Source organism: Mastigoproctus giganteus, chromosome 13, assembly GCF_048544385.1.
Source record: "Mastigoproctus giganteus isolate SK-2022 chromosome 13, ASM4854438v1, whole genome shotgun sequence".
NCBI classification, from domain to species: domain Eukaryota; kingdom Metazoa; phylum Arthropoda; class Arachnida; order Uropygi; family Thelyphonidae; genus Mastigoproctus; species Mastigoproctus giganteus.
In genome coordinates, this window is record NC_143587.1 from 101915594 (window position 1) to 102203951 (window position 288358).

Here is a 288358-nt window from a genome sequence, read left to right on the forward strand (position 1 = left end):
ATAAGGAAGAAGAAAAGTTGGTTCTGTGAGTTTGAAGGTGAACAATAAATGGATGCTGACTGGTCAAGGCAGGTGCTTGAACTGGATTGGAGGAGAGAGTAAGAATTACATATGCCAATTTAGAGGAACAGTGCCTATGGAAGTATCTATAGAAAAGGCATGCAGCAAAAACAGAATGTGTATGAGAACAATACAATGACTTTAAAAGAGAATGGTCATTAATTATCCTAACTGCCCTGTTTTGAAATAGAGTCCAGAAGCCTCACAGAAGTTAGGGGTGTACCACCCCAAGATGTGGGAACAATATTCCATGGTAGGAAGGATTTGCAATTCAAAGTGAGTAAGTTATTATTTAGAAGAAAATCAATGCTGAAAGCAAAAGAAAAAAAAACCTAGTTTTTATTTTCAAAATATCAAAGAGGGCTAAGTTTTAGTAGGATTGAAATTAACTTAAGTTATCTTTGCCCATTGGAGAATTACCTGCATTTAAGGAATTGAGGGTAGACATTCGAGAAGATGAAGCTGTTTGTGTAGTGCAAGGTTTCTCAAACTGGAAAGTGGAATGCAATGTGCTATCATCAGCAAAACTATGGATAGGATTTCAGTCAATGGAAGAAGGTCATTAATATACAAGAGGAAAAGAGTGAGAGAAAGAACTAAGCCTTGGAGAAGCCAAAAGACAGAGCCACAAACCATCATCCACAATGAGTACACAGAAATAAAACTGAATACCCAATCACAAAACAGTCAACAATCCAAAAGATGGAAACATATCTATAAGACCTTTATACCAAACATGATCAAAAGCCTTAGAAATGTCAAGCACAACTACTTGAGTTTCACAAAACCTTTGCATTGAATTTGTCCACAGAGGAGTAACTTAAGCCAATATATTACCAGTGAATTGACAACAATGGAATCCATACAGCGGTCATTGATCAGATGGAAAGTTTTGAAATAGTTAAGAAGTTCACGGTTAGTGGACTTCTCCATTACTTTGAAAAGAGTAGAAGTAAGTGCAATGGGATGATAATTTCCAAGCAGAAGAAAAACCACCAGTATAATGAGATTCTTCCTCTTGCTCAGACCACACATGTGGGGGAGCACAAATTCAAACTGAGGAAGAATAGTTGCAGAATAGATGTATGGAGGTTTGCCTTTAGCCAGCAGGTGATTGACTGCTGGATAAAACTTCTATCTGTTGTTTTCGAAGTTGATAGCTTAAATAAATTCAAAGAAGTAGACAAACCATTGGAGGGAATGAATAGTGAAATGAGAGGATTTTTCTTTTTTTTTTTTGCAGATGCCAAATAAGCTTGCTTTCTGGCATCATTTGCCACTGCTAAATGCTAATAATAAGAAAACATAAAAAGGCAACACAGGAACAGGAACAAGATCAGGAGTGCACAGGTGTTGAAAACAACTGGAGAAATGTCAGCAGGATCTGGAGCTGGTGAAGGTAAAGAAAGCCAACACGAGAACGATGAGAAACGTCAGATAACTTCCGCAGAAAATAAGTTTCCCGATATGGCACTCTAGCGTTGCTCGCTTGGTAAACAGATGGTAGGTGTTATCGGTCTGGAGTAAAGTTGAGAACGATATACTGATTGACAGTTAAGTGTGGCAAATGACGTGCTGATTGGTGCGTGAACACAACACACAATAACATAGGTTTAATATCACTCAGAAGCATTAATGGTAACTTGCCCTAACAAACGCTTTCCATAATGGTGAAAAAAGGTCAGCTTACCTCCACTTGAATCCCATGGGAGCTTGAACCCCTCCCGAAATGGAGGGGGTAACCTAACCTTTTTTCTTTAGAATCATGGGTTGACTAGCACATAAATTGTTTATCAACAAAATATTAATTTTTTTATTACTGTACTTTTATTTTTAAAGACACTCATGCAGATACACACATATCATAATGTCAATCAACACCTCAATAGCTATTCACTATATACATATATATATATATAAAGAATTTTTATCCTATTATTTCCTAACCTACCGAAATATAACAAAAAATAAAGAAACCTTTTCCTTTTTTCGTAACCAAACCTAAATCAACAATATAGTAAAAACACTCATGAACTCCAAAAAACTGATTTTAATAATGAGGAAAAAACACAACGAAGAACATAAAAATGAATGGAACGAAACTTTTATTAATTTAGTTTTCATCAAAAAATCAACTAACGTTTTATTTTCCTTACAAATTTCTTCCAACTTTAAAAGATTCATCATTGCTATTACCTGTTTACCGTTCATCACAAAACTATTATGCACTATTCTTTACTCATAAATACACATTATAATGCCAACCAATGACTACACAGTAGCTTGTCATCTGTCGCGCCCACCACCAATCATCGTTTGCCATGCCTACCTGTCATATATTCTTCTCGATTTTGGCTACAGACCGATAACATCTACCGTCTGTTTACTAAGCGAGCAGCGCTAGAGTCCGGTGTCGGGAAACTAATTTTCCTTTAAGTTATCTGACATTTCTCGTTGTTCTCATGTTGACTTTCTTTACCTTAGCCCTGGAGCTTTCCTGACATCAAGATTATTCAAAATTCTTCTGACATCTTTTTGAAAGAAAACCACAGGAGGCACTGAATATAGTATACTGGGAATAGTATGGGTGGCTTACCAAGCTCACCAATACAACAGTTAGAACAAAAGTAGGGTCAGCTTTATCTTTAGCTGTTTTATGTTTTAAGAGAAGTATATATATGGGCAAAAGTTGTGGTCAACAGCTTTGGCAAGAGACCAGAATGCTTGACTATTGTATGTACAAGAAGCAAGTTTTCTACTCTTAGCTTGTTCCAAATCTAGTTTGGACTGATTAATAACTGCTATACAATTGTTGGAGCATTAGGTTAGGCAGAAATAAACCTGGATGGACGTGAACAAATTGCATAACATTCTTGTAATGCCAAACAATGGAAAGCTAAGAATGGCCACAAGGGAAAGGCTCCACTGGAGAAAAGATATGCACAAGTACTAACTTCGCAAAGAATCATACAGTGAATATTAGAACAACTGAGATGAGCTGTGGTTGAGGCAACCAATACTTGGGATTCTGTCAGAAAAAATAAGTGGGGTTTGGCAGACAGTAAGTAGAAATGGACATCACTGAGACTAGAACTGAGACCACATATATTTGTGAAACGAATGAGGAAGTGTTTGTGAAGTTTATTTCTTTTTTGCAGATAAGTTTGTTCTACTAGTTTGACTCTTAACGATGCATTCAGCAGATAAAATAAAGGCAAATGGTGGACATGTTGTGTGAAGTAATGAAATTTTTGGCTATGGTGTACATACAGCAATAATATACCCATGCTCCTTGATGTAGCATGCCCCCAACCCGCATATACACTACTCAGACTTCCTCTGGTAACTATCTGGCAATTGAAGAGAAAATCAACCCATACTGGACGATCTATTGGCTTAGACACAAGTTAATAAACTAAAAATCTCTACAAGCAAGACAAATTTTATGATTTTCCAAACTCATTTGGCATACAATAGTCCTCCAAAAGTTCTAATAAACAACTTTCAAATTCCCTATGTCTCAAGCAACAAATATTTAGGTGTAACACTAGATGACAGAATATCATTCTTGCCGCATCCATCAAAACTGTTAGAAAAAATCAGGAACTTCACTTACTCCGTGGTTAGAATCTCTAAAAAAGAATGGAGATTGATGAAGAAAACCCTTTCAATTATACTATAAGACAATATTCTTACTGATAGTGTCTTATGCCGCTAGTGTATGGTTCAGAAATGTTATAAAAGTGAAAATGCATACCAAACTGATATCCTTACAATGCTCTGTTCTTTTGGCTATCAATTGTGCTCCTAGAACAGTATTGAATAATGCTTTACAGGTGTTAGGTGGTATGATGCCCTTGACCTGTTTATTATATACAGAACAATGACTCATCATTTGAGGAAGGGCCTTGCTACAGAAATATTGGGGATTTCCTCAGATCCGGCAAACAACTTAAAGATAGAAAAGACCAGAATTTGGGAGGATTTTTTGTAAATGTGTGGCAAATCCATTGGGATGAAAGTGAGCATGGATTAGTTAATAGAACATTTGTTCCTAAAGCTGATTTTGTATCAAAGATTCAAGTTTTTCCATGGTTTGTTTGTTTTGTTTGTTATTTGGTTTTTAGGAGCATTAGCAACTAAGGCCATATTGCTCCGGGATATGCGGTGGTCATTCCCTGACCTTTCCGCATCCTCCGTATTTGGTGGTGACGGGCTCGAACCCCGGTCTAATTAAGAAGCGTGTGCTACGCACTGCTTTTTCCATGGTTTACACCTTCTATGACCATATCTTATTTACTCACAGGTTATGGTTCCCTCCACTCTTCAAAAGAGGACTGGAACCTGATCCTTACTGTACTTGCGGAGGCTTGGAGACATGGGACCACGTACTTTTCCATTGCATATTATACTCACAGGCCAGATTAGACCTACAAACTGCAGTTCCAGATCTCACAGAGGCTAATGTAAACATACTTGTGGAAAATAAAACTAATTTCAAGGCATTACAGATTTTCTCCACCTTGGCTTTCAAGAAGAGAATTGAGCTGAGAGCTCAAACTGCTAGGCAATTTACTTAACAGATCTTGAAAATCTAAAGTAATAGATGGAAATCGGCTTTGGGGTATAGTTGGCATATTGTGATACATCACCTAACCTAGAACCACAGTATAAAACAACGGGTGTGATTTCTAGATTGTTTGTTTGTTTGTTTATTTGTTTGGGGATTTTTTTGGCGCATGGGCATCTATGGCCATAGTGCGCCATACATAGGTTAGTATTTATCCTATTTCTTTATGGATCGAGAGTCAGGAAACTAATTGTTGACTAGCTAAAGGAGGTGGTATACATTGATCACTTTGAGAAAGGTAAAAATCTTTGAGACATTTGTTTTATTGCCCAAAAGTGAAATAAGCGTTAGTGGGTCTTCAATTGTGGCTGGAGTGAAGAGATTCTGGCATTCTATTGCAAATTTTGTGCATTCCACAAGGATATGTTTCACTGAAAGCACTGTTTTACAGTGATCACACTGGGGATGAATCTCCCCTCTTAAAAGGTAACCATGAGTAATATTAGTGTGACCTATTCGGAGACGAGCTAGTATTACCTCCTGTTGTCGAATTGCACTGAGGCTTGAAGGCCATTGCTCAAGATTTGGCTTGATACTTCGAAGCTTATTTTCAAGTTGGTTTTGCCATGTTGATTGCCACTGGTACATGCATTTTTCCTGTATTATTCGTCTATAATCTTGATGTGGAACTCTCCACTGTACATCAGGTGGTAAGTTGGCCGCTTTTGTGGCATTGTCCGCTAATTCATTTCCTGGAATTCCCATATGCCCTGGGACCCAACAGAAGTGTATGGTTCTTCCAAGCTCGGATAAGGTATATAAAGAGTTTGTTATTTCTTTTACGACTGGGTGGGTGATGTTCATGGTGTTTTCCAGAGCTTGAAGTGCACTTAGAGAATCAGAGAAAATTATACTGTTTTCAATATTGGAGGTCTCGATATGCTTCAGTGCAACCTGAATTGCCATTAGTTCAGCAGAAAATATACTGAACTCATGTGGCAGTTGGTAGGCCAATGTTATGTTCAGCAAAACTGTGGTGATTCCAACGTGGGTGTCATTCTTTGACCCATCTGTATGAACTACAACAACTGCTCCACCACTGCAAGGTACAATTGCAAGAAATTTTCTTTATGTAGTGCAGATTTATCCCATTTATGAAGGTATTTATCACATGAAGGTGGAGTAATGCTCCACAGAGCAAGGAGTAGTGGAGGGGTATTTGAGATATTATCAAAACTCAGATTAAGTTCTTCTAGAAGATGTCTTATTCTTATACCTAACGGTCAGTTAGCAGTAAGGCGGTTATGGTATAACCTGCTGTGTTGGGGGGTGATAAGTAATTCCCAATTTGGGTGTTCAGGCATAGATCTAATTTTGTATGCATAGCGTAATATAAGTTGTTGCCTTCTGATAGAGAGAGGGGGTTCGTGAGCTTCGGCATATAGACTATGTATTGGAGAAGTGTGATACAATACATAGTCTATGTATTGGAGACGTGCGATATGCTCCTAGAGCAATGCATATTGCACTATGATGGAGAGGATCAAGCCAGCGAAGGACACTAGGCCTTGCTGAGCTATACACTGGTGCCCCATAGTCAAGTTTTGATCTTATTAAAGATCTGTATAGCAGTAATAAGGTAAGGCAATCAGCTCCCCACTTTGTTGCTGAGAGAACCCGGATGATATTTAATTTTTGTTGGCAGGATGTGCTTAGTCTTTTAATATGTTCCAGGAAGGTAAGTTTATGATCCAAGGTGATTCCTAAGAATCATGTGCTGGGTTGAACTGCTATTGGTTGTCCATTCAGTTGTAGTTCTGGGTGTGGGTGCAATTTACGTTGTCGGCAAAAATGGATGCACAACATTTTTTGAGAACAAAGCTGAAAACCATTGGTTTGTGCCTATGTACTGATTTTATTTATTGCCCCTTGTAACTGTCTCTCGATCGTATTCATGTTTTTCGCATGGCAAGAAATACTAAGGTCATCTACGAACAGTGCCTTATCGATAGTGTTTGGAAGTTGTTCAGCAATGGTGTTTATCGCAATTATAAAGAGTGTAGAACTGAGTACAGAGCCCTGGGGAACTCCTTCTTGAAAAAATAGTTCGGACAGCGAAGTTTTAAATTGAACCTGGAAAGTTCGCTTGTCTAGGAAGTTGCGTATGAAAATTGGGAGATGGCCCCGAAGTTCATGGCGATGTAATTCGCAGAGTATTCCATACTTCCACATGGAATCATAGGATTTGCTGATGTCAAAGCAAACCATTACATGGTGTTCCGATCTAAGGAATGCATTCCGAATGGAATTCTCTAGTCTTACTAGTATATCTAGTGTTGATCTGTTTTGTCGAATGCCAAATTGTGCAGAATGTAAGAGATTGAAATTTTCCAGGTACCATATCAGTCGACGGTTCACCATCTTTTCGAGAATTTTGCAAAGGCAACTGGTCAAGGCAATGGGTCTATAGCTAGTAGGGTTTGTCAGGTCTTTTCCTGGTTTAAGGAAGGCAAGGACTGTAGCGTGGTGCCATTGTTTGGGGAATGTGTCTTCCCAGTAGAGCCTATTGAACAGATCAAGAAGTGACTGCAGTGATTCAGCACTTAGTTCCTGTATCACCGAATAATGGATATTATCTGGTCCTACAGTGCTACGCCTAGATGTTGACAAGGCTCTATGTAGTTTGTGGATAGTGAATGGTAAGTTATATGGTTCTTCTGCTTTTGAAGAAAAGTTTAACTTTTGTTTTTCTGAATTTGCTTTGAATCTTCTGAAGGCTGGTGTGTAACTTTCTGTTGCTGATGTTTTGGCAAACGTTTCCCTTAGTATATTGGCAATTTAGGTAGGGTCAGAAATGTTCTGCCCTCTCCATTCCATGATAGGCTGAGGTGTTGTTTGATATTTACCACTCATTTTCCTGATTGTTTTCCAAATTTTATGTGTGGGAGTTGCTTGATTGATGGTTGAAGTGAAGCGAATCCAAGCGGCCTTTTTATTACTGCGTCTAACATACCTCGCTCTTGCTCTAACACGTTTAAACTGAATGAGATTAGCTGTGGTTGGATAGCGCCTAAAAGTATTCCAAGATTTATTTTGGTCTCTTTTTGTTGCACGGCATTCATCACTGGATTTTTGGGTGTTCAGGTAATTTTGAGGGGGATTTTGGTATAGCTTTTCCTGCTGCATGTAATATAGTTTTTGTAACATACTCAACCGCTTCCCTGGTTGGGGATTTCTGTATAATTTCAGGGTCCAGTTTAGCTAATTTTTTTATACATCTCCCAGTCTGCTTTATCAATTAGCCACCGAGGAATTCTAGTAAGATGATAAGAGGGCTTATTCAGTAATTCAATTGTATGGGAAAATGATCACTATGCAGTGGATCATTGTTTGCCGTCCACTTTAGAGTAGGATACAAAGTTGCTGAACAGATAGACAAGTCTATTGCAGTATATGTTCCGGAAGGAAGGTGAACATAAGTAGGTGACCCATCATTTAGAAGGAGAAGGTTGTTATCATCTAAACATTTTTCAATTAGTTTTCTCTTTGGTCGATATTGTTGTTACCCCATAGTGTGTGATGACCATTTAAGTCTCCCAGAATGAGGAAAGGTGTGGGGAGGTGAGCTATGAGGTTGTTTAGATCATTCTGTCGGATGGAAAACCTTGGTGGAATATATAAGGAGCAGATTGTAATATGGATGTCAGCAGCTACACGGACCGCTATTGCCTCGAGGGGAGAGTTCAGTAAGACCTGTTTGACAGGAACATACGGGTTTGTTATAACAGCTACACGACCATGTGCAGTATTTTGATTGGTTCTATCTTTTCTAAAGATATTGTAATAAGACAGTTTTGGTGTGTCTTGAGGTTTGAAATACGTCTCTTGGAAGCAGAGACATATTGGTGTGTATTTAGAGGTAAGGTTGTACAGGTCATTAATATTGGAAAGGAAACCATGACAATTCCATTGAATTATTGTGTTCATTGTTTATCTCTAGTTAGACTTTCCGAGCGTTTTCTTGGTGCTGAGGTTCTCTGTTTTTCACTCTTGTTTTTATCTTTCTTTCAAAAGTAGGGCCTTTCCTTTCCATGTCTTCTTCTACAAAAATGTGTAGGACCGGGTCATCTGTGGGTATTTCCTTAGTATTCATTTCCTGTTGGTGACCAGAAGTTACGATTTGTTTTTCTTTGCGTCCTTCATCCGGGGAGTGGAGATTTCCGATTGGTATAGAAACTGGCGTATTGACTGCCTGAGTTTGAGTTGCACTGTACAGTGTTTTTACGTAGTTCGAGAAAGACTCTTTTGGGGGTACTGTTAGTTCAGTTTGCGATGCGGTTGACTGGAATTTTTTGGTGATTTGAACATACGTAGATCTATTTGCAAGGGTTGGTGGTGAGATGTTTCACTTTGCTTCTTGATAGGACACATTATGATTGGTTTTATAAATCTGAATAAGTTTCTCAGTTTTCCAGCGATCACATGTTCTAGCGTAAGCGGGATGATCTTTTTTGCAGTTTGGGCATATCGGTTGGAGTGCAGTACAGGCTTCGCAGTTGTGTTCAACTGACCCGCACTTTGCACAAGCAGGAGTTCCCCGGCAAGCTGTCTAGGAATGTCCGTACTTCTGACATCGGAAACACCGTAGTGGATTTGGAATATAAGATCTGACATTACAGACCAGATATCCAGCCTTAATGGATGCTGGGCGATGTGGTGTATTAAAGGTCAAAATGAGATTGCGTGTAGAAGTCGGAACTCCTCCTTTTCTGGTGGAAATTCTCTTGACCTGTATAATGCCTTCTTCTTTAAGTTCTTCAAGCATCTCCTCTTTGGACACATCTATTAAATCCCAGTCAGGGATCACTCCTTTAGAGATGTTCAGTGATCTATGGGGTGTCACAGTAACTGGTATTCCAGCAAAGAGATTAATATTCAAGAGCCACTCTGAGTGTTTATTATTAGAGGTCTCGATCAGAATATCTCCTGACCTAAGTCTTTTTACAGACTTAGGAGCTCCAGCTCTGCTTTCTAATTCCTTTTGTACTGTAAATGGCAAGATTTTGCCAATTGCATTTTCACCAGTTGAGTGCATGATCAGGAAAGCTGGAGAAGAACAGATGTCAGAGTCAGTTTTCTGCCGTTTTGAAGTTCCTGCAATAGAACTATCTTTCTTTTTTGATGTCTGGGGTGCATCTGGCAGCCCAGATAAGTCCAAGTTTGATTTACTCGTGACATGCTCTTTTCGGCCCCGGGAGATTATCTTTTTCTCCCAGGTTACCAGCCCCGCCACGTGGAGGCAAGAGCGGTACCACCTAGTGACCCAAGCGAAGAGAAGGTTAGTATTAACGAAAAATAAAAAAGAGGGTTAAAGAAGGGTACTTTCCTTTCTAGGTTATATAATTTGAAAGATCTATTTAATTATAATGCTCAAGAGTTAACGGACTTCCGAAACTCAGGAGAAACGTATTTACAGTAAAGCGTATCAGATAATCACTATGAAAAGGCGCTGTGGTCACTAATATCGCTTGGCACTCGGGGCTGTGATTTTCTAGATCTGGAATGACTAGGACTCTATTCACTGTGACTACTTGGACATGGAGTTCAGGCAAAATGCGTTCAATGGCTCTGTATACTATCAACATTGCTGTTTTGGATAAAACTGGAGACAAACAAACTTTCTGCTTTTTCTGTTTTAGATATTAACTATTAGACACATCTGATATGCTTTGGAGACTGAAGCAAGCATATACTAATTACAATTAAACTACAGGTATGATTTTGTGTAAGTACATGGCTCTGAGGTTAGGACTTGCAACATAAGATGCTATGATGGTTGCTGTTGCATTTGCCCGAGTTGGACTTTGGCAACAACTAAATGTTTATATTGTAAATAGTGTATTTAATTAATGTTAAAAGCTTTACTCGCTTTGGTGCTACTCCTGGCCTTGTTTGGACTCAGCACTATTTTGAGTAAACTTAATTAAGTAGTGATAAATGTTAAATTGGTATAATTTAAGCAGTGAGTGCCATGTTTGCCTAAAAATAGGTAGTGGTACTACTATGGGTAACTATGCCACTAGTTATTTTATTTTATTTATTTATTTTTTTTGCTGGCTCCCAAGTCTGGGCACCCTGGGAGTGGGATTGCTGGCACCCACAGGTATTGTACTATCTCCAGTGGATGCAGGATTTTGTGCACATAAGCATATATAGGATAGTAGGCCAATTTCATCGTGCCTAGGGATGGGCACAAGGCAGCAGGTGCACAAGTGTTAGCTGCTCCCTAGTGGTGAAATGGCCTGGAGTTTCTACACCATCACAGAGAACAGAGGTGCAGATGGGCTAATGCCTTCGAGCCACCATGACACACTCTCTGGATGATGGGTGGGTGCGAGAGTACATGTGAACATGAACTTTTTACGGCTCCAGCAAATAGAGAAGTTTTTGCTTTTTTATTGACTTAAATTGGCATATTAATTTATTTTTTAGAGTTTCTTTATATTCCTAGTAACAATATTTTAGTTTAAATTGAATTTAGATACAGATTTTGTAGGTTATTACTTAGAATCGGTAAGGGTATCAAATCCACTTGTGGACAGGTTTTGCAGCTCCCATGAACGAAAAGCTTTTAATTATACTTAGCCACTTTATTGACTTAATTGTTACATTAAATTATTTTCTATAAGTAGCTTATAGACCTAGTCAAGTTCCGTGGTTTATTTTGAATTTAGATAGTGCGATTTGGAAAGTAAATAATAGCTCGTGTCCGTAGAATAACCATTCGTAACTAGCCGCCATTGTTTTCCGCTATCTAGTTTTCCGATAAACCTTAAAGCGTAAGATTTAACGGAAAACTAGATAGTGAGTATAGTAGTATCAATTAACCAGTAAAATTTATTAATCTTATTAAATTTCATTGTCAATTGAATTGTACTTTTTTAACTAAATAAATATAGCGACCTAGTTATTACAAACGTAACATCATAAATTAATACATAATTAAGTTGACAGGGGATAAGAAAGTCACATAACATAACTCGGAGATAATATTCGATACCGAAATACATATATATATAGTGTTACAAATGCATTGGGATATAGGTTTAGGGTTATATTTTGTATTTGAATTTTATTGAACTTGAATAGAAATCATGACTCAGACCAGAGCATCAGAGCAAAAGGCTCAAACTAGTGGAAGTACTGTGGCTCAGGGGAGAACTGAGCGGGGACGGTTGTCCTCTGAATCACAGTCTATTGAAATAAAGTGCTTGTTTGATGTTTGTGGAGCAATCAGGAACGGGACATGATATTGCCAAGGGATATGTCTGTGTGTGCACGATGTAAGGAGTGCAAGGAAATCAGGTGCCAACTCGGCATTGTTATGGGCTTATACGAGAGCTTGAAGGACAGGGTCCATGCCCTCGAAGGATTTAAACTGAAGAGCCCATCAAGCTCTCAGCTGCCCACATCAATGCAACTTGAACATCACGCAACACAGCAGCAACCCCCAAGGCAGAATTCGCTGGTCCCACAGGAACTAGTAGTTGTTGGTGACTACTGTCAGGGAAACAGGGAACATAGTGTGCAAAAAAGATAGACGAAACAGGACCACCAAGTATGTCTGCCAGGGGCAAAGGGCGATGACATTGTAGGGCAGATATCATCCTTTAAGGGAACAAAGGGTGATATTGTTGTACACATTGGCACTAATGATATTCATAGTAGAAGACCGACAGAATTACTTAACAAGTACAAGACAATGCTAAAAAAAGCCGTGAGTTAGGGTTGAATTTGAAAGTGTCTACAATTCTGCCCAGACACGATAGGAGGGAGTATATGATGAGAGACTTGTCAATCAATTCGGCCCAGGAGAGACTGTGCAAGGCTCAAGGGGCAGAATTTTTCTCAGTCTGATGTGTGGTTGTTAATAGGAGAGACTGCTTCTACAGGGATAGGATACACTTAAATAGAAAGGGTGCAAGAATATTTGCTGATGCTATTGAGGCAGAGTTAAGAGCGTCAGAAAACCGCTAGCTTTGGGGGGGGGGAATACACGGACTAATAGATTAGCCGCTGGCAGAGGTAAAAGTGATTCTTGCACTACTTCTATTGAAATGCAATTGAGCAGCAGTGTGGAAAGCAAGGCAATGGGAATTTCCAAGACTGCTGGGAGTCATAGTGGAACAAGTAAATACATGGGCTGTGTTAGGGTAACTAAGAGTAGAAACAGGTGCATGTATACTTGTATATACACCAATGCTAGGAGTATAGTTAATAAAATCGATGAGCTTGAAGTGCTAGTTAAGAAATCAAAGGCAGATATTGTTGGGACATAAGTGACATGATGTCACACAGACATAAGCCGTGCAGAACTGGAATTTGGGGAGTACAATGTGTACAGAAAGGATAGACAGGACAGGAAGGGTAGAGGGGTTATGCTGTTAGTTAAGAAACACATAAAATCTAAGGAAGTGCATCCAATTGATGTTGGTGGAAAATACAATTTTGAGTCTCTTTGGTGTGACATAAGCACTGGGAAAGGAAAAATGAAAGGTGTGTGTTATAGGCCTAATGAATCTGATGAGTATAATGAGCAACTTTGCAGAGAAATAGAGTGGGATAGTAAATTAGAGTAGGCAAGTAAATTAGTGTCATATAATGGGGAATTTTAATTTCCCGGATATTGACTGGAATTTGTGGGTTGGTCACTTACACACTAGCAAGGCTTTTGTGGATTTACTGGATGATTCTTTTCTACAGCAGCATATTCGGGAGGCAACTAGAGGGAGTAATACTCTTGTTCTCATTATCAGTAGTGATTCTTCATGCATTAAGAATCTGCAGATAAAGGAACCATTAGGTGGCAGTGAACCACAAGGGGTAAAGGGAAGAGTTTTTGCTTTCGTAAAGGCGACTACAATGGCCTGTGACAGTATTTAAATTCTATACAGAGGGACCAATTGATGATGTTACCAACAGCAAATTCAAAATGGGAAACATTCAAAGAATTAATCTTGGAAGCTACTAGGCTTTTCATACCAACAAAGAAATATTGCTCAAGATTTAGGCCCAAATGGATGTCAGATGAACTAATTAGACATGTGACAGAGAAGAAAAATGCATGGGATACATATAAATTAACATGTGACACAGAAGCCTATGATAGATATAAGCTGGTCCGTAACCATGTTACAAACTTGGTTACAGACCAGGCGAAGGCAGATTACGAGAAATCTTTGGCAAAGGATGCAAAGAAAAACAGCAAAGAGTTCTTTACTTATGTAAACTCTAGAAGGAAGGGGATGAATCAGATTGGTCCACTTAATATCGATGGTTTAACTATTGATGATCCTGCTCAGGTAGCTAACAAACAGAATGAATATTTTACATCGACATTTTCACATGAGGAATTATTCAGGGAGGGGAATGCCAGAGGTGTATTCAACTCTGGCAGTAAGCTAGATAATCTTGTAATAACTGAGAGTAAAGTGGAGAAGACATTGTTGATGATAAACACAAGAAAGGTAGTTGGGGTGGATGGAATCTATCCAGTTATATTAAAGGAGGCAAAGAAGTAAGCAAACCCTTAGCCATAATTATGAGAGCTGCCCTGGACTCAGGGGAGGTACCCATGGATTGGTAATGTGCAAATGAGACCCCAATCCACAAAGGAGGATCAAAGAGAGACACAGGTATTTACAGATCTGTTAGTTTAACTTTTGTTCTAGATAAATTAATGGAGGCAGTGGTTAAAGAAGCATTACAGGATCATCTAGACAAGACTTCAGTTATAGCTCGGACACAGCATGGGTTTGTTAAGGGGAAGTCTTGTCTGACTAATATAATTGGAAACTATGATGTAGTCACAAAGGAACTGGATGCAAAGAATAACTTTGATATCATATATTTGGATTTCAGAAAAGCCTTTGATACTGTCATTATTTTTGGTTTTTAGGAGCATTAGCAACTAAGGCCATATTGCTCCAGGATATGTGGTGGTCATTCCCTGACCTTTCCGCATCCTCTGTATTTGGTGGTGAAGGGTTCGAACCCCGGTCTAATCAAGAAGCGTGTGCTACGCACTGCTGCTCCTTCCCACCTGGCTACAGAGGTGCCTCCTTTGATACTGTTGCACATGGAAGACTGCTGCACAAATTGGAGCAGTGTGGCATTGGAGGCAAATTGCTGCTATGGATAAAGGGATGGTTCAGTGGGAGAAGGCAGAGAGTGGTAATCAATGGACACTGCTCTATGTGCACTAATGTTATTAGTGGAGTTCCTCGGGGTTCAGTGTTGGGTCCATTATTGTTTTCTGTATTTATAAATGATATTGATGACGGTATATCAGGCTTAATGTCCAAGTTTGCAGACGATACGAAGGTTGGCAGGGTTTTTAATGGCACTAATGACAGTACACTGCTTCAACAGGATCTAGAAAAGTTGAGCAGATAAGCTGAGAGGTGGCAAATGAAGTTTAACATTGATAAATATAAAGTACTACATATGGGAAGTAGTAATCCGAGAGTTACGTATCAACTCTGTGGTACCACACTGACAGTGGTAGAGAATGAAAAGGACCTGGGGATAATTGTGCATGCAGATATGAAGTTTTCTGAGCAGTGCAGAGAGTCTGCAAGAGTAGCTCATGGTGTCTTGTCAATGATATACAGGAATTTTTCTAGCAGGGATAAGGAGGTGTTTATCTCCTTGTATAAGGCAATGGTCAGGTCAGGTCAGGCCACACCTTGAGTACTGTATACAGATCTGGAGGCCTCATTTTAAGAAGGATGCAGAGCTGTTGGAATGAGTACAGAGAAGGGAAACAACATTAGTTTTTTATTTGGTTTTTTTTAGGAGCATTAGCAACTAAGGCCATATTGCTCCTGGGATATGCGGTGGTCATTTCGTGACCTTTCTGCCTCCTCCGTATTTGGTGGGCACGGGCTCGAACCCCGGTCTAATCAAGAAGCGTGTGCTATGCACTGCTGCTCTTGCCCACCTGGCTACCGAGGCGCCCTACAACATTAGTAAATGGAACAAAGGGTTGCTCTTACGAAGAAAGGGTTGTTTTGAAAATTACAGTGTCCGGAGACTAAGCACCTGCGAGGTGATCTGATTGAGGTGTATAAAGCCTTGAATGGTTTGAGCATGCTCAATGCTGATGGGATTCTTCCTCTTGATCAGAATAATCACCTGAGAAGGCATAAATTGAGGAAGCACAGATGTAGGATAGACGTGAGAAAATTTGCCTTTAGCCAGCGGGTGGTTGGTTGGTGGAACAGACTTCCATCTGTCATTGTAGAAGTTGATAGCTTAAATAGATTCAAGGCAGAACTTGACAAACTTTTTTTTTTTTTTTTTGGCTGATGCTATATAAGCATGCTTTCTTGCATCATGTGCCTTTGCTAATGCTGATGCAAATGTGAATGGAAATGTATATATAATTGTATATAAATCTTCTATATATATGAATGTATGTAAACTGTGTATTAATAAATGAGAAAAAAAAAGAAAAGTCACTATCTAGCAGAGTAGAGGCAGCAATATTATTAACTAGCTGATCCAGATGCATACTAAAGAGTTACCAATAGGTTTGGTCCAGTAGACTATCCAGCAACCATTCTGTGAACTATTTTAGAGCTGTACCATCGAAATGTAAGGAAGGTTGGATCTCACAGTGATATGCCTCATAACTTCAAAACACACCAATCATATTACATGATGGAGGAGATAGGGATTGCCGGAGCTTTTCTTTGGAGACTAAATATGGGTTTCACTGCTTCAAGTCTACAAGAAGCAAAGTAGTGATTTGGAACTGGTTCATGAGAGTAATCTACCACCTAGTGTTGCCTGGAGAGGCAGAGAGGCAGCATTCCTCTTTATGGTGTGGTTACCACATCTTGACCCCTGCTGATGTTGGTTCACCTGGATGGTCAACTCCAATATACTAGGTGAAGTGTTTCAAAACTTGCACAAGGAGGGAAGGGGGATTTAGTATACCCAGAGTTACTAACAGCAAAGCAATACTTCCATCATGAAGATGCAAGCACAGTATCTGGTTTTCACTGAATGAACAGACCACCAAAATTCAATCAATTCACTCAAAATTTAATCGCTTGTCAGCTTAATATCAGTTCTATTAGCATTTTAAACTCCCAGGAAGCTATGGCTTGTCATACTGAGATAATTCTGTGACAAGCCTCAACTAACAAATTACTTCCTATATGGCGCCTCCATAGCCAGGTGGGCAGGAGCAGCAGTGCATAGCACACGCTTCTTGATTAGACAGAGGTTCGAGCCCGTGCCCACCAAATACGGAGGATGCGGAAAGGTCAGGGAATGACCACCGCATATTCCCAGAGCAATATGGCCTTAGTTGCTAATGCTCCTAAAAACCAAATAACAACAACAACTTCCTATATATAATATAGGTAGTAATTTGTTATTAGACATTAGTTCATCTGTCATCCATTTAGGTGTAAATGGATGGCAGATGAACTAATGAGACTCGTGGCAGAAAAGAAAAATGCATGGGACACATATAAATTATCAGTAATTAACTAATTACTGATAATTTATATGCATCCTAATTACTGATAATTTATTTACACATAAATTATCAGCAGTCAACTAATTACTGATAATTTATATGCGTAATGTATAATTTATATCAGTAATTGACTTGATTATATACAATCTTATATCTATTATGGTAGATATAAGATATTGTATAATCAAGTCACAAAGTAAGTTAGGCAAGCAAAGGTAGAGTACGATAAATCTTTGGCAAAGTATGCAAAAACAAACAGTAAAGACTTCTTTACTTATATAAGCTCTAGAAGGAGGGAAGTGAATCAGATTGGTCCACATGATATCGATGGTTCGATTGCTATGGATTCTGCTCAGCTGACAAACTGAATGAGTATTTTTTCACCTACATTTGCACATGAGGAGTTATTCAGAGAGGGGAATTCCAGAAGTTTATTAAACTCTGGAAGGGAGCTAAATGATTTTGTATAACTGAGAGCAAAGTAGAGGAGAAATTGTTGAAGTCAAACATATCAGATCTATCCACTTATATTAAAGGAGGGAGCAAAGGAAGTAAGCAGGCCCTTAGCCATGATTATGAGGGCATCCATGAACTCAGGAGATGGTCCCCACGGCCTGGAGATGTGCAAATGTATCTCCAGTTCACAAAGGGGAATCAAAAGGTGACACGCTGTAATTACTCGTAATTACAGACCTGTTAGTTGCATTTCTGTTTCGGAGAAAATAATGGAGTCATTGGTTAAAGAAGCAGTGCAGGATCATCTAGACAAGACTGTGGTTATAGTTCAGAAACAGCATGGGTTTGTAAAGGGGAAGTTTTTTTTTTTTTTTTGGTAGTTGTTGGCACATAGGCTTCTGTGGCTATAATGCACTGCCCAAGGTTTTTGCAGTGCTTTGATCCAAGCCCGAGGCGGGAATCAAACCCGCGACCTTTCGGTTGCCAGGCAGGCACTTTACCCACCCGGCTAGCCCAATCGGGGTAAAGGGGAAGTCTTGTCTGACCAATTTGATTGGATACTATGATATGGTCACAAAGGAACTTGATACAAAAAATTATTTTGATATCACGTACTTGGATTTTAGGAATGCTTTTGATACTGTTTCACATGGAAGGCTATACAAGTTGGAGTAGTATGGCATTAAGGATGGTTGAGTGGGAGAAGACGGAGAGTGGTAATCAATGGACACTGTTCTTCATGGACTAATGTTACTAGTGGAGTTCCCTAGGGGTCCGTGTTGGGCACATTGTTGTTTTCTGTATTTATCAATGATATTGAGGATGATATATGAGGCTTAATGTCCAAGTTTGCAGATGATATGAAGGTTAGTAGGATTGTTAATGACAGTAAGGACAATACACTACTGCAACAGGATCTAGAAAAGTTGAGCGGATAGGCTGAGAAGTGGCAACAGGAGTTTAACATTGACAAATGTAAAGTACTGCATATGGTAGTAGTAACCCCAGAGTAATATACCAACTGTGTGGTACTGAGTGTAGTGTAGCATGAAAAAGACCTGGGGATAATTGTGCAGTCAGATATGAAGTTTTCTAAGCAGTGCAGACAGGCTGTAAGAGTAGCTCGTGGGTTCTTGTCAATGATATATAGGAATTTTGCTAGCAGTGATAAGGCAGTGATTATCCTCTTGTATAAGGCAATGATCAGGCCACACCTTGAGTACTGTATACAGGTCTGGAGGCTTCATTTTAAGAAGGATGTAGAGCTGTTGGAACGAGTACAGAGAAGGGCAACAAGATTAGTGAATGGAACAAAGAGGCTTAAGTTCTGCAAATTGCAGAATCTGGAGATTAGGCATCTGTGAAGTGATCTGATTGAGGTGTATAAGGCCTTGAATGGTTTGAGAAATCAATGCTGATAGAATCCTATCAATGCTGATTGAATTCTTCCTCTTGCTCAGATTCTGCACCTGTAAGGGCATAAATTCAAACTGAGTAAAGAGAGTTGTAGAATAGATGTGCATAAATTTACCTTTAGCCAGCAGATGGTTGAGTGCTGGAATAAACTTCCATCTGTCGTTGTGGAAGTTGACAGGAAATTCAAAGCTAAACTAGACAAACTTTTGGAGTGAATGGATGGGTGAAATGGGAAGAGTTTTTTTTATGATTTTATGATCAGAAAGCTTGCTTTCTTGCATCATATGCCTCTACTAATGCTATTGCTAATAGATATTCATTTCTGCTTTATTTTTTTTTAAATATTGATTTTAAAATCAATATTAAATAAATAAAATTAAACAAATATATAATAAATAAAAAAATTAACATGTACTACAAAGTAAAAAAAAAAAATTTTTTTTCAAAGTGTCACTTCGGAAGCATATATTATTGCTATTAATCAGATCAAACACATACAAGGGTGACTCCAAAAGTTGAACTACTAGAAGCTTTATCATCCCTCTCAATTTTTTTTTTTTACTTTTCAATAAAAGTTTGACTTTTGGAATAAAAAGAAATTACAAGGTGCTAAATCTGGAAAATAAGGTGAATGATTTTTTTTTTTTTTTTTTTTGATTTGGTAGTTGGCGCATCGGCTTCTGTGGCCATATTGCACCTCCCAAGGTTTTTGCAGTACTTTGATCCAAGCCCGAGGCGGGAATCGAACCTGCGACCTTTGGGTTGCCGGGCAGGTACTTTACCCACTCAGCTAGCCCGGTCGGCATAAGGTGAATGGTGACTAATTGAATACCAGAAGTGGTTAAATAGTCTAATGTTGGAGCTGAAGTGTGAGCCCTCGCGTCGTCATGGCAAAGATTTTGAATGATTTTTCAAACACTTTAGGGTAGTACAGTAGGCCCCCAACATACGTAAGAGATACGTTGCAGATACGTTATGTAAGTCGAGTTTTACATAACTCGGGAATGACTAATAAAATCGTGCTACTATATTCGTGATATGCCAAAATTACAAAACGCACATATTCTCAGAAGAATGAAAAAAAAATAGCTATATATTTTTCAATTAGTTATATATATTTTTATATATTAGTTATATATATTTTTATATATTAGTTATATATATAGAAAAATAGTTATATATTTTTAATTAGTCCAATTAAAAACTTTAAACTTTAACTGGAGACAGAGGTGAAGTAGCCGGAGTGGCACATAAGAAAAGAAAACATAACAGGAAGCAAAAACGGATGTTACTGTACTGTAAAAACTGATATGTATTTCATAGGCTTGGCTATTATATGTGACTTCACTGGTGCCAATCCCTTCACCGCTGCTGATATTCTGTCTTTGTCCTTTATTATTGTGTTCACTGTTGACACTAACTAATCTAAATTCCGCACGATTCTTGTTCCTGATTGACCATTTTCATAAATTCTTATTATTTTAATTTTCTGATCCAAATCGATCGCTTTCCATTTCTTGGTAGATTTATACTAGTACCGCTGGTCTTTTATTTTCTTAGTCGGCACCATGATGATGGTCAAAATGAAATTTTCTGTAAAGAACTTAACAGTGTTAAGGCAGAAAACATTTTACTAAACACATTTCTGGTGGTCACTACCAAAAAACAATAAAGACAATTTGCAGTTTCCAGTTTATTGAACTTTTCTGTTGATGCAATTCATTATAAATGGGTAGTAAACTTGATTTTATTGCATTTGCAATAATACTGGTAGCTGGAATTCTGTGGGTTTTTGTGTTATTATGGTGAAATGTGAGTCTCCTTCACTGAAATTTTCAGTCATATAAAAAAAAAACAAATAATTTTTCAGAATCTTCTCTTCATTCCTATTTTTTAAGTTTGTTACTCCGTATCTCATTTGTGCATGACATGTTCGTCATTATTGATTGATTATTATTTTTTTTTTTTTTTACTGTTTTAAATTTTACAAACCTAAAAAAAAAAAAAAATCTGAGTGAAAAAAAATTAAATAAGTCCGAAGTTACATAAATAACTTGGGCTTACGTAATTTCTAAAAATCGTCTTATGCTGAAGAAACAAGCAACACTGTTTTCCAACACTTCTGGCTTGGCAAGCTTTCTTGGGTGGAGGAGTTGCTTGAGAGGATAAAATGGTTGCTCATCGCTTTGTTTCTGGAACAAAATTGTATATCCCACTTTCATCACCTGTAACATTATAAACAACCTTGGATTTGCTTTCATCAAACTTTTTAAGCATGAGCAACTTTTTGATCATCATTCAAGCTGTGAAGTACCATCTGCTAACAAGCTTCCTGTACTTTAAATGATCATTAATGATGGTATTAATTGCTGCTGATCGAATGCCCACATCCTTCTCAAACTGATGATATGTAATTCTTTGATCTTCTTACCAGATGAATTTCTTCGGGCATTACAGCTACTGATAACCTCTTTGAGCAAAGTTCATCTTCAAAATTTGTTTCCAAATTTAAATTCATTGAACCAATTAAAAACTGTTCTAAATGATGGTGCTTGATCCCAGAAGGCATTTACTAACCTTTCATAGGCTTCTCTGGCAGTTAGATTGAATTTAAAATCATAGAAAATCATGACACAAACTTTGACGATTAATCTCCATTTTGACTTATGCTATCTTTAAAAAAACAAGCCCCTTGTCAACAAAATCATGCCCTCCGGCAGTAACTATTTGAAGGATTTTTATGAAACTCAGCATTTAGGATAAATGAAGAATGCAGATTTAATGATACTATTTATTTATTTATTTATTTTTAATATCGATTGCAAAAAGTTTGGAGTGACCCTTATATTAATGCAATTGATCTTCATAAGTGGCTGATGCACAAATGAAAAAAATCCAAAAGCAAATTTAACCACTAATACTTCAGGACATTGAAGATATGTTATGCAAGGCATTCAAAAATGCCTTGTTACCCAAGGTATTCAAAAATTAATTTAATAAAATGAAACATGAATCAGTTCTTTATACTTACTCTGCACACTGCTGTGAAATGAATTTCCAATATACTTAGATGCAATGTCCACAGGTCTAGATACTACTGGCTGAAAGAGATTTTTAAAGTAAATAAAAGGCATTTAAACTAATACTAATAGGCCTTTATGGATAAAATTTAGAAGTTACTAAAAATTAAAATTGTAAAATTCTGTTATAAATAAAACTTTAATACTTTATTTTAAACATTCCTTTCATCCTTGTCAAAATTATTTGAACACCTTGTTCAATAACAAGCAACACATTTATTATGTTTATTACAAATCTAAAAGGATTTAGTGCAATTCCACTACCTGGACCATTTGCACCAAAAATGAACAAAATTCTGTGGTCACCTTGATGTTGCATCATTTGTGTAGCATTTAGAATCTATTTATAACTAGCAGAGTCTAAAAATCAAAACGTTTTGCTGTTTTCACCCATTTTACGTCTTTAAAAAAAAAAAAAAAAGGCAAATTTTAGTTTATAGTACTTATGCTTACCCATGAATCTGTGCAACAAGGAGTGATGGCATGTAGCTCTGCTCAATGTTTTGCAATGATTGGCAGCTAATAAGCACGAATGCGGTTTTGTAAATGACTCCCGCTGCCAGTATGTTTATTCCCTTTTTGCTTATTAATTGGTTAATATTTAGTATACTGCGGGAAAGGAAAAGTAAAAAGGGAAATTTAGATGAGTTTGTATGATATTAGAAAGGATTCAAGCCAAAATTCCCTTGCTTATTAATCAGATTAATCTTTAGTAGACTACAGTTATAAAGAAAGGTTAAAGGTTAGGTTATACAATCAGTATGTTTTTTTTTTTTTCACTTGAATCCTGTCCCCCCGAAGTTGTACAAACTGACTACTAACTTTTTTACTTAGCAGTTGGGTTAATATAAAACATATTCTTACATAAAAAAACTGGGAAATAATAAAACAAATTAAATGCACTGTAAAGCAAATCAGGGATAAAAGCCATTCATTATTCGCTGTAGTGTGTCTACCAATCAGCAAGAAACAGTGGGCAGAGCTATGCATACCCATTACCCCTTGTCACACAGATCCATAGGTAAGCACCTTATCTTATCTTCCTTCACGGATTAGGCAATCCACCTGTTCCGATCTCAAAGAGGTCGGCCCATCTTTTCTTCGGTCTTCCTCTGTCTTATGGTAAGCACCATAAACTGAATTAACCAACAAAAGTAATAAGTTTAGTTAACTTTTTTTTCTCAGAGAAACTTTTAAATTATTTAACAAGAAGTACACAAGTTGCGTGCGCAGATGCAAATTCGTACATTGTGAAATCAGATCGTATGCGACCACAAAATGTGCACAGCTAAATGTTAACTGGCTGCTGTGGTATTATGTCGGCTGAAACAAAAACAGTTACGGTGAAATTGTGAACTCTTCTGGTCTCATCCATTCAGAATATAAACAGAAATTATTTAATTATTAATTTTAATCTTACGCCACCAAAGAAACTTTAGAAGAAAATCCTCATGATATTAGTGCTGCAGAACATAGCTACACATTGTACATAATTTATTCAAAATGTGGAAAGCACATGTTAAATTAAATAGGTTTTGTAAGCATCTACAGTTTTGTTATTTATTTTAACAAAAGTCATAAGCACAAACTTTCAATTATTTCATGAAAAGTAACAAAGTTACTTTCACTTATTATTATAATTTTTATTTTAAAAAAAATCTCATGCAATTCGTGGACATTTAGAGCAAAAGCTTCATGAAACTCAAATTCAACTAATTCCAATTTGGAAATGCATTAATCTCAGTTGATGAACATTACTGAAATTAATACTGCAACTCTTGCCACACCTAAAATATTTATAAACCAGGAAATGCTAACTAATTCTATAATAATGATATTTTAAATCAATTTCATGTTTAAATTTAGTTTCATTAAGGGCATTGTTGAAAGTTTAAAAACTACCATGAAAGTTTTTCTTAAACTCATTCAATCTGAATGAGTATTTTGCATCTACATTCACACAAGAGGAGTTATTAAGGGAGGAAAATGCTAGAAGTTTATCAAACTGTATCAGGGTGCTTAATGATTTTGTAATAACTGAGAGCAAAGTGGAGGAGAAATTGTTGAAGTTAAACATAAGAAAGGCATCTGGGGTGGATGGGATCTATCCAGTTATATTAAAGGAGGCGGCAAAGTAAGTAAACAAACCCATAGCCATAATTATGAGAGTATCCTTGGATTCAGGGGAAATCCCCATTTCACAAAGGAGATCTAAGGGTGACATGAGCAACAGCCTGGAAAACAAGATGCAGGATATTTCAGAGACTGCTGGGAATAATTACGGTACAAGTAAACACATGGGTTGTGTTAGGTTGGCTAAGAATAGGAACAGGTGCATGTATACTTGCGTGTACACCAATGCTAGGAGTTTGGTAAATAAATTTGATGAATTTGAGGTATTAATCAAAACATCAAAGGCAGATATTTTTGGGATATCAGAAACCTGGTGTCACACAGATATAAGGAAAGCAGAACTGGAATTTGTGGAGTACAATGTGTACAGAAAGGATAGACAGAATAGGAAGGGAGGAGGGGTTATGCTATTAGTTAAGAAACACATAAAATCCAAGGAAGTGAAGCCAGTCAACATCGCTGGACAGTGCAGTGTCAAGTCAGTTCGGTGTGACATAAGCATTGGGAGATCAAAATTGAGAGTAGGAGTGTGCTATAGGCCTAATGACTCTGATGAGTATAATAAGAAATTGTATTCTTATTATATTCTTGTATATCGTTTATCATCTATTCTTGTATATCATCTATTCTTGTATATTGTTTATGTTGTAGTAAATTTGATATGGCTTCAATGCGTTCTTTGGATTTTTAATGTGATGTAATTCTGGCTGTGACACTCTTCCAGTCATTGAAACCGTTTGTAAACTGATGACCAATTGAATTTATATTTTGGCTGAATAGCTTACAGACATAGCTCACAGTGTGCTGAAGTGAGATTTACTCAAAGATGTAACTACCATTAGGGGTAAAGGGAAGGGTTATTGCTTTCGTAAAGGTGACACCGATGGTCTGAGACAGTATTTAAATTCTATACAGTGGGACCAACTGATGATGTTACCAACAGCAAATTCAAAATGGGAAGCATTCAAAGAACTTATCTTGGAAGCTACTAAGCTTTACATACCAACTAAGAAATATAGTTCAAGGATTAGACCTAAATGGATGTCAGATGAACTAATGAGACATATGGCAGAGAAGAAAAATGCATGGGATTCATATAAATTAACATGTGACACAGAAGCCTATGATAGATATAAGCTGGTCTGTAACTAAATTACAAAGGAGGTTAGGAAGGCGAAGGCCGATTACGAGAAATCTTTCAAGGATGCAAAGAGTTCTTTACTTATGTAAACTCTAGAAGGAAGGGGATGAATCAGATTGGTCCACTTGATATTGATGGTTCAACTGTTGATGATCCTGCTCAGGTAGCTAACAAACTAAATCAATATTTTGCATCGACATTCACACATGAGGAGTTATTCAGCGAGGGGAATGCCAGAGGTGTATTCAGCTATGGCAGTAAGCTAGAGAATCTTGTAATAACTGAGAGTAAAGTGGAGGAGAAATTGTTGAAGATAAACACAAGAAAGGCACCTGGGGTGGATGGGATCTATCCAGTTATATTAAAGGAGGTAGCAAAGGAAGTAAGCAAACACTTAGCCCAAATTATGAGAACTTCCTTGGATTCAGGGGAGGTACCCATAGACTGGAGATGTGCAAATGTGACCCCAATTCACAAAGGAGGATCAAAGGCTGACACAAGTAATTATAGACCCGTGAGTTTAACTTCTGTTTCACGAAACAGAAGTTAAGTTAAGTTGGAGGCACTGGTTAAAGAAGCACTGCAAGATCATCTAGACAAGACTTCGGTTATAACTCGTACACAGCATGGTTTTATAAGGGTAAGTCTTGCCTGACAAATTTAATTGGATACTATGATGCAGTCACAAAAGAACTGGATGCAGGGAATAACTTTGATATCATATACTTGGATCTTAGAAAGGCTTTTGATACTGTTGCACATGGAAGACTGCTGCACAAATTGGAGCAGTGTGGCATTGGAGGCAAATTGCTGCTATGGATAAAGGGATGGTTGAGGGCGAGAAGATAGAGAGTGGTAATCAATGGACACTGCTCATCATGGACTAATGTTATTAATGGAGTCCCTCAGGGTTCAGTGTTGGGTCCATTATTGTTTTCTGTATTTATAAATGATATTGATGATGGTATATCAAGCTTAATGTCCACGTTTGCAGATGATACAAAGGTTGGCAGGGTTTTTAAGGACACTACTGACGCTATGCTGCTGCAACAGGATCTGGAAAGGTTGAGCAGATGGGCTGAGAGGTGGCAAATGAAGTTTAACATTGACAAATGTAAAGTACTACATATGGGAAACAGCAACCCTAGAGCAACGTATCAACTCTGTGGTACTACCCTGACAGTGGTAGAGAATGAAAAGGACCTGGGGGTAATTGTGCAGCAGATATGAAGTTCTCTTAGCAGTGCAGACGGGCTGCAAGAGTAGCTCATGGTGTCTTGACAATGATATACAGGAATTTTTCTAGAAAGGATAAGGAGGTGATTATTCCCTTGTATAAAGCAATGGTTAGGCCACACCTTGAGTACTATATACAGGTCTGGAGGCCTCATTTCAAGAAGGATGTAGAGCTGCTGGAACGAGTACAGAGAAGGGCAACAAGATTAGTGAATGGAACAAAGGGGTTGCTCTTACAAAGAAAGGCTTAAGTTTTGCAAATTACAGTGTCTGGAGACTAGGGACCGGCGAGGTGATCTGATAGAGGTGTTTAAATCCTTGAATGGTTTGATATTGCTCAATGCTGATGGTATTCTTCCTCTTGCTCAGAATAATCACCTCTTACCAAGAAAGGCTTAAGTTCTGCAAAATGCAGCAGCTGGAGATCAGGCACCTGCAAGGGATCTGATTGAGGTGTACAAGGCTTTGAATGGGTTGAGCTCACTGAATTCTGATGGGATTCTTCCTCTTGCTGAGATTACCAACCTGACCGGACATAAATTCAAATCGAGGAAAAACAGTTGTAGAATAGATGTGTGAAAATTTGCCTTTAGCCATGGGATGGTTAATTACTGAAATAAACTTCCGTCTGTCATTGTAGAAGTTAATAGCTTATATAAATTCAAGGAGGAACAGGACAAACTTTTAGAGGGAATGGATGTTTGAATTTTTTTTTTTTTTTTTGGCTGATGTTACATAAGCTGATACGCTTTCTTTCTTGCATCACATGCCTCCATTACTACTACTACGATATAACAATCAGTTCGGGATTCACATAACGTAAATCCTTTAAGATTTTTCAACTTATTTACATTACTTGGGGGGAAATAGGTGTAACAAGTTAGGTAACATATGCAGTGCATTCTACAATGAGGACAGGGGGTTAAAAAAAAAAAAAAAAAAGATTCTATTCACCACGGAGTAATTATAACAGAAAGATAAAATTTATATTTTGTTCCATACCTTGAAATCCCCACAGCAACTACACAAATTTTGGTTTCGATTTGACAATTTATTTATTATTATAAATAAATTGTAGTAATAAATATTTTTTATAAAAACTAATAAAAATATTATAATTTTTTTTTTCTTTGACACTACAAATTCAGTGAGGTGTCACAATGGATAAAGTGGAATACAGATCAACAAATCAGCTCTTCTTTTTCTGTAAGGGAAAACATCCAAAACAATCCACAAAAAATGGTCACTGTTTAAGGAGAAAACTGCCCAGGTTACAGACTTGTTGCACATTGATATGAACAATGTTCTTCTACATTTAAATGTAGAAGAACCTCAATACATGATGAAGAAATCCCAGGATCCAAAGCAACTGCTATATCTGTTGTGTTGCAAAATTTGAGGCTTTAATCCTGGAAGATCACCATATTAGAGTCAAAGGACTAGCTGCAGAGCTCCAAACAATTGTACAGTCTGTGGAGAACATCATCCATTAACAGTTGCATATGAGTAAAGTGTCTGCTAGATGGGTTCCCAGATTTCTCACCCTTTAACAGAAGAAGGAAAAGGCACAATGTGTACATTAAATTTTGTCGATGTGCCTGGAAAAACAAGAGGAGTTTTTTCATGGCTAATCACCATGAATGAAACTTGGATCTATCACTATGATCATGAAACTAAACAAATATCAAAACAACAGAAGCATGCAGAATCATCACCCCACCAAAAAAGGCAGACATGCTGGCAAGGAGCAGCATGGTGTAATACTCACAGATTACTGCAACGGCAAAGTATAATAACTAATGATATTAAGAGTAGGAGACCGGCGGAATTACTTAACAAGTACAGGTCACTGTTGAAAAAAAGCCATGAATAAGGGTTGAATTTGAAAGTGTCTGCAATTCTGCCCAGACACGATAGGAGGGAATATATGATGAGAGCCCTGTCGATCAATTCGGCCCTGGAAGGATTGTGCAAGGCTCAAGGGGTAGAATTTTTTTCAGCCTGGTCTGTACTTGTTAACAGGAGAGACAGCTTCTACAGGGATGGGATACACTTAAATAGAAAGGGTGCAAGAATGTTTGCTGATGCTATCGAGGCAGTGTTAGGTGGGTCGGAAAACTGCTAGATTGGGGGGAAACAAGGACTAATAGATTAACAGTAGCCACTGACAGAGGTGAAAGTGACTCTTGCACTGCTTCTATTGGAATGAGCCGCAGCCTGGAAAATAAGATGCAGGATAGTTCAGAGATTGCTCGGAATCATTGGGGGACAAATAAACACATGGGTTGTGTTAGGGTAGCTAAGAATAGAAATAGGTGCATGTATACTTGCGTGTACACCAATGCTAGGAGTTTAGTAAATAAATTTGATGAATTTGAGGTATTTCTCAAAACATCAAAGGCAGATATTGTGGGGATTTCAGAGACGGTGTGGTGTCACACAGATATAAGGAATGCAGAACTGGAATTTGGGGAGTACAATGTCTACAGAAATGATAGACAGGATAGGAAGGGAGGACGGGTTATGCTATTAGTTAAGAAATACATAAAATCCAAGGAAGTGAAGCCAGTCGACACTGCTGGACAGTGCAGTGTTGAGTCAGTTTGGTGTGACATAAGCATTGGGAGATCAAAATTGAGAGTAGGAGTGTGATATAGGCCTAATGACTCTGATGAGTATAATAAGAAACTGTACGGGGATATAGAATGGGCCAGTAAATCAGAGAGTCTTATAATGTGGGATTTTAATTTCCCAGATATTGACTGGAATTTGGGGGCTGGTCACTCACACACTAGCAAGGCTTTTGGGGATTTATTGGATGATTGTTTTCTACATCAGCATGTTCTGGAGGCAACTAGAGGGAGTAATACTCTTGATTTGATTATCAGTAGTGATTCTTCATGCATTAAGAATCTGCAGGTAAATGAACCACTAGGTGGCAGTGATCACAGTGTGCTGAAGTGGGATTTACCCAAAGAGGTAACTACCATTAGGGGTAAAGGGAAGGGTTATTGCTTTCGTAAAGGCGACTACGATGGACTAAGACAGTATTTAAATTCTATACAGTGGGACAAACTGATGATGTTACCAACAGCAAATTCAAAATGGGAAGCATTCAAAGAACTTATCTTGAAGCTACTAGGCTTTACATACCAACTAAGAAATACTGTTCAAGGTTTAGACCTAAGTGGATGTCAGATGAACTAATGAGACATATGGCAGAGAAGAAAAATGCATGGGATACATACAAATTAACATGTGACACAGAAGCCTATGATAGATACAAGTTGATCTGTAACCAAGTTACAAAGAAGGTTAGGCAGGCAAAAACAGATTACGAGAAATCTTTGGCAAGGGATGCAAACAAAAACAGCAAAGAGTTCTTTACTTATGTAAACTCTAGAAGGAAGGGGTTGAATCAGATTGGTCCACTTGATATCGATGGATCAACTGTTGATGATCCTGTTCAGGTAGCTAACAAACTGAATGAATATTTTGCATCGACATTCACACATGAGGAGTTATTCAGCGAGGGGAATGCCAGAGGTGTATTCAACTTTGGCAGTAAGCTAGAGAATCTTGTAATAACTGAGAGTAAAGCGGAGGAGAAATTGTTGAAGATAAATACAAGAAAGGCACCTGGGGTGGATGGGATCTATCCAGTTAAATTAAAGGAGGCAGAAAAGGAAGTAAGCAAACCCTTAGCCATAATTATGAGAGCTTCCTTGGACTCAGGGGAAGTACCCATGAACTGAAGATGTGTAAATGTAACCTCAATTCACAAAGGAGGATCAAAGGGCGACACAAATAATTATAGACCTGTTAGTTTAACTTCTGTTCCTGGAAAATTAATGGAATCACTGGTTAAAGAAGCACTGCAGGATCATCTAGATAAGACTTCAGTCATAGCTCAGACACAGCATGGTTTTGTTAAGGGGAAGTCTTGCCTGACCAATTTGATTGGATACTATGATGCAGTCACAAAAGAACTGGATGCAGGGAATAACTTTGATATTATATACTTGGATCTTAGAAAGGCTTTTGATACTGTTACACATGGAAGATTGCTGCACAAATTGGAGCAGTGTGGCATTGGAGGCAAATTGCTGCTATGGATAAAGGGGTGGTTGAGGGGGAGAAGACAGAGAGTGGTAATCAATGGACACTACTCATCGTGGACTAATGTTATTAGTGGAGTCCCTCAGGGTTCAGTATTGGGTCCATTATTGTTTTCTGTATTTATAAATGATATTGATGATGGTATATCAAGCGTAATGTCCAAGTTTGCCGGCGATATGAAGGTTGGCAGGATTGTCAAGGACACTACTGACACTATGCTACTGCAACAGGATCTGGAAAGGTTGAGCAGATGGGCTTCGAGGTGGCAAATGAAGTTTAACATTGACAAATGTAAAGTACTACATAGGGGAAACAGCAACCCCAGAGCAACGTATCAACTCTGTGGTACTACACTGACAGTGGTAGAGAATGAAACGGATCTGGGGGTGGTTGTGCAGGCAGATATGAAGTTTTCTGAGCAGTGCAGACCGGCTGCAAGAGTAGCTCATGGTGTATTGTCGATGATATATAGCAATTTTTCTAGCAGGGATAAAGAGGTGATTATTCCCTTGTATAAAGCAATGGTCAGACCACACCTAGAGTACTGTATACAGGTCTGGAGGCCTCATTTCAAGAAGGATGTAGAGATGCTGGAACGAGTACAGAGAAGGGCAACGAGATTAGTGAATGGAACAAAGGGGTGCTCTTACGAAGAAAGGCTTAAGTTTTGCAAATTGCAGTGTCTGGAGACTAGGCACCGGCGAAGTGATCTGATAGAGGTGTATAAAGCCTTGAATGGTTTGAGCATGCTCAATACTGATGGGATTCTTCCTCTTGCTCAGAATAATCACCTGAGAGGGCATAAATTCAAATTGAGAAAAGACAGATGTAGGATAGACGTGAGGAAATTTGCCTTTAGCCAGCGGGTGGTTGGTTGGTGGAATAAACTTCCATCCCTTGTCGTGGAAGTTGACAGCCTAAATAAGTTTAAGGCTCAGCTGGACAGGTATTTCGAACGAACAGAGGGGTGAAGTGGAAGTGGTTATTTATTTATTTATTTATTTTTATTTATTTATTTATTATTATTGTTTTTATTTATTTATTTATTTATTTTATTTTATTTTATTTTTTTGGCTGATGCTGCATAAGCTTGCTTTCTTGCATCAAATGCCTCTACTAATGTTAATGCTATTATTCCAACCTGCTCATAAAGTTTCATGGTGCTATAAGAGAAAAAAATAAAGATGGGGAAAGCTGTCAAAAGGGATGTGCCTGCTCCAAGATAATGCTCCTGTGCATTCCTCGCATACTGCAGTGAGGAGTTCAGACAAATGTGAGTTGAAATATTGCTGCATCCTGTTTATTCCTCCTACCTCGAACTCTTGTATTTCTTCCTGTTTCCTTCCCAGAAGTTCTTTCTTCCTGGAAAACACTCTGCTGCTGATGATGAGGTGATTTCTGCTGCCGAATTGTGATTTGAAGAGCAGTCTGAGGACGTTTACAAAATTGGCCTGGAAGCATATTAAAATGTGGCAAAAATGTGTCATTTTTTCTGTTGATTATGTTGAAAAGGTGTTTGTTTCAACCTTCTATCACAACTACTTCCAGGTGAATACGAATCTTTTTTTGAACCCCCCACTCATATTTCAGTCACATTCAATTTTTTCTTGAATTTTTTTTCTTTTTCTATGATTATCTTCTTATCAATGTACCTAAATCCCTACTACTAATACTATTACTACCTAAAGTTCTTTGGATGGCATAAGATTAAATATATTATCCCCAGGGGCTCACATCTGGTGAGTATGGGCTTGGCACACCCAGGGTCCTGAGCTGGATATCATCATTCTTCTCTTTCTTGGTGATTCCCTTCTATCTCTCTCTCTCTCTCTCTCTCTCTCTCTCTCTCTCTGGGTAATTCAGAATTTTTTTTTTTTTTGCCTGGTGCAGCATAAGCCTCAGGCTTCCTTGCACCATATGGCTAATAATAATAATAATAATATAAAATCTAAAAGCTTGCAATCATGTTCCATTTTTATTAATTTTCAAAATTTTTATTAAAATAGGCCCAAACTGTTTTCCAATTTCTATTAAAATATTTTCTAATTTGTATAAAAATAAAAAATTTAAATAATAATTAAGAAATTTCAAGAATATTCCAAAAACTGTATAAGACTTCTGAATGGAATAGAACATTGTAAATGATTCTAGAATATTCTATAAAGTGGGAGTATTGTTTCAATATTATAGAAGATTGGGCATGATTATGGTGTTTTGCAATAACATAAATTGTAAGTAGTAAATATAAAATTGTAAATAGTAAGAGCGTAACTTATAAAATCTAATATCCAGCATCCACAAAGAGTGTTTGGTGTAAGTTTTGTATGTTTCGTGATAAACATGGCAAGAAATAAGGAAATGAGTATTGAAAAAAGAAGTGTTCTAATAACTCTGTACAAAGAAAGTTATTCCATAAAAGTAAAATAAGTGTTTCATTTAATGGAGTACAAACTACCTTTCAGCTAATCAGGGAGACTGGAAGTTTAAAGGATAAACAATGATTTGTACGACTACGAGTAACTACGTCAGCACAAGATAAAACCAGAACACTGATTTCTAAACTCGATCTACAACTTACTGTGCCTGAAATGAGTTCAAGAGGAATAGAGAAATCCTGTGTCTACATCACTGCAAAACTTCATCTTGAACAAGCAGGACTTCATGGTCATGTAGAAGTCCTAAAACCCTTATTAAAACTAGAAATTGAAAGACATGATTAACTTGATTAGTTAAACATGATTAACTGGCCATTTGAAGAGCAGACAAAAAATACTGTGGATGGCTGAATTCAAATTTGAAATTTTCGGATGCAAGCGTAGAGTTTATGTGAGACAATCAACTGAAGAAAATATGGTGCCATGTTGTTTAGTGCCTACAGCAAGCACAGTTTTAAAGAAATTAAAAAAAAAAAAAAAAAGAAAATTTTAAGAAAAGAAAGCTATAAAAACATTCTTGAACATAAAACAATATTCTGGGGACTTTGGCTATATGGAAGAAATTTTATATTACAAGAAAGTTTATATTAATGATCCAAAGCACAGCTCTAAGCTGTGCAGGTATGTTCTATGAACAAAACAACTGGGAGGAGAATTGCAAATTATTGTGTGGCCACCCCCAGTCACCTAACTTAAACCCAATAGAGCTTTTATGGGATCATCTAAACCATGAATGTAGACATGTAGACATTAATAGTATCTTCTGTATGGCTTTTGAACTATTTGAACTATTTTGAAATATTTGAACTCTGCCATGGTGCTCTGTGGTGGTACAAAACTCTGTAGAATGGCCATAAATGTGTGTGGCATTATGTTTGTGTAGAGTATGTGTTATGTTGTTTCTAACCTCTTTGCCACCGAGAAGGCTATCTCTTGGAAAGTGTGCCTAGTTCCCATCTGCACCACAAGGAAGTGGGCCACAACTAGATGTGCCCCTGGCCAAGTGGGGATAGGCCATTACAACCTTTGTCTGCCCTGGAGAGGTTGAAGTCCCACACTCACCTGAGGTAGTGCAATAACATTGGGTACTAGCAAAATCCTGTACCCACAGCTACCCAAACTAAGGGTACTAGCATAGGAAAAAAATAAATAAATAAAATAAAAATTTAAATTTAAAAAAAGAAGATAATAAAAATGTATAAATAAAATAATAATGATAAATATAAAATAGAATAAAAGGAAAAAGATGAATAAAATAAAATCATATCCATAGTTGCCCAGACTCAGGTACAAAAAAAAAAAAAAAAGTGAACTGTCCGATATTGGATGAATCCCACACCATCACAATACCATTGGGTGCCAGCAATTCTCAGGTTGCCGAGGCCTGATGGGAAATAAAAAATTTAAAAAATAAATAAATAAAAAAACTGGATCCATGTAGGGTGGATCTACAAAAAGATGATCTTCTGAAAGCTATTCAAGGTGACAAGATTTCAACTTTGTAAGACACCACTCATTGAGGTAAGATGACTATGTTTAAACTGACAACAACATTATTGAAGGTGCTGGAGGCACTGCAGGAGATGGAGGTAAAGCTGAAGCAGGATTGGCCAACAGAAGTTTTCTTCTAGCAAATAAATCAGAAGCAAATTGTTTTAGGATTCCGAGAAATCCCTTGTAATGATTTCTGTAGGTCAGTGTACAAAGGGCAATGATAGAGCAGGTGGTTCCAGTCCTCCTGTTGGAAACAAAGGCATAAATCAGTATTACTTATTCTGAAATGAAAGAGTTTGGAGTTAAGAGAACCATGTCCAGTTATGATAAAAATTCACCATGGTTTGGAGAGAACTGTAGGGAATTTTTCTTGTTGCAGTAAAGGAGACATCTGGTATAAATTTATATGTAGTTGTGTCTTTAGAGGTCATGTCCCAACAATCCTGCCAAATTTTTATTAATTCTAAAATTCAAATCCAGGCTTTTTCAGCTTTGGTGTCTGCAAGAAGGTCATTCTGTATTCCATAGAATTCCACAGAGGTTTGATGTTTTTGAAAGCAGCAGAAGGCACGATATAGACTATACAAATCCAGAAGTAGTACTCCAACTATGGACTGCAGGGCATCAGTTGAGACAGTTCTACTGGTGCAGAGCATTCTAAGAATCGTGGATATTTGCAACTAGAGTAATTTTGATTTCACTTTGATGCTTTTAATTCTGCCATACCAAACCAGAGCAGCTTAGGTTGCAATAGGTATGAATATTGCCTTGTAGTATAAGAGAAGAACTCTGCATCCAAGCCCCCAGTCAGTTCTCTGAGAATAGCCATAGTAATTTCTTGATTTTATCTATCAAGTGGTTTACATGGAAAGTAAAATTAAATCTGTCGTCAATGATCACACCTAGATGTTTTAAGTGCTTAACATATTGTTATTTGCTTCTCAGCTATTTTAAAGATAGGAGGACATCCATCATCACATTAGATCATCTGAAATCCATTTAGATCTAAGCCTTGAACAGTATTTCTTTGTTGGTATAAAATGCCTAATAGCTTCTTTGAATAATTCCCATTTAGAATTTGCTGTTGGTAACATCAGTTGGTCCCACTGCACACAATTTAAAAATTGTCTCAGACCTCTATAGTCACTCTAATGAAAGCAAAAGCCTTTATCTTTGACAGTAGCTATTTTCTTTAATTAAATTTCACATTAGTACACTGTGATCATGCCACCCAGTGGATCTTTTACCTGCAGATTCTCAATGCATGACAAATCACTGTTGATAACCAGATCAAGAGTACTGCTTCCTCCTGTTGCCTCTCTAACATGCTGCTGTAGAAAACAGTCAATCAAGAAATCTACAAAAGTCTTCTGGTGTGATTGACAAACTCACAAATTCCAGTCAACATTTGGAAAGTTAAAATCCACCATTATGAGACATTCTGATTTGCTGGCCCACTATATTTCCCTGTATAGCAGTTTGGTATACTTATCACAGTCATTAGGCCTATAACACACTCCAACTATCAATTTTGTTTTCCCAGTGGTATCAAACCAAACTGACCCACATTGCACTCGTTACCCAAGTCAACTGGATGCACTGCTTTAGATTTAATATGCTTCTTAACTAAGACCATAACCCCTCAACCTCTCCTGTCCTGTCTGTCTGTCCTTCCTGTATACATTGTACTTCCTCTATTTAAATTCAACATCACTTATTTCTGAGTGACACCATATCTCTACTATCCCCACAATGGCTGCATTTGATGACTTAATCAGTACTTCAAATTAATCAAATTGATTTAGAATGATCCTAGCATTAGTGTACATGCAAGTATATATGCACGTATTCTTACTCTTAGATATCCTAACACAGCCCATGTATTCATTTGTTTCATGATGACCCACAGTAGGGCTTGAAATCATACACCTTGCTTCCCATGCTGCTGCATGTATCAATAGTAGCAATGCAAGAATCGCTTTAACCTCTGCCTGCAGCTCTAGTTAAACTATTAGTCTATGTATTCCCACAAGCTAGCAGGTTTCCAACCTGCCTATCGCTGCTTCAATAGCATCGGCAAATATTCTTGCACCCCTTCTATTTGTGTATCCCATCCCTGTAAAAAGTCTCCCCTATTAACAAGCACAGACCATGCTACATTGTGATTCCAAACTTTTAGGCAGAGTGCATATATATAATTGAATGTAACTTTTTTACTTTTCATGAAATAAATTTAAGGCTGCTTTTAAGACCTCTGTTTAGATTAAATTATTTTCAAGCAGCCACACTTTGCAATTTACTTAAATGACAAACCATTTTTCATTTAAATTACATTAAATTACACTGTCCAGTCAAGATATTATGACCTACCTCATGTTTTAATAATCAGCCATTCCTTCCTGATGGATAGCACATGTGCCACCGTGAGAACCGGTGAAAGTGATACGGCAGGATAGCAGCATGCGGTCCATCCAAATTACTTGATTGACATGGTCAAGGGACGTATTCCGATGGACTTCACAAAAGGAATCATTGTCAGGTTGTTATTGTTGCCGAGGCCATATTGTGCTGTATATAAATGTCTCTAAATTGCATGTGTTATGTGATCAATTTGCTGTTTGCTGGACAAAAAAAAACGACTTTCCAATAGAAAAATTATTCTACCCTTGCCTGAGACAGACTAAATGAGCCATGTTAAAAAGGTCCATAAAAATTCCTGGCATTAATGAACGAGATTCGAACTCAGGTATTTTCCACCTGGTATGGGGAGGAAAATGATTATACCAACTTTGCTACTCACAAGGAATCAGTCTTGGATTACGGAAGGGATTATGGAAGCTGTGAATCTTGTGAGCTGTTCATGGATTGCTGTAGTTAAGGGGGTTCCAAGAGTGTGCAGATGGGTAGGGCAGCAGTCGCTGAGCAATTGTCATGCTCCATGCCTCATTGATGGTCGTCGTGAATGTAAGTTGTTCCACCTTGTATTACCTGGCTGATAAATAGAAAACAATGGCTTCAGCCAGGAACAATCAGAAGTATAAAGGCAAATTTTTCTAATCGTCAGTGATTTTCTAATCACTGACGATTAGAAAATGAGGCATGACAATTTCCCCATGCCTCATTTTCCTGATATGCCATGTGGACAGTAGATGGAGGGTACAACGAGAAACTGCAGAAAGGAATAATTCCGATGTTCTGGTCCAAAAGAAACAGGCAGGTGGCTGCAATGTGTTGGTATGGAGGATGTTTTCCTACGAATCTCTTGCAGCCCTCATGCTCCTGGAACATACTCTGAATACTAAAAATTACCTATTCATTGTGATGACTTTTTTTAGAAACTTTTATAAGCTTTTTTTATTCCACGGCTGAGTTACGTAGCCGAGTGGTCAGGAGCGAGAGTGCATAGCACGCATCCCTTGAGTGGACCGGGGTTCAAGCCCGTGACTACTAAATACAATAAATATTTGTATTGATGATTTATTGTAAACTCTACTGACTTGGTTGTCGTGCCAGAGTATAAACAGAAAATTTATTTTTTTTATTCATTGAGGAAAACTTTGCTGTCCAAAACCATGGACAGCAAGGTGTTTTCGTCCATTAAAACAGGCAAATCGACCAGAAAACACATGCAATTTATATACATAATACATGTGGGCTTATAAGGTCGATCTTAGGTGGCCCTAATATGACTTCTTTTTTTTTTATCAACTGTGGCTGATCAAGTACATCCCCCCTCATAGGAACTGCCTTTCCGGATGGCACAGGTGTATCCCAGCAGGATAATGTGCCATAGCACGTTGCCATTTACTGTTTCTGTTGTATTATTCAACAGTGGTTTAATGAACCAAAGTGACCTTGGTCGCTGAACGTGAATCCCATAGAACATATCTGGGATTACTAGAGTCCAAAGATATGGCATTTGGAACCTTTGCCACAGACTATCCCAGATAAATGGGCCTCAACCCTTGCAACATACCTCATGCAACATTCAGATGTTATTTAGAGTCCACGCCTTCCTGGATAGTGGCAGTACTGGCGGCAAAAAGAGGATATACCCACTATTAGGTAGGTGTTCGTAACATTTTGTCTGGACAGTGAACATAATAAATTATAAGACATGAACTTTTAAAAATAACTTTATATATAATAGTTGTTCTTACATGTGAAATTAAAGGCTTTGTAGGGCTGATAGTGCCTGTATTACAAGAAAATGGCCGTACAAAAGTTGACTGACTCTCACTTGATCGTCCATTAAAATTTAATAAAGGCATATTGTACTTCAAACTCTATATAAGAAAAAAAAAAAAAACAATTGCACTTATTTTAAATAATAACATTGATATAAATACTAATCTATATATTAATTAATATAACAGAACCACAATAGAAAAAGTATAATATAAACAGAACACAAAAGAAATATAACTTCAACCAGTGATGTGAGCACATGCCTATTCGAAGAGGAATGGCTGATGATGCTGCTGGGCTAAATTTTCAGTTGGCTGACAAAAAATTACTATTTGTAGCATAATCCAAGGTTATGACATGACACAGACGTAGTGGAAAGCTCCAAACACATTTGAAGATTTTATAGTTTTTTATAATTTTATTTATTTATTTCCCAGTACTGAATGAAAAGGTGCAATGAAATTTAAAAAACAAACAATGAAAGATTTTTTTGTTTATAAATTTAAGAGTATTAAAAAAGTAATATTACTCATATACATGGGCATATTCAGGGGAAGGAAGAGGGGGAATATGCCCTCCCTTAACCAAAAATTCAAAAAAAAAAAAGAGAAAAGAAGCGTTTCGCTTCTTTTCTATTCTCTCAAGGGGTTGTAGTCTACGAAGAGCTAACTGAAAGACAAAATCTCCAGAAAAACAAATGATTTTGTCCAGCGGTGTAACTATGCCAATGCAGCTGCATTGGGGCCTGAGCTTGAATGGGACTTGTGAAACTTCGAAGACAGATTCATTTCTCAAGACAATTAACGAATTTCATTAATAAACAAGAATTTTTAAAAATTAAATGTAACACATTCTTATCAACCTGGCGACTGGCTGCCCAAGTATTGTTTACATTATAATGTCTGCCATTGAGTGTCTTCTCTGCCCATCTTTCTAGCTTCGTTTGTACTTCCTAGTTGGGGGAAGACCCCTCGCTTAGGTTGAGTGGGGATATACCGCTTGTCTATCTTCCTTATGGCCTGGTGGTGTGCTTATTATTATTATTATTGTTGTTGCTCTTATATTATTTCTCCCTGATTGAAGGGTTCCACTCCGTGACGGGTATTGCTATCAAGTACACAGGGTGGTTGTAACTTCTGGTGTTACTGTCGGTCGAGGAAATCTCTGACTATCCTACAGGTGTTCAGGATTGCGACTTTCTGGAGTTCCTCATAGATGTTCTCTGGGAGACGTATTGCTGCTAGGCTGCTATGTAGAGTCTTTGGTACCATACCGGTGGTTGACATGATGATTGGGATGGTTGATACTTCTTGCATATGCCACATCTCCTTGACCTCATGTCTAAGGTTCATGTACTTACTAATTTTTAACTCATGGATTTTCTAGACATTGGTAGTGTTCGGCACTGCTATGTCAATCAGGTAGGTAGGTAGCCTTTTCCATCTTGTCCACAAGGATTATGTCCGGTCTGTTGTGTGGGATGATCTTATTCGTTATTATGGCGCGGTCCCAGTACAGTTTGTGGGTTCAGGTCACTAGTACTGCCTGGGGTTTGTACTTGTAGTATGGTACACTTTCTTTGGTCAACTGGTATTGCCTAGCTAGCTTCTGATGTATTATCCTGGCTACCTGGTCGTGTCTATGAGTGCACTCAGTCTGGGTGATCACCTTGCAACCAGTGGTGATGTGTTGGATCATTTCTAAGGCCAGGTGGCATCGTCGACATGTGTCAGCTTCCAGGCTCCTTTGCAATGTATTTTCTATAGTTTCTGGTGTTGATTACCTGGTCTTGGATGGCCAGCATGAATCCTTCAGTCTTGGGAAAGAGCTTCCCGCTTGTGAGCCATGCATTGGAAGCAATGGTGCCGATGTGATCTTTTAGCATTAGCATTAGTAGAGGCATTTGATGCAAGAAAGCAAGCTTATGCCGCATCAGCCAAAAAAAAAAAAAATAAATAAATAAATAAATAAAAAATAACCACTTCCACTTCACCTCTCTGTTCATTTGAAATACCTGTCCAGCTGAGCCTTAAACTTATTTAGGCTATCAACTTCCACGACAAGGGATAGAAGTCTGTTCCACCAACCAACCACCCGCTGGCTAAAGGCAAATTGCCGCACGTCTATCCTACATCTGTCTCTCCTCAATTTGAATTTATGCCCTCTCAAGTGATTATTCTGAGCAAGAGGAAGAATACCATCAGCATTGAGCATGCTCAAACCATTCAAGGCTTTATACACCTCTATCAGATCACCTTGCTGGTGCCTAGTCTCCAGACACTGTAATTTGCAAAACTTAAGCCTTTCTTCATAAGAGCAACCCTTTGTTCCATTCACCAATCTTGTTGACCTTCCCTGTACTTGTTCCAGCAGCTCTACATCCTTCTTGAAATGAGACCTGACCATTGCCTTATACAAGAGAATAATCACCTCCTTATCCCTGCTAGAAAAATTCCTATATATCATTGACAATACACCACGAGTTACTCTTGCAGCCCGTCTGCACTGCTCAGAGAACTTCTTATCTGCCTGCACAACCCCCAGGTCCCTTTCAGTCTCTACCACTGTCAGGGTAGTACCACAGAGTTGATACGTTGCTCTGGGGTTGCTGTTTCCCATATGTAGTACTTTACATTTGTCAAAGTTAAACTTCATTTGCCACCTCTCAGCCCATCTGCTCAACCTTTCCAGATCCTGTTGCAGCAGAAGCATAGCATCAGTAGTGTCCTTAACAACCCTGCCAACCTTTGTATCGTCTGCAAACTTGGACATTAAGCTTGATATACCATCATCAATATCATTTATAAATACAGAAAACAATAATGGACCCAATACCGAACCCTGAGGGACTCCACTAATAACATTAGTCCACGATGAGCAGTGTCCATTGATTACCACTCTGTCTTCTCCCCCTCAACCATCCCTTTATCCATAGCAGCAATTTGCCTCCAATGCCACACTGCTCCAATTTGTGCAGCAGTCTTCCATGTGCAACAGTATCAAAAGCCTTTCTAAGATCCAAGTATATGATATCAAAGTTATTCCCTGCATCCTGTTCTTTTGTGACTGCATCATAGTATCCAATTAAATTGGTGAGGCAAGACTGCCCCTTAACAAAATTGTGTGTACGAGCTGTGTGTGTACCATGCTGTGTACGAGCTATAACTGAAGTCTTCTCTAGATGATCCTGCAGTGCTTCTTTAACCAGTGCCTCCATTAATTTTCCGGGAACAGAAGTTAAACTCACAGTTCTATAATTACTTGTGTCAGCCTTTGATCCTCCTTTGTGAATTGGGGTCACATTTGCACATCTCCAGTCCATGGGTACCTCCCATGAGTCCAAGGAAGTTCTCATAATCATGGCTAAGGGTTTGCTTACTTCCTTTTCTGCTTCCTTTAATATAACTGGATAGATCCCATCCACCCCAGGTGCCTTTCTTGTGTTTATCTTCAACAATTTCTCCTCCACTTTACTCTCAGTTATTACAAGATTCTCTAGCTTGCTGCCAAAGTTGAATGCACCTCTGGCATTCCCCTCGCTGAATAACTCCTCATGTGTGAATGTCAATGCAAAATATTCATTTAGTTTGTTAGCTACCTGAGCAGGATCATCAACAGTTGACCCATCGATATCAAGTGGACCAATCTGATTCATTCCCTTCCTTCTAGAGTTTACATAAGAAAAGAACTCTTTGCTGTTTTTCTTTGCATCCCTTGCCAAAGATATCTCGTAATCTGCCTTCGCCTGCCTAACCTCCTTTGTAACTTAGTTACAGATCAACTTGTATCCATCATAGGCTTCTGTGTCACGTGTTAATTTGTATGTATCCCATGCATTTTTCTTCTCTGCCATATGTCTCATTAGTTCATCTGACATCCATTTAGGCCTAAACCTTGAACAATATTTCTTAGTTGGTATGTAAAGCCTAGTAGCTTCTAAGATAAGTTCTTTGAATGCTTCCCATTTTGAATTTGCTGTTGGTAACATCATCAGTTGGAGGTCATTGAGTGTCTGCCATGGAGTGTCTTCTTTGCCCATCTTTCTAACTTTGTTTCTTGTACTGTCTGAGAGGGAGAGGTTTCCTCGCTTAGGTTGAGTGGGGTATACCACTTATCTATTTCCTTATGGCCTGGTGGAGTGGTGCTGTGTTGTTCTTGAAGTAATCCTTCAAGTTAACTATCACTGTTTTCTGTTGTTCTATCAAGCCCCTTCCTCCCTCTTTCCGAGGTAATGTTATTCTCTCCACTGATGACTTCGGGTGGTGTTGGCGACTCTTGGTCATCATTTTTCCTGTCTTTCATATGATATCTTCTAGCTCGATGTTAGTCCAATCTATGACCCCAAATGTGTATGTTAGTACTGGAGCTGCATAGGTGTTTATGGCTTTAACTGTGTTCCCTCCATTCAATTTTTCTTTCAGCAGGCTTTGAGTCTCTGATGATATTTTTCAGTCAGGCACTTCTTGATTTCCTTGTGCTCTAACTGCTCAGCCTGCATCACATCCCTAGGTATTTATAGCTTCGATCTCTTTACCAGTCAGCAGCTGGTAGTTTTGGTTAACTAATTTTCCCTGGTGCAGTGTGTGGGTCTTTCATTTTTCTAGACCAAATTCCATCCTGATATCCTTGCTGAATTCTTCAGTGATCCGGAGTAGTTGCTGGAGTTGCTTCTCGGTTGCCACATAGAGCTTGATGTCATCCATGTACATCAGGTGGGTGAGGGTGTACAGGTTCTTTCTTCCTTCTTTGAGGTTGTATCCATACTTGCTGCCATTGAGCATAGTGGATAGCGGGTTGAGTGCTAGACAGAACCATAGTGGGCTCAGAGCATCTCCCTGAAAGATTTCCTCTTCTAATGGGGATTGGTCTGGTTGTGATATTCTCGACCTTAATGGTGGTACTCCATTTCGCATTGTTGCTCCTAGGAGGTTTTTCACTATCGGATTGACCTTGTAGATTTTCAGGGTTTCTATTAGCCAGCTATGAGGTACGGAGTCGAAGGCCTTGTGTAGATTGCGGCGCTTCTTGAACGCTTGCTCCGTAACTGCAGCATCTATGGTTAATTGCTCCTTGCATCCTTTGCTCCTCTGCTTGCATCCTTTCTGCTGTTCGGCCATTATGTTCTGACTCTCTAGGTGGTCTGATATCTTCTTAGTTACGCAGCTGGTCAGGATCTTGTACATTGTTGGTAGGCATGTGATTGGCCTGTAATAATAATAATAATTATTAGCCATATAGTGCAAGGAAGCCTGAGGCTTTTGCTGCACCAGCCAAAAAAAAAAAATTTCTGAGTTACCCTGAGAGAGAGAGAGCAAGCGCAGAGTCAGAAGTAAAAGGGAATCACCAAGGAAGAGAAGAATGATATCCAGCTCAGGACCCTGGGTGTGCCAAGCCCATACTCCCTAGATGTGAGCCCTTACAGTACACAATACTATTACGTTGACTTGCCATTTTAGTTTGTACATGTAAATGCAATAAAAATTGTTTGGTTGTCATGATTGCCATTTGCATGATTTCTCATATTTCCGTTAATTACGCACTTTACTCTTTGGGAAGATATTTATGGCAATTAGGTATATCTCAGAGTCTTTATTGGATTTCATTCACAGAGATATATATATATATTCAATCTCACAAATGCATTTCAAACATTTCTTCAATCCACAATGCAGCGCAAAACACTATTTTCAAAATTCACAAGTGATGCAGTTTTTTTGTCTGCCACCGTAGATAGTTGTGAAATATTCAGTAACCAGTGTCAAATATATTAATACATATCACAGTCCGATTTTATTTTAGTGTTGGTGAATGTATTTTACATTTTTTGTGTATATGCACACTCTGATTGTTGTTGGAGGGGAATATGTTTTATTTCAAAATACAGAAATTTGTCACATAACAGTCTACCTGTGGCCAGTGTTGTAGTTTTAGCACCTTTCACGCTACATTTGATTGGTTTTTTTTTGTTCATCTGAAACGAAAAACTACAAGGACTATGAATGAATTATTACTATGCTAACCAGAAACACCACGAAATTGCGGATCATTTGATCCTCACATATGATGATCTGAAACTGATCAGTGCATTGGGAGGAATCCTTCTGTATAATAAACAGTGATGATGCAGAATAAAGCATCGACTTCAGTCACTCCAAAGAATGCAGTTTCATTAAAAATATGGTTTTAAGGTTCATTTGCCATTTTTCAACAATATTCTACTGTTGTCTATTGCTTTGTTTCTATACAGCCAAGAGGACCTGGACTGTGTCACTGACCATGAATAATAAATTTTATAGCCCTTTTATAAGTATCTGTTCTGTTTTCATTTGTGATGGGAAAATTTGTTGCAGAGTTTGCTCCAGTTTCTCCTTAAAGGAGAAACTGGGGAAACGAAACAAAAAAAAAAAAAAAATTCACCCAGTCACAGAGATTTTCATTTTCTTTATTTGCAGAAAAAGAAAATTCTGCAGCTGTTATCAAGCATCATGTACTATTCTGTGATTCTATATTTTCAAGTAGTGAGTCTACATTTCAAGTTTCTCGGAGCACAAAAAAAAATTTACGCATTACCACCATTCTTTTCTAACTTGATAGAAAAGCTAAATATGTAAGTAAATTTATTATTCTAGGTTTCATTAGTTTATATGATGGCCCATTTATAAATTATGAATGATCAATGATGTCGGCGTTTGTCACACTTTGTCCAGTTTTGATACTAATATATGATATTCATTGCAGTAGATTTATTTTTTATTTATTTTTTTTTACTATTCTTTGATTTTTGTTACAATTTGACAGAATGATGTGTAATTTTATTACTCTGGCGTCAGTAATTTTTTTTTTATTGAAAATTTGTTGAAGGTTCATTTACAGGACAGGGAAAGATATAATATGAATTTCAAAAAGTTATTTTTCTTGATCGCACCTTTTTTTTTTTTTTTTTTTTTTTTCCTTTTGCACTCAGTAAATAATGAATGTGCAACTCTAAATAGAGAACAGAATAGGGTTGCTCTGAATTCATCCACAAATTATGAATGGTCCATGACGTCTGCAATCGTCAAACTATACATCATAATGTATAGTTGTTGATACTAATATATGTTACTCACTGCTGTAAATTTATTTAATTTTATCTTTGTAGTATTCTTTGCATTTTGTTACTATTTCACAGAACGAAATGTAATTTTATTACTCTGATATCAGTATTTTTTGTTTTTAACTGAAAATTTGTTCCTGAATCATTTACAGATCAGAGAAAGATATATGAATTTCCACCAATCACTCAGAACTCTTCTATTCCTTTCTTTGAAATTCGACTTTGTACAGTCTAACTTTCCTAATAAAACGGTCGCTTTATGCTGGTTCACTTTTCGAATTACTAGAGTATCCTGCCTAAAACATAGATGCAGTAACTTATTAAATCGTTTCCACATGCAAACCACTGTTCTGAACCCCAGGGGCTCACATCTGGTGAGTATGGGCTTGACACACCCAGGGTCCTGATATGAATATCATAATTCTTCTCTTTCCTGGTGATTTCCTTCCTTCTCTCTCTCTCTCTCTCTCTCTCTCTCTCTCTCTCTCAAGGGTAACTCTCAATTTTTTTTTGGCTGGTGCAGCATAAGCCTCAGGCTTTGTTGCACCATACAGCTGCTAATAATAATAATAATAGGTGGTGACTAAAACTTATTATTATTAGCCACATAATGCAAGGAAGTCTGAGGCTTATGCTGCGCCAGCCAAAAAAAATTTCCGAGTTACCCTGTGAGAGAGAGAGAGAGAGAGAGAGAGAGAGAGAGAGAGAGAGAGAGAGAGAGAAATAGAAGGGAATCACCAAGAAAAAGAAGAATGATGATATCTAGCTCAAGACCTTGAGTGTGCCAAGCCCATACTCACCAGATGTGAGCCCCTTTGTCCCTTTTCGTTTGTGATGATTCAATTACTTTAATTTTTTTTTTTTTTTTTTTTTTTGCTTGTGAATTTTCATATTAAACTACAGTGTGTAATTTAAATGGGCAAAAAATATATTCAACACTTTCGTGATCAATGGCGCAAAATATAAGAACTGACTTCAAATTAGATAACGATTATTTAAAATCGTTTTTGTAAATATTCTAAATGCACATTGACAGCCAAATTAAGTGATATTCAAAAGCATCGCAATACAAACACAAGAAAGCCAAAGGGCCCTTTAGTTTTCAGCATTATTGCCATTCAAGAAAATTGGCAATACAGAAGGTACCAAGGCAGAAAGCAGCATGGCATTTTTCTTAGCTGTGCAGGAGTGGATCCAGGTTTTGTGGAGACTGAAGCTTATACAATTTTTGGGGCCCTCTTTAAGACACGAGAGGAAGTGTGACAGAGAGGAAAGAGACAGCGGTCTTAGCTGATTGTGGTTAATATATCTTACTTTTGCAGCAAATTTTACAAAAGCATATGACCATGTGAGCATAATGCCAGGGCCTTGAAGCTTAAACTTCATTAGCTTCATGGTAAATCCGTCTGTGCACGTACTTCATTATATTGTACTTTCCTTTTATAATTTTCTTACATATTTCATAACCTTATTTGCTTCGTGTGTTAATTGCCAAATGTTTCAAAATATTGTCATTTTTTGTGATTAATACTTATTATTATTCACATGCTTTCCTAATATTCAAATAAAGATAATCAATCAAACATTATACTGTAATCAAAAGGTATTATCAAAAATACTGTATGTGCTGTTTCAAGTAGTGCTGCTTTTGGTGGATTGAACTCTTATCTGCACCTAGGATGTTCAGGTGATGTTCTATGTCTTTTGGATAGCCCCAGTGGTGCCAACTATGGACACTATTGTTATTTTTCTTTCGCAGAGTCAGTTACATTTTGATCTGCTGGTCTTCATATCTTGTCCTCTTTTCCTGCTGTTTTTCTTCGACTCTGCTGTCTCTGGGTATTGTGATATAAATTATCCATGCCTGCTTCTTTTCAACCACTGTCAAGTGGGGTGTACTGTATTATGGAAAAGGTGTTTGCCTGTTTGTATTCAAAAATCCCGTAGCACTTTGGACTCATTACTCCGCACAACTTTTTCTCGATTGTGGTCCCATCAGTTTTTGCAAGATGGTAAATTATATTTTTGCAAATGTTCTAATGTATGATGGTGACCACTCTGTTGTGCCTCTCTAAATAATCCATCTGTGGGATCTTTTTTCAGCCACATACGAGATGTTCAACTATTTCATTGGATTCCTTACAAATTCTGCACTTGCTGTCCTTATGGGCAATTGTCAATCTTAGCCTTTATTGCATTAGTGCAAGTTTCTTCTTCTTGAACTGCTAATATGAGGCCTTCAGTTTCTTTTTTTTTTAAATGCTCCCTTTATTAGCCACTGCCATGTCTTCGTGCTATAAACTTTTCCTTCAGTGGCACTAATACATTGGCCATGCAGTGTTTTGTTATGCCACTTTTCTCTTCAGGCCCGTGTTTTTATAATCCTCATTTCACATGCCTTCAATGGCAGACCCAAGGTCCAGAGCTGGATATCATCATTCTTTTCTTTCTCTCAGGCTAACTTGGGGATTTTTTTTTTTTTTTTTTTGGCTGGCGCAGCATAAGCCTCAGGCTTCCTTGCACCATATATGGCTAATAATAATAATTATTATTATTATTATTAATAGTAACAATACACCTTCTTTCCTGACTTCCTTTAGGACTACTCTTGGCTCTTTCTGATGTACTGCACTAATGATCACTTCTCTTCTACAGGTTTTTGAACTTGCAAAATTTGTCCTCCACCTTTGCAGCGTGGAAGACACAGTCTATCCACATCAACACGTGCGTGAAGAGTATGATTGACAGTCATCTTGAGTCCAAAATACAATTCCCGCAATGTATCAAACAATGGGGACAGCAAAGGTGTTAATGATTTTGATGGTATTCTCACCATTGACTTTCGATTTCAGGATCTTCTTCACCTTTCAGTTGTATTCCTTGTAAATTGTAGGCTTCGTCTGGATTGAGGCTCCTAACATCGTTATGATCAGGCATTTTTATTCCCTCTGTGCACATGAATTTTCCTCGATTGAAAGGTACACATTTATCCAGCCCAAACTCCATTGTCGTCTCTGAGCTGGAGATTTGAACAGTATTAAGTAGTGATTCTATTTCAGGTGGTGACTTGCTGTACAGGTTCACATCATCTATATAAAGGTGGAAAAACTTTATGTTTTCAATGTTTGATACCCGTGGCCTGTTCTCCTCAGATTTAATGATAGTGATATCATCGATATTATAAATAATAAAGGTGAGAGTGAATCATCTTGAAAAATACTACTTTGGATGCTGACATTGCCTGCTACTTCAACATTATTTATTATTAGTATTAAGCCAATGGCCAAATGGAGGGTCACCGTCAAGATAGCAAACATCACGACCAGATTGACCCGCATCGGAAGAGGAATCTTCCAGGAAGATGCTCTGAACCCACTATGGTTCTGCCTAGCACTCAACCCACTGTCCACCATGCTCAATAACAGCGAGTACGGATATACCTTAAAAGAAAGAAAAAATAACCCGTACACCCTCTCTCATCTGATCAGCATTAATTTCATCAAACTCTATGCTGCAACCGAGAATCAACTCAAACAGATACTCCAGATCACAAAAGAGTTCAGCACTGACATCAGGATGCAATTTGGCATTGACAAATACAAAATCCATGGATTACTTCAATGATATCTAGTCGGACTAAATTACCAGCAGAAGATCAGTGAAGAGATTGAAGCCATGACAGAGGGAGAGACATACGAACAATAGAAAAATCGATCTTGGGATGATGCAGGCCCACCAGTTAGAACACAAAAAGAGAAAGGCTTGCCTAACTGAGAAATACCATCAGATACTGGAAAGTTTGCTAAAATCAAAGCTGAAAGGCGGGAACACAGTTAGAGCCGCAAACACGTATGCAGTAAAAACAAAAATGTACTACTTTGAAATCAAAGATTATGAGGTCGACTGGGCAAATCATAACGAAGAGCAGTGAACAACAATCGAAGTTGGCCATCAAGAGATTGACCATAGCCCATAAAGAAGAAAGAAAGGGATTGACTGACCTCACTGAGCAATAGAAAAATCAATTAAGAACCTGCGGGATTACTTCCAAGAAAACACAGCACCAATCTACCAAGCCATAAGGAAAATAGACCAATGGCATACAACACTCAACCTCAACAAAGAGACCACACTCACACCGACAGAAGAAACCAAGACAGAAAGATGAGCAAAGAAGGCGCTCAATGGCAGACACTACAATAACCTTCATTAAGACTACATATATAAGATGGCACACACCACTCAACAAGGGATGTTGTTGTAGTAGGGGTTTTAGGAGCATCAACGACTAAGGCCACATTTCTCTAAGGCCAATATTTCTTAATAGGTATGAAACTTTTAGTAGCATCCATGATTAATTCCTTGAATGCTTCCCACTTAGAATTTGCTGTTGGTAACATCGTCAGTTGATCCCACTGTACAGAATTTAAAAACTTTCTGAGACCATGTCTAAAGGTTGTGAAAAGTGATCGAGACCATTGTATTTATTTTGGTCAATCTAAACGTAATTTTATAAAAAATATTGAGCCTATTTTCAGGCCTTTATAATTCTTTTGATCCTCTTAGTAGGTCACCGAATCATTCAGAGCCTACCTTTAGGCCTCTACAATTCTTTTGAGTCTGTTAGTTACTCATTTTAAGCCTCTTTAGTAGGCTATTCAAAAAGAAGCCTTTTAGTAGGCTACTCATTAACTACGCTTCTTTAGTGGGCTATTTACTCATTTGATCCTAATGTAGGCTACCGCAATATTATTGAGTCTCTTAGAGACCTTATAAACAATTAGGCTGATCGACGCATACAAATAAAAATAATAATTATATAATAATTTATTGAATTTTTAAATTGAATACATTTAAAATTTTAAAATGACACGCCATTTTAATTTTTCAAATGGCGTGTCTTTTGAAATTATTGAATAAATATTCCCCACAAATACGAATAAATATATATGTATATATATATATATATATATATATGGCAGCTGATCGTACATCGTACGTTTTTATCGCGATTCGCGAGGTGTGAAAATAAATAACATATTCGTATCTATTTCGCAACATGACTAGTAGAGACAGAGATGCAGGAAGAAAGTATATGTGTGGCTCTGATAAATTGAAGAAAAAAAGAAAGGGAGAAGAAATTACGGAAAAACAGAGGAACTCCCTTGCAAAATTTTTAAAAACCGAAAATGTGCAACAAACCGAAGAAACGCATAATTCACAGTTACTGGAAGATCAAACTCGCGGAAATGAAATTACGCCATGCGACATCCACGAAAACGATCCTGATCATCATAAAGCCAGCTCTCGTCCTAATGAAGAGGAACGCGATGATAAGAAAACTGTACAACGGGAAGATAATCATGAAGCAGAGGGAAACGTAAAGACGGATGATTTTTTGTCAGCGTCGAACAAAGAACAAGATGAATTATTCCGAGGACCGCAGCTTCAAGAGAATCAACAAAGCGACGAAGACGAAAATGTCGATATCAATAATCCTGGTACTTGGCCTGAAATTATAACTGATAAATTTAGAATGGCTATCGTACAAAATGGCGTGACACAAGTAAAAAACTACGATTTTCCGAAAGAAAAAAATAACAGAAGTTTTTCTTAAAATTATTATTTAAGAAAATTAACGAATGGGGACCGTCAAGAACGAAGGTGGTTACTCTGCTCAAAGTACAAAGATGCCACATTGTGTTATGCGTGTAAGTTATTCTCTTCAAATACCACTTCTGTGTTTAACTGGACTTAACGATTGGGTACATTTAAGTTCGCGATTACAAAGTCATGAAAGATCAGAATATCATTTACAAGCTATGTACAAATTGTTACAACTTGAAAAGAATTTGAAACTTGGAAACACTATTGACAAAGAACATGAAAATATAATTAAAAACGAAACAGCGTTTAAAATGTGTTTGTGAACGAATAGTGGCTGCAATTTTATATTGATCAGAGCATAATTTGGCGTTCAGAGGCAGTAGCGATGCTTTATATAAACCGCACAAAGGTAATTTCTTAGGTCTCATAGAATTACTTGCAAGATTTGACCCAATCATGAAACAACATTGGGATCGGTGCGTAGAATCAGCATCGCATTCCTATTTATCTCATAGAATACAAGATGAACTGATTTCTGCTTTGGCTAAAAAAGTTAGAAAGGAAATAATAAATACAGTTAAGAAAGCTAAGTATTTCACAATTTTATTAGATTGCACTCCAGACGTAAGCCATCAAGAACAATTATCTGTTATTTTAAGATATTTTAATGTAGATAACTCTGAAAGTGATGTGAGTATACAAGAACGATTTATTTGTTTTGAAACAGTAAAAGACTCGACAGGAAAAGAGTTATCAGCCAAAATTGAAAGCATATTAGAAAAGAAGGAATTAGATTTAGGGAACTGTCGAGGACAGGGGTACGATAACGGAGCTATGAGAGGTATATATATAAAGGCGTGCAAGCACTTATCCTGCAAAAGAATTCCAAAGCACAATATATGCCCTGCGGAAGTCATAATTTGAATTTAGTTCTTGGAGACATTTCAAAATCATCTTCTTTGGCAAATTCATTTTTTGGGACTTTACAAAGCATATATAATATTTTTTGAAAGTTCTGTGATACGCTGGGATATATTAAACGAGCATGTCAAACATCTTACTCCAAAACTACTGTCAGAAACGAGGTGGGAATGTCGCCTCGAAAGTGTGAAATACCAAGTACCACAATTTTCTCTAGCTTTGAAATACCTTTATGAACATACCAGTGACATGAAAACGAAATCCAATCAATCGAAAATAAACTTACTTCATTTGAATTTTTATTAAGTTTGGTAATTTGGTATGACATACTGAATGAAGTAAATATTGTGAGCAAGGTACATATTTCAAAATTCAAATATAGATATCGGTACTGCAAATTCACATTTAAAAGGCCTTTTAAATTTTTTTGAATGGTATCGTGAATCAGGATTCTAATCTTCTTTAATAACTGCAAAGGAAATAGCTGAAGAATTACAAGTGACATCTGAATTTAAGAATCGAAGAACTGGACGAAAAACAAAGCAATTTTGTTATGAAGGAACCGATCAGCCTATTTCATCAGGCGAAGAATATTTCAGAATTCAATATAATCGATAGTGCGATTATTTCTTTTAAGAAAAGATTCGAAATTTATCACGAACATGAGACATCACATGGTTTTTTATATAATTCGGATAATATTCAAAAACTGGCTGAAAACTATCTTTTTAAATGTTGCAAAGACTTAAATGCGACCTTGCAAGACGATATTGATTGCATTGATTTATTTAATGAAATCAAAATTTGTCGTCGAGTTTTGCCTCCCAGGATCACAATGTTACAAATATTACAATATTTACTGAAAAATAATTTATTTGAATTGTATCCAAATTTTGTTACTGTTCTGAAAATTATATTAACCTTACTAATTACTGTCGAATCTGCAGAAAGATCTTTCTCAAGATTGAAAATAATAAAAAAAATTACTTGATCTGGCATTAGTCAAGAACGATTTACCTCTTTAGCCATATGGTACAAGGAAGCCTGAGGCTTATGCTACACCAGCCAAAAAAAAAAAAAAAAAAAAAATCCCGAGTTACCCCTGAGAAAGAAAGAAAGAAGAGAGAGAGAGAAGTACAAAGGAATCACCAAGAAAGAGAAGAATGATGATATCCAGCTCAGGAGCCTGGGTTTGCCAAGCCCATACTCACCAGATGTGAGCCCCAATTTTATCTATCGAATCCGAAATAGCCAAAAAACTAAATTATGATGACTAAATCTAAATACTAAACTAAATTAACCCCAGGGGCTCACATCTGGTGAGTATGGGCTTGGCACACCCAAGGTCCTGAGCTGGATATCATTATTCTTCTCCTTCTTGGTGATTCCCTTCTACTTCTGACTCTTGTTTTCTCTCTCTCTTGGGGTAATTCAGAAATTTTTTTTTTTTTTTTTTTTTTTGGTTGGTGCAGCATAAGCCTCAGGCTTCCTTGCACCATATGGCTAATAATAATAATGATATTATGAACGAATTTGCTATAAAACATGTAAGAAAATGAAACAAAAATCACACATTGTGATCTTATTCGATTAAGTCGCGTTATTTAGTTATTTATTTATTCGTTCGTTATTTGGTTTTTAGGAGCATTAGCAACTAAGGCCATATTGCTCCGGGATATGCGGTGGTCATTCCTTGACCTTTCCGCATACTCCGTATTTGGTGGTGACGGGCTCGAACCCCGGTCTAATCAAGAAGCGTGTGCTACGCACTGCTGCTCCTTCCCACCTGGCTACGGAGACGCCCGATTAAGTCGCATACCAAATTTTATTTTATAAGTAGATGAAGCAATTATTTTTCTTATTTGATTTATTAAAGATTTTTTTGTGATTGAAATGTTAATTTTATTAAAATAATTTAATTATTTATCATTTTCATGTAGTCCTTACTAAACCAATTTGTGCAATGTAATAAATATCAAAATGCAATAAATTATTTTGTTAAACGAAATTTTTATCAAGGCCCCGCAAGTCAACTTTGCACTGGATCGCGCTTTTGTTCGGGCCGGCCCTGATACCAAGAAAGAGTTCCAGTAGTCAGGTTTTGTTCCTTTGCCATTATTGCAGTAATTATCTCCATCAATGCTCACTATGTGAAAAAGATTTATGTTTAAATCCCGCCTCAACGGGAGAAACGTTTATCGGCGTTTTTCGCAGAGAGGTAGAATTTGTCGGTGTGGGACGATGATTGCGAGTTTTTATCTCCCAGAATGTCGGGTTTTTCGGCCAGAAATGAAGAAGCCCAATCTAAGAATGCAAGCTAATACAGAAAAATTATACTAACACTTCATAGCCTTAAGGCGGAAACACACTGCAGGTAGTTCTCCACTTTACGAGTTAATTCGTTCCTAGCGCGCGCTCGTAAAGCGGGAATTAAATCCCATAGACATAATATTAAAAATAGGGCTTACGTTCTCAACAATGAAATTAGTTTATGTTTAAACAATGATTGATTTATCCAAAGAAATTAAAACGTAGCCTGTAAAATCAAGCAAATTATAATAATAAAGAAATCCTTTATGATTTACAAATTTTAAAGAATGTTTATTCTTCATCATCGACTAAATGCACTCTCGTTGATCACTTATTATTGGCTCGGCACTCGGTTTGTTGCACAAGGAGTAATCTTCTTCAGAGATGCTTCAAGAGGAGTTTCTTTCCAAGATAATCTTCTATTTTATTTATAAGTTTCAATAGATGCACAAGCATTTTTTAAAGGAACGCACAAATTGCAACTAACACAATTTGCGCAGAGTAACAAGTTTACAAAGCTTATATAAAAAAAAAAAAAGGAATGAAGAGAAGATTCAGAAATTTTATTTATGTTTTTATACGATTGAAGATTTCCGTAAAGGGGAAATACATTTCACCATAATAACGCAAAAAACCACACAATTCCAGCTGTGGGTATTTTCGCGAATGCAATAACATCGAGTTTACTACCCGTTTATAATTGCTTGCAGTAACAGAAAAGCGCAATAAACTGGAAAGTACAAATTGTTTTTATTGTTTTATGGTCGTGACCTTCAGAAATATGTCACAAAGGCGTTCAAAATTATATCTTAAAAGGCGTTCTTATAACGGAACATATGATAACGATAAAAGTGTAGTGCATTTTAGTGATTTGAATTGGTAACAAATACAATTGCACTATAAAAACGACCTTTTAGAGAATTATATAGCGAAAATTTAAACTTCCGAGATCGTGGAACGAATTACCAAAAAAACAATGTGTTATTGGGTTCACATTACGATATTTTCACGATACGATGGGTGTCTCTGGAACGGATTAATATCATTAAGCTGGGTACACTGTATTGTATAGCTATGCGCGTGGTTTGAAATGCGGTATTTATGAATGTTTAACATTCATTTTTTTCAATTAATGTTCATATTTTCGATTTTGTTGATACTCGGGGGGAAAAAACTCTTAAACCCGGGAACTCGTAAAGCGAGAACTGCCTGTATTACCACATTATGGGACCCTCGTCATGTCACTGTTTAGTGTAAACTGTGAAGTCGGTCGTAGAAGAAGCATCACTGTAACGTAGAGTGACCAGATTAAAAATTTGATCTCTGTGTAAAAAAAGGTAAAGGTAAACTGCAGCCCTTATCAACCCACTGCAGAATGGAAGCCTCCTCAACAATTCATGCTGAGGGAAATGGACCGTAAGCTGCCACGCTGGTCCAGTGCGGGTTGGTAAATCGACCGTATTTAGCAGTCAGGGACTTGAACCCCAGTCTACTCAAAGAGCGTGTGCTACTGCACTCCCGCTACTGACCACTCGGCTACGGACGGTGTACTCATGCTTTATGTGTGGAGTATTCATTCCTCGTTTTGGGGGGCTCGCATTATATCTTAAAAAAAAAAAAAATACGAACAATTTTAATAACAAATATTTTATTTTTATATTACGTTGATTTTTACAAGTTCGTGGAATGCAAAATTAGTCAAATTTTAATAAAATTAACCGAATTATAGTCTGCGCTTTAATTCGTTTAATTCGGAAAATTTTATTGCAGGAGTTATAAACACTAAAGGAAACTTTTATAAGTATTAACATCAACTGTTTTACATAATTGTTTACAATACATATTTGAGCGAATTTTCTTTAACAGTTTTTCATTTTTCAGTGCATATGCGTAAAATTCTTTGCATGACATATTGTGATTGGTTTTCGCCAACAGTTCTCCTTCAGCATTCTTTAGGTCTAATTTATTTCTATCCCTTTTTCATGCGCTAAACATTAAGCTAAATACTCGCTCACTCATTGCATTTGAGTGAGGCAAAGTAAAAACAAAATTATTTTTTTCTGTATTACGTATTTCGTATGCATTTAAAAATTTTATCCAAATATCTGTGGTATTTTGTCTCAATATTTTTATGGAATGATTTCAAAAGAACATTCTTGATACAGCAAATCCGACGTGTTATCTTGTGAATACAGCCAATGACAGCAGTGCGTCTCCGAGCAATAAACTAAATGGCAAATATAGCTCCCCACATTTGACGTTAGACATGTATACTTCACGAGACATGAAGTCTCGTGAAGTGATAGTATTGTGTTTTCGCCCTTAGTTGCCTTGGGATTTAAGCTGGAGTCTTAAATCCAGGATCTCTGCAGAAATTTCTGAGACTCACATCGCTCGCCAAATAAATCAGCTCGTTCTCTGAACTGCTACAGTTCAGATAGATTTTCCGGCTGGGAACAGTTACTATCAGCATATACAGCAGATTTCGTTCGGAATGTGTTAATTAAATCGTATTCAGGACGGACGCTAGCGTTTGTGGCGCCTGAGGGAAAAAACCTTGTCACGATGCCTAATTCATATCGTATCTTAACACGGATATACGAGGGGGTATCAAAAAGTTCCTACCCTTACCTAGAAAGGTGAAATTTCACAGGAACTTTAATCATTTTCTATGTACTACAGAAAAGGATTGTACTATTTCTATGTGCTATGGGTTCTTCATTTCTCGAAACAAGAAGTCTGACAGTGCTAGGTAAGGGGAATAGGGCGAGTGCTGCAGTAGCACAAATCCCAACAGTTAGCAAGAACATTGCATTCGACATTGCTTCTGCAAAGGTGTCAGCAATTTTGAAACCCATCGTGCAGGGACCTTAGACTTGTGCAGATGGTCATGTAAAATGTTCCCCCAGAAACTGGGGTTTTTCGTCCAGCAAAACAGACAAATCGACCATAGAACACAACGCAATTAACAGACATAAGACGCACACATGCAGATGAATTTAATTATTCGGGTGGCCTAAAATAATACTGGAATTTGTTTTTTAATTTTTTTTTTTTTTTGGTCATGTAAAATGCTGTGGGCAGACCCATAACTAATTCTCACTGTATTTGGGATTAAATGAATTGTCACACGTCCGTCACTCAACACCAGCTGCTCAACCTTTGCAACCGTCTCACTGTCTGTGAATATTGATGGCCTTCCTTTTCTTGGCTCGTCAAAGAAACTTGTACGACTGCACTGGAACTCCCGTTTCCACTTTTCTGCAGTGTCATAGAATGGACAATTCTGCCCATACACAGCTTTCATTTCTTCGTCAATTTCTGAGCTTTCTTGCCCTGCAAATGCAGGAACTTGATCACTGCTCGATACTCCACTTCGTCAACCATAGCGTCCTTCTTCAATTCCGGGCTCTACCTCTTGTGTATGTACGATCACCAACGGGAATGAAATTTCACATGTTCGTTATTGAATATGTAGACAACTTATATTAAAAACGGCATCTTCCTACTGATGTTTTATCTAGGTCAGGGTACAAACTTTTTTGATACCCCCTCGCATATGCAGTAGCGCATCTAGCAGCACCTGCGGCAAGTTCCTCACCCTTACTGTCGGCCCTGAGATTCGCATTAGAAGTTTCTGGTAGAGTAAGCTAAAGACAGATCAGGTCAATGCGTGACGGGACTTATAGCAATTCGGATACGAAATGTCTTTATTTTCAATGCTATGCAGCTTTGTACTGGAGATAACAAAAAATAGCAATCTCTGAAGCCTCTCAATTAATGGGAGACCACGGACAAAGCAAAATGAAGGGTCTTTTATCACCTTGAGTTAATTTCCACAAATCAACAAATCTGTGGCAAACCTTATTGAGAGACGTTTTCTGTATCTTGGATTAAGTTTTAATCCAAGATACAGAAAACGTGTATTTGTATAATGCGTTTACCTTTATACAACGTGGCTACTTCTGTAGCAAAATATGTCAAGTTTATTACACAGCGACTTACAACTACTTACAGATACACATTATTTTACTTGGACTGTTCTGTACGAACAAAAATAGTACAGCTGATGTTCAGTGGTCTGAGCCAGATACTTATATATAGTGCAGGCCACTTATATATACAGTACTTCGAATTCAATTATCAGCCGGAGCTTGTCGCTTCCTAGTGGGTTGGTATAATCACATCCCTTCCCACACAGCGTGCAAAAGAGATACGTTCAAATCCTGTCAGCGACGCGGGGAATTTTCTCGGGTTTTTCGCAAACAAAAGATCAACCACAGAATATTATTATTATTATTACCAGCCACATGGTGCAAGGAAGCCTGAGGCTTATGCTGCACCAGCCAAAAAAAGAAAAAGAAAATTCTCCCAGTTACTCCGAGAGAGAGGGTCAAAAGTAGAAGGAAATCACCAAGAAAGAGAAGAATGATGATATCCAGCTCAGGACCCTGAGTGTGCCAGGCCCATACTCACCAGATGTGAGCCCCTGGAGTTGTGTATATATATACAAATATACATATATATATATATTTTATAATAATTTTTTTTTTGTTGATACTTGGGGAAGAAAAAAAACTCTTAAAGCGAGAACTGCCTATATATATATATATATATATATATATAATATAGAAAATTAATAATTATCTTATGTAAAGTAAACTAAAGAAGAACTAATTAATGCCATCTATACATATCTAGATAGAACATTACATCAGTCTTATTATATATTTTTTGTATAGCTTAAGTACAATTAGTAAAATAGGTAAGATGTAGAATAAATATATTCTCATAATTTTTACTTTTACTTTGACTAATGATCATCCTTTACTAAGTTCGGGGGCTCACATCTGGTGAGTATGGGCTTGGCACACCCAGGGTCCTGAGCTGGATATCATCATTCTTCTCTTTCCTGGTGATTCCCTTCTACTTTTGACTCTCTCTCTCTCTCTCTCTCTCTCTCTCTCTCTCTCAGGGTTACTCGGGAACTTTTTTTTTTTTTTTTTTTTTTCCTGGTGCAGCATAAGCCTCAGGCTTCCTTGCATCATATGGATATTAATAATAATAATAATAAGTTTGGCCTCGTGGACCAGTTATGGCTATTATAGGGTTAAGTAGCTACCAGCTTATCCAATATGGAATATATTTATTCTACATCTTACATATTTTACTAATTGTACTTAAGCTATACAAAAAAAAAAAAATATATATATATATATATATATATTTATTTTTATTATTATTTTTTAATATAGCCTTAGTAAAATAGGTACATGCTATTTAATCGGATATTATGTTAGTTATATTGGTAGAGGCCGAAAATGTCAAAAACCGAATCTACTCATGTATGAATATACGACCATATGTAATTTAACATGCTGACCAAAATACCTGTATATCAAATCACCCAAGTAACTCTATAATAGCCAATACCCGGCCCCGTGGCCAAAACTAGTAAAGAATACTAATTAGCAATACAATGTAATTATAAAATAATACCAATTGTTAATTATAGGTAATAGGATACATTGAAAGGCACTTTATCGAGGGCTAACCCTCTCAATATATCCCACTTATAATTAACTGAGCTATCTGTTATCTTATTAGATGGCATTAATCCAATCTGGATTATATTACATTATATAAAATATTTATAAATTACTCCTATATATAGGCAGTTCTCGCTTTACGAGTTTTTTTCCTTCCCCAAGTATCAACGGAAAAACGAAACTATGAACATTAATTGCAAAAAATGAATGTTAAACATTCATAAATGCCGCATTCCGAACCACGTGCGTAGCTATATAGTATACCACGCTTTGCGATATTTATCCGTTCCAGAGACACCATGGTATCGTTAAAATATCGTAATGTGAACCCAATAACACATTCGTTTCAAGATCTCGAAAGTTTAAATTTTCGCTGTATAACTAAACTATTTATCTCTCCAAAATGTAATTTTAAGGTCACGAGCGTGACCTTAACGCCATATAAAAGGTCGTGAGCGTGGTTTGTACATTGTATTAGTTACCAATTGAAATCATTAAAATGCACTACACTTTCATTGGGTATCATATGTTCCTTTATAAGAATCAATTTTAAACGCCTTTGTGACATTTTTCTAAAGCACATTTCTGGAGGTTACGACCGTAAAACAATTTGCACTTTGCTGTTTATTGGGCTTTTCTGTTACTGCAAGCAATTATAAACGGGTAGTAATTATTTGCGAAAATACCGATAGCTGGAATTGTGTGGTTTTTTATGTTATTATGTTGAAATGTTTCCCCTTTACTTCAATCAAGTTTTCAGAATCTTCTCATTCCTTTTTTTTTTAAGCTTCGAAAACTTGTTATTCATCGCGAATCGTGTTAGTTGCAATTTGTGTGTGCCGTTAAAAAATGCTTATGCATGCAATTTGAATTTTATAATTAAAAGAGATTATCTTGGAAACAAACGCCTCTTGAAACATTTCTGAAGAAGACGACTCCTTGTGCAACAAACCAGCGAGTGCCGAGCCAATAATGAGTGATCAAGAAGTGTGCATTTAGTCGATGATCATTCTTTAACATTTGTAAGTCAAATGATTTCTCTATTATTATAATTTGCTTGATTTTACAGGCTACATTTTCATTTCTTTCGATAAATCACGATTAAACAAACTAATTAGCTAACTAATTTCATTGTTGAGAACGTAACCCCTATTTTTAACCTTATGTCTACGGAAAATATTCCCACTTTAAGAGCGCGCGCTAGGAACGAATTAACTCGTAAAGTCTATAACTACCTGTGTGTGTGTCTACGGAAAATAAATTCCCGCTTTACGAGCGCGCGCTAGGAACGAATTAACTCGTAAAGTCTATAACTACCTCTGTGTGTGTGGGTGTATATATATTTGTAAAAGAATACGAGAAGTTTATCTCAATACACGCAGAACACTTCCGTATGATACGCTCCAGAAATTAAAACGAAAACAATTAAAAAATCCAAAATCTTACAATACAGTAAGAAATAATTAAAAATCAAATGAACACAATTAAAAATCAAGTAAAAAATTAATTTAACGAAAAAACTGCAAAACAATTTTCATTCCTGTGATCACGACATACGGTCGAAAAGCATTATCAACTTCAAGGAAGGAAGGAAAATCGTTTTGCAATTTTTTCGTTAAATGAATTTTTTACTTAATTTTTAATTGCGTTAAATTGTTTTTTAATTGTGTTCTTTGATTTTTAATTATTTCTTACTGTAATGTAATATTTTCGATTTTTAAATTGTTTTCGTATTAATTTCTGGAGAGTATCATACGGAGGTGTTCTACGTATCATATTCTTTCTTTTAAACTTCTTATTCTTTTACAAATATTGATATCAACGTGGGACGTTGTGGAGACTAATAACCAGGAATAACTCATCTGAGAATTATAACAATTCCACTCGTCGACGGGAATTGAACCCAGACCTCCCCAAACGAGAAACGAGCTGCCTATATACTAACGCCATCTTGCAGTATGCATTCTTAATGATTCTGGAAAGTTCTCTGTTGACGATCATCCTTGAAAACCAAAGTGTTCTCCAACCTTGTAATAATAAAACGTAAAATATTTTTTAAAAAACGAGCTGAACGTTTTGCAAAAATCGGTGCTACTATAGCGTGCGGTCTACCATACTATAACGTGTGGTCTACCGCCACTATAGCATGCAGTCTACAGGACGCTATAGTGTATGCTAAAAATGATATATGAATAAATATGGGTTAAAAAACACAAAATTATGTGCTAAATGATTTTTTAATAAAGACTACAAGCTTAAATGATATGAACTATACACAAACAGGTTAAATAGTACATTTAAATTAATGATTTACACTTCTTATACTTTTAATGATACGCTTCGAATACCATTTAAAAATTTAACAAATAAATTGCCTACATCTTCTCTTAGCACTTTAAGCAGAAGTGATCAAGGTGACATTGAAAAAGCTTACTGTTAATGCCTCTCATTTTCCTTAGAATATGTTTTTGAATCCAACTATGACCATTCAGTCGCTTGCGTGTTTGCTCCTGTCACTGGATCCACATAATTTTCTTGATGGTTCACCATAAAATTGCGGTAACCCACGACATTTAGACTGCTATACGCAGGCCATTCATTGGAATGGATCACTGAACCAGATTCACATTCCCATTCAATGATAGGGATCAAGGTGCCTCGGTCACGCCGTTGCACATAAAATACAGACATTCAGGGCCTTGCTTGAGACCAAAAACCCAAGGCCCATCAATTCTTGGTCCACAGTGCCAAATTTACTTTTGATTTAGGCAATCTCACAAATTAAAACTCACAAATTTAGACAATCAAACTGTCTTTTCAAAATACATTCTTCATAAAGCAATCTTTATTAAAATTATTCTGCTGTAATTATTCGAAAACTTCCAATTCCCAAATCCATAATTTATCGTCTTAAAATGTAATGCAAATATGTATAACTTATTACAGAAAAGCTAAAATTCTACTCTATAACTATTAAAGGAAAATTAATAACTTACAGGTTTATATGCTCACAGAACATTTCGAGACGTATTTCTCTGCAACGTTTCTATCTGCGAGTGTAAATAAATAATGCAAATAAGACTGTCGAGCAAACCCATTTCATCATTTGCTTTACTTGCCGTTCATATCATTCGACTCGCGAAATATCGCGAGCCATAAAATACTAACTTTCGAAATTCTATTTTCAATAAAAAATAAAAGAAAACTAATATTTAAAATAAGTAAATATAATGATTTATAAATTATACGTAAGGATTTCCAACACACGAACACATTTACATATATATATATATATATATATATCCGACGACTGAATCCAAAAGACTACTACAAAGATAATTGAATTGCTTCATCACATAGGTGGCGTATTCGCAAAATAATGCATATATTTTATCAATTTAATAAATATATGCCAATTCACGATTTTGCTACATTTTTCAATAATTTGATAATGTAAAGAACGTACAGGTAGCCCTCGTTTTGCAGTGGTCCGATTTGCACCGATCACTAACCACAACGCCATTTTTATTATTTATTTTCGCTATTTTTTTATAAATTGAAAGTTTAAAATCGTCAGGCAAAATTTAATGGCATCATACTGTGCTATGTATCGTGTTAATTCTAAATTCTAAATCACGTGAACTTAGAACAATCTGAGCCAATCAGCAATTAGTGCTTTCGTATCAGGGACGAAAAAGATTCTCGCCCTCAAAGTAACCACTCGTGGATGCGGGTAGCAAAGGTCCATGCGGTGAAGCATTCAGTTGGTTGTTGTTTACGCTATTTACACGTGTTGCAAATTTATTACACTAACATTTTTTTTAAAATTAATTGTCCTATTAATAAATCGTATTATAAAGTTTTTAATTTAATAGAATAAAGACACGCCATGTCTGGTAAAAGTAATTAATTGAATCCTAGTTCAATATTCGGAGGATAGAATCTGATGAAAGCCGCCCTAATGTGTGTAGGGCTATGAACATGCCTCCATCGACTATTACTACAACTATGAAGAATGCTAAAAAATAAAACAATCGATGCAAAGTGGTAGGTAAAATTTTTGGTGCCCTGAACCTAACCCTGTGATTTCCGATTGACTCGGCGCATTATAGCCTTAGTTGCTAATGCACCAATAAAACCCAACAACCAACCAATCCGATTGACTCCATTATATAAAGGGTTCCATTTGCGCCTGTCCCCCCAGGAATCTAACCCCGACGTAAATCGAGGACTACCCGTATATTTCAAATAAAAACGACAAGAAGAAAATTGGATTAACAATTTTTAAGGGCCATCCACAATACAGTTACAAATAAAGATTAAAAACAGCCGAATCAAAAAAAAAAAAGACTTTTTTTTAGGAAAAAAGTCAAAATTTTATTATTACAGTATAAAACTTTAGTTCTTTCTAATAACCGGATTAACAAAGAACAACGAATTAAGATTATTTTTGAATTATAAAACATGGAATTAAGAATTATAGTACATCGAATTAATAATTATTTGAATTATAGTACATAATTATTTTGGATAACAGAATTGATTTGCTGAGTATTATTCAGAACTAAATTCTCATATGCTAATCCAAAAAAAAAAAAATCTTATTTTGCTAATATTACTACAATTGACGGCACTGCTTTATTTTTTTACCTCATCAGTCTGCAAGATATTGAAATCCTCTGAAACTTAATTTTTGAAAGAAATGTTTACTTTCATTTATTACACATTACTTATACATTCATTTTAAGCTTTTATTATTATTAGCCATATGGTGCAAGGAAGCCTGAGGCTTTTTCTGCACCTGCCAAAAAATTTCTCAGTTACCCTGACAGAGAGAGAGAGAGAGAGAGAGAGAGTCAGAAGTAGAAGGGAATCTCCAAGAAAGAGAAGAATGATGATATCCAGCTCTGGACACTGGGTGTGCCAAGTCAATTCTCACCAGATGTGACCCCCCCCCCCTCAGATATAATAGCTCTAAATTCGAGGATAGTTAATTATTGTCCTATCACATTATTGAATAGAATTTAATTCTTAATACGATAATTTAAAAAAGTTAACGCCTTATTTCAACCCTCTCCTTTCCTCTAACTCCTTATTTAAAATTAAATTTATAATAGAATATGGTCGTTCCACATCGCTAAATTATCTTCTTGCTTTTGATGTATAAGGATAAGCTAGATCAGTGTCTAAGTTGAATACTTTCAAAACCAATTGAGAAGTATTAATCCATTATCTTTTTATAAAGACATACGTCTCTCAAGTCATTAATAACTGTAAATAGGACAATTTTTAATTTAAATTATCTGGTTTCCTGACATTGTAAAAGATGAATTCTAACTGTATTATGTTCTTGTTTATACTCCAGCACGACCACCAAGTCAGTGGAGTTTACAATAAATCATCAATGCAAACATTAATTGTATTTAGCAGTCACAGGCTTGAACTCCAGTCACTCAAAGAGCACGTGCAATTTCACTCTCGCTCCTGACCACTCAGCTACATCAGGCCATTCGCAAAGCTGAAATTACTAAAGGAAAAAAAGTATAGGTTTAAAATGAGTTCATTTTGTTTCAATTCATAAATTTTTTTTAGTAAGTCAATTTCCCTACTAAACAATTTGTTTTAAGGCGTTTTTGGCACAATGGCTATATTATACCTACCAGTTACTTTTTATTGCTAAATTTTCAAGATAGCCATGCTGATTAGAAAAAGTCATAGGCAAAAAGATTTCTATTCCACTTTAGAAAGGTGAAGGTAGTTCCTCTGGACTTGCTTTTCATTTTCCAAAATGTTTCAGTTACAGGTTCCTGTTGATTTCTAAGAGATAAATGTCTCTTGTCTTTCTTTCTGATAGCTAGAGCACTCCAGTAAAATGTTTTACTGCAAAACAGTATAGCAGTGAGTACATTTCAGTCTTTGAGAAAGTTTATATAAATGTGTACAATGCACTATGGCAAGGACCACTTTTCCTTTCCTTAGATTCCTTGAGTCACACAGTGGTTAACTGTTCTGCCCATACCAGGTAGAAAAGATCCGGGTTCAAATCCCATCGATGAAACAAGAAACTTTTATGCACTTTTTTCAGAGTCAGTCTGCCTCAAGCAAGGATAACAAAGTTTTTATTCCTGGAAACTTGGGCTTTGCAAAGCAGACAAACTGACCACAGAACTTCCATAATTTATGTCCAAAACACATATGGAAAGTTCAGATTGTCCTCCAGTAACTCTAATTTGATTGGTTTTTTGTTTTTTTTAAACATTCCTGGAAGTCCAGAAGGAAAATTTCTATAAGATTGTTAGTATGGTCTTTCTATATATTTTTCCACTGGGTGCAGAATACTTTTTATATATGATTTTGGAGTCTTAAACAGAAGCCTTCATTTTAATCATATCAGTTCATTGGTAATTTTTCTGACTGATTTGTACATTCGTTTCCAAGTATTCTGGAATGTTTTGATATCCAACAGAATACGAGTGTCTTGTGGCCAAATCAGTTTGAATTTGATGGTTAGGGCACTTTTCCTTCTGTATTTAGTTGACAGCACTTAAAGGATCAGAATAGAATATGTTGTGTTGGTTTTGAGATCTAAGTGCTCAACAGATTGATAAATGGCAAATAATTCTGCAAAGAAACTGTTAAATTCTGTTGGTAGAGAGACCGAAACAAGTGTGAGCAGGTAAAACTGCGTCAGCATCTACTGCTATATCCAACTTTGAAACATCAATATATATCAGTTATACCAAATTTCTAGATTAAAAAAAAAAAAAAAAAGTGTTGTATATTAGGCCACCTCAGACAACTTATAAGCTCATGCAGTTTATAAACTGCATGTTTTCTGGTCACTGCCTATTTTGGACAAAAAACAGTTTCCATCAGTAAAAAAAAAAAAAAAACTTGATGCCTGAGACCAACTCAGACATGGGGTGGAAGAAGTCCATAAAATTTACTTGCCTATTTAGGTGATTGGAACCTGGGCCTCTTACACCTGGTGTGGAGAGGCCAGTGGTTATTAAAAAAAAAAAAAAAAAAACTGCTGTTCTACCAGCGTACACCTGGGCATGTTCAGGAAAATCTCTACCACCTCAAATCTTCTAACTTCTTGAAGATACCTCTTCCTTGCCTGAACAGAGATTTTCCAGGACTATTCATCAAAAATACATGCATACATGCTATCAATAGCCAATTAGCAAATATGTTGCAGCATGCATCACTGCATTTATAAAACTACCCTAAACACATGCAAATTTTTATAACATCTGCAGGGTGTCTCAAAAATATTGGTACAAACGTTTAGGGGAGGTAAGTAACATCTAATGGAATGTGAATCGCATAGGAACCCATAAACGGAAACATCACCATAATTTAGCAGTTGCCGCATGAAGAGCATGCATCAATATACGAACTGGCAGACATGCACCTCCTAGTGTACGGATTAGCAGAGGGCAATGGACGAGCCGCTCAACGAATTTATGGAGAACGCTTTCCAGACAGACATGTACCAGACCACCGTTTGTTTGTGCGTGTGCATAAAAATTTGTGCAATTATGGGTCACTTAGAGGTAACAGGAGTAGTGTGAGCAGATCACGTTCAACGCAAACTTCTGCCATGGAAGAAAGTGTCTTGAATGCATCCAGAATAATCCTACTACCAGCACACGTGCCGTTGCCTTAGGAGTGTCTCGTTACAGTGTACAGTGTCTGGCACAATTCCTTACACCCATTTCATTCCAAAGGGCTCAGTTACTGCTCCCCCAAGATCATCCTGCACGTGTGGCTTTTGCGCAGTGGTTTCTCCAAGAAAGTGTTCAACACTTGAATTTTCCAACCTATGTTTTGTTCACGGATGAGGCTTATTTCACTCGGGAAGGCTTATTCAATCAGCACAATGCTCACGTGTGGGCTCAAGACAACCCACACGGTGTGCGCTCCCATGCGGCACGTCGCTTCGCAATAAATGTGGGCAGGTATGGTCAGTGACTGCTTAGTCGGCGTATACCTGTTACCATCCCACATGAACTCCACTAAATATCAGATCTTTCTTGCAGAAGTTCTACCAGGGTTACTTGACGATGTTCCAGCAAATGTGAGACGCCACATTTGATTTCAACATGACGGGCCACCTGTCCATTATGGAAGGTGTGTTCTGACCATTTGATCAGGTGTTTTGGGCGTCGATGGATTGGCCAAGGTGGACCAGTTGCCTGGCCACCACGTTCACCTGATTTATCGAGCCTTGATTTCTTTGTGGGGGGCCCTCAAATCTATCGTGTATGAATCGCCTGTGGAGATGGAAATGGATCTCATGGCGAGACTCATCTGCACTGCTGCTACTGTCAAAGAAACTTCAGGTGTGTTCGACCGTGTCCGCCAATCCATGCTGCATCGGTGTCACGTATGCATCGCGTCTCATGGTGGAACCTTAGAGCATCTGTTGTAACATCATGAAATGCATCCATCTCGTACTCCATTGTTAATATTATGTTTGCCACTAATTACTATCTTGTGCCATTTCTGCTTCTTGTGCCTCTGCTACTACTTTCCCGACATTTCCAGTTATGGGTTCCTACGTGATTCACATTCCTTTAGATGTTACCTACTCCCCTAAACGTTTGTACCAATATTTTTGAGACACCCTGTATATAATACACAATGCATGTATCTACAGATTTGTCATTAACAGCTACCAACAGATTACATTTTTTTTTTTACATAAACAGTCACCTAATAATTAGTAAATTTAATAATGGTATATTACCTAATTAAGCAATGGAAGATGGAAACCACTCATTTCAGTGGTCCTAAAATCAGTATATACAGAATCATAAAGAAGTCAACTGTTCTGAATGTTTTCTATGTATTGTGTTTCACTGGAATTTAGTGTCATTAAACATGCAAGATATGGGAGTTTATTTATTCACGCAAAAACAAATTCAATATGTAATCCTTGTGCATCCAAGACAATTAGTACAAACTTTATCATTACTGCAGTTATGATAGAAGTTTATCATAACTGCAGCTGCCATTACCCTTTTCAATTCCTAAAATCATGGGGATTATTCCTATAGACCCTATCCATCAGGAATTCCCACAGAAAATAATCCCATGGATGTTTTCAGATTTCCTTGAGCTGGGAATAACTTTCTGTAAATGAGAAATATTTCCAGATGCACCCAGACTTCTTTCTGCCGACAATTCACATCTTATTTACAAAGAGCTAGACTGCTCAAAGTGTTCTGCTAACCTCAAAATTGATCCTTCTGTACTTTTCTGCAAATAACATCTCACTTTAATGCTGCAATGGAACAAAACTGCCAATTTTATTAGAGCTTTTCACACAGTATACATGCTTTAAGTAGTGTGCTCCCTCATGCTTACAAAATTTTTCCACTAGGGTGCATCACTAACTGGTAATAAAAAAAAAAAATCTCCCATCTGTTTAAGTGTTTAATGACATCAATACCAGCCCAATAAATAAAAAAAATATAAGCATTGCCTATATTTTTTGGTGACCCTGTAATTGAAAAATTTACACACGTATGAAGCAAACACTTCAAGCTTGCTTGGGAACAACCATATTTTATTACCACCATTTAAAATATATCATTTATATTAATACACTTGCAATATATTGGCACTTAACTAAACATTGCAGTTTTGGTACAATGAATGTAAATGTTACAAGAAAAAAAAAAATAAAAAAAAAAATATACTGGCTCTTGTCACAAGACAAATTTCCAAATATGCATTAGCAATATAAGTAATCATATACCCACATAAACAGAATATTCCACAACTTGTTTAACAATCTAAGATATGCCATATGTTGGGATATGCCTTAATTATTACAATAAAACAATTTCTGAGTAACAAACTTTAATTATATATTTAAAAATATATGAACTGTCTTTAAATTCAGGGTGCATTATCTGAATTGTTAACTCCAGAATAATGTATTCTGTTCCAGCAATTTCTGCAAAATGCATTAATTTCATAACTATTAAAAATGCTTCTAATTGTCCACTTAATCTATAATATGCTGATATATACATATATATACAGGACTCAAACACAGGTGGCATGATTGCCATGGCAACAAAGAAATCTGACTTGGCAACTAGAATTTTACATCTGTAAAGCTTAAGTGCCAATTCTTTGTTTTACATCTATCATCTGTATCTTGCAAGGAATATTTTTCAACAAAAGTATACAACACAATGGACTCGAGTAAGGACACTAAACTATGAATAACATTATTATACAGAACGAATCTTACTGGTTGAAGGAATATGATAAACAATAATAGCCCAATTAATCAACTGGCTTTGGTCATGATGGTGAGAAAATTAAATTTACATGGAGAGAATTTTGTATTTAGTTTTTTATTCAAAAGTAGACAGGGAAAACTTTATCCTTTAACTGACGGAAAAAATATATATTTGAAGGTTGTTCAGTCACAAAAACAGTTTTTATCTTATGGAGCACTGTTCATATGCACAACTGTTGTAAATCAAGTGTTTGTAACTCTGAGAATACTTGGAAATTTAACAATCCATGTTATTTTTACATTTTTGTTGCTTTGGAATGCTGGTAACAGTCAATATACAATTTAAAATTAATTTAACATGTAGATAAAACAAATCAAGTAAAGAAATTTGAAAGTTTTTAATTTTTTTACACAGTTTAATTATGAACAGACTTTCCAATAACAGCACGAGGTTAAATGATATTGGCTGCTTTGAAAAAAAAATTGGCATTATATGAATTCAGTACTAACAATGAAGGTCAACACCACTATTTTTAACTGAACTTCAACTTACTGCTTGTGCAACTGGCTTTTCCAGAAGACCAAGTCTTCTATAACCTCCAGCCGGAAACTAGCTCCTGAACAGATCTGTCAAGGCCTGTATAAAAGTGTGTGTGTGTGTGTGTGTGTGTGTGTGTGTGTACACACCTAATTTATTTGAATGTAATGGATTCAGATATTCAAACAGTAAAAAAAATTCCATTCTGAATATACAGTTATTTATCTATCTCCTCGAAAAAATACCATTTTCATAAGTCTGATTTAACTTTGGTGAGAAAGAGGGCTCCACTACAATGCAGAAAACTGTTTTAAACACAGTTCTATGCAGCAATAAGAATTATATACCAACGGCAATAGTAAATATTCAAGGGAGGAAAAGAAAAACCTGCATGTTCCAAACAGTAACTAATGAGTATGAGATAAATTTTTCCTATTGGTATAAAACTGTTTCTCACACAAGTAGAGTAACTAATTATGCTCAGACTTTCAAAAACAACCTGAAGACTACTTGGATTAGCAAACAATTCCAACAATACCATGATAAGAAAGATTTGATAAGCTTTTAAGAAATAGTTACATAAGGAATATTCAGCAATGAAAAAAAAATAACTCACTCTATTGTAAAATTTCTTATTCTGATCAATTTATATTAATTAAATTACACTGCACAATTAAAAAGAGCAAGAATGCTTTTGCTCTTGGTAGCTATACTCAAAGAATTAAAGATGGGGTTACGACTTCCAGGTCAAATCTTAATTGTGAAAAAAATGGGGCAGATAAGTGACAAATAATACATGAATGCAATACTCACTGCTTACATTCCCTTTGCAGTTCATAACCATGTTTTTTGCATATATTTTTGGTGATTGATCTCACTACCAATAAGCCACATAAGTACCTCACAAACAAAACTCCAGAATACAGTTTTTGGCTGTCGTCTTGATCAGCTTTTTTAATAGGAACTCCAACTTTTCCTATCAAAAAAGTTATTTTTTGAATAGCTTTCCAATAGGAAGTACTCCCCCTAGTGAAAGTGTACATATCATGGGTCTCAAAAAATGCATGCAACCCATTAATTAGATAGTATGAATCAGAGCTGAAATACTCAATATGTTCTACGTTGATAATAATATTAGTAAATTAATAAGAGGAGTTTACCTCAATATAGTACGTGGAACACTTCCGTATGATACCCTCCAGAAATTAAAACGGAAAAAACGAAAAAATCGACAACTTACCGGTACATTAAAGTAAAATATAAATAATTAAAGTAAAATATAAATAATTAAATAAATTTAACACAATTCAAAATCAATTCAAAACAATTAAAATTCAAATTAACGCAATTAAAAGAATCTAACGAAAATATTCAAAACGACATATTGAGTATTACAGCTCTGATTCTTACTATCTAATTAGTTTTTAGTTCTCTAAATTTAGCTGTTCAGTTTAATTATTCAATTTAACCAAATGTTGGTTGCATAAAATCATACAAAAACACAACTTTGTTGCACATTTTCACTTCATTCAATAGATTCCTGGAATTTTTAAGGAAGAAAATATGACAAAACCATTTCTCAGAAAGTACAAACTCCAGAATGAAGAGAATGGTTTCAGCAGAAGTCAGAACAAAATAACAGAAAAAAAAAAAAAAAGGATGGGTAGGGGTTAAAATTATCTTCACATGAACAACAGTGGATCATATACATGAATCATCAATAAAAAATAAATTATTCATAAGTGCTACAAGTAGCAACCAGTAAAATATACTATTTACTATAACAAGCTCCTGTTAAAAAGGCCTCTTTGTTAAGTCCCCGGGTATGATATCTGTCTGTGGCCAGTACTGATGTTTTGAAAAATGCCCATTTGTGGTCCTCTGCTCATGTAATAGGATGTTAATCGGTTAATGTTATCCATGGCTCCTATTAAATGGAACCACTGAAAACATTAACCACAACAAACGAATTCAGATTGAAAACAACCATATACATATCTTTAAGAATAGAGTCCTAACCCAAATTAAGGCAAGCTTAATGTTCTTAACCACAAGCAACTCTCCAACAAATAACCTCCCTCTGAAACTAAGACATACACTATAACCTAGATCAATTCCTACCAACACCCTAGAAACAGAAGATCATAACTGGAAAAGTTTTCGAACAATATTATTCAGATTATACAATTTAGTTCATTTATTTAATTTTGTCTTATTCTAGTCTATTTTAATTTAAACAATTTATTTTTATTTCTATTTATTTAATTTTTATCACATTTTCTTAAATGTGTATCAACATCTCCCATTACTCATTAATGCCAATAGCTGCGATGATACCCCCCCTCATGGCACAAGTAAACCCTGGGATTGAGACTATAAAAAAAAATCCCTAAGACTTTTCCACCAAAACACCTACTAATGAGATTAAATAAACCACAGTATATATATATATATATATATATATATATATATATATTAGTGTGTGTTTCACCCATAAACAAATCAAGTTCCAGTGACTGAAGTGATCTTTTGTGACAGCGATATTGCAAAGTTGGTAAGCATGTATGTATTATTTTTATTTACTACATAAAATATAAAAATGAACCTTAAAACAAAATTCTTTGAATTAGATCTTAGTTTGATTTACTAAAACTTAATTCTACTTAAAAAAAAAAAATTAATTCCATAATAATTACCCTTAGTTACTGTCTTTGCAGTCACTGAAGCAGTGGTAAGAAAATAGCAGATGTTTGACCCCATTATGTACATATTTCCAATTAGGAAATAAACATAATAATACCAAAACAGGTTTTGAATGCTTCATTATCTTCAAACTATATATTTTTTATTCTTCAATATCCTGAAAGGATATTAAAAAACAAAAAGGAATAAAGAAATTCACAAATAAAAACAGAAAGACAAGAATCTGTGGCTGCAAAGCATAAACAACTACATGTTGCTTAAGCATAATATAAATTAAGTTACGAATTCTTCACTTTTAGATTTTTTATTTTTCAGTATCCTTTTAATTACTTTTAGTTTACATAAAATGGTAGTAATGAAATGGGATGCTAAGCATTGCTCATACTGCCACCTATAACTTAGTTTATTTTATATTTACATTTTGAATATTCATTAGCAGTTTGGCTTTGTACTGTGAGGGCTCTAAGCTACTATGGGTTAATTTCTCACTGCACAAGGAGCCATCATTATGCAAATTATTGCATCAGCATAGCAATAAATTGTCAGTTGTGGTTTCGATACACTGATTTATCATTTGAAATACAGAAACTACACAACAGTTGTTCATCTTGTGGCCTTCCAACAAGTTGTTGATAGTTGCTGTTTTAATTTATTTTTGTTATATATGTTGTGAAAGTTGTTTGAATTAGTTTGCAGCACCATTATAGCAATATTTCATGTTATTATGTTACAGTAAAGCTCCCTAATCCAGACTGATTGGGGGTGAGATGTCATCTGGATTAAGTGATAATCCAGATTAGTGAAGCAAATTTAATGATATAGGTAGGGCCAATGAAAATTAAATAAAAAAATATCAACATAGTCTTTATTTAAAAACTATAAAAAGATAAAACATTTATTCATCGATAGATAAATATACAGTACAGGTAGTTCTATACTTTGAGTTAATTCGTTCCTAGCGCACGCGCTTGTAAAGCAAAAACTCATAAAGCAGGAATTTATTTCCCATAAGGTTAAAAATAGGGGTCACGTTCTCAACAATGAAATTAGCTAGCTAATTAGTTTATGTTTAAACAATGATTGATTTATTGAAAGAAATGAAAGTGTAGCCTGTAAAATCAAGCAAATTATAATAATAGAGAAATTATTTACGACTTACAAATGTTAAAGAATGTTTATTCTTCATCATCATCGACTAATTGCACACTCGTTGATCACTCATTATTGGCTTGGCACTCGGTTTGTTGCACAAGGAGTCATCTTCTTCAGAAATGCTTTAAGAGGCGTTTGTTTCCAAGATAATCTTCTCTTTTCTTTATAAATTTCACGGTTGCATTCATAAACATTTAATGGCATACACAAATTGCAACTAACACGGTTCGTGTGGAGTAACAAGTTTGTGAAGCTTAAAAAAAAAAAGGAATGAAGAGAAGATTCTGAAAATTTATTTATGTTTTTTATACGATTGAAGATTTCAGTAAAGGGGAAACACATTTCACCATAATAACGTAAAAAACCACACAATTCCAGCTATCAATAATTTTGCAAATGCAAGAAGGTAGAGTTTATTTCCCATTTATAATTGCTTGCAGTAACAGAAAAGCCCAATAAACAGGAAAGTGCAAATTGTTTTTGTTTTATGGTCGTGACCTACAGAAATGTGCTTTAGAAAAATATCACAAAGGCATTTAAAATTGATTCTTATAACGGAACATATGATAATGATGAAAGTGTAGTGCATTTTAATGATTTGAATTGGTAACTAATACAATTTACAAACCACGCTCACCTTTTATATGGCCTTAAGGTCACGCTCATGACCTTAAAAATAATTAGAGAGATAAATAGCTTAGTTATACAGCGAAAATTTCAACTTTCAAGACTTTGAAACGAATTATCAAAAAAAAAAAAAAAAGTGTTATTGGGTTCAACATTACGATATTTTAATGATACAATGGTATCTCTGGACCTTATTAATATCATAAAGCGGCGTACACTGTATTATATAGCTATACGCTTGGTTTGGAATGCAGTTTAACATTCATTTTTTGCAATTAATGTTCATATTTTCGATTTTGTTGATACTTGGGGGGGGGGGGACTCTTAAACCTGGGAACTCATGAAGTGAGACCTGCCTGTACTGTCTTTTTATACATTCATCAGGTGGTGTTGGCATCTTATGTAAACGCCACTTGATTTGTTGCTGTGAATACTACTTAAATATAGTTTCTTCCAGCAACACTTCTTTTGGCTTTTTTAAGGTTTGATGCACTGCTTTTATCTCTCTCCACACCAAATTTTAAAGCAAATGCCTTTACAGATTCTTTTTGTTTTTTTAATATCTGACACAGTGTTGGCCAATACCAAATTCTTCAGCAATTTTTTTTTCTAGGAACATCATTTTCAAGTTGTTCTATCACTGAGTTTGTTAATGGTAGTTAAAGTAACGTGTTTTTTTTATTCCACTTTTCAATTTCTTTAGAACCCATAATTATATAAAATATATTAATTTATGTACAAAGTACACAAATGAAACGATATAAGCAATAGCATCCGGTCGACTCACAATCAAACAACAATACTAGACTACACACAAGACAATGTAATGAATTTTCCTTCTCTCTCTGCACAGTCAATCAGCATAACTCATCTGCCTCCCTAAATCCTGTGTGTCTTGCAAAGTACTCAACTGTGAACAGAATTTTTCATATTTCTATCTGGATTATCTGACGTCTAGATTAACCGAACTGGATTAGCGAGAATTTACTGTATTTAGTTTCGGAATTATCAATGGGCAAGAGTCTAAATTTATTCATAATAGGGTTGCAAATTAGTTGCTTTGGCCTTTTATTTACTGTATTCTAATTCCATAGGGCTTACTTGCACTGCTGGCCTATTTAATTTACATTCATAATTTTACTTATATATTTGGGGGGGGGGCAACACCTGTGAGGTGTAGTGCAAGAATTAAAAAAGTTTCAAAAATGGTATACTGTATGAACAGGTGTTTGAGCATTTTTTGAATGCTATAAAATAAATTTCGCTTCAGACTCTAGTCAAACTATGTCTATATTTAAGTTGTTAATCTTGAATCAACATATTTTTCATGAAGATTCCTTTCATGCTGCCTGACAGGTGAAGTGTGACTATTGCCAGGTTAATTCTGATAATCCAGCAAAAAAATTTGCACTCTTTATCTAATGAAAATGTCAATTTATTTTTAAATAAATATCTCCTACATTTTAGACCTTACTCTTAAGAAGTCTTTAGTTCTACTCTTAAGAATTATAGAAAAGGAGGAACATTTTACACTCATAAGTTATAAAACTATATAAGTGAATTAGTTAGCATAAGCTAATTAAGCAATAATATTATTCAATGAAACTAAAAGCAACTGCTCTAAAAATATCATGACAACTTTTTTTTTTTACAAATTTTATCCTTTAAAATACTATCCTCATGATTCCTAAAAATATAAGCAAAGGAAATTCAACTGCTAAGAAACAAAGTAAAGCGACACTGCTAAATGAGACTATAAAATACTGAATTCATTAAATATTGTTAAAACCACAATTTTCATTATGACTGATTATGGCATGAATAAGTCAAACATTTCTTGCATAAAAATGCTGAGGACCAAAGTTAATAGAAATGCAAAAGCAAATTCTGTTGCAGTTTTCATTAAAAACCGAAAATTTATTGGACAGGTGGGGATGTTAACTCAAAAAAAAAAAATGTACCTGTAAACATGCTATTTATTCACTTAAGAAAAGGAATACAGTAAACTCTCAGTTTTGCAGACTAATATAGGACGAAGGTGTCCATTACCACTGAATGTCGGTTAAACTGAAAGTTTCTTCTGAGACTATTTGTACCCCCATATACTTTAAACAATTACTCTATTTGATTCTTAATGTATGTATTACAATTGTTAAACAGTAAAAAACAAGATTTTATTGGTTGATACATAGCACACAGTAGAAGATAATTCACTATAAGAATATCACTTTTGTGATATATATCCATCATATTTTCCTGTAGTAGTAAAATACTACAGAAGTAGAGCAAATGGTATCAATTTAATTGTATCTCATATTGTGACTACCTTCAACAACAAGTTACCAAGTATTGCACTACCTCGAATAAGTAGTGCTTCACCAATGGAAAAGACTATTGTTACTTATTCTCGGGGAATACCACCACCCAGATTGCACAGTTTCAAGGCTTGTTGGCCTACTGTTGGTAGGTACATAGGTACCCTGGTGTTGCAATCATGCTGTTTTGTTTGTTTGGTTTTTAAGAGCATTAGCAACTAAGGCCATATTGCTCCAGGGATATGCGGTGGTCATTCCCTGACCTTTCCGCATCCTCCGTATTTGGTAGTCACGGGCTCGAACCCCGGTCTAATCAAGAAGTGTGCTACGCACTGCTACTCCTGCCCACCTGGCTACGGAGGCGCCCTGCAATCATGCCAACGCAGTTGTGAAGTATAACTCCACAATATGAGAGATGCCAGTTGGTGTGCATAGTAATAATACTAATACCAGGGTACCTATCTGCCCAACAACAATAGGCCAACAAAGCCTTGAAATGGTGCAGGCTGGGTGGTGGTATCTCCCAAGAATAAGTAACAACAGTCTTCTCCATTGGTGGAGCATTACTTATTCAGGGTAGTGCAATACATAATAACTATGTCATTTAAACTACTTCTGTAGTTTTTTACTACTGTGGAAAAATATGGTGATTTATCACTGATATTCTTATAGCAAACTACCAATCCGTAGTCTATTATGCCTTGTGCGTTTATTCTTTTTAGTAGAAGATAATTTACTATGAACATATAGTAGTGCCTAGAAAAACTTTATTCAGAGTTGGAGCCAAAAAGCTGAAGTTGAGAAACGTGTGAATATTCAGTCAGACTCCTTAAGCTTAGCCCTGCTTTTTATATCTGACAGTTTTCTTTTTTCAAGGCATGTTTCTCACAGATGAGGAAAACAGATGCACCAAATCTTCTCCAGGCACACCTTTACTTTTAATTTCTATTTCTGTGCAACATTCAGATGCATACACTCTTTTCAGGCGCCTCCATAGCCAGGTGGGCAGGAGCAGCAGTGCGTAGCACATGCTTCTTGATCAGACCGGGATTCGAGCCCGTGATCACCAAATACGGAGGATGCGGAAAGGTCAGGAAATGACCACAGCATATCCCCGGAGCAATATGGCCTTAGTTGCTAATGCTCCTAAAAACCAAATAACAACACTCTTTTCAGCAGTTTTCTGAGGGGACCATGATGATAGAACTATGAATTTATAATAAAGAAAAAAAGCATAGACAAGAACTTAATATGATAACAAGCGTATCCACAAACAGCCTCAATGTCTGCTGTCAGCTGCTGTAACTTGTAAGTTCCCAGTTTTCTCTATCTTACAAGTACACTCAAAATACTGTAGTGCTTTTCTTTTCTTTTGTCCATTAAATCTGAAGTCCATAAAATTGGGGGGTTTACCTTATACAAAATGGTTTGACCTATTTTCACCACATATTTCCTGTGTAAAACATAGGAATGGGTTCAGATAAGATGCAAGCAGCATGGAGCTTTACTAACCATGGTAAAAAGAACAAATTCATTTCCACATGAACAACAAACAGGTTCATCTGTAAACAATCACGTCCTCAGTGCTAACTGCAGGATGCCTTTCAGTACTCGGCCAATTTTAATCTAGTTTCAAATTTTAATATGAAAAGAGCACTTTAGAAAACTAAAATAATGACCTTTAATCCATTGGATTAAAATTAGTACAGGTGTCAATTTCATTCCCCCCCCCCTTTTCTTTCCTGCTGCCTTCCAATCTAATTTTTGCCACAATTTCTCTATCAGAAATTCAAGAAATTCCAATTTAATCTGAAAAGTTATTTGTCAAATTAAAATGGTCCAAATTCTTAAATTGCATGAGTAATAGTTCATTCACTCTATTCAATAGAGATTTCTCTATCAAACACAGTAAAAATGTGTTACAAAGTTGGCAATATCTTGTATATGATTGTGTGACTATCAGCAAGTTAAAAATAAAAATCCAATTATAAGAAAAACATGCCTAAAAATATTAAATTTTAGAACAAATATTTGGGATAGTCTAATTGACAAAAAAAAAAAAAAAAAATCATTTTTCTTTATTAATTCAATGTTTTTTAAAGACTGAGTCTTTTCTGCCTAATCTTAAAGAAAAATAATGAAAATACCTACTTCAGAATGACATTTATGAGAACAGCTTTGAACATTAATTCATTCAGACTATAAAGAAATAACAAAATAACAAGAGTGAATAACAACCCAAATTAATTACATCTACAATCACTGAGAAACATGGGAGTTACAACTGGACAGAATGGATACAAACAGTTACCAAATGAGAATGTGATTAGAGACTGCACAGAATGAAACCCATGGGAAGATTACTTAAGAGATAGTGTAAGTACTTGACAGGCTAAATTAAGTTTCATATATTCCAATTTTCTGAATAAATCCTGATATAATTTGTGCATAGTGGGCATACTGGGCAGTTAAATGTAAAACCACATGCATTCCACAAAGCCAAGTATAATCAAAGATCACATTAAACAATCTTTGTCAAATCAAAATGGTCTAGATTCTTAAATTGTACAAATAATATTTCCATATATTATTAAATATTACATATAAATACTGGAAATAAGAAAAAAACTGCATATAAAATCAATATCCAAATAAAGTTTCACTCTCAATGATTTGTCTCTATTGTCACAGTCTAATAAATTATAATTGCTATAATCTAATAATACTTTATCACATTATAATAGTTTACTGACACTTTAAATGTAATGTAAGAAGTTGACAATATTATAAAATATTAATTTCAAAGAAAATAATAAGCAAATTTTCTATCCTAGTCCAAATGATGGCAGTTTGAATCACTACACTGGTGGGGTAAAAAAGTAGCATGGTTTTTCATATTTTAATGATATTTAATTTGTGATATATATTATTTATTTAATTAAAATAGTAAATAAGATAAACTGCTCCTCCATGTAATTTTACATGTAAATTATGAATATCCAATCAAAATTATTCAACTCAGTATGGGGAAAAAAAAAAAAAGAGGTAATGGAAACCAGTCCAAAAATTTCACCTGCAAATACCAAGAAAATAGCTATAATGATGAATATTATTTATTTTGTAAAGTTTTAATATACTGTACTATAAAATGATTGTATCTTAAGGAATCTAGAAGATTCCTTTTGATGGAGGGATTGTGAGAAAGACCTAAAGCAGGATTGCTGAATGGTGAGGTGGCAATACAATTGAATGCAATGAGAAAGGTAGCAGATAGGTTTAAACTACTTCAAGCTATCTAAGGGTGTAATCCAAGATGGTGTTAACTGGACTATTTATGTGCCAACGAAACCAAGCATTAGGCTTCAGTAATATTGTGAGATAGCGATTTTTTTGGAAACAGTATCAAACAAAGTTTTGAAATGATTTTTTTTTTTTTTTTTTTTTGAGAAACAGTAATTACTAAACGAAAAAAAGTCCTTACAGAAAATTCTTCGTTTTATATAAAAATTTTGAATATTCCAGACCAGCTGTACTTGTGAAAAAAAAATTTCCTTCCCAGGAATATAATTCAGCTTCTATCACCTAATTGCAGTCCTGAGTTTTTTTTTTTTTTTTGAAAAGAGAATTGAATTGATCTGCAATAAGAATTTAATTTCAGATCTTTCCCAAACAGATGATAGAGCAGCATACCCACCTGCTGCTAAAGGAGCCCAAGATATGGCATCATGCTTTAATAAGGAGGTAAAATAGTTATATGCATCATATTAGCAGTCTTTAAAGACATGTCACTACTTTATCATACTGTCACTGTTTTTCCTCAAAGCCTCAGTTCACGGCTGAGGCTTTGAGAACACAATTTTGAGAACAATCACATAAAAGCTTAATAAACATAGACTGTTGGGAAGGCAGTGGCCTGTGTATCACTTATACCTACCCACTGACAGAAATAATCTGAACTGGTGATCATAATGATTGTACTCCCTTTATGTATTTATTGGAAGCTTTGAATTTCCAGAAATACAGATGGAATCTATAAGATGTAACTGCAACTTTCCAGGATTGCCACTTAAAAACAAGTTTTTATGGAATGGCTAATAAATTACTGGGGCTGAATCCTATCAAAACGTATGCACTGCTCTAGGGAGACAAATTACAAGCTGCCAACTACTTCCAGCCTAATAAGTTAAAATGAGTTCTCTTTAAGAAATGGAAGTTGAACAGCCTCATACCGAGCAAAGGACAGAAATGCCAGACCTGCAGCTGTTAGAAGTAGAAACATTCCAAACTGATTTGAAGCATGTCTACTGAACCTTAATTTTTTTGTTTCATGATACAATTATTGCAACTCTGTATTAGTCTAACCTTTCTCCTCATTATTAGTAATAAGTTATAAACTTACATTTATATACCAACAGAATAAAAATATTCTTCTGATTTTGTGATTATCTTATTATTGCCTACCAGTGTAGTTTATGATAAAGCATTTTTTTTTTCTTTTTTCGTATTTATGTTCTCAAAATTTATTTAAAATTAATTTTCAATTTTATGAAAAACTATACTTATTCAAAGTTTATCTAACAAGTATTATTCAAAAATTTTTTGTAAATGATATATCTTAAGCTCAATGCAGTGATTTTAAAATAATTAATCCACTGCCCTTCAGAACTCTGCTAATTATTTGAAGGAAACTTGTAAAGCAGTTTATTTAGCTTCACAAATTAAATAATACATTAATTATCACAGCTCATGGAAAGAAGGGTATTTATAGTCCTGTCTTTATCACCATGATTACTAGACAACACTGACTGAATTACTTCTTGATCAAGATTAGGAAACATTTCATGAATCTGCAAAAAAAAAAAAATGTGAAGACAATTAAGTTATTGATAAAAATTTTAATTACCACATATCACACATGCACAAACAAAAAATTTACATCACATCAGCTGTCTATTAATAAATAATTATATACTTTTTTTTTATATATCAAATATAACAGCTATCAAGGTATTCCCATTTCATTAAGAAGAAAATATAATGCATGGATCATAATTATACAATACTTTCATAAATAACAATTCTCTTCAGGGAACTAACACTAGTACAGAAACAATTTAAAATTAACACTGTGTATTTTAAATCACATGATCAACATTGATGTAGTAACAGTTACTTGTAGATATGCAGGTGTCCAGGTAGGACAATGTACAAGGGCCTTGGAAAATGAGCCAAAGATGAATTTAAGTCGGATTTAAGAGTTGGTGTTTTTTTTTTTTTTTTAACCATTTTTACAAGGAAATATTGAAGCTCTTTGAAACTAAGTAAGCAAGCTGCAAGTTTTGCAGCTTACTTAAAATATACACTTGTTTACTTAAAGAATAAAAAAGCATTTTTTTTTAATTAATTTTTAGTCATATTACACATACAAGAATTATATTTCTCAATCAAAATTTTTGGGTGCTAATATTTATTACCTTATCACTGTGAACCATGACATTGAAGAGATGATGCCAAACCTTTGAAATTAATTTCTCCATTACGAAGAGATAATCGCAAATTTTCTTTCCAATTGTGATATCAAAAATCTTGTCCTTTTTTTTTTCTTTTTGATATTGTTCATTAATGAAAAATGCACTTTCACACGTGTATGCTGATCCAAACATAGAAAGTACTTTGAATGCTTCTCTTTGTAATAAAGAGAATTTTTTTCAGTCGAAATAACACCAGAATTTTAAAATAGTTGTGTTGGAAAAGACATTTCAGAGCTAAAGATAACTGCATATCAATAAGTTCTAACTTGGCAGCTGCTACTTCATTTTGATTGAAAATTTGTTCCAAGTTACTGATTTCAAAATTTCTGTAATTTATCATTAATTCAAATTTTAGGAGGTGCTCTTTCAAGTATTTGAATCTTTCTTGGAATTGGTCACTAAGGTCTTGGATTTACATTCATTAAAAATGATGGGCACTCCCCAGCAGTTTCCACAAAACATTTTTTAAGAGTAGGAAAATGAAGCAAATTTCCTTTTAAAACTTTATTCAGAAACACTTGAAATTTATCCTTTCCCTGTAGTCTCAATTTTAACTCATTTAAATGGTTGAAGATGTAAACCATGAATGAAAGTGTAATCTTGAAATCTTCATTAAAAAAAGTTTTCTTTATTGCTTTTCTATTAGAAAAGCTTTTACTTCTTCAAAGACCTCCCAAATTCTGGAGAGTGCCTTTCCACAACTGATCCAAAATATTTTTTAGAAGTCACTTATTTAGGGGTTTAGCAATAAAATTGTTGATGACTTTAACAATGATTTCAAAACATCCTATAATTTCTCTTTGATTTTTTCATTCCTGAACACAAGGCCGCAATATGCATCAAACAGTGATAATGCACAAAAATTAGGTATTGTTTCATCTCTATCAAGATAAGCAATACAGCCTCTGATTTTTACCTATCATGGAAGGTGCACCATCTGTAATAATTGATATAAGATTACTCAGATCAATTTTGTGCACTGTGAGGAATGTCATAAATGCAATCATATATATCTTTTCCAGTCGTATGACCAGTAAGTGGCAAAATAGCCAAAAAAAATCTTCTTCACAGCTGCCATCGCGTTGAATCAAATGAAACAAAGCACAAGTTGTGATATGCCCGAAACATCAGTCGACTCATCAAGTGGCAGTGAAAAAATTACACAACTTTCGATTCTACCTAATTACATCTGCCAATTTTATGAACTATTTGAAACTGCATGATTACTCAAAGGAATATTTTTTGGCAGAGCTAATCAAGGTCGCTTTCTGTTTTTTCTGGTACAATGCTAGCAAGCACTTCTAACGATGATACTACACAATTTTTTTTTTTTATTATTTCACCACGAGTGTAAGGCAATGAATTCTTTGCAATCATATTTGATAAAATAAATGAAACTTCATTCACTATCGCTTTATTACTATTAGTTTTGATCTAAATTTAAAATATTTTTTCTGTCTTTTCAAGTTTTCTTTTTTTTTCTTCTTCTCTTGAAGTTTAGCTTTTCTAATATCACTAAATTTGGGAAAAAGCTTCATGAAAATTCCTATGGCATGTCTGGCCTTTCAAAATTTGACTTCCAATAGCCAGCCAGATTATTTTGGTAATTGTCTATTACCAAATAATCATATTCCCAAGAGGACTGAAATGCATACTTTTTAATTTTTTTGTTTCTTTGCATTGGGAATGTGTAGGTCTAAATCAGATGACTGCAAAGGTAGTGTTAATGGATCATTTTTTATCTCATCATGTTCATTTTGGTTTATTTTTAAAAACTCATTTTGAAAGGGTTTAGTAACTTTAGTTAAATCTGTTAAAAGAAAATACAGTAAACCCCTGCTATTTGCGGGGGTTACGTTCCTGAGAAATGCCACGAATACTGAGTTATGGCTCCCATAGTAATAAAGGGGTTCCGTTCCAAAGTATGAAATATATAAGAAAAACTAGTCTAAAATTTTGTCTATGTATGTATTATATGTACCTTCATAATATGACTATGTACATAGACAGTACATAGTGAAATGCAAGCATAAGGCATTGAAATGAAAATAAGAAACAATTTAATATTAAATTAATATTTATTAGAAATTTCAAACAAATCTTTCAATCCAGCACCTTTGCTATAGCTAAAAAACTTATCCCACCAGTTACACTAAAGTGTTGATAAAGGTCTTTTCCCTTTTCATGAATAATGAGTGAACTTAAGGGAATTTTATTTTGAGTTTGGTCTTCTATCCACAGATGATGCTGATGAGGCTAGTGGGAGCCAGACGTGTTCAAAGCCGCTAAGTGGATTTTCTTATTTTTCTAAAACTTTTGATTTAAATTTAGCAGTATAGCATTATTTTGTGATTTTCTGATTAATCTGGTGTATTTATTCTTTACTTGGCCTTGTAATTGCATAAAAGTATCGGTAAGGGTATCAAATCCACGTGTTACAAGTTGCAGCTCCGCTGAACGAGAAGTTTTTAGCCATATTTAGCTGCTTTATTGACCAATTGTTACATCAAATTATTTTCTATAAGTAGCTTATAGACCTAGTCAGGATCGTTAGTTTATTCTGAATCGAGACAGCGAGATTTGGAAGTTAATTAATACTTAAGTGTCCGTAGATTTACCGTTCGTAACTGCTGCCATTGTTATACGATACGTTATATTCCGAACTAGATAGTGTTAGTATAGTATAGTATATAATATCATATTGTCAATTAATCAGTAAAATCTATTAATTTTGTTAAACTTCGTTGTCAATTAAATTGTACTTTTAACTAAATACATATGACGACTTAGACATATAACATTTATAAAAACGTAACATAATTAATTAATTAATACATAACTTGATATGGAAGTTATATAAACGGAACTCTTAGATAATACCTGATACTGAAAAATATATATAGTGTTATAACTGTGTTGGGATACAAGTTTAGGGTTATAATTTTGTACTGAAATTGAAATTTTATTGAAATTAAGTCGAAAGCATTACTCAGACCAGAGCAGCAAAGCAAAAGGCTCAAGCTAATGGGAGTGCTGTGGCTCAGAGGAGTACTGAGGGTGTCAGTTGCCTCTGAATCACAGCCTTTTAAAATGCACTGCTTGCATGATGTTTGTGGAGCAATTGGGTACGAGACATAATATTGCCATGGGGGATATCTTTGTGTGTGTGCGCGCGATGCAAGGAGTGTAAGGAAATATCAGGTGACAATTCAGCATTGTTATGGGCCTATATGAGAGCTTGAAGGACAGGGTGGATGCCCTCGAAGGATCTAAACTGAGGGGGCCCATCAAGCTCTCAGCGGCCCACATCAACGCTAGAACTTGCACCCGGTCATCATGCAACACAGCGGCAACCCCGAAGGCAGAATGCACTGGCCCCACAGGAACTAGTAGTTGTTGGTGACTATTGTCAGGGAAACGGGGAACATGCTTTGTAAAAAGGATAGGTGGAACAGGACCAGGGTATGTCTGCCAGGGTCAAAGGTTGATGATGTTGTAGAGTGGATATCATCTTTTAAGGGCACAAAAGGTGATACAGTTGTGCACGTTGGCACTAATGATATTAAGAGTAGGAGACCGGCAGAATTACTTAACAAGTACAGGTCACTGTAGAAAAAAAGCCGTGAATTAGGGTTGAATTTGAAAGTGTCTGCAATTCTGCCCAGACACGACAGGAGGGAGTATATAATGAGAGCCTTGTTGATCAATTCAGCCTTGGAAAGATTTGCAAGAATATTTGCTGATGCTATTGAGGCAGTGTTAGGTGGGTTGGAAAACTGCTAGCTTGGGCAGGGGTATACAAGGACTAATAGATTAACAGTAGCCACTGGCAGAGGTGAAATTGATTCTTGCACTGCTTCTATTGGAATGAGCAGAAGCCTGAAAAACAAGATGCAGAATATTTCAGAGACTGCTGGGAGTCATTGCGGTACAAGTAAACACATGGGTTGTGTTAGGGTAACTAATGCTAGGAGTTTGGTAAATAAATTTGATGAATTCGAGGTATTACTCAAAGCATCAAAGGCAAATATTGTTGGGATATCAGAAACGTGGTGTCACACAGATATAAAAAATACAGAACTGGAATTTGGGGAGCGCAATGTCTACAGAAAGGATAGACAGAATAGGAATGGAGGAGGGGGTTACGCTATTAGTTAAGAAACAGATAAAATCCAACGAAGTGAAGCCAGTTGACATCGCTGGACAGAGCAGTGTCGAGTCAGTTTGGTGTGACATTGAGAGATCCAAATTGAGAGTAGGAGTGTGCTATAGGCCTAATGACTCTGATGAGCATAATAAGAAACTGTACAGGGAAACAGAGTGGGCCAGTAAATCAGAATCTTATAATGGGGGATTTTAATTTCCCAGATATTGACTGGAATTTGTGGGTTGGTCACTCACACATTAGCAAGGCTTTTGTGGATTTATTGGATGATTGTTTTCTACATCAGCATGTTCGGGAGGCAACTAGAGGGAGTAATACTCTTGATTTGATTATCAGTAGTGATTCTTCATGCATTAAGAATCTGCAGATAAAGGAACCACTAGGTTGCAGTGGGATTTACTCAAAGAAGTAACTACCATCAGGAGTAAAGGGAAGGGTTATTGCTTTCGTAAAGGCGACTATGATGGTTTGAGACAGCATTTAAATTCTATACAGTGGGACTAACTGATGATGTTACCAACAGCAAATTCAAAATGGGAAGCATTCAAAGAACTTATCTTGGAAGCTACTAGGCTTTACATACCAACTAAGAAATACTGTTCAAGGTTTAGGGCTAAATGGATGTCAGATGAACTAAAGAGACATATGGCGGAGAAAAATGCATGGGATACATATAAATTAACACGTGACACAGAAGCCTATGATAGATACAAGTTGATCTGTAACCAAGTTACAAAGGAGGTTAGGCAGGCGAAGGCAGATTACGAGTAATTTTTGGCAAGGGATGCAAAGAAAAACAGCAAAGAGTTCTTTACTTATGTAAACTCTAGAAGGAAGGGGGTGAATCAGATTGGTCCACTTGATATCAATGGTTCAACTGTTGATGATCCTGCTCAGGTAGCTAACAAACTAAATGAATATTTTGCATTGACATTCATACATGAGGAGTTTATTCAGGGAGAGGAATGCCAGAGGTGTATTCAACTCTGGCAGTAAGCTAGATAATTTTGTAATAACTGAGAGTAAAGTGGAGGAGAAATTGTTGAAGATAAACACAAGAAAGGCACCTGGGGTGGATGGGATCTATCCAGTTATATTAAAGGAAGTAAGCAAACCCTTAGCCATAATTATGAGAGCTTCCTTGGACTCATGGGAGGTACCCATAGACTGGAGATGTGCAAATGCGACCCCAATTCACAAAGGAGGATCAAAGACTGACACAAGTTTGTTATTTGGTTTTTACGAGCATTAGCAACTAAGGCCATATTGCTCCGGGATATGCGGTGGTCATTTCCTCACCTTTCCGCATCCTCCGTATTTGGTGGTGACGGGCTCGAACCCCGGTCTAATCAAGAAGCGTGTGCTATGCACTGCTGCTCCTTTCCACCTGGCTACGGAGGCGCCTACTGACACAAGTAATTATAGACCTGTGAGTTTAACTTCTGTTCCAGGAAAATTAATGGAGGCACTGGTTAAAGAAGCACTGCAGGATCATCTAGACAAGACTTCAGTTATTGTTCGGACACAACATGGTTTTTGTTTAGGGGAAGTCTTGCCTGACCAATTTGATTGGATACTATGATGCAGTCACAAAAGAACTGGATTCAAGGAGTAACTTTGATATTATATACTTGGATCTTAGGAAGGCTTTTGATACTGTTGCACATGGAAGACTGCTGCACAAATTGGAGCAGTGTGGCATTGGAGGCAAATTGCTGCTATGGATAAAGGGATGGTTGAGGGGGGAGAAGACAGAGTGGTAATCAATGGACACTGCTCATCATGGACTAATGTTATTAGTGGAGTCCCTCAGGGTTCAATGTTGGGTCCATTATTGTTTTCTGTATTTATAAATGATATTAATGATGGTATATCAAGCTTAATGTCCACGTTTGCAGATGATACAAAGGTTGGCAAGGTTGTTATGGACACTACTGACACTATGCTGCTGCAACAGGATCTGGAAAGGTTGAGCAGATGGGCTGAGAGGTGGCAAAATAAATTTAACATTGACAAATGTAAAGTACTATGTATGGGGAAACAGTAACCCCAGAGCAACGTATCAACTCTGTGGTGCTACACTGACAGTGGTAGAGAATGAAAAGGACCTGGGGGTAATTGTGCAGGCAGATATGAAGCTCTCTGAGCAGTGCAGACAGGCTGACATGGTGTCTTGTCAATGATATAGAAGAATTTTTCTAGCAGGGATAAGGAGGTGATTATTCCCTTGTATAAGGTAATGGTCAGGCCACACGTTGAGTACTGTATACAGGTCCGGAGGCCTCATTTCAAGAAGGATGTAGAGCTGCTGGAACGAGTACAGAGAAGGCAACAAGATTAGTGAATAGAACAAAGGGTTGCTCTTACGAAGAAAGGCTTAAGTTTTGCAAATTACAGTCTGGAGACTAGGCACTGGTGAGGTGATCTGATAGAGGTGTATAAAGCCTTGAATGGTTTGAGCATGCTCAATGCTGATGGGATTTTTCCTCTTGCTCAGAATAATCACCTGAGAGGGCATAAATTCAAATTGAGGGAAGACAGATATAGGATAGATGTGCGGAAATGTGTCTTTAGCCAGCGGGTAGTTGGTTGGTTAAACAGACTTCCATCCCTTGTCGTGGAAGTTGATAGCCTAAATAAATTTAAGGCTTAGCTGGACAGGTATTTCGAACGAACGGAGGGGTGAAGTGGAAGATTTTTTTTTTTTTTTTTTGGCTGATGCTGCATAAGCTTGCTTTCTTGCATCATATGCCTCTACTAATGCTAAATGCTAATTTAAAGCCTTTTCCATTTTTTTCTAATTTAACATCACGAGTTACAGAGCAAATTTTTGAAACAATTAGCGCGTTTTCACGGACACTACGGCGGATTTTTTCTTCCGATTTCTTGATTGATTATACCGTTGACTTAATGATTTTATAATGTTTTGCCGCTGATGAGACACTTTCATTATTAGAAATTTTGACATTAGCGAGTAAAATTCAGTTAACTGAATTTTACTCGCTAATGTCATCACCTTTGATCTTTTCACAATTCCCTTGTTATTCATAGCCATATTTTTGCAGGGGTTAGAAAAGAATTTGTCCACAATAAAGTCACTTTCTTCCGTTAACACACTCGAAAAGTCTGTTTACACTAACACACTGCAAAACGGTAGATTTTTCACTTTTGTAAGCATATAAATTGATAAATTTATTCAATTTATAAGCATATAAATTAAAAGCAAATGACAAAACCTTCCATGACAAGCACATAGCACATACTGAACAAGGATTAGCGAGAAACATCCACGCTCGCGATTTTGTCACCCCTCTCCCCCCCACCCACTAAGCGCTGTTTTGACCGGGAAAGATGATTTTAGACACACCCATGTTTTTTTATGGCGGAAAATGTTCATGGTGATTTAAAATTCACATTTTTTTAGGTTTCATTTTATATTAAATCAGCGACCGCGAATAGCGGCAGTTTACTGTACGTTTAAGCATGAAAGAGGACTTAAAGCAAACAAGAATTAAGGGAATTAGAAAGATGAGAAATGTGGGAGTGGTAATTGAAACAGTGAAAAAGAAGTGCAAAGCATCATTAAGAATCCCAAGATTGCAACCCTTGGACTGAAAGCTGAGCCACCCAAAAGAAAGAGACCATCCATAGCTATTTTTGACGTCAGTAAAGAAATCTTGCCACAACACCTAGCAGAAGAAATATATCAGAGGAATTTGCGAAACACTTCCTGATGCAGAATCGCGCAATCTAGTAATGCCAAGATACTCTACTAAATCCAGGGATGGCGCAAGTACAAACTGGATCGTAGAGCTCTCTCGGGCAGCATGGCAGGTGATAAAGAATCAAGCCAGGATCTACATAGAATGGGGAAGCCACCGCTTCCGGGAGCATATAGCCGTGCCAAAATGCTTTAGGTGTTGCAAATACAGCCCCACCTCCCACACATGCATGCATGCAAACCACCCCCACCTGCGGTCACTGCTCTGAGAAAGGGTATGATTACAATGCTTGCCCCAACAAAGCCAAGGAGCCAGTTTGCATAAACTGCGTCACTGAGAATAGGCTACGACCATTCAATCAGGGATCCCAAGTGACCAACCTACATAAAAGCCAGAAGTTTATATCAAGGACAAATCAGTTATGGGGACACGTATTAAAAAGTTTAACACTACTATGATTAAGTTCTTTCAAGTAAATGCGCAGAGGGCCAGAGCAGTGGCACGAAATCCGTGTCAAAGCGGACGAAAAAAATGCTGATATTGTCATACTCCAGGAGCCATATGTGATCGCAAAAAGTGTTAGGGAATATCCCCTGAACTACAAGATAATTCAGACCGATGTGGACATCCCCTGGGCAGCTATCCTAATCAGGAACCAACATATTACTGCTACCAGAATTACACAACTTTGTACGGCTTGGGCTGCCTGTGTCCACATTATTACAGCCTTGGGCACCTTTTACATTGTTGCACTATATTGTAGGCCAGGAGAAGAAATCACTTTTTCAATTAATTACTTACAACACCTCCCTGATGTACTACTGAATCAAAAGATAATAATTGGTGCACACTTAAACTGCCGCTCGCCAGCCTGGTTTAGCACAACACTGGACAGACGGGGCACAAGGAATGGCCAACTTCTTGAGGAGTTCCTCACTGGACCCAGATCTCAGTCCTTAATCAGCCACACCAGCTCCCGACCTTTTGCAACACCCTTTGGGAATCCACGATTGACGTCTCTCTTGCTACAAAAAGTATTGCACCGTTCGTAACCAACTGGAGGGTGCAAGACTCATGGACAACATCAGATCACCATGTAATAACCTTTCAAATTACCAGAACTCTAACAAGAACACAGTCAATCAAGCAACTCCATAACAGATTTGCCATAAGTAAAGCAGACTGGGAGCTCTTCAGGAACTCCTTGACTGCAACAGTAGAAAATAACCAACAGATGCTGGACCAATGGAGTGATCCTGACTCATGGCAATGCAAGGTAACAGAAATTATTACAAGTGCCAGTGCAACAGCTATAAAAAGAAAAAAACCACTGCCTGGTGCAGTTCCCTGGTGGACACCTGAGATTCAGCAACTAAGGAGAGAAGTAATTAAAAGAAGGAAAGACTTCCAAAGAGCACGGAGGACCTGGCCAGCTGCAGAAATTGAAGTGCTTAGGCAGCACTACAGAGATGTCAGGAATTGTTATACAGAAACTATCAAGAAAAGTAAAAAGAGATCATGGGAGGGCTTGGTCTCCACAACAACAAATGCTAACCCCTGGGGGGGGGGGGGTTTACAAAGTCACCATCAACAAACTCCCCAGAGGCAAAGTTTTAACATCCACTCTGACACCGCAGAGTGTGTTCACAACTTGGGAGCAATCAATGGAAAATATTCTAGGCGTTATTTTCAAGGACCCAGCTATATCGATCCAACAAGAACAGCACCAATTGTGCCAAGAAAACCAGAATTATGACACATCACAACAGGAGTCCCCTTTCTCACGGGAGTAGCTCCTGGTAGCCATCGCAGAGATCAAACCCAAGAAATGTCCATGCTTAGATCTGATCAAGCCGAAAATTGTTAAAAAGGTAGCTGAATATGCACCGAAGCTTCTGCTGGATCTGTTTAACTGCTGTATGGAAGCAGAAAAATATCCAACTGAATGGAAGGACAGCAAATATTAAGTTAATTTTGTAGAACCCAACCAAAAGCCAGAGAATCCAGACTCGTATAGACCCATTGCACTTCTATCAGCGGTGAGTAAACTATATAAAAAACTGCTGCATAAAAGAATTTCCTAGCACTATAAAGCAGCAGGACTACCGGTGGTGAACCAATATGCGTTCAAACCAGGTTCCTCCACAATAGATGCATTGAAAAACCTGCTCACTGCAGCAGGAAATACTTCCTCCTGATCTCCATCAACTTCGCCGGGGCATTTGACTCATTCTGGTGGCCAAGTGTCCTCGGTAGGCTGAGAGAGGCCAGGGTGCCAATAAATCTATTCAACACCATAAAAGATTACCTATCACAGAGCAAGGTCGAGATCAATACCCCGTACAAGAAGATAGTAAAACAAATCTACAGAGGCTGTCCGCAGGGGTCTGTGCTGGGCCCCATTGCTCTGGAACATTGTCTTCGATGAGTTCTTGAGGATGGACCTGGGGGAAGTCAAATCCCAGGCTTTTGCGGACGACCTCATCCTTACAGTGGAACCAAACTCAAGAGCTCAGCTTGAGACCCTGGCCAACCATGCCCTTCGACTGCTTCAAACCTTGGCAGCAGGTGGAAATGGACATCATCTAGATTGGAACTAAGACCACATTCATTTGTGAAATGAACGAGGAAGTGTTTGGAAGGTTTAGATCTTTTCGCAGAAAAGACCTAAATTTAAATAAGTTTGTTATATTAGTTAAATAATTTTTAAATAAGTTTAAAATAAGTTTGTTCTATTCATTTGACTATTAACGATGAATGCAGTAGTAAGAAAGGTAGGGAGGTATGTTGTATGAAGTAATGAAGTTTTTGGATATGGCATGCACATGGCAAGAATATATCCAGCTCCTTGACATAACAGATTAACGGCAGCTGCAAACAGAAGAAAGTGATTCTTGTGTTGCTTCTATTGGGACATACAGCAGCTTGAAAAGCAAGGTGTGAGAGATTACAAGGACTGTTTGGTGGGGAGGGGAGTTCTTCATGAAACAAGCATGGAACAGGAGTTGTGTTAGGATTACTAAAAGCAAACATATGTATACTTACTTGTACATAATGCTAGTGTACAAGCATGGTAAACAAATATGATGAATTTCAGTGACTGGTTAAGTCATAAAATGCAGACAGTAGTAATAATGGAAACACAGTGATACTCAGACATTTGAATTTGAATAGAATTTGAAAAATTTTAATAGTGTCAGTATAACATACAAAGGACAAGAGGGGGTGTAATGCTTTTGGATAAGAAGCACACAGAATCTAAGGTAATGCACCTAGATGACTTGGTTCGGTAGTGCAATGTTGAGTTTGGTTGGTGTGACATAAGCACCAAGAAAACTAAAATAAGAGTAGCAGTCTGCTATAGGCCAAATGACTGATGAGTATAATGAAGAAACATACAGACAGGTAGAGTGAGCCAGTAGATTAGAATGTCTTATAACAGGGGATTTTAACTTTCCAAATGACTGGGTTGATCACTCACAAAGTAGTAGAAATTTTCTGGATGACTGTTTTCTACAGCAACATGTTAGAGAAGCAAAAAGAGAAAGGAAAACCCTTGATCTGATTGTTAGCAGTGACTCTTTATACATTAAAAATATCAGATAAAGGAAACCACTAGGTGGCAGTGATCATAATATATTGATGTAAAATCTACATAAAGATATAACTACTGTCAATGGTAAAGGGCATGGATTTTAATTTTGTAGAGGGGACTACAGTGGTGCTCATTTTTTTTTATTATTTTCAGTAGGAATAACTGATGATGTTACCAAAAACTAATTCTAAATGGGAGGAATTCAGGGAAGTAATCACTGAAGCTGCTACTAAGCTTCTGTGATTACTTCCCTGATAATTTATATTAAACAAGTAATATAAAAAAAAAAAAATTTTAAAGTCAATTCCTACTTAGGTCAACAAAGAAAAATTTTATTTTAGTTACTTTTTATTAAATAATTACAATTAATATAAATATATATATACATATGACAGAATCACAATATTAAGTGGCAAAATAGAAAGCAAATTTCCTTGCAATTTTCCATTTTCCTTTCTATATATGGTGTTGGACTATTATTTTTATTCACATGTTTCATTTTCCATTTTGTTCCCTCCTTGACTCAGACTAGAACCCAGAATGAAAAAAGAATCTGAAAAAGAAATTTTTTTCCAGCGATCTACATGCTTCGCCACTGACAGTATTTATTCCTAAATTTATATCCTGCTAAATATCTTATATAAGAGAAATTTTTCTCTCCCATATAAAACTAAAATTAATTAATTAAATTTAATTAATGAATTAATATTTGAAAAAACTGTATTAACATCAAGTGTCCACTACAAGTTTAAAAAAATGTATTCGAACTTGAGTGGATGAATAAAAAGTATTTTATTAACGTTTGAAAATTTGAACAAGATATATAAATATATATAGGGAGAGTGTGAACTAATAGTAGGAATTGAAAAAAGAGATATCGTCCAAAGTTAAAGTCTAAATGAATGTCAGATGAACTGATGATACTAGTGGAAGAGAAAAAAATATGCATGGGATAATAATAGTAATAGAGGCATGTGATGGAAGAAAGCAAGAGTATGAGCTTATGTAGCATCAGCCAAAAAAAAAAAAAGTCACACCCCCAATTCCCTCTAAACGTTTGTCCACTTCCTCCTTGAATTTATTTAAACTATCAACTTCCACAATGACAGATGGAAGTTTGTTACAGCAATTAACCACCCACTAGCTAAAGGCAAATTTCCGCACATCTATTCTACAGCTGTCTTCCCTCAATTTGAATTCATGCTCCCTTAGGTTCATAATCTGAGCAAGCGGAAGAATCCCATCAGAATTCAGTGTGCTCAACCCATTCAAGGCTTTATATACCTCAAACAGATCACTTTGCATGTGCCTAGTCTCCAGATGCTGCAATTTGCAGAATTTAAGCCTCTTGTGGTATGAGGACCACTTCGCCCCCTTCGCCAATCTTGTTGTCCTTCTCTGTACATGCTCAAGCAAATCTACATACTTCCTAAAATGAGGCCTCCGAACCAGTATGCAGTACTCGAGGCGTGGCCTGCCCATTGCCTTATACAAAGGGATAATCACCTCCTTTTCCCTGCTAGCAAAATTCCTGTATATCATTGACAAAACCCTATGACCTGCTCTGGGAGCCTGTCTGCATTGCTCAGTAAACTACATATCTGACTGCAGAATTACTCCCAGGTCTTTTTCATTTTCTACCACCCTAGGTGTAATACCACACAGTTGGTATGTTCCTCTGGGGATACTTCTTTCAATATGCAGTACTTTGCATTTGTGAATATTAAACTTCAGTTACCACTTCTCAGCCCATCCCTCCAAATTTTCTAGATCCTGTTGCAGTACCACACAAAATATACAAAACAACAGTGGGTCCAACACCGAACCCTGTGCGACGCCACTAATAACATTGGTCCATGAAGAGCAGCATCCATTGATTACCACTCTGTCTTCTCCCACTCAACCACTCTTTTATCCATTGTAGCAACTTACCCTTAATAACATTCTGCTCCAATTTGTACAGTAGTCTTCCATGCGCAAGTGTCAAAAGCTTTACTGAAATCCAAGTATATGATATCAAAATTATTTTTTACATCCTGTTCCTTTGAAACCACATTACAGTATACAATCCAATTTGTCAGACAAGACTTTCTCTTAACAAACCCATGCTGTGTATGAATTATGGCTGCAGTCTTGTCTAGATAATCCTGCAATGCATCTTTAACTAGTGACTCCATTATTTTACACAGTACAGAAGTTAAACTAACTTCTGTACTGTGTACTTCTGGTCTATAATTACTCATGTCACCCTTCAATCTCCCTTTGTGAATTGGGGATGCATTTTCACATCTCCCGTCTGTGGGGACTTCCCCTGAGTCCAAGGATGCTCTCATAATTATGGCTAAGGGTTTGCTTAGTTTCTTTGCTGCCTCCTTTAATATAACTGGATAGATTCCATCCACCCCAGGTGCCTTTCTTATGTTTAATTTCAACAATTTCTCTTCCACTTTGTTCTCAGTTATTACAAAATCATTAAGCACCCTGTTACAGTTTGATAAATTGTCATTTTCCTCCCTTAATAACTCCTCGTGTGTGAATGTAGATGGAAAATACTCATTCAGTTTGTTAGCTATCTGAGCAGGATCAACAACAGTCGCACCATCGATATCAAGTGGACCAATCTGATTCATCCCCTTCCTTCTCCAGTTTACATAATTAAAGTCCTTGCTGTTGTTCTTAGCATCCTTTGCCAAATATTTCTCGTAGTCTTGCCTTCGCTTGCCTAATCTCCTTTGTGACTTGATTACAGACTAACTTATATCTACCATAGGCTTCTGTGTCACCGGATAATTTATATGCATCCCATGCATTTTTCTTCTCTGCCACGAGTCTCATTAGTTCGTTTGAGAGCCATTTTGGCCTAAACCTTGAACTAATATTTCTTAATCGGTATGAAAAGCCTAGTAACTTCCATGATTAATTCCTTGAATGCTTCCCACTTAGAATTTGCTGTTGGTAACATCATCAGTTGCTTCCATTGTACAGAATTTAAGAACTGTCTGAGACCACCGTAGTCACCTTTACGGAAGCAAAAACCCTTTCCTTTACCCTGATGGCAATTATATCATTAAGTAAATCCCACGTCAGTACACTGATCACTGCCGCCCAGAGGTGTATTGCTAAATAAAAAAAAAAGAAAAAAAAAAAAAAAAGTACCGGAACGTTCGTCGATTAACTACAAATAGTTACCTACACTTTTTTCATTTGCAAAAATAAGCCAAAGATTAGAATATTTGTTCAGTATTTATTTACAACTATTAAATAAAAATTTCAAAAGTAAAAAACAAAAATAAAAAAATTTTAAAAATCAGAAAAAAAAAAAAAACTCCAAAATAATATAAAAAATACTGTTCATAAGAATCATAGAAATTCCCATACAGGATCAATTACGTATTCTTGTGTGACTGCCCTTTTTGTTTGTTGGTCAACAGCAGAACGATGAGACCGCAAACAAGTTCGGACATAAAAATTTGTATTCCATAATTCTAATGATGGACCATGTAGTTTAATAAAAAACAAACATTTTAAAAAGAGTACCGGAACATCATTCCGGTTCCTTTATCTGCAAATTCTTAATACACAAATAATCACTGCTGATAACCAGATCAAGAGTATTCTCTCTCTCTGGTTGCCTCTTGAACATGCTGCTGCAGAAAACAATCATCCAATAAATCGACAAAATTCTTGCTAGTGTGCGAGTGACCAACCCACAAGTTCCAGTCACTATCTGGGAAGCTAAAATCCCCCATTACAAGACATTCTGATTTACTAGCCCACTCAATTTCTCTGTACAACTGCTCATTGTACTCATTAGGCCTATAAACACACTCCTACTTTTATTTTTGCTTTCCCAGTGCTTATTTCACACCAAACTGACTCAACATTGCACTGTCCATCTATGTCAACTGGATGCACTTCCTTAGATTGTTTTTCTTAATTAACAGCATAACCCCTCCTCCCTTCCTATCCTGTCGATCCTTTCTGTACTCACAGTACTCCCAAATTCCAATTCCGCATTCCTAATATCTGTGTGATACCACATCTCTGATATCCCGACAATATCTGCCTTTGATGTGTTGATCAGCACTTCAAATTTGTTAAATTTATTTACAATACTTCTAGCATTGGTATACATGCAAGTATACATGCACCTATTCTTAGTTACCCTAACATAGCCCATTTATTTATTTGTTTCATGACTGCCATCAGTCCCTGAAACCCCCCAACACCCCTCGCTGCTGCTCATTCTATTGCAGCAGCGAGGGGTGAAGGCAAGAGTCACCTTCACCTCTGCCTGGGGCTACTTTTAATCTTTTAGTCTGTGAATCCCCTTCCCCTCAAGCTAGCAGTTTTCTGACCCAAGTAAAGCTGCCTCGATAGCATCAGCGCTCTTGCACCCTTTCTATTTAAGTGTATCCCATCCCTGTAGAACCAGTCTCTCCTGTTAACAAGCACAGGCCATGCTGAAAAAAAATTCTACACCATGAGCCTTGCACAATCACTCCAGGGCCAAATTGACTGACAAGGCTTTCATCATATACTCCCTTCTATCGTGTCTGGGCAGAATTGCAGACACTTTCAAATTTAACCCTAACTCAACTTTTTTTCAATATTGACCTGTATTTGTTAAGTAAATCTGCAAATCTCCTACTCTTAATGTCATTGAGGAATAGAAGTGTCCACTCACAATGAAGAAGACTCACTTTACGAGAAAAATCAATGCAGGAGTCCCACAAGGTGGCATCCTGCCTGGCCTTCTCTTTTCAGCCATTCTAATTCCTTTCATGAGACCCCGTGATGATGCTCTAATATATGCCGACGATAAAGTTTCTTACCTTAACCCCACCGTCTGCAAACCCAATGGCAATTACGTCTTAAATCACAGAGAACTTGACCGTTCTTTCAACTTACTTGAAGATGTTTGAGTTAAACCTTAACCCTTCAAAATCTGCAATAATGATTTATTCATTGAAACAGCAACCAACAGTAATTCAACCATCAGTTTGGGTACTCTCGACCAAGTGGTTACCTGCCATAGGGATCTCAGTGTCTAGTTTGATCTGAAGCAGAAATTTAATGTTCACACAGAATACCTCCGGAAGCAATTTATCACCCTACGCTGGAGGGCGAAGCAACACCTACTTCATTCCAACGATGCCACAACCACTACCAGATATCTTCAAACCACTGTTTATCTGGTTATTTTATACGCTGCTGAAATTTGGACATCTACGTCGCCCTCACTTCAAAAACCGGTGTTCTCATGGGAATACTGGACCCTGAAATGGGCCACAAATAAACATTAGCAACTCCCTCAATTGAGAACAACTTACATGGCTGAGCAGCTAAATGTACCCAGGCTCCTGATGTTAATTGACAGCAGGTGTTTAATGACTACATATAAACTTTTTCCCCTGGCAGACATACCCTGGTCCTATTCCATCTATCCTTTTCACAGTATATTACCCATCTCCTTCACAATAGAGTCACCAACAATAACTCCTGTGAGACTAGCCCATTCTGCCTTGGAGATTGCTGCTGCTGTGTTGCCTGATGCACAAGGCTGAACTATGGCATTGAGTTGGGCAGCTGAGAGCTTGACAGGCCCCTCATTAATTTCTTCAAGGGCATCTACCCTACACCTCAAGCTCTCATAGACTCCCATCAGAATGCTGAGTTGAATGCTAATTTCTAGACACTTTCTGCACCTAGCGTGCACACACACACAAAGACATCCTCCTTGTTCATGTTCTGTTCCAGAGAGTTCAGCAAACATTTCACAAGTTGCACATTTTTTTAGGCTGTGATGTGTTGGAGAATCACCCCCATCAGTTCTCCCCTGAGTCACAGCACTCCTGCCACTTTGTGCCTGTTGCTTTGCTGCTCTAGTCTGGGGCATGATATTTAAAATTAATAAGATCAATAAATTTAATTAATTATCAATACTACACTATCTAATAGAATTCTAAATGCAGTGATGTGTATTAGAGCTACCTATTACCCTATATAATTTTACATTAGAGCTACCTATTTACCACAATTAAAAATTTGAATTCCCTACCACTCTCTATACAAAAACAATGGCTGCAAGTACAAAGTAGACTGCACTCAGGTCATAAGGTGGCTAAGAAAGTCAAGGCACATTACAAGTTCTTGGCTAAGAATGCAAAGAAAAGTAACAAAGAACTGTTAGCTGATATTAACACTAGAAAGAAAAGGATGAACAACATTGGCCCACTACATGTGAATGTATAACTACTGATGATCCTATTCAGATTGCTGAGAAACAATGTATAAATATTTCACATCTACATTCATGCACAAAAGTTTTTAGAGATGGGAACATCAGAAGTACAAGTTATAACCGGAAGAGAAATTGCTGAAGCTAAAAGTAAGGCACCTGAGGCCGTTGGGTCTATCCCGTTATATTAAAAGAAACAGCAAAAGATATAAGAAATCCTGTGGCCATAATTATACAAGGATTCTGGATTCAGGGGAGTTTCCTATAGATCGGAGGTGTGCAAATTTCTCTCCTACGCACAAACCTTCTGATGTGAACAATTATAGACCTGTAGCTTGACTTTGTTCCAGAAAAAAAAATAATGGAATCCATGATTGAAGTATTACAGGGTCATCTTAACAGGAGTGGAATTATATAGAAATCAACAGTATAGATTTTGGGGGGGGGGGCATCTTTTTTTTGGGGTATAGATTTTGGGGGCATCTTGTCTGACCAATCTGGTTAGCAACTAAGATACAGTTACAAAGGAACTGGATGCAAACAATAATTCTGACAGATTTCAGCAAAGATTCTGACACTGTTCTATGTGAAAGACTGCTGTACAAAGTGAAGCAATGTAGCATTAGGGGAGAGTTACTGCACTGAATAAAGGAACAGTTGAGTAACAGAAGACAGATGGTGGGTATAAATGGCCACTACTCTTCTTGGACCAATGTTATTAGTGAAGTCCCTCGTATTTCAAAGATTACTGGTTACAATATTTTAATGATGAAGGCACACTGAGCTTATTGTCTAAGTTTGCCGATGATATAAAGGTTGGCTCAGTGGTTAATAAAAGAAAAGGCATACTGCTGCAAAAACCTAGATTAAATGCGAGATACTGCACATAAGGGCAGCAGTAATACCATAGCATTCCAATTAGGTAGTATACCACACTTAAGGTGGTGGAGAACAAAAGAGAGAGAGTAATTATAGAACAGCTAGAATAGCTCATATGGATCTCTCTCAATGACATACAGCTGTTTTTCCAGAAAGGAAAATGAGATGATTATCACATCATATAAGGCCTCCGTAGCCGAGTGGTCAGGAGCGGGAGTGCAGTGGCACACGCTCTTTGAGTAGACCGGGGTTCAAGCCCCTGACTGCTAAATACGGTCGATCTGCCAACCCGCACTGGATCAGCGTGGCAGATTATGGTCCATTTCCCTCATCATGAATTGTTGAGGAGGCTTCCATCCTGCAGTGGGTTGATAATGGCTGCAATTTACTTTTTTTTATCACATCATATAAGACAGGGGGTAGGACACACCTTGAGTACTGCATTAAGAGGATGGTTCAAAAAGTTCATATTCTAACACATACAGAAAAGCCATACCATTATGATTCCCTTATTTTTCAACATAGTTCCTAGCCACTGCAATACACTTCTCCAACTGATGCTCTAGTGCCTTGATCCCACTGGGAAAAAAAAACCTTTATCTTGGTCCTCCAACCATACACCCACAGCTGCATCTTGTGCTGAAGCAACTGAAATTCTGCAGTCTGTATGGCAGTCATCGCAATATGTGGATGTAATTGGGCGTACTGTCGTGAAGAAGCAAGCACCTTTTCATAGATTTCCATGCCCCTTTTTCCTTGATGGCTTCACAAAGTTGCCCTATGATGTTGCTGTAGTAGGTACCAGTGAAAGTGGTACCCTTTTTCTAGGAAGTCAATTAAGATGCCTTCTGCATCCAAAAAAAAACTGATGTCATCACCTTGCCAGCTGATGGAGCAACACAGAACTTCCTGGGAGGTGGAGAACATAGATGCTTCCACATTACACTGTTTTTTAGTCTCTGGTTTAAAGTGATGAACCCATCCATGACCAGAATTGTGGATTTCTCACAAAGCATGTTCAAGTTGGTGATGCACATTCATTCGCAGCATGCTTTTTAATCATCTGTCAACATTCATGGGACCTATAAAGCACTGACCTTTCTCATCATCAACGATTGTCATGACTGAATTGACACCGTCAATTAAAATTTATAACACCTCCTGTGAGGACATTCCTTTCAAAGACATGCATTTTTTCACCACCACCCGTAGGTTTTTCTCCCATTTCAAAAATTACCTGCAAAAAAAAAAAAAAAAAAAAAAAGTTGGGTCTATTAAACTTAGATTTGGTACAGATGTACAAGAGGATGTATTAAATGCTAAAAAAATACTGCATAATCATTAATTAAAGAAGGTTAGAATATGAACTTTTTGAATGTTGCCCCCACCATACAGGCTCAAAGCCTCATTTTAAGAAAGATGTAGATCTCTTGGAATGGGTATAGAGAAGGGTAACAAAATTAGTCAAAAACAAAGAGGTACTCAACACAAAATACTTCGGTTCTGTAAACTGCAGTGCTAGAAAGTAAGCACTCATGAGCTGACTGAAGCATTTAAGGATTGAGTAAAACTGATGACAGTATTATTGCTCTTTCTCAGCCAACCTACATGAACAAACTTAAATTTGAAAAATTAACTGCAAGACAGATGTGTGCAAATTTGCTTTCAGCCAGAAAGTAATTAATTGTTAGAGTTGTTGTTGTTGTTTTTTGGTTTTTAGGAGCATTAGCAACTAAGGCCATATTGCTCCAGGATATGCGGTGGTCATTCCTTAACCTTTCCGCATCCTCCGTATTTGGTGATGATGGGCTCGAACCCCGGTCTAATCAAGAAGCATGTGCTACGCACTGCTGCTCCTTCCCACCTGGCTACGGAGGCGCCAACTGTTAGAGTAAACTACCATCTGGTGTTGTGGAAGTGGGTGGTCTGATTTTGGCTTACAAATATCAGACAAAAATACAAAAGCCAAAATTGAAGAAATCTTTTGGAATTTACATCCAGAGGCTGAATAAAATAAATGATACATAGACGGAGAGGATATTACTGATTCAAAAAAAAAATAAATAAAATAAAATAAAATAATGAAAAGTCGGTCTTTAATCATAATTTTAAAAAAATTATTTTTTTTAAAAATTATGGTTTGATTTTTGATAAAATAATTTCACTCTAATGCTGGGTAATCAAACAAGACTATATTTAAAAGTGTTTATGTACAAAGTTTATGTTTATAACACTTAAAACTGATTACAGGAAGCTCATATACACTTAAGTAACTCACTTCTGGAAGTGATTAATACAACCACCTAGTTTAAGAAGAAATTAGTGTTCATCTCTTGACATATCCTTAAAATGGATATGCTAAGAGATTAGCTAAAAGGAATTTTCTTGGTTTCATAAATTAAATTTTTCTTGTGATCTTTTAAAACTGAAATTCAAGACATTCTTTAAAATCATTGCTCATTATTTTTGGATGAATTCAATTTTTTTTTTTTTTTTTTTCATTATGAAAATTTTTTTCTGTGATAAAATTTTCCAAAAATCAACAATATAAAACATTTCATTTACTACAAAATCCTTTAGATCATTTTACACATATATACCACTACCACTGAGGGTAGTGAAGAATGAAAAAGACCTTGGGGTAATTGTGCAGTCAGATATGAAGTTCTCCGAGCACTGTATACAGAATACTGTATACATAATATACAGAAACTTTGCCAGAAGTGATCTGGAGACAATTATCCTTGTATAAAGCAATAGTTAGGCCACATCTTGAATACTGCATACAGGTTTTAAACCCTCATTTTAGGGGATGTGGATCTTTTGGAACACATGCAGAGAAGAGCAATGAGATTAGTGATGGGAACAAAAGGGTGCTCATATCAAGAAAGGCTTCAATTCTGAAAAATGCAGAATCTGGAGACTAGGCAAGTGCAAGGATATCTGATTAAGAAAGCTCACTGCTGATGCTATCTTTCCTCTTGCTCAGACTACACACAAGGGGGTATAAATTCAAACTGAGGACAGATGGCTGCAAGATAGTTGTGCAGAAATTTGCCTTCAGCCAGCAGATAATTGATTGTTGGAACAAACTTCCATCTAGTGTTAAAGAATTGGGTGGTGTGAATACAACACTAATGCTATATAAAAATAATACATAAAAAGTGAAATATTTTTGTTTTAAATGAATGCAGGATAAAAAATAAAGTAAAAAAAAAAAAAAAATATATATATATATATATATATATAGGGTTTATATGCATGACAATTAGGAGGGAAAAAAAAGCAAAATTTTGTTCATTTAATTTTGTTTAACAATTCATTTTCTTCTTACTTGTTTAATATCGTTCTCTGAGATCTGAACAGAAGGCTGTGGTGGTAGAGCTTGTGAATGATAAACAGGTTGTCCCTGATAAACGGGCTGTGCTGGCATAACATTCGGCTGCATTCCAATAACTGAAAAAAATATATATATACCACAGATTTAACACAACAGAAATATTTGTGATAGTGTTAAAGATATATATCACGGATGACCAAGCATAGTAACTCTGAGGGCAGCACAAGATAATCTTTGAAGGCTTGAGAGCTGAATTTCTTTAAAAACAACATCTAATTTTAATTTAATAAATTTTATTAAATAAAATTCAAGCACAAAAATTTACTTCTCAGATAATCATTTAAAAATCATGATTAACACAGCCTCATTTTAATTACATTTAAAATGCTCATTAATAAATAAAGTGTCATATTATAAAAATACTCTTAATGAAAATTGCATCTGCAAGAAAGGCAAGCACTTTCACAATTGAACACACTATTCTCATTTAGGGTTGATTAAACAATGTTTAAAAAAGTATGGTAAGTTAAGATGTTTTGGAAGTGAAATTGTGTGTGCCTTTCTAAATAGTGAAACTGAGAATAAAGACACGATTATTTAGGTGAATTTTTAGTATTTTCCTAAGACAAGCCAGAACTATCTATATGTTTCTGCAGGCATAAAAGTTAAAAAGGTGTATGAATTTCTTGGAAAACGAACATGGTATTAAAATTATTAGACATTTGGTTACTAATTACAATTCACAAGTTTTTATTTTTTATTTTATTTTATTGTATTTCATGCTAATATAAGTATTATTTTGAAACATGAATTTTTTTCCAGTCCATATTTCTCTGAGAGCTGCAGTTCAAGTGTTGAAAAGCCATGGTTTTGTCATGTGTGTGTGTGTGTGTGTGTGTGCGCGTGCGTGCGCACGAGCTTGCATGCTGTTTGGTTTTTAGGAGCATTAGCAACTAAAGCCATATTGCTCCGGGGATATGCGGTGGTCATTCCCTGATCTTTCTGCATTCTCCGTATTTGGTCACGGGCTCGAGCTTGCTTGCATGCATGAGCGTACACGTACACACACACACACACACACACACACACACACACACACACACACACACACAAATGAAACATACCTCATATACGAGACATACATACATATATAAGATTTTAGCCTAATTGTAGAATTTACTTGTTTCATGGTAAATACTGTTTCTCTTCATATAATAGTTCCATAGACATTCCTATGTTTATCTAACTGTAATTCACATTTTTTTGCTATTGAATTATTGAAATACACTAGTTTTCTCTTCCCTTAAACATGATTCCATTCTTTAAAGTGTATAGCACAGCTGTTTACAAATATTTCTCACTTGCTTGTTTTTCTTCTTCTCTTGTAGTCAGTAGTACCACTTTAAGCACTCTAAAGATGTGTGCTATTCATCTACTGTGATAGTATCCATGATTGTGCACATACACACACATCATTACAAAAATTTTCACCACATTTGTGAAGTTTTATGGTCAAGTACTCTTAACATTCTATTATTAGAAGCTTATAGCACAACTATCACCAACTGGGAGACAGAGGTCTGCATCCAGACCACCAATAATTTTTCACAGAATGCAAATCATCTAAGTCAATAATTTGTACATTAAGCAACTATTTTATTTTTACATTTTTTGTAAGTTTCTTTAATATATTTGACAACAAAAATCCATCACAACTACAGAAATAGAATATGGAAAGAGGAAATGGGTAGTTGCTCATTTTAACTTACTGAACTCACAATTAAATTATACACTTGGTGGGGTTGAATTAAAAACAGATATGAAGTTTTTTGAGCAGTGCAAGCAGGCAGCAAGCTTCTTGAAATGGGTCCAAAGACAAGCATTTTAGGTGTATTTCACCTAAAACCAGTCAATATTCTTTTCATGTTTGGATGACTGTCATGAGGAAGCTGCTTGGTGTCCTCATTTGCCAGCCAACTTGAAAGCTTACATTCATCAAAAATCTCTAGTTCCATCTATTGTCTTTACTGGAGAAGGGGGCTAGTTAAGTTTGTCTGAGAGGAGCCCCAAAATCCATGTAAAACTCAGAAGAGGAGCTTTTTGGTCATCTATTTAGACTCCATATCATCTTCCACTCTCTCCAGGAAGTGCCTCTGTTCCCATATTAATATATGGTTATATTGGATGGCTGCCCCGATGAACTTCCCAAACATACAAGAAAACCCCCCCAACCCTCAACTACATCCAAATTCCAAAACAAGCCCCCTTCTATCCACATTGACCTCTGGTCAGTGTGGTATCAGACGAGAATAAATAACATTAGTCTTCTCCAGTGGCGAAGTGTTGCTTATTGGAAGGTGCAATATCAGGGCAACTCATGAAGGCATTCACAATACGAGATGTATAAAACAATGCCATTTCACCTACTTTGGTGGTTTACTACGAACTAAAATGATGCTATGCACTAGCTAGTTCAATTACCAAAATGTTTATATTGTTTTATATTTTTTTAATATAAAAATAATTTCTATATTTAAAAAACATTAATTGGTAAAACGTCATTATAATAATACACTGTGTATTCTTTATCACTTACTTCTTATACGGGAAAGCTTTTTAGGAAACATCTTAAGTGGGAAAATACATTACACAATATAAAGAGTTGAAATTGGGAATTAAGTAACTAAACCTAGTACAAGGGAAAACTTCTTATTACGAGTTCTACTGTATATTTATGCAAAAATATATACATAATAAAATGTAAATATATTGGTATTAATTCTTGTCTTCATAACTCTTAACAAGTGCCTGTAATTCAACTTTAGGATTTCATACTCAGTATTTAATTTATATATAATTTTCTGAAAACCCCAAACACAAAAAGGTATCAAAACCTGTAGTACTTAGTACTGTGCATGGGTGGGTGGAAGGAGATGGGGAGGGAGAGGATGTCAGAAACTTTGCTCTGGTGACTAAACATGAGTATAAATCAAAATCAACCTTAAAATTTCAGATTATTTTTAGTGCTTTAAAAGTCAACTTATATGCCAGAATATATATAGCATATACAGGGTGATTCACTAACAATGCAACAAACTTCCAGGAGGTGTAGGGGGCACAAAGACGAATCGGAATCACATAGCATTGCAGGGTCTGAAATGCCTTCGTCATGCGGTAGAGGACGTTGAACGGGAGGTCACGTGAACAACAATCCCGCTGGAAGTCGGCATTTGTGAACCGGTTCCCGAGGCAGTAGGATGGACGAGTATTCAAACGTTGAACTGGCCGACATGCACCTGGCGTATGGAGCTGCGGACTGTAATGGGCGCGCCGCTCTGCACTTGTACCAGGAACGTTTCCCGCACAGGTGTGCTCTTCATCACACGATTTTCGCAAGTGTGCACAGAAGGTTACGTGAGACTGGTTGTTTCACGAGAGGTACCATGAATCGAGAGCGAACGACGAGGACGCCAGACAATGAGGAGAATGTCCTACGTCTTGCAGAAGGCAATCTGAGTACGAGTACGAGTACTCAAGCGACAGGCCAATGATTGGGTATTTCCCAATCCACTGTATGGAGGATACTGTCAACAAACCAAATGAGTTCATACCATCTGCAACACGTCCAATCATTGGAGCCTGCAGATTATCCACTCTGGAGGAATTTTGCTACTTGGTTTCTTCAACAGAGTGCGGCAGACAGCGCATTTGTTGCATCCGTATTGTTCACGGATGAGGCAAGTTTCACAAGAGAGGGAACCTTCAATCAACATAACGCCCATTTGTGGGCTTTGGAGAACCCCCCATGGTACGTGAACATGTGCAACTCAACGCCGTTTCTCTGTCAATGTTTGGGCCGGCATTGTTGGAGACCACCTCATTGGACCGTGCCTTCTGCCCCCTCGTCTGGACAGTAGGGCATACCTGATCTTTCTACAGCAAGTCTTGCCCGAACTTATTGAAGAAGCACATGTTCCTCAGTCGTTGCACCACTCAATGTGGTTCCAGCATGATGGGGCTCCCTCACATTACACCAATGACATCCGCCAACACCTGAACGTTACATTTGGACAGCATTGGATAGGTCGTGGTTGTCCGGTTCATTGGCCTGCTAGATCGCCGGACTTTATCATGCCTGGACTTCTGCTGGAGTCAAATGAAGACATTGGTGTACGAGACCCCTGTTGATTCAGTTGAAGACCTCGTTGCTCGCATCTCTGTAGCTGCCGGGGAGATTCGAGACATGCCAGGAATCTTCCAGAACGTTAGGGATTCCATGCGGCGGTGCTGTGAAGCCTGTGTGACTGCTTCTGGTCGAACTTTCGAACACCTTTTGTAGCATGGCTTTTTGCCAATGTAAAATTTGTCATTAAAATGATTTCTGTTACACTAACGAGTTGCTGTTTCTGTTCTTTTTCTTTGCTTCTTTGTTCACGCGACCTCCCGCATGACAAAGGCATTTCAGACCCTGCAATGCTATGTGATTCCGATTCATCTTTGTGCCCCCTACACTTCCTGCAAGTTTGTCGCACTGGTAGTGAATCACCTTGTATACAAATTAATTTTACTTTGTTTTAAAAAATGCAAAATTAACTTATGGGAGATAATCTAATATTAGTTTTTGTTTTATTTTGTTGAAACTTTTAACATACACTGGTTCTCAGTTTCTGTAAACACAAAATGACATTCATTTAAATGGTATTTCATAACAAACAAGATCCAAAGAGAGAAGAAAGTTGTCAGTTTCCTGCAGTTTCAACAATAATACTCAAATGCAGCGTTGGAGGCAAATTGCTTGGAATAGTTCATGCCGTAGTCCCATGGTATATTTGTATTATAAATAAAAATAAATACTGTAGTCTATTGTTTTGCTCTTTACAGCATGCTGACATTGTCATCAGTCAGCCTCTAAGACAGAGAGAGAGAAAAAAAAAAAAAAAGACACTGTAAAGGCCAAAGGTTAACTTAAAAAAAAAAAAAGTCATCCATTGCTATTGAGTAATTTATGGGAAGAAATGACATGGATAAGAATCAATGCACCATAATAAAGAGTAAAATGATTTGAAACGTATTAGCATTAGCAATAGTAGAGGCATATGATGCAAGAAAGCAAGCTTATGCAGCATCAGCAAAAAAAAAAAAAAAAAACACCCCACTCCCATTTCACCCCTCCGTTCGTTCGAAATACCTGTCCAGCTGAGCCTTAAATTTATTTAGGCTATCAACTTCCACAACAAGGGATGGAAGTCTGTTCCACCAACCAACTACCCGCTGGCTAAAGGCAAATTTCCGCCCTCTCAGGTGATTATTCTGAGCAAGAATCCCATCAGCATTGAGCATGCTCAAACCATTCAAGGCTTTATACACTTCTATCAGATCACCTCACCGGTGCCTAGTCTCCAGACACTGTAATTTGCAAAACTTAAGCCTTTCTTCATAAGAGCAACCCTTTGTTCCATTCACTAGTTGCCCTTCTCTGTACTCATTCCAGCAGCTCTACATCCTTCTTGAAATGAGGCCTCCAGACCTGTACAGTATACTCAAGGTGTGGCCTGACCATCGCCTTATACAAGGGAATAATCACCTCCTTATCCCTGCTAGAAAATTTCTTGTATATCATTGACAAGACACCATGAGCTACTCTTGCAGTCCGTCTGCACTGCTCAGAGAACTTCATATCTGCCTACACAATTACCCCCAGGTCCTTTTCATTCTCTACCACTGTCAGTGTAGCACCACAGAGTTGATACGTTGCTCTGGGGTTACTGTTTCCCCATACATAGTACTTTACATTTGTCAATGTTAAATTTATTTTGCCACCTCTCAGCCCATCTGCTCAACCTTTTCAGATCCTGTTGCAGCAGCAGCAGCATAGCATCAGTAGTGGTCCTTAACAACACTGCCAACCTTTGTATCGTCTGCAAACTTAGACATTAAGCTTGATATACCATCATCAATATCATTTATAAATACAGAAAACAATAATGAACCCAACACTGAACCCTGAGGGACTCCACTAATAACATTAGTCCACAATGAGCAGTGACCATTGATTACCACTCTGTCTTCTACCCCTCAACCATCCCTTTATCCATAGCAGCAATTTGCCTCCAATGCCACACTGCTCCAATTTGTGCAACAGAATCTAAAGCCTTTCTAAGATCCAAATATATAATTTCAAAGTTATTCCCTGCATCCAGTTCTTTTGTGACTGCATCATAGTATCCAATGAAATTGATCAGGCAAGACTTTCCCTTAACAAAACCATGCTGTGTCTAAGCTATAACTGAAGTCTTGTCTAGATGATCCTGCAGTGCTTCTTTAATCAGTGCCTCCATTAATTTTTCTGGAACAGAAGTTAAACTCACAGGTCTATAATTACTTGTGTCAGCCTTTGATCCTCCTTTGTGAATTAGGGTCACATTTGCACATCTCCAGTCTATGGGTACCTCCCCTGAGTCCAAAGAAGCTCTCATAATTGTGGCTAAGTGTTTGCTTACTTCCTTTGCTGCCACCTTTAATATAACTGGATAGATCCCATCCACCCTGGGTGCCTTTTTTATGTTTATCCTCAACAATTTCTCCTCCACTTTCCTCTCAGTTATTACAAAATCATCTAGCTCACTGCCAGAGTTTACTTCACCTCTGGCATTCCCCTTCCTGAATAACTCCTCATGTGTGAATGGAGATGCAAAATACTTGTGACTGCATTTATTAATGCAGTCACGTGTATTAATGCATTTCTTTTCTGAATGTGACAGTCACATTATGAAATCAATGTTTCAAAATTAAATGATACAATTCAGAGTCAGATATAACAAAGACATACAAACCTGGAGCATATTGTGGTAGTCCTGTGGGAATAACACCATAATAGGCAGAAGAAGGTAAAACCATTACTGGTTGTCTATATAACGGTACCTCATTCTGAAAATTAAACATTGGTATTCATTTTATACAATATATCATTAAAAATATTAAGTGTTGAGTCATTATTCATTATTTCATGACTAATATTTATTATTAGTTTCAGACACATGAATTCAATACTTATCAATAGATATAATTACAACTTTCCTATGTTTCAGAAAACTTACAATATCTATTATACAAATAATAATAATAATAATAAATTCTACTCTGAAGCCAAGCAAAATCAGCTTGGTAATTTTGCTTGGCTTCAGAGTAGAATTTAATTTTTAACGGTATAATACTTTCTTACTTACTCCATGGTGCTCAGGCCATGAGGGTCCTCAACATCCTTGACAGCTAAATTCCAGAACTCTATTACGTGCAAGCTCTCGCCAGTTCACCTGTTCTCTGAAAACTACACTATCTTTTTTTATACCATCCTCTCATAACAGGTCTGGTTGACCAGCTTTCCTTTTCCCAGTTGGGATTCCTGTCATCAGTACAGATACTATGTCCAGCCCATCTCAATTTTGTAATCTTTATGATTTGAATTATACTTTCCCTACTGTAGTTCTCCTTTAGTTCATTGTTATGTAGCCTTCTCCATTCTTCAGTGATTCCACCTTGTTTTGGTCCAAAGATTGTTCTTAGAATTATATTTTTGAATAATTGTAATCTGTTCTCTGATTGTTTTGGGCCAGTTTTACATCCATAGATTACAGTAGGTAGTATTATGATTCTTGACAGCTAAATTCCAGAACTACTTGTTTTGAAGTTAGGATTTTTCTGAACCACATAAAAGCATATATTTTCACTCTGAATCCTAAAATTAATTTCTTCTGCAATATTACTGTAATTACTCAGAATGCTTCCCAAGCACTTAAAGCTTGACACTTTTTCAACTGTTTGACGCTTTCTCAACTGTTGATGTTGGTCATTATTCTTATTTCTACTAAGTTTACGGTATTTTATTTTGTTGTTTATTTTTAGGCCAATGAGATTAGTTTCTTTTTCCAATACTATTAAATCAGCGATGAGGCTCTGTATATCATCACTGACCAGGCATATATTATTTACATATGCGAAGGCCTGGTGTAGTTCATTCATGCGTACTCCTTAAGCTGTCTCTTACACCTTTCTTATCACTTTTTCCAAAGTCAAATAAAGAGCAGAGGTCAAAGTGCATCACACTGTTTTAATCCTGTCATGATTTCAAAGGAGTCTGATATTTCATTTTGTATTTTAACTTTGTTTATTGATTCTGACATGCATATTTTTGTTATGGTGACTAGTTTCTTGGGGATTACAAATATTAACACTGTATTCCAGAGTACATCACTTCTAATATTATCATATGCTTTACTGAAGTCGATAAAGAGCATGCGCATGTCATGGTCATATTCATATTTTTTCTCCACGAGTTGTCCGACTGTAAAGACCTGATCAGTTGTACAGCGGTTTTCCTTAAAACAACATTGATAATTCCCTAATGTTTTTTTTGTGCAGGAAGTTAGCTTCCATAGTGTAATATTTGACAGAATTTTGTATGAAGTGTTTAAAAGAGAAATCCCTCTAGAGTTATTACAGTCTGCTCTAGATCCTTTCTTGTGAATGAGACATATGCTTTCTTTCAGATAATTGTTCTTTTCTCCAGATTTGTGTTATTAGGTTGTGAATGGGTTTTATGCAAGTTTTGACCTCTTACCTTAAGTTCAGTAGATATTATTGCTTCTGGGTGCTTTGTTTTTCAGTTTGAGGATGCTGAATTTTACTTCTTTTAGTGTGGGTTTCCGATCTTATCCTCTTCTTCCATTTTTACATTCAATAGTTCAATGAAATCTTCCTTGCATCTTTTAAGGACCTCATCTTTGGATGTTAGGAGGTTTTGGTTCTTGTCTTAGACAGGGATGTATGTTGGTTGGTAACTACTCTTCCACTGGTTTATTCCCTTATAAAACTGCCTTATATTTTTGTCTTTGTGGTTGTTTTCTGTGTTTACTATTTGGTTTTTCTGGAATTGTCTTTTCTTCTTTCTAAGGTTTAGTTTATTTGCAACACTGTTTGTACTGTTCATAATTCTTGTGGTTGGGATTCCTTTGCCATTCTAATCATTTGGATCTTGTTTCCTCCACCTTTTGTGCATATTCACCATCATACCATTCCTTACCCTTTGCCTTAGGTTCTAATCCTGAGTGTCTTTTGCCGATTCCAGGATAGCATCTTTTATGTATTTCCAAGTGCTATTAACATTGTTAAAATCATGTTTCTCTGTTTGACAAGTAACTTTTATTTTCTAGATTTCCTTGAAAGTTAAGCTTACTTTCATTGTCCTATGTCATTGATTTTTAGAGGAGCAGTTCTTTTTGTGTGGTCTGTTGTTGGCAGTTTTTTTTTTTTTTTTAGCTTTCCAATGACTGAAAAGTGGTCTGAATCAATATCAGCACCTCTGTATGACCTAATATCTGTGATTGTTGAATGTTTTCTTTTGTCAACTAAACAATTCAATTTGGTTAAATGTTTTTACCATCTGGTGACATCCATGTTTGATTAGGTATTTGTTTATGTGGGGACACTGCTTTTAATTATCATGTTTTTAATTATAAAATGATGCAAGTCTTGTGCCATTGTCATTAGACATTTCATGAAGGCTTTCTTTCCCGATGGCTGGCTTCCATGTCTTTTCTTCCAATTTGTGTTGCGGTCACCCAGGATGATTTTGCAATCATATTTTGGAAATTTATCATATAGTTCATCAAGATTTTGGTAGAATTTATCTTTCGTTTTCCCATTTGTCTTCCATTTGGGCGTGAACGTTGATTACAAAAAAAAAAAATTGAACCAGTTTCCTTTAATTTTTATACAGATATCTGTCAGAGATGAATTTCACCTTTAAAATATTTTCTAATAGTTTGTTGTTAACTAAAAAGTCTGTTGTAAATTCATGTTTATCTGTTATTATTATTATTGCCCATATATTAGAGCAAGGAAGCCTGAGGCTTATGCTGGGACAAAAAAAAAAAAATTCCCACATTACCCTGAGAGAGAGAGAGAGAGAGAGAGAGAGAGAGAGAGAGAGAGAGAGAGAGAGAGAGAGAGAGAGAGAGAGAGAGAGAGAGAGAGAGAGAGAGAGAGAGAAGTAGAAGGGAATGACCAAGAAAGCAAGAAAGAAAAGAATGATGATATCCAGCTCAGGACCCTGAGTTTGTCAAGCCCATACTCACCAGATGTGAGCCCTGGGGGGTCGATGTTCCTCCATAGAAACATTTGAAATGCTGGGTTTTCATGTAATCATTTCCTATCCATCTTGTTTCTTGGAGGACCATAATATCTGTTTTGTATTTATTTAAACAGCTCATTGACCAGGCTTTTGAGTGTGCCAAGTTCTTAACGACTTCTTACATTCCATGGCCCGAATTGTAGTCCTTTTTCCATAGCCAGGGTAATGCAATTAAAATTTGCATTTTGACTGTCAATAATTCTTCTAAACAAAGACCAACTCACAAATTCTGTTCAATATCAGAAAATTTTAAATCTTCATTATAAGACATTGATTTACTGGCCTAATCTATCTGTATACTTATTCATCATACTTATTGCAGACATTTGGCCTATAACTCACTCTTACTCTCATTTCTATTTTTCACTGCTTATGTCACACAAATCTGACTCAGCATAACACTGGCAACCCACAATCTATTCAAATTCTGCATCTCCAATGTCTGAGCAGCATCATGTTTCTGATATCCCTATAATGCATGCATTTGATGGCTAAACCAGTACTTTCAATTTGTTAAATTTATTTAACATGTTCCTGGCATCAGTGTATAATGACGTGTGTGTGTGTGTGTGTGCACACGCTGTAAGTATCCCTAAAAAAATCCATATATTTGATTGTTGCCTGAGGACCCCCCCCCCATTCAGCAGGTCTTATAATCCTCCACACTTTACTTTTTAGGCTGCTGCATGTCCCATATTCATTTTGCTATTCATCTCTCAATAGAGCAAGGCACCATGCTGCTGAGCCAGGTGCATTCAGACACGGTTTGTAAGACTTCCCTTCTCCCTGGCTTGCCATCTATTCATATCTTAACCATCTGAGGAACAAGTTCAAACATGCTGTACACGTGGATTTGCAATTATGGGATGCTCTGTTGAGCCACATTTTTGGATGTGATTCATAATCTCATGACATCCTCACTTTTTCATTCAAGCCCAACAAGTAGATCCATCAAACCATTAGATGTGTGGTCAGATTTCAGTGGCTATCAGAAATACATATAACATAACAGGCAGTAACTATACTTTCTCCCCATACATACACAAAAAATATAACACTGGTCTGCATAGATTTTGATGTCTACAAAAATTCAGAGTGTTTCTGGGTGTACTTTTAGTGCTAATTCTAAAAATCCAAACCATTACCTATCATATGCATCTTATACACATTCCATGTATACACGATATGCATAATACTTCCTTTGTGACTAAAATAATTTTCTAAAATTCGAAGCAGCAACTTGTCCTTAATGCCATACTGTTCCAACTTGTAACGTAGTCTTCCACATGCAACAGTATCAAAAGCTTTCCTAAAATCCAAGTATATGATATCAAAATTATTTTTTGCATCCAGTACCTTTGTGACCACATCATAGTATCCGATCAAATTGATCAGACAAGCCTTCCCCTTAAACAAACCCATGCTGTGTCTGAACTATAACTGCAATCTTGTCTAGATGATCCTGCAGTGCTTCTTTAACCAGTGACTCCATTATTTTCCTCAGAATAGACATAATACTTCCTTTGTGACTGACAGGTACAGACATGTCAAGACCTGAAAGTCAGGTAGTTATATAACTGTGAGCTGTTTCTTCTGCATTCAGTTGTTTTCTGGTGCAGTTGTGTAGTACCTGCTTCTAAGATGATTTTCATATTCTGTCTTTGGTATTTTTAAAATGACAATGGCAACTTATGGTGTGCTGAAACGAAAGGCAGGATATGACACTATTTATGAAAAATGTATAAGATGCATATTTTGGAATTAAATCAGGTGACAAGATAAAATTTTGCTCCCCCCCCCCATGAAGTATGCACTGAATTTGTGGAGGGCTTGCTATTGTGTAAATGTGGTAAAAAGAAAGCCATAACATTTTCCATTCCTGTAGTGAGAAAAGAGAACTTCGGGAACATACTGACAATTTCTACTTTGTTTTGCAAATGCAGCAGATAACACAAAAAACATGCAGGGCAAGGACAAGTGTACTTTCAGTGGTTGTTGTGGTGGTGTTTTCTGGAGCAAGGGCTACTTAGGCCATATTACATCCTTTCAGTGGTTATACAACATTACTTCAGCTATAAGGCCAGTAACCCATGGTCCCAATCTACTGATACCACCTCCACCAGTTTGTTCTTGTACACATTCAGTCATATCCCAAATCTGATATTTGTGATCTAGAGAAGTGGTTGCCAACCAGTGTGCCCTTGCACATTAGAATGCCATGACCCTTTTCAAGTATGCTGTGCAATTAAGAAAAACTCCATTGAATTAAATGGCAATCACTATCGATGAATATACATCTTTTAACTTCAAATGTGACAAACAAAAGATTGGGAACCACTGATATAGAAGATGATACAAACTATGACAAAGAAATTCACAATTGTGGACCACAGTTGTGAATTTCTATGATCTTGTGAGAGATTTAAATATACCCAAAGGGTCTGCAGAACTTTCAGGGTCAAGACTGAAATCCAAATTTCAAAATGTTTGTGCTTTCCCTCATACAAACATTGCGAAAAAAAATTGGTTCCCAATTTTCCGAAGAAGGTGCAATGATATATTACAAAACTATTCCTGCGGTTATGAACTTTTTGTAATTTTTCTATTAACCAAGAGAATGAAGGCTATTTACTGATTCATTAAAGTTCAAGCCTTAAAGGAGTTCTCCTTCACAACGGAAACAAATATACATCCATTCCTATAGCCCATGCAGCATACTTAAAATAAAACTATTAAAATGTTAAAACTTCTTTTGGAAAAAATTCAGTAAAATAATCTTGGTTTGCTACTCTGAGGAGATTTTAAAGTTACTGATCCATTACTCAGCCAACGACTTATTACACAAAAGTGCCTTGCATTCTATGCTCTTGTGAGTGAAATAGCTAAGCAAGAAATGACCATTAGGAAAGGAAACTGGAGCCACCAAGAGTCTCTGACAACAAGTTTAAAGAATATTAAAGATGAGCTACTAAGTAAATCAAAACAAGGTACTGGAATCTCCCTCTGCACATACAGTTAGGTTTAATGAAACTATTTTGTCTAGGCCTCAAATAAAGAAAGAAAGAAACTGTTTCAAGTATGTTTGCACCAAGTTAATTCCTATTATTTACACATGAAAAAAAAATCAAAGCAAGAATTTTTGTTGGAACTCAAATCCTCATGCTGCTGCCAGACTAAAAGGCAGCATGCAATTTTTTGGGAAAGTAAACACCCAGATTATGAGAAGGTCATGAGCGATTTCCTGGAGAAGTTAAGAAAACTAGGCTGCAATATGAATGTTAAGGGTGCATTTTTTTGTTCTCTCATCTGAACAATTTCCAGAAAATTTAGGTAATTTAAGTGAAGAGCAGGGGGGAAAATTCCATCAGTATACAAATGAAATGAGAAAAAAAAAAGTACTAAGGAGGATGCAATGTCAATACAATGGTCAACTACTGTTGTAATCTAAAAAGAGGAACAGCCACTGAAACTTGCTGTCTGAGGAAGTAAATAAAAGGCACAAGTTTTAACTTAATCAAACGTATAAGAAAATTTGTTTGTGGCATCTATGCTTGACAGGAGGATGAGCATTTAATACTTTTTTTTTTTTTTTAATCTCTTTTTGTATAAAAACCTATTTGTAAAATCTGTAAAAATGCAAACACTTTCACCCATATTTTTATTTGTAAAAAAAACCTGACATGATATAACAAATTTCAAGTAACTTCCAAAATTTCCATTACAAATGTAATTCAGATTATTAATTAGTAGTAAAATGTCAGAACACTTTTCTTAAAATGCAGACCAATGTAATTCTATGAATACCAAATAAAATTACTGAGTAAAAGACAACGCCTTGTGAATTGTGAGCTAAAACTGTTAGCTTAATGGATATTGAGTTGTGTCCTTCATACATTTTAGTTGGTTAAAACTGCTGTAAGTGGAAAGATGTTCCACAGTATCCAGCAGTTATCAATTGTTCTAAACCACAGATTAAATTGCATTGTATAAACATCTTCTTAAAAAGTAAGTCCATATTTAAATTGTAATGTTTAAAAGTCAGACACACTGTTATTGCCTATGCTATAACATGTTTTAAGTTGATTTAATTTCGTAATAAAATTCCAATTATTAGATAACTGTTCTTAATTAGTGCTATTCATAAATTCCAGTATTCATAGTCTCCAAATTGTATGAAAAAGGCATGTTTTGCTAAAAAAACAGAATTGTTGTTCTTACTCCATGACATGCATTCACTTAACATAAAATTTAAAATGGCTGCAAGCAGTGGCAGATCCAGAAAAAAAAATGACAGGAGGGGCACCATTTGTGCCTTGTTTGTGCACAAATGGTGCATTAGTTTGTGCCTTGTTTGTGCACAAACAAGGCACAAACTAATGCACAGAACAAAACAAATGACACTCAAATGTAATGTGACTGGCGGACATAGGCAAGCAGCTAAATTATGAATTACTTTGAAGTAAACAACATGCACGACCAAACTGCATGATGCCTCAAACTACAATGCCGATCATATCAGCATTGCCAACCACATAGCTGAGCCACAATGTAAAAATTGATAAAATCCTATCTTAACGATGAAAAAAAAAATATTTTTTTTTTTTTTTTTGTAGCTAAAGGGAATTTAAACGATTGGTGCATATTCTCCAAAAAACAACAGTGGGCACATGCCCTACCCTGAATCCACCTATGGCTGCAAGTAACCAAAAAGATCATTGCACATATGATCATAAAGAGTTTCACAGCAACTTAAAAAAGCATCTAACAACTGTTGCTAGTAACAGAATGCAAAAGGAGCATTCAGGTAGAAAATCAGAAGGAATAGAGAGTTTCTTGAGTGGAAAAAAAAAAAAACCTCACCAGAAATTAGGTTAAAGCCTAAAGTTTGTTTGAAGTTGTGAATAATGTTAGAAAATGTTTCAAAAACAGAAACTTAACGTAAGTTGCATTTTTTTTTTTTTTTTTTTGGAATGTCAGTACAATAAGCAATAATTTTTTTAGACTTTTCTTGACAACCTACAAAACCTTAAATTAGTTATTCTGAATAAAGAATGAATGAAATGAATAAAGCTCACCCATTTGATTTTCATGGTGAATGAAGATAATATAATCACTTATGAAGGACAGAATGACTGCTGATGTAAGCTCATTTTAATCCATGGTATAAAAAAATTAAATGGCAGAAGCAAGGAGTGAAATAATGGAAAAATAACTGTATAACTGTAATATTAAGGTTTTGAAAATTGACCAAGAAGAGTCTAAAAGAAAAAAAAAAAGAAAAATTGTACTGAAATTCTAAAATTTTTTTTTTTTTATGAAAACCCCAAACACGAAAGGTATCAAAACCTATAGTACTTAGTACCATGCATGGGTTAACTAATAATACTAATAATTCTAATAATACTGAAGGAAAAAAAAAAAAAAAAAAAAAAACAACTTACAAAGCTAAAGAAAAATAAATATTATAAATAAAAATCAAATATATAAAAAGTTTTATATATTTGACTTAATTTCTTTTTGTCTTAATTAAGAGATAATGATGATATACATTAATAAGATAACAGAATTTTGAAACCAGATATTTATGGGAACCAATTACATATATCTTTTGATGTGCTACTTTAAGTTGAGGGACAAGTGCAGTGTGGAATTAGCCTCACACTCAACCACAGGTTCCCAAACTTTCTTGGTTCATGGCACCCTTAATGTCTCAATTTTTTCACGGCACCCCTAGACAAAATAATTACCAAAATAATAATGTTGAAACTATGAACTACCTTGAGCTAGTAGTTCATGCGGTGTCCAACAGATGTCAAGTATCGCTGTATTTCCCTCGAAAACTTAAAATATCCTATGGCGCACAGTTTGGGAACCACTGTACTATCAATCCTGTTCTATTAGGATAATTTTACCCCAACTTCAGGGACTGCAATCATGTCTGCAAAAGAAAACTATTTTGTCCCATGGGCAATCTTATTTCCAATACTTGAACCATATTGTCAATCCCCCATCGTAGAGCAGGATTATCTAGTGTTTTAAATACAAGGCAGATTTCACCTACTATTATTATTGTTTGTTATTGTTTTAATAACAAACAATATTAGCCTACAAATTATATGGAGATTGTTTTTTTACTCAACAATTTATACTGATCCGTAAACTTAACTGTACAATCTGACAACATTTAAAATAAAAGAAATTAATATCCTGCTAAAATTAGGCTCCAACAGACTTACATTATATGATAAAATTAAGTTAATGGATCCTTCCTTGCCATCCCCCTGACGTCCATTTAAAGGAAACCATTCATCAACTGTTTCCCCTTGAAATACAGTTTCAGGAATAGTAATATTGGCCCATGCAATCTTTTCATCAGACATTAGAGCACGCTAAAAAATGAGAAAAAATAAATTTGAAAGCTAATATTAAGCATTACCATTAAGAACTAAAGATTTCCAATAACATAAGTTTCCATTTCTGCATTATTTGCCACTGTTAATACTAAATGCAAATATCAGAAATTACAAATTATACAGATTTATCAAATTAAATCAGAAATCTGATTCTTTGGTTTTCAAAAAAAAAAAAGTGATCAATTATTAACTTTTTGTATTGGTATTAGCATTATTATTAGTAGCAGCAAATAATGCAAGAAAGCTTATATGCTTACACTGTATCCGCAAAAAAAAAAAAACCTGTCCATCCCTTCCAATAGTGTTAGTTCCTCCTTGAATTTTTTTTTCAAACCATCCACTTGCATGACAACAGATAAAATTTGTGCCAGCAATCAACTACCCACTGGCTGCAGACAAATATTTGCATGTCTGTCCTGTAACCACCCTTCAAATTTAAATTTATGCCCCCTCTCATGACCACAGGAGCAAGAGGAAGGATGCTATCAACATTGAGTTTGCTCAATCCCTACAAAGCCTTCAACACCTCAAATCAGATCACCTTACTGGTGCTTGGTCTAGACACTGCAATTTGAAGAACTGAAGCCGATCTTGGTAAGAGCATACCAATGTCTGTTCTGACAGCTATACATTCCTCCTAAGGTGAGGCCCCAGACCTGTATGCAGTACTCCATATGTGGCCTCCTTACCACTGCCTTATAAAATGGCATAATGCCCCCCTTATGCCTGCTTGCAAAATTGCTGTATATCATTGACAAAACCCCCCATGAACTGTCTCCTAGATAACTGTTTACAGAACTTTATATCTGACTGCACAATTACCCTCAGGTCTTTTTCCATTTTCCAGTGTAATGTACCAACTGGTACATTACTCTGAGATTACTGCTACCCATATGTAGTAACTTCCATTTGTCACTGTTAAAACTTCAATTGCAATTTTTTGTCAGTCCACCTACATAATTTTTTTGATCCTGCTGCAGTAGCATACCTTGATTACTGTCATTAACCATCCTGGCAATCTCTGTATCATCTGCAAACTTAGACATTAAGCCTATTATACCTTCATCTGTATCATTAATGAATACAGAAAATAAAAATGGACCCAACGCTAAACCCTTGAAGATTCCACAAATAAATAACATGTGGGCCGTACTTATGAACAGGCACTAGCCTCAGGCCTCACCACAGAGGCAGGCCCCTCATGGAGGCTTCTGTAATCTCAAATTTTTTTTTTTTAAGTACAGGTAGTTCTTGACTTTACGAGTTAATTTGTTCCTAGCGCACACTCGTAAAGTGAAAACTCAAAGTGGAAATTAAATCAAATAGACACAATGTTAAAAATAGGGGTTATGTTCTCAACAATGAAATTAGTTAGCTAATTAGTTTATTTAAACAATGGTTGATTTATTTAAAGAAATTAAAACAGCCTGTAAATCAAGAAAATTATATTCATCAAGAAATTATTTATGATTTATAAATTTTAAAAGAATGTTTATTCTTCATCATCATCGACTAAATGCACACTCGTTGATCACTTATTACAGGCTCGGCACTCGTTGGTTTGTTGCACAAGGAGTAGTCTTCTTCAGAAATGCTTCAAGAGGCGTTTGTTTCCAAGATAATCTTCTATTTTCTTTATAAGTTTCAATAGATGCACAAGCATTTTTTAAAGGAATGCACAAATTGCAACTAACACAATTTGCACAGAGTAACAAGTTTACAAAGCTTATAAAAAAAAAAGGAATGAAGAGAAGATTCTGAAAATTTATTTATTGTTTTTTATACGATTGAAGATTTTAGTAAAGGGGAAACACATTTCACCATAATAACGCAAAAATCCACACAATTCCAGCTATCGGTATTTTCGCAAATGCAATAACATCGAGCTTATAATTGATTGCACTAACAGAAAAGCCCAATAAACTGGAAAGTGCAAATTGTTTTATGGTTGTGACCTCCAGAAATGTGCTTTAGAAAAAATGTCACAAAGGCGTTCAAAATTGAACATATGATAACGATGAAAGTGTAGTGCATTTTAGTGATTTGAATTGCTAACTAATACAATTTACACTATAAAAACGACCTTTTAGAGAGTTATATAGCGAAAATTTCAACTTCTGAGGTTTGGAACGAATTACCAAAAAACAATGTGTTATAGGGTTCACGTTGTATTTTCACGATACGATGGTGTCTCTGGAACGGATTAATATCGTAAAGCTGGGTACACTGTATTGTATAGCTACGCGCGTGGTTTGAAATGCAGTATTTATGAATGTTTAACATTAACCTTTTGCAATTAATGTTCATATTTTCGATTTTGTTGATACTTGATACTTTGAAAAAAAAAAACTCGTAAAGTGAGAACTGCCTGTAGTTTCCTTTTTTTTTTTAACACTCTGATCCAAACAGCACCCACTTGTGCCTACCATGTAAACAGACAAGTGAAATTTACTGAAAGTGTGGAAGACTCGTTTCTGTGAAACAACAGATGAATTTCCAAAATAAAGGAAAATCGTTATCTCCTAATTCTCTAATAAGGTGCTTACAGTAGAACGTAGGTTGACCACGGCATATTGCCAGTGTTTTGGGCCCTCACGGGTAGCACAACTGGTAGAATCACCATTCTCCTTACACCAGGTGGAAGAGATCTGAGTTGGAGTCACATTGATGATGTGAGGTATTTTTACAGGACTTTGTTACAACATGGCTGAGTTAGTCGGTGTCAGGTTAGGAGAGCATGGTTTTTTCTCTAGGAAACTCAGATTTTTCATCCAGAAAACAGATTTCAGAACATACAATATACACAGAGCAATATGGCCTTAGTCATTGATGCTCCTAAAATTCTACAAGTAGCACCAGGAATATTATTATTATCTGTTTATTCCACAAAAGGAACCACCCCGGGACAGCTAAGCACTAAGAGGGTGCTAATTACATAGCAGGGGACGAGGTGAACACAGACTCATCCCAAAATATTATATACACATTTCACATTTAATATACATTGGACCCCCGCTTTACAATTGGCTCACTATACAATCAAATCAATTTGTGATGGACTCTCCATTACAAAATACTGTTCACTATATGATATGTGGTAAGTGCCAGTCATTGTGATCACATTTGCAAATTGAATTTTAATTCTATTAAACACCAATTCTAATAAGAAAAAATAGGAGGAATATTATCCACAGGCTATAAAAGTAAAGATCACACATTTACACTTTATGTTACCAATTAACAAAATTAAATGATACATGAAAATTGGAAGAATATTTTCCATAGGGTAGCAAAATAAAAATAAATTTATGCTTATGACCATAGCTTAATTAATACGTACTGTAATATGTAAATTAATGTACTGTAATATGTACTAGTTGATATTTCTGTTCAATATTTTTTTTGGGGGGAGGGGAAGAGTTGTAAAATTTAAAACAGTAAAAAAGATTAACAATCAATAACAAAGAAACACAGCATGCACACAAATTACAACACGATACATGCAAGTGAGATACAGAGTAACAAGTTTACATAGTTTAAAAAATAGGAATTAGATAGTATGAATCAGAGTTGTAATACTCTGATATGTTCTACGTTGATAATAATATTAGTAAATTAATAAGAGGAGTTTACCTTAATATAGTACGTAGAACACTTCCGTATGATACCCTCCAGAAATTAAAACGGAAAAAATCGACAACTTGCCGGTACATTAAAGTAAAATATAAATAATTAAATAATCAATTTAACACAATTCAAAATCAATTTAAAACAATTAAAATTCAAATTAACGCAATTAAAAGAATCTAACGAAAATAAGTAAGGAAGGAAAATCGTTTTGAATATTTTCGTTAGATTCTTTTAATTGCGTTAATTTGAATTTTAATTGTTTTAAATTGATTTTGAATTGTGTTAAATTGATTATTTAATTATTTATATTTTACTTTAATGTACCGGTAAGTTGTCGATTTTTTCGTTTTTTCCGTTTTAATTTCTGGAGGGTATCATACGGAAGTGTTCTACGTATTATATTGAGGTAAACTCCTCTTATTAATTTACTAAAAAAATAGGAATGAAAAGAACATTCTGAAAATTTGTTTTTTTTATATGATTGAAGATTTCATGGAAGGGGAAACACATTTCATTATAATAATGTAAAAACCCCACAGAATTCCAGCTATCAGTATTATCGCAAATGCAATAAGAACAAGTTTACAAACAGTTTATAATAGATTGCACTAACAGAAAAGCCCAATAAACCAGAAACTGCAAATTGTTTTATTGCAGTGACCTCCAGAAACGTGCTCTAGAAAAATATCAAACACATTCAAAATTTATTCTTATAACCAAACATATGATAACTGCAAAAGTGTAGTGCATTTTAATGATTTGAATTTTTTTTTGAAATTAAAGCGGCTGATTCCAGTAACCAGTGATCATGTTAAACAATACCTACTTAATTCTCTTTGCAATGGGATGGGCTTACAATTGTCTCTGATCGGACCACATGGTCCTTCCTCTCAGCTAGGGCTCACAATACCAGTCAAAATCTTAATACTGGTATTTCAGTATTTTTTTAATTTATGAAACCAGGATACCAGTATTGCAAAAAAAACATTTTTCGCAATAAATTTTGTTGAAAATTAGACGCAATAAAGTAGGGAAAAAACAAGTAATTACTTGAATTCACGTTTTAAATCAAACGTTTATTACAATAATAAATATTCTAGCAAAAATTATTAAACAAACAGTTATTCTAAAAACATAAAAATAAGCATCCACACAACCTGTCCAAATAAAGTGAGCTTTTATGAAACTCAGTGTTATCGTTTAAACTGGATCTAATTTTGGTACATATTTAATTAGCGGCAGAAAACGTCCTTTTGGATTCTGTGCTGGTTGGTGCTTTGTACTGAGATAGTTCTAGACAAGTTGCAGTTTAACCCCCCCACCCACCTTATTCCCTCATCTTCAAAAAATCTTATTTCCTTTTTATCAAAAATAAAAAATATTTCCTTTGACTTTTTATGGCACTATATCAGTATTAATGAAAGAAAGGGACTGTCGGCTAAACTTGGTGAGGAAATCAAATCTAAGTAGTGGGGGGGACAATTTATTTATTAATTTTGAATTAATAAATAAATAAATGCAAGCATATGGCATCGAAATGAAAATAAGATACAATTTAATATTAAATGTAATATGCCTTTGCTAGCAAATAAACTTATCCCGCCAGTGCTATCACCAGTTTCGCTAATTTTTATTTCCCTATTATTATTAATAGGGAAATAAAAATTACAGTTGCTCAGAGCGGAACAGATACAAAAATAGATTGTGACAAGTTTAATAATAGGAAAATACAGCAAACCCCCGCTATTCCCGGGGGTTACGTTCCTGAGAAATGTCGCGAATACCGAAAACGCGAATACTGAGTTATGGCTCCCATAGTAATAAAGGGGTTCCGTTCCAAAGTATGAAATATATAAGAAAAACTAGTCTAAAATTTTGTATATGTATGTATTATATGTACCTTCATAATATGACTATGTACATAGACAGTACATAGTGAAATGCAAGCATATGGCATCGAAATGAAAATAAGATACAATTTAATATTAAATGTAATATGCCTTTGCTAGCAAATAAACTTATCCCGCCAGTGCTATCACCAGTTTCGCTAAAGTGTTGATAAAGGAATTTTGCCTTTTCACGAGTGATGAGTGAACTTAACGGAATTTTATTTTGAGTTCGGTCTTCTATCCACATGTTTAAAGCTTTTTCTATTTTTTCTAATTTAACATCACGAGTTACAGAGCAAATTTTTGAAGCAATTAGCACCTTTTTCACGGACACTACGGCGGATTTTTCCTTCCGATTTCTTGACTGATCGTACCGTTGACTCATTGATTTTATGTTTTGCCACTGAGGAGACACTTTTACCATTAGAAATTTTATCTAATAACTCAATTTTATTCGCTAATGTCATCACCTTTGATATTTTCACATTTCTCTTGTTATTCGTAGCCATATTTTTGTAGGGGTTAGAAAGAATTTGTCCACAATAAAGTCACTTTCTTCCGTTAACACACTCGAAAAAGTCCGTTTTACACTGCAAAACAGTAGTTTATCATTTTTGTAAGCAAATCAATTTATAAATTGATAAATTTATTCAATTTATAAGCATATAAATTAAAAGCAAACGACGAAACCTTCCATGACAAGCGCATAACACATACTGAACAAGGATTAGCGAGAAACATCCACGCTCGCGATTTTGTCACCCCTCTCCCCCCACCCACTGAGCGCTGTTTTTACCGGGAAAGATAATTTTAGCCACGCCCATGTTTTTTATGGGGGGAAATATTCACGGCGCTTTAAAATTCACATTTTTTAGGTTTCATTTTATATTACATCGGCGATCGCGAATACGCAAAACCGCGAATACAGATACCGCGAATAGCGGGGGTTTACTGTATACATATATTAGATACAAATAAAAGCTTTCGGTTGTTTAGACAACCTTCCTCAGTTAAACTGACAGTTAAGAATGGAGCATGATGGCGTGTACTGCCAACTTTGTGCGTGAAGTGCGTGATTGATTGTTGGATGTTGAAGCCTGTGGCTGTGATGTATGCGGATGTGGTCAGTGTTTGTCAATGGACAGGATTGCTGTTTCGGTGATAGGGTGGACTTGACATCCATTGTTCCTGTTCACTGAGGTATTGGAGAATTTGATGTTTAACGACACCAACGAGGCACGTCACAGTGGAGGAACTTATCCACAATCACGACATCGTGGTGTGGATCAATGTAGTGGTGGGTTGCCCAAATGTGTTCAGCAATAGCCGAGTGCTCCACATCCGCTAAGCGGATTGCTCTTTTCTGTTCGGAAAGGCGTTTTTTGAGCCGTCTCCCAGTTTCCCCAATGTAGCAGTTACGGCAAGAGATGCGGTAGACCAATCCGCTTTGTAGTAGGGTGGGGACAGGTGTTTTTACCTTAGAGATGAGGGATCGTAATTTTCTGCCTGGGAATTGCACGCATTTTATCCCATGTGATTTTAAGATTCTACAAACCTGTTGCGATAGGTTTGGGTAGTATGGGATAAAGGCACTCGGGGCTGAGTCATCACCCTGGATGTTTCTGTTGGTCGCTACGTGGCCGCATGTCTGTAGGTCACACCTGTCAAGGGTATTGATGGGATAGCCACACCTCGTAAGACCCACCTTGACTAGCAATTCCGGTGCACCTCTCATTTACAGAACTAGAGTGTCCAGGCACGAGTTAGCAAGTTCGTGCAGTGGCAAGAAGATGGCTACATACGTGTGCTGACCAGAAGTTGGTAAACTGGCCAGCACACAAGTTTACGATGGACAGTTGTCTTCAAGCGTGTGCCCTCGCGCCGGACAAGGGTGTCTAAGTATGGTATGGTGTTGTCCGACTCTAGCTCGATCGTGTATTTTATGAAAGGTGACAGAGAATTGAGGTGGTCTAAGATTCGGTCACTTGAATTGCTGGGGATAACCACGAACACATCGTCCACATAGCGACACCAAAAGGCGATGGGATCTGGTACATTTGTAAATGCACAACCCTCTAATTCCTCCATTGCAATGTTTGTCGTGATCGAACTAACCGGGGAACCTATGGCTGTGCCGTGTACTTGTTGGTAAATGGAGTCGTTAAACATGATTGCACTGCCTGTTAAGAACAGTCTGAGGGCGGTGGAAATATCGTCTGGTGTTAGTTTGGTTCTGCTGCCAATGGTTTTGTCATTATCTAAGAGTTGCTTTGCACACGTGATGGCAAGTTCTACTGGGATGGAGGTAAAAAGTGGAACTACATCAAATGATGCCATAACTTGATCTTGTGAGATGGATATGGTTTGGATCCTTTCTATGAACTCACTACTGTTGGAGACTGTGTTGGTGGTCTTGCCTACTAGGGGAGAAAGGAGCCTCGAGACAAACTTAGCTAATTCGTAACTCGGTGAGCCACAACAGGATACAATGGGTCTTAGTGGTGTGCCTTCTTTGTGAACTTTCGGTAGTCTGTAGAATTGTGGAATCTGGCAGCCGGAGGCACGGAGGTGATTACGTGTTGATTCTGTTATTTTCTTCTGTTTAACCCAACTGTTGACGAGGATGTTCACTTTCGACTCCCATCGTTCCAAGGCTTTGATGGGAGGAACAGTTAAGGGTTGGTAAACAGAAGTGTGCTGCAAGAGCAGCAAGGCTTTTGTCTCAATCTGTGCGGTTCATTATGACTGTTCGACGTTCTTTATCTGCTGGTAGGATGACGATGGATGAGTCTCGTTTCAGTGTCTTAAAGGCAGAAATTTGTTTGTGGCTGAGACTGGAAGAAGCGGGGCGAGCATGGTGTAAAATTGCTGCAGTTTTTAGGCAAATTGTGTTTGCCACATCTTAAGGGAAACGTGTTAAACACACTTCTACGCCTAAGGCAATATCAGTGATCGGTGGGTTTCTTGGGAGAACAGCAAATTTCATACCCAGAGCCAACACGTCTACTTGTTCTGTAGATAACTGTTTGTTGCTCAGGTTGAATACAAAATCTGTGCAACTTGTGGAAGGGGCATTATGCTGATGACGAAATTCACTAATTAAAGCATCGAACGTACGTTTTTGACATGTACAATATTGTTCAGATTCTCTGATGGCTTGGTAGAACAAGGTATGGATTATATTGGTGTAAACAGGATCGGGAACTAGACTAAGTTCGATCAGCAGGGCTGCTTTATTTGTTGAAGCATATTGTGAGTCTCGATGAAGGCAGCCAATCCACATGTTCAGGGTCTTGTAGCTGAAGTTTTGACAGGCACGTCACATACATTCGTTAGGAAACGATGGTTTGTACAGAAAATTAGAATACAGATGTTTAACATGTTAAGATGTGTTAAACAGATGTTTAACAGTAGAGAATCACGACACCGCGATGTTGTGATTGTGGATAAGTCCTGCCACTATCAGCGACGCGCCTGGTTGGAGTCGTTAAACATCAAATGCTCCAATACCTCAGTGACTAAGAACAGTGGATGTCAAGTCCACCCTATCACCGAAACAGCAATCCTGTCCATTGACAAACTCTGGCCACGTCCGCATACATCACAGCCACAGGCTTCAACATCCAACAATCAATCACGCACTTCACGTACAAGATTGGCAGTACACGCCCTCATGCTCCATTCTTAACTGTCAGTTTAACTGAGGAAGGTTGTCTAAAGAAACCGAAAGCTTTTATTTGTATGTATCTAATCTAATATATGTATATTTTCCTATTATTAAACTTGTCACAATCTAATTTTGTATCCATTTTGCTCTGAGCAACTGTAATTTAATAATAATAATGAATCCAGAGCAAACAGGCCTCTTTAATCATATTTTATTTCCCTGTATCTTAGTATTGCCATCAGTGGTCATTATGATTTTCGTACAGCAAGCACTAAGCACTGCTCCCCCTCAAACACCTAGCCCCAGAAGCCACCAGCTATGTTAAAAAATTAGAATTTCTAGGAACTGAGGGATATTCCTCCCCCATACGTGTGTGTGTGTGTGTGTGTGTGTGTGTGTGTGTGTGTGTGTGTGTGTGTGTGTGTGTGTGTGTACAGTGGATTCCAGTTATTTGTGCCACCAGTTATCGAGGCAACCATTTATTTGGGAAAAATCTTAAAAACCAGAACCAATCGAGAAAATAGCCAGGGTTTACTTCAGTTAATTGGGACAAAATGCCGTTTAATCAGGGCAGGAGACAGCAGCACTGGAGATTACCCTATGATTGTCTCCGACTGTACCACGTAGTTTGGTCGGATTTCTGGAGATCACAACCATAAATCAATAAAAACAATTAGCAGTCACCTGTTTATTGGGCTTTTGTATGAGTGAAATCTATCATAAACTGAGAGTAAACTCGATCTTATTGAATTTGCGATAATACCGACAGCTCGAATTCTGTGGGTTATTATGGTAAAATATGTTTACACTTCTATGGAATCTTCAATCATATAAAAAAATAATTTTCAGAATCTTCTCTTCATTCCTATTTTTAAAGCTTCGTAATTTGTTACTCCGTTCTCACTTGCGCGTATCGCGTTACTTGCAATTTGTGTGTGCCATGTTTTTTGTTATTGATTGCTTATCTTTTTACTGTTTTAAATTTTAACCCCCACCACAAATGTCAGTGAACAGAAATGTCAACTAGTTTAGTTAGCATGTACATATTACATTACGTATTAATTATTCCGATTATCATGTATATTCTTTGGAATTTCATGTATCATTTAATTTTTTTAATTGGTAAGGTAATAAAGGGTAAATTTGTGCTTAATATATCTTTACTTTTATAGCCTGTGGATAATATTCCTTCTATTTTCGCTAATTAGAATCGCTGTTTAATAGAATTAAAATTCAATTCACAAACATGATCACAATGACCGGCACTTACTGCACATCATATAGTGAACGGTACTTTACTATGGTGACTCCATCGTAACATGATTTGATTGTACAGTGAACCAATTGTAAAGCTGGGGTCCATTGTATTTTTAACTATTTACGTGAAACTTCGGATAATTGGGGCAGCCGCTTAATCGAGCCAAAATGCACTAGTCCTGATGTGTCCCAAATAACCGAAATCAACTGTATATTATATGTGAACCGTCAGTTTCTCAAGAGCAATGACACAAATATAAAACAAAAGTCATTTATCATACAAAACTACTCACAATACATAATTGGCATTCATTTACATCTAATCTATTAATTTTTCTTATTTAATCTGTCAATATATGCTATTATTTCCATAAAATGTCTCTCAATTAACAATCTCAACTCTCTCTAGAGATTCAAATGCTAAACTAATTCAATCTTAATCACCAATATCAATTCTCTTCACAACAGCAATCCATAAGTCACTAACTTAATACTAACAATTCCATGTAGTCTTTCTTAATTTAGCAATATCAATTTTCTTTACAACTTCAACCAATAAACCAACTCAATACTGAACATTTCCTTATTTCTCGTGTTTCTTCAACTTCAATCTTACTCTAAAATAACCTCCCATTTTAAGTACCATTTCCAATAAAACACAGTTCAGAGAACTTACCTTCCTTCTCTTTCACGATGGGATTCCTTCCATGGAGTGTGGTGATCACTCTCACTCTCTCTCTCTCTCTCTCTGCTGTATAGCTCTTCCAGTACTGTCTTATTTTGGGAACAGTTCTCTGTTAATACTGAAAGAAATTACCACAGCAGTAGTAGAAGCGAAAGCACTCTCTGACTGGCTTGTTATTCAACTTCCGGATTAACTTCTAGCACAGGAATATGCCCGGCAGAACTCTTCACTATATGAAGAGTTCTAGTGGTTCTGGGAGCTGACACTCCCAGAACTGTACCCAGAACCACTGGAAATCTGCAACCCCCCCCCCCCACGAGCAACAACCACAAACACCTTATTTATTTATTGAATGGATTGCAAGTTACAATCGCCATTTGTACTACTTTTTTATACGCAAGCTTATGTGCAAACCCCAGCAAGGTTTGCACGAATTTACCTATCTCCCCCTATCTAATTTAAACCTGACCCAATCAGTGTTATTCTTTAAACTCACTCTTCTTCCTTTGGTGAGAAAAACAGAATATTTTTCCCACACAACGAAACACTTTCAACTTTTACCTCAAGATCACCAGTTCACAATACCCTTGAACTGCTCCATACCGAAACCTTTTCCCAAAATGCACTGAGTATAGCATCATCAAGTGGTGGTGTAATAGAGGGATTAAGCTATTCTTCAGAAACTTAATTTTAGCCCTTCCGCACCTGCCTTACCACGGTTCACCATATTCTTTAACTGCACTACTAGGCCTACTCCCACTAATGGAAATATTTCCATAATGATGTTTTCTTTATTCCTTAAGTGCTTTACTTCCATACACACTGCGCTTACTATGAGAAATACATGTATATTTGTAAGATTTTGTCTTAGAGTTTCACGACGTTTTCAGGTTTCCGTTGCTTTTGTTCTGTGTATAACAATCCCTCATTTGCAAATTAAGCAGTATTAATGATTTATTGTTGTCAATTTTATAACCTTTATTTCAATAAATCATGGATAATTATTTTTTAAATTAGTACCGAAAAACCGGTATTTTTGTATCAATACTGGGATTTGAATACCCGAAAAAAAATGACCGGGATCCTGGAATCTCGGTATTGTAAGCCCTACTCTCAGCCAATAGCGGTATTTGTAAACGTGTAGGCCAAGTGTTTTGTTTCTGCAGCCTTGAATTAAGGTGACTGTGTTGTGCTTTAATCAATATGTACAATTTCCAAATAAGCTTAGTTATATAGCAAAAATATATTTAGCGTGAAAATGCTAGTAGTTTCTATAATTACTTCGGTGAATGCTTCCCATTTAGAATTTGATGTTGGTAACATCTAGTCCCACTGTATAGAAGTTAAGAACTGTGAGTCCACTGCACTCACCTTTATGAAAGTAAAAGTCCTTCCTTTACCCTTGATGATAGTTACATATTTAGGTAGATCCCAGTCTATAGACTGTGATCACTGTCACATAGTGGTTCTTTTATCTGCAACAAAGCTGCTGATTACCTGCTTTCTTTGTTGCTTCTCTCTAACATGCTGCTGTACAAAATGGTCACCAATAAAACAGTCACCCAACAAAAGCCTTGCTAGTATGTGAGTGACCAACCCACAAGTTTCAACTCAATATCTAGAGAGTTAAAACCCAATTTTGAGACAGACATTCTGATTTGCTATACAGAAAAGTGATACAGTATACTTCTCTGTACAGCAGTTTGTTATATTCGTAGTCATTAGGCCTATAAACTTCCTATCCTCATTTATTTGCACCTCTTCTAATTAAGTGTAGATCTTGAAAGAAGTCTGTCATGACTCAAGTAATGGGTGCCATCTAATTAACACTTATATTCGCATAATTTTCTGCAGATGTGGAGGAAGGTCCTACACTATATTGACGGGGGAGGGGGATTTCTATATCAATTTGCCACCTTAAAACACCGATTTAACTTGTCTTATTAATTACATTAAAGAAGCGAACTGATGACTTTTGAGGTTACAATGAACATCATGACGAGATCCAATCTTCCTTACATTTCGAGGGTACAGCTCTAAAACAGTGTTCACAGGCCGGCCGCTAGTTAGCACACCGGACCAATCATATCTGTAACTCTTTAGGAGGCACCGGATCAGCTAGTGTATAATCTTGCTACCTCTACTCTGCCAAATAGTGACTGGAGGGAGTCCGAGTAGTGTGTATGCGGGAGACATTGTCAAAGCCACGTTACATCAAGGATCTGGGTATATTCTTACCATGTGTACGCTATATCCAAAAATTTCATTACTTCATACAGAATGTCCCCCCCCCACTTTTTCTTACTATTAAATACACCATGAATTGTCAAACTAATAGAGTAAGCTTATCTGCAAAAAGATCTAAACCTCCAAAACAAAAACACTTCCTAGTTCATTTCACAAATATACGTAGTCTCAGTTCTAACCTCAACAATGTCCATTTCCACTTGCAGTCTGCCAAACCCCAAGTACTCTTTCTGAGAGAATCTCAGTTATTGGTTGATTCAACTACTGCTCATCTCATTTGCCCAAATTATTCACTGTATGATTCCTTTCAGCTCAAAGATGGTACTTGTCTGTTCCAATATTCCCTGTCAGAGATTTGGTAATTTGGAATCTCCTCTTTTCGATCTTCTCTAGCTTAAAATCTCTCTACCTCATTGTGTCAAATTCATCTGTTGTCTCTACTGCTCTCTCAACTCCACTAATCACTTGAAGCTCTGACTTCATCTCTTTGCAACTTGACTTTCTCCAGTCCAACATTCCTAAAAGTAAGGTAATTTCCTTGGTGATTTTAATGTTCACAACTCCAGCTAGTCGAGATGCTGAGGCTTTTGCAATTACTAATGAACTTGCACAGATTGTTCATTTACCTACAAGAATCACGGACAATCCTAGCCAACAAGCTTGATCTTTTCTCACAAACAACCCTTCTAAGTACACAGTCGAAGTGAGTGGTCCTTTAGGCACGTCAGATCACAACTTGGTGATTGTCTCTTCTCCAATGGAACCTTTATCTCATGACTATTACCAACCTTGTATTGTTTGGCATTACAAGAATGCAAAATGGGATGACTTACAAGATTTCTTTTCTTCTTTTCCTTGGTCGGATTACTGTTTCAAAACTTCTGATGTCAATGTTTGCTCAGATCGTGTCAGTGAAATTATTCTTGTAGCAATGGAATCCTTTATTCCACACTTGACTTTAAAATCTCGTCCTTTATCTAAACCTTGGTTTTCCAATAAATGTGCTAAGGCTGTTTAAGAGAAGAACGTTGCATATCGTAATTGGCTTGTTTCCATTCTTCAGTTTCATTTTCTGCCTACACCAAAGCTCACAATTGCAAAGCAGTTATTAATCAATCAAAAGATAGAAAACTTGCTTCTTGCCTAATGGTAGCCAAGCATTCTGGTCTCTTGCCAAAGCTATTGGCTGCAACTTTTGCCCATCTCTGCTCCCACCTCTGTCAAAACCAGATGGTTCTGTTCTCACTTCAGCCAAAGATAAAGCTGACCTGCTAGCATTCCATTTTTCTTCCAACTCATGTACTAATGATCTTGGTACACCTCCCACTATGCTCCATTCAATGCCTCCTGTGGTCTTCCATCAAAAGGATGTCAGAAGGATTTTGACAAATCTTGATGCTAAGAAACCTCAAGGTCCTGATGGTATTTCTCCACTTGTTCTCAAAACCTGTGCTCCTGAACTTACTCCTATTTTTTGCTGCTTTTTTTCACTTTCTTATTCCAAAGGTGTTTTTCCTTCTGCTTGGAAATTTGCTAATATCCAGCCAGTTCCTAAAAAGGGTGACAAATCCCTCCCATCCAATTACTTCTACTCTTTCTAAAGCAATGGAGAAATAAATTAACCGCCAACTCTTAAACTACCTAGAAACCCTCCGTCTGATCAACTATCGCCAGTATGGATTCCGTCAGTGTCGATCCACTAATGATATTCTGGCTTATGTTACCCAGTTATGGAAGTTCGGTGAAACACAAACAGTTGCTCTTGACATCTCAAAGGCTTTCAATCGTGTTTGGCATAAAGGTCTTCTAAACACGCTTCCATCTTATGGTTTGCCAACTGTTTTTTGTAATTGGTTATCCAGTTTTCTCTATAATTGCTCACTGAGGGTGAGGGTAGATGACTGTCTTCTAACTTCTCCACTAATGCTGGTGTCCCCCAAGGTTCAGTTCTTTCCCCCACTCTTTTCCTTTTGTATATTAATGACCTTCTTCCATTGACTGAAAATTCTATCCATAGTTTTGCCGATGATAGCACATTACATTCCACTTTCCATTTTGAGAAACCTTGCCCTGCTCAATCAGCTTCAACTTCTCAAATATCCACTACCAATTCTTTAAATCAATCTCCGATCTCCAGTGTGGCAAAGACAACTTAGTTGATTTCAATCCTTCTAAAACTCAGTCTTGTCTTGTTTGGAAAAAAAGTAACGCCAAGAGCAAAAGAGAAAACCAAGTTTTTTAGATGCAGAGATTTTTTTATATCTTGCAAAAAGGGTTTTTCTGCTCCTATGCTTATCTTTGGTGACACTCTGATATCTAGGCAAAATGATATATCACTTTTGGGGATTACCCTGACTTCTAATCTCTCTTGGCATAAGCACATTACAAATATTGCTTCCTCTGCATCTAAAAAACTTGGTTTTCTCTTTCGCTCTTGGCATTACTTTTTTTCCAAACAGCTGTTCACTCTGTACAAATTGCAAATACACCCTACCATGGAATATTGTTCCCACATCTGGGGCTGTGCCCCCAAAACCTCTCTCAGACTTCTCTCCTCTCTAACGGAGTCTCTCCACTCGCTGTGTCATAGATGTACTGTTTCTGCTGCATGCCTTTTCTACAGATACTTCCATGGGCACTGTTCTTCTGAATTGGCTTCTATAATTCCTGCTCTCTTTCAAAACAGTCCGAACACGTGCCGCCACCAACCATTTACTGTCCAACTTCAAACTCACAGAACCAACTTTTCATCTTCCTCGTTTATTTATTCAACTGCCATTTTCTGGAACAACCTTCCTTCGTGCATATTTCCTGAAAATTACGGTCTACAGAAGTTCAAGTCTAATGTCAACAAATATTTTCTTTCATCTTCTCAATCTCCAACCCAAGCACGGTACTAAGTACTATAGGTTCTAATACCTATCATGTTTGGGGTTTTCATAAAAAAAAAAGTAAACTTGAGAAAGAAGCTTATCTTATTCACTACACTGAAAGAATTGAAATATTGATAACCAAATATTTTTTTTTTAAAAAAGAACCCATTTTATTATAATTAGACAAATGTTGTCTTCTTTTTCATAATAGTCTTGAAGACTGATGAAAAAGAAATGCTACCGCAAGATATGAATTCATTTTACACATCTGTTCCATTAATAAATAAATTCTGTTTATACTCAGGGATGACCAAACGGTCTGAGGAGTTTATTAAGTAAATAAAGTTATTCCACTTCTATAGTATTATTTATTTATATTTTAAAATTATTGTTTATAGCAAAGATATGTTGTACATTCTTTTGGCAACAATGGTCAAAATTATCTGTACCTCATCAAACACTTCCAAAACAACATTCTTTACTCCAACGGGTAAATAACTGAAAATAGAAGGAAAAAATTAGTTAGTTTTTACATATTAAATAGTATTCACACCTTTCCATGTTTAAATACTGTTCAATACAGACAAATATTAGTTTTTAATTTCTTTTTAACAAGAATAAACAGTTTAGGAAAAATAATGAAATCAAAAATCTACTGCAAATTTGTCTTAAAATATTAGTCAATGAAAATACAAACAGTTTAAAAAATAAATAAAATAATTTTCTTCAGACAAGGTGACTGATTACATGTTTGTGAATTGACACATCATCATGCTGGATACATTCCCATAGAATTTTCAGTGTAGGTACTGCAAATTTATCTAAAATGCATAAGTAGGGCATGGCCATGGAAGGTTTAAGCACTACAATCAGCAGATCAGTAGATGTTTCCATTCGTTGATGGGATGTGAACTCTAAGCAAGCAGAATTCCCAACACACATTAAACTGTTGGACCTGAATAGGGTCAAACAGCTGAATGTATTTTGGGAATGGGCCCTGCAGAGGTCAATATCAACTGAAAACACCTGTCCCCTTTTATTTAATACATGCATTCAATAACAACCAGTGTTTGGCCTCACGAACTGCAGAGACAATTGTTAGGGTGATATGAACATCCTTTCCTGGGGTTGTTTATCCCTTTATAGTATTTTTGGCTAACCATATAACTTCTTGACTGCTGTCTCCCTTGCTCTTCCAGCTTTTCACATGAGCTGAAAATGCCTTTATATATCTCAAATATATAAAGACATTTTCAGGTAGCAATTTTATTAAGATTTTCTTTAAGAATGGGTTTTGTATAATACAACCAAAATTGTAAAGTAATTAGTTTTTTAGTGGAAAACAATCCCTGAGGTTTGTCACACACACACATACTCAGAGTATGACAGGTCTAAGTATGACAAGCTAGGGCTTGCTAGCCAGGAGGCTAAAACAACTAATGAAATTGATATTCAGGTGATGTTCATGAGTCAAGTGTACTGAATTTTCAGACCAGTTCAGTCAATTCTGCAACAACCAAATCCTCAGCTTGCACCTTCACAATAGTGGATGGTCCTCTAGGCAACTCAGATCACAACTTGATGATGGTCTATCCTCCAATGGAACTGTTCTCTCGTGGTCATTCCCAGCCTTGCACTGTTTGACATTACAGGAATGCAAAATAGGAGGAAATGATTTCTATTCTTTTTCTTGGTTGGATTACTGTTATAAATCTTTTGATGTCAACACTTGCTCAGATCAGGTCAGTGAAATTATTCTTATAGGAATGAAATCCATTATTCCACACTCCACCTTAAAATGTTATCTTTTATCTAAAGCTTGGTTTTCCAATAAAATGGGCTAAACCTGTTCAAGATAAAATGTTGCATATAGCAATCGGTTTGCATACAAATCTGGTTCATTTTATATTGATATTTTTACAATTCCAAAATAAATTCTTTGTCCCCCCTAAATACTGAAGTCTGCAATAATTGCGAAGCAATTATTAATCAGTCCAAACTAAATTTTAACAGGTTAAGAGTAAAAAAACTTGCTTCTTATCCAAACCAGTAGTAGAGCATTCTGGTCTCTTTACCAAAAGGCGTCTCCCTAGCCAGGTGGGAAGGAGCAGTAGTGCATAGCATACGCTTCTTGATTAGAACGGGGTTCGAGCCCGTCACCACCAAATACGAAGGATGCGGACAGGTCAGGGAATGACCACCGCATATCCCCGGAGCAATATGGCCTTAGTTGCTAATGCTCCTAAAAACCAAATAACAAACAAACAAACTCTTTACCAAAGCTACTGGTCACAATTTCTGTCCATCTATACTCCATCTCTCTTAAAAGCTGACGGTTCTAGTGCATCCTCAGCTAAAGCTGACTTAATAGGATCCTACTTTTCTTCTTGTATTGATGATCTTGGTAAAACACCTCCAACCATTCCCAGTTCACTCCACTCAATGCCCTTGTGGTCTTCCATCAAAAGAACCTCAGAAGAATTTTGAACAATCTTGATGCCAAGAAAGTTCCAGGTTCTGATGGAATTTCTCCACTTGTTCTCAAAACCTGCACTCCGGGGATTATTCCTGTTCTGTGTTGCCTTTTCACATTATCCTATTCCTCTGCTATTTTTCCTCCTGCTTGGAAATCTTCTCATAAGCAGCCAGTACCTAAAAAGGGTAACAAATATCTCCCATCCAATTATCACCCTATTGTAATTACCTCTACTCTTTCCAAAATAATGGAGAAATTCATCATCTGCCACTCAAACTATCTTGAAACTTCCCATCTGATTAATGATCTCCAATATGGATTCCAACACTGCCAATCTACTGGTGATACACTGGCTTATGTTACTCATCATTGGAAAAATTTGATGAGAAAGTTTGGTGAAACTAAAGCTCTTGATATTTCTACCTTCTGATTATTTTAAAAATTCTCTTTTAAAAATTCTCCCATCTTAAGGTTTATAATAACATGAGAGCTAGTTTGGAATTGAGTATCCAGTTCTCTCTGTCCACTTTCTGCAAGCAATAGTAAATGGTTCTGTCTCTTCTAACTTCCTTCTCCACTAATGATGGTCTTCTATCATTAGTGGGGAAGTCAAATATCGTATCTGTAGTTTTGCTGATAATAGCACATTGCATTCCACCTTCAGTTTGAGAAACCTTGCCCTGCACAAACAAGCTTCACCGTCTAAAATATCCACCACCAATTCTTTAAATGCTGATCATCTGGTAATTCTCCAGTGGTGCAGAGATAACTTGGTTAATTTCAATCCTTCTAAAATTTAGGCCTTGTCTTAAATCTTGCAAATAGAAGCCTATTGCTCCTATTCTTATCTTCAATGACACTCAGTTCTCTAGACAAGATCACATATCTCTATTAGGGATTACCCCGACTTATAATCTCTTTTGCTGATAAAATATATCACAAAGTATATGATAAAAGTATATCACAAATACTTGCATCCTTTGCATCTAAAAAACTGGGTTTTAATTATTTTTTTTTTTTTTTTTGCTCTCAGCATTAAATTTGTCTGTACAAATCTTAAATCCCCCTTAACGTGAAAAATTTCTCCCAAGCTTTCAGACTTCACCAAAAGAGAACAGTGAGATTAATTAATGACCTGTCTCTTACAAAGTTTCCTCATTCTGTCTCATCGATGTTCTGTTTCCACTGGATGACTTTTCTATATATACTTTTACAGGCGCTGTTCTGAATTGGTGGCTCTAATTCTCCGACTCTTCCAAACCAGTTCAAACATGTGCTGCAACCAGTTGGAATCCATTTATTGTTCAAATTCGAACTCACAGAACCAACAACTTTTCTTCAACCTCATTTATCCCTTCAACTTCTGGTTTCTAAAACAACCTTCCTCCAGGTGTATTTTCTGAAAACTACAATCTACAGAAATGTAAGTTTAATGTTAACAAGTATCTTCAGTCTTCTCAATCTTCACATCCATATACTGTACCTAAGTACTACAGGTTCAATACCTTTCATGTGTGAGATCTCTCTCTCAAACACACACACACACACACACACTAGAGTGGACTCACTGAGCCAATGAATGTTACTTCTACTTTAAAGAGATTTACTTATTGTTTCCTTAACATTTCATATAAGAAAGAATGATATAACTTAGACTATGTATAAATATAGTGCAAATGCATCAGAAATACATAGCTATATCTGAATAAATCAGAATATTGGTAAAGCGGCATCGTTTTAAGTTATATCTCATATTGTGAATATCTTCACAACGAGTTGCCATGATATTGCACTACTTCGAATAAGTAACGCTTCACCTGAGGAGAAGACTAATGTTACTTATTCTCAGATGGATACCACCACCCAGACGGCACCATTTCAGGGCTATTTGGCCCTTCTTCGGTGGGTGGGTAGGTACCCGAGTGATGCAATGATGGCAAAACAGTTATGAAGTATAACTCCACAATATGAGAGATGCCTGATGGTGTATCATGTATTTAGACTCAAGCGTTTAGGGCATAAGCCTCAAGCTATGAAGGAGTCTAGACTATGTATAAATATAGTGCAAATGCATCAGAAATACATAGCTATATCTGAATAAATCAGAATATTGGTAAAGCGGCATCGTTTTAAGTTATATAGTCTTCTCCTCAGGTGAAGCGTTACTTATTCGAAGTAGTGCAATATCATGGCAACTCGTTGTGAAGGTATTCACAATATGAGATATAACTTAAAACGATGCCGCTTTACCAATATTCTGATTTATTCAGATATAGCTATGTATTTCTGATGCATTTGCACTATATTTATACATAGTCTAGACTCCTTCATAGCTTGAGGCTTATGCCCTAAACGCTTGAGTCTGATATAACTTATTAATTAAATTAAAAGTTTTTTCGACTTTTCATTTAATTAATAAGAGGTTGAAGGGCAATTATGTGTGAACCAATATGTAAATTATATGTAAGGTAAAATTACATATGTACAAATGGACCACTGAAGCACTAAAAAAAAAAAAAAAAAGCTAAATTTTAAGGTTGACTTATACATAGAGAATAAAATAAACTTGAATTAAAGGCATATTGTTAAAAAGACAAATAATAGTAAGTAAAGGTGACTAAAGTGGTCTCAAAGTTTTTAAAAATTCTATACATTGAGATCAACTGATGATGCCAATGGCGAATTCAAAATTGGACTTAATCTTGGAAGCTATTAAGCTTTTCATACCCACTACGAAATACTGTTCAAGGTTCAGGACTAAATGGATATCAGATAAATTAATGAGGCTCGTGGAAGAGAAGAAAAATGCATGGGATGCATATAAATTATCAGGCGACACAGAAGCCTATGACAGATATAAGCTGGTCTGTAATCAAGTCACAAAGGAGGTTAGCCAGGCGAAGGCAGATTACGAGAAATCTCTGGCAAAGGATGCAAAGAAAAACAGCAAAGAGTTCTTTACTTATGTAAATTCTAGAAGGAAGGGGATGAATCAGATTGGCCCACTTAACATAGATATTTTGACTATTGATGATCCTGCTCAAGTAACTGATAAGCTGAATGAGCATTTTGCATATACATTCACACATGAGGAGTTATTCAAGGAGGGGAATGCCAGAAGTTTATCAAACTAACAGGGAGCTAAGTGATTTTGTAATACCTGAGAGTAAAGTGGAGAAGAAACTGTCGAAGTTAAACATAAAAAAGGCACCGGGAGCAGATGGAATCTATCCAATTATATTGAAGGGGATAGCAAGGGAAGTAAGCAAACCATTAGCCATAATTATGAGAGCATTCTTAGAGTCAGGGGAGGTCCTCTTAAACTGGAGATGTTCGAATGTATCCCCAATTTACAAAAGGGGTGCAAAGGGTGACAAATAATTATAGACCTGTTACTTTAACTCCTGTTCCAGGGAAAATAATAGTGTCACTGGCTAAAGAGGTGATACAGGATCACCTAGACAAGACTGCAGTAATAGTTCAGACAGCATGGGTTTGTTCCGACCAATCTGAACGGATACTACGATGTGGTCACAAAAGAACTGGATGCAAAAAATAATTTTAATATCATATACTTGGATTTCAGGAGAGCTTTTGATAGTGTCGCACATGGAAGACTGCTGTACAAATTGAAGCAGTATGGCATTAAGAGCAAGCTACTGCAATGTAAAAAGGAATGGTTGAGTGGGAGACTGCAGAGAGTGGTAATAAATGGACACTGCTCTACATGGACTAATGTTAGCATTAGCATAGGCACATGATGCAAGAAAGCAAGCTTATTTAGCATCAGTTAAAAAAAAAAAAAAAACACCCTTCTCATTTCATCGCTCCAAATGTTTGTCTAGTTCTGCCTTGAATCTGTTTAAGCTATCAACTACTACAACAGGTGGAAGTTTGTTCCATCAATCAACCACCCGCTGGCTAAAGGCAAACTTCTGCACATCAGTCCTACAATAGTCTTTCCTCGATTTGAATTTATGCCCTCTCAGGCATTATTCTGAGCAAGAGGAAGGGTCCCATCAGCATTGAGCATGCTCAAGCCATTCAAGGTTTTATACACCTCAATCATATCACCTCGCAGGTGCCTAGTCTCCAGACACTGTAGTTTTCATAACTTAAGCCTTTCTTTGTAAGAGCAACCCTTTGTTCCTTTCGCTAATCTTGTTGCCCTTCTCTGCACTCGTTCCAGCAGCTCTACATCCTTCTTAAAATGAGGCATCCAGACCTGTATACAGTACACAAAGTATGGCCTGACCATTTCCTTATACAAGTAGATAATCACCTCCTTATTGCTGCTAGAAAAATTCCTGTATATCATTGACAAGACACCATGAGCTACTCTTGCAGACCACCTGCACTACTCAGAAAACCTCTGAGCAGTGCAGTTGTTATTAAGGTTATTAATGGAGTCCCCCAGGGTTCGGTGCTGGGCCCATTGTTGTTTTGTGTATTTATCAATGATATTGATGATGATATATCAGGATTAATGTCCAAGTTTGGAGATGATAGTAAGGTTGGTAGGGTGTTAATGACAGTAAAGACAGTATGCTACTGCAACAGGATCTAGAAAAGTTAGGCAGATGGGCTGAGAAGTGGCAACTGAAGTTTAACGTTTAACATTAACGTTTAATGCAAAGTACTGCATATGGGTAGCAGTAACCCAAGAAAAACGTACCAAACTGTATGGTACTGCACTCAGGGAGGTAGAAAATAAAAAAGACCTGGGGGGTAATTGTGCAGTCAGATATGAAGTTCTCTGAGCAGTGCAGATGGGCTGTGAGAGCAGGTCATGGAGTTTTGTCAATGAATAGGAATTTTGCTAGCAGAGAGAAGGAGGTGATTATCCCCTTGTATATTCAAATCGAGGAAAAGACAGTTATAGAATAGATGTGCAGAAGTTTGCTTTTAGCCAGTGGGTAGTTGATCGCTAGAACAGACTTCCATCTGTTGTCGTGGAAGTTGATAGCTTAAATAAATTTAAGGCTGAACTAGACAAACATTTGGAGTGACCAGATCGGTGAAATGGGAAGGGGTTTTTTTGGCTGATGCTATATAAACTTGCTTTCTTCCATCATATGCCTCAACTAATGCTAATACCTATATTTACAATTTACTACATATATATTTTTTCACAAAAATGCATTGTTGCACACATTTTAAAACCCAAGCATCATCCACATTCTTCATCAGGCAAAAACAGTTTGTGGAAAATGTCATAAATTATGTTTTTGGGTTCACTTTTCAAGTGCTCAATTTAAACTTTCAAGGTTGTCAATTTCTAGCAAATGCAGTTCCATACTCAGGGCCTATTTACACAAAAACTAATGTACTGGAAATTCTTACAGGCATTAAGGAATGATTTGGTTACATAATTAAAGTCTCCCATGAATACAGAGCATCAATAGGTACAATGCTATGCTGTCATCTATGCCTATAGGTTTGGTTTCATAATTCCCGCCCACATAATGGAACACCATATATTCATGCTTACCACATTATTTACAGTTTACCGTGCAGTGTAATAAAAACGTGAATGTTAACTTTTAAAAGAAAGAGCAAAAATAATTGAATTAAAAAGCAGGCAGTTCTTAATGCAAATTTAACTGTAATACACCAGTACACAAGACAACTGTAAAAAAAAAGACCAATTTATACACCAAAATATATGATAAATCTATACATTTCTGCATGGCTACTTTACAAATAAATTCTTGAAAATATAAAAAGAATAGCTTGAAAAATAGCTTCTAGCAAAATAATTCAATATTTCCAATGATATACTATACATTTACACCCCAATTTCTTAAAAGTAAAATTAATCATATAACCCTCTTAATAATATAAAAAAACTTTAAAGGACAACAGGAAGAAGGAGTACATATGCAGGTAACACACACACAAAACAAGCAGCAAGAAAAACAACAAATGAACAATAATATCATAATGGACATGGTAACTAATTAAACCTATTAATTTTTTTTTTCAGGATAACACTAAATTTTCTAGTGTTACAAAAAAAAAAAAGCAAAATGAATACCATTTATTTATGAAATAAAAAAAAATTAAAAAAACACATACCAACTTAAAATTATGCCATTTTTAAAAAGCGAGACCAATTTATACACCAAATTATGATAAATCTGTGCATTTCTGCATGCTACTTTACAAAAATTCTTGAAAATATAGCCAATTCTATGTAACATAAATAGCTTCTGGCAAAATAATTCAATATTTCCAATGAACTATACTTCCTAACCTACACCCTAACTTCTTAAAAGTAAAATTAAATCATATAACCCTCTTAATAATATTTAAAAACTTTAAAAAGCAACAGGAAGTGGGAGGAATACATATGCAGGTAATGCACATCCCCCCACCAGCAAGAAAAACAACAAATTAGCAATATCATAATGGACATGCTAACTAATTAAACTAATAAATTTTTTTTCTGGATAACACTAAATTTTGTAGTGATAAAAAAAAATGAATTCCATTTATGAAATTTAAAAAAAAAAAAAAACACATACCAACTTAAAATTTTATGCCATTTTGGATGTTTTCCACCCCTAAAAGAGGTCTGTGTCTCATATACGTTATGACCAATTCTCAATTTTACATATGGATCCATTGATGTCAAGGAATAATTTTTTACAAGGTTGGCCTGAAAAGAATTTTTAAAAAAAATTATATAATATATAAACAATTAACTAAAACAGAAAACAAACAATTAACTAAAACAGAATATACTCGTTATTTAAAATTAAACACTAACACTTAACTATAATACCTATGCAAAATGCAGATCAAGACTACAGTTTTCAGAATGCAAGCATCTACAATAATTTTTTGACATATTATCTGCCAGCAACATTAATAATTTTTCTACTATGACATCTATGATCAAATCTGGATGGGGTCTAAGTATTGGTTTTCATGTGGCTAAAAGTAAAATAGGGGAGGGGGGAATGTCCAAGACTATACTCACAGAGTTGGATACATTTTCACTGTGTATACAGAATATCTAATCAATTCTAGTTTTGTGGTTTAAATTCAGCCAGTGTCCATCTCATTTGCCCCAATTGTTTACTCTGATTCCCATTTTAAGGTGATATGCGTGTTCAAGAAGCTAGTTCCTGTACTACAGAAACTAAAAAAAGTTTCACTTAGCAGCTATTCCACAAAAACCCCTTCAAAGTAAACACTCCATAAGGTAAAAAACATTGTCAAGTAATACTGGAACACCTTGTTTCATTATCTCTTGCAGTGCCCTTTTTAAAATTTTGTTCTCTCTCGTTCGTTCTCTCTCTCTCTCTCTCTCTCTCTCTCTCTCTCTCTCTCTCTCTCTCTCTCTCTCTCTCTCTCTCTCTCTCTCTCTCTCTCTCTCTCTCATCATTAGATCTCCTCCAAGTTTTAAATTTTAACCTCAGATAAAATAAAAATCATGGAGCTGAATCTGGTGAGTACAGAAGGTTGGGGAGAGGGACTGGAGGCATTTTATTTAGAAAATGGGGTGCAAATTTAGCCATAATATATTGTATCTTTAGTTTTTCAATCAAAATGTAAAGTAGGTTTCACAGTATAGTCCACACTGTTCCACCAACTCAAGTCACTGATAGCAAGACACCTGTTTTGATGCTTGCTAAATCGTGGAACGTTTTCACCTGATCTGGCTGTGAATAAATTCCCCAAATGATTTGCATTATCAACGGAGGTCCACTCATTTCTCAGTTACCCACACAATTCCAAAAAAGTTAATGTTCTGCTCACTTCATAAATGCAATCTCTGACCTATCATGTGTTTCACAAACTGTTTTAAAATGTTATTAAATTCAGTGTTACTTTACTGGGGTACTGACCCACCTAACACTGCCTCAACAATATCAGCATATATTCCTGCACTCCTGTTTAAGTGTATGCTATTCCTGTAAAAACAGGATGAGCCTTGCACAGCCTTTTCAGAACCTAAGTAATAGACAAAGATTGCACGTACTCCCTCCTATCATATCATGTCTGGGCAGAATTTATGACACTTTCAAATTTAATCCTAACGTAACTTTTCTTAACATTGCCGTATACCTATTAAGTAAATCCACAGATCTATTCCCATTATCATTAGTACCAATGTGTACAACAATATCACCTTTTGTGTCCTTAAAATATAACCTCATTATGTCATCAACTTGAGTGCCCTGGCAGACATACCCTGGTCCTATTCTATATATCCATGTTTCCCTGAAACTTGTAGCATATTAATAAAATTGTACATCATGTCCTAATAAAATTTAAAAACACTTGCAAAAAACTTACAAGATGAAAACTAATTCACGTATTTACCTCCATGACTGTAATAAGGAGTCTTCCATAGTGACTGCCAGGTCTAAATGTATTTCTCTGCTGTTGATTTTCAATGCTATGCTCCTGATCAGTGGTAGGAACCACACGTAAAAAGTCATCAGGCAACTCACCCACCATTACCTAATACATACATACATAAATTAAGAGCAATATACATACATAAATTAAGAGCAGAAAAACAAGTCTTATAAAAACATTGATCTAGTGAAAAAGAGTAAACATAACTATATTTGACCTTTTGGATTATGTGATATTTGACCAATAAATATGAAATATGTTTCATTTAAGTTTTTACAATATTTTCCTTTAATGCATCTTCTGAATTTCTGTTTAGAGAGTTATTAAAGACATGCAATTCAGCCCTTTTTTCCCTTCATTTATTAATGTAAACATAATGACTGAGACTGCAATAAGTTTAATTTCAATTATTATAATAGAGTTTACTATAATAAAGAATATTATAACAGGTGTTACAATTTATGCACAATAATGAATATGACATGTTTATCTGCAATTTATGCTTTTCCCTTTGATCTCTTTTTGGCCCCTGAGGATTGTCACAGACATTTTTCCAGGCATGACAGAATGCTGTTAGGTGGGAGTCTAAAATGCAGATGGAACTAATATTCAAGTGTTACTTGTGAGTCAAGTGAGTCCTGGATATCAGTTACAATAAGTGGACTAATTTTGGAATCATTTGTAACAACCAAATCTACTTACCTTCACAATGGTGGGGCTATCAGTAACCCTGGGTATATCTCCTCCCTCTGCAGTGTTTCAGGCAGAGGAATGAAGTCCTCTGTATCACCAGGAATACTAGGTAGCAGACAACTCTGATAATCAAACACAATAACAATACTTTGCTTAACGGAGGCAAATTGGAAGCCCATGTTTAGCCTCCAGAGCAAAGCTCCATAATCCCCATCCACCTCTTCTTCATGCAATATGAGGGGGTCTTCTGAAGTTTATGATGAGCATCATGGCAAGATCCATATTTTTGCATTTCAAGGGCACAACAAAGTTTTCACAGGCCAGCCAATAGTCCATTCAGCAAACCTGTAGTTAACTCTTTAGGGACATCCAGATAAGCTAGTATATAATTTTACTCTTTTGACTCTGCCAGCTAGGGACTGAAGGGTGCTGAGTAATGTGCATGCAGGAGGCACTATCAAGGCCACATTATGTCAAACATCTCAGTATATTCTTGATGTACGTATGCCACATCCAAAAATTTCATTAATTCATACGTTTCCCCCCCCCATGCTGCCCACACACTTTATCTACTGAACATATCATGAATAGTCAAACTAAAATAAAGTCATGGTCAGGAACCTTATAAAGGGAAGGGGAGGGGAGATTGCCACTATGGTTATCAAGTATATTGCAATTGAAATGGGATCTGCAGCCAGTGTCAGCAGACCCCACATCACGCTGCATACCACCAAGGAGAGCAGCATAGTGTCAGTGAGCATGCAGGCTTCATGTTAAGTTATCTCACAGCAGAAGTCAAGTCGCAGAGGATCCCCGTCCCGTCAGAGAACACACACACACACACACACACACACACACACACACACACACACACACACACACACACACACACACTGCATGTATACTAGCCATTCACTCACTTATCATGCAAGCATATAAACAGAACAATTTGGTTTTTTTTTTGACATATTTAGGGACCACAACAATTTGGCAGTTACAATGACTTCCTCTCTCACATTTATCTTGTGCCATTAATCACCTTGCACTCTGACAGAGCAGTATTCCCCTATATACATGTTAACAAGCATGTTATTACTACTTTTTTTACTTTTTATTAACATTTTTTTTGTATGTAGCCAACCACGAGCATTTATTTAGTCATCACACAGTTTATGCACATGACTGTGGTATAAATGGATGGTCATGCACAGCCATTTATACCACATTTTAGGAACATCTTAACCTGCAGAATTTAAGTTAATTTTTTTTCCTTTGATGTATATACAGAGTGCACCTTCAGACAATTAACTTAAAGTTCTAATTTGCCTATAAGTCACACAATCCTATTCACTTGGCAGAGCACTCTGAATACGATTTTTTTTTTGCAGGTTAAGTGCACACACGTTTCTGCCCAGATAAATTCATGTTCACTGGTATTCGTTTCACACATAACAGGGATATATACCAATCATTGCAGTCATTCACATTCATTCAACAAAGGGGTAACCATATACATTCATACGTTCTTACTATTTCATTTAAGCTAGTTAGCCGTGGCAAACACAACAGAGCTCAAGCTAATCAAGGACATTCTCTTATCCCTTGCATTTCTCATTTCATGACAGAGCTCTAGCTTGTTTGTTTGTTATTTGGTTTTTAGGAGCATTAGCAACTAAGGCCACATTGCTCCGGGATATGCGGTGGTCATTCCCTGACTTTTTCCGCATCCTCCGTATTTGGTGGTGACGGGCTCGAACCCCGGTCTAATCAAGAAGCGTGTGCTTCGCACTGCTGCTCCTTCCCACCTGGCTACGGAGGCGCCTCAGAGCTCTAGCAAATATGGACATTCATTCTAATCTTGTATTCATTCACAAGCTTGTGTCCACCATGGCAGCAATGATAGAGAACTACCAGTAGAGTTTGCTTGACTGAGATACCAGCGGACTACCAATGGAGTAAGCTTTCTCTAGCTATATTCCAGTTGAACATAGCAAGAGTATGCTTACCCTTGTGTACCCAAAAACATGTTACACATTACACACATTTTGCTTACTGATTCGCAAACATATAAGTTATCTTTAACATATATACAGTTGCTATCATAGATATTCTATCTGGGTGGGAAACATTCTGAGAGGCCAGTCTTATTTAGGTTTGTCTATATTGGGAATTGTCACAGTCCAGGTAGTTGTGATTTTCTAAGTGGGGAGTCATAACCTTGCTACCCCTCCTCAACTCAGACTTTTGGGCAAAGTCACAGAAGGCCATATAGTGTCTTATATTAAAGATGAGCAGGTGTCCATCTCCCAGTCTATAAAAAAAACCATGCTGCTCACATTATCCTGCATGTGCTGCACCATCAGCACCCCAGCTCTACAGGTCTTGGTGGGAGCCCTCACCCTCAATCTTGAAGTCATCAGTTACGAGCTTTTCCACTGCCTATACAAAGGAATTCCTACCACAATCCTGGATATTTCCATCAATGTGACTAACAGAATTTCACAAGAGAGGAAGAACATCAAGTCAGCTCATTCAAATTTGGCATCAATGCTGAAGTAGCATAGGAATGCCTTAGCATTGGGGCAGGTGCCAAAGGTGCCAGTATCAGAAGGGTGCCACTGACAGGCCACATCAGTTCTGTGCCAAGCTATTTCGACACCCGAAGTAACCTGACGAAATGGCACCCATAGATGTTGCATCAGGATAAGAGCAAAGGTCAGAGTGAAAATTTATTTTTGCCAAATGGAGTGTTTTCAGAGGGAGATTCAAGCCTGAATGCATACGTAAATCTGAGTACATACTGCACAGCAGCATAGATTTATTTGCTGTCCAAAACGTAACTTTGAAAGGATCAATCAGGCAATCGCTTCAGTACATGCTCGAATGATAGTAGTTTGCTATTAACTACTTATGTACATTCTACAATACTGAATACGTTAGAAGTTATAAACAATGTGTGCACAGTGTTTTTGTGCTTGCTATATAAACAGGTATAGTGAATATTGTGATTTATAATTTAAATAAAACAACAAGAGCCCAATTAATTTTAGACATGCCACCAAAGAAAAAAAGTGGACATCAGTACCATGTAGAAAGGCTGCATAAAAACGTAATAAAAAATAAATTAAAAAAAAAAAAAACATTCTGCTAGTTTATAAAACTTAATTTTGAAATTTTTTTTTTTTGAAACTGTCTAAAATGCCAGTCACTCGGATATTCAATTACTGGGCCCATGTAAACAGAAATAGCGGAAATTTATGGCAAAATGTGAATGATTTAGTTCTGCAAAAAAACATAGTAGTAGCAGCAGCATGTGATGCAAGAAAGCAAATGTATGAGTTTATGTAGCAGCAGCAAAAAAAAATAAAAATAAACAATTTCACACATCCATTCCCTCTTTAAAGGTTTATCCAGTTCCAAACAAACATCTATTCTACAACTGTCTTTCCTCAATTTGAATTTATGCCCCCTCAGGTTCATAATCTGAGCAAGCAGAAGAATCCCATCAGAATTCAGTTGGCTCAACCCATTCAAGACCTTAAACACCTCAATCAGATCATCTCGCAGATACCTATCTCCAATTGCTGCAATTTGCAGAACTTATGCCTTCAAGTAAGAGGACTCCTTTCCCCTCACCAATCTTGTCCCCCTTCTCTATACATGCTCAAGCAACTCTACATCCTTCCTAAAATAAGGCCTCCAAACTCATATGCAGTAATCACCTCCTTTTCCCTACTAGCAAATAACCTGTATACCATTGACAATACCCCATGGCCTACTATGGCAGCCTGTCTGCATTACTCAGAAAACTTCGTATCTGACTGCACAATTACTCCTAGGTCTTTTTCATTTTCTACCACACAGCTGGTAAGTTTCTCTGGGGTTACTTCTACCCATATGCAGTACTTTGCATTTGTCAATGTTAAAGTTCAGTTGCCACTTCTCAACCCACTGCCATTACTGTGATTAACAACCCTGCCAACCTTTGTATCATCTGCATACTTGGATATCAAGCCTGATATACCTTCATCAATATCATTGATAAATATACAAAACAACAGCGGGCCCAACACCGAAAACTGGGGGACTCCACTAATAACATCAGTCCACGTAGAGCAGTGTCCATTGATTACCACTCTCCATCGTCTCCCACTCAATCACCCTTTTATCCATTGTAACAACTTGCCCTTAATACCATACTGCTCCAATTTGTATAGTGGTCTTCCATGTGCAACAGCATCAAAAGCTTTCCTGAAATCCAAGTATATGATATAAAAATTATTTTTTTCATCCAGTTCCTTTGTAACCACATCATAGTATCCAATCAAATTTATCAGACAAGACTTTCCCTTAACAAACTCATGCTGTGTTCTGAATTATTACTGCAGTCTTGTCTAAATGATCCTGCAATGCATCTTTAACCGGTGACTCCATTATTTTCCCTGGAACAGAAGTTAAACTAACTGGTCTGAAATTAATCAAGTCACCATCAGATTCCTCTTTGTGAATTAGGGATACATCTGCACAACTCCAGCCCGTAGAGACCTCCCTTGAGTCCAAGGAAGCTCTCATTATTATGGCCAAACGTTTGCTCACTTCCTTTGCAACCTCCTTCAACATAATTGGATAGATCCCATCCACCACAGGTGCCTTTCTTATGTTTAACTTCAACTATATCTCCTCCACTTTGCTCTCAGTTATTACAAATCATTTAGCTCCCTCTCAGAGTTTGATAAACTTCTAGCAATCTCCTCCCTGAATAACTCCTCATGTATGAATGTAGATGCAAAATACTCAATCTCCTCCCTGAATAACTCCTCATGTATGAACGTAGATGCAAAATACTCATTCGGTTTGTCAGCTATCTGAGCAGGATCATCAACAGTCGAACAATCAATATCAAGTGGAATAATCTGATTCATTCCCTTCCTTCTAGAGTTTATATAAATAAAGAAGTCCTTGCTGTTTTTCTTAGCATCCTGTGCCAAATATTTCTCATAATGTACCTTTGCTTGCCTAATCTCCTTTGTGACTTGATCACAAAATAGCTTATATCTGTCATGGGCTTCTGTGTCACCTGATTATTTATATGCATCCCAAGCATTTTTCTTCTGTGCCAAGAGTCTCATTAGTTCATCTGACAACAATTTAGACCTAAATGTATGACCACTTGTCGTGATAAAGGAAAACCATCATAATTAGCCATTTTCAAACCACTGCAGGATGAAGGCCTCTCCAGAAACTTTCCAGTTGCTTCTGTTTTGTGCAATGACCATCCATTTATGACCAGCCCACAAATGTCATAATAACCAGCCCGCAAATACTTGAATTTCATCTGTCCATCTCTGTTGTGGTCGTCCAGGTTTTCTTTTAGCTCCTCTTGGGTTCCAATCTGTTATATTCTTAGTCCATCTTTCATGTCTTCCAGCTATGTGTCCTACCTATGTCGATTTCAGTTCTTTAGTTTTGATAAGAATACTCTTTACTGGAGTTTGCTTCCTAATCTGTTTCTCTTTTTATCCAACACTCTGATTATTAATATAATTCATTCCATTCTTCACTGTGTAGTTTTCAGCTTCTCTTCCATTCTTTTGGTGAGTGCACAACATTGGTTCATTATTTTACATTTCAAACAAATTCAGATACTGCACCTCAGTGACTATATTTCCTGAATGCTATCCATCCAAAATTTATTCTTCTCTTGACTTCCAGCCATTTATCATTATTATAGATAATGACCAAGGTAAGTGTACAAATCCACCTTTTCAATTTCTGCTCCTTCAATGATTACATCTCTTCCTGTGGTATATGAATATGCTTAAAACTTTTGTTTTAACCATATTCATCTTTAGTCTGAAAACCTTATTAATTCTGCATAACTGATTAAGATTGTCCTCTAATTCTTCAAGATCATGGCTTATGATCACAATGTCATCTTCAAATAGTAAATGGTTTAGGTACTCTTGATTCACAATGACTCCTTTCTGCAATCAGTCCAATCTTCTGAATGTTTCTTACAAGGGCAGTAGTAAATAAGGAACCACTAGGTGGCAGTGATCACTGTGTATTGATGTAGGATTTACTCAAATATGTAACTACCATCAGGGGTAAAAGGAAGGGTTTTTGCTTTCGTAAAGGTGACTATGGTAGTCTGAGACAGTTTTAAAATTCTATAAAGTGGGACCAACTAATGATGTTACCAACAGCAATTTTAATGGGAAGCATTCAAAGAATTAATCTAGGAAGCTACTAGGCTTTTCATACCAACTAAGAAATAATGTTTAAGGTTTAGACGTAAATGGATGTCAGATGAATTAATGAGACTCATGGCAGAGAAGGAAAATGCATGGGATGCACATAAATTATCAGGTGACACTGAAGCCTATGGTAGATATAAGCCAGTCTGTAATCAAGTAATAAAGGAGGTTAAGCAGGCAAAGGCAGATGAGAAATCTTTGGTAAAGGATACAAAGAAAAACGGCAAAGATGTTTTTTTACTTATGTAAACTCTAGAAGGAAGAGGATGAATCAGATTGGTCCACTTGATATCGATGATTCAACTGTTGATGATCCTGCTCAGGTAGCTGACAAATTGAATTGGTATTTCGCATCTACATTCATATATGAGAAATTATTCAGGGAGGAGAATGCCAAAAGTTTATCAAAATCTGGGAGGAAGATAAATGATTTGTAATAACTGAGAGCAAAGTGAAGGAGCTATAATTGAAGTTAAACATAAGAAAGGCACATAGGGTGTATGGGAACTATCCAGTTATATTAAAGGAGGCAGCAAACCCTTAGCCATAATTATGAAAGCTTCCTTGGACTCAAGGGAAGATGCCGTATAAGCTTGCTTTTTTGCATCATACATACCAGGCAGACATCATATATACCTGGCAGACATACCAGGGTATGTCTGCCAGGGGCAAGGGTTGATGACATTGTAGAGCAGATATCATCTTTTAAGGGCACAAAAAGTGATATTGTAAACGTTGGCACTAATGATATTAAGAGTAGGAGACAGGCAGAATTACTTAACAATTACAGGTCACTGTTGAAAAAAAGCCATGAAGTGGAGTTGTACAGGCATACCTCTGTTAACGTTACCTCTGATAACGAAGCTTCGCTATAATGAAGTCGGCAATTTCAAGCCCCATTTAACATAAAAAAAAATTCCACTTTAATCACCTGAAATCTAAGCAAACTGAAGAAATTACGGAAACCTTTGGGGGCTTCTCGTGGTTGGTTCGAGAAATTAACGGGCCAGGATTCATAGTGTAAAATTAACAGGAGAAGCTGCAAATAAGTTTCCAGAAAAACTAAAGGAAATAATTGAACGTGAAAATTTTCCACCAAATTTGGTGTTCAGTGTTGACGAAAGCGGTTTGTTCTGGAAACGGCTACCAACAAAAAGCTTCATTTCTATTGAAGAAAAATCAGCTGCTGGGTTCAAAGCAGCCAAAGACCGTTTAACGTTACTCTTTGGATCAAATGCCTCTGGCGATTATAAATTAAAATTGTTATTAGTTTACCATTCAGAAAATCCGAGGGCATTAAAAGGTAACATAAAAATGAATTTACCTGTAATATGGAAAGCAAATAGAAAAGCGTGGGTTACCAAGAAGTTATTTACTGATTGGTTTGTTAACCACTTTTGTCCTGAAGTAAAACGGTATTGTCAAAAAAAAAAAAAAACAACTTTGAAGAAAAAGCTCTTTTGTTGTTAGACAATGCTCCGGGACATCCTACTGATCTTAACACGTTGGACACATGCATTCCTGTCAAAGTTGTGTTTCTTCCAGCAAACACAACTTCCCTGATTCCACCATTGGATCAGGGAGTAATAGCATCATTTAAAGCTTATCTGCGTCGAGCATTAAGCAGTTTAACTGAACTAGAGGATAAAGAGTTTGTTGTTTGGTTTTTTTTTAAGGAGCATTAGCAACTAAGGCCATATTGCTCTGGGATATGCGGTGGTCATTCCCTGACCTTTCCGCATCCTCCGTATTTGGTGGTGAAGGGCTCGAACCCCGGTTTAATCAAGAAGCGTGTGCTACGCACTGCTGCTCCTTCCCACCTGGCTACGGAGGCGCCAGGATAAAGAGGAAACAGTTAAAACTTTTTGGAAAAACTACACCATTAAAAACGCAATTGAAAACATTGATAGTTCTTGGAAAGAAGGCACTAAGAAACGCTTAAATGGAGTTTGGCGCAAAATATGGCCAGAAGTTGTACTAGAAGAAGAAAATAACATCCAAGAAATTATAAATGAAGTTATCCAGATGGCTCAATCATTAGGTTTCGAAAATGTCGATGAAGAGGATGTTAGAAATTTATTGAATGCAGAAGATGATGGTTTTTCAGTGGAAGATTTAGAAACCTTGTTAGCAACGAAGACAAAGATAATGAAGACGAAGTTAAAGAAGTTCCTGCCGAAAAAGTGTTAACAACCAAAGATTTAAAAAGGTGCTTAAATGACATTGAAAACGTTTTAAATTTTTTTAGTGAAAATGATCCTGATTTAGAAAGAAGTGTTATTTTTTAAGTGATCAGTGTTAAATGCAATAACTCCGTATAGGCAATTGTTAAATGAAAGAGAAAAAGAGCGTAAACAATCAACTTTAGACTCATATTTTAAAATGTGATTTCACTTTGTATCTAAGTTGACTGTTTATTTAATAAAACTTTTCTTTGTTCGAAAAAAAAAGCTTTTCATTTTCTTTACGTAGGAACGTATCCCTATTCTGGCCATAGTATTTTTACCTCTGAAAACGAAGTTTCGCTTAACGAAGTAATTTCGTGGAACGCATCCTATTCGTTATTCGAGGTATGCCTGTATTTGAAAGTGTCTGCAATTCTGCCCAGACACGATAGGAGGGAGTGTATTATGAGAACCTTGTTGATCGATTCGGCCCTGGAGAGATTGTGCAAGGCTCAAGGTGTAGAATTTTTTCAGCCTGGTCTGTTCTTGTTAACAGGAGAGACTGCTTCTAAAGGGATGGGATACACTTAAATAGAAAGGTTGCAAGAATATTTGCTCATGCTATCGACGCAATGTTAGGTGGGTCAGAAAACTGCTAGCTTGGAGGGCATACATGGACTAATGGATTAACAGTAGCCGATGGCTGAGGTGAAAGTGATTCTTGTACTGCTTTTATTGGAATGAGCAATAGCCTGGAAAACAAGATGCTGGGGATTTCAGAGACTGCTGGGAGTCATTGCAGTATAAGTAAACACATCGGCTGTGTTAGGATAGCTAAGAATATATCACCTTTTAAGGGCACAAAAAGTGATATTTGTACATGTTGGCACTAATGATATTAAGAGTAGGAGACAGGCAGAATTACTTAACAATTACAGGTCACTGTTGAAAAAAGCCGTGAAGTAGAGTTGTATTTGAAAGTGTCTGCAATTCTGCCAAGACACGATAGGAGGGGGTGTATGATGAGAACCTTGTTGATCAATTCGGCCCTGGAGAGATTGTGCAAGGCTCAAGGGGTATGTATACTTGTGTGTACATCAATGCTAGGAGTTTGGTAAATAAATTTAATGAATTTGAGGTGTTTGTCAAAACATCAAAGGCAGATATTGTTGGGATATCAGAGACATGGTGTCACACAGATATAAGGAATGCAGATGGAATTTGGGGAGTACAATATGTACAGGAAGGATAGACAGGATAGGAAGGGAGGAGAGGTTATGCTATTAGTTCAGAAACACAAAATCCAAAGAAGTACATCCAGTCGACATGGCTGGACAGTGCAGTGTCGAGTCAGATTGGTGTGACATAAGTACTGGGAAATCAAAATTGAGAGTAGTAGTGTGTTATAGGCCTAATGACTCTGATGAGTATAATAAACAACTATACAGAGAAATAGAGTGGGCCAATAAATCAGAGAGTGGGGGATTTTAATTTCCTAGATATTATACTGGAATTTGTGGGTTGGTCACTCACACACTAGCAAGGCTTTTGTGGATTTATTGGATGACTGTTTTCTACAGAAGCATGTTTGGGAGGCAACTAGAGGGAGTAATACTCTTGATCTGATTATCAATAGTGATTCTTCATGCATTAAGAATCTGCAGATAAAGGAACCACACTAGGTGGCAGTGATCACAGTGTGCTGAAGTGGGATTTACTCAAAGAGGTAACTACCATCAGGGGTAAAGGGAAGGGTTTTTGCTTTCGTAAAGGCAACTGCGGAGGTCAGAGACAGTATTTAAATTCTATAAGGTGGGACCAACTGATGATGTTACCAACAGCAAAGTCAAAATGGGAAGTATTCAAAGAATTAATCTTGGAAGCTACTAGGCTTTTCGTACTAACGAAGAAATAACTGTTCAAAGTTTAGGCCTAAATGGATGTCAGATGAACTAATGAGACGTGGCAGAGAAGAAAAATGCATGGGATACATATAAATTAACTGGTGACACAGTAGCCTATGACAGATATAAGCTGGTCTGTAACCAAGTCACAAAGGAGGTTAGGTAGGCAAAGGCAAATTATGAGAAATCTTCGGCAAAGGATGCAAAGAAAAACAACAAAGAGTTCTTTACCTATGTAAACTCTAGAAGGAAAGGGATGAATCAGATTGGTCCACTGGATAGTGATGTTTCAACTGTTGATGATCCTGCTCAGGTAGCTAACAAACTAAATCAGTATTTTGCATCTACATTCACACGAGGAGTTATTCAGGGAGGGGAATGTCAGAGGTGAACTAAACTCTGGCAGTCAGTTAGATGATTTTGTAATAACTGAGAGCAAAGTGGAAGAGAACTTGAAGATAAATATAAGAAAGGCACTTGGGGTGGATGGGATCTATCCAGTTATATTAAAGGAGGCAGCAAAGGAAGTAAGCAAACCATTAGCCATAATTATGAGCATCCTTAGACTCAGGGGAGGTACCCATGGACTGGAGATGTGCAAATGAGAATCCAATTCACAAAGGAGGATCAAAGGGCAACACAAGTAATTACAGACCTGTTAGTTTAACTCCTGTTCAAGGGAAATTAATGGAGGCACTGGTTAAAGAAGCACTGCAAGATCATCTAGACCAGTGGTCGGCAACCGGTGGTCCACAAGAGAATTTTGGTGGGCCGCAGAGTAATTTGAATATATTTGCAATTTGTGTTTATTAAAATGTTTCATTATACAGGCATACCTCGAATAACGAATAGGATGCGTTCCACGAAATTACTTCGTTAAGCGAAATTTCGTTTTCAGAGGTAAAAATACTATGGCCAGAATAGGGATACGTTCCTACGTAAAGAAAATGAAAAGCTTTTTTTTCTCGGACAAAGAAAAGTTTTATTAAATAAACAGTCAACTTACATACAAAGTGAAATCACATTTTAAAATAAGAGTCTAAAGTTGATTGTTTATGCTCTTTTTCTCTTTCATTTAACAATTGCCTATACGGAGTTATTGCATTTAACACTGATCGCTTAACAATAATACTTCTTCCTAAATCAGGATCATTTTCACTAAAAAAATTTAAAACGTTTTTAATGTCATTTAAGCACCTTATTAAATCTTTGGTTTTTTAAGACTTTTTCGGCTGGAACTTCTTTAACTTCGTCTTCATTGCTAACAAGGTTTTCTAAATCTTCCACTGAAAAACCATCATCTTCTGCATTCAATAAATTTCTAACATCCTCTTCATCGACATTTTCGAAACCATTGAGCCATCTGGATAACTTCATTTCTAATTTCTTGGATGTTATTTTCTTCTTCTAGTACAACTTCTGGCCATATTTTGCGCCAAACTCCATTTAAGCATTTCTTAGTGACTTCTTTCCAAGAACTATCAATGTTTTCAATTGCGTTTTTAATGGTGTAGTTTTTCCAAAAAGTTTTAACTGTCATTTCCTCTTTATCCTCTAGTTCAGTTAAACTGCTTAATGTTCGAAGCAGATAATAAGCTTTAAATGATGCTATTACTCCCTGATCCAATGGTTGAATCAGGGAAGTTGTGTTTGCTGGAAGAAACACAACTTTGACAGGAATGCATGTGTCCAACGTGTTAAGATCAGTAGGATGTCCCGGAGCATTGTCTAACAACAAAAGAGCTTTTTCTTCAAAGTTGTTTTTTTGACAATACCGTTTTACTTCAGGACAAAAGTGGTTAACAAACCAATCAGTAAATAACTCCTTGGTAACCCACGCTTTTCTATTTGCTTTCCATATTACAGGTAAATTCATTTTTATGTTACCTTTTAACGCCCTCGGATTTTCTGAATGGTAAACTAATAACAATTTTAATTTATAATCGCCAGAGGCATTTGATCCAAAGAGTAACGTTAAACGGTCTTTGGCTGCTTTGAACCCAGCAGCTGATTTTTCTTCAATAGAAATGAAGCTTTTTGTTGGTAGCCGTTTCCAGAACAAACCGCTTTCGCCAACATTGAACACCAAATTTGGAAAATTTTCACGTTCAATTATTTCCTTTAGTTTTTCTGGAAACTTATTTGCAGCTTCTCCTGTTAATTTTACACTATGAATTCTGGCCCGTTTTTTAAATTTCTCAAACCAACCACGAGAAGCCCCAAAGGTTCCCGTAATTTCTTCAGTTTGTTTAGATTTCAGGTGATTAAACTGGAATATTTTTTTTTTATGTTAAATGGGGCTTGAAATTGCCGACTTCGTTATATCGAAGCTTCGTTATCAGAGGTAACGTTAACCGAGGTATGCCTGTATTCTGATTCTACTTTTTTGCAATTTTCGCAAACAGCACAGTTCACAGGTAAGTGACCAGTGATATTTTTATTTTAACTGTGTACAGTGTGATATTTAATGGCATCAAAGAGCCTGAGTTTGATAACTATCTTATTTCTTGTTTGGTTTTAGATTCAAATAAAATAACCCCAATGAGTGAGAAAAAGCAAGCATTTTGTGCTTCTTAGATAATACATTGCATTGTCATGAGTTGGTTAATGAATCAGAGCCTCCACAGCCACCACAAGGCATCATCAGGAAGGACATTAGAAATGGAAGCGGAGAGAAAAAGTTCAAAGTTTCAAGAAAATATGATGCGGACTACTTGAAGTTTGGATTTATTCAAGAATCTGGAAGTGAACTGGAGCCACGGCCGCTTTGTATTATGTTTTATTATCTGAGAGTTTATCCAATGATGCCATGAAACCTTCGAAACTCAGCAGGCACTTGCAGTCAAAACACCCAGATTTAGCTAAAAAGCCAGTTGAATACTTCCATAGGACGCGTGAAAATTTGCAAAAGAAAAAAAGTTCATTAGCAACAATGACTGTTGAAGATAAGTCTTTAGTAAAATCTTATTTGATAGCACTTCAAATTGCGAGATGTAAAAAGCCGTATACGATTGGAGAAGAAGTAATTAAGCCTTGCTTTTTACAAGCCTGTGAAGAGGTTTTGGGGAACCAGGGGCTGTCCAGAAACTGAAAGGAATTCCTATGTCCGCTAACACTGTGAAGCGCAGAATTGAAGACATGGCTGAAGATACTGAAAATCAAGTGATTGCACTTGTCAAAAATTCTACGTTTTATTCAATTTAACTTGACAAATCAACAGACATAACTAACAAGGCAGTTCTTTGTTTTGTGAGGTTTGATTGCCAAGGAGAATTAAAGGAAGAACTCCTCTGTTTGCTTATCTTGTCGGGTAGAACAACCAGCTCTGAAATTTTCAATGCACTTAATGGTTATTTCCTGAAACACAGTATTGAATGGAAGAAATGTGTTGGGATATGCACAGACAGTGCTGCAAGCATGACTGGACATCGTTCAGGAGTTGTTGCAAAAGTTAAAGACATTGGACACCCAGACATCTTTGTTTACTCATTGTATTATACATCGTGAGCAACTTGTGGCAAAAAGATTATCTCCAGAACTGCACGAAGTACTCTCTGATGTAATTAAAATTGTAAACGAAATTTGCCACAAAGCTCTCAATTCTCGAATATTTGAGGGACTTTGTGAAGAAATGGGATCTCAGCATACTCATGTTCTTCTTCACGCTGAGGTGAGATGGCTGTTGAGGGGCAGAGTACTAACCCGATTGTTCGACCTGCGCCAAGAAGTAAAGTTATTCTTACAGCAGCAAAATAATTCGAGGTTCCATGATCTCTTGTCCGACAATGATTGGCTAGCCAAGCTTGCATACCTGACAGATATTTTTTTTTTCTGTTAAACCAGCTGAACACGTCCTTGCAAGGACAGCTTACGGACGTGTTCACACTGCGAGGCAAAATGGATGCATTTCAAAGGAAGATATTACTGTGGCAAATGCAGTTGGCTGAAGATCTGCAAATGTGCCCAAATTTTGATGATTATATGAAACAGGAGGATGTCAGGTAATAACTCTTGTTCAATTGCACTTACAGTCGCTCACTGACTCTTTTGGTCGTTATTACCCAAAGGAAGAGGACCCCAGACTTTGGGTTGCCAGGCAGGCACTTTACCCACCCAGCTAGCCGGGTTGGCAGTGCAGAGAAAGGCAACAATATTAGTGAATGGAACAAAGGGTTGCTCTTACGATGAAAGGCTTAAATTTTGCAAATTACAGTGTCTGGAGACTAAGCACCTGCAAGGTGATCTGATTGAGGTGTATAAAGTCTTGAATGGTTTGAACATACTCAATGGTGATGGTGTTCTTCCTCTTGCTCAGAATAATCACCTGAGAGGTGATTATTCTGAGCAAGAGGAAGTCTCCTTTCTCAATTTTAAATTTGCTACTGTCTTTGTCTAGTCTAATAAAGGAGGTAGTGTTCTCATATATTTCCTTCATAATTATAATGTATGGTCTGTCTATGACTTGTCTTTCCAGTTTCCAAAACATTGCCTTATGCTGTATGGAGTCAAATGCCTTTTCCAAATCCTCAAATGTCAGGTAATGACATTTATAAACTGCGCTTTAGGAGAGAGAGTGGTTTTCCACTAAAGGAATACTACTCATTCCTAAAGCTCTAAATGGGTGCTTACAGTAGAAGGCTAACTAGAGTCTACTGTCCGAATGTGGAATATGCCTTGATCTGCTCACTGGCTATGGATACATAGGAAGTAGTTTACCAGCTCGAATTGTCATTATGCAGAACAGGTATCTGGATAGGTTTTATAGGTACCACTAAGTGCAGAAGGTAAAATCTTTAGCTCTTAATTCATACTAATCAACTGCACTATTGCCTAAATTGCTTGAAGGCCAGAGGTGCGAACAATGCTTACCCAGCTAAGTCTCTCATAATCCATTTGAATATAATTTTAAATATAATTACAGTACTATTTTAAATATAATTACTATTTTAAATATAATTAACAAGGGGAATTCAAAAGAATTCGTAAAATGGAAAAATTCCCTATAAAGAAGTTCATTAAACAGAGGTCCGACTGTACTTATTATTTATTACGATTTTACCAATTATTGAAAAAAGAGGTACACAGCTACAGATTTTCCAAGGGTACCAACAACCTATCTACACTTCTGGATGCTGGGAAGACGATACAAAAGGTGCAACTACCAAAAAATTCTTACTAGAATTCACTATGACCTATCCTAAATCCCCTCCCTAGTTCACACAGGGTCAACACATCTCATTCCTCCTGATGGGACACGGTTCCCTAAATTCCAAGCTTGCCAGCCTTGGTATCATTGAAGACCCCTTCTGTACATGTGGTGGGATGAAGGATTGGGATCACATTCTCTATTCCTGCCCCAACTATGAAGAATTAAGAGCTAAGCTCATCACCACTGTCCATATCCCCCCCCCCACTGAGTTGGAATGCAAATTTATCCATGAATAGGAATACTATAATGCCTATCTCACTTTACCCGTGAAACCTAACTTCAGATTTGGCTACCACTGGACCTGACTGACACCCACGGTGTTCATCCTGCTGGATATTATTTCCAATTAGGACTGACCATAATCAAGAATAAGACATGGGCAAACAGGCTATCACATGGGATACCCTGTTTGCACATGTCTTACTCGTTGGGTATCTTTTCTCTCTGTTTCCCCTATTCCTGCTGCACCAGGCCTCAGCTACTTAGGGCAGCTGCCTCCTCTACAACCACCACAGCATCATCCTCCTTTGCTCATTTCTCTATCTATCCCCAGCACCCATTCTTTAAAAACTTTCTTTTTTAAGGACCCACCACAGAAAGCTTAGGTGACTCTGTGGTGGGCCTGCCAGAGTACCATTGCCTCTCCTTTACTGCCTGGCCTATCTCAACATGGTTGGTGACAGGCAACATGGGGCACCACAGCTAAACAGCCAGAAGAACAAGATAAACCAAAACAACACACACAAATCACACTTTATACATATTCTGGCCTGTACAGAGTTCTATACACTTCACAGAGAAACAAATGCAGAGTTGTGGGTAACCACCAGAGCTGTGTGTGGATAAAGGGATGATTGAGTGGGAAAAAAATAATGTGGTTATTAATGGACATTGCTCTTCCTATTAGTGACTCTATTAGCTCTTCCTATTAGCTCTTCCTGGACTTATTAGTGGAGTTCCCGAGAATTCAGTGCTGGACCTTTTTGTTTTCTATATTTATTAATGATATTGGTGAAGGTGTATTAGGCTCAATGTCTAAGTTCGCAAGTGACAAAGGATGGCAGGGTGATTAATGACAGTAATCAAAGTATGCAAAAATACACAGAAAAATTGGCAGATAGGCTGAGAAATGGCAGTTGAAGTTTAATACAGTAAGTCCCTGACACACGTAAGAGATACGTTCCAGGACTTCTTAAGTCAAGTTTTATGTAACTCGCGAATGACTAATAAAATATTGCAACTATATTTGTGATATGGCAAAATTACAAAAACCAAATAACATCCTAAGAAATGAAGTAGCCGGAGTGGCATATAAGAAAAGAAAACATAAAAGGAACAAAAAAAAAAAAAAAAAACATTACTGCACTGTAAAAACTGATATGTATTTCAGAGCCTTGGTTATTATTGTTGACTTCACTGGTGCAAACCCTTCCCCCTTCTCGTATTCTGTCTTCATCCTTTATTATTGTGTTCACCATTGATACTAACAAATCTAAACCTCTAAACCTTAAGAATTAAAATCTGTGCAATACTTGTTAATGTGTGACCACTTTCATACATCCTTATTATTTTGATTTTCTGATCCAAACCAATCGCTTTCCTTTTCTTGGTAGATTTACTAGTACCGCTGTCACTTATTCTCTTAGCCTTAGTTGGCACCATGATAACAGTCAAAATGAAATTTTCTGTAAACAACTTCACAGGGTTAAAGCGAAAACACAATATTATCACCTCACATGAGATCACATTTTACTAAAGCACATTTCTGATGGTGGTAGTAGCAGTAGGAATGGAGGCGAATGATGTAAGAAATGCTTATGTCGCATCAGCCAAAAAAAAAAATTCACACATCCATTCCCTCTAAAACTCTAAAAGTTTCTCCAGATCCTCCTTGAATTTATTTAAGCTATCAACTTCCACAACAACAGATGGAAGTTTGTTTCAGCAATGAACTACCCACTGGCTAAATGCAAATTTCTGCACATCTATTCTACAACTGTCTTTCCTCAATTTGAATTTGTATCCCCTCAGGTATATAATCTGAGCAAGTGGTAATTTCCATTACCACTTTAAAATTGCTTTATATTTTTCAAACGTCCATCATTATGTTGTTTACACTTTGCATTATGGGAATCAGTTCATTTTTGTTTTAACAACTAATCCATTCTTTTTCAGCAAAACATACTAATCAAAGATGAAAAAATAAGTTCAGCTATAAATACATGATTAAATATTTTTGTTGTAAACATGTGTACACTTTTTTGTGACACTGTTTGTGTGCAAGCATGCATGCTACTCAAGCGCTTGCATACCAACATTCCATAAAAAAATAGTACGTTACATTCCAGAAAATATGGTAATTCACAATGCAAACTGAACATAAACCAGAGAAAACAAAACAATTTTATAGATTCAACTAAAACACTTGTCTCCATCATCAAAATGCCCTTCTACTATGTACATATATATATATATATATATCTAACCAATAATTCATATAAAAATAAAACATAAGCCAGTAGTATGGCAAAACTGTAGAGCGAAAGTTAATATAAAAAATAAATCAACAGGGAGGGGTAAGTAAAGGTAACAAGACAGAAACCGTAGCTGAAAGTCCCCAAATAATTTAGAGCTTTAAATCCAATTAATAATAATAAATCCAATTTAAATTTAAAATAATGCCAATTATATAATAATTTAGTGGTATCACCCTCGTAAGGTACCAGTTCTGAAAGATGTGAAATATCACCAAAAAGGGGCTAAAAAGAACTACTAAAAGAAATCAAAATAATAGACTGACCATCATGCCCCATATTGACAGAGGACCTTGAGGTCCCCCCCCCTTCCATGGGGGATACCACTAAATTATTATACAATTGGCATTTTATATTTATTATTATTAATTGGATTTAAAGCTCTAAATTATTTGGGGACTTCCGGCTACAGTTTCTGTCTTGTTACCTTTACTTCCCCCTCCCTGTTGATTTATTTTTTATGTTAACTTTCGCTCTACAGTTTTGCCATACTACTGGCATACGCTTTATTTTTATATGAAATATTGGTTATATCTGGGCATCATGTGGAGGATGTGCATTTTTCTGCCTCTAATTATAGCTTAATATTTATTTATTTTCTTATTTTATGTTATTACATTCTAACTCTTAAGCCATTATTTAAATATATATATATAAAATTTTTGCATTCTCTGGTTTATATTCAATTCGCATTGTGAATTTAGAGAAGGAACCATATTAAGAAAAGATTTGAATTTGATTAAAACATAGAACATATTGAGTCTTTGGTGCTCTTAGTTTTATAGTAATTGTGAATTATCATATTTTCTGGAATTTAACTTACATTTTTTTAATGCAAAATGTTGCTTAAAATTCCCTGTCTTATATGCATCAATTTTTTTTTTTTTAGATCAGACTGCATATTGCAGTTGCTTAGCACATCCAAGAGAGAAATTACAGATGTTTCACTAGAACCCCTCAATGTAGAATACACAAGCTCCTTCTAAAAAAAAAAAAAAAAAAATTTGAGGGGCCATCAATGAATCCTATAATAGGAAACCCAAAAGAACCTAGCAATTTACATCTGAAAAAACAACTCATTTACATTCCGTTTCACAGTGAAACTTGATGAAAAACTGGTAGTGACATGTCTTAACTGGAGACTAGGCACCTGCGAGGGGATCTGATTGAGGTCTGTAAGGTCTTGAATAGTTTCAGCAAGCTCAATGCTGATGGGATTCTTCCTCTTTTCCCAGATTAATCACCTGAGGAGACAAATTCAAACTGAAGAAAGACAGCTGCAGGATAGATGCCTAGAAATTTACCTTTAGCCACGGGGTGGTTGATTGCTGAAACAAACTTCCATCTGTTGCTGTAGAAGTTGACAGCTTAAATAAATTCAAGGCAGAACTAGACAAACATTTGGAGTGAATAGATGGGTAAAATTGGAAGGTTTTTTTTTTTTTTGCTGATGCTGTATAAGCTTGCTTTCTTGCATCATATGCCTCTACTAATGCTTACTGCACACACAGAACGCCTGGAATATGGATTGCACCAATAATTAATATTCATTAACATCTAGAAAATACGTTAGCATACGGGTCAAAACGTTGAGTTGCACAAATGGAACCAGACTAGCCAAATCTGTCACTGGCTGATTCAATTTCCTGCAATTACACCACTGCCAAAAAATAATTATACTGTACTGTTGTTACGGATACTCAAAAGTCCTGCTGCCCTGATCAAAACAACATAATTATCGACTATAGTTGTTGTCATACCCCGAAATAAATGCCACGGTGAATGTTGGAGGTAAAATTAAATTTATGAAACATAGCTGGAATTTTAAATTCCAGCAATGTTTAAAAAATGCGTTGTATTTGGCACAGTTAATATATTTAAAGCATCAACATTAGTAAAGCTACAGGCAGGTAAGCTATAAGAATAGAGACGACACTATTCCAAATAAATTTATACAAACGAGTAAAATAAATTTAGCGAACACACCTTTTTCCGCCTTTCTGTGTGCATTTCGTTCTCCAACATTGCCATAACTGATGTCGCATTCCACGAGAATTACGAAATTATTAACTATCGACACCAGAAACAGTCACAATACAAATTTACTTCGGTATAAGAACGAACACGATAGCGCCACACATTCGACTACAAGCAAAACTCCACCTACCACACGCATCTGACACAGCGCACGGGAATTGACTAATGAAAGTCCAGTACCGCAATTCGACCATAAGTTAATGGACATTTACGATTAAATTATTAATAGATAATTTAATTTTTAAATTTAAGTCATTTTGGTGGAGATTACTACCGACATCTACTATGTTATTATTATTAGCATTATTGCTCTTATATTATTTCTCCCTGATTGGTTGCTTCCACCTCGTGAAGGGTATTTCTATCAATTACACAGGGTGGCTGTTGTTATTTCTGGTGTTACTGATGTTTCGAGGAACTCTCTGACTATTCAACAGGTGTTCAGGATTGTGACTTTCTGAAGTTTCTTGTCGGTGTTCGCTGGGAGACCTATTGCTGCTAAGCTGTTATGTAGGGTCTTTGGCACCATACCAGTGGTTGACACGATGATCGTTACTTGTCGTATATGCCACATCTCTTTGACCTCCTGCCTTAGGTTCGTCTACTTCCTGATTTTTTCCCCATGGGTTTTCTGCAGGTTGCCAGTGTTGGGTACCGCTATGTCAATCAGATAGGCAGCCTTTTCCTTCTTGTCCACAAGGGTTATATCCGGTCTGTTGTGCGGGATTGTCCTATCCATTATTATGGCGCGGTCCCAGTACAACTTGTGGGTTGGGGTCTCTAGTACTGTCTGGGGTTCGTACTTGTAGTACCGTGCACTTTCTTCGACAACTGGTATTTCCTTGCTAGCTTCTGATGTATTATCATGACTACATGGTCATGTCTATGAGTGTACTCAGTCTGGGTGATCATCTTGCATCCCGGTGATCATGATGTGACCAGACATCGTTTCTGAGGCCAGGTGGGGTATACCGCTTGTTGACATGTGTCATCGAAAACCCCGAGCTCCTTGGCGATGTATTTTCTATAGTTCCTAGTGTTGATTACCTGGTCTTTGATGGCGAGCATGAATCCTTCAGTCTCGAGGAAGAGCGTCCCGCTCGTGCGCCATGCATTGTAAGCAATTTTATCTATGTGATCCTGATGCAGATCATTATAATGTCTGCCATTGAGTGTCTTCTCTGCCCATCTTTCTAGCTTCGTTTGTACTTCCTAGTTGGGGGAAGACCCCTCGCTTAGGTTGAGTGGGGATATACCGCTTGTCTATCTTCCTTATGGCCTGGTGGTGTGCTTATTATTATTATTATTGTTGTTGCTCTTATATTATTTCTCCCTGATTGAAGGGTTCCACTCCGTGACGGGTATTGCTATCAAGTACACAGGGTGGTTGTAACGTCTGGTGTTACTGTCGGTCGAGGAAATCTCTGACTATCCTACAGGTGTTCAGGATTGCGACTTTCTGGAGTTTCTTGTAGGTGTTCTCTGGGAGACCTATTGCTGCTAGGCTGCTATGTAGAGTCTTTGGTACCCTACCGGTGGTTGACACGATGATTGGGATGGTTGATACTTCTTGCATATGCCACATCTCCTTGATCTCATGTCTCAGGTTCGTGTACTTCCTAATTTTTTCCTCATGGGTTTTCTGGACATTGATAGTGTTCTGCACCGCTATGTCAATCAGGTAGGTAGCCTTTTCCATATTGTCCACAAGGGATATGTCAGGTCTGTTGTGCGGGATGGTCTTATCCTTTATTATGGCGCGATCCCAGTACAGCTTGTGGGTTGGGGTCTGTAGTACTGCCTGGGGTTCGTACTTGTAGTACGGTACACTTTCTTCGATCAACTGGCATTATTATTATTATTATTATTATTATTATTATTATCATGAAGGTTAGCGCAAATGCATCATTTTAACATAGATATCTACCAAAGTAGCTGAATTAATTAAATTAAATTAAATTAATTAATTACATTGGCATCGTTTTGTTTATATCTCATATTGTGAATGCCTTCACAACGAGTTGCCATGGTATTGTACTACCTCAAATAAATAACTCTTCAGCAGTGGAGAAGACTATTGTTATTTATTCTCGGCGGATACCACCACCCAGACGGCACCGTTTCAAAGCTTGTTGGCTCTCTTCGGTGGATTCATTCGAGGTAGTATAATACCATGGCAACTCGTTGTGAAGGCATTCACAATATGAGATATAAACAAAACGATGCCAATGTAATTAATTAATTTAATTAATTAATTCAACTACTTTGGTAGATAGTTATGTTAAAATGATGCATTTGCACTAACCTACATGATAGTCATTCTACCTCATAGCATGAGGCCTTTGCCCTTAAACACTTTATGTTATTATTATAATAATAAATAAATAAATTTTCTGTTTATAACTCCGGGACGACCAAACGGTCAGAGGAGTTCACAAGATAGATAAAATACAAGAAACAGCACCGTATTCAGTAGTCCCGGGTTTGAACCCCGGTCACTGAAGGCACGTGTACTTATGCACCCGCGCGCCTGACCACTAGGCTACGGCGGCCTATTATTATTAAATATATGATGCAAGGAAACCTGAGCTTATGCTGAACCAGCCAAAAAAAATTCCCGAGTTACCTGAGAGAGAGAGAGAGAGAGAGAGAGAGAGAGAGAGAGAGAGAGAGAAATCACTAAGAAAGAGAAGAATAATGATATCCAGCTCAGGACCCTGGGTTTGCCAAGCCCATGCTCACCAAATGTGAACCCCTGGGTTCCCGATAGACAGCTCAGAAATCATGTATAATTTGAAAATTTTTGTGGAAAGATCAAACCAATTTTCTTAAAATTATACCAAGAATCGTTTACAAGTTTACCTCTATCGTAACAGTTTGTCTTCATGAGTACCATAGTGGTTATAAATCACAGTGTTTTATACAACCTTGTTGAAAGGCTTGGCTTTGAATCCCATCAGTAACGTGAGGAACTTTTACGGGCTTTTTTACTCGGGGGCTGAATTAGTCGATTTCAGGCAAGGAAAGCAAGGTCGATTTACAGACATAATAAGGGTTAAATTAGATAATTCTCAAGTGGTCCTAATGCTTGAAGTTTTTTATTTATTTTAAGGTGTCCTAGTGAGTAGCACAGTTAGTATTACCAACGCTCTGCACACCAGGTATAAAAGACCTAAGTTCTAATCTCGTCAATGACAACAGAAATATTTATGGATCTTTTTTACAGCGCAGCTGATTTTTTGTTGGCCTCAGGCTAGGGTATCAGGTTTTTTTCTCCAGGAAAATAGACGTTTTTCGTCCAGCAAACAACAAATTGACCAAACACATGCAATTTACCGACAACATACATGGAGCAATCTTGTTTTTCAATGAAGTTCCTAAAACTCTACGACAACAACAACAACTTGTCTCTTTACTACAACGAATCGGGTTTTTCGTCCAGAAAACAGCAATCGATCACAGAACACAGGCATGTTACAGACATATTATGTAAGTCGCAAGATGGTTTAAGTTGCTGATGCACCTAAATCCCTACTACTACTACTACAATCATAGGCAAAACTTAAGGACCAACACTATTTCTAAAGGTTACAACCACAAACCCATACGAAACAGCCTCAAGCGATTTGCATAAATGTGATCGTTGAGTAGAAAGCTGGTGCACATGCAAAAATTTGAATCGTGATAAGAGGGTTCACATAAACAGATAAAAGCAGCAGTTCAGCATAAGTAGAGGCATATGATCCAAGAAAGCAAACTTATGCAGCATCAGCCAAAAAAAAAAAAAAAAAAAAAAAAACCTCACTTCATCCCTCCGTTCGTCCGAAATATCTGTCCAGTTGAGCCTTAAATTTATTTAGGCTATCAACTTCCACGACAAGGGATGGAAGTCTGTTCCACCAACCAACTACCCGCTGGCTAAAGGCACATTTCCGCACGTCTATCCTACGTCTGTCTTTCCTCAATTTGAATTTATGCCCTCTCAGGTGATTATTCTGAGCAAGAGGAGAAATCCAATCAGCATTGAGCATGCTCAAACCATTCAAAGCTTTATACACCTCTATCAGATCACCTCGCTGGTGCCTAGTCTCCAGACACTGTAATTTGCAAAACTTAAGCATTTCTTCGTAAGAGCACCCCTTTGTTCCATTCACTAATCTTGTTGCCCTTCTCTGTACTCGTTCCAGCAGCTCTACATCCTTCTTGAAATGAGGCCTCCAGACCTGTATACAGTACTCTAGGTGTGGCCTGACCATTGCCTTATACAAGGGAATAATCACCTCCTTATCCCTGCTAGAAAAATTACTGTATATCATTGACAAGATACCATGAGCTACTCTTGCAGCCCGTTTTCACTGCTTAGAGAACTTCATATCTGCCTGCACAATTACCCCCAGGTCTTTTTCATTCTCTACCACTGTCAGTATAGTACCACAGAGTTGATACGTTGCTCTGGGGTTGCTGTTTCCCATATGTAATACTTTACATTTGTCAATGTTAAACTTCATTTGCCACCTCTCAGCCCATCTGCTCAACCTTTCCAGATCCTGTTGCAGCAGAATATTGTCAGTAGTGTCCTTGACAACCCTGCCAACCTTTGTATCGTCTGCAAACTTGGATATTAAGCTTGATATACCATCATCAATAATATCATTTATAAATAAAGAAAACAATAATGGACCCAACACTGAACCCTGAGGGACTCCACTAATAACATTAGTCCAAGATGAGCAGTATCCATTGATTACCACTCTCTGTCTTCTCCCCCTCAACCACCCCTTTATCCATAGCAGCAATTTGCCTCCAATGCCACACTGCTCCAATTTGTGCAGCAGTCTTCCATGTGCAACAGTGTCACGTTCGATTGGTTTCATACAGTGCTACAGAAAATGAAATGGCCAGTAGACAACACCTGGATGACTTTACCTGGGGTCGAATAATTGGGAAGCTCCAGGAGGTCGAAGTGCGAGGAGTGTGACTGCAGAGTTCGGTATCGCCCATAGCATCGTCTCACGTGCGTGTTCAGCCTTCAGAACGACAGGTACAGCTGGTCCTTTTAACAGCAATGCCCAATGATGACCACTATATACTCTTACAGGCCAAGAGGGACCGATACAAGACAACGCGATCCACTGCAAACCAGCTGCACAGGAGCACAGGATATCGCGGTTTACTGTGGCCAAGTGACTTCAGAAAGGTGAACTCTTTTCCCGACAGCCAGTACGCTGTGTCCCTTTAACACCTGCTCATCGAAGACACCGTTTACAGTGGTGCATCGAACACAAGGACTAGATAGCAGAGCAATGGGGTAAGGTACTCTTTACTGGTGAGAGTAGATTCAGTCTCAGCAGCGATTCTGGACGTCAGCTAATCTGGCGAGAGGTTGGTACACGGTATCACATCGCAAACATCACCGAAAGGGATCGATATGGCGGTCGAGGCGTTTCCGTCTGGAGAGGCGTTATTTTGGATGGACGTACAAAACTCCAAACACTGGAAGGCGCTACTGTAACTGGTACGCTACTGTACTGAGGTAATCCTTCCGCATGTGCGTCTGTTCCGAGGTTCCATTGGCCCCCGACTTCGTGTTTATGGATGATAACGCCACACTCCAGTGCACTGCAGCTGTTGATATGCTTTTGGAAAGTGAGGACATTGTTCGTATGGATTGGCCTGCTCGTTTCCTTCAATCTAAATCCTATCGAACACATATGGGACGCTCTGCAGAGACGCCTAGTGGCATGTCCACATCCACCAGAAAATGTTCACCAGCTGAAGATGGCGCTAACAGAGAAATGGACGATGTTACCGCAAGAACTACTCAACAACATTGCTCTAAGTATGGACAGGCGGTGCAAGGCCTGCATCGACATTAGGGGTGGCCATATCTCATACTGAGGCCCACCTCTTCCCTTTGTCCATCTTTGGCAGTGATGCATCTGTATCATGGCAACCAGTGTTATGTTGCCATTTTTGAATAAAGTCCCTCTGTACCGTTTTGTTTCCGTTGTTATGTCGGTGTTTTTTCCTTCATCATGCTTGTACCTCACGAGGTTCCTTTGGTATGCTTTTCCCGTATCTAAGCCACTCCTATGAGAAGCTACAGGTGACTGGTCCTTAAGTTTTGCACACCAGTGTATTACAAAATAAAAAAACAAAAAAAAAAAAAAAAAACTCCAGTTTATGGCAATCAATATCACAATGCCACAGCAACAAATGAACGACGCATTTCTTGGAAAAAAAGACTTTGAACTTTAAGGTCACCCAAAACGAAGCCCGTATAATTAGTGTATTATGTTTGTAAATTCCATGTGTTCTCTGGTCGGTTGTTGGTTGGCATCTAAAAAAAAAAAAAAATGATATTAGGGTCCCTCGTAAATGATTACTTCTACCCATATATTTATTTGTCTGTAAATTGCGTGTGTTGTCTGGTCGAATTGTCTGTTTATTGGACGAAAAAAAGTCTTGCTATTTACGCCTGAGACCGACTAACTCAACCATGGAGTGTAAAAAGCCCATTAAATTTCGTCTCGTCATCGACGGGATTCGAACCGGAGCCTTTTCCACCCGGTGGGGGGGAGGGGCGGTGACGATACAACTGTGTTACTGCGCAGCAGCAACTAAAAAAAAACATATATATATATATATATATATATATTTTGTGTTTTTATTATTTTAGTTAGTGTCTAATTGATTGTTTTTAGTTTGTCCCTTGCTACGTTAATGTCATTGCCATGGGCAATTGGACTATTATACGTGCTTGATATATTTTAGTTTGATTGCTTAGATTACTTAAATTTTGGTGTCTATTTTCTATAGGGTATTAAGGTGTATCCTGAACAGGAGATTTAGTTAGCGTTTTTAGTCTTACCTATTCCTAGGGGTCTGTGGTGGTGTTCAAATTATATAATAACTAATGAAGTTAGTTATAATTCTAATTATTTAACTTTAATTAATAATATTAATCAATACTAACTAACATTCCCTAACCTGGTCATCTATCCGCTACTTCATCTGGGGCTTTGAGCGGCTCGATAGCCAGTTTTAAAGGAATGTCTCATAATTACCCGTTTCCTTTGAAACTGGCTATCGATCCGCTCAAAGCCCCAGATGAAGTAGCGGATAGATGACCAGGTAAGGGAATGTTAGTTAGTATTGATTAATATTATTAATTAAAGTTAAATAATTAGAATTATAACTAACTTCATTAGTTATTATATAATTTGAACACCACCACAGACCCCTAGGAATAGGTTAGACTAAAAACGCTAACTAAATCTCCTCTTCAGGATACACCTTAATACCCTATAGAAAATAGATACCAAAATTTAAGTAATCTAAGCAATCAAACTAATATATATATATATATAATAATAATAATAAAGTAATAGAAAAGATGTAGGAAAGCAGAAAGAGATAAGACAGAGTTATAATAGAATAAGTTATGGCTCAGGGACACTGCTATCGCAAAAAGTACCCTACAGCCATAATGTCTATAAGATAAATGAACAAATTTATTTAGTGCAGAATATAATATATGATAAAAGGTAGAAGCAAAGAAAGTACAGTGTACCCTGGTAGTGAAAGGCTGTGTGAACGAAGTAGGGGGGGGGGGTAAAGAATTCAGTAAGGGTAATAATTGAAAGAATATGTACCAAGTGAAAATTTGAACACACGACCAAGGAGGAAATACATTGCCAAGTCTTTCATAATTTTTGTGTTTTCACTTGGTACATATTCTTTCAATTATTACCCTTACTGAATTCTTTACCCCCCCCCTACTTCGTTCACACAGCCTTTCGCTACCAGGGTACACTGTACTTTCTTTGCTTCTACCTTTTATCATATATTATATTCTGCACTAAATAAATTTGTTCATTTATCTTATATATATATATATATATATATATATGTATATATATATATATATATATACAGTATATAATCAAGTGCCAGCAAAAAAAAAAAAATATATATATATATATATATAATAAATAAATAGAATGAAATAAAAATAAATAAAGATGGTAAAATAAAAATGAAACAAAAAGAAATAAACCAAATAAATAAATAAATAAAAATATATATACAGGGTGATTCACTACCAGTGCGACAAACTTGCAGGAGGTGTAGGAGGCACAAAGACGAATCGGAATCACATATCATTGCAGGGTCCGAAATGTCTTCGTCATGCGGTAGAGGACGTTGAACGGGAGGTCGCGTGAACAGCGATCCCGCTGGAAGTCAGCATTTGCGAACCGGTTCCCGAGGCAGTAGGATGGACGAGTATTCAAACGTTGAACTGGCCGACATGCACCTCGCGTATGGAGCTGCGGACTGTAACGGGCGCGCCGCTCTGCGCTTGTACCAAGAACGTCTCCCGCACAGGCGTGCTCCTCATCATACGATTTTAATCGTATAATGAAAAGATTACGTGAGACTGGTTGTTTCACGAGAGGTACCATGAATCGAGAGCAAACGACGAGGACGCCAGACAATGAGGAGAATGTCCTACGTCTTACAGAAGGCAATTCGAGTACTAGTACTCGAGCGATAGGCCAACGATTGGGTATTTCCCAATCCACTGTATGGAGGATACTGTCAACAAACCAAATGAGTTCATACCATCTGCAACGTGTCCAATCATTGGAGCCTGCGGATTATCCACTCCGGAGGACTTTTGCTACTTGGTTTCTTCAACAGACACGGTTCGCAAATGCTGACTTCCAGCGGGATCGCTGTTTACGCGACCTCCCGTTCAACGTCCTCTACCGCATAACGAAGGCATTTCGGACCCTGCAGTGCTATGTGATTCCGATTCATCTTTGTGCCCCTACACCTCCTGCAAGTTTTATCGCACTGGTAGTGAATCACCCTGTATACATATACACTGAGTTGGTTTTGCATTAGTAAACCCTAACCTCTTCTTGTCTGATTACAGTCTAGTTTATACCTGCCATAGGTGACACAGAAGCCTATAGCAGATATAAATTAGTCTGTAATCAAGTCACAAAGGAGGTTAGGCAGGCGAAGGCAGATTACGAGAAATCTTTGGCAAAGGATGCAAAGAAAAACAGCAAAGAGTTCTTTACTTATGTAAATTCTAGAAGGAAAGGGATGAATCAAATTGGACAACTTAACATAGATGGGTTGACTATTGATGATCATGCACAGGTAGCATATAACTCAGTGGGTATTTTGCATCTACGAGGAGTTATTCATACGAGGAGTTATTCAATGAGGGAAGTGCCAGAAGTTTATCAAACGCTGACAGGGAGCTAACTGATTTTGTAATAACTGAGAGCAAAGTAGAGGAGAAATTGGTGAAATTAAACATAAGGAAGGCACCTGGGGTAGACTGGACTATCCAGTTATATTAAAGGAGGCAGCAAAGGCAGTAAGCAAACCATTAGCTATAATTATGAGAGCTTCCTTGGACTCAGGGGAGGACCCCATGGACTGGAGGTGTGCAAATGTATCACCAATTCACAAAGGGGGTTCAAAAGGTGACACATGTAACTACAGACCTGTTAGTTTAACTTGTGTTCCGGGTAAAATAATGGAATCACTGATTAAAGAAGCATTGCAGTATCATCTAGACAAGATTGCAGTAATAGTTAAGACACATTATGGGTTTGTTAAAGGGAGGTCTTGTCTTACCAATTTGATTGGATACTATGATGTAGTCACAAAGGAACTGAAGGCAAAAAATAATTTTTATATCATATACTTGGATTTCAGGAAAGTTTTTGATACCGTTGCACGTGGAAGACTGCTGTAGAAATTTGAGAGATATGGCATTAAGGGTAATTTGCTACAATGGATAAAGGGATGGTTGAGTGGAAGACGACAGAGAGTGGTAATCAATGGATATTGCTCTTCGTGAACAAATGCTATTAGTGGAGTTGCCCCGAGTTCGCTGTTGGGCCCATCGTTGTTTTGTATATTTATCAATGATATCGATGAAGGTATATCAGGTTTAATGACCAAGTTTGCAGATGATACAAAGGTTGGCAGGGTTGTTACCGACAGTAAAGACAGTATGCTTCTCCAACTGGATCTAGATAAGTTGGGAAAATGGGCTGAGAAGTGGAAACTGAAGTTTAACATTGACAAATGCAAAGTACTACATATGGGTAGCAATAACCGAAGAGAAACGTACCAAATGTGTGGTACTACACTCAGGGAAGTGGAAAGTGAAAAAGACCTGGGGGTAATTGTGCAGTCAAATATGACGTTCGCTGAGCAGTGCAGATGGGCTGCCAGGGCAAAAAATGGAGTCTTGTCAATGATATATTTTGCTAGCAGTGACAGGGAGGTGATTATCCCGTTATACAAGGCAATGGTCAGTTCACACCTAAAGTACTGTGTACAGGTCTGGAGGCCTCATTTTAGGAAGGGTGTAGAGTTGCTAGAACCAGCTGAAAGAAGGACAACAAGATTGGTGAGGGGAACAAAGGGGTGGTCTTACCAAGAAAGGCTTAAATTCTGCAAATTTCAGCGCCTGGAGAGTAAGTACCTTCGAGGTGATCTGATTGATGTGTATAAGGCCTTGAATGGGTTGAGCAAGCTGAATGCTGATGGTATTCTTCCTCAGATTAAGAACCTGAGGGGGCACAGTTTCAAATTGAGGAAAGATAGTTGTAGAATATGTGTGCGGAAATTTGCCTTTAGCCAGCGGGTAGTTGATTTGCGGAACAGGCTGCCATTGTTGTGGAAGAGGCTTCCATTGTTGTGGAAGCTAATAGCCGAAATAAATTTAAGGCTGAGCTGGACAGGCATTTGGAAGGAATGGAGGGGTGAAATGGGAGATTTTTTTTTTTTTTTTGGCTGATGCCGCATAAGCTTGCTTTCTTGCATCGTATGCCTCTACTAATGCTAACCCCCTTGTGTATGGACTGGTCTGCGCCGCTGATGAGAGGCTAAAGTCGGGAACGGTTAACATAACACTGTACTTCGCACACGTAAATATCGACATCTTTCGACACCATTCCACTTCAAATATGGAATGATTGTGGGAGTCATGCAGTATCTGGATAACAGCTAACATGGTGAAGTGCTCCCGCTCTGTGATGTCACGAGTCTACCGTGACTGGCTGAATTGGCATCGACACACATGGGCCAGCCACGTGTAGTCGACACTCGTCCCGTGGTAACCGTCGTTTCTCGTCTCGGACCACAGCAGCGAAGCAGCACAGTGGTCCAGCTGACCTCCCAGTTCAAAGCAGGAATAATAAGGCCAATATCCACACGGACCATGCACTGGACATTAGCTAGTATAGGCGTCCTCACACAGGGTGGAAAAGGCCCGGGTTCAAATACCGTCGAAGACTCGAGGAACTTTAGTGGGCTTTTTTCACTCCATGGCTGAGATAGTCGGTCACAGGCATAGAGAGCAAGTTTTTTCTCCCGGGAAATTGAGTTTTTCGTTCTGCAGAACAGTCAAAGCGACCATGGAACACACGTAATTTACAGACATAAGACATAATGCACGGCAGATGAATTTAAATATTCGGGTGGACTAATAAAATATAGGCTATATTTTATTAGCTCGTATAGGCTATGGCAGTTGACGGCCATTAAAGGTACCCATGCTCACTCTCGAAACACAAGAAACTACCCTTGGATGGACACGTAAGCATCATCAGTAGACCACTGACATTAGGAAATCTGTCGAGCTGTCTGACAAGTTGCTTTCCAACTTTATCACGCTGATGAGAGTATCAGCATTTGGAGAAATTGCATGAGGCCGTGGCACCTGGATGCAGTGGTGATGGCTTGGGGACTGTTTTCGTGGCATGCCCCGGAACCTATGATAACAGTAATTAACAGCGAGTTGGGAACGCTTACCTTTATATTGTCAGTGACCAAGTATATCCCTTCATGATGATAGCGTATCCAGACAACTCCGGCGTCTATGAACACGACAGCTCGCTATGCCACAAGACCCAGTAGGTTGCTCACTTGGTTTCAAGAACATGCCAATGACATCTCCATCCTCTTACGGCCGCCCAACTCATTGGGTCTCAATCCAATTGATCAAACTTAGGATCTACGAAAAGGACATTCGATGCTACGATCATCTACCTAAAAATGTGCAGGAATAACTGGATCTACTGAGTAACGCACGAGTAGTATTACCATCGGACACCTTGCAATGCTTAATGGAGTCCATGCAAAGACGTGTATTATGGGAAAAAGGCGCCACAGGAAGTATTAGGTAAATCTTGCTAATGCAAAGCTCACTGAGCATATATATATATATATATATATATATATAACTCCCCCTATTTGTATTGCCTTCAATGCTCTTCAATTTTTCCTTGATCTCTAAAATGTATTATTTCTGACTCTTTGGTAATAACCCTTAAGACATTTGAAATAATTTCTAATCCTTTGTTATACACACTCTTGTGTTTTACTGGCAAGGAAATTGTTTAAAATTTACATTAGTTAAAACAGACGTACATCTTGTAAATAGATTAAATGTCTCATTTCTGTTAGCCTTCTGTAAACCTTATTTTTGGCTAATTCCTTTGGCAATAGCCAGCGTGAATGAACTCCACACGCACTAATCTATTTTTTTTTTTTTAGCAATTTATAGCCCGATTTATAGCAATGCAGGTGTTATATTGGCTCTAAAAATCCTGTTGTTGACGCGAAGAATTTTTATGGCTTGTTTCACAATGTTGCCGAGTTAGTCTCAGGCGAGGGTAACATGGTTTTTTCTGGGATACAACAGAATATATTGATGCTTCATATAGATAATATATTGATGCTTCATACGCTAAGTTGTATTGGTGCTTAACACACATACATACTTACACACACACTGGCCAAAAAAATACGGACCTTTATTCAGTATTGAATTTTGCCGAGTTTGCTTCCAATACCAGCAAGTGTAAGGCGCGTCATGGATTCTATAAGGTATTCCAATGTGCTTTGGTCTAATCGTAACCATTCTTCAGGCAAAACATCGCGCAGCTACGCCAAAGTTGAAGGAAGGGGACTTCGTTGCCGAATAACTCCCTCCAGCATATCCCACACATTCTCAATAGGATTGAGATCAGTGAACGTGAAGCACCATGAATATAGCGTAAATCTGTGTCATGTTCTCTGAATCATTCTGGTACGATGCGCTGTTCATTGTCACTCATAAAATGGCCATCACCTTCGCGATAGCCGACCGGGCTAGCCGAGTGGGTAAAGTACCTGCCCGGCAACCTAAAGGTCGCGGGTTCGATTCCCGCCTCGGGCTTGGATCAAAGTACTGCAAAAACCTTGGGAGGTGCAATATGGCCACAGAAGCCGATGCGCCAACAACTACCAAATCAAAAAAAAAAAAAAAAAAACCTTCGCGATAAAAGTGTAATATTGCAGGGTGTGGTAGATAATATTGCAGGGTGTGGTAGATCAATATTTCAAAATTTTAGGTAGGCCCCCAAATTTTGTTTGCGCCTCGCGCCCTCAAATACATAATCCGCCACTGCTGTCCTCACCTCTGCAAGCAGATTGTTCTGGTTTTACAGAAACAAGTGGCTTCCGAATAGGAAGGTGAGTGCCATTACCCAATTCCTTGAAACATGGTACGCTTGAAAAAGGTCAAGCCTTGGCTTGGTTAAATTCAGAAGTTATTTGCTGCACACTACATGTCCAATTTTTTCCGTAAAGTTAGGTACGACGCCTTCGCTCCTGAAGTATTGTTTTTCTGCCACATTTACACCTTTGAGATGTGGAAGAAGCGCTTTCTTTTCAGTCATTTAAAAACTTGGAGATGGATTCTTTGGAGAAACTAGTTATGTCATTCGTTTATTGAAACGTGGCTCCTGCTAAATCGGCTCCCACGAAGACCATTTTCAAATCTGATAAAATTCCCTTCATATTATTGCAGTCGAATAGTCTGTGGTTTTATACTCAACAAGGAAAAACGTCACCACCTCACGTCACAATATTCTTTGCATTTATTTGCGTATCTTCTTCCTGTGACTGTCTGGATACAAGGTTCGTATTTTTTTGACAAGTGTGTATATATACATTACCGGTGGCAGTGCAATGTTGGGAGGAGGGGGGCTATTTTTCAACATACTGGCGGTCGAATTTTCATTAATTGCTTGGTACCTTGCAAAGAAAGCTACCCAACATTAACAGGCCACAGAACTTATCTGGTTTTTTTGAAATATTTATGTCATTCACAATTAATTGTACAATTTGTCTTTTAAGGTTTACAGCAGGTTTTTTTTTTTTTTTTAACCCGGTTTTCGGTAAGTCTCTTCTCCTCTCCAGCAGCAAATACAATGTACAGTGGCAGACAAAAAAACTGCGTCACCTTAAAAAAAGTAACATTTCTAGTGAGACGTAAATTGCAAGGTATTGCATCAGCCGTTTCTATAAATACTGCGTTGGAAGGGTATACACGCTCATCAGTATCCTGTTTTGCGGAGGTGTAAGCTTGGTTCCACATGTTCATTTGACACCAAGAAAAAATGTGTAGCTGTTGCTCTGTCCCAGGAAGGGCTTTCTACGGGTGCTATCGCTGATAAAATAGGCTGCCACCAGTGAACACTATCCCGGGTGCTGAAATTAAAGCGTGAAACCGGCATTGTGAATGGAAGAAGAGTTCCATTCACAATGCCGATTTAGAAACCGCTGATTTCAATCCAAAATATGAGAGCCTGACCTAATCGCTCCTTGTGGCCGCAAGGAAGAGAGAGAAAGCTGGGTGCGAGGTTGGCCAGTGCAGACATTGCTCCTTAAAGCTCTTCAAACAGAGAAGTTTTTCCTGATTTATTTTCTGCTTTATTAGTTTAAATTGTCATATTAACTTTTTTCTAGAGTAGCTTTATATTCCTAGTTACGATACTTAGTTTAAAGTTTAACTTAGACAGAGATTTCGTAGATATTACTTAGTATCGGTAACGGTATCAAATCCACGTGTCACAAATTGAACGAGAGGTCTTTTAACCAAATTTAGTCGATTTATTAACCAATTGTTATATCAAATTATCTTCTATAAGTAGATTATAGACCTAGGCAGGATCCTTAGTTTAGTCTAAATTGAGATAGCGAGATTTCGAAGCTAATCAATACTTACGAGTCCATAGAAATACCGTTCGTGATTTCCCGCCATTTTTACACGATAGCATAAGCTTAGTGTAGTATACTGCATAATATAATATTGTCAATTAATCAGTAAATCTATTAATCTTGATAAACTTTATTGTCAATTAAATTGTATTTTTAACTCTATAAATACATATAACGACTTAATCGTAACAAATAATTAATACATAACTATAGTGGTACACGTGATACGGAAGTTGTATAAAGGGAACACTAGATACCGAAAAAAAAAAAAAAAAAATATATATATATATATAACATAACTGTTTTGGGATATAACTTAAGGATTTAATTTTTGTTCTAAATTTTATTGAATTAAATTGGAATCATGACTCTGACCAGAGCAGCAAAGCAAAAGGCTCAAGCTAATGGGAGTGCTGTGGTTCAGGGGAGAACTGAGGGGGGCAGTTGCCCTCTGAATCACAGTCTATTAAAATGCACTGTTTGCTTGATGTTTGCGGAGCAGTCGGGTACGGGACATGATACTGCCAAGGGGGATGTCTTTGTGTGTGCACGATGTAAGGAGTGCAAGGAAATCAGGCGACAACTCAGCGTTGTTATGGGCCTTTATGAGACCTTGAAGGACAGGGTGGATGCCCTCGAAGGAAATAAATTGAGGGGCCCATCAAGCTCTCAGCTGCCCACATCAACGCCAGAGCTTGCACTTGGTCATCAGGCAACACAGGGGCAGCCCCCTAGGCAGAATGCGCTGGTCCCACAGGAACTAGTAGTTGTTGGTGACTCTATTGTCAGGGAAACGGGGAACATACTTTGTAAAAAGGATAGGTGGAATAGGACCAGGGTATGTCTGCCAGGGGCAAAGGTTGATGACGTTGTAGAGCGGATATCATCTTTTAAGGGCACAAAGGGTGATATAGTTGTACACGTTGGCACTAATGATATTAAGAGTAGGAGACCGGCGGAATTACTTAGCAAGTACAGGTCACTGTTGAAAAAAAGCCGTGAATTAGGGTTGAACTTGAAAGTGTCTGCAATTCTGCCCAGACACGATAGGAGGGAGTATATGATGAGAGCCTTGTCGATCAATTCGGCCCTGGAGGGATTGTGCAAGGCTCAAGGGGTAGAAATTTTTTCAGCCTGGACTGTACTTGTTAACAGGAGAGATTGCTTCTACAGGGATGGGATACACTTAAATAGAAAGGGTGCAAGAATTTTTGCTGATGCTGTCGAGGCAGTGTTAGGTGGGTCGGAAAACTGCTAGTTGGGGGGGATACAAGGACTAATAGATTAACAGTAGCCACTGGCAGAGGTGGAAGTGATTCTTGCACTGCTTCTATTCAAATGAGCAGAAGTCTGAAAAACAAGATGCAGGATATTTCAGAGACTGCTGGTAGTCATTGCGTTACAAGTAAACACATGGGTTGTGTTAGGGTAGCTAAGAATAGAAACAGGTGCATGTATACCTGCGTGTACACCAATGCTAGGAGTTTGGTAAATAAATTTGATGAATTTGAGGTATTGCTCAAAACATCAAAGGCAGATATTGTTGGGATATCAGACACGTGGTGTCACACAGATATAAGTAATGCGGAACTGGAATTTGGAGAATACAATGTATATAGAAAGGATAGACAGGACAGGAGGGGAGGAGGGGTTATGCTATTAATTAAGAAACACATAAAGTCAAAGGAAGTGAAGCCAGTTGACATCGATGGACAGGGCAGTGTCGAGTCAGTTTGGTGTGACATAAGCATAGGGAAATCAAAATTGAGAGTAGGAGTGTGCTATAGGCCTAATGACTCTGATGAGTATAATAATATATTGTACAGGGAAATAGAATGGGCCAGTAAATCAGAGAGTCTTATAATGGGGGATTTTAATTTCCCAGATATTGACTGGAATTTGTGGGTTGGTCACTCGCACACTAGCAAGGCTAATGTGGATTTATTGGATGATTGTTTTCTACATCAGCATGTTCGTGAGGCAACAAGAGGGAGCAATACTCTTGATCTGATTATCAGTAGTGATTCTTCATGCATTAAGAACCTGCAGATAAATGAACCACTAGGTGGCAGTGATCACAGTGTGTTGAAGTGGGATTTACTCAAGGAGGTAACTACCATCAGAGGTAAAGGGAAGGGTTTTTGTTTTCGTAAAGGCGACTATGATGGTCTGAGACAGTATTTAAATTCTATACAGTGGGACGAACTGATGATGTTACCAACAGCAAACTCAAAATGGGAAGCATTCAAGGAACTAATCTTGGTGGCTACCAGGCTTTACATACCAACTAAGAAATATTGTTCAAGGTTTAGGCCTAAATGGTTGTCAGATGGACTAATGAGACATGTGGCAGAGAAGAAAAATGCATGGGATACATACAAATTAATGGGTGACATGGAAGCCTATGATAGATATAAGTTGGTCTGTAACCAAGTCACAAAGGAGATTAGGCAGGCAAAGGCAGACTACGAAAAATCCTTGGCAAAGGATGCAAAGAAAAACAGAAAGGAGTTCTTTACATACTTGAACTCGAGAAGGAAAGGGATGAATCAGATTGGTCCACTGGATATTGATGGTTCAACAGTTGAGGATCCTGCTCAGGTGGCTAACAATCTAAACGAGTATTTTGCATCTACATTCACGCATGAGGAGTTATTCAGGAAGGAGAATGATGTAGGTAAAGTAAACATTGGCAGTGAGCTGGATGATTTTGTAATAACTGAGAGGAAAGTGGAGGAGAGATTGTTGAGGATAAACATAAAAAAGGCACCTGGGGTGGATGGGATCTATCCAGTTATATTAAAGGAGGCAGCAAAGGAAGTATGCAAACCCCTAGCCATAATTATGAGAGCTTCTTTGGACTCAGGGGAGGTACCCATAGACTGGAGATGTGCAAATGTAACCCCAATTCACAAAGGAGGATCAAAGGCTGACACAAGTAATTATAGACCTGTTAGTTTAACTTCTGTTCCAGGTAAATTAATGGAGGCACTGGTTAAAGAAGCACTGCAGGATCATCTAGACAAGAATTCAGTTATAGCTCAGACGCAGCATGGTTTTGTTAAGGGCAGGTCTTGCCTGACCAATTTGATTGGATACTATGATGTAGTCACAAAAGAACTGGATGCAGGGAATAACTTTGATATTATATATTTGGATTTTAGAAAGGCTTTTGATACTGTTGCACATGGAAGACTGCTGCACAAATTGGAGCAGTGTGGCATTGGAGGCAAATTGCTGCTATGGATAAGGGGATGGTTGAGTGGCAGAAGACAGAGAGTGGTAATCAATGGACACTGCTCAACGTGGACTAATGTTATTAGTGGAGTTCCTCAAGGTTCAGTGTTGGGTCCATTGTTGTTTTCGGTGTTTATGAATGATATTGATGATGGGATATCAAGTTTAATGTCTAAGTTTGCCGATGATACAAAGGTTGGCAGGGTCGTTAAGGACACTACTGACGCTATGCTGCTGCAACAGGATCTGGAAAGGTTGAACAGATGGGCTGAGAGGTGGCAAATGAAGTTTAACATTGACAAATGTAAAGTACTACATATGGGTAACAGTAACCCCAGAGCAATGTATCAACTCTGCGGTACTACACTGACAGTGGTGGAGAATGAAAAGGACCTGGGGGTAATTGTGCAGGCAGATATGAAGTTCTCTGAGCAGTGTAGACGAGCTGCAAGAGTAGCTCATGGTGTCTTGTCAATGATATACAGGAATTTTTCTAGCAGGGATAAGGAGGTGATTATTCGCTTGTATAAGGCAATGGTTAGGCCACATCTTGAGTACTGTATACAGGTCTGGAGGCCTCATTTCAAGAAGGATGTAGAGCTGTTGGAACGGGTACAGAGAAGGGCAACAAGATTAGTAAATGGAACAAAGGGTTGCTCTTACGAAGAAAGGCTTAAGTTTTGCAAATTACAAAGTCTGGAGACTAGGCACCGGCGAGGTGATCTGATAGAGGTGTATAAGGCTTTGAATGGTTTGAGCATGCTCAATGCCAATGGGATTCTTCATCTTTCTCAGAATAATCACCTCAGAGGGCATAAATTCAAATTGAGGAAAGACAGATGTAGGATAGACGTGCGGAAATTTGCCTTTGGCCAGCGGGTGGTTGGTTGGTGGAACCGACTTCCATCACTTGTTGTTGAAGTTGTAGCCTAAACAAATTTAAAGCTCAACTGGACAGGTATTTCGAACGAACGGAGGGGTGAAATGGGAGAGGGTTTTTTTTTTGGCTGATGCTGAATAAGCTTGCTTTCTTGCATCATATGCCTCTACTAATTCTAATGCTAATGCTAATAATGCTAATAATCAGTTGTAAAATTAATAGTATTCGCATTAAAATGTTTTAAAACAAACTGTTTCTTAAAATTCAAATTCCACTTGAAACTTCAAATTCGTACCGTGTGGTACCAACTCACGGTAGCGAAAAATCAAAAAGACCTGCGGGTAAAGAAGACCTTTTTGAATTTGACTGCTGTCAGATATTAAGTTCTCTGATCAGTGCAGACAGGCTGGCAGGATGCCCATGGTGTTTTGTCAATGATATACAGGAATTTTGCTAGCAGGGATAAGGAGATTATTCCATTGCAATGGTTAGGCTGCACCTTGAGTACTCCATCCAGGTCTAGAGGCCTCATTTTAGGAAGGATGTAGATCTGCTGGAACAGGTGCAGAGAAGGGCAAGGAGATTGGTGAGCGAAACAAAAGGATGCCCTTACCAAGGCTTCAGTTCTGCAAATTGCAGCATCTGGAGACTAGGCACCTGCGAGGTGATCTGATTGAGGTGTTTAAGCCTTTGAACGGACTGATTAAGCTCAATGCTGATGGTTCTTCCTCTTGCTCAGACTACACACATCAGGGAACGCAATTAAAATTAAGGAAGGGTAAGTGCAGAATAGATCTACGGAAGTTTGCCTTCAGCCAGTGGGTAGTTGATTGTTGGGAAAATCAACTTATATCCGTTGTGTAAATGAGTAAAATAAAATAAAATAAATAAACAAATTTTCTGTTTATACTCCGGGATAACCAAACGTTCAGAGGAGTTCACAAGATAGAATACAAGAAACAGCACCGTATTCAGTAGTCACGGGCTTGAACCCCGGTCACTCAAAGCACGTCTACTTATGCACCCGCGCGCCTGACCACAAGGCTACGGCGGCCTTGTGGTCAGGCGCGCGGTGAGTAGTTTGAATAAATTTAAGAACTAGACAAATTATTGGAGGGAATGGTGAAGGCGATGTGAGAAGGGTTTTTTTTTTTTTTGGCTCACGTTGTATAAGCTTGCTTTCTTGCATCGTTCGCCACTACTACCAGTACAGTCAAATTCAAAAAAAAACTTCACTAGACATCTCGCTTTTAATATGCTTTTATTAGATTGCGGTAAGGTATGTATGACTACCATTACTGTATGGATAAGCTACAGCAATGTTAATCAAATCCTGATGTTTAATTTTATCAACCTTAAATACTAAACGCAAGTAGCAGCATTAAACTAATTATATTTAAATTTCATGTTTATACTCCGGGAAGACCACAGATCACAGAAATTGATAATATTGTGAGACAATACAATAACATTATACCGTATTTAGAAGTCATGCAGGCTGGGACCACGGTCACGCAAAATCATGCACACATTTGTATTCTCGCGCTTGACCACTCACGGGCGCCTTTTTCCTATTGTATTTTAATTTCTCAATCGATATACATATTATCAATTTCTTATATTACGGAGCGAAAACTCAGAAATACATGACTATAAAACAAAAATAAAGACAAAGTTAACTAGGACTTTAAAGGACAAAATGAAAGTATCAGTACAGCTGGAATGAATGAATGGCAACTGAGCATCTTTTGTAATGAATTAAGGTTTTGTTTGGGAAGCTATGACAGAAGGCTCCATTAGCGTTGTAATGCCCAGGTGAAAGAATTGCTTCTACCTGTTTTTAACAAAAGCACAAAATTCGAGCACCATATTTCATGATCTAGAACTCAATGCCGGATTTTGGTAGTCTATATAGCTCTGGCACACATATTTTTTGAGACCCTAACAAAAATCGCAGAAGGTGGGGGGAAATCAATGTTAATTGCGTTTGTCTGGGTTTTCCGCGAGATTGCGCTCCGTCGAATAACCACACCACCGCACCCTGGTAAATCCTGCCTTGGGATTGCCATGTCTGTTATAGCTGTTCATCGCTGATTTCTCATAGATCAACGATATACATATTAAATCTGTACTTAGACAAACTTTTGCCATTTCTACATAATCTTTTCATCAACAGGATAACGTCGGTAATGTTGCCAAACAGTTTCTATGTAACCTTATTATACGCTTTTAGTCAACTAGGTTCCTTGTTTAGTCTCCTAATGAGTATGTCTGGGACACAAGTGAGATGACTGAGTGTTGTTTCATGAGGTAAAATGGCTAACTCTGTATATTTATTGGCTACAGGACGTATACAGAGTTGAAAAAGGAGCATATAGCTCAGAAATTCCTCTTTTTATTCAACGTTATGTGCTTTCATGTTTTATATGCATATGATTTTTTTTGTGTTAGGTTAAGGCGTGTTTAATGCCAAAGAAACTAAGGCCACGAGGCGTCAGTATATTATGTATGTGATTTCATCTATTCTTTGGTCAATTCGCTGTTTTCTGGACGACTGCTGAACCGTCTAACCGGAAGCGTTTGCAGTGCCATCGTCGCAAACGGCCACAAATATTTATTTCTTTTGCGTTTTAATTTGGAGGTTCCGTATTCCGACCGGTTTCTATTTAATCTATGGTTCCAAAGACAGACGTAGAAAGGATAAATGAGGAAAAGTTTAGAAGAAAAAAAGTGCAATTACAGATGCTAATTAGGAAGAACAGAATTGATCGTCTGCAACAGGACTTCAATTATGCGTTACCATTCCACATTAAATACAGATCTCTTTCTGATATTTTGATCATTTGTTCCTTGTCTTTGCTCTTATTTCTATGCTCAAGTTCAGTTTTAAATGTATAAATCTGAAAGATAATATGTAGTGTGATTACATTTAAAACAGCAAGCCGGCGTAGCCGTGTGTCGAAGAGCGAGGACAGATAAGTGCACGCTCTTTGAGTGAACAGGATTTAAGACTGCGTGACTGCTAAATAAAATGCTATTTGTCGTACTCTTTACCCTAAGAACTCTGACATTGTCGTCATCCCGGAGTATAAATAATAGTAATAGCCATATAGTTCAAGGAAGCCACAATCTTTTGCTGCAATGGGTGAAAAAAAAAAAAAATAATAAATAATAATAAAAACGAGTACATAAGAAAATACAAATCATATGTTACCCTCCTCACACAGGTAACTATCTATTTGACCTTTGAATTTATTCAAACTGTCACCCTCAACTACTTGCGAGGGCAACTTGCTCTAGCAATCAACTACTCACCGGCTAAAAGAAAACCTCCTACAACGTAATCTAAACCTCAACCCCTGTAATTTGAATTTATGACCCTTAGTTTTGGAATTACTTATAACAAATACAAATACAAATTATTATATTAGGGCCATCCGTAATTTCTTACATATACCCATTTATATATTATGTCTGTAAATTGCGTGGGTTCTCGGGTCGATTTGCCTGTTTCGCTGCACGAAAAAACCTTGCTATCTACGCCTGAGACCAACTAACTCAGAGACGGGGTGAAAAAGCCCATTAAAGTTCCTCGCGTCGTAGACGGGATTCGAACCCGGGCCTTTTCCATCCGGTGTGGGAGGACGGTGACGATACCACTGTGCTACCCCGCGCAGACAATTATTTATAACAGTGAAAATTCCACCTTCATTCATTTTACTAATCCCTCTCAGAACCTTGCAAACTTCAATCAGGTAACCTCTGAGATGCCTGGTTGCCAAGCTCTGTAGCCCACATAATCTGAGTCTTTTCTCATATAGTCATCCTTCTGCTGATCTCACTTTCCAGTTCCCCATCTTTGAACTCTTTCAAGAAGCTCAATATCTTTTTTCTGATCAGGTCTCCATACTTGAACACACTATTCCGAATGTAGTCTTACAGTACTCTCCTTTGACTCTACGGCTCTAGCACACTATAAACGGCGCCTCTATACCCAGATGGGCAGGAGCAGCAGTGCGTAGCACACGCTTCTTGATTAGACCGGGGTTCGAGCCCGTGACCACCAAATACGGAGGATACGGAAATGTCAGTGAAGGGCCACCGCATATCCCCGGAGCAATATGGCCTTAGTTGCTAATGCTTCTAAAAAAAAAAAACAAATAACAGACTATAAACGGCAGTAGCTCGTCGACGCCAGGGAGAAACATGTCTTCATGGTACCCCTGAGTGAGATAATGTAAGTAAGTAAGTGTAAGTGTTTTCAGTGTCTAACGGCACCAGGGGTTTCCCCCATCTCCGCGTTGCTTTTATTGTTGGTGTACCAGTTCACTGGGAAGGCCAGAGATTTAAAAGTGTATGGATTATGGAAGTGTGGTGTTTTGTACCGTAGTTCCTCTGGCCATTTAGCCGCTGGACCTCTTCTGAAGCCCAACGTTGCCCCACTTACGCCCCGTGGCGGCAGACCAGGTACCCGATAGTCTTTAGTTCGCTCTGGCAGGTCCTGCCACCTAATTTCCTGAGATTTCAGTGGCTAGGACCTTAAAAAAAAAAAAAAAAAAATTTTTACACATATATGTATAGATATATGAGTGATATCTCTCGATTGTGTAGGGTGATGTCGCTTGAATAAAGAAAGACCGAAATATGGGCGTAAGTTAATTTGGATTCATTGAATTTATGTGTGGGGTGGGGAGACTGAAGACTGGGGGGTTAAAGGAGGAAGGATAAGGCCAATAGAGTAGGAGGCCTCAATTTGGTGTCAGCAGGGCATGCTAATGCCCTGTCAGAAGGAAGAATGGGGGTGGCGTGGAGGGGAGGAAACAGTATGACCGTCTCCTCCCCCCCTGCCGGGGTAGGGTAGAAAGGGCCGGACAAGGGAGCCGGCACAGGTCGCCAATATGGCGTGTGTGCAGCCTGGCTGCACAGTGGCTAGGTCAGCAGGTTTAGAACAGCATCACAACACTGGCCCCACCAGGAGGTACATCCAGGGACAAGGTCTCTACCGACTTGTTCACAGATCGGTTGAATGCCGGCGTTGGTCATGGGATCAAGGTTTCATCCAGTTTGGTCGTGGTCATGGTCATTCTATTTCCATTTTAGTGAGATAATATAATGTGAATGTGATAGATAATTCCTTCAGTTTGCGCCCCTGAAGCTCGGCGCCCGGGGAAACTCCCCTCACTGCTCCCCCCTCTCGCTAATCCTCTGATAAACGGAAATTTCATTTTATTTTGGTTCACTTTATTTGCTTTAAATATAAATTTGCTTTAATAATAATAATAATGGAGGTCTACCAGGGTCAAGGCTACCACCACCTTGACCCTGGTAGACCTCCACTAATCAAAATAAATGGAGCGACCATCAAACTCAAACAGGAACTAAAATACTTAGGAATAACACTAGACCGAAACTTGAACTTCACATCTCATCTCTGTTATCTCAGAACGAAAACAAGAAGGCTCTCGGCCCTGATAACCAAAATCACCAGGAGGGACTGGGGACTAAAGAAGAGGGCCCTTTCTCTTCAATACAAAGCTCTCTTCATCCCTATCCTTTCCTATGGTGCAGGCGCCTGGTATCAGAAAGCAAACACAGCAGTCAACAAGAAAAAGCTGGAGTCGATCCACCGATCCATACTATTGACAACAACTAGAGCCTGCTGCACGGTGAGCACCCATGCTCTCCAGGTCCTGGCAGGCTTCTTTCCCCTGGACCTGGAGATTGTGCGCTGTGGGCTGCTACACCAACATTTAAAAGGAAGAACCACAACTTATTTAGGCTACACAACAGATCCACAGAAAAGCAAATCCTCAGAAAATAAGAGGTTAACGGAACACCTGCAATCTATCTGGCAAAATAGATGGAATCTTACCACAAAAGGTCAAGTCACCAAAAAATTTATACCCGATGTCAGCAGGGTATATCCTATTTCCCCGTCCTGGTTTTCCCCTGGCTTGCACACCACCTTCCTTCTTACAGGACACGGCTCCTTCAGAGGAAAACTCCATGAGCTGGGAATCTCTGACAACCCGAGCTGTAACTGCGGTCAGGAGGAAACATGGGAACATCTTATCCATGACTGTGACAACTACGAGGACCTTAGATGTCAGCTATATACACGCATCAACTCCTTGCTAAAAAACCGAGAATAAATAATATTGCAAGAGGAAGATAATTACCGGGCTTTCACCATCTTTGCCCGCAAACTCTTTGAAAGACAAAGATCCATGCCACATCATCTATGAAAACCTAACCTATGAAATAACTAACCTATGAAAACACAAACGTAACTACCTGAGATGACTGCGAAACTCTGAAATAGTGACCACCTGAAGCAGATAAAACACATGAACGTAACAAACTGGACCTGACTTCTGGGCTTGGACCTCCACTGGATCAATGCAAAGACGAAGATTGAAACTTGGACTCGGACCTTGAAGATTGCATCTTATGATGCCATATAGCGCCCCGGCTCTGTCTAGCCTGCTTTTTACTCCTCTTTCCCTAGCAGGGGGGAGGGGACGGCCTGCTGTCTCCTCCCCCTCCTGCCACCCCTCTTTCTCCTCTGGTGGGACATGGGCATGCCCCACTATTTCAACAGGGGTCATCTTCCCTATAGACCCCTTACTTCCAATTTCCAACCCCCCAGCCTTCCACCTCCCCTCCCATCTCTTTCTCTTTACAACAGCGCCTGCTCCACACGTCCAAATTTAAAACACCAAAATTCATGCCCGACCTATTAAGAAATATCATTACCTCCAGCGCTTATCCATTATAGCCCCTCTAAGTTGCGTGTAATATACCATCTGTGCCCAAAAGAAAAGAAGAATTTTTTTTTTTTTTTAAGGTCCTAGCCACTGAAATCTCAGGAAAATAGGTGGTAGGACCTGCCAGAGCAAACTTTAAGGGAACACCTGGCTGGCCTCCACGTGGCGGAGTACGTAAACAACAGGTCCCATCTGGGGCCTGGCGGCTAACAAGCCAGAGGAACAAGGGGCACAACATATTACACAATACATGATCCACACACTTTTAAACCTCTGGCCTTGACAGCGTACTGTCCTCGATACAAAGAACATACGCGGAGATGGGGTAAATCCCTGGTGCCGTTAGACCCAAAAAATACTCTGTACTCTGTACTCTCCGCTTTAAATATACTCGGCTAATGGGGGGAACCCTGGGGTCCGCCACAGCAACACATGTTCTAAATATGCTGTCTGCGCGGTAGTACAGTGGCATAGTCACCGTCCTCCCCACACCGGGTGGAAAAGGCCCGGGTTCGAATCCCGTCGATTGCAAAAGGAACTTTAATGGACTTTTTTTTCACTCCGTGGCTGAGTTAGTCGGTCGCAGATAACAAAGTTTTTCCTGTTTTGCCAGCAAAACAGGCAAATCGACCAGAGAACACACGCAATTTACAGACACAAATACAGGTTTATGTAAGAAATTACGGGTGACCTTATATAATAATATGAATTTGTTCTAAATATACTCGATATCTTTAGAATAATTGCTCAGAGAACCAATTTACACAGTGTTAAAATTATGCTTTTACACTAAGTTACCAAATTTGAAATATAATATACAGTACTGTACATGCAGGGTTCGGAATAGAGGCCCGAACGCGGGATGCCGTTCCGGTTCGTCATACGCATCGGTAATAACACACATACGCGTTAACTAATCCTATTATCCTATTATCCTAATAGGCATTCCGTTTCGTAAAATTTTCCATTTGGAGCACTTGTACATTGTACAGTAAGCTTACGAATAATTTACAACGACGCCGTAAAAAGGGTTGGGTTTAGTGAATGCAACTAAAAATATTTCCGACATTCCTCCCGAGAAAATATCCGGCAATTGTCTTCACATAGAAGAAGAGATGCCACGCCCAACTAAATGGTCCAGGCCTAATTGAATTAGCCTTAAACGAAAATAATATATTCAGCAAGACGACATTATTTTTAACGACAGTTCCAATATCACAACACACATGGCATGTAGACTGCTATCCATCCATCTGGTATGTATATAATGCGAAATTTCCATAACTGCGACATCTTTCCCAATATGGCATCTATCCTTCACTCAGTATACACTGAGTGGCCACTTTTCAGGTGCAACTGTCATTTTGATGAAATGCAGCGCTCCGTCAGTAACAGCATCACATGTACGCATCATACAACATAAAGCAGCTGGGCAGACGTTTTTTCATGAGTTCCTTGTAACACCAGGCATGAGACTGTGGTCAGCTGTGTTTGGATTCCTAGGTGTTCGAGGTTTTATTTTCCTGAAATATGGGAATGCTCTATAAATGACCTCAAGGTGCAGAGGCAGTTTCTTTGCTAGAACTTCACTTCTAGAGCGCTTGCAAATATTCAACATGCTCTCGGGGGTAGCCGAAAGTATACTGCGTTGCACTGCATCTAAATGGCGCTTAATAAGTTTTCTGCCTGCACGCTTATATAAAATTACTGTATTATCGGTCACCCGGGAAGTTATTATATATATATACCCACGTGTATTGTCTGTAAATTGCGTACTCTCTGGTCGATTTGCCAGTTTTGCTGGACGAAAAACTCCAGTTTCTACAAGAAAAAAAAAAAACCTTGCTATCTACGCCTGAGACCGACTAACTCAGCCATGAGTAAAAAAAAAGCCCATAAAATTTCCTCGCGTCATCGACGGGATTCGAACCCGGGCTTTTTCCACCCGGTGTGGGGAGGACGGTGATGATACCATTTTGTTACCTGCTCAGACATGCTTATATACGTCTTCATGGGCAGCACACTGGTTATAATCACCGTACTCCTCCACACCAGATAGAAAAGGTCCGGGTTTGAATCCCATTAATGACGCCAGGAACTTTTTTTTTCGCTCATGGCTAAGTTAGTCGGTCTCACGCAACGATAGTGAGGTCCCAGGATTCAGTGCTGGGCCTAATGTCTAAGTTTGTTGATACAAAATTTGGCAGGGTGGTTAATGACAGTAATCAGTGTACACTACTGCAATAAGATCTAGACAAATTAGGAGATGCGCTGTGGAGTGGCAATTAAAATTTAACATTGACAAATGCAAGGTACTTCGTATGGGAAGAAGCAATGCCAAAATTATTAACTGTCTGGTATCACACTCAGGGTAGTGGAAAATGAAAAATATGTGGTCCATTGTGCAGTCAGGTATGAAATTTCTGAACAGTGCAGACAGGTCGCCAGAAGGGCTCATGGGGTTTTGTCATTGATACTCGGAAATTTTGCCAGTAAGGATAAGGTGATTATCTCATTGTATAAGGCAGGGGTCAGAAATCTGCGACTCGCGAGCCGCATGTGGCTCTTTGAACATGTAATTGCGGCTCTTTAACTTTTAGCTCACATGTACAACAGGCGCGGCGCGCAGCGGGAGCGAGCGAGCGGCGGCGTGAATATAGCATGTTTCAGGCAAACTACAAACACTTCTCAGTTTAGTTTGCCTGCACATAGCAAGCATTAATACATAATTAATAAATAATATTACATAATATATTTTTTTTTAATAAACGCCTTCCCACTCTATTCCATTTCTTAAAAAACTTCCCCCGCCTCCCAGCTGGAGCTGAGGTGCGGCTCTTCGGATTTTTTTTTTTTTTTTTAATTTGATCAAAAATGGCTCTTCAATAATGGTTAGGCTACATCTTGAGTACGGTATACAGGTCTGGAAGCCTCCTTTGTGGATGTGGATCTTTTGGAGCGGGTGCAGAGAAGAGTAAAAAGATTAGAACAAAAGGGTATTCTTACTAGAAAAGACTTCAGTTCTACAAATTACAACGTCTGGAGACTACACGCCTGCGAGGAGATCTAATTGATTTAGGTTCTGAATGGAGTAAGCCCAATGCCAAGGGAATCCTACCTCTTGCTCACACTATGCTCATGAACGGGCATAAATTCAAATTGAGGGAAGATGGTTGCAGGACAGATGGGTGGAAATTTGCTTCAGCCAGTGGGTAATTGATTCTTGGAATAAACTTCCATCTGGTTTTGTCGACGTAGGTAGTTTGAATAAATTAGAGGAAGAACTACACGAACTGTTAGAGGGCATGAACAAGTGATACGGGAATTATTTTTGTGGCTGATGCTGTATAGCTTGCTTTCTTGTAATTGCCACTGATAATACTAATACTAATACTAACTTGGGTTACCTCCAGAAAAACAGGCAAAACGACAAAAGAACATACAATTTACATTAATTCTCTCGTGGTCCGAATATGGCAGTTTTTTCCAAGTTTATAGCAGATGCTGACAGAATATGTGACTGCTGGGATCAACGTGGTTGAGTTTGTCGGTCTCAGGTGAGGGCAGCATTGTTTTTTCTCCAGGAAACTGGTTTTTCGCCCAGAAAACCGAAAACCAACTTCAGAATATATTTACAGATAATATACATAAAGCAACATGGCCTTAGTTGCCGATGCTCCTAAAACCCAACAACAACGCCTGTTTAATTGATGTGGATAGTTACAATCCGTTACCACTAAATATCGCTATCACTGATGCCACTGGCTGGATAACCAGCAAACTAAACCCCTGATATTCATCTACTCTATCGAGATCTTAACCTTCCCCCACATATCAGCAACCTTTTACCACGACTGATGACCAATCTCTCCCTACCAAATTTTAAAATATTTAATGATGAACAAGCAAGAACTGTTAACCGCCTCGACTTTATTCTGAGTTCAGGTGTTTGTAGAGTCAACGACCCAACAGAAGTCTTCTTCATATCAGAATATCAGATCATATTAACATTATCATTAGTAGAGGCATATGATGCAAGAAAGCAAACTTATGCAGCATCAGCCAAAAAAAAAAAAAAAAAAAACGCTCCCATTTCACCCCTTCGTTCGTTCCAAATACCTGTCCAGTTCAGCCTTAAATTTATTTAGACAATCAACTTCCACAACAAAGGATGAAAGTCTGTTCCACAAACCAACTACCCGCTGGCTAAAGGCAAACTTCAACACATCTATCCTACATCTGTCTTTCCTCAATTTGAATTCATGAGCTCTCAGGCGATTATTCTGAGCAAGAGGAAGAATCCCATCAGCATTGAGCATGCTCAAACCATTCAAGACTTTATACACCTAAATCAGATCACCTCGCTGGTGCCTTGTCTCCAGACACTGTAATTTGCAAAACTTAAGCCTTTCTTCCCTGCTAGAAAAATTCCTGTATATCATTGACAAGACACTATGAGCTACTCTTGCAGACCGTCAGCACTGCTCAAAAAACTTATGTGCCTGCGCAATTACCCCCAGGTCCTTTTCGTTCTCTACCATTGTCAGTGTAGGACCACAGAGTTGATACGACACTCTGGGGTTACTGCTTCCCATATGTAGTATTTTACATTTATCAATGTTAAGCTTCATTTGCCACCTCTCTGCCCATCTGCTAAACTTTTCTAGATCCTGTTGCAGCAGAGTACTGTCATTAGTGCCCTTAGCAACCCTGCCAACCTTCGTATCGTCTGCAAACTTGGACATTAAGCTTGATATGCCATCATCAATATAATTTTTAAATACAGAAAACAACAATGGACCCAACACTGAACCCTGAGCGACTCCACTAATAACATTAGTCCACGATGAGCAGTGTCCATTGATTACCACTCTCTGTCTTCTCCCACTCAACCATCCCTTTATCCATAGCAACAATTTGCCTCCAATGCCACACTGCTCCAATTTGTTCAGCAGTCTTCCATGTGCAACGGTATGAAAAGCCATTCTAAGATCCAAATATATGATATCAAAGTTATTCCCTGCATCCAGTTTCTTTGTGACCACATCATAGTATCCAAATTGGTTAGGCAAGACTTTCCCTTAACAAAACCATGCTGTGTCCGAGCTATAACTGAAGTCTTGTCTACAGTGCTTCTTTAATCAGTGCCTCCATTAATTTTCTTGGGACAGAAGTTAGAGGTCTATAATTACTTGTGTCCCACTTTGATTCTCCTTTGTGAATTGGGGTCACATTTGCACATTTCCAGTCCATGGGTACGTCCCTTGAGTCCAAAGAAGCTCTCATAATTATGGCTAAGGGGTTTGCTTACTTCCTTTGCTGCCTCCTTTAATATAACTGGATAGATTCCATCCACCCCAAGTGCCTTTCTTGTGTTTATCTTCAACAATTTCTCCTCCACTTTACTCTCAGAGATTACAAGATTCTCTAGCTTACTGCCAGAGTTTAATTCACCTCTGGTGTTCCCCTCCCTGAATAACTCATCATGGGTGAATGTAGAGGCAAAATACTCATAGTTTGTTAGCCACCTAGCAGGATCATCAACAGTTGAACCATCAATATTCAGTGAACTAATCTGATTCATCTCTTTCCTTCTAGAGTTTACATAGGTAAAGAACTCTATTTTCCTTTGCATCTTTTGTCAAAGATTTCTCATGATCTGCCTTTGCCTGCCTAATCTCCTTTGTGACTTGGTTACAGACCAGCTTATATCTATCATAGGCTTCCATGTCACCCATTAATTTATTTGTATGCCATGCATTTTTGTTCTCTATCATATGTCTCATTAGTTCATCTGACATCCGTTTAGGCCTAAACCTTGAAAAAATATTTCTTAGTATGTAAAGCCAGTAGCTTCCAAAATAAATTCTTTGAATGCTTCCCATTTTGAATTTGCTGTTGGTAACATCATCAGTTGGTCCCACCGTATAGAATTTAAATACTGTCTCAGACCACCATAGTCGCCTTTACGAAAGCAAAAACCCCTCTCTTTTTACCCCTGATGGTAGTTACCTCTTTAAGTAAATCCCACTTCGGCACACTGTGATCACTGCCAGCCAGTGGTTCTTTTACCTGCAGATTTTTAATGCATGAAGAATCACTACTGATAATCAGATCAAGAGTATTACTCCCTCTAGTTGCCTCCCGATCGTGCTGATGTAGAAAAGACCAACCCACAAATTTCAGTCAATATCCAGGAAATTAAAATCCCCCATTATAAGACACTGATTTACTGGTCCACTCTATTTCCCTAGACAGCTTTTTATTATACTCATCAAAGTCATTAGGCCTATAACACACTCCTACTCTCAATTTTGATCTCCCAATGCTTATGTCACACCAAACTGACTCCACACTGCACTGTCCAGTAATGTCGACTGGTTTCACTTCTTTGGATTTTATGTTTTTTAACTAATAGCATAACCCCTCCTCCCTTCCTATCCTGTTCAACCTTCCTGTACACATTGTACTCCCCAAATTCCAGTTCTGCATCCCTTATATGTGTGACACCATGTCTCTGATATCCCACCAATATCTGCCTTTGATGTTTTGAGTAATACCTCAAATTCATAAAATTTATTTACCAAACTCCTAGCATTGGTGTAGAGGCAAGTATACATGCACCTGTTCCTATTCTTAGCTATCCTAACACAACCCATGCGTTTACTTGTACCGCAATGACTCCGAACAGTCTCTGAAATAACCTGCATCTTGTTTTCCAGGCTGCCATGATTCCATTACGTATCGTACTGCCTACGCCTAACTCCAATGTCTCTCTGTGGAGAAGAGTCATAATTTTTTCGACCTTCCTCGACTCCAAGAAGTGCTTGGAGGAAGCCAAGTGTATGCCATTGCACCCAGTCTTCGGTATTAAATTCATCACGGGATGGATAAATACAATTATTCTCTACCCACTGATAGTCTCTGCACACGCAGTGGAAAATCTCTGGTATCCCAAAAGACAGGATGCTGTAGCTACCTTCGCCCGTCAGCAATAAAGAAACACACGAAAGCTTCTTTATCTGGAGGCAAAGTACCATACTCTACCAGTCATAGCATTTGGCACGTATAAAAGCCATAAGTTAAAGTAGCAAAATTTGCTGGTACTTCAGAAAGAATATGTTTTTAAGGAATGGCGTTTAATAAGAAACCAGTGGCAGGTTTGTCAAGTTTGTGTTAAGTGATCCTGATTTGGCGACAAATATCGCATCCAGTAAACCAAAAACGATTTCAAGCAAGACAAGAACTGCTGAAAACGAAGGACCTCATCAGGCGATTTCTGGGAAAGCACTGAAGAAAATTGCAAAAAAGATGGATAAAAATGTATCGCGTCATTAAGGGGATTCGAACTCAGGTTTTTTCCACCTGGTGTGGGCAGGACGGTGATTTTACCAACTGTGCCACCCACGAGGTTTGATATCTGGAGTAGGAAACCTCAAAAGAGACCAATGTTAACAAATTCTAATTTTATTCCAAATTAATAGACGTTTCATGACTAATCTGGACTAAAAGGCATAAATGTGGCCTTTGATGGTTGCAAAGCTGTGGCGTGGTCTGACGAATCCAAATTTCGCCTATACTCTTAACGATATCAGGCGCCGAGTTCATAGAAGCAATGAAGAATTTCATCCAAGTTGTGTGCCAGAAGTCGAACAAAAAACTGGTAGTCAGATTGTGATACTTTGGGAATGTTTTAACTAGAAATTATCTCCTGTGCTTGATGTACTAATCAGGATGAATCAGACTGGCTATACAAATATTCTGGATGATTACGTTGTGCCTTGTGCTGAACATTTGAGGGACACATTCATAATTTTGATACTCTTGTATTTCAGAATTTCAGTTGTCCATATCACAGGGCTTCTAGTGGCACGAGGAACACGAAGGAATTTAAAATGGGCAACCAGGTTTGCAGATTTAAATCCTAAAGAGAACGTACTGGACTACACTGAAAGAGAAAACACAACTGTATCCACAAAATATGAATAAATTATGAGTTGAATCATTTTATGAATGGCCTAATATTGATATAAGCTATTTAAATGATCTAGTTGAATCCTACCAACTAGAATTCATGAAGTGATTGGTGTAAAGGAGAGGTTACACATTATTAATTTAAAAAATACACAGGTGACTAAATTTTTGCCCAAGGTACTTAACATACCCCGTTTTATCATGAAGTGCTTTAGTTCTCTACATCCTAGATACAATGATCTTCATTTACAAGCCCATCCTCTCCATATGAGCATTGCCTGCCCAGTGGAACGAATATTTACTGTTCGTCACTGAAAAAACTCATTTGCCAATTTCAGACCTATTTCAATTAATTCCATCCTACTCAAACTCCTAGAAAAGCAATCCTTCCAGCACTGCTGTCCGCAACTTCGAACCACTGACATGGCTAAATACTCCCCAAGTTAATTGATATCAGGTACATAATTATCACTGCGAATATATTCACAGGAATGATAAATGCCCCAAACATCTGGGGGTATCTATCACGGCACAATCTTCGCTATCCCTTGAGGTCCAACCTTACACTTATTCAAAAGCGCTACTTGAAACTATGTGACCATTCGTTATCTGGCCAAGCACTTGGAATGACACAGGCACTCCTGTAACTTGGAACTGACCTGAAAATGATGGCCACTAAAAAAGAAATACTGCCGTATGCGTTTTGAGCAAATCACATCAATACTGCTGGAATAACGCGTGCTGATTTCGAGGTATAAACAGTGCCAACTATCTGAAGAAATCAGTCAGCTACATTGAACTGTACTACGAAACTGCATCTAAGAATCATGTAGTAATTAACAAAATATCAATCGACTTGCATCTGATAACGCGCGGATCTTATTCCATAGTGGAATAATTCATATGCCATTATGGATCTTATTCCATAGATCTTATGGAATAACACATTTTGATATTGGATCCCCCCCCCCATTTTATTTTTCTCACTTTTGATGTATAAAGATGTAAACATTATTCTATTTGTGGTATATGCCGCTGATGCAAATCGAAGCCAGGTCCACCATCGCGGGGATGGGGGTGAGGGTATGACAGCTGGTTTGGTATGGTTTTTTTTAAGATCAAGTGGTTCCATTCAGAACCACTTGATTTTAAAACTTATGTTGGGTATTCTGACCGAAGGGGCCTTATTTTATAGTTTCGCTTCTGATTTGTTTTACCTTTTAGTTCTATATGCACCATTAATCATATTTATCACTTATCTAAGTGTGATACTCCTAGCAACGTCGCAGTGATAAAGTTTTGTTTCTAGTATTGTGTACTACCTGAATCTTGCTTAGCAACAACAAAGATAATTTATTATCTTTCGATTTTCGTTTAAAAGTAAAAAGTCGCCTGTTCCGATCGTGGGACATTTTCTTCTATCATGTTTTGTGCTTTTAGATAATTGACATATTTCATACCGATATATGTGTCATCTCCGCTAATGCCACTATAAAAAGTACCGAAAATCATAGCTCACTTCCCTCCTCCCCCCACCAATTTAAATTCGACTGTACAAATTCACATATTGGTACGTTAGATTTTCTGATATTTTTGTGAGGCAGTGTAGCATAATACCGAAATTATGCATTTATTATTACAAATATAGAGTTTCAGTTACTTAGCCTTATAGCGCAAGTTATTAGCAAAAAACAAACAAAAAAAAACTAACTTAAATTTTATGCATTTCTGATCAAGATGCGACATGAATTTGATGTTACAACTATGATACTGTGACTTGATTTCAACATATAAAATAAAAGAATTAATAACATACTCGTAAGCAAGGATAAAATCTTTTGAAATAAATGCAAGATTTTTTAACTCTTCATTCTGCGATTTTTTCAAAATTTCTAATTTCACAGGAGTACATATCGACTTTCAACGGTGTACGACAGATGATTGCCTGATCATTAGATACCGGTCGTTATTCTCCCTTCTTAATTAAAAAAAAAAAAAAAAAGCAAGACAACGCTTACATTTTGCAATCACAGATTCGTGTTACCTCTCTTCGTAAGGAAATGCAATCCTCCAACAGCAAAATAAATTTATTTGGCATCAGGTTTCAGAAGCATCGAAAACAGAAGAGAAAGGGGTTTTAGTCACTACATTAGCCAATGCAGGAATAGCGCTAGCATAAAAAGAAACTATTACTTCCCTTCGAATTACTTGCCTCGTTGTAGCTCGTAGCAGTACTGCATATTTGTCGTTTATGCACAACTTTTGAAATTAAACAAATTTTTTACGTACGCAGTGTGTTAGTTACATTTCAGGCAAATGGTTACGTTTTAGCAAATAGTAATAATTCATGACTTATATTTAAATAAAAAGTAGGAGCAAAAAGCAACGACTTTTATGTACGAGCTGAAACCATTTCTGTCCATTCTCCATAAACTCATTCATTCCTCCAATTAGCGCAGAGCAAAAATCTACATTTAGTACTTCAGCTACAATATACGGTACAGTATATTGTAGCTGAAGTATATTGTATATTGAATGTATACAATATATATTGTATATTGAATGTATACAATATATATTGTATATTGAAGTATACAGTATATTGATTACCACACAAAACGTTTTATTGTAGCTGAAGTACTAAATCTACATTTAGTACTTCAGCTACAATATATGGTACAGTATATGGATAGCATATGTGATATACATGAAAAAAAAAAAATAATAATAAATAAAATAAATAATTACCGGATTTGTATTGGCCCAATTTTATTGAAACTTTGGAAGGTTGAATAAATCAATCCAAACGAACGAAAAATAAAATTTATTAAATGGAGGAGTTGCCCTGAAGCCAACAGGGCGTATTATGCATATATGTTAACGAGCCTGGAAGATAATTCTTGAAACAATGGTGACTGTACAGGGTTATATTACAGTATATAACCTATTCCATTTTTCTGTTTTTTTTTTTTAATCCGGAAACTTTCTTTCCTTTTTTTTTTTTTTTTTTTTTTTTAAACCTTTCAAAACAGGCAAACCGATTACCAAACAAAACAATAAATTTTTGGACACAATATAATGATGCCTTATAGCCTTGCTTGCTTGGCTCAAGCTCACATCATATACAAAATACTGAAGAACATGAATTTATATATATATTTTTAATGTATAAGAGCGCGTTATTATTTGATTTCTGATTTGATATGGTTTGCTGTAGCCATCTTAATTGACGATATGTGGACCTTGAAATGGGCTGACAGTTATTTATAACCTGGACCTGGATTTGGAACTATATCTATATGTATTTATTATTATTATTTTTGTTGCATTATTGTGTTATTTTATATGGTCTTCCCATCCTGCAATTGGGGAAAAACAGGGAAAGGAGTACTTTGTATTTATCTAAATTACCTGTAAATTAAAACAAATACTTATAACACTGAATATTTGGCACCATTTATTATATAGCATTGGAACATTTTATTAGTAATAACCAATCGCAATTCTTTAATTATTATCACAAAAAAATCTACAATCTGTTCGTAAAATAATCACAACAAAGATTTGATAACAAAATTTTTTTATTCTTTAGTACTAAAGATGATAAGCAAACATTCTCTGTGGATCTAGTTTCCCGATAATAAAAGTTCATCTCAAGGATTACCATTAACAAATGCAAAGTACTGTACTGCATATGGGTAGCAGTTAGCTCAGATTAACGTACAAGCTGTGTGGTACTACACTCAGGATAGTGGAAAATGAAAAAGACCTGGGGGTAATTGTGCAGTCAGATATGAAGTTCTCTGAGCAGTGCTGACAGCTGCCAGGACAGTAAATGGGTTTTTTCTAATTATTCCATTCTATAAGGCAATGGTCAGGCCACATCTTCAGTACTGCATAGAGGTCTGGAGGGATCATTTTAAAAAAAGATGTAGAGCTGCTTGAGAGGGTACGGAGAAGGGCAATGAGATTAGTGAGGGGAATAAAGGGGTGCTCTTACCAAGAAAGGCTTCAGTTCTGAAAATTGCAGCGTCTGGAGACTAGACACCTGCGAGGAGATCTGATTGAGGCGTTTAAGGCTTTGAATGGATCGAGCAAATTCAATACTGATGGGATTCTTCCTCTTGCTAAGACTACGCACATGAGGAGGCATAAATTCAAATTGAGGAAGGATGGTTTGATTGCAGAATAGATGGAAAGTGGATAGCCTGAATAAATTCAAGGAAGAACTGTTGGACGGGTTGGATAGATAGGTGAAATGGGAAGGGTTTTATTATTTATTTTATTTATTTTGGCTAGTGTGTATAAGCTTGCTTTCCTGCATCATTTGCCACTACAAATACTAATACTAATTTCTTCATAAAGAAATATTCTAAATATAGTCTAGAAATTGACATTCAATATATTTCTGCTATCACCAGAGTGTATATAAATATTATTTAAAAATTAACTTTAGAAATTTTCAAATAACATGAAAACATGTTTATTCTCAACGGCTAATGCTCTGGTTTGGTTTAATTTTAATATATCTAACAGATGAAAAGGGATTTCAGAAATAAGGAGTGTTTGGGAAAAGAAAACTGGCCTGAAATAAAATTTGATTAGTAAAATTTATAACTAGGAGAAGCGTATCGTCAAAGTAACATTTTATCTCAAAATGTTATATTGAAATAAAATGTTACTTTGACGATACGCTTCGCCTAGTTATAAAAGTACAGTGGAGGACAAAAAAACTACATCACCTTAAAAAAAGTAACACTTTAGTGAAACGAATAAGGTATTGTTTGATTAGTCATTTTGTTTTGTCGAAAAGCAAAGGTATTGCGTCAGACAGTAATTACAAGGTATTGCGTCAGCCGTTTCTATAAATACGGCGTTGGAAGGGTATACACACTCATTAGCATCCTGTTTTGCGGAGGTGTAAGCATGGCTCCATATGTCAGTTGACACCAAAAAAAAAGTGTAGCTGTTGCTCTGTTCTACGCGTGCTATCGCTAATAAAATAGGATGCCACAAGTCAACAGTATCCCAGGTGCTGAAGTTAAAGCGTGGAACCGGTGATCTGAAGAGAACTCGGATCAGGCCGTAAGAGAGTGACTACGTCTTCCCAAGATCGATATTTGAAACGACTGTGCCTTCGTAATCGCCATGCTAGTGCTCCTGATCTAAAATTGGACTTTGAGATGGCCTCTGGTGTTGAAACAAGCGCACCAACTATCCAAAGATGGCTTTCGGAATATGGTCTGCATGCCTATCGGCCAAAGAAGAAGCCTTTGTCGACCCAACAAATGAGGAAGAAGCGACTTGCTTGGGCTAAAACACGTGTTTCATGAACAGAAGAGCAATGGGACACCGTCATCTTTTCAGACAAATTGAAATTCAACCTGCATGGCTCGGATGGGAAGCGATGTCAGATGACGAAAATTGGAGGCATACCGTCCTGACTGCATAACACCGACTGTAAAGCTCGCCGCCGTCAGATGGTCTGGGGATGCATAACAAGCAAAGGGATGGGGCGAATTTAATTTATTAACGAAATGGTGAGTGCAGAAACCTACACTGCTATCTTGGAGGAGTGCCTGAAACCTGTTATTAGGGATCACCATACAGACGTCCAAAACTGCATTTTTCAACAGGACTCAGCACCTTGCCACACAGCAAAATTGGTCAGTTTTATGCTATTTAGATTTAATGATGAGTTTGTCTTCTTGTCTCACAAGGCTTAAAACATATTTACACCAATGTTTTCTCTCGTTTTTCTCCCTTAAGGTGCAGTCATACCTCAGAAATGCTAGCATTATAGCGTTGGAAGTCCAGATTTGAACCCTATTGAAAATTGCTGGTACATAATGTGGTCTAAAATTGCTCAGAAGAAGCCAACAAGTAGGATTCAGCTGCAGGAGAGCATTGTAATGGTGTGGTACCACGAAATTGGACAACCATATATCCAGAAGTTGATTAATCTATGCCAGATCGTTGCAAGGCTGTAATTGCAACTCGAGGAGGAACAACAACATATTGAGGACTTATTTTGCTGATTTACAGTACATAATACTATTACGTTAACTTGTCATTTCAGTTTGTGCACGTAAATGCAATAAAATGCGTTTGGTTGTCATGATTGCCATTTGCATGACTTCTCATCTTTCCAACAATTACGCATTTTACCCTTTGGGAAGATTTATGGCAATTAAGTATATCAGGTGGAGTCTTTTTATTGGATTTCATTCACAGAGATATATATCACATCTAACAAATGCATTTTGAACATTTCTGCAAACCACAATGCAGCGAAAAACACATTATTTGCAAAATTCACAAGTGATGCAGTTTTTTTGTCCGCCACTGTATATTACGGAAATTTTGGTTTCGATAAAATTACGCATCGCTTGGGCTTATATTCGCTTTAGAGATGACCCATTAACCACAAGTTGAACTGACTTACCAATATCGTTTTAAATTCAGCAATTTAGGTCGACTAGGGGATAACGGTATTGTCTCTAAAGTGAGCATAAGGCCAAAAGGACAGTCTTCCTATCATCCACCCTTTTTTATCTTCGTTCTGCGCCCATCTTCCAAAAAAAAAAAAATTAACTTTAGTCTCCGTTCAGGAAGCTCAGGCGACCCAGACAGAGACCAGCCACAGAATAATGGGCAGCCTGGCTACCTCCTAGCGATGTGTGCGGGCAAGGTGTGGTCCCACGGCCAAATGCCAGAACACAAAAAATTACTCTACACACAACGCACGACACTTTCCTAGCATTTACAGTAATACGGTACTTCAAATTATTATATTAGGGGTTCCAGTAATTGACTACATAAACCTGTATTTGTGTTTGTAAATTGCGTGTGTTCTCTGGTCAATTTGCCTGTTTTTGCTGGACGAAAAAACCCCAGTTTCTGGGGGGGGGAACCTTGCTATCTACGCCTGAAACAGACTAACTCAGCCACGGAGTGAACAAATCCCATTAAAGTTCCTCGCGTCATCGACGGGATTTGAACCCGGGCCTTTTCCACCCGGTGTGGGGAGGACGGTGACGATACCACTGTGCTACAAGCGCAGACTCACACGTAAGACAGCCACATGTGGTCGACACCAGTGGTAAGCGATGTGTATCTCGTCTCGTAACAGCAACGACCCAGCACACTAGCCAAGCTAACCGCCAAGTACGGCGTAGGAATGACAAGACCAATATCCACATAATGCGCCGGACATTAGTTCGTATAGGTTATAGCCTTTGACGGATCTCACAGGTATTCATGCTGCTCACTGTGAAACACAGAAAAACTGCCCCTTGCATGGACACGTCAGTACCAATACTGGACCACCAACTTGTGGAATTCTGTGTCATGGTCTGATGAAACCATTTCCAGCTCTATCATGCTGATGGGCATATCCTCATTTGAAGAAAGCAATATTATGGTGCGCGCGCACGCACACGCACACACACACACACACACACACACACACACACACACACACACACACACACACACACACACACACACACACACACACACACACACGGAGTTTGTGTTCAAATCCCATCTCTGATCGAAGTAAGTTAAGGAGAGAAAGTCAGCTAGTCACAAAGCAACGAAAACAAGCAGGAAACTGACCTGAAGATCGCATTTATTTTTCTACACAATACCAAAGAGATTCGTACGTATTATCCCATTGCTATTAGTAAAAAACTCGGAGCTACAGGGCTCGATAACTTCCACGATTTTTTAATATATTAAAAAAGTAAGAGATTACCTCAATCTTTTTCGTGGAAAAGATTGAGGTAATCTCTTACTTTTTTAATATCCCATTGCTTTATCGAATTTTGGAAACCAGCTGGGTAAAAAGACGTCGGTAGCTGCCGTAAACTAGTGGCGTAAATAATTTTCAACCTCAGCATCATCAGAAATGATATTGTGGGATGAAATGTAGGTCCACCACTTTCAGTCCGAATCCAAAAGTGCATCAGTGCAATGGAAGCTTATTTGTTCACACTGTAAGACACAAAGTCTTACAAGTTAAATTTAAATATAATTTAAGAAAGAACGCTAGATAGTGATATTGTAAACCACAAAAGAAAACACTTAAAGTCACTAATATTGTTTAAGATAATGGGTCTCGCGCTAATGGAATTAATTTAAGAGAAGGTTAAATTTAAAGTACAAGCAAATATACCTTGAAGAAAAACATTAGAAACAGATATACGATCAGTGCCCACACCGGAAACAGCAAGCGAAAATAGCAAGACGGAACAGTGGGGGGTCAACTGATAGTACGCAAAGGGACGGTTTGGTCCAGAGATGGCAATAGGGGTACCAGCGGGGGCGCTCTTGTTTACTACAAACAGAGCAGGTGTGGTCATTTTATAATAATGCGAGACGAATCAAGAAAATGGACGCAGGTGTTTTCCGGATGGAGTCTGAGCTCCGAAATTCTGGTCTTTTCCAGAATATTCGAGAATTCTATAGAAACGGAAGTTCTCTCTACACCGGAAGGGGACGATGATGGTCAGATAGAAATGATTGGTCGAGGAAAGGAGGGGCGTTACTAGGTTTTGGGAAATAAAAGGGGAAGAGCGCGTGCAAAAAGCGCGGAAAGGTGATAAGATGTTTTAGATATGTGATGAAGTTTTTCGGAGATGATTTTTCGAGATGTGATAAAGTTTTTTTTGGAGATAATAAAGTTTTTCGGAAGATGATAAAGTTTTCTTCGAGAGTGATTTTTTGGAAAGATAGGCCCAGGAAACAGTCCCCGGAAGCGACCCACCAGTAGAACCAGTTATGGTGAGTTCGCTAAATTCTGATAGTTTTAATGAAGTATAGATGAGTTACAGAAAGGGGAACTTTCTCGAGATGAAACATAGAAGTCCGAAAGCGTCCACCGAGAGATATATTTGAAAGGAGGACAGCGAGAAGAACACCGTACCGTCCTGTGGAAATAAAGCGATGGGAAGCGAACCCTACTGAATGATCCGGCACAGCAAAGAAGGATACGAGACTAGGATGATCGGCAAAGCGAAAGGTATCCCTGGCAGAGTTTAGCATTCCAGATGAACGTTCCCAAACCAATGGAGGACCCAATGCAGAGCAGAAAGTCACTGGCCACACGTTGTATTAGCGGTAAGATCCAAATCCCCAGAAGTAAGTGGTTAAACAACGAATTTACCTCTATGTAATTGCAAAGGACTGCAGGGAAGATAGATAAATATTAAGTGAGATATAGGGAAGCATACAGTTAAGAGTTAAGTTAAGGTATAGATAAGTAAGGAAATATCATAGAAATAGTTAATGAAGGATGGTTTACAGTTATGATTTATTTACTGATTAATCAATGGAGTAAAAGTAATAATTTTGGACGGGTTAGCCTATAGAGCAGGTACAGTTGTATGTTATTTATATAATGTTACTGAAGTAGAGAAATTAGTCGCTATATGCTGAAGTTTACCTGAGGGAATGAAGAAATAAATAATCCCATGTATATTTCATTAACATGTAACTTTAAAGTGCTGGGGAGAGAATAGAATAGAATAGTTTGTAGAGTGGACATAACTCCAGAAGAAGAATTGTTTCAACCATGAAGAAGAATGTAGGATTGTGCTAGATAGGTATGAAAAAGGAAGATATAAATAAATAAATAATAAATGTCAATTGTAATTAAGAAAGAGTTAAATTAAACTGATTGTACGAGATGTTAGTGGGCCTATAGTAAGAAGAAGATGATGGATGGGGGAGCCTAATGACCAGGAACGTGATCCATGCCCTGTACCTATATATGAAGTGAATGTGTAATGATTTGTCTTATCTTTTATTTGTAAGTATGTATAATAAACTGATTGTATTTCACTTAATGAAAATGGAGTTTGGTCATTTCTGAACACACAGCAAAACCCAAAGGAGGAGTGCTCTAATATAGAAACTCCCTCCGAACCGGAATTCTTCTGTGAGATAACCAGTCAGATGCAAAGTGGGGATTTTTAAGTAATAATATAAAAAAAAATAATAATAATGAAATAAGAAAGAAAAACGCCACCCACACAATTGGCGACCCAGCCAGGGATAAATAGAGATAGATTGTTTCATCATAACAACCCCACCCCCACAACACCCAACAAATAAGTTTTTAAGTCTGTGCCATCATCACAGAAGGTAATGGTGCCCGTCTTTGGGGGCTCTAATTGGCTTTCTTCTGTGCAATTTCAAAAGCATGAAAATGATAGGAATACTGCTACTGCATAGTAATGCGAGGCAGGCATACATCCCATTAAAGTTTTGTGGTAAGATATTCATGATAATCATCCCTAGAGCTCTGACCTCGTTCCTAGCGATTTCACTTTATTTCGGCAATTTAGACAACAGCTTGGTGGCAAACATTTTTCGGACAAAGGTTGAGAATGATGTAACCGACGTCACTGGTTATGACAGCAGTCAATATTTTTTTCACAGCGAGTTATCAGAATTTGCAAAGCAATACTACAAGTGTTTAAATGTGACTGCTGAGTTACGTTAAGAAATAAAAACAATGTTGAAATCAGTTTCCTGTTTAGTTCATTTTTTTTTCTTTACTTTGTTACTTACTGACTGAATCTCCCTCACACTTTCTCTTCGGAGGGGAAAACTTTTATTGAATCTTTTCTCATATCTTGGGTGGGGGAAAAAAATAAAAAAGTAGGATTTTTCATAATGAAAAACTGGAAACAGAACCACAGAACAGAATTTACACGATATTATGAAGGTCTAATGGCCTTCGTTTTCTAGGCATATTTTAACCACCTCAACCCAAAAAAAAAAAAAATATATATATATATATATATATATATATATATATATAATATAATAATAATTTTTATTAATTACTTCCTTGATCCATTGACAAACTCGCCTTTTTCAATTTTATTTATAGTGACGCACTAAAAAGGAAGCAATCAGAAGATTATAAACGTTTGAGGCTATTTATTTAATGTACAGCCTAGTCCTAGTGTATGATATTATATACCAGCTGGAATCATCTCTAACAATCATACGTTCAACGAAATCATTGCTGATTTAATGGATGCTGATCATTTTATGATCTTAAAAATACATCGTACTTCAAAACTGAACTGCGTAGTTTGTCTGTGATGCGCTGTGAGAACAAATACTCACCCTTATAAGTTTCTTACCATATAATATAACACCAAAATTACAAGTCTCGCTAACTAACAGGTCATCGTCTTTTTGGAAAATATCCCATTAGAGGCAGGCTTTTCCTTTTAACCGACAAAATGTTAACTTTCAGTTCAAGATAATCTTTAGGCTGTTAATTTTTAACAGCCTCAAGATTATCTCCAGGTTTTAAGAAATTTCTTTGTGTGATGGACAGAAATACTGCCACCTGAAATCTTCTGAACTAATTTTAAAACGAGGTTATGATGTTAATTTGAAAAACGCAAAAGCCTTGAAGTTGAGTCCTCTTTTTCTTCTCTGCAAGTTCTACTTGAACTGCAATTTCGGATTTTTTCCCTCTTTTATCGGTTGCTGCTTACTAAATGATATAGTTTTCTCTCTCTCTCTCTTTCTCTCTCTACTATGTCATTTGATAGAAGGGAAATGAATGCTAAGAATAATTTACACGCTGCAATATTAACAAACTGGTACAATAAACAATTTTTCTATGCCAATTACTTGAGTGCTAACATTATCAATAACAGACTGGCCGCCCTTGTTGCAAATGTGTTGCGTTTCCAACACTGTAGTTGTCAGATATATTGGTGTATCTTCCCAAAAGTCTTCACTTAGTATTAGTGAAACGCCATAGCTATTTCCTGGGAATAAACGTAAAGGAACTGCTAGACAAGATATACCTTCCTTTAGAATGCTATTCATATATAAGTCTCGGGACTTCATGTTTTTCATTTGCCCTGTCCTTAATATATTGTCTTCTTTCTCTATTCTAAAATTAATCTGAATAGGCTCAATAGTTTCGGGACACCTGACTGCCGCCTGAAAACCTAGTAAATACACGGGATATCGACAGGTAAATACCATGCAGACTATGTCACCTTCAAAGGGAGTGTCTTTTACACGAAGCCCCTCAATTTTTAACTGATGTGACAAATTCAACAACTCCACTGGCGGATTGGAGTCACATCTAATTTTTCTACTAGGAGGCTTTGCAGTCTTCCTTAATCTTTTCACCACTAATTCGGGCAGACCTTCGGTATCTGTTACGTCCAAACGTAAATGCCTAAGTAAATCATCTATTCTTCTCAGAACATTTGATTCGCTCTGTTGTTCTTTGTTTCTTAAACAAGCTGCTTCACCCCAACGCCATATGGCCAAAAACACCACAAACTCTTCCTGCACGTTTAAATGTGAGTTTGATACGACCTTTTCCATTGCAACCATGCACAAATTACGAAAGCTGGAGGACTCGAGTATTAGTGCGCCTGCCTTCAAAATGAGTTCTAAGCATACATTTTCTAACTCTCTGCTTGATCTTTCTATCGCCATGTTGTACACCTCACACACTCGATCCAAAGGAAGATTAAAGCTCAGGAATCGCTCACATTTTTTGACTAATGAAAGGAGACCATAATTATGGGCAGTTGTGAGAAGTGGAATAGCTTCCATCCATGTGCACAGATAGACATCTCCCGTGTACATCCATCTAGACAGAGAGAAAGAGAAAAATGTTCTTTTATTAATTAATTTAATAGAAGCATATAAAAATACAATCTGAACGAAAATTAAAATTACATTATCTGTTCTCGAACTCTGAAAGGTTATATTTGTATCATTGCCAAAAAAAGTACCTGATGCAGAACTTCTTAAGAAAATCTGCTAAGCTACTGTCAGCCAACAATGTCAGCGCAAATGTGTGTATATATAATATATATAATTCTTACTCATGTTCGAAAATAATGGAAAGGAACAGTAAGAGCTAATTATCTTAATTCTCACATTAGTTTTTGTTTTTTTTTTCCTTCTCCATTATCCGCTTTCGAAGTAGAGCGCTTAACTTTATTTAGACACAGAAGTCGAGTCTCTTTAAAAACTTTCGCTTCAGCCATTTTTCTACAGTGATTATTCTAATTAAATCGTAGATGACTCTCATCAACCGGTCAATACCACCACTGTGCTTATTGGAAGCTTGGAGCAGTGAAACCCATGTTTATTCTCCAGAACAAAGTTTCCAGTATCCCCCCCCCAGCCCCAATCTACACATGCACGGTACTACTAGTACTAATACTAACCAGTACCACTACTAATAATAATATAATACTTACTAATACTATCACTAGGTAGTAGATGACGCTCATCAACCACTGCAATACCACCACTTTGCATATTGGAGGCTTGAAGTGGTAAAACCCATGTTGTCGCCAGAGCAAAGTTGCCGGCATCCTTTCCTTTCCATCTCCTTCAACCCATGCACAGTACTAAGTACTACAGGTTTTGATACTTTTCGTGTTTGGGGGTTTCATAAAAAAATAAAATAAAATAAAAAAATTTAAAGCGAACTACGTTTTTTCCCTGCTTACTTTTAATAGTCATAATAGTGTGGTAAGATAAGTTAGCAGTCCTGAAAGGTGCTCTGATGTACATTGATAATTAAAAACTTGATCTCAAATCAGTTAAATAGGTAGGGCTCTTTAATAAATTAAACTTTATTATCATATTTATTTGTACAAGAAGGACATAGCCTCATCATGTAAACAGCAATGAGCAAAGTATGTTTGCTACTTAGTGCATCGATCTCACATTGTGGAGGTACTTCGCTACGAGTTGCCTTGATATTGCCCTGCTCTAAATAAAAAGCATCTCTCCAATAGAGAAATATACACTGTTATTTATTTAGAGTGTATGCTAATATCCAGACCCCTGTTTCCGCTCTGCATATTTAAAAATTGTAAAGAAAAAAAAAAAAAAAGAATACAACAATCAACTACATCACTCGCTTTCTTTTTACTGTTTAAACAGGATCATTTCACAACTTTCCACAGTGATCAATACACACTACAAACTCAAGCAATCAATATAAACGATATACCACAACCATGACTGTTCCCTACTCAACGTTATAGTCCGCTGAAGTAGATAATCAATGGCACTGCTGTAACTGGCCAGCGATATGATGGTCCTCTGTAATTTTGATGGCGGTTGGTTTCAACCTGCAAATTAAAACCGGCGTCCCCGAAGTATTTGCTTTATCAGGGCAAATAGAAATGTAATTGTGTTGGGATAGGTTCGTAGAATAAGAAAGTTGTAACAGCATTTACCAACCCGAGTCTGCAACACTTGCTGAACATCTTGATGATGATGTAGTGCACTATGTTGTCCTGAAAGTAAACGATACCACGCTCCTATGATTCAATTCTCTTTTGACGTAGTGCAAGTCGCAACTTAACATCCACTTACCAACTCAGAATAATATGAACAATGTTGAAAAAAGTCGCGAGTTAGGGTTAAATTTGAAAGTGTCTGCAATTCTGCCCAGACACGATAGGAGGGAATATATGATGAGAGCCTTGTCAATCAGTTCGACTCAGGAGAGACTGTGCAAGGCTCATGGGGGAGAATTTTTCACAGCGTGGTCTGCGCTCGTTAACAGGAGAGACTGCTTCTAGAGGGATGGGATCCACTTAAATAGAAAGGGTGCAAGAATATTTGCTGAGGCCATCGAGACAGTGTTAGGTGGATCTGAAAACTGCTAGCTTATGGGGGGGGGGTGATGAACAGACTAAAAGATTAACAGTAACCGCAGGCAGAGGTGAAAGCGATTCTTGCACTGCTTCTATTAGAATGAGCAGCCTGGAAAGCAAGGTGCTGGGGATTTCAAGGACTGATAGGAGTCATCAAGAAACAAGTAAATACATGGGCTGTATTAGGGTAACTAAGAGTAAGAACAGGTGCATGTATACTTGCATGTACACCAATGCTAGGAGTATAGTAAATGAATTTGAAGTGCTGGTCAAGGCATCAAAGGCGGATATTGTTGAGATATCAGAGACATGGTGTCACACAGATATAAGCAGTACAGAATTGGAATATGGCGACTACAAATGTGCACAGAAAGGATAGTCAGGACAGGAAGGGAGGAGAGGTTATGCTGTCAGTTAAGAAACACATAAAATCTAAGGAAGTGCATCCAGTTGACATAGATGGACAGTGCAATATTGAATCAGTTTGGTATGACACTGGACAAGCACTGGGTATAAGCCCTGGGAAAGCAAAAGCACTGCTAAAGCAAAAATGAGGGTAGGAGTAGGGCTTACAATACCGAGATTCCGGATCCCGGTAGTTGGGATCCCGGAATCTCTGTATTGTAAGCCCTACATTTTCCCGGTATTTAAATCCCGGTATTGATACAAAAATACCGGTTTTTCGGTACTAATTTAAAAAATAATTGTTTATGATTTATTCACCTAAAGGTTATAAAATGGACAACAATAAATCATTAATACTGCTGAATTTGCAAATGAGGGATTGTTATACAGTACAAATGCAACGGAAATCTGAAAACGTCATGAAACTGTAAGACGTAAAATCTTACAAATATGTTTCTCTTAGTGAGTATAGTGTGTATGGAAGTAAAGCACTTAAAGCATAACGAAAACATCATTACGGAAATATTTCCATTAGTGGCAGCAGGCCTGGTAGTACAATTAAGGAATATGGTCAATGGTATGGCAGGTGCGGAAGAGTTAAAATTAAAAGCTTCTGAACAATAGTTTAATCCCTCTATTACACTGCCACTTGAGGATGCGACACAGTGCATTTTGGGAAAGGGTGTCGGTATGGAGCAGTTCAAAGGTATTGTGAACAGATGATGTAGAGATAAAAGATGAAAGCGTTTCGTTGTGTGGGAAAAATATTCTATTCTGTTTTTCCCACCAAAGGAAGAAGAGTGAGTTTAAAGAATAACACCGTGATTGGGTCAGGTTTAAATTAGATAGGGGGAGATACGTAAATGCGTGCAAACCCTTCCGGGGTTTGCATATAAGCTTGCGTATAAAAAAGTAGTACAAGGGGCGATTGTAACTTGAAATCAATTCAATAAATAAATAAATGGGAAGGAAATAAGGTGCTCGCACCAAAAGGGGGGTTTGTGGTTGTTGTTCGGAAGGGTTGCAGACTTCCAGTAGTAGTTCTGGGTTCAGTTCGGGTCCAGTTCTGGGTTCAGTTCGGGTCCAGTTCTGGGAGTATCCAGTTATATAGTAAAGGGTTCGCCGGGCATGTTCCTGTGATAGAAGTTAATCCGGAAGTTGAATAACAAGCCAGTCAGATAGTGCCCTGGCTTACTACTGCTGTAGTAATTTCCTTCAGTATTAACAGAGAACTGTTCTCGAAATAAGACAGTACTGGAAGAGCTATATAGCAGAGATGCAGAGTTCAAGAGAGAGAAATCACCGCACTCCATGGAAAGAACCCGCACAAAGGAATCCCACCGTGAAAAAGAAGGAAGGTAAGTCCTCTGAACTGTGTTGTTTTGGAAATGGTACTTAGATAAAGTGGGAGATTATTTTAGAATAAGGTTGAAGTTGAAGAAACACGAGAAATAAGGATATGTTTAGTATTGAGTTGGTTTATTGGTTGAAGTTGCAAAGAAAATTGATATTGATAAATTAAGAGAGAGAGTACATGGAATTGTTAGCATTAAGTTAGCGACTTATGGATTGCTGTTGTGAAGAGAATTGATATTGGTGATTAACAGAAATATGAGAAAGTGATTAAGATTGAATTAGTTTAGCGTTTGAAGCTGTAGAAAGAGTTGAGATTGTTAATTGAGAGAAATTTTATGGAAATGATATAGCATGTATTAACAGATTAAATGAGAAAATGAATAGATTAGATGTAAATAAACACCAATTATGTATTGTAAGTAATTTGCACGATAAATTACTTTTGTTTTTTGTTTGTGTCATTGCTCTTGAGAAACTGACAGTTCACATATAATATGTATACGATATATAATATATATACTCGTGTGTGTGTGGAGGGGAGGGAATATTCCTCAGCTCCTGAAAATTCTAATTTTTTTAATGCAATCAGGTGGCTTGTGGGGAGCTGCTGTACGAAAATTATAACAATGGCCACCGACGGCAGGGAAATAAAAATACAGGGAAATAAAAATTAATAAATAAATAAATACCTCCCCATAACTTAGATTTGGTTTCCTCACCAAGCTTAACTGTCAGTCCCATTCTTTCGTTAATACGGATATATTGCCATAAAAAGTCAAAAAGGAAATATTTTTGATAAAAAGGAAATAAGGTTTTTTGGAGATGGGGAATAAGGGGGGTTAAACTGCAACTCATCTACAACTATCTCAGTACAAAGCACCAACTAGCAGAGAATCCAAAAGGACGTTTTCTGCCGCTAATTAAATATGTACCAAAATTAGATCCAGTTTAAACGATAACACACTATTGAGTTTCTTAAGAGCTCACTTTATTCGGACAGGTAGTGTGGATGCTTATTTTTTTGTTTTTAGAATAACTGCATGTTTAATAATTTTTTCTAGAATATTTATTATTGTAATAAAAGTTTGATTTAAAACGTGACTTCAAGTAATTACTTGTTTTTTCCTTACTTTATTGTACCTAATTGTCATCAAAATTTATTGCGAAAAATGTTTTTTTTTTTTTTTTTTTGGAATACCGGTATTAATGCCGGTATCCCGGTTTCATAAATTAAAAATACCGAAATACCGGTATTAAGATTTTGACCGGTATTGTGAGCCCTAGGTAGGAGTGCGTTATAGGCCTAATGACTCTGATGAGTACAACGAACAATTTTACAGAGAAACAGAGTGGGCCAGTAAAAAAGAATGTCTTATAATGGGGGATTTTAACTTCCCAGATACCTGACATAATAGCAACTGCAGTTGGCTCAGGAATTTTGCTCCGAACTTTCCTGTGCAAAAAAAAAAAAAGAAAAAAAAAAAAAAGATTTGATCTGTTTAGAGCTTCGTTACAGCCTTTTGAGATCACAGCCATAGTTTCAAAAGGCTATAATGAGGTTATTAACAAACTCGTTTCATAAAGAGGAAGGTTTTGAGGAACACGTGGAGTTAAGTGCAACACATGGATCCTGTAAGGAAACCACTGCAGGAAGGTTGATGCACTTTGCGGGCTATTCCCAATGAAATATCTACTAGTCGACTAGATATTTTCGATATCAGACTAGTAGAAGAGTGTTCATTTCGAGTGGCAACAGTCGAAGCGATTTCGTCAGCTGTCGCAATTCGGTAGCATCATTGGCAGGAAGATAAGGCACTTGTTTCTTTGAATAATTTCTTCATAATTTTGGGAAAGGGGTACTTATCGTAAGTTCTTTAAAAGGAAGCGCAACCAATGCTTTATGTTGTTTTGGTTTTGAGTTATCCTTGCTACTGTCGCATTTGCTTTTATCGTATGTAAAAACGTGCGAATCACTAGTGATGTCACGAGATTTACTTTGCATACTAATTGCATGCAGCATCAAGCACCCCCTGATGACACATTTTGAAAAGAAGTTTTTGCGCCTTTCGTTTCCACATGTTTCAGCCACTGTCTGTTCTAAATTTCACATAACTTTAATAATAGCTCCTTGTATATTAAAATTTCTTAAATTAGTTCAAAGAACATGGCCAGCTGACCATTTTCATGTAACCCACATGTGACTAGCCAAAAAAAAAAAAAAAAAAAATTCAGGCTAAGTCTTTATTTCTTAGCGTGCAATAAAATTTTAGCGTTACTCATGTGACGTCTGACAGATCGTGTCCTTCCGCCATCCTCTCAATTTTGAAAGTGGAATCATACCCTCTCACAAAATCTTCCCAATTAACGATCTCAAAAATAATCCTAATCAGGAGTGACCACAAATATGAGTTGCTTTCACGAGTATATATACGTAATCTATTTGACACTACGTTTTCTAGCGTGTATAGAGTACAGCGTATATATTCCAGCCCACATATGAAGGGTTGCTCACCACTGACACAACATACTGACATACACTTATTTTAAAAGAAGCGATAACACGGGTTATTTACTGTTCAATGCAATATTCTCACTGGGAGCTAGTGTACTTACTGCAATAAATGTCTCACTGTGACGGCACCTAGTTCCTGGATCTCCATTTCTACTCTGTACACGCAGTCTTCGGGAAGTTTCTTGCTTAATCTTTCATTAAATATGGAACTGTATTCTCGGAGTATATTGCTGTGGGCAGGGAACCTCCATTGGATATCGCCATCTTTCACGTAAATCTCTACATCCCACAATTTTTCTTCGGAAGAGGATGGACCAGAGTATACCCTATAAAAATAATAAAACGGTTGATGACTATCCTGAACAGCAATTAAAATTTTAAATTCAGAAATAAAAATGTATAATTTTTTTTTCTTTTTATGAAAAATCCAAACAAGAACGGTATTACAACCTATGTAGTACTTATAACAGTGATAGGTTGAAGGCTCAGAAGACAAAAGAATAATAACAGTTCACATTACATTTATATTTATTTTGATTTCATTTTCGGGAAATACATGAACAGGAAGGTTGTTTCAGAAAATAGGAGTAAAGGTCTCTGCGGCTTGTTACAGATTCACAGGTATAACAAGCTAGAGATGACTATCTGGAGTCTAAAACGCTGCTGGAACTGATATTCAGGCGACACTTGAATCAAGTGGACCGAATTTCGGTGAAGTCCGGTCGTTCTGCGACAAAATCCTCTGCTTGCACCTTCAGCATGATGGGACTTTTAGAAAACCTGAGTATAACCCCCTTGTGCAAGTCCTGCACCTAGTGTATACTGGAATTGACCACCTATGTGTGTGTGAACCCACATAAGCGGGGGTAGAGGTGTGGCGTATACACCACACAGAGGACTGTTTGTTTGTTTGGGTTTTTAGGAGCATTAGCAACTAAGGTCATATTGCTCCCGGGATATGCGGTGGTCATTCCCTGACCTTTCTGCATCCTCCGTATTTGGTGGTTCACAGGCTCGAACCCCGGTCTAATCAAGAAGCGTGTGCTACGCACTGTTCCTCCTGCCCACCTGGCTACGGAGACGCCTACACACAGAGGACTAGCACGTTTCTTATTAGAGCATTGAAGTGATGAAACCCATGTTTAGTCTCCAGAACAAAGCTCTGGCAACCCCTACCTGTTCCATCATGCAGTATGATTGTTGTCTTTTGATTATGATGGGCATCACAACGAGATACAATCTTCCTTACATTTCAAGGGTACAGCGCTAAAACAGTGTTCGCATCGAGCCACTAAATAACCTATTCCTAAAACAGGAGGCATCGGGATCAGCTGGTGTATAACCTCACTGCATCTACTCTGCCGACAGTAACTAGAGGGAGTCCGAGTAGTGGACATGCTCGGGAACTGTCGACAACACGTTATGTCAAGTATCTGGCTATATTCTTGCTGTGTGTATGCCATATACTAAAATTTCATTACTTCATACACCGATGAGCCAAAACATTATGACCACCTACCTAATATGACGTTGGTCCTCCACGTGCAGCCAAAACAGTACACGGCGAGGCATGGACGCTACAACATTTCTTAATGTGTCTTGTGGTATCTGGTACCAACGCATAACCATCAGATCCTTTAACTCCTGTAAGGTCCGTGGTTGAGACGCTGCAGATCGCAGTTGCTGTTCCAACACAAACCACAGATACTCGATGGGATTGATGTCTGGGGAATTTAGAGGCCAGAGCAATGCCTCATGTTCCGCGAACCAGTCTCGAACAATCCGGGCGGTGTGGCATGGAGCACTATCCTGCTGAAAGACGGCAATTGTTTATTGCCGGACCTGGCAGGAAACAATTACTAATTGTTTTCTGCCAGATCCGGGTGTAAGTACCCTGCCGTGTCCTCGTCGCTGGTATGGCCTCACCCCTGGGGAGTTTGTTTATGGTTACTCTTTATACCACACTCCAGGGATTATCATTCCCAGTGGTAGAAACAAGGTGTTCCCAACTGCGCATCTTACGCTGGCGTATGGTTTTTTTATTTTTTTTTTTTATTTACATAAATACAAAAATACATAACATTCTTTATTTACAATCATTTGAACCTGTGTAAGAAACTCCAACAGAAAATGGAGCTTCTCTTACAAAATTGTAAAACACAACAAAACTCTCAAGACTCAAGTAAAAGAAATGCATGCATGCACATCCAATGACATTTACGTATTCGTGTATGTATGTGGCCTGTTTGTAGCGGCTCTAGGACCTCGGTCCATCTCCGCAAATTGTCTCTACCTTGACTACAGAATCTGTGTAATCAGGGCTTGAAATGTGAGCAGCCAACACCTGAGCAACTGTTGCCTGATGCCCGTCCCAAGGCACGTGCAGCCGGACATAATCTACTATCTGCGCTTCGGTAGTGCGCTAAAATCCCGCATCCACTGGAGGTAGTGCAATACCAGTGGATGCCAGTAATCCTGTACTCAGGATGCCCAGTCCTGAGTACCAGCAGGGGAAAAAAATAAGAAAAAAAAAACAAAACAATAATAAAAAAATAATAAATAAAATATATAAATTAATAATAATAAATAAATATTAAAAAAAAAAAACACCAGTGGTTGACATCTCTGAACAACCTCAGAGATCAAAAGAATTCAAGTCCAGTATGACTGGTAGGTGGCAGAGGGAACAGCTCAGCAAGAGCTTGTTGAATTATCCAGTGTGTTGAAGAATCTGCATTCTTCTGCTGAAGACGTTGTTGGTGAAGATTTGAAGGGCTTGAAAGTTAGTCTCATTTTCAATTAAGTCTTTAAGATTGACTTCTGAGATGTTCTGAACCTTATTTTTAAGTGTTGTCCGTTGTTCTTTGTAGTTGGGGCAGGACAATAGAATGTGGTTCGAGGATTTCTCTTCCCCACAGGAGCAATGAGGATTTGTCGCCAGTCCGAATTGGAACAGTTTCACTTTAAGAGCGCCATGTCCTGTTAGGAGGCAGGATGTGCTCATGGATGGGTAGAACCATCCATGAACACATCTATGGAGAGGTCACCAGACTTTTTATCCGGGATAAAAAAGTCTGGTGACCTCTCCAGTGGGACTTTCATCCCATCTAACCTGTCAAAGGGAGAGGAATTTATTCCATAGGTTTATTTTTTCCTGTTTGATATTTGTAGCAGGATTGCAGTCTATTCTAAGGTGTGAGGTTGGTAGTCCTTTTTTGTGTTTGTAGATGAAATGCACTGCAGGTTCTATCTGGGGCCCTTCCCCTGGACCTATATATAGGTCCAGGGGAAGGGTCCTCAGATAAAACCTGCAGCGCATTAGTTGATGTTGTTCTTGTTACTTGGTGTGTCGCAAGCAGCATAGTTCTTTGCATGGAAATTTCTTTGCTTGGAAAGGAGTTTGGCCCGGATTTTACTGTTAGTGACCCTATGGAACCAGACTCCAGCAGCACAGGAGGCATTGTTGCAGTGTACACGTCAGAGTGCCCAGCACATGGATGACAGGACCCAGGGTATCCCAGCAGAACCTCGCCCAAAGCATGATACCACCGCCACTGGCTTGTTTTCGTCCCACGGTGCATCCAGGCGCCATCACTTCCCCAGGTAAATGACGCACACTACCCGACCGTCCACATGGTGCTACAGGAAACGTGATTCATCGGACCAGACAACCTTCTTACAATCACTCAAGGTCCAGTTTCGATGCTCGCATGCCCACTGTAGGCGCTGTCGCCGGTGAACCCTGGTTAGCATGAGCACTCGGTAGTGGCTACACAGCCCCATTTTCAGCAGGGTTCGATGTACTGTGTGTTGTGACACATTACTCCTGTCACCAGCATTCCAATTACCAGCGGGTTGTACCGCATTCGCCCTTCTGTTGCCACGTACCATCCGGGAGAGCTTTCACTCACCTCGACCATCGATGAGCCGTGGTTGTCCAATACCTCGATGGCGGTTCGTGGGTTCCCCCTCCTCGGACCACTTTCGGTAGATACTAACCACGCCTGACCGTGAGAATCCCACCAACCGTGCCGTTTCGAATATGCTCTGGCCGGGTTCGTTTCCCGTTGATGACGTGAGGAACTTTAGTGGGTTTTTTTTTCACTCCGTGGCTGAGTTAGTCGATCTCAGGCATAGATAGAAAGGTTTTTTCGTCCATCAAAACAGACAAATCAACCATAGAATACACGCAATTAACAGACATAAGACACATAGCACGGCAGATGAATTTAATTATTCGGGTGGCTTAAAAATATATATTAGTTTGGATATGTTCTGACCCAGTTGTCTGGCTATTACAATTCGCCCTTTGTCAAACTCGCTTAAGTCCGCTGCCTTTCCCATCTGAAGGACAAGTGTAATACTGATTAACGGATATCAGTATCGGGTGTTTTTCATACCGTGTCCCGATCCGCGAACTCGCCGTAGTTCATCTGCAGTTGTTTCGATTTGCATAACGACTCGCTGGTCATAATGTTTTGGCCCATGGGTGTATAATATGTCCTCCCCAGCTTTTCTTTACTGCTGAATACATCAAGAATAGTAAAACTAACAGAACAAACGTATCTGCAAAAAGAACAAAACCTCCCAAACAGGTTCATTTCACAAATATACATGGTTCCGGTTCCAATCTCAATGATCGCCATTGCCACTTAGTCTGCCAAGCCCCGCTTGCTTTTTCTGACAGAATCTGATTTATCGGTTAATTCAACCACTGCTGATCTCAGGTGTCCTATTTATTTGTTGCATGATTCCTTTCGCTTCAAAGGTGGCATTTGTGCACATGTCCGCTCTGATGTTCCTTGTTGGAGACTTAGTAACTTGGAATCTCCTCCTTTAGAACTTCTCTGACTTAAAATCTCGCTACCCCATTCTGCAAATTCATTTGTTACCTCTATCATTCTCTCAATTCCACTAATCACTTGGAACTCTTAACTTCCTTTATTTGAAATTCGACTTTCTCCAGTTCAACTTTCCTCACAGTGAGGTAATTTTCCTTGGCAATTTGAATGTTCACAACTCTAGATGGCTTCTTTTCTAGTCGGACAGACGTAACCGGTCGAGATGCTCAGACTTTTGCAATTACTAATTGACCTCATTCAAATTGTTCATTTACCTACCAGAATATCGGACAGTCCTAACCACACAGCCAAACTCGATCTTATTCTCACAAACAATCCTTCTAAGTATACGATCGAGGTGATTGGTTCTCTAGGTACCTCAGATCACAACTTGGTGATGGTTTCTTCTCCAATGAAGATTTTCAGTCGTGGCCATTCTCAGCCTCGGGTTTGGCATTACAAGAACACAAAATGGGATAATCTGCGAAATTTCGACTCTTCTTTTCCTTGGTTGGTTATTTCAAACATAATGTCAATGTTTGTAATAATGCCAGTGAAATTATTCTTATAGGAACGAAATCCTTTGTTCCATACTCCACCTTAAATCCTCGTCCTTTATCGAAACCTTGGTTTTCCAATAAACATGCTAAGGCTGTTCAAAAGAATGTTGTATATCGTAATTGGCTTTCATCCAAATCAACAGGTTGATGTTCTGCCTACACCAAAGCTCGAATCAGTTGTAAAGGAGCTATTAATCAATCTAAACTATATTTTGAATAGGATAAGAGTAGAAAACTTTCAGAAAATACATTTAGCTGTGAAAAATCTAAACTAGATTTTTGACAGGGTAAGAGCAGAAACCTTGCTTCTTGTCCAACAGCAGTCGAGCATTCTAGTCTCTTGCCAAAGCTATTGTCTTCAACTTTTGTGCATCTCTATTTCAACCTCTGTCAAAACCGGATGGTTCTGTTGCCACCTCAGCTAATGATAAAGCCGACCTGCTGGCATCCTACTTTTTTTTTTTAATAATAATTGTATTGAGGATCTTTTCTTTTTAAACCACCTCCTACCATTCCCTCACTCCATACAGTGCCTCCTGTGGTCTTCTGTGTCTGTATAATGGTATCACCCGTCTTCCCTACACCGGGTGGAAAAGGCTCGCGTTTGAATCCCGTAGAAGACGCGAGGAACTTTAAAGGGGATTTTTCACTACATGGCTGAGTTAGTCGGTCTCAGGCTTAGATAGCAAGGTTTTTCCTCCAGAAATTGGGATTTTTTCGTCCAGAAAAACAGGCAAATCGACCAGAGAACACATAAAATGAGTATATGTAAGAAATTACGGGTGGCCCTAATATAACTAGTTTGAGTTTGTGGTCTTCTGTCAAAAGGATGTCAGAAGAATTTTGAACAATCGTGATGCGAAGAAAGTTTCGGGTCCTGATGGTATTTCTCTACTTGCTCTCGAAACTCATTTCTGTGTCGCCTTTTTAAATTCTATTATTACACCGGTATTTTTTCTTCTGCTTGGAAATTGTTCATATCCGACCATTTCCTAAAAAAACAGAGTAAAAATCCCTCCCATCCAATTATAGTCCCATTGCCCTTCTATTCTTTCTAAAGTAATGGAGAAATCCATTAACTGTTAACTCCTAAACAATCTAGAAAACTTCCATCTGATCAATGATTGCCAGTATGGATTCTGTCAGTGTCGATTCACTGGTGATATACTGGTTTATGTTAGCCATCTATGGACAAATTCAATGGAAAGGTTCACTGAAAGTCAAGCAGTTGCTCTTCACATTTCAAAGGTTTTTGATCGTGTTTCACATAAAGGGCTTCTAAATAAGCTTCCCTCTTATGGATTGCCAAATGTTTTTGTAATTGGGTATTTGGCATTCTTTCTGACCGCGGGTAATAGTAAAAAAGTTGTCTTCTAACTTTTCCATTAATGGTGTGGTTCCCCAAGGTTCAGTTCTTTCTCCCACTCTCTTCCTCTTATATATTAATGATCTTCTTCCACTGACATGAAATCCTATCCACAGTTTGTTGATGATAGTATGTTGCATAACACCTTCCAGTTTGGGAAACCATGCCTGCACAAATAGCTTCAACTTCTCGAATATCCATCACTAATTCCTTAAATGCTGATCTCCAGGATATTCTTCAATGGGGTAAAGATAACTTAGTTAATTTCAGTCCTTCTAAAACTCAGCCTTATCTTAAATCTCGCAAAAATAAGTCGCAAAGATCCTATGCTTATATACCAGTGGAGATCACATATCTCTATTGTATTATCCTGACTTGAATCTCACTTGTCATAAGCACATCAAGCATACTGCTTCCTCTGCATCTAAAAAACGGTTGTCACTTTCGTTCTTACCTCTCTTCTAAACAGCTACTCACTCTGTACGAATCTGAATTCCTCCCTAACATGGAACATTATTCCTACGTATCGGGCAGTTCCCCCCTAACCTCTCTCAGGCCTCTAGACTCCATTCAAAAAGGGCAGTTAGGTTAATTAATGGCCCATCTCTTACAAAGTCACTCCACTCTCTCTATCACAGATGCCTTTTCTATAAATACACTGCTCGACAAAATTAACAGAATACGTAGAAAAAGTGGTGTAACTCGTGCAGCTTGAGTTTGAAGAGGGACAAAATTTGGTATGGTGGTGGTGTACAATAGAATAACGATGAAATGAGGAGACAACGAGAAATTTCAGACAGGTATAAAGGGACATTTATAGGGGTTGTATAAGAATTATCAAAAAGGTCACATTAAAAGATTCTCGAAAATATGGTCACATGACATCAGTACGGCGTATGATCTCCTCCAACCACTAAACAGGCCTCACAGCGGTGCATCATGCTCGATATAAGGGTCTCTATAAGATTCTGTGGGACAAATCCTATTAGCATTAGTAAAAGCATATGATACAAGAAAGCTAGCTTATACAGCATCAGGCAAAAAAAAAAAAAAATCTTCTCATTTCAACCATCATTCTGTTATTTCACCAGCCCCGAGGGATACTTTAATTATGGCCACCCTGTACATGAAAAACTCCTTGTTCCCATTCTTTGCTCTCTTAGCCAATGCCTTCTCATACTCAGCCATTGATTAGTTTGTGATACTAATTTCATTTGCACTATTTACCTTAGCTCGCCAAGTGACCAAGGAGTTGGCTGTCAGCGTGTGATGGACGTCAAGGACGTCCCACACATGTTCGATCGGATTAGTCAGGATATCACGGCAGTCGTTGCATACCTTCAGTTTCGAGATACTCCTCCACCACTTGAGCTCTATGTGCAGTGGCGTTCTCGTGCATGAAAATAAATCTGGGCCAACCGTACCTCTAAAAAGTTGCAAACAGAGTTAGATTTTGTTATTGTTATTGGGTTTTAAGGAGCATCGGCAACTAAGGCCATGTTACTCCGTGTATACTGTATGTAAATTGAGTGCATTCTGTGGTTGACTTTCTGTATGCTGGACGAAAAACCAGAGTTTCCGGGATAAAAAACCCCATGCTACCCTAACCTGAGACCGACGACTCAGTCACCTTGTGAAAACGACCCATGAAAATTTCTCCCGCCATCGACGAAATTCGAACTCAGGTCTTTTCCACCCGGTGTAGGAAGGACGGCGATCCTACCAACGCACACAGTTAGAGGATCTGTTCTCTGTACCGCTGTGCAGTTACACCCCTATCAAAAACATAGAGGGGCACGGCCGTTGATCATTATTTCGCATCAGACGAGAACACCGCCTCCACCGTACGTGTCGCTTTCTCTGATGTCGGAGGGATGGTACTGCATTCCTCGTTGTCTCCAGATGAAATAACGTCTAGAATCTGTTTGTAGACTACAACTGAACTTATCAGAGAATATAACTGTACCCTATTGTCAGGGCTGCAAGTCATATATTCATTACACCAGTTTTGACGAGCTCTGCGGTGATTTTGGGTTAATGGGATTTTTTTTTTTTTTAAATTATTATATTAGAGTCACCCGTAATTGATTACATCTATCCATTTTGTCTGTAATTGCGTGCGTTCGCTGGTCGATTTTCATGTTTTTCTGGACGAAAAAAAAATCCCAGTTTCTAGGGGAAAACCTTGCTATCGTCACCTGAGACCGACTAACTCAGCCAAGGAGTGAAAAAATCCATTACACTTCCTCGCGTCATCGACGAGATTCGAACCCAGGCCTTTTCCACCCAGTGTGGGGAGGACAGTGACGATACCACCGTGCTACCCGCGAAGACAGGGTTAATGGGAAACAATCCATTGGCTTCCTCTACTTGAAATGAGCCTTCTTGACACAGTCCAGTTGTAAATGTTTTCACCCGTGGCCGCAGCAACCTCAGACACAATTGATGACAGGGCATCGTAGGGTTCCGTCTTATTGTTAGAGCCAGATAACGGTCCGTTCTGGTTGACATAGCCCTCAGGCGACCTAAGGCAGCTCTTTTTGTAATGGTTCCTGTCTCCTGAAACTGCTTCCATACTGCCGAGATGACACTGCGTGACATTTTAAGCCAACATGCCACCACCGCCTGCGACTGCACGGCTTCAAGTCGTCTAACGGTCTGCCATCTCAATCCCAAAGAATCATCTAACCGACAATGCCTTGCCATTCTTAGTGTTGGAGACATGGTTATCCCACTGAGCAAGCTAAAAAACGGGAATAAAGTGATGTGGTGTACAACCTGCGTTTAAGGTTGTACACCACACGACTGTTTAAGGTTGTAGATCGATTTCTATTGGATACTCTGAATTTTTGCATGTCAGGATGCCTATTATATCAAATACGATAAAATATTAATGAAAAAATTTTGTTCTGTATTAATTTTGTAGAGCAGTGTACTTCCGTGGGCACTGTTCTTCTGAATTGGTTTCTATAATTCCTTCTCTCTCTTCCAAACAAGTCCGAACACGTGCGGCAACCAGTCAACGTCCATTTTCTCTTGGACTTCGACTGACAGAACCAACTTTTCTTTTTCCTCATCTGTCCCTTCAACTGTTGTTTTTCTGGGACAACCTCGCTTCGCAAGTATTTCCTGAAAATTACAATCTACAGAAATTCAAGTCTAATGTCAACAAGTATCTTTTTTTCATCTTCTGAACTTTCAACCCACACACGGTACTAAGTACAATAGGTTTGAATACCTTTCGCTTTTGAAGGGTTCTCTAAAAAAACGTAATCGAGGAAAAGTTGGTTCTGTGAGTTGGACAGCGAATAGACGCTGACTGTTTGTATCTATAGAAAACCCAGTCAGCTTTTATATTGACACTTCCCATGGAAGTATCTATAGAAAAGACAGCAACAAGGAGAAATAAGACAGCAATGAATTTTAGAAGGATTGAAGTTAACTATGAAACTGAAAATGGAGCGACTTTGTAAAAGATGGGTGACTAATTACTCTGACTGCTCTCTTTTGAATGAGGTCTAAAAGCTTGACAGAGAGGTTTTGGTGTCATGATCACCCCAGATATGGGAACAATATTCCATGGTAGGGCGGATTTGAGATTTGAACAGAGTAAGTAGTTATTTATTAGTAAAGTAACAAAGCGAAAAAGAAAACCCAGTTTTTTTTTTTTTTTTTTTTAATACAGAATAAACAATATTTATGATGTGCTTATGCCAGGAGAAAATAGAATTGAGAATAATCCCTAATAGAGATATGTGATCTTTTCTATAAATCTGAGTATCATCGAAGATCAGCACAGGAGCAGCAGACTCTTTTTTTGAGAGAAATAAGACAGCAAAGAGTTTTAGAAGGATTGAAGTTAACTAAATTTTCTTTGTCCCATTTGAGAATTACTTGATAGCATTTAAGGAACTGATGGTGGATATTCGAGAAGTCGAGGCTATTCTCACCCTTCAAAAGCGAAAGGTATTCAAACCTATTGTACTTAGTACCGTGTGTGGGTTGAAAGTTCAGAAGATGAAAAAAAGATACTTGTAGAGCGCTATCATCAGCACAACTATGGATAGGATTTCCAGTCATCGGAGCAGCGTCATTATTATTATTATTATTATTAGCTATATGGTGTAAGGAAGCCTGAGGCTTATACTGCATCAGCAAAAAATTCCCGAGTTACCCTAACACAGAGAGAGAGAGAGAGAGAGAGAGAGAGAGAGAGAGAGAGAGAGAGAGAGAGAGAGAGAGAGAGAGAGTCACCAAGAAGAGAAGAATGATTATATTCAGCTCAGGACCCTGGGTGTGCCAAGCCCATATATAGGAAAAAGACAGTGTGAGAAAGAATTGTTGAACCATTAGAAACACCAGCATTAGTGGGGAAGTTAGAAGACAAAGCGCCGTCTGCTATCACCTTCAGTGAATAGTCAGAGAGAAAACGGGATGCCCAGTTTCAAATAACAGTCGGCAAGCCAAAAGGTGAAAATATCATTCTGTGACGTAATATAAAAATTACGTGTAGCGCAATGAATTGCGTCGTAGCTCTTTCACATCGTGCGAAAAAATACTTCCTATCTCGACGAGAACTCTTGTGTGCTTTTATAGGCGCCTGAAATGCAAGGAACCATGTAAATAAATTAATATTTCATATTACTTTTCTATAATATAAAATGATATGAACACAGTAACAAATACATTTTCTGTTTGTACTCCGGGACGACCAAACAGTCAGAGGAGTTAACAAGACAGACAGAATACAAGAAACAGCACCGTATTCAGCAGTCACAGGCTTGAACCCCGGTCACTCAAGGTACGTGTACTTATGCACCCGCGCGCCTGACCACTAGGCTACGAATAGAATTCTGTAAATAAATAAATAAATATAATATTCAAACTTGAAACATCCCTATTTTGTTTTTTATTCCATTTTTTAAAAATTTGCAGTAGCTGTTCCCCCTTTACCCTACACTATAATCGGTCATCTGCTTGCTGGACGAAAAACTCGAGTTTCTAAGAGAAAAATCCTTGAAAAACCTTCGAGCGAGACCGACTTACTCAACAACAATGTGCAAAAAAAAACTCAAAAATTCCTTCCCGTTTCGATGGTATTCAAATACATGCCTTTTCCACAGGGTGTAGAAGAACAATGATCGTAACCATTGAGCTAGTATAGTATAGTAGTATAGTATCTTATACCATTGAGCTAGCCACGAGGATAGATAAAAAGATTATAATGTTCTGATATGTCTGAAGAAGCTGAATCTGCATCAACCACTTCCCTCCACCCTTTCGCAGCCACACGTTCCAAAAAAAAATCCTTCGTCCATCATTTAGTTTGATTCACCACTGGTTTTATACTCCACAATTAAATCTCAAATAACAATGATTTTAAAGTTAAAAAGTAACTTTTCTGAAGTACATGCAAGGGTCGCCATTTGAAGTATCACTTTATTAAAGGTTTTCGTCGTGCATCATTCAAAAATTTATTATCTGTTATTTCAGAGTAAAGTGGACAGAAGGTCTTAAAGGGGGGAGACAGTAATGTTTTTTAAAGGAGGGAGTCGTTGATCAACCCAATCAGTTTACTAAACTCTTAACTAAGAAAACAAATTTTCAATTAAGATTTTCATTTCTTTTCGGTTTTCTCTAACTTAAACCATGAAGAAAGATAAAGATAAAACAGATAGATAGTAAAAGGAAACACTTACAAGTGTCGGTCATCTTCAATGGCCAGAAGTTTTTCTGTCGTCGATACCACACTTCCCATTATGGTATAAATGTGACCAGTTACTGAATGAGGTCCAATAGGCGGCTAGATGTGCCTATATCAGATTACGTACATAAGCTACACGTATACGAACATATATTCATGTAATCCAAATCACATTAAACTTTTTTCACGCAATGAATCAAAAATGTGCTGCTCGCTTTACTGCTATCACTATATAATCATAATCTACCTGGAGAAGCTAAGTTCCTTCGTTGGTATAAAGGAAGAACTGATAGACGGAAAGATTAGCTGAAAAGTAAACACCTCTCAGTATAGTTATCATGAAGGTCATATTCAAGTATTAAGCGAACGAGATTATCACCATTCCGGTATTTTTTCAAGATAATTATTACTTAAATCGAATTTTCAAGAGGATTTTACTTGACAGAATTGTTGATATTGCATTTAGCCGTGATGTGTGAAAATAGTTCACATCGTTCCGGTAACTGCAAAATCTTCACCTCCCCACCCACGCACCCACCATCATCACAAAATTAACTAACATTTCTCTCCAGCGGCAACGGATGACGGTACAGAATCGTTGTATCATCAACAGCGATAGACTAAGATGCTATTGCACTTAATATATACACAGCGATAGACGCAACTGCAATAACCTCTCTTGGACAGGGTAATATTTCGTTGTGACTTTATGTGCTGGAGGCACAAATTCCATTGGGATTTTAAAGTTAAAAAGTAACTTTTCTGAAGAACATGCAAGGGTCGCCATTTGAAGTATCAATTTATTAAAGGTTTTCGTCGTGTATCATGACAAAATATTTATTAATATTTATATCTTTATTAAAGGTTTTCGTCGTGTATCACGTCGTGTAAAATGACTTTCATTCCTTGAGCGAGTAGAATGGGAACATTGAAATTTTAACAAACGTCACTATAAATATTAAAATGTTCGCATAATAGCAAAAGTTATGAATATAATGACAAATACAAAACCGATTTAAAAAAAGTAATGGTAATTTTACTATTAAAACAGCTATTAAAAAAATTTATAGCGTTTGTGCTATGATCACTAGAAGTTAAATAAATAAATAATTTTTTGTTTGTGTTTATTCTGTTTTCTGTTTGTCTGTGCTCCGGGACGACCGCACGATCAGAGGAATTCACAAAATACAGAAAATACAAGAAACAACACAGTATTTAGTAATTACGTGGGCTAGAACCATGGTCACTCAAAGCAAGTACACTGATGCCCTCGCGCCTGACCATCGGCTACAGCAGCCTTAGAGACGCGATTTAGATTTTATCTGGCCCTCTCTGCAAAAATTTAAAAGGAGAAGACGCGCAATTTAGAGGTCTTAGTAACCACGAGTTAATTGCCATTACTTAAAATGGAAACACAATATTTTTATGCCGACTTTTAATGCAGGTTTACAGTTGAATGTTTGTAGTTGCTATAAGCTCTTTCTATAATTGGCGAATCTACAAGAATAATTCAACTGGATTCATTCATTAAAATTGTTAGCCTATTCACGAAATATGCTGAATATTATATAATGTTTAATGCATATACATAAGCTTAAATGGTGATTTATTAAATGTTTTAATCATGGTGCGAAATTGTGATTCCAGGATAGAAAAGTAATCCAATCGAGATAAAGTTGAAAATATCTAGAAATTAATTCTGTAACAGCGACAATTTTGAAATAACTTCAGGGTTTCTCCAAGTAAAGTAATTTAATCTAAATCGTAGAGAACACAGTATTGCTGGGAAAGTTTACCAGAATTTTCTGTGCAAGCATGAAGTCATCAGTTGCTATTGTTCCTCAGAGATTTTGATAGCTCGTAACAATTCGCAGTATATTTTTTTAAGTAATGAAGCTCTTAAAACGTACATAAAGAACTTCCTTTTACTTTTAAAAGGCATCTTTACGTCTCAGTGCAGCTTCCAAGCAGAAAATCGAGGATGTCTCTTTAGAATAAATCCAATTTCAAGCTTCGCTTTTTATCCTATAGGTCCTGTCGTCTCTATCCTAACTCTCTGCTGGCTAATCCCACTACTTTCATATGATGTACGCACTGGTTACCTGCAATGTCATTCTTTCTTCTACCGAATCGCTTTTAAACCGCCTAAGTTCATTCATCTCGTCTGCCCATCTGTGCTTTGTTTTCTATTGCTACAAGAATCCATTAAAGTTATATTTTATGCGGCAAAAGCGCACATACACACGCACACACTTCCAGTACCACACACGTAGTCAAACAATAGGAGAATGAACCGTTGCGATGGCAACCGAGTTGCTCGCTTATCGATCGATGGAAGAAGAAACTAGATCAACTACCGGGAGCACCATCTCTTTATTGGCGTCTCAGATGCGGATGCTATTGTTTTCCCTTGTCAGAGTTTAACAAGAAGTGGCATCCACAATTGGGCCACCCCTGCATCCATCGTAGCTAACAGAGGCAGCGCCCCCAGAGCGAGTCAATCACGGCCTTATTAGCTGTAGAACCCCGTGCGACTCTTCTCTTGCAGGGCCGTATGGTCTCCACGTCTCGGTCATCAGTTCCCAGAATGCCATTCGCTCGCTGGCGGAGACGTTAGATCAACTGTTTACCGGAAGAGAGTGAAAATGTCATCCCACAGACATAAATGGAGCTCTTCCAGGAGTCGCTCTTGTGTGGAGCCCGATTCCAATGACTATGTGGAGGTATTCGTTAAGCCACTAACAACGTGCCAACCGACAGAAAATATTCTCCCTCCCTTGCCTCATTTCCGCACGCTTGCCTATGGGGTGTGCGGTTGTCTGACAGTGTTGGTGCTTTCCTGTGGCTTGACCCATGTAGTTCACTGTGCGTGCTCTATTACTGTTCCCCTCCTATCCTTCCTCACTGTACACTACTGGTTAACCCTAAATTACCGTAAGTTCCTGACCTCGACAGCACTTTATCTTTTATTTTGGGGAGGGATCCTTGGAGAGTTGGCGGGGAACTGCATTATTCCATCTGTATCCGGAGACGCTTCTAAAAGTCCAGTATTACCTTCGAAGCGATGTTTCACCTCCGGAGTCCGAGCCATCGTCACTTTGGCTGTGTACGTAACCGCTGTGTCCTGGGCAACGGTTCTAGGCAACCTCCCCCCCAAGGTGGGAGGAATAGTTGTCACAGTTTATTCGATGGTGCGTCTTTTGGCACTAGTTAGTCTCTCAAATGTGCCGTTGGGTTTCCGCCCTTTCTTAGGTCATGCCTGTGTACTAGGTGGTGTTTTGGCAGCCAAGTACACGGAGGCTGTTTTGTGTCCTAAAATTACAACCTACATAACTTCCGATGGAAAAATTGTGGCGATTCGCAGACGCCGTACCTGTAGCTCTGCTGGGTTATACATTCTTCCAAAAGCAAGGAGAATCTCACTTCCCCTTCTGTCAGGACAGAGAACGCATGGATCAGTGGTAAGTGAGCATGCTTAGCAACTAAAATCGTTAATAACAAAAATAAATACTTTTTTTTTTTTTTTTTTTTTTGGTTATACAAAACATTGTCGAGGCTGAAGCACTGTTAGAAGTTATTTAACAGTAAATAAGTGTGATATGAATATGAGATTGTATAATCTAAATGGTTATAGCTAGTTATAACAGATGACTTACAACCCTATATAACACTAATATATATTTTTTAATAATGTTCCTCTCAAAGATATTTGCACTGTGGAATTTGTGACGCAATAGGCTTAATCGTGTACTAATTTTATAGCTTGTGCATTTTTCGTTTTCGAGATTTTGTAATTTCTGTCCACTGTTAAGCTGGCATGTCTAATTCAAATTGAACTTTTATTTGTTATATTATATAATACGGCAATAATTTTAGTATAAACACAAAAGTGGTTATGTCTCCAAGACTATTATGGAAGAAAGAAACACTAATTAGCTAAACAAATGCAGCGTATTAATACTACAATTAGGGTTAGGCTTTGAAAGGTGAGATTCTGCTACCCGAATACCAAGATACCTTAATATTAAAAATAAAATAAAATCACATAAAAATAGGGAAAAGACAAACCAACGCTCACTTTCGGCGGTACAAAAGCACGACTCCCTGCACAAGGAGACGCACTCTCACACCCACTAAGTGCCTCTTTATAATATTAAAGAATTAGAATTAAATAAAGAGAGAGAATTCACAAGCACAACCCCTTCAAGGAAATGTCAACATTTGTGAACTGCGAAAACGATCGTATTTCAGTCGTTGACCTCTATCCAGCCAAATGTCAACGTATGTTCGCAGAGCGCTCGGATTCTAGATTCAGAAGGATACATATAATAAAGGTTTGGTCGCTACAGAAATTTTCGTTCCTGCATACAAAATAGTTAATCAAATGAGACACAACCTCTTGCATTTAAAAATCTGCTGATATTCTACAGCTGTTCTATTACTCGAACAGGTGTACTGCTAGGTTCGCTATACATATAATAATCACTCACAAGGTGACAGATACATGGCATTCATTAGCTCATCCATTTTCGTGGAATATTCGGGTAAACAGCAGTTCCTGACAGTTCACTACCCGCAAATAGAAGCAATATCTCCCTTTCGAAGCTACCACCTTCGATGGATCAATAAACCTCTAGGGTCAGAAAATAATTTCTTTTAATGCGTCTTTTGCGATGTACATATAACTAGAAGTTATATTGAGACTGCGAAGCAATTTAAAATGACAGTCTTCTCTTTCGTATCTAGAAATCTATCGTAGAAAAATAATAAAGATAAAATTAAATGATTTGATCCACATTAATAATAAAGTAAAACTTCCCCCAAGTTAAAACTGGCACACGTTTCTCCATAAATTTAGGAACCTGATAGCTTGGTTGAGAGTTTTATAAATGGACAGCAAGTGTCCAAGAAACGTAATATTAGTTTGTCGCCTTATTTGGAGTTGGTAATTCATTCTGAAAATCTATTTTTATCATGAAACATCTATTCTTCCATATTTTCTTAAAATTTGAAGAGAAGTACAGAAGATGAACTAGGCTCCACAATAGGAAATAAAGGCGTTATTCTTTATCGTTATTTGCAAGGTTAAGAGTAATTAATGTGAGTAACATTTAAATAAATATTTATTGATGTTTAAAAACCAACAAAAGTAATCGGTGAGCAATATTGTACTGCAAGAGGCATAGATAGATAAGTGAAAAAAAAAAAAAAAAAAACCGATATAAATTATGTGGCTAAGAAATGCTGATTGTGGTTCCGTATTAAAATTTGTAAATAAGACTATTTCTAACGTGGACATTTTCCTCTTTGGCCATATAAATGAAAGAATACGAAGCTTTTAACTATATTGTTAATCTATTTTAAAAAAAATGTAGATTAAGTAAAATGTGGATAAATTACAGAACGTGGATAAACTAGAGCCATAAATACAACCCTTTTTCAGGATTTGTGAGCCACTTGTTAAATTTAAAAGTACTGCGTACCATCAGAGGCGTTGCTAAGCATTTTGTGCCCTATGCAAACATCGAATATTTCACTTCCTTCTCCCTTAGACTGTGTGAGACAAACAACCAGGCACAAATAGAATGATATGTTCTCGCACGGTAGAACATATCACCCCAGGGGGCTCACATCTGGTGAGTATAGACTTGGCACACCTAAGGTCCTGAGCTGGATATCATCATTTTTCTCTTCCTTGGTGATTCCTTTCTACTTCTCTCTCTCTCTCTCTCTCTCTCTCTCTCTCTCTCTCTCTCTCTCTCTCTCTCTCTCTCTCTCTCTCTCTCTCAGGGTAACTAGGGAATTTTTTTTGGCCGGTGCAGCATAAGCCTCAGGCTTCCTTGCGCCATATGGCTAATAATAATAATAATAATAATAATAATAATATCACTCTGTGGCTGGTTGTCTGTCCCACCGTCCTTTCTACAACCCGGTGTATAATAAATAAAATTATTGGGAGATAAGAATATGAAACAATGACTGAAAACAGAAACGAATATTTGAATGATATTCCACTTCATTAAAATCGAAATGCTGTCTTAAAAGATAAATTAATTGATATTTTAACTGGATAGATTATAGGATGATGGGATTTTGAAAACCAATCATATAAAATAAAATAAAATAAAATAAATAAGAATTTTCGGAGGTTTTCAGCATACTCAATCCAAGCACTTTTAAAATAGTAACAGTAATGTTTTATTTTGAGTTAAGTAAACCGTCAATGTCGGCCTGTAAAATTACGTACGGTCAGCTGCCTTGTTTTCTGAGATGAAAAATCTGTTTCTGGAATTATAAACATAACCATGCAATTCTGCACGAGACTGAAAAGCCAATTTCAGTTCCTCCCGTGTGGATGGGACTCGAACTTGGCCCTTTTTCGCAATGGGAGTCGGTGGAAGGCAAAGCTTTGTCCGGTGTTAAATATGAAGTTGATCTAAATGACTTTGGATTTGGCTAAAATGACTTTAGAATCGCGATAGCAAGAATTTTCATCAACAGCGCCAATCCTTTTGGAAGGGGGGGGGGGGTTGCAGAGAGTACAATACGTTTAGACCCCGGAATGAAAATGGACCTAATTGTGGCTGGATGAATCGCAACAATAATGGTCATTTTGTTTCTTCAATGTATTCCTCTCTCTGGCAATGCAGTGGATAGCATTGCTGATCTCATTTACACTATGTAGAAAGAGTCTGACCTTCAGTTCCTCTCTAGCCAAAGTTAAGAATGCAACTAAGGCTATTTATTGTCTAAAATTGCGTGCATTTTTCCGTCTGCTGGAAGAAAAAAATCTGAGTTTCCGGAAGATAAAACCATGCAACTCTCACCCAATAAAAGTTCCTCTCATTAAGAAAACATTCGGACCTAGGCCTTTTCCACCCGGTGAGGAAGAAAGGTGACCGTAACCATTGTGCTAACTGCGAGGGCAGCGTAACTAGTATTTTTTGTTCCGTTGAGTTTGAGAATGGTTCATAGCAATGTTAAATTGTTCAAGTTCAGTTGCTTATATGCATTTTTCTCTCAGACAGTACAGCGGATAGCGATGCTGCTTTTTTTTCCCACAGTATGTAAAGAGCTAGCCTTCGATTCCTCTCTAGCATAAGTTACGTAATATTCCTTTAGAGACGAGAGAAACTTTTATGGTTTTTTTGCCACAACGTAGAGAAGTTTTGGGTGAATGTTGTATGGGTTTTTCTTTCAAGAATTTCTCTTTTTTTTATCCCGAACAATATGCAATACAGGCACAGTGTACTGATCCATCATAGCCTTAGTTATCTTGATGAAAATTGTAAATAGCCTTATCCTCTTTTGTGTATGCCCTTCAACTTCTTCCTGATACGGCAAAACTTCAACTATGCATATCACATACTGATTACTAGAATAAAGGTTTCAATCAGATATTATTCTATTTACTGTCCTAATTTAATAATATCGAAATTTTTCTTTTCCGATATGGCACCTCTTTATAAGTACGGTGGAAATTCAATTATTCAGTTGACAGTTGATCCAAAAATGATGGGTTGATTTTTCTCCTACTACCATTAAACTTCAATTAATAGGCATGACTCGGTATGTGCTTTGTGTAAAGCTAGTACCGTATTTTTTTTTTTTAAATCCTGCATAAAGTTAGGATTACTTTGGTAATCAAGCGCAACAAGAAAAGGTTGGGAGTATTGCATGAAGTTTTCATGTCCCGCATTTCGAAGAAATTTCAATTATTTGAATTTTTTTTGGCTCTTCTATTGTTTGATGGCACGTACTTCCGGGATTTTCTCCTGTCCTCAAGCTTTTATTCTGAAGAGCAGGAGACATAAAAGACGAACTGCAAGAGAGGAATAATTCCAGTGTTGTGTTTTTTTTTTTTTTTTTTTTTTTTTTTTATCCTAATAAATTAATTAAGGACTTCCGCAATTATAAATCTGTCTGCCGGCCTGAATTAATAAGTTTCTGTCTGCCGGCCTAAGTTAATATGTTTTAATATTTAATATATTAAACTGATTATATATAGTATTATTTGTTAGACTATATGTAATATTATTTGGCGAAGAGTAGTGAAAAAGAGCACTAGCCCATAAATATCGTATACTAATATTAATAATTAACACCATACATGTATCTCATAATATATATGTACACTGAATGGACAGAAATCATGGGACACCTACCGGATAAGGGCAGTCACACGGCGAGGCATTCAGTCCACTAGTTCACGAAAGCGTTCCACAGGTATTGTCATCCATGCTTGCTGCACCGATGTCCATAATTCCGTCGATTTCCTGGGTGGAGGATCCAAAGCTCGAACGGACCTTTCCACAGCATCCCAAAGATACTCCACAGGGTTCGTGTTCGGTGAACGGGGAGGCCATTCCATGGTGGTAAAATCTGCGGCGAAATGCTCTTCGAACCATGTTCTAGTCACTACGGCTCTGTGGGGAGACGCATTGTCCTGATGGAAGAGTCCATTGCCTTGTGGGTGCATGATGACCATGAAGGGATGCAGATGCTCTGCAAGGATGTAAACACAACCTGCACCGTTCAGAGAGGCATCTAGACGTAACAGAGGTCTCAAAGTGTGCCAGTTGAACACTCCCCAGACCATTACCGACCGTACATCTGCCTGAACAGTTTCTTGTTAACATGACGAGTGCACAGCTTCGTGCGGTTCCGCCAGATACGCACCCTTCCGTCCGCTCGAAATAACTGGAAACGGGACTCATCGGACCAGGAGATCCGTCTCCAATCATCCAAGGTCCAGTGCCGACGTTTTTTCGCCCAGTTCAGGCTTAGAGTCCTGTGTTGAGGTGTTAGCAATGGGACTCTGGTGGGTCAGCGGTTCTCATAATCTACTGCGGATAATGATCGTCTGATGGTCTTGGTGGAGATGTTTCTGGCACTCCCTAGTTGAGGCCGGTGGTGATTTGTGCCACTATCACTCTCCGGTTGGCTGAAACAATGCGAGAAAGACGTCGACGGCCACGTTAGTAGATATGTTGGGGGTTCAAACACATTTACATAAAGTCTAAATGGTTTTAAACTCAATTGCATAATACCTGGAGGAATTTAAACTCAATTGCATACTATACTCCAAGTACAGGTGTGAAAATGATATTTAGTTCTCATTTCTCTCCCTAGATGGCGCCACCTGCTTACCGGGTTTTTTGTAGTTCGTATTTTTGTCCCTAGATGGCACCACGTATATTTCTCTCTTTTAATTTTTTATCATACCTGAGTCTTTTCTTGTGTGTATGTAAACCTTTTTGAAAATACATTTTATTACAGTATATCTTCTTAAGTTGTGTGTAAACCTTTTTATTGACACATTTCCTAATATCCAAAACTCAAACACCAAAGAAAATTTCAGCCTTTGATAAAAAGAAAATACATTTTCAATTCCACCCAACTGTATAATTCCAGAAGAATAACACGCATTCTTGTAGGAATATTTGTGTTAATTGTGTAATGTCCCAGCATGATGACTTCCTCCATCACTTTTTATTTACTGAAGCGATAAACATATCAAATAATGTCATCGGAATATTTGTGTTAATTGTGTAATGTCACAGTATGAGACACTTTATTTTTAAAAGTGACAAAAAATATTTTCTTTCGCAGTGTCTTCTCTTCCTAATATCCAAAACTCAAACACCAAAGAAAATTTCAGCCTTTGATAAAAAGAAAATACATTTTCAATTCCACCCAACTGTATAATTCCAGAAGAATAACACGCATTCTTGTAGGAATATTTGTGTTAATTGTGTAATGTCCCAGCATGATGACTTCCTCCATCACTTTTTATTTACTGAAGCGATAAACATATCAAATAATGTCATCGGAATATTTGTGTTAATTGTGTAATGTCGCAGTATGAGACACTTTATTTTTAAAAGTGACAAAAAATATTTTCTTTCGCAGTGTCTTCTCATAGATTTAAACCTTTATTGATCCTTTGATAAAAAGAAAACTCATTGTCTTGTCATAGTGTTTATTAACTAAGCCACCTGAGTCTTTTTTTCTTGTGTGTGAGTAAAACTTTTATAGGTTCGTTTCCTTAGAGATTCAATATGAAGATACATTTTTTTTAATTTGAGCCTTTTTATTATTATTGTAACTCTTTATTATTGTCTTAACTTATGTGTGTTAACCGTTTTATTGACTCGTTTCCTAAAATCAAAAACTCAAACACCAAAGAAAACTTCTGCTTTTTAATGAACAATTTTTAAAAAGGTACATCTATGAACAAACAGTAACATTTTCAGATGTGTGGAAACAGTCCATACTCCTATCTTCACGCTGCGGCTCCGAGATAATAATAATCACTATCAGGATGATGACAAACCATTTAATTGACACTTTTCCTAAAATCAAAAAACTCAAACATCAAAGAAAATTTCTGCTTTTTAATGACCATTTTTAAAAAGGTACATCTATGAACAAAACAGTAACATTTCGAGAACACAAGCAATCAAAAGACACAGTTCAATGAAATGGGAATAAATGAGCATAACGTTCAATATAACGCTTCCTTAACTCTGATATCATTCCAACTACTGCCTGCAGAATATTATAAGGATTAATTTCTGGTTCTTTCTGCTGCAAAGTACATCTAGCCGTAAAGTCTGTTACAACGTTATACGGAATCAGATGTCGAACCATATACTCGTAGGCTTCTTGAAATGTGATATCACTGGTGGTGGTGAACTGTCGACGCAGTCGTAAACATTCGCGAGCTGTGTGTAGTACTTCCATCACTGATTCTTGCATCAGCGTGAATAGTTTAGCTTCGTTCCCAAGCACAGATACAAAATCGTCAACATAGAGTATTTTTTGTGAAAGAGACTCACATTCATCCAAGTCGAGATTAAAATCACACAGCTCACCATTGGTAATCGTAGCACGACCAGCATCTGTCTCAATCTCCAAGCCATCTGTAAATGTAATAGTTTCATGTGCACGACCCCGAACTAATAGTAATACTTCAGGCCATTTTAACGCTATCTTACTCCACTGATCTACCGTTAGTTTTAGATAACTCGAAGCGCATTCCAAAACGATCGATACTTCGAAATCAAGCAGGAGAACTCGTAGAATAGTGCGTGAACTGAGGCGACGAAAAAACACATAGTTCTTCTTTGGAGCGGTACTCATCTTAGCAGTTGCTGAAAAATGGCAAATGTAACGTATAACAGTCATATATAAAGCAGTCCCAACCCAGATATGTGACTAATAATATTACTCAAGAAGAAGTGTGTCATCGGAAATTGCCCAATAAAACAACCTTCAACCCAGATATGGACTAAGAATATTACTCAAGAAGAAGTGTGTCATTGGAAATTATCTAATTAGGAGCTCTTACAGAATGACAAACTATTTTCCTTTTGACCTTAAAACCCACTTACAGGATGTCTGTAGTATTTCCGAACAAGTTTCGTTTTGACGAAATAGTAGGATCAATGACTGAGAATGTCATAAAGCTACTGGAGAGCCTTTAAAAGCGACCACAGTCACAGAATCGTTACCGAAAAAAAAAAAATGGACATGTGTGATGATAGTTCACTGGAGTGTGAAGCTGTCCGTCTTGCAGAAGTTATTGAAGCTGAAATATTGTATACGAATACTGTACTGTATACTGAGGTGAGTGACTTTCCTCCTATATTATCTCTCTTTATTTTTAAACGGGATAAAAATGCAGTTTTATAACAATGCTTAATATTCATTTTCAGAATGCAGAATTCTTTTCATTGTCTCCTCGTGTCGAGGGGAGGGCAGGAGGATCAAACGAAGGACCTGTAAGTCTTATTCAGAATCTCATATGCAGAATTACAATCCGAATTCCAAAAACGTTAAGTATTTTTTTTTTTTTTCATTTCTTTTCAGATTCAAATTGGTGGTGGTGACGAAACATACGAACGATTCTACGAAATCAGTGAAGGGCCAGAGAAGTATTCCTCTAAATATAAAACTATGTATAAAACGTACAAGTGCAAATACCGAGACTTACATTTGCTTGCAGGGGAACAATTTTTTCTTTTGTTCAAACAAATGTTTAAACTAATTATAGGACAAGTAAACAAGGGAGGAGAATTTAGCCATGTTCGTTTATGTGTAAACGCCGACTCCCTAAAAACACCGATTAATCTTCCATTTATGAAGATATCAGAACTGACAATAGATAGAATTATGGATGCGTTTTTCAGTGTAGATCAGTCGCGAAGTGACTTTCTGATAACAGACTCTCTCACAATCGATCTGGTTCTTATAAACATATCAAATAAAGGTGGTGCTGGGCCTCTTTCCTGTACCGTTCAACGTGAAACGTGACAAATGGCAGTGTAAGCTACTCCATACATCGTTAACTAGGCGGTATGGTTTCACATTTAAGAAGCGCATAGTTGGAGAGGACACCCGTACATTCCCATATGGATACTTCCGTGAAAAACACAATCAAAAATGATTCGTCGGTTATAACACTGTCACTATGTGTTCGTTTATCCACCCCTTCACATGTGTCGCGGCCGGTGGTACTCAAAGCGGTAAAACAACCTTCATTCTGTCCCTTATTAAAAACAGCAAACAGTTAATTTCACCCCCTCCGGAGAGAATAATTTACTGCTACTCTGAAGAGCAGGATCGGTTCTTACAGTTTCCGCAGGTTGAATTCGTAAAAGGCTTGAAACTGCCCGAAGTCGATAGACATGTCAGAAATCTAATCATAATCGACGATCTCCTACACGCTGCAAAAGACAGTTCCGAAATCGCTGAAATATTCATTAAAGGAAGCCATCACAGGAATACAAGTATCTGTCTTCTCTCCCAAAATTTGTTCTGTCAGGGTAGTCAATATCGGACCATCAGTCTTAACTCACACTATTTAATCGTTTTTAAAAATCCCAGAGATTCCCGACAAATATCTCACTTAGCCTCGCAAGTATTTCCAGGGCGTTCGAGTGTTCTAGTCGATATTTATAAGGAGGCCACAGAAAAACCGTTCTCATATTTATTACTGGACTTTCGACAAGATACACCAGAACAATTACGTCTGCGCTCGTGCATATTACCGGAGGACGGCCCGTCAATTACTTATGTACCTTCATGGCTAAAAGACTCCGAAAACATAGTGACTTCATCAGGTTTTTGTCTGGTGCCAGCCCCAAGCAAGCAAATACAATTTTGAGACAGACATCGCACTCTCAGGTCACTGTTTTGTGCGAACTGTGTAAGAATTTACTAAGAGGTAACATACCAATCACTCCACAAGAACTTCGTAGACTGCAGCGCAAAAAGAAGCTGTTACGTGTTCTAGCGGATAAAACAGTCCCCTTCACAAGGCGACGGAGACTTATTACCCAACAGGGAGGTGCACTGTTTCCCTTACTGGGCAGTCTGATAATTCCACTGATAACATCGCTAATAAGAAAATGAACGACTCGTTCAAAAAATATTTACTACTGGCACCACCAGAACACCAACGGATGATTTCTCTGGACGAAGAGATGTCCGAGATTCTGAAGAGACAGGACATGTCGATCGAATCCAAGGTGAAGGCCTACCTTCAAACATTGCAGGCTTTTCTGGGACTGAAGAAGAAAAGCGGGCCTCCGGAGGAGGCCCTCGTGCTCCCTCCCGCGGCGGCCGGGGAAAAGCGCGCGCCCAAACGTGCAAGGAAGAAGCCGTCGATTCTGACGTCTCCCCGTCGCTTGAGAGGAAAGAAAATACAGTGGATAAGTATGTGAGTACACAATTTTTTTTTTTTTTAAATTTGTTTATTTAAGTGATCGATTACATCTAAAGTAGCAATGATATCATTGCCCCACAAATTTTTACAATAACATTCGTTAACAATCTGTCTCATAGTAATACCGCGACATCTATGGGTTAAAAAGAAAACACAATGCAGTCCACAAGCTATAGATTCCCGATGTTGTATTACAGTCTTGTTATGAGTCCACTTGCGACTTTGCCTTTTCAGAAACGCCACAAAATCTTCGGGCGGGGGGCGGGCAAACGTGTCGAAGTAATCGGCTTCTTCTTCTTCTCCGAGGTAAATAGCTATCCAATGGGTTCCTGGTCTGTCGGATGGATCGGTGTTGACGACTAGAAGAAACGGTTTACTAAGAATGTTCGTAGCCAGTTCGTCGCGAGCACATACACTTATGGGGTAATCTTTAACAACACTTTCCAACAAACGTGCTATTTCTTCAGTGTTCATAATCCAGAAGAACCGACCTGTCTTTTGTCAGCGAAACCACGTTCTCGAATTCACTGTACAAGACGCACGTGACGTTTTCAGGCAATGGTGATGAAAATTTCAGTTCGAGACGTACGCTCCCCCGTTTCAGAGCACTAATGTGTGCACCAATCGCGTTTTCGTCTGGCGATAAATCAAAACCGTACAATACATTACCGAGTGGATACTCGGAATATGACAAATCGTTTCCGGTGTCTTCCGTCCATTTATTTAATGAAGAGAAGAGTGACAGATACGATCTCGTATACTGTCCTGTCTTGAAGTCGGGAGTCAGAGGTATTGACGGGTACTGAATGCCATCGGCAGTCACTTGTAAGTAACACAGGTTGAAGTGAGAGAAGTTAAAAGGATTACGAGAGTACGATCCATTGAAACCTTCACTCGACACCAAACCCACAATCACGCGCGATGGAATTTGTCCTAGGAATATATTATCACGTGTGGAATCTACCATTCCTTTGGGAATAGAAAAGTATGTCACGTTCACGCGATTAATAGGGTACACGATCGGGTTCTTCTCTAAAACATTGATGTGTGCTAGTTGAATCTGAGGATTCAATTTCACTTTACGTACGAATAACGTTGCTTCCATAATGTTCAACTTGGCAGTCGACGAATCGTTGGAAAGCAAACAAAATTCGGGGGAACTTCTTACCAGTCGTAAACGGAGGGAGACGTTATTCACTATGTATTTAGATTGGTGACACAGATCGAGTCGAAGTCTTCCTAACATCTCTGCAGTTTTCGATTTTGAGAAGAATTTCAATCGTTGGTACATACCACTGTCGTCCTTCTCGAACATCTGTTTAACATCGGTGTACTGATCTTTGACGTACATCTCAGTTGTCAGTTGCGAATTCTTGGCTTCCCGTCCATAGTTAAGAAGTGTTTCCAGGTATGCACGATAAGGGTACGTATTCGATGATGGGTTAATCAGTTTGTCTTGTACAAAGAGATCGACTTGACTGAATAGAGAGTGAAAGAAATTGTTAACGACTCCTACTTTATCATTTTCTTCCAGATCTTTTCCATCGCTTCTGGTGATTCGCACCTTCAACCGCAAATAACTTTTCCCGAGGTCTAGATACTCTTCCGAAGTCCCCGGAATATAGAATTCGATCGGGCCTACACTATCTACAGATGCCAGAGGAAGGAAAGTAATATACGACGACCGTTCGACACACATATTAGTGGCAGGTTTACTGAAAAGATCCAGCTCAGACATCATAACTTCCATCGAAAATATCGCGACGTCTACGTTTACCACCTCTCTGATTACGCACCTTGTCTTTAATGGCTTGCCCGACTTCTGATACACGATTTAAAAACGAACGTTTAGGTGGAACACCTGATATAACATCATCAACGATATTTCGTCCTGCCGAGAGTACTTGTCGACCGATGAAAGCTGCTGCAGGTTTGAGTATAGGTGTGAGAAAGCGGAATGCAGTTCGGAAAATGCTTCCTAATCCGTGACCTCTCTGGATGGAGGGCCCAGCGAAGTAGGGGTTCCCCCCTGCTTGCATTGTGTAGTAATGGACGTACGCATTCATCGTTCACGGAAATGGAGTTTAATTGTAGTCTTTCCCTCACTGAACGGTACGAATTCACCGCTATCTGTACGCACTTGGATGGTTACTGTATGGAACGTGTTTAACTGGAGTGGGTAATAATCTAAATGCGAGAACTCTCCGTTATTGGAAAACGATACGACACGTAACAGTGGCGCTTTCGTATCGCCTACAACCTGATCCTCAATTAGGTTACAATAGACGAAATAGGAACTGACACCCCTATATATATCTGCCTGGTACTTAGCGTAAACTCTACCTTCTAAGTCTCTGCCTAGTTTTTCGAAACCTAGCATCTGACCGAGCCCTGTTTTTGGGAAGCGAAGGTAAACCGATGGATCGATTTCGATAGACACTATACCTATGGAGTTCACTTTTGCGTCGAGTTGGGGTGCCAGCTTCATCATGGCGTTAAGCACCTGTGGTATACTTTTGTAGCTCCCTCGTGGCAGTTTACAGACCTGAACAGCTTCTGCTTTCACACCCCGATATGTGATCGTTCTATTGGATGCTTCTTTAGGCAATGTGATTTCCTTCTTGGAAAGCCACTCGCCGACGTGATAATTTCGGAAAATATAGAACCCTCCTTGATCCTCGCTAAATGCCCTATTGAGACCTATAACCCGTGTAAAAGCTTTAGAGATTTTCACAGTACTCTCGTTCTTCACCCTTAACGTGAACTGTTCTTTCGTTCCGTCAGTTTTCACTTTCAGTTGAATGTCACTGTCGACAGAATTAATATCATCGATAAGTTTTGAGGAATTGGTATACATTTCTTTTAATACTGTCATCGCTCTGACTTCTTTTTTCTTTTTGGGGTACAGAGTGAATATGTTCCATCCATCGGAGATATTATCCCATGAAAGAGGGAAGTGTACTTCGGCAAGTGCTACTTCCCACTTGCCAGAGAGAGAAACAGCATTAGGCAGTTCCACTGTGAATTGTGACTGAGAATTTCTGGGATGTAGATCCATACTAGCGTTACTGGGAAGTGTAAGGAAAAACATCTTGTGAGCTGACCCAGCTATTGAAGCTTTGTGGGTAGCCTAACCATTTGACTAATAACTGACGTTGTCCTCTGACTGTCTTTTGTTTAAGTACCTTTTCGATGGGGTAGACGTCAGGGGGTACATTATCGTCAAAGTTAACTTTCTGTAACTGTGTTTCGTAAAACGTTCCTTCTATCTGATCACCATCACGGCCTGTCACACTGTACACAACAGGGTTACGCTTCAAAACACGTGTAATAGTAAACACTTCTCTCGTCCAATTCCCCCAGTAACCTTTGCGAAAAGGGTGAGACCCGCTGCTCAAAACAACTCTATCTCCGATTTTAAATTTCGGTTTCAGGGTTTTGGTACGGTTGTAGTAGAGTCTATTATACACTTCTTCTTCGTTAGCAAGTGTGACTTTTACAGGGGCCATACCAATAGAACGATGGGTAGTACGATTATACGTAGCCACAATATCGTCGAGTACGTGAATATATTTCTGACTTTTGGAATAAGAAATCCACTTATAAATTTTTTCTTTGAGTGTACGTATGAACCGTTCGGCAATAGCTGCCTTCTTTTCTGATCTTGTTGTATAGAAATTGATACCAAGGGAAAGGAATAACCGACGAAGAGGAGCATTAGTGAATTCTTTTCCTTGGTCGGTGTTAACGCAAAATGGTGTTTCTTCTTCGAAAATAGATTTGAATGCCTGCACCACCTCGTTGGCTTTTTTGCTTTTCAGTTTTCTGACCCAAGAATATCGCGAGAAGCAGTCCACACAAACCAGAAGGTAACGATATCCATCGTTTGAGTCGGCGAGAGCCGACAGGTCACCTAGGTCACATTGAAAAGTGTGATTAAGTCCGGGAACTTTAATTTGGTTTCTCCGAAAATTAATTCTTTGCTGTCGATGTCTCACGTAAGTAGGTTGACTAGCTAGGAATTCGCGAACAACACGTCTGGGTAATTTAGTATGTTTTTGAAGAGCATCAATAGAACTGAAACTACCTATTACTTTAGGATTATAATAGTCTGCTAACATTTCTCTATCTCCACAGGTAGGAATGGACAGTGTCGAAGACATCGCACTACTTATATTTGTCATCATCCTGATAGTGATTATTATTATCTCGGAACAGCAGCTTGAAGATTGGAGGATGGACTGCTTCCACACATCTGAAAATGTTACTGTTTGTTCATAGATGTACCTTTTTAAAAATTGTTCATTAAAAAGCAGAAGTTTTCTTTGGTGTTTGAGTTTTTGATTTAAGGAAACGAGTCAATAAAATGGTTAACACACATAAGTTAAGACAATAATAATAAAAAGGCTCTAATTAAAAAAAGTATCTTCATATTGAATCTCTAAGGAAACGAACCTATAAAAGTTTTACTCACACACAAGAAAAAAAGACTCAGGTGGATTAGTTAATAAACACTACGACAAGACAATGAGTTTTCTTTTTATCAAAGGATCAATAAAGGTTTAAATCTATGAGAAGACACTGCGAAAGAAAATATTTTTTGTCACTTTTAAAAATAAAAAGTGGCTCTTACTGCGACATTACACAATTAACACAAATATTCCGATGACATTATTTGATATGTTTATCGCTTCAGTAAATAAAAAGTGATGGAGGAAGTCATCAAAAGGTTTACACACAACTTAAGAAGATATACTGTAATAAAATGTATTTTCAAAAAAGTTTACATGCACACAAGAAAAGACTCAGGTATGATAATAAAAAAAAAAAAAAAAAATCTCGGTAAGCAAGTGGCGCCATCTAGGGAGAGAAATGAGAACTAAAAGACTCAGGTGGATTAGTTAATAAACACTACGACAAGACAATGAGTTTTCTTTTTATCAAAGGATCAATAAAGGTTTAAATCTATGAGAAGACACTGCGAAAGAAAATATTTTTTGTCACTTTTAAAAATAAAAAGTGGCTCTTACTGCGACATTACACAATTAACACAAATATTCCGATGACATTATTTGATATGTTTATCGCTTCAGTAAATAAAAAGTGATGGAGGAAGTCATCAAAAGGTTTACACACAACTTAAGAAGATATACTGTAATAAAATGTATTTTCAAAAAAGTTTACATGCACACAAGAAAAGACTCAGGTATGATAATAAAAAAAAAAAAAAAAAATCTCGGTAAGCAAGTGGCGCCATCTAGGGAGAGAAATGAGAACTAACTATCACTTTCACACCTGTACTTGGAGTATAGTATGCAATTGAGTTTAAATCACTCCAGGTATTATGCAATTGAGTTTAAAACCATTTAGACTTTATGTAAATGTGTTTGAACCCCCAACATATCTACTCACGTTCACCCACCGCCTTTCTCCGGTATAACATGAGATGTTATTCCGGAAATGGCATATTCCCGATACACTCTTGATACTGTCCAACGGAAATAGTGCAATTTCTGTACCATCTGCACAATAAAGTGACCCATGCGTCGGGTACCCACTATTATCCCTCTTTCAAAGTCGGTTAAATCACGACGTTTATCCATACTGACATCAAATTACCGTGTACGTGAATGCAGTGATACAGTGTACCTGCCAAGCGGCGGGTTCGTCCGCAAGCGAGAGGGTGTCAGTGTCGCGTGCACCAGGAACCATGTATTCCATGAATTCTGTTCTTGCAGTATATATTATTTACACTATTTTGTAATTGAACAATAGTCCTGTAATTTCTACCGAACATGTTTTCTAAACGAAAATGTTTCGCCCAACTCAGTCATTCTGCTAGCTATACTTACATGTTTTGGCTATAGGATAAAAGGATGTTGAGAGGGGGGAGGTGAATGTGATAGATCAAGCGGAACAAATGAATTATGGGTTACACTAGACTTTTATCGTGTAATTTGCTATAGTTTTAAAAAACTAAAATTAATTCACTACGGTTGAATAGATCGTCTCCTTTTCCCCCACCCGCTTTATATGAAATTAAACGTGTTTACTATCGTAGTTTGAGCAGGCAAAATTTGAAGAACTACTTGGACAAAAAACATTAGGTCTAAGTCTAGTAGTGATTTAATGATAATATATTTTCTAATATCTACAGGGTGTTTCAAAATTCGCATAATCTAATCACTAACTAAAATGTCTTAATTCTTTTACTGCCATACATTAGATAGTATGAATCAGAGCTGTAATACTCAATATGTTCTACGTTGATAATAATATTATTAAAATAATAAGAGGAGTTTACCTCAATATAGTACGTAGAACACTTCCGTATGATACCCTCCAGAGTCAGCTTCAGGAAGGAAAATCGTTTTGAATATTTTCGTTAGATTCTTTTAATTGCGTTAATTTGATTTTTAATTGTTTTAAATTGATTTGTATTGTGTTAAATTGATTATTTAATTATTTATAATTTACTCTAATGTACCGATAAGTTGTCGATTTTTTCGTTTTTTCCGTTTTAATTTCTGGAGGGTATCATACGGAAGTGTTCTACGTACTATATTGAGGTAAACTGCTCTTATTATTTTACTAATACTGCCATACATTGTATTATCAAGTAATTATAATAACTATAATGATAATAAGTAATTATAAAAAAATAAATGTTGAAAATATCCACCTTCTTAAATACACCGAGTGATCACTGAATTATGACCACCCTTATGAAAAGTGAATGCAACCGGTTGACCACGTGAGGTACGAGAGTGCAGAGTTAGTCGACCTACGTAGCATAGATAAGATGTCAGTGGTTCAGTAGATAGTAAAATTCCGAGCGTGATGGGTAAAAGGAAGGATTTATCGGAGTTTGATTAAAGGACAGATTGTGGGTGCTCGACGAGCTGGTGCCTCGATTTCCCAAACGGCTGAGCTGGTGGGGTGTTCGAGAGCCGCCGTAGTTAACATGTACCAGGACTGGCGTTAAAATGGTCAAACAACGACCCGACGGCAAAACTGCAAAGGTCAGTGAAAGGTTGAAGTTTAAGGCGAGGGTAGGGTCCGACGACTCGTACAGGCGCAGCACTGTTCAAGAGTTGATCACCCAATACAACACGGACCAACCCGGAACAATATCTGCCATGACCATGCGTCGCACGTATGGGCTATACCAGCAGACGATCCCTACGGCATCCTCACCTAACCAAGATTCATCGGCGTAAAAGACTCGCCTAGTGCAAAGAGCATGCAAGTTGGACATTAGAAGACTGGAAGGTGGTGTGCTGGTCGGATGAGTCACGTTATTTACTCCACACCGTGGACGGCTGTGTAGGGATTGGGCGTCAACAACATGAGGCTGTTGATCCATCATGCATGGTATCAAACGTGCAAGCCGGTGGAGGCAGTTGTATGGTGTAGGGCATGTTTCACTGGCAGGAACTTGGACCCCTGGTGCTTGTGGAACAACGTATCACTGGTCTCCGCTATCGTCAACTGCTTGCTGACTGTGTACACCCCGCTATGTTAAACTTTTTCCCAAATGGCGATGGTGTCTCCCAAGATGACAATGCGCCGAGCCATCGGGCACTTGTTGTGCAGGAATGGTTTGAGGAACATAGTTCTGACTTCCAGCATATCGATTAGTCTCCGAACTCGTCCGATATCAATCCCATGCAGCAATTGTGGGACACTATGAAAAGGCATATCAGGCATCTGGATATACCAATCACCTCCATACTTGCATAGCTGGCCGCATTACAAACAGCTTGGTTGGCCATACCTCCGGAACGCTTCCGACATCTTGTTGAATCAATGCCACGTCGGATAGTTGCTGTACTAATGGCAAAATTATGATCATTGAATTATGACCATCTACCTAATACTTCGTATTAGGTAGGTGGTCATAATTCAGTGATCACTCAGTGTATATGGAAGGGCTCCTTTCATCATGTTCCACACCTTTTGTAATGTCTGAACGTCTATGTTCGCCATATGAGTAGGCTTCCAATGTGTGTGTGTGTGTGTGTGTGGATTATTTTTATATACAGTGTACACAGTGTTTGGGAATGGGGTGCCACCGGTGGTTTTTCACAACTGTGTCACAGGTACTCTTGTGAAGTATACATTACTCTTATTAGCCAGACAAAAGCATTGTGTGTGGTATTTGAGAATACTGGGTTCTGTTGTTGTGTTCTGGCTTTTGGATGCAGAGCCCTAATGGGACCCCACGTTGCCCGTACACACCGCTAGGAGGTAAACCAGGCTGCCTATAATTCTCTGGCATGTCCCTTGACCTAATTGCCTGAACTTTCAGTGACAGGATCTAAAAAAAAAGAGAGACTGAGGAATACGAAAGTCAAGTGGGAAGAAAATAGTAAGAAATACTGAGGAGCAGAGGAAGGTGTCCCCAAAATTAATAGGTGAAGTAAACTCCACTAGGCGAGGGGGACAATGGATTGGGAATCAAAAGATACCAGGCAAGATAGTTTGGCATTGATCGCCGTCTGCGCGAGTAGCACAGTGATATCGTCACTGTCCTACCCACACCGGGCGGAAAAGGCCCTGGTTCGAATCCTGTCGATGACGCAAGGAATTTTAATAGGCTTTTTGCACCCCCGTGGCTGAGTTATTCGGTCTCATGCGTAGATAGCAAGGTTCCCCCCAGGCAAATCGGGTTCCCCCCGGCAACTCGGGTTTTTCGTCCAGCAAAACAGGCAAATCGACCAGAGAACACACGCAATTTACGGACATAATACACAATGCATGGCAGATGAATTGGGTGGCCTAAAAATAATAGTTTGTTTTTTTTTTTTTTTTTTTTTTTTGGTATTGATCGTCACTTGGCGCACATTTTTAGCCTTTCAACAAGCCCCACAAATAATAATCCGATAAATCTGGAGACCTTAGAGAGACAATTTTGTTAAATATGACGATAGGATGTGTGAAAAATCGCTCCGTTTTACTGAAATCAATAACAACAACGTTCGTCATTATCGAGGTTCTCAATAAACTGATGTATTAAATACTTGTACTTCCGTCAACTGTGTTCTCGAAGAAGAGAGGTTCAAACAATCAGAAGTGAAACGACACAGCACACCCCAATTTTTTGAAGATATTCAAATGAGCACTGTGGCATTAATGGCAAGTTACTACTATGGATAAAGGGATAGTTGACCGGGAGAAGACAGAGTTAGTTATCAATGAACACTGCTCTTCGTGGACTAAAGTTATCAGTGGAGTCTCCCAGAGTTCGGCGCTGGGCCCACTGTTGTTTTTTATATTTATTAATGATATTATATTGATAAAGGTATATCAGGATTCATGTCTATGTTTGTAGATGATACAAAGGTTGGCAGGGTGGTTAGTGACAGTAATCAAAGTAAGCTACTGTAACAATATCTAGAAAAACGAAGAGTGGGCTAAGAAATGGCAGTTGAAATTTAATATTGACAATTTTTTTCATTGAGAAATGAACGATACTGCATATGGGTAGCAGTAATCCCTTATTAGCAGCATTAATGGAAAATAATGCAAGAAAGCAAGCTTATACAGCATCAGCCAAAAAAAAAAAAAAAAATAATAATAATAAATAAATAAATAAAAAGAAAAGAAAAAAAAACACTTCTTATTTCGCCTATCCATTCCCTCCAATAGTTTGTCTAGTTCTTCCTGAATTTATTTAAGCTATCAACCTCCACAACAGATGACAGTTTGTTCCAGCAATCAACTACCCACTGGCTAAAGGCAAACCTCCGCATATCTATTCTGTAACCGTCCTTCCTCAATTTGAATTTGTGTCCCTGATGTGCGTAGTCTGAACAAGAGGAAGAATCCCATTAGCACTGAGCTTGCTCAATCCATTAACGTACCTACCGTGTGGCATTACAATCAGGGAAGTGGAAAATGAAAAAGATCTGGAGGTAATTATGCAGTCAGATATTAAGTTCTCTGAGAGTGCAGACAGCCTAACAGGATAGCTCATGGTGTTTTGTCAATGATATACAGGAATTTTGTTAGCAGGGATAACGAGATTACCCCGTTGTTTAAGGCAGTATTAAGGCTGCATCTTGAGTACTGCATACAGATCTGGAGGCCTCATTTTAGGAATGATATAGATGTGCTGGAATGGGTGCAAAGAAGCAACAAGACTGGTGAAGGGAACAAAAGGGTGGTCGTACCAAGAAAGGTTTCAGTTCTGAAAACTGCGGTGTTTGGAGACTAGGCACCTGCGAGGTGATCTGACTGAGGTTTTTAGGATTTTGAATGGAACTCAATGCTAATGGCACTCTTCCTCTTGCTCAGATTACACACACGAGGAGGCATAAATTCAAATTGAGGAAGGATGGTTGCGGAATAGATGTGAGGAAGTTCGCCTTTAGCCAGAGAGTGGTTGATTGTTGGAACAAATTTCCATCTGTTGTTGTGGAAGTGGACAACCTAAATACGTTCTAGGAAAAACTAGAAAAATAATTGGAGGGGATGGACAGGTGATGTGGATTTTCTTTTTAACTTGCTTTCTTGCATCGTTTGCCCCTACTAATACTCCCTGTTCTACTGTTTTTGACTATTGATGTAGCCATTGAAGGGAATGCAAGGGTCATTACTGAACAAAATACGGTCCAAAATACTAATTTCATTTTAATCAGTAAAGGTGCGAAACCAGTCACAATAATACAATCTTTTTTTATTTATGGAGTTATTTTAAGTTCATGCATTACATGACTATGATAGGCCTAATTTCTTAACTGCCTTTTGTGTCCTGAATAATAAGTATCTGTTTGCAATGCAAGTCTTCTCAGTGATACATTTTTGGGCGAGAGCAAAAAACATTAACAACGCAGGAAGTCCAGTTCGTTTTCTGTTAAGAATGCTATCTGTTCACGAAAACAGGTTACTTATCAATGAACTGTTTACTTATTTGGCTCTAGAGAATATTTTTATTCACCAGTGACAAATAAATCAACAATTTAATTCGGGATATTTTCTCGAAATTCCGCTTTGAAGTTTGCATTCCATTTTAAACAAAATGTATTGTTCGACTATAAACACACATTCAGACAGGGTATGTCATGATGGTTTCATCACAAACAAACCGGTATGGATGAGTTTGTGTAAGCGTAACCATATAAAAACTGTTCTGCATGCGAAGTTATGTATATCTTCGCATGCAAAACTTAAACACTGTAGTGTTTCCACCCAGTAGTTCTTTTAAGAATTGTAAAATGAAAATAATTCATGTTAGTGGCTAATTCAGAGAAATGTTTAACGTGAATTAATTTTTAAAAGTAATGTAAGACTAAATTTAATGTAAGTAATGTAAGACTAAATAATAATGGTTTTAGTAGCTGTTATCTGACACGCAATTTGTTACCTATGTAACAAATGGAAAAAGTATAAATATATAAAGTGCATTGTATACTGCACATAATATCTATTTGCGTGATTATGTATGCAGCCCTTTTTTTCTATCACGGTGGCTATACTTGTTGCTCTTTCATATCGTTTGCAATAACCTAGGTTCGAATCCTGTCTCGACAGATTGAACTTTTATGTGCTTGTTTTTCACGTCATGGCTGAGTTAATCGAAGACCATTTGGTTTACCCTCTACAGTTACTCAGGTTTATTCATTTCGCGAAATATCCACAGTACAAGATATCCTGACAACCTTCAAACAACCAAAAACTTCAGTTTTTGGTCGTTTAGTTGTTTTACTTAATTATTCCAAACAACCAGAGCTATTGTTGTTGTTGTTGGGTTTTTAGGAGCATTAGCAACTAAGGCCATATTGCTCAGGGAATATGCGGTGGTCATTCCCTTGACCTTTCCGCATCCTCCGTATTTGGTGGTGACAGGCTCAAACCCCGGTCTAATCAAGAAGCGTGCGCTACACACTGCTGCTCCTTCCCACCTGGCTACGGAGGCGCCCAACAACCAGAGCAACTGTGGGTTTATTTGGTCTCTAGTTCCAAATTTTTCTTTCGATTACCGAAGTTAAAAAGTCTGCTATGTTTGATAATCCATTTCACTATCATCTCTCATCACTTAGTAATCTACGTTACTCTATCAGATCGATCACAAGCATAATTACTTGCTTCAGCCTTCCACTCAAGGAATTAATACCCACTTGTGCAGTTGATTTAGGATACCTAATCCGTACTAGCTTATGATCATTTCACCTTTAAACTCTATTAACGCCTTCCAAGGAAAGTTGTCATGAAAGATCCGAAAAACTACTTTTGCGGTAATTCTATACATTAGTTTCTAATGATATGCAAATTCTGGTCATTCTCATTTATTTAAAAGGGTGTTCGATGGGGTTTGCCTTAACAGCGAGAGATCAATATACTAATTTTGATGTTTAATAGTTACCTACTTTAACAGTAATTGCGAAAGTGCTCAAACACGTCTCGCTTTATCTAAGGTGACTTAAATGGAGCAGTTAAAACTTTGTCGATTGCTATAAATGGCTTGAGTTGTTAATGTACTTTGCCTATTTTGAGTTTAGTGGGAATATTGGACCAGTTAACTACGTTCCTTAAATGCAATAATCTTTGTAAGACAGTAATTCTAAACCATGTTAAAAGGAATGATACAGAAGTTTGTGGGTTAATTTAGTCAGTTCACGATCGATTGAATCTAATAAAGGACAAAGGTTTGCAGACTGTGAAATTCGCTTGTTGGGAAGTTAATAGTTGAGCTTCTTCAGATTTTACTGCTTAGAAAATACGATATCATAATTCGTAATTAAAAAAGAAATATATTGTTTTCCTTACTGTAATTAGGAGCTCAATATATTTTAAAAAGCTACTACGCACCTACAGACGAAGTAGTTCAGTAAAATGAAATTAATTTCACAAGGTCCTGTAGGTCGGCTCTCAACGAAAGTTGGTAAAAATACTAAATGAGGGTTACCAAATAAATAAGGCTGGATCGAAATATTACACAGACCATATTCTGATCATATTCGAAATGTTCTGGTGCCAGTCGACCACTGTAGGTCCCCATAATTTGGCAAGCTATTGCTTAATCGTCACTGTTTTATTGTCAAGTGGGAGAAAACATTTGATTTTCATGTAGATGCTTGGGCATAACACATCATCGCAGTGAATTCATTATTTTTTTATTTAAAAATATGAACTTATTTATAATTATAATTCTGCGTGATCATAATCAGTATAGTATCCCTTATAATGCGTTTATAATGGAAAAATCATATTTTATGCAGTTTCTTATGGCCGTTTATCACAACCTGTAAGAATGATGAGTATATAATATTTCTTTAATATTAATAAAAATAATGAGGTTTCGTTACTATGATGCCGATCTTTACATCGAGTTTAGTTTGCAACGTGGTTATTTTTAATTCAAAAATGATAGTTACTAACGATAATCCGGAAATAACTGAAACATTTTCGATAAGAAGATATGAAACAAATAGGAAAAATCGAAATCATCAATTAATATGATACTATATATCTGTAGGAGAGCTCTTAAATTACAGTAACTAAATCACACGAATCCAAAAATCAAATTTGTAAACACTGATACTGTAAACCATGATGCCGTATAATCGAAACGTGGTTTATTCCATTCAATCAGACGCATTTCGTCGAGCAGGGAATGCGCTCGGGTTTACGAAACACTTGTCTTTTCTAAGAGGGTATTGCTCAAGTCCTTTTGGGCCTGAGGTCATTTCAGTGCATTTGCTCTCTACGATTCTCAGCCAACTACCCAAACATGAATGGTATTGTCCAGTGATGAAAGTGCTGAAGTGAATCTTGATCTTATAACCTGTAATCACTGGACAATTTATCTATTTTTCTATCCATTGTTATTAACCCTTTGTTAATATGCAATTAAATAAGCATATTTAATTATACTCGTATATACTTCTATGATGCCCCTAAACTTCAAAAAATTATATAGTCAAAAAATTCATTTTTTATAGAGAATTTCATCTCCTGATTCCAGATTATGTAAGTATGCGAGCCTCATGGTATCCATCTTCCATAATTTACATGAATTGCGTTTAGTCAATTTTGAACTTGATTTTATAATGTAGGTTGCTCCAATAATATTTGAAATAATGCAGTTTATCCACTACACAATCACATGAATGAAAATAACCACACAGGAGAGCACTGCAATATTGTTCAAGCAATAGTTAGTAATTGCCTCATGGTCGAACTTTTAAATGGAAATTTCACTCAAGAACATGAAAAACAAATTGGTAGCCAGTTCCAGACAAAAACCATCCCTTAACTTACAGAATATCTTCCCGGGACCGTATTTTGCCCTACCTCTCCCGTAAAGCTAATTAAAATGCTCAGCATCAATCCCTATCTATTCTGTAGTGATAAAAAAATATGATCCGAACCACACACACACACACACACACACAAACTCTCTCTCTCTCTCTCTCTCTCTCTCTCTCTCTCTCTCTCTCTCTCTCTCTCTCTCAACTTCTTGTGTGAACAATGGGCTGTGAATGTAACAGAGAGGTCGCACTTTTTATAGAAATTTAATATCTATTAGGAAAAACAGCATTTCTTCATTATTTTAATATAGTATAAACAGTAATTTACCAGTGTCATTATAAAAATTATTCTGAAGCAAAAACTACACATTACAAATAAAAAAGAAAAAGAAAACATGGGTGTTTAGGCATCCCTCGCTGACCCTGTGGGAGAGTTGCTCCATCAGTAATTTGTTTTTTTTAAATGCTAGGAAAAAGTTGGGTTGAGGATCAGTGAAATGTATTATTTTTTCTGATGAATCAAAATTCAACTTGCATGATTCGGACGGCCAGCAGACTGTTAGACGAAGAGGAGAAGAATTTCATCCTGACTGTGTGGGCTCCATAGTGAAACATTCTGCATCTCAAATGATATGGGGACCGTATTTCACATAAAGGAGTTAGTCGTCTTGAATTTGTGATGGGTACAGTGATTGCTAGGGTGTACAAGAACATTCTTGAGAATAAAATTACTTCTTACAATTACAGATTCCTATGGGGATGTTGCTAATTGCATTTTTCAGGACGATTGTGCTCCATATCACAGAGCCAAAATCGTAAGTACTACTTCATAAAATTAGCAAAAGTTTTAAATTTATGAAACGTCGCGCTCTTGCTTAAATTAGTGTAATTTATTGCGCTGTCTTTACTGTCCACAGGTGCAAAAATGGTTGAAGGATAAATCAACTTACACAATATGGCCTGGGAATAGTCAGACCTCAATCCAATTGAAAATCGTTGGAACAAAATGGATGTTTCAGTAACCAAAAAAGTAACCAAAGAAACCAAAAACACTTAGAGAACTGCAGGAGACAATAATTTGTGTGTTTGGTATTATGAGATTATACCAACTGTGCTACCCACGAAGGCTCGCCTTTTGTCCTTAGCTACTTGGACGCTTATTCTAAATAAACCGATCAAATACAACTTGTTAGGTTTTCGATTTTACGTTTTTCGTCAATCACGTCAGTGAAGTTATTAACTGAAAAATTAAACTTTGGACATCTCTGAATATTGTGGTACTGTGTGAGTTTTTTTTTTTTTTTTTCTTTTTGGTAGAAGAGTTATACCATCTGATTTTTTTTACTTCAAATGCTTCTTGTGTATCTGCCCATTGCTAGAAACTATTATAACAGCTTGTTCGTTGTACTGCAATAACAAGGCTTACTGCAGTAACAGGAGCTTTCCGATGTTATGACAGGCCCCGTCATCAGACACGAAGAGCTTAAAGCCGTTGTCTGACAGATCAGATACTGGATGCGCGTAGTTACTATAGCAACGAACAGTTTAATTCAGAAAGAAAGGAAAAGAAAGTAACTCCACTCCAGAATCTAGATGTAAGTTGTAGGTTGCATGGCGCCTGCATGACCGAGTTGTTGGCACATTTCGGCATTCATACATGTAATCTATGCTTCAATGATTGCAATTGAGTGAGAACTGCAAACACATTATTCATACGCAGCAAAAAACATAATTTGAAAAATAAAGAAAAGAGTAATTCTTCATCCTAGTATTAGGTTTTGAAAGATACGCGTGATGACTCCATCTATTTGCAGTCATTAAGTGAGAAGAGCATCGACTGAAGCAGTTTAAAAGAACGTGTTTCAGTAAAGTAGGTACATGTTGTTTGCTGTAAGTGTGCACTACATAAAAATTATTCTTCTAACAGCGTATAGCTTGAAAAACAAATAAGATAACATGGGGGAAAGGACCAACTAAAATATAAATGCGAATAAAAAATATATTTCAAAGATACTGTATGTATGTTTGTACTTCTAAAATTCTAAAAATTCTAAAAAGAATTTTAGAATTTTTTGAATTCTAGAATAAAAAGCTGTCGTATTGTTTCTAAGGATTATGAACTTGAATATATTGCTTGAATTCTTATATTACTTAAATTAATTCATGTCAAACAGTCGAAAATGAGTTCAGCTTTACAAAAAGAGCGTGAGGAAGAAACAGATCTACTCGGCCTTCAGAACTAATTTTAGTTTAAAAACTATAGCAAAGGAACGAGAAAAACTATAGCAAACTATAGCATAAGGAACGAGACCACGCTTAGCATGATCCAGTTCCTCACTTCTTCTTACCCTACTTATATTAATTACCCTCTTTTCGCAGAGAAATGCAAAATATAATGTGGTCACCATGGTCGCAATGAGATAGAAAGTAGACAAGTATTCAACAAGGTTTCATGAACTTTATTTCAACCATTTCTTTTGATCCAGCTAAAAGGGACTGTTTTCAGTATTACATGGCTACTGTAAAGTTAAAAAGTTCCATTGATACCCGTTGGTGAAAACGATGCAGTTCTCAACTCTGACGGAATAAATTTTTATGGATTATTTTCACATCGTGGTAAACCTAGTCCGTCTCAAGCGAGGGCAGCACGATGTTCCCTCCCAGAAATTCGAATATTTCATCTGCAAAATGGAAAATCTGGACCATTACAGTATACTGACGTCTTATAGACTTGGCTGTGTCAATTCTAAACTGCTCCAGCTCTCTATTACAAATTCTCCTGAAGACAGTTTAGGAACAAATCTTTCAACTTTCACAATTTTAAGAGAGTATTTCATATTCCAATATCTACTTTTACTTCATATTTTAATTAAATACAGGTAGAAGTTTTGAATTAGACGGCGGCGAATAACAATCAGAATATTTTTTTTATGAATTTTGCAAATTTTCAATTTTTCAATATAAATACTTCCGATCTAAAGACTGATGTCCCCAGAGGCATTCTGTAATGAAATTTCGCCGATGCTCCCCCCTCCTTCAGTAAACCCTCTCCTCCAACAAAAAAGATACGGAAAGAAATAAAACATTTTGGAGCTTCTCCTTTAGAGGGATTCTCTTTGAACATTTTGAAGTAACTCTCACAGAGAATGGATGCTTCTTATTATTATTAAAGTTTTAATAAAGATTATTAAAGTTTTAGTGTGGTAGTTTTTGAAATGTTCATAAGATTTTTGTTTTTTTATTTCTCATCTTATCTTCTCGGTACTTCAATTTTCCAATCGCAGATGATACTTCAATAATCTCTAACTCCAAACGCAGACAACTGCTTTCCTGTTCATCTTTTTATGCTAAGACAAATTTTTATAAGGGTTTTTTTGAATCATAAAAGAAAGACAGTTCTTCGTGATGGGCTTCAGCTAGCGGATTTTTCGCTAGCTCAGTTAAGACCTGTCGATGAAATAAAAACCATGTCGATAAAATAAAGCCCCTTAACAGCTGTTATTCCCTCCATTTTATTTGACAAAACAAAAAGAAATTTCCTTTGGCAAAAAGTCGCAAAATACACCGATGAGGTTGAATACTTCATCTTCGAATTCTCGAAGGAAATGCCAAACATTCTGATAACTTAATTTACGGCCGTTTCCTAAACATCACAATATCATCAGCATAGTTAATATTAAAACTGTAACTAGTCACATAATTTCTTCCTTCAAATTAATTTACTAGAAATGCTTTCCACCCAAGGAGAATCTTCTAAAAATAACTGCAGTTGGTTTGCGCTAACGAAGTCCAGTGTTTTCGAAAGGTCTAAAGAAAATACAGTATTGCCAGTAGAATAGTTATGGAGCATGTTTAATTAAATATCAGTTAACCAACCCGAAATTAAAACTGGAATTTTTATTACCCAATTTCATTTTACCGAATAGAAATTATGCAAGTAGGAACATTTGATAAACACACTGAATTGATTACCAAATCTAAAACATTTCACTTTTCATTTCTGTCAGTCGTTCAAACGTCATTCTTCATTTATACTAAATAACTAGTCTTTTCGAAGTCTAGTCATTTCCAAAAAGCATTAAATGACAAGTGTATAACAGTTTCTAAAATATTCTAAAGTGATCAGACTATGACTCTATATTTGCTCATAATTTTACAAACTGACACTTTGACAAGGTATACTATTGTATCGTTCTTTTTAATCATCGTGGTTCTCATTTACGTTGTTCGTTACATTTACTTTGGATTCATTATCAACAACAGAGCTCGTCTCTTTATTATCTGAGTAATTTTTCACCTTAGCTTTTTATTTATTTTTATTTATTTTTTTTTCAAGATTGCTCTCAGCAAATCTTATACCGTTCAAGCTAGCAGGCTGTTGAACCAAGGCTGTTGTTGTAGCAGGCTGTTGAACAGGGGGTGAACCAAAATAGTAAAAAAATTAATTTAAATAATAATAATCCTAAATATGTTAGTCCCAGTACTAACATACTCCTTCGGGATTTTTCATTTTTCCATTTCATTTACTGAACCATACAACACTGTTATAATACATTAGCATAGCATTGTACAGTTTAAACTCTATATACACTTGGAAATCAAGGGCATCTGAATACAACAATCCACCAGAAAATGTTCCAGCATTATTCAGGAAACCTCATGGATATAATGTTTGAAACAAAAGTTTATGGATACATAAAACGTGTATCGCGTATACCATTTACAATTTATAGTTATTTACATGGCTATGTATATTTACATAATGTTGTCTATACAATATACGTAAACGTAACTCTATTTACAAATATTTTATTTACATTATGCACTAATGAATTTGGTTATATAAAATTCCTTCAATTTTACAGGGCTCAACCATTCCTCTAAATGCACTGTGTAGAGTGCCTTCTTTTAAAACCACTGTCTACAAATTTACAAAATTCTCTAAAATACTGTTTGTACAGAATTAGTTTACTATCTTTTGTAATACCCTCGACCATTATATTCAGATTAAACCTCAGGTCACAATAATTCGGGAATTCAAACATAACATGTGAACTAGATTCAACCTTTTCACAACGGCATAAGTCACTTTCCACTAAATTAAAGTATTTCAACTCTTTCTTGAGTCCATGACCAGTTATTAAAGTCACCACATTGGCCTCCAATACATACCACGGCCTCTTCTTAAGATCGATACTATGAACCTTAGGGATGAATCTATAAGTGTCTCTTCCCTGATTTGCTTTATCCCAACGATCCTGCCACAATCTAAAGATACTTTGCGAAATTTTATTCCTAGCTGTACTGATGGGCAGGGTATGCAAATACAAGTACATTGAAAGGTGTCTTACGTCCACTGCTTTATACGCGTCTGAGTTATGGTCCTCCGCCCATCAAGTATTTATTGTAAAGAAATACCTGGCAATTGAATATTGGGTTCTGAGGTGGTTGAACAGGATCCATGGGAACCCGTTCACCATCTCTAGATATATTCTACATGCATTTCAACAATCTGAAAATTAACCCCAACAAACTAATGGATGATAAGAAATACAGGAAGAATATCATGAAAGACTTGCATCGAAGCACCGACCTCCAGTGAATCTCGACAAACACGATCAAGTCACTCCATCTACCAGTCCATCACATGCCATCGACAGATGCATAAAATTTTCTAAAGTTCACGACTTTGGCTATCATTTAATAGGTTGAATTTATGTAAACTTAATTTAATTCTTTGTATATATGTAAATGTAAGTTTTCTTCCTCTTGTAAATATGTATACATATGCTATTCCAACTTCAGGCAAGCGCATTGTAAAATGTTATCTATTGTCCTTTTAATATATTTAAAAATAACTAAATGCACAAGGCGTAATACGTTAAGAGTTAAGGGTTTATCATCTATAAACCCTTAACTAAAATATCGGTGTAGATACACCATAAAAAAAACTACAAAGTAGTTGTGTAGTAGGCATCATTTGCTCTGTTTCTCATATTGTGCTCTTCCTTTACGACAAGTTGCCATGATATTGCACTACCTCGAATTAGTAACGCTTCACTAATAGAGAAGACTATTGTTACTTATTCTCAGTGAGTACTGTACCACCACTCAGAAGGCACCGTTTCAAGGCTATTTTGTATTTGTGTGGGATAATAACTTGACTATCCAGTTGTCCCTATTAGACTTAGAAAAGCAAAAAGGTAGAGGGAAAGTAATAGTAGGAGTGGAAGAGGAAAAGAAACGGTGTAGAAGAATGAAAGGGACAGTAACTCCTTCAACTCACACCACTCAAAAACTCAAACTCCTCGAATAGACAACGCTTCCCCAGTGGAGAAGGCTGTTGTTACCTATTCTTGGAAACTCCGGACATCATCAGGCTCTCCTGGTGCCGTTTCGGGGCTATTTGGCCCTTCTTCGGTGGTTAAGTACCCGTTTCAAGGCTATTTTATATTTGCGTGGGATAATAACTCGACTATCCAGTTGTCCCTATTAGACTTAGAAAAGCAAAACGGTAGAGGGAAAGTAATAGTAGGAGTGGAAGAGGAAAAGAAACGGCGTAGAAGAATGAAAGGGACAGTAACTCCTTCAATTCACACCACACAAAAACTCCTCGAATAGGCAACGCTTCCCCAGTGTTACCTATTCTTGGAAACTCCGGACATCATCAGGCTCCCCCTGGTGCCGTTTCAGGGCTATTTGGCCCTTCTTCGGTGGGTGGGTAGGTACCCGTGATGCGTTTAAAGGCTATTGGCCTATCATCAATGGACGGGCAGGTACCCTGGTATTACAGACATGACGACCCAGTTGTGAAGATAATCACACAATATGAGAGATGCCAAAAGGTGTATATGACAGTATTTAAAAATAACTAAATGCACAAGGCATAATACGTTAAGAGTTAATTATCTATATAATATCGGTGTAGATACACCATAGACAACTCTTAAGAAAGTACAAAGCAGTTGTTGTAGTAGGCATCATTTGCTCGGTTTCTCATATTGTGCTCTTCCTTCACGACGACCTTTTAATATATGTACGTATTTTTCAATTATAATTCTATGTACACCCTTCTAGCTGTACCAGTTGTACGGGGGGGGGGGGTGAAATCAAGCTTAATAAACTGAATAATAATAATAATAATAACAATATTCTCCAACTCCTCTACCTCTATTCCCATTAGCATTGTTACGATTCTTTCCCTTACAGCACATTTAAGAATCCTTTTACCCACAAACAAATCTGCTGGAATCTTTCCGTAAAAAATATGCAGAGCGTTATTTGACAAGGTTCTATATGCCTTAGTGATACTCGATAGGGCTGATTTCTGTGCAGCTAACAACTGCCTTCTGATTGAGACTTTATCAACTGTCCCATGCTCTTGACACATAACTTAGTATAGGATCAAATAAACATTCAAACAGCATATTTAGCCCTCGTTGGTAGTATCGCCGTCCTCCCTACATCCGGTGGAAAAGACCTGAGTTCGAATCCTGTCGATGACGGGAGGAATTTTTATGGGTCTTTTTCAGAACGTTGTTGAGTTAGTCGGTCTCAGGCGAGGGTAGCATAGTTTCTTCTCCCGGAAACTCGGATTTTTCATCCAGAAAAACAGAAAATCGACCTCAGAACACACAATTGACAGAAATTATACACGGAGCAACATGGCCTTAGTTGCCGATGCTACTAAAAAAATCCAATAACAATAACAACAGCATATTTAGACGCTTCTCTTTTATTCCTCAAATTGCTAACAGAATTCTTTGTAATTTCATATAAATATTTTTTTTATCTCGCAAGAACCTCACATGATCTAGATACTAGAGATTCCTATTTGCAAACTATATTGGGACCACGCCATAATAACGAACAATACCCTAGGGGCTCACATCTGGTGAGCATGGGCTTGGCACACTCAGGATCCTGAGCTGGATATCATCACTCTTTCTCTCTCTCTCTCTCTCTCTCTCTCTCTCTCTCTCTCTCTCTCTCTCTCTCTCTCTCTCTCTCTCTCTCTCTCTCTCTCTCTCTCAGGGTAACTTGGAAATTTTCTTTTAGCCGGTGCAACATAAGCCTCAGGCGTCCTTGTACTATATGACTAATAATAATAATTAGATGATCCCTCATCGACAAGAAGAAAATGGCTATCTACTCGATCAAATATCAGTGCCCAACACCAGCAACCACCAGAAATCTACAATAAAAAGACCAGGATGTACACAGATCTAAGACAGGAAGTCAAAGGAATGTGGCATATGAAACAAGTAATGACCATCCTGATCACTGTGTCAATCACCGGCATGGTGCCAAAGAGCCTCCACAAGAATGTAGCAGTCATAGACCTCCCAAAGCCCACTTACATGTAACTTCAGAAACTCCGTGCCAACAGTAATAATAATAATAATAGTAACTGGACACAACCAACCACCCCATGCACTTGGTACCAGTACCCGTAACGGAGAGGGAAAAAATCTCATAAGGAGAAAAAGTCATAATAAATAAATCACTGAAAACGATATGATATAAGATCCGAAAGTGCCCAAACTAACTGAAGCATACCATAATTTAAAGTTATTTTTCCATCTGCCCTGTGGACGCATACTTGAATATAGAAGAAAATCATATGTCCAAGCCGCAAAGGAGCTCTATAACAAGATGGCATCTGGACTGCGCACAAAAGCCAGTCGTAGAAAAACACAATGGTAAACTAAAGTGAATGATAAGTTCCAGTTAGTCTTAACTCTACTCATAGACTTCATGGGAGAATGTTCAGATGCGTGCGTAATCTCTGAAAATTTTCAGGGGAGGGAATGTCCCTGGAACCTTGGCCAGATTTATCACAAGCGGGAATTCCATGAAGGTAATAGCATTTTAGCATTTCATTCTGTGGCCTTCGGTCTGATTATAGTGCTGAAGCTTTTTCTATTTTTTCCCCTTTGGCAATATACAGTTGAATTCTAACGAAGTAGCTTTCTGATACGAAATATTACAATAAAAAACGACGATATCTAAGCATGAGGTAATAATCAAAAGATGTGGGTCGGTTTCAAGTTGCCTTTTTGCAATTTACTTACAGCTCTATGGCGAATCTCCAGAATGCTCTAGATAAGGTTAAACGAACACTATAAAAGTTTAAAATATCATCTACACTGGAATGAGAATATCTTATCTTGTCAAATTACTCCTCACGGACAAGATAAGTTATCTTGTCCATGAGTTTTTTTGTTGATAAATATTTTATTTTTTAACACTCTTCAACTACATTCACATAAATGCCATTAAACTGCACCAATACCTAGTGGTTATTTTAATACTCAACAATGAATCAAAAAAACTTAGTTATTTCTAAAAACGGTCAACATAATTCAAATGATTCAAACTATTCTGTTGTTGGGATATACAGTAACAACATATTCGTTTGCAGACTGAGGTCATTGCCAACATTTTAAAGAGGTGCATGTTGTTAATAAGAAAAAAATTGAATTAATGAAAAAATTGTATAAAAGCAAAGTGATCACGAACTAATACAAATTTCATGTGATGCAATAGGTTGTAAGGCTAGAAAATTTATTTCTTCTGTTTTATTAACACGCGGCACACGAAGTTGTCACGATGCGAAGTTAGTTTCGAAATCAGAAATGTGTTTATTTTTAGAACGTGAAACAATGAGGGCGCTGACTCTCTTTAAAAATTACAGCTGTGAATTACAGGCTCCGAAAAAGCGATGTGTTTACTTTTTATTTACCTAATTGTTATGTTATATTGTACTTTATACCTAGTCTTATAGTTATAATTACACTGGTTATTTTTATTTTTAATTTAGATAAAGAGTTTTTGTAGATTACTACTTAATATACGTAAATAGAATCATGACTCAGACCAGAGCAGCAAAGCAAAAGGCTCAAGCTAATGGAAGTGCTGTGGCTCAGAGCAGAACTGAGGGGGGCAGTTGTCCTCTGACTCACAGCCTTATAAAATGCACTGTTTGCTTGATGTTTGCAGAGCAATCGGGTACGGGACATGATACTGCCAAGGGGGATGTCTTTGTGTGTGCGCGATGCAAGGAGTGTATCGATATCAGGCAACAACTCGGCGTTCTTGTGGGCCTATATAAGAGCTTGAAGGACAGGGTGGATGCCCTCGAAGAAACTAAATTGAGGGGCCCATCAAGCTCTCAGCTGCCCACATCAACGCCAGAGCTTACACTTGGGCATCGCGTGACACAGAGGCAACCCCTAAGGCAGAATGCGCTGGTCCCGAAGGAACTAGTAGTTGTTGGTGACTCTATTGTCAGGGAAACGGGGAAAATGCTGTGTAAAAAAGATAGGTGGAACAGGACCAGGGTATGTCTGCCAGGGGCAAAGGTTGATGACGTTGTAGAGCGAATATCATCTTTTAAGGGCACAAAAGGTGATATAGTTGTACACGTTGGCACTAATAATATTAAGAGTAGGAGACCGGCAGAATTACTTAACAAGTACAGGTCACTGTTGAACAAAAGCCGAGAATTAGGGTTGAATTTGAAAGTGTCTGCAATTCTGCCCAGACACGATAGGAGGGAGTATATGATGAGAGCCTTGTCGATCAATTCGGCCCTGGAAAGATTGTGCAAGGCTCAAGGGGTAGAATTTTTTTCAGCCTGGACTGTACTTGTTAACAGGAGAGATTGCTTCTACAGGGATGGGATACACTTAAATAGAAAGGGTGCAAGAATATTTGCTGATGCTATCGAGGCAGTGTTAGGTGGGTCGGAAAACTGCTAGCTTGGGGGGAGACAAAGACCAATAGATTGACAGTAGCCACTGGCAGAGGTGAAAGAGATTCTTGCACTGCTTCTATTAGAATGAGCAGAAGCCTGAAAAACAAGATGCATGGTATTTCAGAGACTGCTGGGAGCCATTGCGGTACAAGTAAACACATGGGTTGTGTTAGAGTAGCTAAGAATAGAAACAGGTGCAGGTATACTTGTGTGTACACCAATGCTAGGAGTTTAGTAAATAAATTTGATGAATTTGAGGTATTGCTCAAAACATCGAAGGCAGATATTGTTGGGATATCAGAGACGTGGTGTCACACAGATATAAGGGATGCAGAACTGCAATTTGGGGAGTACAATGTCTACAGAAAGGATAGACAGGATAGGAAGGGAGGAGGGGTTATGCTATTAGTTAAGAAACACATAAAAACCAAGGAAGTGAAGCCAGTCGACATCGCTGGACAGTGCAGTGTGGAGTCAGTTTGGTGTGACATAAACATTGGGAGATCAAAATTGAGAGTAGGAGTGTGCTATAGGCCTAATGACTCTGATGAGTATAATAAGGAACTGTACAGGGAAATAGAGTGGGCCAGTAAATCAGAGTGTCTTATAATGGGAGATTTTAATTTCCCAGATATTGACTGGAATTTGGGGGCTGGTTACTCACACACTAGCAGGACTTTTGTGGAATTATTGGACGATTGTTTTCTACATCAGCATGTTCGGGAGGCAACTAGAGGGAGTAATACTCTTGATTTGATTATCAGCAGTGATTCTTCATGCATTAAGAATCTGCAGATAAATGAACCACTAGGTGGCAGTGATCACAGTGTGCTGAAGTGGGATTTACTCAAAGAGGTAACTACCATTAGGGGTAAAGGGAAGGGTTATTGCTTCCGTAAAGGCGACTACGATGGACTGAGACAGTATTTAAATTCTATACAGTGGGACCAACTGATGATGTTACCAACAGCAAATTCAAAATGGGAAGCATTCAAAGAACTTATCTTGGAAGCTACTAGGCTTTACATACCAACTAAGAAATATTGTTCAAGGTTTAGGCCAAAATGGATGTCAGATGAACTAATGAGGCATATGGCAGAGAAGAAAAATGCATGGGATACATACAAATTAACACATGACACAGAAGCCTATGATAGATACAAGTTGATATGCAACCAAGTTACAAAGGAGGTTAGGCAGGCGAAGGCAGATTACGAGAAATCCTTGGCAAGGGATGCAAAGAAAAACAGCAAAGAGTTCTTTACTTATGTAAACTCTAGAAGGAAGGGGATGAATCAGATTGGTCCACTTGATATTGATGGGTCAACTGTTGATGATCCTGCTCAGGTAGCTAACAAACTAAATGAATATTTTGCATCGACATTCACACATGAGGAGTTATTCAGCAAGGGGAATGCCAGAGGTGTATTCAACTATAGCAGTAAGCTACAGAATCTTGAAATAACTGGGAGTAAAGTGGAGGAGAAACTGTTGAAGATAAACACAAGAAAGGCACCCGGGGTGGATGGGATCTATCCAGTTATATTAAAGGAGGCAGCAAAGGAAGTAAGCAAACCCTTAGCCATAATTATGAGAGCTTCCTTGGACTCAGGGGAGGTACCCATAGACTGGAAATGTGCAAATGTGACCCCAATTCACAAAGGAGGATCAAAGGCTGACACAAGTAATTATAGACCTGTGAGCTTAACTTCTGTTCCAGGAAAATTAATGGAGGCACTGGTTAAAGAAGCACTGCAGGATCATTTAGACAAGACTTCAGTTATAGCTCAGACACAGCATGGTTTTGTTAAGGGGAAGTCTTGCCTGACCAACTTGATTGGATACTATGATGCAGTCACAAAAGAACTGGATGCAGGGAATAACTTTGATATTATATACTTGGATCTTAGAAAGGCTTTTGATACTGTTGCACATGGAAGACTGGTACACAAATTGGAGCAGTGTGACATTGGAGGCAAATTGCTGCTATGGATAAAGGGGTGGTTGAGGGGGAGAAGACAAAGAGTGGTAATCAATGGACACTGCTCATCGTGGACTGATGTTATTAGTGGAGTCCCTCAGGGCTCAGTGTTGGGTCCATTATTGTTTTCTGTATTTATAAATGATATTGATGATGGTATATCGGGCTTAATGTCCAAGTTTGCAGATGATACAAAGGTTGGCAGGGTTGTCAAGGACACTACTGACACTATGCTGCTGCAACAGGATCTGGAAAGGTTGAGCAGATGGGCTGAGAGGTGGCAAATGAAGTTTAACATTGACAAATGTAAAGTACTACACATGGGAAACAGCAACCCCAGAGCAACGTATCAACTCTGTGGTACTACACTGACAGTGGTAGAGAATGAAAGGGACTTGGGGGTGGTTGTGCAGGCAGATATGAAGTTCTCTGAGCAGTGCAGACGGGCTGCAAGAGTAGCTCATGGAGTATTGTCAATGATATACAGGAATTTTTCCAGCAGGGATAAGGAGGTGATTATTCCATTGTATAAGGCGATGGTCAGGCCACACCTAGAGTACTGTATACAGGTCTGGAGGCCTCATTTCAAGAAGGATGTAGAGCTGCTGGAACGAGTACAAAGAAGGGCAACAAGATTAGTGAATGGAACAAAGGGGTGCTCTTACGAAGAAAGGCTTAAGTTTTGCAAATTACAGTGTCTGCAGACTAGGCACCAGCGAGGTGATCTGATAGAGGTGTATAAAGCCTTGAATGGTTTAAGCATGCTCAATGCTGATGGGATTCTTCCTCTACCTCAGAAAAATCACCTGAGAGGGCATAAATTCAAATTGAGGAAAGACAGATGTAGGATAGACGTGCGGAAATTTGCCTTTAGCCAGCGGGTGGTTGGTTGGTGGAACAGACTTCCATCCCTTGTGGTGGAGGTTGATAGCCTAAATAAGTTTAAGGCTCAGCTGGACAGGTATTTTGAACGAACAGAGGGGTGAAGTGGAAGTGGGTTTTTTTTTTTTTTTTTTTGGCTAATGCTGCATAAGCTTGCTTTCTTGCATCAAATGCCTCTACTAATGCTAATGCTAAAAACGTTATTTCGTTCGAATCTTGCAGCCATTGTTTTTGTATAGAGTAGTAGGGAATTCAAAATTTTAATTGTGTTAACTAGGTAGCTCTAACGTATAATTATATAGCGTAATACGCATCACGGTTTCTATTAAATAGCGTAGTATTGACATTTATTAATTAAATTTATTGATCTTATTAATTTAAAATATCATGCCCCAGATTAGAGCAGCAAAACAACGGGCACAAAGTGGTAGGAGTGCTGTGACTCGGGGAGAGAACTGAGGGGGGCGACTCTACAACGCATCACAGTCTAAAAAAAATGTGCAACTTGTGAAATGTTTGCCGAACTCTCTGGAACAGAACATGATATTGCCATGGGGGATGTCTTTGTATGTGCGCGATGTAAGGAAATCAGGCGACAACTCAGCGTTGTTATGGGCCTATATGAAAGCTTAAAGGATAGGGTGGATACCTTTGAAGGATCTGAATTGAGGGGCCTATCAAGCTCTCAGCTGCCCACATCAACGCCAGAGCTTGCACTTGGTCATCGCGCGACACAGCGGCAACCCCTAAGGCAGAATGCACTGGTCCCACAGGAACTAGTAGTTGTTTGTGACTCTATTGTCAGGGAAACGGGAAACATGCTTTGTAAAAAAAAGATAAGTGGAACAGGACCAAGGTATGTCTGCCAGGGACTAAGGTTGATGACGTTGTAGAGCGGATATCATCTTTTAAGGGCACAAAAGGTGATATAGTTGTACACGTTGGCACTAATGATATTAAGAGTAGGAGACCGGCAGAATTACTTAACAAGTACAAGTCACTGTTGAACAAAAGCTGTGAATTACGGTTGAATTTGAAAGTGCTTGCAATTCTGCCCAGACACGATAGGAGGGAGAATATGATGAGAGCCTTGTCGATCAATTCGGCCCTGGAAAGATTGTGCAAGGCTCAAGGGATAGAATTTTTTCAGCCTGGTCTGTACTTGTTAACAGGAGAGACTGCTTCTACAGGGATGAGATACATTTAAATAGAAAGGGTGCAAGAATATTTGCTGATACTACGAGGCAGTGTTATGTGGGTCGGAAAATTGCTGGCTTGGGGGTATACAAGACTAATAGTTTAACAGTAGCCGCAGGCAGAAGTGAAGGTGATTCTTGCACAACTTCTATTAGAATAAGTAGCGACCTGGAGCGAGGGATGTTGGAGGTTTCGGGGACGGATGGCACTCATCGTGAAATAGGTGGGTATATGGGATGTGTTAGGGTAACTAGGAATAGGAATAGGTGCATATATACCAATGCTAGAAGTATAGTAAATAAATTTGATGAATTTGAAGTGTTGGTCAAGACATCAAAGGCGGATATTGTTGGGATAGCAGAGACGTGGTGTCACCCAGATATAAGGAATGCAGACCGGAATTTGGGGAGTATAATGTGTACAGAAAGGATAGACAGGATAGGAAGGGAGGAGGTGTTATGCTGTTAAATTAAGAAAAACATAAAATCAAAAGAAGTGCACTCAGTTGATATAGATGAACAGTGCACTGTTGAGTCAGTTTGGTGTGACATAAGCACTGCGAAAGCAAAAATAAGAGTAGAAGTGTGTTATAGGCCTAATGACCCGAATGAGTACTATGAACAATTGTACAGAGAAATAGAGTCGGCTAGTAAATCAGAATGTCTTATAATGGGGGATTTTAACTTCCCAGATATTGACTGGAACTTGTGGGTTGGTCACTCACACACTAGTCAGACTTTTGTGGATTTATTGGATAACTGTTTTCTGCAGCAGCATGTTCGAGAGGCAACCAGAGAGAGTAATACTCTTGATCTGGTTATCAGCAGTGAGCATTCTGTATTAAGAATTTACAGATAAAGGAACCACTATGTGGCAGTGATCAGTGTACTGATGTGGGATTTACTAAAAGATTTAATTACCATCAGGGATAAAGGAAAGGGTTTTTGCTTCCATAAAGGTGAGTACAGTGGTCTCAGACAGTTTTTAAATTCTGTACAGTGGGATCAACTGACGATGTTACCAAAAGTAAAAACTAAGTGGGAAGCATTCAAGGAATTAATCGTGGATGCTACTAAAAGTTTCATACCTATTAAGAAATATTATTCAAGGTTTAGGCCTAAATGGTTATCAAATGAACTAATGAGACTCGTGACAGAGAAGAAAAATGCATCGGATGCATATAAATTATCAAGCGACTCAGAAGCCTATGGCAGATATAAGCTAGTCTGTAATCAGGTCACAAAGGAGGTTAGGCAGGCGAAGGCAGATTACGAGAAATCCTTGGCAAAAGATGCTAAGAAAAACAGCAAGGATTTCTTTACTCATATAAACTCTAAAAGGAAGGGGTTGAATCTGATTGGTCCACTTGACATCGATGGTTCGACTGTTGATGATCCTGCTCAGAAAGCAAACAAACTGAATGAGTTATTTTGCATCTACATTCACACATGAGGAATTATTAAGGTTTGAAAATGGCAGGTTATCAAATTGTAGCAGGGTACTTAATGATTTTGCAATAACTGAGAGCAAAGTGGAGGAGAAATTGTTGAAGTTAAACATAAGAAAAGCACCTGGGGTGGATGGGATTTATCCAGTTATATCAAAGCAACTAAGCAAATCCTGAACCACAATTATGAGGGCATCCTTGGACTCAGTGAGGTTCCCACGGACTGGAGATGTGCAAATTCACAAAGGGGGATCGAAGGGTGACACGAGTAATTACAGACCAGTTAGTTTAACTTCTGTTCCGGGTAAAATAATGGAGTCACTGGTTAAAGATGTATTGTAGGATCATCTAGACAAGACTGCAGCAATAATTCAGACACAGCATGGGTTTGTTAAGGGAAAGTCTTGTCTGACAAATTTAATTGGTTATTATGATGTGGTTACAAAGGAACTATATGCAAAAAATAATTTTGATATCATATATTTGGATTTCAGGAAAGCTTTTGACACTGTTGCGCATGGAAGACTATTGTACAAATTGGAGAAGAATGGTATTAAGGGTAAGTTGCTGCAACGGATAAAAGGATGGTTGAGTGGGAGAAGACAGAGGATGGTAATCAATGGGTGCTGCTCTTCGTGGACTAATATTATTAGTGGAGTCCCACAGGGTTCGGTGTTGGGTCCACTGTTGTTTTGTATTGATGAAAGTATATCAGGCTTAGTGTCGAAGTTTGCAAATGATACAAAGGTTGGCAGGGTTGTTAATGACAGTAATGGCAGTGTGCTACTGCAACAGGATCTAGATAATTTGGGCAGATGGGCTAAGAAGTGGCAACTGAAGTTTAACCTTGACAAATGCAAAGTACTGCATATGGGTAAAAGTAACCCGAGAGAAAAGTGCCAATTGTGTGGTACTACACTTAAGGTGGTAGAAAACGAAAAAGACCTGGGAGTAATTGTGCAGTCAGATATGAAGTTTTCTGAGCAATGCAGACAGGCTGCCAGGGCAGGTCATGGGGTTTTGTCAATGATACATAGGAATTTTGCTAGCAGGGAAAAGGAGGTGATTGGCCCTCTGTATAAGGCAGTGGTCAGGTCACGCCTTGAGTACTGCGTACGGGTCTGGAGGCTTCATTTTAGGAAGGATGTAGATTTGCTTGAGGGTGTACAGAGAGGGGCAACAAGACTGGTGAGGGGCATGAAGGGATCCTCTTACCAAGAGAGGCTTAAGTTCTGCAAACTGCAGTGGCTGGAGACCAGGCACCTACGTGGTGATCTGATTGAGGTGTATAAGGCCTTGAATGGGTTGAGCACGCTGAATTCTGACGGGATCCTTCCACTTGTTCAGATTACGAACCTAAGGGGGCATAAATTCAAATTAAGAAAAGACAGATATATAATAGATGTGCGGAAATTTGCCTTCAGCCAGCGGGTGGTTAATTGCTGGAAAAAACTTCCATTTGTCGTTGTGGAAGTTGATAGGTTGAATAAATTTAAGGAGGAACTAGACAGGCATTTGGAGGGAATGGTGCGATTTTTTTTCCCTTTTTTTGGCTGATGCTGCATAAGCTCATACACTTGCCTACTACTATTAATTCTAAAAATTTTATAATCTATAAATACTGAACGCAATATCGAAATCGTTACATAGTAAAAGAAAATACAAGCCAACAACAACTGTTTAAATATTGCTTATACTCTGAAATAGGCGCCCATAGAACGCAAGCTCGTGAATTCATTAATCATAAAGCCGAACATCTACACTCCAAAGTTCAGACAACTGATCATGGGCCAATTTTTAATTTTACCTTAGATTAGAAGAGTGGGATAACAGATAAACAAGTTAGACAGTTGATTGTTTGGTGGGCATAGTTTTCATGCGGTTCTGACATATCTAATCCATTCATCTGCTTGTACATGTATATATATATATTTAAAATCAATATAAACTACGAACAATACCAGCACCGAAATTCAAAGGAAGTCAATTTGTGAAAAAGGGCATAATAATTACTTGTTTTAAAAATAGTTTTAAAGTTAAAGATATTGGCAAATATCCAGAGCGAAAGATGTTTACTTCTGTCTCTTAGGCATAAGTCCAACAATAATAACTATGGTATTTCGTTTTCTTATATGTAGAAATACTGTGTTACAAAAATTTAACAAGTGTGGTGCATTAGCAAATGTTTAAGTTTATTTTTCGAACATCAGTACTATTTAGTACAGTGAGGTATAAAAAATTTTATACATGTTTAGATTCGAAGACAGATTAAGTTGTTTTTTCTTTTAAACACTGAATCTGTTTATTGTTATTCATAATGCAAATTGGTGACACTTTTCAAATTAATAAGTAGTCAAGTTGGTAATTTTACTTGATACTGCGGGCATCCATAACAGAACAGTAGCTTTGTCCACTGCAAAAGTTCTGATTTGAATTCGGTAAATGGCGAAAAACTTTTACAGAACTTTTTAAATAGGCTATTCAGTTAGTACCAGGTGTCCTGTTTTTTTCCCAGCTTTTCTCAGTTATTTTGTTTTCATTCAAAATAGACAAACTAGCCTTAAAACACACAATTTACAGTCGCAACACCTTGACGCCTTGTGGCGTAAAGGTGTTAATTCAAATTCTTCCCAACTCTCCCTTCAGTCTAATCTTGTACTGAGATGTTATAACTCCAACTGACTTCCAAAAATGCATAAATTTCGATATACAGTACTGTATATTCAAAGTGAAAAGGTATGGATTCAAATCACTTCGGTGACGGGAACTAGTTTCTATAGTTTACATCTGGAAATGAATTAATCAGTTTCAGTTCAAGATAATAGTTTCCAGCCGATAAACTCTATAGATTCTGTCGATTCAACTGCCTCTAGGGAAATTACCTTGATATCATTGTTTTATTGGATAAAATGACCTCTTGTTGAAATGACACGTATTAGTTATAGTGTCCCGCATTAATAAATGATTGTACTGTTTTCGCAGTGCTACAATCACTTCGCGAACATGATATGTTACCATTTTCTAGACGTGTAGTAAGTGGTCCGGGAAAAGTTCATATAAAGAGAGATGATGATATAAGATCAAATATCATGAAGAAAATTTGTTGAAATGGGATATTCACAGAGACCCAAGAAACGACACCGCAGCGTTAGCAAATAATAGCGAAGAAACAGTTAGTCCAACCTTGCTAATGTTAAGTAAGCTATTGTGAACCAATACTTAGAAGAAATACGGTATGTAGCCTACCTGCCCATATCGCTGTTTCAATAGGTAGGCAATGTATTGCGATAGCACTGCCTGCAGAATGAACAGTTGATCACAACAGTTCTAATATGGTATGAGCTGTAACACAGGGGAAAGAAAAAAAAAATTCATTAAGGTCACCAGGAAAGTTATTTCATCTACTCATGTGTATTGTGTCTATAAATAGCGTGTGTTCTCTGGTCGATTTGCCTGTTTTGTTGGATGAAAAACCCGAGTTTTTGGGGTGAAGGGACGGAGACAGTGCTATCCACGGAGTGAAAAAAGCCCATAAGAGTTCCTCGTGTCTTCGATGTGATACAAACCCCGGCCTTTTCCACCCGGTGTAGCGAGGAATTTGACAATACCACTGTGCTACGCGCCCAGCTGCAACACAGTAACATGATAAAAAAAAAGTGCCTCATTTTCATTAAATTTGAATACTACTGGTTCTCCAGAACCACCTTCGCTGCTGTAAGCAATTGAATTATAGCTTCACTCCAATTACTTTACAGGAAGAGCTGACATACACCTTGGAGAAGATATGACGGCATCATATCTTCTTCAAGGTGTATGTCTGGTCTTGGAGAAGATATAAATAAATAAATTTTCTGTTTATACTCGGGGACGACCAAAGTCAGAGGAGTTCGCATGATAGATTGAATACAAGAAACAGCACCGTATTCAGCAGTCACGGGCTTGAACCCCTGTCACTCAAGGCACGTTTACTTATGCACCCGCACGCATGACCACTAGGCTACGGCGGCCTATTTATATATGACGCATCATCTACTTTCTTTGATTTTCTGATGCCCCGATATTAACGATTGAGACTAGTATTGTCTCAACTTCGAAATAATAAAAAAGGAAAGAGACCTGCGGACTTCTCACTGTAGGAAACAAAAGGACATTAGAAAAATCATTGGTACCAAAAGAGTGTTCAGACCGATTTAGATTGTATGTCAATGTAGAAATAATAAAAAAACGACCTTATATCTTATTTGAAATCCTCCCAAATCACAGCTTAGAATAATAAATCGTAAAATAAAAAAGTAACCTGATAATAGTAATATGTGACATTTTATTCTGCTATTGCAAAGAGCAAGTTTAATTTCATGAAACAGCAACCTTTAACAGTTAGACCCTAACTGTTTTTGAGTCCGCTACGCCATTCCTTTCTATCTCCTCTAACACGCATCCATGCCCTGTTAGGTCACCCCCCCCTCCAACCTCGCTAATTCTCCCCCACAAATCTAGAATCCTATTTATTGGTTCATCTTAATCCCCCCTCTCTTTACATGTCCGAACCATCTCAGTCTTCCCTCTTTTATTTCATCCCCAATTAATGCAACCCTTAAGCTTCCTCTAACATATTAATTTCTCACTTAACCCTTTCAGTGACTCCACCTATCCATCTTAACATGCCAACCTTTGTTGTTTCTTTTTCTTTTTTAATGGCCAGCACTCCGAAACCATATAACATTTCTCGCCTCACTACTGATTTATAAAAATTACTCCTTCAGCCTAATTGGAACTTGTCGGCCAGACAACACTCCACTTTCTTATCTCCATTTCAACTATTCATCACAAATTCTGTTGGTCACATTCTCATCAATATAAAAATTCTACTGTATTACTGAACCCACATGTTCAAATTAATCTCCCTACTTTAGCTACTGTTCCCTTGTCCTTACTACTATATCTTCCTTTCTATACCTGTTTCCAAAATTGGTTTTGTATTGTTTTTTCAGGTATTGCTTTTTGTATTGTTTTTTCAGGTATTGTTTTTTTGTTTTGTTTTGTATTGTTTTTTGCCCTACAGATCCTCAAACTATTCCCTTCCAGTGCTGTTCTCTAATCCTCTAGTTTTCCTTCACCCGCTCTCTCTCTCTCTTCATTGATCCGTAATTAGTTCGACGTCATCAGCAAACATCATACACCATGGTGTATCCCTCTTAATAATCCCTGTAAACTCATCTAAAATCACTGCAAAGAGACGAGTACTTAGTTAACTTCCTGATATAAATATACCCTTACTAAAAGCTCATCTATTTCTTCTCATATGCTCCTTATTATAGTACCTGCATTCTCATACATATCTTAAATAATTTTGATGTAGCCCCAGACTCCACCTTTTCATTTTACAGCCTGTGTTTTTAGCACTGATGATTGCAAGAGCTTGATCCAGAAAAAACTGTTACTGTAATTATTAGGAACATTTTTTAATGCAACTTCCAAAGTTTTTTAAATAGTAAATTGGTATTCTAAAGAGAATTCTAAAAGAAAGCATTTTAAACATATATTAACACTGCGTTTATGTATGTTTACTCTCCTGGATCACACAACCGATCAGATGAGCCTACCGTTTCAAACACTTTCTGTGGTGGTCCTCTTCTTAAAAGCTATTATGCAGTCACTGTATCTTTAGAACAAATAAAGAGCAACTATGTATTGCAACTACAACAGACTATGAATGAATATTTAAAACTTTAATTTCGAATAATTCCCAAATAACTTGGGGAAGTTAATAACCATAAATTAAAGAATGTTAAAAAATACCAGACATATGCCTTTTTTCGACCATCATCTATTAAAATGAAAATCTCTACGTTTTAATAAAATATCATTATTCACAGCTTTAAGTTATATGCATAGAAACGGAATGTTTCATTGCCTATTGTTAAGAGTTCAAAATATTTTCGTGATTGACGATAGAAAATTTTTTATAGTAATTTAATTTTTTCCCTTTTAGCGAATAGTTATTTTTCAGACATTGAGCACGTATAGACATTTCCAGTTAGTTCTCTTTGCCATTAATCTTAATATAGTTTTTACTTGTTTTGTATTCAATGAAATATTCGGTCAAAATATGAATATATGCGAAAAAGGGGAACTTTCTGTTTCGCTTTTAGTGCTCAAAGCCTCTGAAAAAGATGACAGCCTTTTTGAAATGGTTTAGCTCTCCCAACTGCAAAATCTTATTTGCCCATTCCTTTCACATTTCCCAAACAAGGTCCTAATTAAATCGAGACCGTTCCAATTTCAGAAATAAGAAACTGTTCATCATCATCATCATCACCATCAGCAGCCATTATCAATCCACTACAGGATGAAGGCCTCTCCAGCAACTTTCCAGTTCCTTCTGTTTTCAGCACTGGCCATCCATTTACTACCCACAAACTCATGAATTTCATCTGTCCATCTCCGTCGTTGTCTCCAGGTTTTCTTCTAGCTCCTCTTGGGTACCATTCTGTTAGAGTGGACCGGGGTTCAAACCCGTGACTACTAAATACGATAAATATTTGTATTGACGATTTATTGTAAACTCTACTGACTTGGTTGTCGTGCCGGAGTATAAACAGAAAATTTATTTATTTATTTATTTATTCTCTTAGTCCATCTGTCATCATGTCTTCGAGCTATGTGTCCTGCCCAAGACCATTTTAGTTCTTTAGTTTTGATAAGAATGTCCTTTACTTGAGTTTGTTGCCTAATCCATGTGTTTCCCTTCTTATCTATCGCTGTGTAGTTCTCACTTCTCTTCCATTCTTTTGGTGAGTGCCCAAGTTTCACTTCCATAAGTCATGGTGGGTAGTATACATTGGTTCATTATTTCACGTTTCAGACAAATTTTGATATTGCTCCTCAGTATGTGACTATATTTCCTGAATGCTATCCATCCAAAATTTATTCTTCTTTTGATTTCTAGCCATTTATCATTATTACAGCTGATGACTTGTCCCAGACAAGTATATGACTCCACCTTTTCAATTACTGCTCCTTCAATCATTATATCCCTTTCTATGGCCTACTTGTTCATCATTACTTTTGTTTTAGCCATATTCATCTTTAGTCCAAAATCCTTACTAACTCTGCATAACTGAATAAGATTTTCCTCTAATTCTTTGGGATAGTGGCTTATGACCACAATGTCATCTGCAAATCGTAAATGGTTTAGGTACTCTCCATTCACAGTGACTCCTTTCTGCGACCAGTCTAATCTTCTAAAAGCTTCCTCAAGGGCAGCAGTAAATAACTTTGGAGATATTGTCTCCTTGTCGAACTCCTTTCTCAATTTTAAATTTGCTACTGTCTTTGTCTAGTCTAATAAAGGAGGTAGTGTTCTCATATATTTTCTTCAAAATCATAACATATGGGATATCTATGCCTTGTCTTTCCAGTGCCCGAAACATTGCCTTATGCTGTATGGAGTCAAATGCCTTTTCATAGTCCACAAATGCCAGGCATAATGGTGTTTTATATTCATTTGTTTTCTCCATTAGCTGTGACATTACGTGAAGGTGATCCATAGTTGAGAATCCTGCCCTAAAGCCAGCTTGCTCTTACAGTTGATTCTCATCAAGTATTCTTTCTAATCTGTTAGTAATGACCCTTGTGAACAACTTGTAGATGTGGGATAACAAGCTAATTGGTCTATAATTTCCCATTTCTGATTTATCTCCTTTCTTATGCAGCAAAACCATAATTGCATTATTCCACTCCTTAGGCATCACACCTTTTCTAATACATTTTCTGAAGAGTCTTGCCAGTTTTTGTGCCATGTCTCTTCCTCCCAAAGAAACTGTTATATGTCAGTAAATACATTCAGCTTGTTCGATTACCAAAATTAAATAGCAAGCGGATCAATCAGCAATTCAATTCAGTTTCTCAGCCTGGTTGTTATTTTATTTTAATTTTAACTAGAAGTCGTAGCAATTTTTAAATACATCAACTAATTCAGTAGCCTAATTAGTAAAATACTGTACATGAAATAAGAATTAAGTTCAGATTTTGGTATTTTCCTGGACAGAAAATATAAGGATAAAGTACCAATAATTGCTATATCAATAACAATCGATGGTTATTGATATAGGGACTAAGAGCATAATTTCTATGGAAATAGTGAAAACGAGATCATGCCAAGGTAACAATACACAGGACAAAGACGATAACCAGCAGATAAAGATTAGTATTAGTATTAGTATTAGTAACGGCCGCATGGTGCAAGAAAGCCTATGGCTTATGCTGCACCAGCCAAAAAAAAATAAAAAATAAAAAAAAATAAATCCGAACAAAACAATGATAAAAACAAAAAAATAAAAATAAATAACTAAATAATAATAATTAATAAAATAAAAAATAAATAAAAAGGAAATTAAACCTATCATCCTATGTGCTTCCCTTACCCGAAAGTACTATCCAGATGACCTTTGAATTTCCCCAAACTCTCGGCCTCTACCACCCATGAAGGCAACTTATTCCAGTAATTTATAACTCGCTGGCTAAAATAGAACTTCCTGCAATCCAATCTAAACATTTCCCCCCGTAACTTGAATTTATGTCCCCTAGTTCTAGCATCATTTATAATCTTGAAAATTTTGTCCTCATTCATTTTACTGATGCCTCTCAGAGCCTTAAACACCTCAATCAAATCTCCTCTAAGGTGTCTAGTTTCCAAACTCTGCAACCCACATATTCGAAGTCTTTCTTCATAAGGACGCCCTTTTGCCGATCTCACCAGGCGAGTTACCCTTCTTTGCACCCTTTCAAGAAGCTCGATG

The 288358-nt window shown here is 37.6% G+C and overlaps 2 protein-coding genes across 2 annotated transcripts in view; one reads left to right on the forward strand and one right to left on the reverse strand.

Annotated features, from left to right (window-relative positions):
- Positions 1-48806: 48806 nt before the first annotated feature.
- Positions 48807-170015, reverse strand: LOC150076311 (toll-interacting protein-like). Its single transcript, XM_090387317.1, has 9 exons — positions 169884-170015; positions 149097-149237; positions 147290-147423; positions 138736-138784; positions 121862-122014; positions 112270-112363; positions 105431-105552; positions 82705-82810; positions 48807-49066 (listed from the first exon to the last, which is right to left on the reverse strand). The coding sequence occupies exons 1-9, from the start codon at positions 169926-169928 to the stop codon at positions 48807-48809; spliced, it is 1104 nt and encodes a 367-aa protein (XP_090243443.1). The 5' UTR covers positions 169929-170015.
- Positions 170016-237770: 67755 nt separating this feature from the next.
- The window catches only part of LOC150076312 (cGMP-inhibited 3',5'-cyclic phosphodiesterase 3A-like), a 144196-nt gene continuing 93608 nt past the window's right edge, over positions 237771-288358 (forward strand). Inside the window, exon 1 of the mRNA XM_090387083.1 lies at positions 237771-238765. Coding sequence (XP_090243209.1) covers positions 237950-238765 — 816 coding nt within the window. The 5' untranslated portion in view covers positions 237771-237949. The remainder of the gene's footprint in view (positions 238766-288358) is intronic.

Coding starts and splice junctions, on each gene's coding strand:
- LOC150076311 (XM_090387317.1), bottom strand. CDS start 169,928: ATGGCAATGTTGGAGAACGAAATGCACACAGAAAGGCGGAAAAAG. Junction 147,424..149,096: donor TCCTTATTACAGTCATGGAG/GTAAATACGTGA, acceptor AATTCTTTTCAG/GCCAACCTTGTAAAAAATTA. Junction 122,015..138,735: donor TTTTGGAAGTGTTTGATGAG/GTACAGATAATT, acceptor CTCATTTTTTAG/CGTGCTCTAATGTCTGATGA.